General features: G+C 49.7%; 3 protein-coding genes and 1 long non-coding RNA gene across 4 annotated transcripts; 1 reads left to right on the plus strand and 3 right to left on the minus strand.

The window, feature by feature from the left end:
* Window positions 1-10,320: 10,320 nt before the first annotated feature.
* ATP6V0A4 (ATPase H+ transporting V0 subunit a4) lies at window positions 10,321-55,990 on the minus strand. Its single transcript, XM_028526172.2, is given in 21 exon segments — window positions 10,321-10,711; window positions 11,676-11,847; window positions 12,000-12,117; window positions 14,696-14,806; window positions 18,483-18,584; window positions 22,728-22,944; window positions 24,696-24,814; window positions 29,269-29,362; window positions 31,440-31,597; window positions 33,793-33,932; window positions 34,804-34,818; window positions 34,821-34,953; window positions 38,248-38,460; window positions 41,029-41,122; window positions 41,947-42,029; window positions 44,866-44,992; window positions 46,224-46,318; window positions 46,783-46,908; window positions 54,143-54,237; window positions 54,520-54,598; window positions 55,849-55,990. Coding segments are annotated over 21 exon segments (2,502 nt in total). The 5' UTR covers window positions 55,966-55,990; the 3' UTR covers window positions 10,321-10,617.
* A 1,330-nt stretch (window positions 55,991-57,320) lies between these two features.
* LOC118497199 lies at window positions 57,321-59,746 on the minus strand. The gene is made up of 2 exons (XR_004899731.1): window positions 59,702-59,746; window positions 57,321-58,046 (listed from the first exon to the last, which is right to left on the minus strand). It is a non-coding gene; the product is annotated as an uncharacterized LOC118497199 (long non-coding RNA).
* Window positions 59,747-75,803: 16,057 nt separating this feature from the next.
* On the plus strand, window positions 75,804-80,873 carry TMEM213 (transmembrane protein 213). Its single transcript, XM_028526152.2, has 3 exons — window positions 75,804-76,034; window positions 79,492-79,563; window positions 80,354-80,873. Exons 1-3 carry the CDS (start codon window positions 75,923-75,925, stop codon window positions 80,521-80,523), a joined length of 354 nt encoding a protein of 117 aa, XP_028381953.1. The 5' UTR covers window positions 75,804-75,922; the 3' UTR covers window positions 80,524-80,873.
* Window positions 80,874-98,755: 17,882 nt separating this feature from the next.
* Window positions 98,756-217,952, minus strand: KIAA1549 (KIAA1549 ortholog; the record flags this gene model as incomplete). The annotated part of the gene is given in 22 exon segments (XM_028525218.2): window positions 98,756-104,515; window positions 106,575-106,720; window positions 111,053-111,210; window positions 116,527-116,573; window positions 121,397-121,714; window positions 125,080-125,233; window positions 126,299-126,522; window positions 129,275-129,483; window positions 135,128-135,240; window positions 136,833-137,029; window positions 143,892-144,043; window positions 144,046-144,075; window positions 147,200-147,377; window positions 154,984-155,132; window positions 156,583-156,642; window positions 157,886-158,069; window positions 160,248-160,378; window positions 161,693-161,870; window positions 162,908-162,996; window positions 165,680-166,628; window positions 166,698-168,490; window positions 217,505-217,952. Coding segments are annotated over 22 exon segments (6,162 nt in total), but the record flags the coding sequence as incomplete, so codon positions are not given.
* Between the last annotated feature and the right edge of the window lie 6,968 nt (window positions 217,953-224,920).

A 224,920-nucleotide genomic window follows, 5' to 3' on the forward strand; every position in this document is an offset into this window, starting at 1 on the left:
GAGAGAAAGAGAGAGACAGACAGACAGACGGACAGACAGACATCAATGTGCGGTTGCTGGGGGTCATGGCCTGCAACCCAGGCATGTACCCTGACTGGGAATCGAACCTGCGACACTTTGGTTCACAGCCCGCTATCAATCCACTGAGCTATGCCAGCCAGGGCTTAAAAATGATTCTTAACCCCCAAACGTGAGAGATAAATAAGCCAAAGAAAGCTGAGGATCAAGGTAGTAGAATGCCTTTCTTCCAAATGACTTTGAGACACAGGAATGTAACTCTCCACCCCTAGTGGAATCCACAGAAACACTCTTCTGTTCTCAGTAACTATATGGTTAGTAATAATAGTGGTATCATTGCTTTGAGACTAGCACGTAGGGTAGGTTTGTCTTACTGTCCTCCCCTTTTGGAGATGTGTAACGTTTCTCAAAATAGGTAGTTCAAAATATGAGGTTCTGAGATTCTTAAATAACTCTTCTGGTGCCGGACCACCAGTAAGGGGCCGTCCCCGCTCAGGCGGGAAGCGCGGCCAGGTCATGGATGCTAGCCGAGCGCCAGCCCTGCGTTTTGTGCTGCGCGTGCTCCCGCGGAGACGACTTCGCAGGAGCATCTGACACGTTCCTTGCCCGAAGGACTTTTTAATCTAGTCAGGGACACCCCCCCACACACGGGAAAAACAACTCTGCCGCAATGTAGATATTATTTGTTTTCTTAAAATGCTGTCACAGTGACAGATAGATCAATAATTCTCAGAAATAAGTCCATGAAATCCCTCTTCCCAAGAGACACCATGAAAAGAATAAAAAGTTATTATTTTCACAGAGTGAGAAAAGTGAAAAACAAAATTGGTCTCTCAGCCCATCTGGAAGCCTGAAAGACAGGAACGCAGACTTTCCTGGAACTACCACGGTTTCCCCTCTAGACATTGTCCGAACAGCCTTTGGAGGGGTTCATTATCTGGTAACTTTTTAAATGACGTGGGTAGCAGAAAAACCACCTTTGTTTGATTATGAAGAGGACATGCCCTGACCAGTGTGGCTCAGTTGGTTGACTATGGTCCCTCAAAGTGAAAGATTGCTGGTTCAATTCCCAGTCAGGGCACATGCCTGGATTGCAGGCCCAGTCCCCGGCTGGGGCACATGTGAGAGGCAACCAAACAATATATCTTTCACACATCGATGTTTCTCTGCTTCTGTTTCTCCCTCCCTTCCCCTCTCTCTAAAAATAAATATATTAAATATTTAAAAAAGAGAGGATCTTGGTACACACTAGAAATCAACTCTGACTAAATATGTTTCCAGGTGGGAAGATATACTACAGATTTACTGCAATCAAAATATGAAAACAAGGCCATTCAGAGAAGTAAACACTGCTGAGATTTGCACAACCTCGTGGCAGTACCAGAAACCATTGAATTAGCCCTGGCCAGGTGTCTCCGTTGCTTGGAGCATCACCCCATACATCAAAAGGCTGCAGGCTTATTTCTCAGTCAGGGCACATACCTAACATGCAGGTTCGATGCCCAGTCAGGATGTTACAGTGTACATGGGGTTCCTCCCCACCTATCTGGGGTCGTTTTGCCCGCCGCCTGAGGAAGGATGTCTCTTAATACCAGAGATCAGTGAAAAGGAAAGGAATTTATTATTCATTTGAAATAACACAAACTCAAGTTCCCCACAAATGCACACAGTCCTCCCAGCACCCTCCACATGGCAAAAGGGAGCACTTCCAAAGACTCGTGGTCCTGACTCTCACCCAAGCCTCATGGTCCCAACTGAGACACCAAAGCCACGTGGTCCTGAACAGCCGCGTGGTCCCAAAAAGAAAGACACCCAATGGCTGCCATGCCTCCATTTAAATCCCAGCGCTAATCTTCCTCTGCAGCCCCATTTCCAGCTCCTCTCACAATTGGCCACAGCTGCCCACATTCTGGGCAGGTGTGGCCTTGTGGTGTGAAGTCAATTATCTCCAAGCTCTTCTGGACCCTATTACAAATCCCTATTTGGGGCTCCCCTCTTGGCTGCACCCTGTTACAAGGACACATATGAGAAGCAACTGACTGATGTTTCTCTCTCTCTCTCTCTCTCTCTCTCTCTCTCTCTCTCTCTCTCTCTGCCTAAAAATCAATGAAAACATATCCTTGGGTGAGGATTAAAAAAAATAAAAATAGGACTCCTGGCCAAGATGGAGGCATGGGTAGATACACTGTGCCTCCTCGAACAACCAAAATAAGGACAGCAACAATTTAGAAACAAGATAACATTCAGAACTGACATAAAATTGAACTGTATGAAAGTCCAACAACCAAGGAGTTAAAATAGACACATTCATCCAGACACGTAGGAAGGGCAGACTCGGGCAGCCGGGTGGAGAGGGGTCAAGCCACAAAAAGCGGTGGCACTGGGTGCATAAGGCATCCCAGGCACACAAGACCGCAGTGGGTGGACTCTGGGTATGCAAGCAGTGGCTGGCAGACCCAGGGCATGGGGTGGCAACCGGCAGACCCAGCCAGGTGGTGAATGTGAAGCGAGGCACTGTGCACAGGGCGGCTGGCCGACAGGGTGGTCCTACATCTGCGCACAAATAAACCAGGCGAAACTGGGGAGCAAGACAGACCACACAGCCCAGGGTCCCAGCACCAGGAAATAGAGCCTCAGGGCACTGACTGAAAACACCTGTGGGGAGCTGGGGCACAGGGAGAGACTCCCGGCCTCACCGGAGAGCTTGTTGAAGAGACCCACAGGGTCCTAGAATGTGCATAAGCCCACTCACATGGGAATTAGCACCAGAAAGGCCCAGTTTGCTTGGGGGAAGAGGCAGACGGGACTGTAATCCGACAGGGAGCAGAGCAAGCACCATTGTTCCTTCTCAGACCCCGCCCCCACATATAGCGTCATAACCCAGCGACGTGGTTGCCCCGCCCTGGTGAACACCTAAGGCTCCGCCCCTCATACGTAACAGGCACGACAAGACAAAAAAAAAGTCCCAAAAGGAAGAACAGATCAAAGCTCCACAGCAAATACAACTAAGTGACCAAGAGATAGCCAGCCTATCAGATGCACAGTTCAAAGCACTGGTGATCACAATGCTCACAGAACTGGTTGAATTTGGTGGCCAATAAGATGAAAAAATGAAGGCTACACTAAGTGAAATGAAGGAAAATGCACAGGGAACCAATAGTGATGGGAAGAAAACTGGGGCTCAAATCAATGGAGTGGACCAGAAGGAAGAAAGAAACAACCAAACAGAAAAGAATGGAGAAATAAGAATTCAAAAATATGAGGAGAGGCTTAGGAACCTCCAGGATATCTTTAAACATTCCAACATCCGAATTATAGGGGTACCAGAAGGGGAAGAGAAGAGCAACAAGTGGAAAAGTTATTTGAACAAATAATAAAGGAGAAGTTCCCCATTCTGGCAAAGGAAATAGACTTCCAGGAAGTCCAGGAAGCTCAGAGAGTCCCAAAAAAGTTGGACCCAAGGAGGAACACACCAAGGCACATCATAATTACATTAGCCAAGGTAAAAATGAAGGAGAGAATCCTAGAAGCAGCAAGAGATACGGAGACAGTACCCTACAAAGGAGTTCCCATCAGACTGTCAGCTGATTTTTCAAAAGAGACCTTACAGGCAAGAAGGGGCTGGAAAGAAGTATTCCAAGTCATGAAAGCAAGGACCTACATCCAAGATTGCTCTATCCAACAAAGCTTTCATTTAGAATGGAAGGGCAGATAAAGTGCTTCCCAGATAAGGTCAAGTTAAAGGAGTTCATCATCACCAAGCCCTTATTTTATGAAATGTTAAAGGGACTTATCTAAGAAAAAGAAGATAAAAAACATGTATAGTAAAATGACAGCAAACTCACAATTATTAACAACCACACCTAAACAAAAACAGACTAAGCAAACAACTAGAACAGGAACAGAACCACAGAAATGGAGATCATATGGAAGGTTAGCAACAGGGTGGGGGGGAGGTATGGAGAATAAGTGGCATAGATGGTAGGTAGAAAATAGACGGGGAGGGCAAGAACAGTATGGGAAATGTAGAAGCTAAAGAACTTACAAGTATGACACATGGACATGAGATAAAGTGGGGGAATGTGGGTGGGAGAGGGTGTGCAGGGTGGAGGGAAATGAAGGGGGGAAATGGGACAACTCTAACAGCATAACCAATAAAATATATTTTAAAAATTAAAAAAATAAAAATAATCATTGAATTATACACTAAAATGGTGAATTTTACTGTATGTAAATTGTATCAATTTTCTTTTCTTAAAAATAGTAATGCAAATTACGGCAGCAAGCTTGAAAAACAAAACTGATTCTCACCATTTACAGCGTTAGAGGATAAAACAATTTAGTTGGGTGGGGAAATATTTTTTTAATCCCAGTAAATTCATCTTAAATTTAGTTACAACTAAATGCTTAAGAATAAGTTTAATCTTCATTCAACATATAATGTCGACTGGTCTCTTCTACCAGTCAAATTGTATGACTTCTCATAACAATGTAAAAATGTCTGACAATTTTAACATTCATAAAAGCTTAGATTTGAGAGGAGTAATGAAGCACTATACAGTAAGTCTCCTTGCTCTTTGTATTGAGCAGCAAAAAAAGAAACCCAGGAAATCTGCCACTTACTAATGAGGAGAACAAGTTTTAATTTGATATATGTGTTTTAACCTGATTAGGTAGCTGTATGGGTCATAAATATCCTACATACTTCTCTTAGCAGCAAGGAGAAATGATTAATCTCAGGCCTGGCAATGGGTGTTCCATCCAATCCCTGGCCACTGTGGCTCAGCAGGTTGGAGCATCATCCTGCAAACTGGAAGGCTGAAGGTTTGATTCCCAGTCAGGGCACATGCCAAGGCTGCAGGTTTGGTCCCTAGGTGGGGAGCGTGTGAGAGGCAACCAGTCGATGTTTCCCTGTCTCTCTCCCTCCCTTCCCCTCTAAAATCAGTAAGCGTGTCCTTGGGAGAGGATTGAAAAAATAAAATAAAATAGAAAGATGTTACATCCAAGATAATGGCATCACAGATTCTTTTCATTAAAGCTGATCCCATAAAAAAATAATAAAAATAAAATAAAGCTGATCCCATAAAGGGAGATTCACAGTTGTGACTTCACATTTTTCTTGTTTTTTTTTAAATGTTGGTTATTTTATCCTTATTTGTTTTTTTTCCTTTATTCTTTTCACTAGTAAATGTAGTAGATATAAACCATAAATTACAAGAAAAAATAAGATCCTAATAAATTAATGGGCAAGTTATATAAACAGGCAATTCACAAGAGGATATATATATAAATTTCAAACAAAATTGGAAAACTGTTCACCTTCGGAAACAACTGACAAAATTATAATAACAAAACCCTGCAAGTATCACTTTATAACTGCCAAATTGACAAACACGGGAAGGAAAGAAGGATGAAAGGACAGCAGGACAGGTGGGGGGGGGGGAAGAGGGGGATGGAGAGAGGGAAAGGCTGGAGGAGGGAAGGAGGAGGTGGGAAGGGAGAGAGGAAGGAAGCCAGAAGCCACTGTGAGTTTGAGACAGAACTGGTTCCATTTCTTCACCTGAAAATAAAAATAGTGCCGGCTACCTGTGGGAGAAACAGCATGCCGCCCTCACAGTAACAGTCTCCCCTGGTACCTGGTGGGTGGGGTGGCCACTGAGATGCACGTGGACGTTGTTGGAGGTGGCGGGGGGGTGGGGGAGCACTTCTGAGAAAGCCCCTTTCACCCGCCCTCCCCTCGCCCTCCTGCCTTTCCCCAGATCACAGAGACACCACGGCTGACGCCTCGGCCAGCACCTTGGGTGGTGATGTACACGGGAAAGTGGAAAGGAGGAGACTTTGCCCTGTGTCAGGCAGAGCACGAGCGAGAAAGAGGCTGGGACCCAGTGCGGCGGATCTCTCCCTGCAGCCCGGGTCTACTTACCTCCAGGCGCCTTCTACGTGGGAAAGAAACTAACGCTCTCTCTTGTCTAAGATACTTTTATTTGTGGTTAGTTACTTACCCTTTTTCTTTTTAGGCTAATCCAGTGCAGCAATGGGAGCCGGAACGAAGGCACCTGTAACTAATTGGCTGTGATTAGCGTAAACACCACTGCACGTAGACTAGCCAGTTGTATACAACTCTTAACTGATGAGCTGCCCTGAGTGTGGCGTGAGGATTAAAGGAGACGATGTTTTTATAATATGGCACACTGCCCGTCGCAACAAAAGCACTCACGGTTAAGCACGTATCATTTCTCATCTCCAAATGAAGGTATCAATTAAGCTTCTAAAATTTCACGGCAGCCACAAATCAAACACACTCAGGGCCCACTCTAAAAGACCTATGGAGTTAGCAAATGCATGTTGCTCCAAAGGCATTCATTGCTAATATTCTGCAAACTTTACAACACCTTGGGCTCAAATGAAAAACCACCCAGTGGAGGAAAGAAACCCCAAAACACCATTCGCTTGTTTTCTGAAAAAGACTGGTCTTATTTCAAGAGTAAACTTAAGTAGTGTTAAGACACTCTCACAGGTGCCATGTACCTATTGGAAAATAGGATCTCAAAACCACTCCAACCAGATATATAACTCTGATATTCAGCCAAACCAATCACCTTCTCTTACTTATGAAAGGCCCAACAAAATGGATAATTTTCACTAAAAAGACCCGTTTTATATTGCTTCACGAGTATAATTAGCCTGTTTTAGAGAAGGAAAACCCTTCCACGCCTCAGTCTGGAATGGCCTGGCTGATGCGGGGGTCAGTGGGGTGCAGGACAGGGGAGGCAGTGATGTGCGACTCCTTCCAACTGCACTCAGAGGAGCACACTGGCCCCTGCCCGGCCCCGGACACACTGTTCAGCGTCACCAGTCGTACCATCGATCTCCCTAATGCCCGGCCCCTGAAGATGCCCAAGGCCCCATGGGTTCCCAATGTCAAGGGAGGCTGCCAAGGGATGGAAGAAACAAAGGTGCGAGTTACCTGCAACTGTGAAAGGTGTCACTCCTGCCCCGTGAGGTTCTACAGCATCTTCGATGACAGGATCCCTTCAGTGGGGCGTGCCGGTGGGGGTGCGGTGGTGTGCATGGAGCGTCAGGACGTGGGCATTTATTTGTGTGGGTGCCTCGCCAAGGGGCTTACCTTCCAGACCATTTAGAGGGGACACTCAGAACAGCGGCTCAAAGTTAGCAGGCACAGGAAGTACTCGCTTAGTATTTTCTGGAGTTTCAGCCAGAAGTTTCATAAAGAAATGTTTTCATAATGAAGAGGATGAAATGCTTCATCAAGATGGAAATGAGACAGAGTGTATAATCTCAACTTTGAAAGGAAATGATGGAAAAGCTGAGTTGGCATCTTCTATTCTTTGGCTTCCTAAGTCCATCTAAACCCCTTCTAACCTAGAAAAGGATGGATGGATGGGTGGGTGGGTGGATGGGTGGGTGGGTGAATGGGTGGATGGGTGGGTGGATGGATGCGTGGATGGATGGATGCATGGATGCGTGGATGGATGCATGGATGGATGGATGGATGGATGGAGGGATGATCGGACCAATTTAGGAAAAATAGGGAACATGGGGAGGCCTGCTCCACAGCCCTACCAGTTCCTTAAAAGCTACAGTGGGGAAGTAACCCATGACCTGCCTTCAGAAACATCTAATAAAGAACTGATACATTGGGGACCTGCTCAGAAACTCAAAGGCGCAAATGGAGCTCAAGTCTCATTAAAATGAATTCTAGGGGACTGGCAAACATTTTATTCTATTTCATTTTATTCATTTTGTTTTTAGCCAGAAATAACCGGGCCCCTGTAGAATCGTTAAAACCAAACTTGTGTGTGTATATGATATAATTTGTTCCGCAATATTATCAATAAGGGGAGAGAAAGCGTCATACTCCATTTGCCTTCAGCCGGGCACTCATGGTCCACCCCAGCCACCACCTCAGATCAGGAGAAATCAGTCCAGATTCAGGTTACATATCCGGTATCCATAAATCCAGATCCAACCGTGTATGTATGTATGTATGTATATGTATACATATGCACACACACACACACATACATACATATATACAGGGTCCAGCAGAAAAGTAAGTCTTGCTTGAGCGTGGTTGATACAGTAATAATATGGGTGCAATAATTTATAGTTTTAATTTAAACATTTCACCTAAAATGTCATATGGTGTGCTTTGAGTGTGACATTGTTATGTTGCAGAATTACATGCTTAAGATTTTGTAAATGAAAAAAAGGGGGCGTTATTTGTGCCAGACCGTGTGTATCAGTATTAACTAGACTTCATTCTACCAGGATAGTTACCATAGAGATTGTAATTAACCTGGATAAAGGTCATTCAGACTGAATAGCCAATGGAACAATCCTTTTTTAAATTAAGTTTATTGGCGTAACCTTGGTAAATAACACAGGTGTCCGATTCCACAGTATCATTTGTATCTTGCACTGTATGCTCACCCCACCCCGAAGTCGAGTTTCCTTCCACCACCCTATACTTGACCCCCCTTGCCCTCTTCATCCTCCCCGCCTCCACCCCACACCCCTCTGCTCACCACCTCACTGTTGTCTGTGTCCGTGAGCTTGTGCACTTGTTGCTATTTTCTATCCCACATGAGTGAAATCGTGTGGTTCTTGCTCTTTTTCCATCTGACTTATTTCACTTGAGCGTGATCTTGACACGCTCAAGATCAACCATGTTGCCATAATGGCAATATTTCATCCTTTTTTACGGCTGAGTGGTATTTTGTTGGGCATATGCACCATATCTTCTTTATCCGATCATCTACTGAAGGACCCTTCCGTTGCTTCCATGTCTTGGCCCCCGTGAATAATGCTGCGATGACTATAGGGGTGCATTTAACATTGCGAATAAATGTTTTCCATTTTGGGGGGTAGATACCCAGATGAGGGATTGCTGGGTCATAGGGTAGCTCCACTCTTAAATTTCGTAGGAACCTCCACGCTGTTTCCCACAGCGGCTGCGCCAGTTGACATTCCCACCAGCAGTGCACGAGACTCCCCTTTTCTCCGCGTCCTCGCCCGCACGGCTCTTGTCCTACTCGTAACAGCCATTCTCACGGGTGTGAGCTGGGGTCTCACTGTGGCTTTGATCTGCATTTCCCTTGGAACTACTGATGTTGAGCATCTTGTCATACATCTGTCGGCCATTTGCATGTCTTCTTGGGTGAAGTGTCCAGGTCCTCAGCCTCGTTTTTAACTGGATTGTTTTTTGTTGTTGCTGTTGAGTCGTGTGAGATTTTTATGCATTTCAGAATATTAGCCCCTCACAGAAGATATCGTTTACAAATATCTTCTCCCATTTGGTTGTTTGTCTTTTTGTTTTATTCATGGTTTCTTTTGCTGTGCAGAAGCTTTTTGTTCAATGTCACCCCATTCATTTATTTTTGCTTCTATTTCCCTGGCCTTTGGGGTCAAGTTCACAAAAGCGCGCCTCTGAGACCAATGTCCGTAAGTTTAGTACCTATGTTTCCGTCTGTGTGTTCCATTGTTTCCGGTCTCATCTTCGAGTCCTTCATCCATTCTGAGTTAGTTTTTGTGTGGTGTCAGACAGCAGCCTGGTTTCATTCTTTAGCGTGTGGCTTCCCAATCTCCCAGCAGCATCTGTTGAAAAGGCTTTTCTTTCTCCACCGTCCGTGTTTGGCTCCTTGTGCCCTCGGATCCATTATCCTGTGTGTCTATTTGGAACAACCTCATGCTACACCTGGCTCCAAGGAGTTGGCCAGTTCGGGGGCCCTAAGAAGTGACTCTGGGCTGGCTGAGCGGGGCAGTGTCCGGGCAGGCTGTCTGACAGTCTCATCTCAGACTCGCTCTTTCCCAGAACCCGTCCAAACCTACAAACCACCTTCACCAGTGGCTCCAGCATAACCAGCATAACGTGCTTTCCAAGTAACCGGAGTTGCCAACGATGTCAGGCTGTCACACTTCATTCCACCGGATTTAACACTGCAGGGAACTTCGTGCGGGCCAGCCTCCCGTCGAACACAGAACATTATCTGTTCCGCCTCACCCGGAGAGAAAACCTATGGGAAAGCTCTTGATCTTGCACAGCTGAGCCCCAGACAAGGAAAAAGGGTGTTTGAGGAAGCAGGAAATGAAGGGATCGAATAGACATAATCCTTCTTTTGAGAATAGCTTGTGTAACTCTATCGTTTAGCTTTACCTTGAAATGATCAACACTAAATTTTATGGAAATTAAAAAAAAGTCGCCAAAAAATATTCTGTGGAATAATTTTGAATAAAGATATCTTAAAGAAAAGTAAATGGCCCCAGGAATTTATTTTGTTAAATATAACACTTAAAATATTGCAAGAAAAAAAATCAGTGTAGCACCCGAGCCCCCTCCCAATTTTTCCATCACTTTAGTATTCAGCAATCAGGTCGCTGCACGGGGTTGACGTGACTTGCCAGCACAGCTCCTCTAGGACACGGCGAGGTCCTATCAGACCGAAGGCTTGCAACTAAACAATGCACGGCTTCTGCCTCTGGCCGGCTGAGCACGATCCTTCCACCGACCGTCTTGCCCGGGCTGCTGCTACAGAGCAGACTGACAGAGAAGGGGGGCGGCAGCCACAGGACCCGCAGCTACTCCTCCGCTGTCCCGTCCAGGATGTTTTTAAAGGAGAACGGAGAAAACTTGTACCCAGCCCCGACGTAGAACTTGTTCTGGAACTCTACCCTATTTTGGGGGGCAAAACAGAGGGGGGATTATACACATTAGGGGAGGCTGGCAGTTGGAGGGAAGAGCATGGGTCCAATCAAGCGCAGGGTCAGGAAGGCAAAGGAGGAACCCCAGCTGCTGCGGCCGCCCCAGGAATCCTCTGGGGCTTTTCATAATCCTCCTACCGCCTCCCGCCTACACCTTTCCATTCTCCTCCCCCAGCCCTCCAGGCCGCTGCTGGTGGCCTCACCGGCCAGCGCTGCAACCCTGCCCCAGCAGCCATGAGCAATGAAGCCCGCGCTGTGCCCCGCTGTCCCATGAGCTAGCGAGGACAGCAGGAGCACACTGTGGCGGAACAACCAGAATCCTGGCCCATGTGCACTTTTGTAACTTAGAGAACAGATGTCACAGGTGACCGTGTATGTTTGTGACGTCCCAGAGGCACTCCCTAATGACGTGGGCAGAGGTGATGTCATAACCCAAGGCGGGGGATCCTGGGAGGCTCAGTTCAATTCGTGATGTGTAAAAACTTTCACGTCTGTGAATGACAAGGGCCACCCTTGAGTGCCTTCTCCCCTGAGGGTGCCCTCCTTCTGTCCCCACTTTCTGGGGCGTTCGGCAGCCTGTACTACTGTCGTAACTCCTGCACTCAGAAACAAGGGCCGAAGGCTCCAGATTGGCTTAGCAGGCCTCCCGTGAGCCTGGGTCAGGTCTGTCATTTACCAATACTCGCAGGGGTCCCCTATTTTAAAGCCAATCACAATATAACAAATGGAAATTGAAACGGAAATGAGAAGGAGTAAATGGGAACTAACATTTATCATAGGGTAGCCATTATAAATGTATACATATATGATATCATTGACTATCACACCAACAGGGGCCTACAGTAAGGTTCCAGAAAGGTGTGTGAGCTGCTCGTGTCACACGACAGGTCAGGATCCGAGCCCAGCTGGCTGGCCCGCTGGCCCGCCATCCTCACCAGTGCAGCCGCAGGGCGTGCAGGAAAGCGGAGAGCCCCTCCATGACCAGAAGGATGGCTACCGTCAGCACGGCAAATACGGCGAAGATGATAAAGACCCCGATGAGGCCTCCCCAGCCTCGCAGGCGGAGGCCGACGTTCATCACCATGGTCCAGAGCACTTCCGACAGTTCTGCAAGACGCAAGAGCAACATCATAGGGATGACCTGGCAAGCGCAGATGGCTCCTAAGAAAGAAGAGCCAGGAAGAACCCAGAGAAGATACTGCTACCTCCAAGTACGCGCTGCTGAACGTGACCCTGGCCTTGATGGGGGGTTCACTCACCTGCATGCGCCAGGCTGAGGGCCCAGAGCCGGAGGTAAGACGCTGTGTTTGAGATGCAGCCCAGGCAGTACTCGATCGTGTGGATGGCCTGGTGCACGAATATGTCTCCAAAGTTGAACTGAAAGAGGGAATTAAAAAAATATATTTTTGTTTATTGGGCTTTTTTGTTAGAGAGAGAGAGGAAGGGAGAGAAAGAAATATCGATTCATTGTTCTAGTTATTTATGCATTCATTGGTTAAGTCTTATATGTGCCCTGACCACGGATCGAACCTGCAACCTTGGTGTATGACACTCTAACTAACTGAGCTACCTGGCCTGGGGAAGAGGGAATTTTATATTCCATTTTATTAAGTGCTTTCTGCACAAAAGGCAATACAAATGCCATGCAGATGAACAAGACATGCGCACCGCTGTTCAGAGATTCCCAGTCAAAGTAGGGGAAGTAAATATTAATACACTTGTAGAAAGAGAATTAGCAGCACGAAGTAGGACACGGTATCTGTGCAGTACCAATTCCCAGAAATCGTTGAAAAGGTTCCAGGAGGAAGAGAGGCTGGTCGGTGAGGGGAGCTGTCCCAGGCGATGAGATCGGAGCTGGGACACAAAGGACAGGGAGGGGCCCAGAAGTCCAGGGGAACCGAGATCATTCCCGGCAAAGAAATGACTCCTCGTGAGGAAGAGATGGGTAGGTGGGAACATCGTGAAGGCAAGTCGGGGGGGGGGGGGGGGAACTCTTTGGCTGGAACCGGGAGCCTACGCAGGTGACAAGTGATGAGCAGCGGGGGGGGGGGGGGGAGTTTCAGGAAAAGCCGGCTAAGAGCAGAGCTGAGAAAATAACCTGGAGTCCATGAGTAATCACAAAAGGGATCCTAGTAGAAAGTGGCGAGGGAAATCAAGAAACACTCGGGGGAACGTTAATCTGGGAGCACGTGGACCAGTGCAGGGAGAGTCTATAAGCAAAGAAGCCAGTCTGTTGACTAACTTAGCGATCCAGTAAGAGGGGGAAGAAATGGGGTGAAGACGGGGACAGCCCCTTGCTCCCAGGTTGGCCCTGCTGCACGTGCATTACCGCATGTCCATGCTAGGAGGATGCTGCCCCCCTATGAACACAGAAGCTTCCGATTTGGAACCCCCCCCCCAGCCACCAGTGGGTTCTCCCTGTGAGCCCCATCCTCTGGCTGGTTCTGCCTCACACGCTTTTGCTGTAATGAAACTATAATTGTAAGTATTGCACTGTCCTGAGTTCTATGAGTCCGTCTATAAACGATTAGCCCAAGGCAGCCAGAGGGATCCTGAATTTGTAACTGGCTGCTCTGAAGTGAGGGCGGGTCCTGGGGGGCCCCAGATCTGGGGCTAGTGTCAGAAGTCTTGCACGGACTCGGCAGTCTGGGGAACTGGGTCCGTAACCTTGCGTGTGGTTAACTCCCGCTGAGGAGAGAGGCGGGAGAGGACTTTGAGGGGGAGGCAGAGTCAAGCCTACGTCCACCTTGCAGTGGGAGACCCGTGCATGCCTGCAGCCGGGGAGGGGCCTGCACAGGGAATCTGACGTCGCCCTCACGAGGGCAGCCAGTTTCTGGCGGTGGTGGCAGCGAGCACCGACTGGGTCCGCACTGGGGGCATGAGAAGAATACAGGAGGGAGGTTGCACTGGACGGGCTGGGACATGGACACTCCGAAGACACGTGGGTTGGGTGCTCAGACATCCCAGCGGGTCTGACAAGATGAGTAGCATCAATAGCCACTAATACTGGTTATTCCCTGCCCCTGGAATCTCGTAGGAACCATGGTCCATAATCCAGATCGTTTTCATTAAATCTGATTGATCACGTATGAATTCATGTGAATATTTCTTTTCAGTAATTAACGTCACAAAAGGAGCTACTCTCAGCATCCCTCAGGCCTCGCAGCACCCCCGCCCCCGCTCCAGAATCAGAAAAGAGCTCCGCCCGAGACCCCCCCACCCAGTTCAGGGCTGGGGGTGACCCCAGTCCCGGCCTGAAAGCCGCCAGCGGCCACCAGTCTGGGAAAACGGGGCACATTCCTGAGTGGGGAGTGGCTGCCCAGGACGGAGAGGGGCGGGGAGGGAGGAGGAAGCAAAACAACTCCTGAACTCACAGGAGAGGTGGATAACATGACAAAGATTAATCACAGAGGTGGGGCCAGAGCAGGGTGGCGGCGAGGGGGCCTCCGCACACGCGTGTCCGGGAGGCGGGCCTGGGAATGAATGAGCCGATTTTTGCTGCAATACCGAGGGCTGCACATGGGCTCTGCTCTCCTGGTCGGAGGGGCCCCGATGGGGAAGCTCCGACGAGTGGAGCTGAGCGCCAGGGGCCCAGGGCCCAGCCAAGGGGGCCTCCTGTGTCACTGGGTCTGGAGGCCGGCATTCACACGCACAGGTATAGCAGCACCTGAGCTACAGCATTACAGTGCTCCAAGGCTGGCTGGTAAGCATTGCTCTGATCCTGTAGGCATCCCCCTCCCCCAGGACGTCCCCCAGCTCCCGTGACTCAGCAATCACCGGGCTGCCACCAGCAGGGTCCTCTTGACCCAACCAGCTCTCCTGCCTAAGTGCCTGCTGATGGGCTGGTGCCCATGCCCTGGCAGCTCTCAAGCATTTGACTGTCACCTCTGACCAGATCTGCTTCTAGGATCTGGACAAACTGGGAGGCCTTTGTAGGGTGTCGAGTCCCAAATACCTCCTCTTCATCGTCCTCCTGGTCCGCGTGGTCACCTGCTCTGTGGGGAGGGCTCACGTTGTCACCTTCGATGTCCTCGGGGGCGTGTTCTCGGATCATGGACGCCTGCAGCTGTCAGCAAGCAAGGAAACGGGGGGTTAAATTCACCCCTAGAATGAGAGTCACAGCAACTCTGTACAAAATAAAGCTCTCTTTAAATATTAGCTACATACCCCATGGATGGCAGTGGAGAGCATTACGCTAAGCGAAATAAGCCAGGCGATGAAAGACAAATACCATATGATCTCACCTTTAACAGGAACGAACCTAAGCAACAAAGCAAACAAGCAAGCAAAGTATAACCAAAGACACTGAAATTGAGAACAGGCTGACAGTGACCAGAGGGGAGAGGGGGGGGGATTACAGGGGAAAAAGGGTGGGGGGGTTCACAGGAACAAGTATAAAGGACATGTGGACAATGACAAGGTGGGGGTGGAAATGGGGGAGGGAGGTGGGGAGTGTTGGGGTGGTGGGGAGGGACGGGGGGAAGGCAGAAAACTGTACTTGAACAATATAAGTAAATAAATAAATGTCAATGACTATAATATTAGCTACACAGCAGACACTGTTCTAAACTCTCTGCAGGATCTCACTCGGCCCGCATAACACTCCTTCCCCAGAAGCACAGTTACTGCCCCTCTTTACAGAGGGGTGAGCTGCAGCACAGGAAGGTTCGGGAACACGCCCGGGAGCACACCGCAGGTGAGGCTGGTTCGCGGCAGAGCTGGGACCAGGCCCAGGCCTCCTGGCTCCAGAGCACGTGCTGTGTCCTCCACAGTGCTCCGGAGGGGCCAAATGAATGAGTCTTTTTTTTTTTTTTAATTTTAAGGGTTTTTTTTTTTAATGTATTGATTTTAGGGACAGAGGAAGGGAGAAAGAATGAGAGAGAGAGAGATTGATTTGCTGTTCCACTTATTTTTGCACTCATTGGTTGATTTTTGTATGTGTACTGACGGGGGATCAAACCTGCAACCTTAGTGTATCGGAACGATGCTCTAACCAACTGAGCTACCCAGGCAGAGCTCAAATGAATGAGTCTTGCCAGTAAACCAATGCGTGTACAAGACAGCCTTCCTATTTTAAAAGATATGTAGCCTTGCGACCTCAGTGCCCAGATTTCTATGGGCAAGATTAGGAGGCCAGTGACTGCCACGGAGTGAATGTGTGTGTTCCTCCAAAATTCGCATGTTGAAACCCTAACCCCCAAAGACGATGGCCTTAGAAGGTGGGGCCTTTGGGAGGTGATTAGCTCATGAGAGCGGCACCCTCAGGAATGGGATTAGTGTCCTTACGAAAGAGCCCCAGAGAGCTCCCCGGCTGCTTCCGCTATGGGAGGGCTCAGTGAGACGGTGCCATCTGCGAACAGGAGGGGCCCTGGCCGGAAGGGGAACACGCTGGGGCCTGGGGCTGAGACGTCCCAGCCTCCGGGACTGTGGGCCACAAGCTTCTGTTGTTTGCAAGCCACCCGGCCTGTGGTGCTTTGTCAAAGCCGCCCAAATGGACTAAGACAGTGACTCTTCCAACACACACATACTTTTCTAAGTAAAAACATCGCTTTATAAAAATAGCTACATGCTCTGACTGGTGTGACTCAGTTGGCCGGGCTTCAGCCCTGCAAACTGAAGGGTCACCAATTCGATTCCCGGTCAGGGCGCATGCCTGGACTGCAGGTTCGGTCCCCGACCAGGGCATGTATGAGAGGCAACCAACTGACGTTTCTCTCTCGCGTCAATGTTTCTCTCCTTCTCTTTCTCCCTCACTTCCTCTCTCTCTCTCTCTAAAAATAAATAAATAAGATCTTTTTAAGAAATCCGAAGGGGGGAAAAGAATCTAGGTGTAGTCACCATCCGGTCTGGCCTGGTGTTAATCCCTGAGTTTCAATAGAGTATTTCTTCCAAGTCACTGGGAAACTTAATATCCCATGTCGAAAGTGGTTGCTTGCACGATTTCACGGGCGGGTACTGCACGTCAGGCGTGAAAGCACCTTCACCTTCCTTTCTTGAGCGAGTCTGCACCGAGCAGCTGCAGCCCCGCTGCCCCCCACCCCCCCACCCAGACAAAGGTCACAGTGAAAATCCACATGCCATATGTGTAAACAGTTAGAAGTCATACATTACACTGACGTCACGCCTGCAGCATTGCGTGTGGGATAAGTGCCTGTGTGTACTAAGAGCTGTGGAGGTGGTTAAGGACCGAACACGCCACCTCCCTGATCCCTTCCCCATGGGATCCCAGGATTGTGGGGGATCTTCCCATCCCCACGTTCTAGGATTAGACAGGACTTTGTGTCTGTGCGCTTCCGTGACGAGAGAGCACCTCCCTCAGAGGTAACTCCTCAAAAGCCTCTCCAGATTAGTAACTTAATCATAAAACCTCATGGTTACAAAACTAAATTTTTTTTTAGCATCGAATCTCTGAAAAACCCTACAAAAGGACAGGATAAAGTGTGCTGTCCACAAGAATCAGGCGTTAATTTTGCTGAAATTTAACTGTTGTATTGTGATGTATGTTGTGCAGAAAACCATTAAATTGTCCTCTATTTTTAATAGAGAAAAATGAACTGAACAAGCAAACTCCTAGATAAAATATGCTCCAGCCTCCTATCTTGTTGACACATAAGTCGTCATGAGAACGTGAGAGGCCAGGTTCAAATGCAGAGTCTCAGGAGAGCGGGCCCTGCACCACCGGTGACAGGCCGCCTGCTCCTTGGCACCCCCAGTCCCACCCCACAGCCTTGCGTGTGCAGGCGTGGATAGGCCCCCCACAACGGCCACGTCCGCCCACCTCCGCCCACCGCCCTCACAAACAGCTGTGGCTCGGCCCTGCCAGGATGAAGCGGTGCCACTAGTGTGCTCGGCCCTTTGCAGCGCCCGGAGGTGGGCTGGAGTCCATCTGGACAGGAAATCCGTGGTACCGGGTACCAAAGGGGAGACTCTGGGAAAGCCTTTGCCCCCGGCCGCACGGTTCCCTGCCCCTGGGTGAGGGATGCGACTCCAGGCAACATCGTTTTGTCTGCATGAAACCCCATTTCCTCTCCCCGTCAGCTTCAGGGAGACAATACCAAGGAGGAATGTTGTAAAGACAGGGTTTCTACCCCCATCCCTAGCTCTAGCCTTTTCTGGTCCTAGGCTGGGACTGACTGGTTAAAACTGACAGGAGAGGTTTTGCAGAGGCACGACCCTGGACTTGGTCAACCTCAGTGACTCTCCTCCACAATCAAAACACCCTTCTCGGTCCCCTTCGCTAAGCACCTCATGACGTTTGGAGCTGAGTGCGCTTGAAATAATCAAGTTTACATCAGTGACTTGCAACTTGCTAGCAACACATGTGCCAAGGACATGCACAGGGTGTTTTACAGAAGCACCGTTTGCAGATACTAAAATTGGAAACAAGCCACATAATTATCACATAGGAACAGTAACTAAATTGTGGTGTATGCGTGCAAGGAAGTATTATATAGCAATCACACACACACACACACACACACAAGCAAAGTTTGCAGGGCATAAGATTTACAGCTGCTTGTCCTCAATGGAACATTATTCCGGGAGCAAGAAGGCTCCTGGGAAAAGTCGCACGCTACAGAAGAGACCATGCTTGGGGATGGCTAGTCACTCACCTCACCCTGTCCTACAGGCCCTGGTCAGCCCCAGCGTGCTCCCTGGTCCCCAGACTTCTATTTCCATGGAACCCACGTTCCCACCCATGTTCCACCCACAGCGGGAGAGCTGGAATGAAGGGCTCTTACCTGGGATTTCCGGTGATGGGCTCTGAGAATGAACGGCTTGATCAGAAGCATCCACGGCACGGAGATCAAAGCCATGACAACAAAGAAACTCTGGACTTCTTGCTGCAAGACCAGAATGGTCAGATCTTACCCTTTGAAGGTCACTTACATGACAAAAATGCTAAAAAAAAAAATAGGGGTCCTTTCTGTTGCGTTTCATGTCGAGAGCTCTAAAGCATGTCAGTGAACACATCCACCTTCACGCCCCGGAACAGGCCAACCTCGGACAGAGAAACGTCACCCAGTGGTGCCCAGTGGCGCCCAGTGGCCAGTACTGGTGGGCAGTGGGGGTCGCCCTCCTTGTTCCTCACTCCTGAGGGCCCCTCGTGCACCCGCACCGCACGGAACCAGTCACTTGAACAAGAGACACATCACAAGGGCGACTTCATTCATCTCCTGTCCTTCAACTCTGTCCGACGGGCACTGTCAGCCCCTGGCCCTGGGAATACGGTGTGGCAGCCCCCACGACTGCACCGCATGCCTGGGTCGCCTGTTGTCACACATGTTGTCTGACAGAGGAATGTCGTGTTTCCAGCAGGAGATCCCTGTCTCGGCTCTCTGGCTCTCCCTCTCTTTCAAAACCAGTTTTCCCCATTATTAACCAATGTTACCCCATAAATTCAACTTTTAGAAGAGATTATATATGCATTATATACGTTGGTTTTTATTTTCTTTTTTAAGATTTTATTTATTTATTTTTAGAGAGGGAAGGGAGGGGGGGGGAGAGAGAGAGAGAGAGAAACATCAATGTGCGGTTGCTGGGGGTCATGGCCTGCAACCCAGGCATGTACCCTGACTGGGAATCGAACCTGCGACACTTTGGTTCCCAGCCTGCACTCAATCCACTGAGCTACGCCAGCCAGGGCTGATTTTTATTTTCTTAATGTCTACAATGAACATGTACTACTTTTATATGATAATTAAAAAATAAAAGATATTAACAAGTTTGAATTTAAAAAACTTTTTTTTAGTTACAGTTCACGAGCAATGTTATTCTGTGTTAGTTTCCGGTGTACAGCACAGCGGTCAGAGAACCATGTACTTTACGGAGTGTCCCCCTGATGTTTCCAGTCCCCACCTGGCACCATAGGCAGTTACCACAATATTATTGACTGTATTCCCCGTGCTGCCCCTCACACCCCCACAACTGTGCTGTAACTACCAGTCTGTGCTTCTTAACCCTTCACCTTTCTCACCTGGTCCCCCAACCTCCCTCCCAACTAGTGTGAACTTTTAAACAAATATATGCTATACTGAAGATTTTTTTTTTTTAAAAAAGACGTTCCTCACAAGCTCCCCCTGACTTGCATAGTCACTGTGGGTGAGTTACCTAGTAGCTTCTAGTGGGTTCTGGGAGATCCATGCTGAACCCCCTTTCACTGCCTCTCTCTCTCTCCCTCTCCCTCTCACCATGAACTTTGGAAGGAGGCATCACGGTCCCGTGCCCCTGTTGAAACTCAGGAGCCATCCCTTTGATCATCCTCTTACACATTTCCCTTCGTGCCCTCCAGCGTCTGCCTTTTCCCACGCCCCTAGCCCCGCCCCCAGTCACATGTCCGAGCCACATGGAACCAGGAAGCTTCGGATGGCTTGGTCAGAGCCCTTGAAAAGGAGTGGAAACTGGGCGCCCGGAGCAAAAGGAAAAAAACTCTTCTGGATCCTCCACATTTCTTTAGCCGTTCTGGCCAAGCTCTGAGTGAGACCACTGATTGCCCCAGTGGTGACAAGAGTTACCCTGGTAACAGTGGGAATGACGCACTTGCTCCGTCTCCACCCTCCTCCACTCTTAAGTGCCCCGAAGAGAAAGGGGTCCCCACTTGTCCATCGCAAACCGGGCTTCCGCCCCAGCAGTGTGCAGAGCAACTGGAGATTCGCGTTAGCTGCTGTCTCCTTCCCGGCGATTCCAACGGCCGGCCGGCGGGACAGCTGGGCAGTGGGGGGGGGGGGGGGGGGGGTGCCTGCACTTCTCAGCAACGTTGTCTCCTCCAGCTGCGTGACCCCCAAATGAGGTCATGGAAAGTTCAAACTGAGTCAAGATCATTCATCTTCCTGCTAGGTCACGGGAAACCAGCCAACTCCCAATGATGTTTTTCATGGAAAAAGCTGCAAAAGCCATTCGCCGCGCCGCGCTCACTGCGTATTCCCGCCTAAGCGAAGACCTCAGTCTCCGTGAAGACGGCTGTTAGCCCGTAAACTGTTTTTGTGAACTTCAGAGTTTTGCCTAAGAGAGAAGGCTTGCTTGGAAAATCCAAGTAAACTTTCATGTAGACTCGAGCAGGAAGCAAACGAACCTTCCGAATGCATTCACTTGATGCCGACAGCTAGGAGGGGGTCAGGGTTACCATCGACACATAACAGAAAGGTAGGAGACCACAAGAGAGCTTCCAGAGGTCTCTGCCAGCTCTGGTTAGTATGTGAACCAGCTTTTTATTTTTCTGTAAAAAGATGGCCCATCACGAGGCCTTTTTTTCCTCCTTATTTGCAGCTTCTGTGCGGAAGGAGAATACAGCTAGAAACCGAGCTCCTGAGGGTGTGCGTGGCCATGAGAAGGACAGGCCTGTCCCCAGGACACCCAGCATGTGCAGTCACTGCCAAGTGTGGGCGCACCGCCGTCACCCGGCATTGGGAAACGTGCCCGGGAGCTGGACCCAGAGGGATCAGAACCTACATGTTGTGGATACAATGAACAAATTCACACAGACTACTGAGTCCTGTGGAGAAAAAGGGACTATGTGGCCACTCTCTCAAGGGGAGAGCGCCTCGACCCTGGCCTTGACAAGCTTTTATTGGGTTTCTGATAGCCTACGTCAAAGAAAGTTCTCATTCATTATGCTCAGCTTTGCTTTAGGTGATTACATTTTACAGGTAACAAAGGAAAGGATGTTACTGATTACTTCCTACAGATTAACAAGGGAAAAATGTTGCAGATGCAAGGGAAGGATAAGAGTAATTGGTCTGGTTACACTTCAGTTCTGGGGAGAATTAGCACAGACTTCAGGAAGTTACTTACAAGATACGCAGTAAGCATTTGCTGCTCCAACTCAGGGTGAGGGAGTTTTAGCAAGAGCACGTCACAAAGCAGCCTAGGTGCAACGCAGGCCTGGTTTCCCACGGGAGAACTGATCCGTGGGTTTGGCGTCCTGTGTGTCAACATGTGTCTGTGGGCTTTCCCACAGGGCTGGGCTACATCTGCCATTCCTCGCAGATAGGTTCCCTATAACTAGCACGTGGGCCTTCCTACGGTGAAAAATCAAATTCCAGCAGTGTTATCAGGTCAGTCACTGGGAGAGGCGACAGGAAAAGAACTGTTTGTGTTGGCAAAATATTACTCACTGAGTGATATTTATTTCCAGCTCCCGTGGGACACTGATACTTTTTAAACATAACGTATTCAGCTGAGAATGAAGCGGAAAGACATGGAAGGAATCAGAATGGCAATGAGGTCTAACAGTTGGGCAGTGCTGTCCATGCAAGAAGACAGCCCCATGCAAGAAGACAGTTGGAAGTGCTATCCACCCCCTCCCCCCGAAAAAAAGAAAAAGAAAAGCACCTCCAACAGGCCGTGTTTTCCAGAAACACACTGCCTGGAGGGACTCCACTTCCGGATCCCATTTCCATTTCCTTACTTGTGACCTTAACAGGAGTTTACTTATAGAGTAATAGATTAAATTTTAGGATGCTTTGTAGAGCATTTATGGTTCCAAGCCAGTCTTTGAAGGACTGGTTTTTCTTTCTTCACAATGGCCACGTCCATTTTCAACCTCACAGCAATGGCCCCTCTGATGCAGTAGGAACAGTCCAGCCCTGGATACTCATCTAACCAAAGCCTTCTGGTCCTGGCTGGTGTGGCTCAGTGGATTGAGTGCTGGTCTGTGAACCAAAAGGCCACCGGTTCGATTCCCAGTCAGGGCACATGCTGGGGCACAGGCCAGGTTCCCAGTAGGGGGTATGCAAGAGGCAGCCACACATTGATGTTTCTCTCCCTCTCCTTCGCCCTCCCTTCCCCTCTCTCTAAAAGTAAATAAATATAATCTTTAAAAAAAAAAACGCCTTCTGAAATGTAAAGAGCCTAATGCTGGGTTTTTAGCATTCCAGACTGGGTGCTGAGAAGGCTCAGTCTTGCAAATACCTGCTCTCTGCAGAATTCAAGAGCACGAGAGATCTGTGCTAACCGAGTGCACAAGAGAATCAGAAATCCCACAATACCTGGTGTTCGTACAGGGGCGCGTTCGAGGCGTCGTTGTAGTTAAACATGAACATGTTGATGAAGTGGATGAGGATGCTCGGGGCTTGGCGGGACACGTGGACATCGTAGTAGCACCACTTGAAAATGATCATGAAGACCAGGTAGCCAAAGAGGCACAGCATGAAAATCATCTCCGGGATAAACTGCAGAAGGATGTTGAGCGTTTTCCTGAAGTATCTGGGGGATGGAAAACACACACACACACACACACACATGAACACACAAGCGAGAACACTGAGAAAAAATATCAGTCACTGACTGCTCCCCTCAAAGCACAAAACGTTACCTGCACCCGCTCCTCCCGGAAGCGGCGACCCTGCGTGGAAGGGTGGGAGAGGGCTTTTGCACAAAAGACTTGGAGAGGGCCAAGGCCAAAGGTCAAGTCAGGCCCACACAGTGGGGCAGTGATATGACCAAAGCTGGGAATGCGGGGTGCGCTCCTGTCCCCATGTTCCACACACACAGACAGATGGGGGCCGTGTGGAAGCTTCCCCCTCCCCCCCGAGGCAGGGGTCAGCCGACCACGTCCCTCGGGCTACACTGAGCCCATGACCTGTTTCTGTGCAGCCTGCAAGGTAAAAGTAGCTTTCATATGTTAAAAGGGCTGGCGGGGAAAATGAAAAGCATAATATTGCATGACACGTGACAATCATGCAAAATTCAAATCTCCACACTCACACATAGCTTCTAAGCACCGTCACACTTGTCCCCTGGCATATTGTTGATGCAGTTTGTGCCTTAAACACTGGCATGGAGCAGCTGTGACCACGGACTGTCCAGCCCCAAAACCCCCCAATGTTTACCACCTGGCCCTCTACAGGGAAGGTGCACCCACCTCGGCTCCCAGACATGGAGTCCCACCAGGCCAAGTTGGGGGTCCCCATGTTAAAATGCTGGAAAGGGCCTTGGTACCATTGTTCATTACAGGAGCATTACAAGGATGTCCTGTGATAAAAACACAGGGCGGCCGGGGATGCTGGAGGCCAGCCTGGCACACGACACCGCCCAACAGTGTGCTTCCTGGGCCTTTCAGACCACAGGGCCCCACGGGACCAGCTCTGGACAATGAAACGGGAACGGAAGTGGCAGATGTCACTTTGGATGGAAGCTTAAGAGTCAGTGTGGCCCTGGCTGGTGTGGCTCAGGTGGTTGGAGCGCCATCCTATGCACCAAAAAGTTGGGGGTTCGATGCTGGTCGGGGCACAGGCCTGGGCTGTGGGTCTGGTCTCCGGCCAGGACGTGTAGAGGGGGCAACCAATCGATGTTTCTCCTCTCTCTTTCTCCCTTCCTCTCTCTCTAAAATCAATAAATATATATCTTTAAAAAGAATCAACATATAATTGATCACTCTCTTTCTTCCATGGCAACTGGCATGTCCCAGCTGGTGGCTGCCCATCCGCCCAGGGGCCAGTGCGAGGGTGACAGGAACAGAGCCCCTAGCGGGCCCACAGTGGACCTGTGGCACGGTCTGGAGCCACCGAGATTTGGGGGTTGTCTGTTACCTCCCAATAACCTAACCCATTCTGACCACTCTGTTCCCATTCCATAAAAGAAAACTGTCAGCCCTGGCTGGCATAGCTCAGTGGATTGAGCTCAGGCTGCAAACCAAAGCATCGCAGGTTCAATTCCCAGTCAGGGCACATGCCTGGGTTGCAGGCCATGGCCCCCAGCAACCGCACATTGATGTTTCTCTCTCTCTCTTTCTCCCTCCCTTCCCTCTCTAAAAATAAATAAATAAAATCTTTAAAAAGACAAAAAAAGAAAGAAACATCTCAGAGACAGTAAGCCACATGTCCATGGTCACACAGCCATGAAGAGCTGGAGACAGTACTTGAACTTCAGGTTCCAAACCCTGTGTTATTTCTGTGGCCGCACACTGCCCTCACTCCATCCCAGACTCCACAGCAGAAAGTTGACCGCGAACTCACATGTGGTTGAAAAGGCTGAGAATGACGCCGAACGTCATCTGCACAATCCCCAGGACCACCGACATCTTCATTTTGTAGGAGTTCAAGAACGTCAGTTTGTTGGAAGCCAAGTTCCAGATCTGGTGGGAAAGGCGAAGAAAGGCGTGAGCCTCGAGTTCTACCGGAGTTGGGGGCGGGGACACGGTTTCCCGGGAGAAGTCGCTGCGGGAACCACGGTTTCAAATTTCAGTCCCATTGGACTCCTGCATTTTAGGTCCAGAAAAGGACCAAGCCCCTTGGAAAGGCAACTCTGGTGACCAGTGTCCGAACCACTAGTGCCATCAGTTAACTGTCAAGTTGTTGAAAGGAAATGGGAGGAAAACCCCACATGACGTTTCCCTTGTTCTAAATGAAAGAAATTCTAAAACATCTTGGAGATCCCAGACCTGCCCCAGTTCCCTTGCACAGGTGTAGATCTCTGGCCCGTGAACTCATCCAATCCCTCCTTGACAGTAAACAGCGTGTTTTACTTTGAATGTCTATAGCACCTCCCGTTAGAAAGCATTCTCCAGGCCCTTCTCAAAAAGCCACCCCTGTAGCTAATACTTATTAGCACAGCCTTCTAGGAGGCCCCCGTTTGTCAGACTTGCAACATGATGGCACGTGTACCTGTCCGCCCTCTGTACCTGCCCGCCCTCGGAGAATGACACAGACAGTAAGCACTCAGAGGGGGCGGGGCTGGCCAGGGTCTCAGGCTGGTTAATGACCTCGGTTCTTCCCAGTCCCCACCCTCATGCAAACGACGCAACTCCTCCCACTACCTCTGACGCCTCTCAAACTTCAGGCACACCCCAAACTACCTACTGGACACATCTCGAGGGTTCGCCATACTGCATCTCAAAGGTGACAAAGCCACAAAGTTCCTCTCACCGTCCCCTCTAAAATGACTGGGGGCCAGCACCCACCCAGGCTCAGTCTCCTTGCACAGTCCCCCGCCCTCTGCCCTGTGCATACACAGTGGCAGGGACTGCAGCTCACTGATTGTTTTTTAAAATTTTTAATATATTGATTTTATAGAGGGAAGGAGAGAGGAAAGGGGTGGGAAAAGAAAGAGAGAGAGAGACATCAATTTGTTGTTCCACTTATTCATGCACTCATTGGTTGCTTCCTGTATTTGCCCTGACCAGGGAGCAAACTGGTAACTTTGACATATTGGGCACAATGCTCTTTTTCAACTGATTTTTTTTTTTAGAGAGAGGGACGGAGAGAGGGAAGGAGGGGTCGAGGAGGAGGTGTGGGGGTTGGGGAGAGAGAGAGAGAGAAAAAGAGAGAGGCATCAACTTGTTGCCCCACTTGCTTATGAATTCACTGGTTGAGTCTTATAGGTACCCTGACCAGGGATCAAACCCACAACGTTGGGGTATCAGGACAGCTACCCAGCCGGGGGTCCCTGATTCTTTCTTTACAATGCCCAGAGCGGCTGCCAGCTAGGGGAACACTGTGGAGGCTGCTGGGAAGCTGAGGGAAGGGACTTCAGTAGCACTTGCCAGCAGCAGAGGAACCTCCTCCACCCTCCCCGTCGGCCTGGACATCTGAGCTGCTGCAGCAACAGGCTTGGCCCTCCAGGCTCTGCTCCTCCGTTGCCCGCCGGGCTGGCCAGCCCACAGGATTGCTGAGCACGGTGCGTGCGGACAGGGTAGGCGGCACCCTGCAGACCCCGCCCGGCGTCAGTCTGACCACATGACCTGTTCGTGGTTAAGTCCCGGGCACGCACGAAGCTCCTGAAACGTATTTATCCCCTTTGATTCTAACAAAAACCCTCTGAGATAGAGACAGCAGTCCCTCCCCACTCCCATCTATAGTTTCACTTCTCTTGGTTTCAGTTGCCCCAGGTCAACTATGCTCTGAAAGTATTGAGTGGAAAATCCGTAAGTTTTAAAAAGTGCCCGTCCCGTTCCGTCCCACCCGAGGGGCAAGCCGTCCCTTTGCCCGGCGTCTCCACACTGCGCATGCTCCCCGTCCGTCAGCCACTCCGTCGGCGTCTCAGTCATCAGAGCAACTGTCCCGGCACCACAGACCTCAAGTCACCCCCATTTCACTTAGCAGCGGCCCCAAAGCGCAAGAGCAGAGCCGCTGGCCATTCAGACACGCCAAAGGGAATCCATCAAGTGCGTCATTTACGTAAAAAGGTGAGTGCAGTACGATGAGATATTTTGAGAGCAAGACTATATCCATGTAACTTTTGTTGTAGCCCATTGTTATAACTGTTCTATTTTACTGTGAGTTATTTTTAATCTCTTGCTGTGACTCACTTGTCAGGTAAACTCTACCAGAGGTACGTATGTGTTGGAAGCAGCACAGTGGACATAGATTCGGCACCGTCCAGGGTTCGGGCATCCACTGGGGGAGTCTTGGAACACGCCCCCACGAGTGACGGAAGACAACTGTGTAAGCAGCCCCATTCTACAGATAAGGGAATTTACCTTAATTTCAGGGAGATTAAGTTAGTGAAACATCTAGGAAGAAATAATAGCAAGTGGCACATTTGTCCCATTTAAGCACCAGACTCTGTTCTGGGTGCTTTATATGTAAAAAATCATTGAATCTGCCCTGACTCGTGTGGCTCAGTGGATTGAGTGCTGGCCTGGACACCAAAGGGTTGCTAGTTCAATTCCCAGTCAGGGCACGTGCATGGGTTGCAGGCCAGGTCCCCAGTGTGGGGCACACAAGAGGCAACCACACATAGATATTTCTCTCCCTCTCTTTCTCCCTTCCTTCTCCACTGTCTAAAAATAAAATAAATAAAAAATCTTTAAAAAAAATCATTGAATCTTCTGAGCAACCCTATGGGTTAGGGCTGCTGTTACACCTATTTCATAGATGAAGAAAGAGACACACAGAGTGTGAACTGGCTCAAAGTCACACAACAAGGAACACAAAGGCCAGGATTTAAACACAGGCTGGCTGATTTCAGAGTGTGGGCTTTGAACCACTGCTACGTTCATTTATTATAAAACACACGCAGACACCTCCAGAAAGGCCTCTCAGCTCTGACAGCAAACATTTCGTGGTTCGAGTCAAAGTGAATGCCACACACAGTCCATAAATGCAGCCGTAGAAACTTACATTATGTAACAATCAAACCCTTTAGTGATATACAGAAGTGCTGACGCAGGTGCAGAAATGTTCTGTTTAAAGGGTTATCTCGGGCCAATAAGATGCGGGGACAGAAGAGGGGGAAAGACACCTCTTTGTCTTTATCATATTTTCTATAATATGGATTTGCAATCACATACACTATTATTTTATAATAAAAAGACCAGAAATTTTCACACACCGGCATGTTCCTTGGAAAAAGATCGGTGCCAACATCCCACCTTCCCCTTTCAGTCCCACATTTCAGTTTATTTTCCGACCAGTGGGCAGATGACAAAGCGCAGCAGAGTGGGCCCCCTGGCCGGCTCAGCCCTGAGATGTGAGAGGCGGGCAGACAGGCCTGGCTGCGGAGGGAGACGTGGGCTGCGTGAGGAAGAGGGGGGGGCGGCAGGTGGGAGCAGCGAGATTCAAAGCAAGGCCCCCCAGACCCTAAAACCACCCCCCTCTCTACTCCTGCACCTGCACGCCAGTCATGAGACTCCTGGGACAGAGGAAGAAGCCTTTCAGTTTGCAAAGATAACAAAACAAACTTGCATTTGTTTTCAGCACTTGCAAACCAGCTTTTAGAGGACTTTATCTGTGTTGGTGACACTTGGAACGCAAGTGCCCCTGGGCAGCAAGTTCAACAAACTTGTGGGGGGGTCCTTTCTGCGTCTGTTAGGGAGGGGAAGACCCAGGAAAACAAGAGGAGATGACCCACAAGATAGGAGAGACCCAAGAACCCACGTTAGGGCCAATCTCCCTCAACTGTCAGCGCTAAAACTGAGGTTTCAGGTTCTCTCCCTCAGCAAGAGCTAAGGAGTAGCAGCACTTAGGGGCTGGCTGCCTCTGCCAAGTTCAGGGCTAGATCACTCAGCGCTCATCTGGAGCCCAAGGCTGCCACCTGGTGGCGATATCCAGCTCGAGTCTCTGGAAATCCCTTCCCATCTAAAGGCCGTGTGAGGAAGCACCTTCGTTTCTCTTAGCTCAAATCCAACTGAGACAGATATAATAAACAAATCAAAGGTGAGAACCTTTTTTTCCCCTCTCACTCGTGTCAATTCTAGGCAGTAAAATAAAACAAAGACCAAAGTAAATTCATTTTTTTCTAGGAAAAAAAGGGAGATGTTAACCCACTGCCAGAAACACCAAAGTAGGGAACTTGGTTAGGGTGTTAAATTTCATCCTAACACGCACCTTGTCCCAGCAACCCAGGGCCTTTTAATGAGGCAGGTGTCTGGGGAACCAGAGGGAAACCGGCCCAGGGAAATGGATCTGGGTAAAAGATGCAGGTGGGACGCTTCCCTGCATTCAGCGCCGTGGGTCACTAGAACCTCCAGTCCGTGAAATTCTACCCAACATAAGACTGTTGAGTTGAGAGGTCCTTTCTTTCCCTCCACCCGGGGGTCTCGGCAAGACATCGAACGAGAAAGGACTTAGGCCAAGGGGACATCGTTACCGGGTCGATCCCAAACGGGTACGGGTTTCCGGAGTACACTCCTGGCACGGCGGGGTTCAGCTGTAAAAGCGGGTTTGCTTCCAGCGTGTCCATGCTACCGGGGAGAAAGAAGACAAAAAACAAAACCAGCAGTCAGCCCGAGGCGGGGGGGGGGGGGAAACACTCTGGTGCCACCCGCCAAATCAGTTCACAGCCCAAGTGCTGGTGCAGCCCGTCCACTCGGGGCATCCGGTCACCCCACGAGCGGGCGCTGAGTCCCTCTGTGCACCAGGGACTGGCCCAGGGGCTGAGGCGGTGGAAGTGACCGGTGAGCCCCCAAGGAGTTCACAGTCTGAGATTTCAAACCGCTTCAGCCCGATGGGGTGTGTGCAATGAGGGAAAAGTCACACTCCACCAGGAGAAAGGGAGGGGCAGGGATGAAGGAGCCTGCGGGAAATAAACCCCAGCCCGGGGACAAGCCTGGGACAGCTGTCCCGGGAGCACCTGGGCGCGAACCCCGGAGGAATGAATGAGCTGGCTGTCACACCGGGACCCCGATCTCTGTGGAACCTAGTCCTTCACAGCCGGGGTCCACTGGATGCCTTTCAATCTGTGTCCCAGTGTTACCCAGAAGCACAGCGCGGAGCACACAGCTATCGAGGCCCCGAAAATGAGTATCTGAGACAGCGAGGAGCAGAGCACCCCCCGGTTTGACAGGCCGTGTGGAAACGCACCCCCTCCCTGCCGCCACTGAGGGGTGAGAGGCTGTCCGGTCCCAGGCGGGACACGGCGGGAGTCTGGCCGCGCTGCCCAGGCCCTCGCTGTGCCGTGAGAACGCAGGGCCCCAGCTGGCCGTCGCAGACGCCGGCCCCTGTCCTGACGACACGCCTCAGGGCGGACAGCTGGCTTCATCGGCAGAGCCGTGTCTATGGACCCAGGAACCAGAGAGCCGCCCCGACCGGAGGGAGCCGGCCTGCTCTGGGCTGCTGTTGGCGTAAACACTCTCACAGAGCACCAGCGCCAGACAGGGCCACCCTGTGGCCACCATGGATCGGAACACAAACAAGACCATTCCACGGCCGTATCCGATATCAAAACACGGACAGATCAACATAAGGACGTGGTCCAAACCACAAGAACGACCGGGCGTGACCTCTGTCCTCGCAGTCAAACCCTCCAGGCCAGTCCTTTCTCATGCCCTCCTCCGCGGTGCCCACGGTCCCCAGGGGTGTGCTCTCCCCTCGTGGAGTCGCGAACCCAGGCCTGGATGACGACAGGCATGCGTCTGGTGCTCCTTGGCTAAAGGTCATGGTGACATTGTCCCTAGTCAACTGCCAAGGAAAGTGAGCCCAGGACCTAGCTTGTGGCTGGCGACCAAAATCAGCTTGCTGTGTCCTTTGCTGCTCTGACGGATGCCCGCACTTCTCTTTCGCCTCAGCTAACAAGGCTCCGCTTTATGCCACCGATCCCCGGGTGCGTGGCTGAGCACCCCTCAGCCTGGGCGTGGCCTCGAACAGCCTTGAACTGGGGCAGAGCTCATCTGCACACGCCCCAGAGAACAGCACTGTGACCACCATTTGCCTTGCGTACTGGAAACCAATCAGTTCCATAGTTCAGTGCCTGTGCCAGCCTTTCTTAGAGCAAAGCCCGAGTCCTATGAGCATGGATGTCAAATAAGTGGAGGCCTGTACCATGCTCGTGGACAGGAAGGATTAGCATCAGTGAAATGTCCATACTGCCCAAAGCAATCTACAGGTTCAGTGCCATCCCTATCAGGACACCGAGGGCATTTTTCACAGGTACATCCCTTCTCACTCACTCCAGTTCCCTGGCGGAGCACGGAGCATATTACATGCCACCTTCTCCTTCGGGGAGCCTGCCTCTCCAGCTGCTACCAGGACGCCCCACTTACACCTGCCCATCCTTGTTTTCACAGAAGTGCCCGGTGCCTGGCACATGCTCCATAGCTGAACGTAAGTTTTAAAACCTGTTCCCGTGCATTACAGTTACCAGCACAGTTACTGGGGACAGGGCACTAGGTCTTGCATGCAGATGAGGAAAGGAATTATTTGTTGACTTTGTAGGCGCACCTCTGAGCCGAGCCAGGTGTAGTAGAGTCGCCCAGCCATGACAGCTGTCACCAAGGCCACCTGGATGGCCAGGGAATGACCCACTGCTGTCCGAGCACTTACTTCCACGTGCCGTTTCTGAACATGGGCCGCACGCTCCAAGAAGAGCCGAAGATGTTGAACGCCTTGGAGAAGCAGTCGTTGTAAATGAAGCCCGTGTAAATGGAGAAGATGCCCATGAGCAGGATGAGATAGCGCCCGTGGAAGAAGGTGTTCCAGATCTGCCACGGGGGGGCGGGGGGGGGGGACACAGAGGGGACGGCGGTCAGGGAGCTCTGCCCCAGATCCCGGGGGAGTGTGTGAGAGGAGGTCTCCACAGCCAGGCACGGGCCCTGTCCAGAGGGGCCACTAGGGGGACACAGACGCATGCTGACTTCCCTGAGCTCCTACAGGTGAGTCAGAGAAGTCCTGGGCAGGTAGTTGCTTACCGAGGAAATAAAACATGTAAGCATCGTATTCTTTTTGGGGGGAAGGATTGATTTGATTTGATTTGATTTTTACATATGTTTATTGATCTTAGAGAGAGAGAAATGGAGAGAGAGAAACGTCAATGTGAGAGAGACAGATCAGTTGCCTCCCATATGTGTCATGACCAGGGATGGAACTCACAATGTAGGCATGTGCCCTGACCAGGAATTGAACCCCCAACATTTTGGTGTATGGGGCAATGCTCACCAACTGAGCCACACTAGCAAGGGCTTTTTTGGATTGATGAGAGAAAGGGAGAGAGAGAGAGAGAGAGAGAGAGGGAGAGAGAGGGAGAGAGAGAAAAGAAGAAGAAGGAGAAGAAGGAGGATGAGAAGGAGGAGGAGGAAGGGAGGAAGGAAGGAAGGATCACTTTGTTATACTACTTACTTATGCATTCATTGGTTGATTCTTATATGTGCCCTGACTGGGAATCGAACCCATAACCTTGGCACATCAGGATGATTCTCTAACCAATTGAGTTAGGTGGCCAGGGCCAAGCTTGGTCTTTATGACCAAAACCCACTCTAACCCTCATATTCTCCAATTCAGCCTTAGACAGAAAATGCAACTAAAGCAGAAACTGAGGCCTCACCTATAACAGAAGGGACTTGAAAATGGGTGGCTGTTGCCTCAAGTCCTTCTAAGAGGTAAGCACTGAGCTGGCCTCACAGGGCTGCTAAATTTTACAGCAAGTTACATCTATACTCCTTCTGGGTCTTCACTATAAAGATGAGTTCCGAGTCCACTCCCTAAGAAGAGAAAGTGCTTTGCCCGGATACTGGGTGATACGGAACAAGCTTCCACAGAACTGCTGAGTGTGGCTTGGGGACTTCAAATATTTATTGCAGGAAACCACATCTATTAAAATGCATGTCGGGAAACACTGTATTGGTCACAGGTTCATTTATCACTAGCCTTGCCTATGATGAACTCACTGTGACATCACTGAACTGCCTCTCGTTAAGTCAGCCGGTGAGGAACGACTGCAGACAGCCTTAGAATCCAGAACGCAGCCAAAGGCCTGTTCCCACTTTGTGAGATGTGCCAGCAGGGGCCACAGAGTGAGGCCGGCTGACTGACTGGGAAATGATGCAGACTCATGAGCTGCCTCCACCCTCACACACACTTCACTCTGTGAGGGAGCTTCACGGAAGGTGTAGAAGCTCTGGGTGTGCAGACGAAGGCACAGTATTTGGGATTTCCCAGGGTTTCCTCAGGGCGCTGATCACGGGCTTGTGGGAAAAGGGCTTTGTCATAAAAAAAAATATTTGTGACAGTTGAAGTGAAGAAAAGGAGGCTACGAACTAATATGCACTATTTGATCCCAATTTTTGAAAATTATGTATTTGCCCTGGCTGGCACAGCTCAGTGGATTGAGTGCGGGCTGCGAACCAAAGTGTCGCAGGTTCGATTCCCAGTCAGGGTACATTCCTGGGTTGCAGGCCATGGCCCCCAGCAACCACACATTGATATTTCTCTCTCTCTCTCTCTTTCTCCCTCCCTTCCCTCTCTAAAAATAAATAAATAAAATCTTTTTTTAAAAATTATGTATTTTTGTGTAAGCACAGAAAAGAAATTGGAAAGATGATACAAAAACATGAATTGTATTTTTCTTCTAGGTAGATTGCTGCATTATCCCAATTTTTAAATGAACACATATTGTTTTCCTAATCAAAGAAAAAAATCAATGTTGTGGGAGCAGGGAGGAAAGATCGACGCCTTGATGAGCAATGTACAAAAAAAAATGCTAAAGGGAACTGCAGCAACCCATCAAAGGATATACCTTTGGCCAGGAGTTTTTATGTTGCCTTTTGACCCTCTTTTACTTCCCATTCTTCACTTACTTTTTACAAAAACATGTTATTTCTGTGGTGAAAACCACACACACATTCTTACCATTCTACTTATCATTTCAGGGAGACCAGGGGAGTGTCTGATGGACACCCACCTCGTTGTCTGTCTTCTGGGCGAGCAAGCGCCTCTCGTTGAGGACCATCCAGAGGGCCGCCAACAGCATCACCGTCCCGTGACCGCAGTCTCCAAACATCACGGCGAACAGGAAGGGGAAGGTGATGATGGTGTAGGGGGCTGCAGAGGTGAGACCCACAGCAGCCTGAGTCCTCCCAGCAATCCTTCGGGCTCCCCGTGAAAGGTTATCGCGCTCCTCAAGACATGCGGGCCCCCTTGTGTCTTTCTGATCCTGCCATCTCTCAACATCCGCACCCCTGGTGCTTGCTTGCTTGGCTCCCACATACGGTAGCTCCCCAACAAGTGAGCCTCATTCTTCCCCACCTTACAGATGAGCTGAGTTTCGGAGCGGTGAAGTGACTTGCCCAAGATCACGAAGTTTAATGGGGTTTAAAATCAGTTTTCTAAGTGCTTTCTCTTTTCTTTCCACTACCATCTTTTGTCAGTTTCTCTCCCATTCACATGTACCACATACCTCCAGCAGTTACTCACGGGACCCTCAACCTATGGGGCCCCTGCATTAGGGGTCATAAATTAGACTGGGACTCAGGCTGGACAAGAACAGCATCATGAACTGCTTGGCTAATGGGCATCTGGTCAACCTCTTTGTTTTACAAATCAGTCTATGAATATCACAGTTTATATCACTAAGAATCCAGTCTTCTGCCTCCAAGTCCTGTGTGTTCCCTCTCTGCCACGTAACTCGGAGGCTGAGAAGATGCCCAGAGATGACCCTCGTTGAATTGTTAAGGAAACAAGAACTACATCAGGCTGCCTGATAAGGCTACGGTGTAAGGGGGGACAGGGGAGATCTTGACAAGGAACACATCTTTCACTAACCACCATTCCAGAAGACAGTGCAGAGCATTCACAAACCAAATAAGATTTTAGGAAAGTCGCTGTTTTAAGCAACTCCGAGGCTGCCACTGCGGGGGTAAATCTTACCCCATTTCTCAAGCTGCTCAGGCATGCAAGCTACCAGGCCCTTTACCTGGGTTTATCTCCGGTAGTTGCCCACACCATAGGCATCTACGATATTCTGGAAGCCGGCTGTGAATTTGTTGGTCCTGTTGAATGTGGGAGGAGCTGTTTTCGACTGCACTGCTGTCAAGATGGGGGCCATGGAAGAGCCACTTAGTTCCTGCAGGAAGAGCACGTGATAAAAACGTCAGGAGGAGAGCCAGGGCTGGGTATCAGGACCTGGATCCCAGGCCACCCCCTGCCATCACTTACCAGGGGAACGTGGGGTGATTTCTGGACCTCTCTGAGACTCATGATCTCTCTGGTAAAAGCTCATGCCTTCCTACTACTCATCTAACTTGCCTTACAGGAGGGTTGTCAACAGAGGAGAGTTTCTCCCGATTCCGTGGCCATTCCCACTCTCCCGCTCCGGAAATGCATATTTATGCCTCAGCCCTGGGCCTCTACTCCTCCTTTCCCTCCACGGACTCCCTCAAGAGCTTGCCCAGTTTCTGAATTTCGTTTCGATCTTCCAAATGACCCTGGTCTGCTCCCAAATTTAGATTCTTTTTTAATTGCCTGCCTAGGCTTTCAAACTCGTCCGTCTTAGTAACCCCACATCATCCAGGAGCCCAGAGCTGAACAGCATGACTTGCCCTAAAGCCAGTCTTCTCCTTCGGCAGTTTCCGTTCTCCCAATCCCTTCACCTTCGGAGTCCAAAGACTTTTCCCTCCTGATTCAGTCACCAGACTCCAAATCTTGCTGATTGTCCCTTTCAAATCCCTCTCTCTCCCCCAGCCCGTCCCAGCCTCCCCATCTTCCTCCACCTCTTTCCCTTGCATTTACCTGACACTCCAGGCTGTGTAATCCTTTAATCCTTTAATAAAACAAAACAAACAAAAAGCACCACAGCAGTCCTGTTACCCTCCTACCCAGAAATCCTCAAAGAATACACCCAGAACTCTCTGCCTTGTAATCAAGACTTCCTCACACCACTGGCTTAATCCTCCATTCACACCTGCACCCCACGGCTTCTCCGTGGAAATCAGCCAACCCCACATAGCCGCGTCTCCCGTTCGCTGGTCCAGGTGTGAACCACTCTCCAAGTTCACTGCCCAGGAACCTTCTGGTCACTCCAGACTGCAAGGGCATTGACCACCTGCATCCTCAGTGGGACTCAGCGCGCTCGCCAGGAGCACTCGCCAGCCCTCTACCGCACCACCAGGCAGGCTTCACAAGCCCCACGCCAGAGACAAGAAGACGAAGGCACAGAGAGGCTGAGTAACCTCCCCAAGAAGTGGAGCCCCCCACTCTGTGATTCTGCATCTCCCGTGGGTGTGATTATGATGTCCTTGAGGCCAGGGACTGTGGCTTCCTCCTTTATTTCTAGCATGCCCCCCAGCAGCGGCAGGCATAATACTAGCATAGCTCGAGTACTTTATTACATTTTATTTATTGATTTTGGAGAGAGGGAGGAAAGGAAGGAGGAGAGGAGCGGGGAGAGAGGGGGGAAAGGGAGAGAGAGAGAAAGAAAGAGACAGAGAGAGAGAGGAGAGAGAGATTAGCTATTCCACTTATTTATGCACTCATTGGTTGATTCTTGTACGTGCCCTGACTGGGGATCAAACCTGCAACGTTGGTGTATCAGGATGATGCTCTAAGCAACTGAGCTACCTGCCATGGCTCTCATTATTAATATTTTTTGCTTACCATTGACCACAATAGCTCTCCCCCTGCACTTGTTTCCTCACCTCCTACCCCCATAGGGCCTTCTACTCCTATCTGGGGAAATACTTTGATTATTTCAGAGGATGAAGAAACTGCATAAGCAGCCCTAAGCAGCCTTGTAGCAGTTGGACCCCTTTGTGACTACAGACGCCACCGTTCAATGAAATCCTCGCACTCAAACAGCAACTCCCCAATGGCCCTTCGCTCTTCTCCACACACTGGATCCTGTCCCCCACGGTGGGGATAAAATCAGCTCCCTCACACCGCCAGGTAGCCCCTCAGGACCCACCCCACAGCCTCCCCCGGACCCTCTTCCCATTCCTTTCATCACTGCGTCCTCTCTCGAGCTGCCAGTCTGCAGGTGGGCCTGCACACTCCTCCCCACCTCTTCTGACGGCCTTTCCTTGGTTCAGCTCCCACGTCACCTCCTCCAGGAAGGCCCCTGCCCTTCCCAGTCCAAGTGAAACACTCTCTGTAAGTGCCCCCTTTGGGTAGTTATTGGACCATATTGAGAAGACATTTAAATCCCAGCTACAGAACTGTAGCCAAGTTACTTCCCCTCTCCACGCCTCAGTTTCCTCCTCTGTAGAGAGGGGAAAAGATAGCTCCTATCTCCTAGTCCATCCAGGCCTTTACCTGCAGACCCTTTCAGCCCGAAAGCTCTTTCGCCCGCCCACCCCAATCTTCCCACGACACTTCGGGAAGTCAGCCCCAATGCCATCTGTCCAGAGGGGCCCCTTCTCCATCAGAGGCTCTGTAACAGTCTTATAAGACCTACAAGTTCAAGTGCTGCTTTGACACCATTGAGTCTCACAGGCCCCCAAGGCCAAGCCACAAGTTCCTCCGGTCTCACCAGATACACCAGCACTGAGCGGGCCAGGCTCCCCGCCCGGCTCGTTCTCCTACCAGCCCGACCACCTGCACCCCGCCCAGTCTTCAGCCTGATGGGTTTCGCCTCCCAGGAGATCATTCAAACAAGCTCCTCACATCCTTCCGTGGGGACCAGGGGTCGCCCCCGCCCCACGCCTATCACTACAGAGCAGGCCTCCCTCAGCCCCTGCAGGTTCACTCTGCTTCCCGGGACAGGCCCCAAGCGCAGCCTCCACGTGGCCCTGCGTGGCACGCAGTGTCCTTCTGCCCCGGGCATCTGTGACTAGTCGGCTGCTGCCAGTCTCCTCTGACCAGGGTCAGGTGTCGTGTGTTTGGCCACCTTGTGCTATTTAGGGCGCAGCCTGAAATCGCAGTAGTGATGGGCGTGCTGTCTGTCTGTCTGTCTCCCTTTCCAGAAAGGCCGGCAGAGCCCTGGATCCGTTCCCGGTGCACAGGGAATGTCTGGATTGGTGAGTGCCCAGCGCCGGGAGAAGCAGCGCCCAGGGAGCCCTCCGCCCCTTATGGCTGTTAGTACAGGTGCCGGGTTACATTTCTCCCCAGCCACCCTGTGACTTTATGGGGCGGAGACTGGGACCTGCAGTCACACTGAACTGTGGGGTCACGATCAGAAGGAGCAGGCACGTCAATGCCCACGGTACACTCGCCGAAGAAGAGAGGAAAGGTGAGTGACTGTCAAACGCTGAGCACAAGAGGAGTTCCCGACATGTGCCCACCACCGGGTCACCCACTGAAGATTCAAAGATGAAGGTGACAATCCTCCCAGCAAGTCACTTGTGAAGTTCACGGGACTTAGGAGGGAGCTGGTGAGGCTGGACAGGACCGACCTTTCCCCTCCCCTGCTGCGCCCGCCGCTCACCATGCCCTGCTCCAGCGCCTTCTTGATGCGCCCGGTGTCCGCCGCGGGGAACCAGATCTCGGCGATGACGCACTGCTGGGTGACGTCGATGTTGCACATGTTCAGGGTGTGGTAAATGGCCTTCATCTTCTGCACCCTGACGACCCAGGAGTGCCAGCTGCCCGCTGCCTCTTGCAGGAGCCTCTGCCGGTGAGACTCGGTCTGTGTTATCACCTGGGCGGGAAAACAAGGAGCGCTTGCGGGAACACCTGGCAAAGCTGCACACACACAGGGGGTTGGCAGCCACAGCGGCTTCCTTAGTGCAGCCGCCCCCCCCCCCCCCCCGCCCCAGCCTGGCCTTTAACTTTCATGAGCAGCGTAGCTCCCCGAGTTTCAAACCCTTAGGAAAAATTCTTCCTGTTCTTCTAAATTCCCTCCAGCACTACTGTTACATGTTGAATACTGTCTCTCTGCTAAAACAGTTTCAAGTCCTAATCCCCGGTAGCAGTGCAGACGATCTTATTTGGAAATGGGGGCTTTGCAGATGGGATCCAGCCGAGACGAGGCCAGACTGGAGCAGGGTGGGCTGACTGCACCACGACGACGGGTGTCCTTGTAAGAAATGGGGACAGTGGCACACGGCGGGGAGAACACCTTTGTGCTGGAGGTGAGACTGCAGTGACCAGTCTGCAAACCAAGGAGCGCCCAGGACTGAAGATGCCCTTGTCCGTTAGGGCGGCTGTCATGAACTGCCACAGGCTGGGAGGCTCACCAGCCACAGGAATGCATCCTCACAGTTCTGGAGGCAGGAGGAGGTCAGGGTGCCAGCGTGGTCGGGGGAGGGCCCGCTCGCTGCTGGGTTGCACACCTCAAATTCTACCCTTGCATGGTGGGGGGGCAGGCAAGCCTCTGCAACTCCTTTTATAAGGACACGAATCCCGTTCATAAGGGCTTTGCCCTCATGACCTAATCACCTCACTTGCTCGTACCATCACCTTCAGCACTGGTTTCTGTGTTTGTTCATTTGTTTTAGGGAGAAGGGAAAGGAGGGAGAAAGAGAGGAAGAGAAACATCGATGTGCAAGAGATACATCAATCAGTTGCCTCTCGCCCACAACCCAGGCATGTGCCCTGACTGGGAATTGAACCGGCGACCTGTCAGTTCACAGACCGGCACTCAGTCCACTGAGCCACACCAGCTAGGGCGGCATTGGGACTTCAACCCATGAGTTTGGGGGGAAGCCAGAGATTTAGATGATAGCAGAACAGGCAAGGAAGGGTCTGATCCTGGAGCCTCCAGAGGAAGCTCAGCTCCGCCGTCACCTTGATCTCAGACTTCCGGCCTCCAGACTTGTGAGAATAAGTTTCTGTTGTTTGAAGCCACCCCGTCTGTGGTGGCTTGTTACAGCAGCCCCGGGAAACTGATCTGCCTGTTAAAATGCTTTACATACATAATCTCCCCAATAAGTGGCAATGAATTAACGAATGAAGCGATGAATGGGCCCCAGAGAATTTATTTAATGGAGTTAGCTTTTGTCCTGGTGAGATAAAAGGTAGCCTTTACACGTGGCTGCCGGAGCCACACTAAACACAGCCCAAGTTCAGAGTAGCTTCTGTTCCACTCCCCGCAGGAGGCATTTGGGGGAAAGGGCCGAACAGGAAGCAGCTTCAGGGAAATACAGTCTCCCTGACAAGTGACCGAGGGGGAATACAGAGGACTGAAGAAATCAAACACAGATTTTTCTGGGGATGTCCATTAGCCTAAGAGTTCTGACTTAACACACACACAACTCCGAAAGGCTGTCATTGAGGATCTAGACTGTGCCAATAGATCACCGGCCACGTGGAGAGGTTAGAATTTTAATTTAATTAAAATGAAACAAAAATAGCCCTGGCCAGGTGGCTCAGTTGGTTGGAGCATCATCTCATATACCACAAGGTTTGGGGTTCGATTCCCAGTCAGGGCACACACCTAGGTTGTAGGTTTGATCCCTAGTCGGGGTGGGTTCTGGAGGCAACAAATCAATGTTTTGCTCACTCTCTCCCTCCCTTCCTCTCTCTAGAATCAATAAACATATCCTCAGGTGAGGATTTAAAACGATTAAATAAAAATTAACATTTGGTTTCTCGGTTGCACATGCCATGTTCCAAGGTCACATGTGGCACACGGGTGTTGCCTCGGACGAGCAGCTTACACGGCATTCCCACCACCACAGAGCGTTCTGCACGGTGGTCCCGAGGTGGGATTCACAATACGAGAGGGGCCGGCCGCGCTTCGTGATTCCACCCAAAGCTCATCACAGAGAGCGCTCTCGTCGTGCAAGTGAGAGCGCCGCCCTGCTGGACGACGGAGTGACAAGAAGCTCTGACTCTGGGGCGTGTGCACACGGCAAAACCAGTCAACCATTTTTACAGAATTAATCGGTCGATTCAAGCAACTGGGCAATTCAGCAGAAAAAGAATCAGTCAGGCCGGTTGTTGCACTTAATTGGCTACTTAGTTGTACCACAGAGGAGGCCAGGCTGGCAGTGAAGGACTCCTGTCCCTAGACCACGGTGGCCTCGGGCTGTGGTCCGTTCTAACCCCAGCCAAAGCATCACTGACGTGAAGAGTCACCGCCTCCAGCCTCTGGGACGGTTTCTGAATTATGGAATCTTCTGCACCCCGAGCTGCAAGGGCCGAGCTAGCATCCCAGCTGGGTTCCAGCAAGCGCCCCAGAGGGCGGGGCTTATCTATCAGGGCAAGGCAGAGGTAGCCCCCGCGGCAGCGCCTCCCCGATCCTGCGCCCAGACCCCGCACTCACCGTGACTAAATCTTCCAGCCTCACGTTGACACCGGCCAGCATCTCCCTGCGCTCCGCCGCAGGCTCTGGGCAGGGGTATATGGTGGCTCGAAACCTGCGTTTGATGCATCGCAGAGGGGCATGTGGTTATCGCTCAGAAGCACCCTGCATGTCCCCTTCCGCTGGATCACTATCTGCTGGCTCTGGTGAGGTGGCCACCTGTTCCTGCAAAGCCCTCTCTCTGTGTGGCTGACAATAAATGAGCCCATTAAAGGGTTCCCACCACAGAGCTCGCACAATGTGAATTAAAGCCGGGCGCTGTTACAGGAAAGCTTCATGCAAACAGTCAAGGCTGTGAGCTGTATGTAAATAAGTCCACACGCAAGCTTAACTTGTCCCTCCCCCTCCCCCACCCCGAATTCATTCATGCATTAATGCCCTTCTTTACGGAGTAATTTCTGCCTCTGAGGGGCTGGCTACAGGATGACTCTGTTAACATTAGAAGCAGCCTGCCCAGCATGCGGTTTGCCTGTGAGCAGAGATGAACTGAAATGGTTAAAATGTCTGTTTTTAGTTACCTTCAAGTGTTGCCTATTTAGGTCCTTCTTGTTCCTACGCCTACTTGGCTACTAAAAGCTGGTTGCAAAAAGGAAAACGGACTCATGGACCGGACAACAGTGTGGTGATCGCAGGGGGGAGGAGGTGGGGGGAGGGGGGAGAGGGTATAAGGGGGACAAAGGGCAATGGGGAAAAATACAATAAAAGATAAATTTTAAAAAGTCAGTGGCATGTTTTGCACTCTCTTGCCACGTGTGGGAAAGTTATTCTAAATCCCATCATGGACCTGGGAGCAGCCCCAGCCACTGCGCACCTGTCCGCCCTGCTGGGGCCCCCCCTGCCCCCCCGTCCCTGACGGAAGAGCCCCTGAGGCTCGCTTACCCCTCACAGATCTTCTTGATCTTCTGTCTGAGCTGCTCCCCTTGATAAAATATGATGAACATGTTCTTCTTAATGTCTTCCTTCTGGAAAATCAGAACAAGTAAAAAAAAATCAATTTTTCTTTCTAGTTAGACTACAACCAAAATGTGAAATTCTGTTTGTAGGGCTTTTTTTTAAAGATTTTATTTATTTTTTTAGAGAGCGGGAAAGGGAGGGAGAAAGACAAGTAGAGTAACATCAATAGGTGGTTGCTTCCCACATGCCCCCAACTGGGGACCTGGCCTGCAACTCAGGCATGTGCCCTGACAGGGAATTGAACCGGTGACCCTTTGATTCACAGTCCAAGACTCAATCCACTGAGCCACACCAGCCAGGGCTGGTTTTAAAATATATATAAATTTAAATAAAACTGGAAAACTTCAACTTCTCCCACAATTCTGGTGGCTGAGGTCATAATTCACGGTGGCTGAGGTCAAGGCTGTGGAGGCAGGCTGTGTAGGGCCAGCAGCAGGGCCAGCGCAGCCCTGAAGGGGAAACTCCACTGTCAGTTTCACAAGTCGGATCCCAGCAGGGCTTGCAGTCAGAGATGCATGAACAAACAAGCAGATGTCCAGAAGGGGGTCACCAGGATCCTGCATGTCTTACAGTGGAAACGGCTGACCCAGCTCCCTGGGGCTAACTCACACACACGGACATTTCAGGGGTGAGCAGGTGTTTGATGTTTAACAAAAGGTGTGAAAGCCGTGTCTAATGTTTGACTCACACAGCTACTCACGTCCAGCTGAGCACTGATGAAGTTGCATCTTTAAAGTTCAAGCTTGACAGTTCACGAGGAAGGGAAAATATTACGATAAACCCAGTGAGATCGTCACGTTCCAGCCGGGCCCTGGGACAGGTGCGAGCCCCGAGAAGCAGCCACTTGCCAGGACCCAGCGAGTACCCCAAAGATGCCCACCCCTGGGGGCCGGCAATCCTACTTCCTAGAATTCCTATCATGGAGGTAACTCAAAATGAAATAAAAATCCGCATGCTCATGGCTATATTCCGGAGAAAAAACTGGAAACAAACTGTCCAAAAATAGACAGCTCGGGTCACGTCAGCTCAGTGGAAATTTTAAGCATCAATTGGAAATGATATCAAACTCAGTCATCTCCCTGGCAGCCGCTCACTGGAGCAGGGAAAGGGGTGTTTTAGGAATTGGGGAGCTGCCTGCTTGACATCACTTCCCAAGGCTCCCTCACCCACGAGGACCACCCCTGGGCCTTCCTGAATCTCTGAGGTTCTTTCATTTCTGGATCCACCAACGTGGGGGATCTGTTCTGATCTGCCTGGTGGGCCTTCAACGGCAACAGGCTAAAGCCATCTGATTCCGGATGCACAGTTTAGAGTTACCCTCCCAGCCACCGCGACCATGACCTGTCACAAGTGGATGATAGACAGGGGGGGCTCCACGTGGATTCTAATACGTGTAAAGGACAGTCGTCACACAGAGGGAAAGGTGCACCGCCTGCAGTGAAGGGCAGGTGGGAAATGCTTCCATGTTACTGCTGCAGCCACATTAAATCATACCTGCCTATCTATGGCTATGGACGAAAGCAAGACAGCACAAGAGGACAATAAAAATAAAATTAAAGTAAAAATAAAAATAGCCCTGGCTGGCGTAGCTCAGTGGATTGAGCTCGGGCTGCGGACCAAAGTATCGCAGGTTCGATTCCCAGTCAGGGCACATGCCTGGGTTGCAGGTCACAGCCCCCAGCAACTGCACATTGATGTTTCTCTCCCTCTCTCTCTCTCCCCCTCCCTTCCCTCTCTAAAAATAAATAAATAAAATCTTTAAAAAAAAAAATAAAGTGGTGACGGTTGGCTCTGGCTGGATAGCTCAGCTGGTTAGAGCCTTGTCCTGATATGCCAAAGTTGAGGGTTTGATCCCCGGTCAGGGCACACACAAGAATCAAACAGTGAATGCGTAAATAAGTGTTAACAGTAAATCGATGTCTCTCTCTCTCTCCCTCTCTCTCTCTCAAATAAAATAAAGTAGTGAGGGTTTGTGGGGATTTTTCTAATAAGTTTTCATCGTATTTTAAATTGTATTTATTTCAACTACGAAGGTGTTTTCTATAAAATAAAACTTAAAAGCCTCTGCTCTGGAAAAGATGATGACTTTTAGAAATAAGCTGGGCTTCTCGGAACCAAAGTATAAGTAGACTTAAATACCAGCTGGACGGCTAGAAGCCCTGCGCAAGGAATCGCGATGAATGAGTGTCACTTGGCGAAGCCCGCCCTCGGCATCCCCGTCAGAAGCGTGTGGTTTGCCAACTACCGCCGGCAGTAAGTGCATTAAAAACAGGGCTCTCAAGCCCCACCACACACCCACTGAAGCAGAATTTGCATGTTAACTAGATCCCCAGGTCATTCTTCTTTGTTTTTCTTTAAGATTTTATTTATTTTTAGAGAGAGGGTAAGGGAGGAAAAGAGAGAGAAACATCAATCAGTTGTCCAACCGGGGACCTGGCCCACAGCCCAGGCATGTGCCCTGACCAGGAATTGAACCGGCGACCTTTCGCTTTATGGGAAGATGGCCAACCCACTGAGCCACCCCAGCCAGGGCCCCCAGGTCATTCTCACACTCACGTGCATGCTGAAGGTTGAGGCACACTGGCCTACATAGCTTAGTTCCTTGTGATAAAGACATAGCCGCTGCCTAGTGTGGAAGGAGTATAGCAAAGTTTCCTGAAGGAATGAGGTATTAACAATCCCTTTGAAAGGGATAAAAAAAAAAAAAAAGAAGGGAAAAAGAGAAAGGAAGGAGACAGACACTTATTTCAGGAACTGAAGACTCGCTATCTGCAGGAACGAGGCCCCTCTGGGGAGGGTCCTGGGAAGGTGAGGGGCAAGACGGAGACACCCGGAGACACCCACCGTGACGGGGTCCTCCAGAGCCACGTCCATCTCGCTGAACTTCAAGTAGACATTTCCCCGGCAAATGCGCCACAGCAGCCTCTCAAAGGAAGCCATCCTCTCCCTGTTTATCACGCCAGCCGTGAACCTGGGGTCACCGGGCAGAAGAGGGGACGTCACGGAGACACAGGCAATGGGGTGCAGGGAGAAGGCTCTGGGAGAGACCCGAAAAGACATGAAGCCATCGAAGGACCACTTCCTTCTGAGCAGGAGATGCTGAGACAGGCCTGCCTGGCAGGGGTCACAACGCCACTCTGCCTCCCAGCCCCAATGTGTCCCAAGTCCCCTGTGACCTCCTCCTGTGTTCTCTGACGTGGTGAGGTTTCCTTAACCGCCCCAGTACTATGTATTCAATTGTTTGCAATTACAAATGTGACGGACTTTTCATGATGGCTTTGTAGTGAAAGGAAACAGATATTCAAAGTGCTCAGCACGTTGGCCTCTATGTATTTTTACAAATAACATACTAAGAGTGAAACACACCCATGGATTTGTATACATCTTTCCTTTGCCATCACTCAGGTATCTAGATAATTTCTGACCCAAACCCGACACCTGAACATTAAAGATGGTAGCTTTCACTGGTCTATTATTTTAAATGTATGTTGATCCTATATTATTACTTTGTGGTCAAATATGTTCAGTAAATATTTTTTCTTTCTATTTCAAATTCAATGCCTAGGAGCTCAGATAGCAGGCCATCCAGCATCGACCGAATAAAACGCTAGAATCTCGACGCTCGGCACTCTGAGCACTTCATTGGTTTTCCTCATGCACCATGTGAAATCCCACCGTTCTGAATCACCGCACATTTCGATGGCACAGTCACATTGTACCACTTCTACTTGTGAACGAATCGATGGCATAACCATCCCATTTCTCACTGCACTCCAACTTCAGGGTCCAAATCTATTTTATTATCAAATCCATGTTTCCAGGTTAAAGAAAAAACATATCCCAGAGGCCTTGTTCCAAAGCCAGAGGACAGTTAAAAAAAGCAAACAAACATCAAAATGCTTAGCCCCACATCTTTCCCACGTGGGGACAATACAAGCACTGTACTCTCCTGGCTCAAGGATGTTCGTGTCACCATGAACCAGGTAATAGGACCTGTGACCCCAACAACCTAATAAGGTTACACTTGGGTTTACTACTGTGTGGAGTAATTCACGTGAAATTGGTCTCATTCCCGTGGCTGTTTGTTCATTCATTCATTCACTCATTCACTGAAACTCTCCGGGAAATCGACCAACAGGCCGGGCACGGAGCTCCTGACCAAGGACCCACGCCCGCCCCACCTCCACAGCAGAGCCCCCTACCCCAGCTTCCCGCTCATGTACGCGGGCATCGCTCTCAACTCCAGGAGGCCGGAGGTGTCCTCGGTAAAGAAGTCATCCGGCAAGTTGGTCTCCGTCTGAAAGTTAAACAACCAACATATGCATTTAGTAAATGTATTTAAACTACCTTCAAAGCACCCCAACACCTCAAGGGGTTTTTTTTCTGGTTTTAAGGAAGCTTTAATTTTCCACAAATAATAAATAGCATTCAGAAAGCAGAGTGCTCCTTGTCAGATCAAAAAGCTTCCCCGATCTCTTCCTTCCAAAATCCCCGATCGGCTCACACTAACAGTTCTGCTTTTGTTCTGATTTCCACTTCCGCCCAGGCCATTACATCACGGCATTACGTCTGCACTTAACTCAGCAGCACCCCAGTCGGTGCGCCCAGCACACCCTCCCGCTCACCCGTGGCCTGGCCCCGGGGCCGATATGGTGATCTGTTCACATTCCAAACCAGCCAGTTTTCAAAACAGAAATCTGATGCTTTGGGCATGGGGGAAAGGGCCCTTTTCTAAACGACCTCAACGACCCACGTAACGACCTCGAAGAAGTCCTGGGTTTTCTTCAGGAGATATTTGAGTTCAGTGAGTTCTAGGAAGCTTTTCTTCAGTGCCTGGTGGTTCTGGTTGGCTTCCCGTAACTCTCCTTCCAGTTTTTCTAGAACAGTCTGTAAGGTGGGAGAAAAAAAGTTAACGCAGCAGAAAGCACTGTGAAATGTACTGTACGTCAACCACAGCAGAGAAGGAAACCGGGAAAAAAAAAGCACTTGGCGTGTGGGAACATGGCCCAATGCTGAACGGCCTGTTCAGTCATCAGCTCAGTGTGACTTCGTAGCTACTGGCCAGCTCCAGGGACACTCTCGAGTCCATCACCGTGGCAAGGGTGAGAAAACACCCTGGGGGAACGGGAAAGGCAGCTAAAAAGGGAAGCTGAAGTGAATTTCTATGCTGAGGATCCCTTCTGCACAAATACACTGTAAGGACGAATAAAATCTAAACAGAGACACTCAAAGTGTCACCCCCTCCCTCCCTCCACAACCACCCACCTGTTACAGGCTGGGGTCTGGAGAGCCAGGTACAAGCGAGTGAAAAAGGTGGACAGAGAAGGGCAGGCAGGCCCAGGAGGCAGGACGACGAAAACAAAGAAGACAACAATCTCCCTTCCAAGACGAGCCCACACAGAGAAGGAGGCTCATGGAGAAGCCCAGGGCCTGGCCCGTCTCAGCGGCTGTCAGCGGGCAGACCACACACACACCATCGGCTCCTTCAGGGCAGGTTACAGAGCGACACAGCTCTGCCCAAACTCTCGCCGAAGGACCACGCACACCAGGCACCGTGGCACAGTGCCGGTCAGCCAGTGCCGGGGGTGCCCAGGAATCAGTGATGTGGACAGGCCCACCAAGACCTCATCAAGAGCCTCCACCGGTACCCGGTGGAGGGCTGGAAGGTGACACCGGCCCACTCCGAGCTGTGGGACCTAGTGACCCAGCAGCTGCGCCCCCCAGGCCGATCAACTGCGGGCTGGAAGAGAGAATCACCAGCCCAGGCAGCTGCAACAGCCTTGAACTGGAGTTCGGGGGTTTCTGGGAGCTGACTGGAGAAGCAGCCAAGGGCGTCAGGCAGGGGAGCCCCGTCTGGAGAGCTGAGAACCTTCCCCCAGGATTCCGGGGGGGGGGGGGGGGGGGGCTGGGGAAAGGGGACCTCAGAGACTGTGGGCCTGGAAATGAGACTCCTCTCTTCACCATCCCCACACTGTGCCCCAGCCTGCGTCCGTGTCACCTCTGTGAGGTCCAGGTTCCCGACAGCCCTGGCCGGGGTCTCTGCACTTCGTCCCTGGGAGCTGGGCTCATGGGTCCAGGAATCCCCACTGAGGGAGGCCCAGAGGGCAGGCTGGAGCCACAGGGGGGTGTGGAGGGGTAGGGGTGGGGTAAGGGCCACGCAATCTGGCAGTGGGTACAGGCAGAGAGGAGCTGGGCTACAGGGAATCACGTGAAAGTGGCTGGGAACAGGGCTGGGTATTCAGTGTTCAACAAGGTCTCTCAGAACCTCCCCCTCCCGATCTCTACTGCAGCCCAACTAGCTGGCTGGCCGGTGCTCTCCCACCCACCGCGGACTCCAGGTCGGCCCCAGCCTCCTCCTGGGACGGTGCCCTGGACGAGGGCAGGGAAAGTGGGAAAACAGGGTGAGGGTGGGACTTCAGAAGTGAGAGGACCAGCTGCGTGCTGGGGTGTTTAAAGAATGATAGTTGTTCAGTTGTTTTGTGATTAATACAAATGGAAAAAGTGAAAAAAAAATGTAATGATAAGAAAAATTACCAACAAAATCAACAATCAGAACACAAAATCACATGGGATGGAGCAATTTTTATAGACTAGTTTGCAAGAGTTTAAAGTCTTTAAGAAATGTGGAAGGAGATAAATGAAGGTATTATTTCCACCTTAAAAGGAAAAATAAGAAATCATTAACGAATATGTTCTAAAATACAAGAATAGGTAGATTAAAAAAGAATTACTTAGAAATCTTGGCAATATGAAATTAGCTATTGAAATTCAAAATTCTACAGACGAGATTGGTGAATGCAATGCTGAGATACAGTAAATAACTTTAAAATATGAAAGCTCCTCTCTCATTGATCCGAATGTCCAGCGACAACAGAATGAGTGAAGTGTGCTACAGTCAACAGAAGGAACACTACCCAGCAGTGGAAACGGACTAATTTCAGAAACATGAAGCGACATGATGTCTTAAAAAGCAAAATGATGAAAGAAAATAGCAAGCTGCACACACCGTAGGGCTTCATTTATGTAAAATTTAAAAAGCTAAGTAAATTTAGCTTTAAAAAAAGTAAATTTAGCAAAGCTAACCCGTAAGCTATTTAGAAGACTAAATGGATTCAGGGCAGTGATGATCTGCAAGGGGGGAGGGGAGGGGAGGGGAGTGGAGGGGAGGGGCACACACAGAGCATTCAGAGCACCACTGTGTTCATCTTCCTCTTACACAGGTGGAGTTTGCTGGATCGCCTTCCTACCCCTTACACGCTTTTTTCTAAAAATTCTACTTTATCAGTGCAATATTTAATGACAACAACTATGAATAAATCCATATTTAAACACTTTATAGTGCCCTGGCTGGCGTAGCTCAGTGGCTTGAGCAAGGGCTGCGAACCAAACTGTCACAGGTTCGATTCCCAGTCAGGGCACATTCCTGGGTTGCAGGCCATGGCCCCCAGCAACCGCACATTGATGTTTCTCTCTCTCTCTTTCTCCCTCCCTTTCCTCTCTAAAAGTAAATAAAATATTTAGAAAATTAAAAGATAAAAATAGTAATTACCTACACTTAAAAAAAACACTTTATAGTGAAACTATAGAACAAAGACAGACCTTACAGGCTACCCACGAAGGAATGGTCATTGAACCAGCAGCAGACTTTACAGGAAACACTTATTCAGAATGTATCTTGAGAAGTTAAACGTAACTCTGATCCGTAGTGTTTTTCACTTTTTCTTTTTTTTAATATTTTATTTATTTACTTTCAGAAAGAGGGGAAAGAGGGAGAGAAACATCAGTGTACAAGAGACACATCGATTAGTTGCCTCTCTCATGCCCCCAACCAGGGACCCAGCCCACAACCCAGGCATGTGCCCTGACCGGGAGTCAAACCAGTGACCTTTCAGCTCACAGGCTGGTGCTTAATCCACTGAGCCACAACAGCCAGGGCGATCTATAGCTTTTAAACCAAGGGGAGGGGGGCAGTGTTGAAGGGTATTACAGAAAGGCAGAAGAGGAGAGAGGAAAAAATAAAACAAAAGAAATGGTTTATCAGAAAGCCAGCAAATCAGTAATCCCAATAAATGAAAATGGATGGAGGTCAAAGACAGAGATTATCATGCTAGACTTTCTTTAATCTATCTAAAAGACAATGTTACCAAATAGATTTTTTTAAAGATTTTATTTATTTTTAGAGAGGGAAGGGAGGGAGATAGAGAGAGAGAGAAACATCAATGTGTGGTTGCTGGGGGCTGTGGCCTGCAACCCAGGCATGTACCCTGGCTGGGAATCGAACCTGCGACACTTTGGTTCGCAGCCTGTGCTCAATCCACTGAGCTACGCCAGCCAGGGCTACCAAATAGATTTTTAAAAAAATAAACAATAAAATATATCCATGCAATGTTAGTACACTTCCCCCAACAGCATGTTAGTATCAGACAAATCTGAATATGTAACGACTATTTTGCAAAATCTCGAACGTAAGTGCAGAGAACTGCTAAAGGAGCCTGCACACTGGTCAGGCGGCCTCAGCTGCACCCACTGCTTCCTCCCGCTCAGAGACCGGCCCTTCCCTGAGTTCTGAGCGCTGGCCACAACGGCACGACATCAGGGGAAACACCAGGTTCTCACTTCTCAGCGTTTTTGCTCTGCCCACTCAATGATCCCGTTAAAAACAATGCTGCCCTTCAGAATATTCTGGAGAACTCTGCACTGCCTAAGAAGTGGTGTGCAATAGGACAGCAAATGCAAAAAGTAGGAAACGATGAGGTATATGACGGATACGTAGTGACATGAAAGCGTGGCTGATGGGAACAAAGCCTGCACAGAGAGCAGGTAGGGCGGTTTGTGCTGAGAGGACGGATTTGTGGACGGGTTTGTTTTCTGAAGGAACACTTCCTCTGGGACCGCCAGGAAGCCTCTTCAGAGATTCTACAAGACAGGGGCCGAAAGTCTCCGTGCAATCTTACTGGCTTTCTCCTTTCCAAGAGTGTTGGAGAAGGAATGGTCAGATCAGTTGAACCAATCAATCCATCAATCATTCAATCCACACTCTCATCAGCTCACGTTGTTTTAGTTTCAGCTTTACAACAGACAATGTCCAGTGGGAAAATACTGAGGACAGAGGGCTGGCACCATCACCCCCCTGCCGCGCCCCCTGGCCTCACTGAGCACCCCTACGAATGTGTGTGAGAGCGGCACTCCGAAACCTGTCAGCAGCCAACCCCAAACTCACTCGGATGAACTGACTTTTCAAGGAACTACCTGAAACTCCACTTGGAACAAACACGTGTGTTCCCTGGTTGCCAAAAGCAAGAAAGTCTCCGTGCTTGTCAGGTTTCAGTGTAGTATCAAAGACGACCTTCCACAATTATCTGGAAAGGTTATTCAATGCTCCTCCCTTTCTTAACTACGCATCTGTGTAAGGCTGAATTACCTTCACACACATCAGCAAGAACAACACACCGCAACAGACTCAACACAGAGTAGATGAGAGAGGCCAGGGTTCCATCCGGTCACGCACCTGGTGCTTCTCACTAAAGTGTTTTTGTCTGGGAAATAATTATTTTTCGTGTTTAAAATGTTAACATGTGACGAGATGCTCTTTTTCAATGAATTAGTAAATATTTTGCTTTTTTTAGTTTTAGTTGTTAATGCAGTCAATATTAATAAATATAACCCCCATAAAGAAAGCCTTTTGGGATCCTCAATAATGGTCAAGAGCCTAGAGGCACCTGAGATCAGGAAGCTTGAGAACCACTAAAGCAGACGATAAATCACGAAAATGTAATACTGACCAGGAGCCCAGGATCTCCGAGAAAGTTGGAATTCACGTGCCTTGGCGCAGCCGGAGAAGGCTTCGTAGAGCTAAGCTGAGTCTGGAGGGCGGTCAGATTTGAGGGAGGAGCTCTCTAGCCTTGGGGTATGAGTCCAGCGTGAACACCAGCTTGGAGCTGAGAAATGAATCAAGAAAAACCAGCCCCAGCCAAGTGCAGGACTTCAGCGGCAGAACAGAGCCGGGAGAGCAGGCTCTGAGTGGGACCTGACGGGAGAGGAGGGAACCGTCCTACACTCTTGAGCGAGGCAGTGGCAATCCCGTGACGGACAGGTGGCCAGTGGCAGGAGGCAGGCGAGACAGGGATGGTGAGAAGAAAGCTGGGAAACCTAGCAAACTTCTGCCCAGACTCGGGCGTAAGAAGAGGGTGAAAGCGCCAGCCAGAGTGACGTCTCCCAGTTCCCAGCGCAGGTCTGGGTGGGAAGGGGGCGGGTGTGGGGTGAGGGAGATGAGGGTGGCAGGCGAGCTGTCAATCATCAGGGCCGGTGTTAGGAGACCAGTGATAAGACTGACATTGGAGATGATTCTGTGGAGATTCTAGTCACTGCTTTTTGGTTCAAAGCTTTCTCCCAATATATCCAGATTTTAATATGACAAGAGAGATCCAAGATGATTTCTATAGGAGTGGCCAGCCTCAAATCTCTGTTAGAGTACCTAGGTGTAGACTACTGGTGATTACAAGCATCCCAAGACTTTTAAGTTACCTTAAAAGAAAAGAAAGGTAAACTGAGCCAGAGAAAAGGCTAGCCTGAGCAAGGCTTTCCTCTACCTGCCAGCCTCCCTTAGGGAGTCCTTCCTCCTCTGAGGGTTAAAAACTCCAGTTTTGCCCTGGCCGGGTGGCTCGGTTGGTTGGAGCATTGTTCCGTACAGCGGAAGGTCGTGGGTTCCATTCCCGGTCACAGCACCCAGGTTACGGGTTTGATCCCAGTCGAGGCATGTATGGGAGGCAACTAATCCATGTCTCTTTCTCACATCAATGTTTCTCTCTCTCCCTTTCTCTCTTTCTAAAAACAGGCAATGAAAAAATCTCCCTGGGTGAGGGTTAAAAAAATTAAAAACTCTCCCTTAAAAGAAGAAAACATCAAGATCAGATCAAAAGGGCCTTCCACAATCTGGCCGTGCCATCTTTTTTTGACATCTTCTCCCACTGCCTCCCCCCCCCCCCACCCACTTCACCATCTGCACCAGAAGCTGCTAAAGGACCCGCCAAGTCTCGTTTCTAAGGTGCCTTGGGCAGGGCAGGAGCTCAGTGCTTTATAAAGGAAAGTGGATAGAGCGGGGAAAGAAGAGGGAGGGCCCCACCAACCATCAATCATGTCCTTGGCTCAAGAAGACTGCCAGCTTCTCACACTTGATCTCAGAAGCCAGTCTGAGACCTCAGCCTTGACTGAGCTCACCAGCTGTTTGCCACCAGACAACTAGGAAACATCCCACGGGATCCAGGAATCCCACTTCCAGGCATCTATCTAAAGGAAATGAAATCACTATCTCAAATAAAAGAATATCTACGTCCCCTTGGTCACTGCAGAAGTATTTACAGTGGCCAAGACGTGGGAACAACAGGTGAGTGGAGAAAGAAAGGGCACCGGGTCTGGATACAAAGGAGTACTAGTCGGCCACAAAAAAGAAGGAGGCCCTGCTATCTGCGACAACAAGGATGGACCTCAAGGGCCTCATGCTGAGTGAGAATGTGTCGGGCAGAGAAAGGCAGGTCCTCTGTGATCTCACTTAGCCATGGACTCCGAAATAAGGAAACCGAACGGAGAACAGACCCGTGATTGTCAGAGGCTGGGGGTGAGGAGGGAGGGCAGCATGGGTGGAGGTGGTCAAGAGGTACAAACTTCCAGTTACAAGATGATGAAATCCTGGGGGCGTCATGCACCGCATGGTGATGGGAGGCCCAGAGGGACGGCAGGACCCATTGTGCCAGCACGAGGCCTGTTCACTGGCACCATATAGATAAGACTTCGCTGCCTATAAGAATCTTATCACCCTGGTGTGGTTCAGTGGATTGAGTGCTGGCCTGCGAACTAAAAGGTCACTGGTTCGATTCCTAGTCAGGGCATATGCCTGAGTTGCAGACCAGCTCCCCAGTGAGACGTGTGCAAGAGGCAACCAATAGATATTTCTCTCCCTTTCTTTCTCTCTCCCTCCACTCTCTCTGAAAATAAAGAAATAAAATCTTTTAAAAAAGAAAAGAATCTTATGCCCACAAAGGAATCCATTCTCCAAAGCAGGGTGAGCTTCCCTGGGGATGCATCCAGAGAGAAGAGCAGAGCTCCCTCCTGGGGAAGAACCTACCTCCAGGGTAATCATTTCCCGTGGGAGGGGCGTCGGCGGGTACTTCTCCAGCAACTGAACCTCAACCTCGTTTTTTATCTCATCTTCCAGAAAGCCTGAGTGAAGAAATAGCACCAGAGAGCCCGAGGTGATTATATATCCTCACATCTAAGAAAGGGGGTCAGGCAGGACAGTGGCTTTGGCTGCCTCAGCTTGCTGAATTGCCCCGGGGACCTGCTCCCTGCAGCTCCCAGATCCAATCTCTAGCCTCCCCCACCCCACCCTGCCTCCAGGATCTCTTGGAAAGTGTCACCCGAGGGATTTGCTTGTCAATCAGGACCTGCAGGCCAGCTCCCTCCCCGCCAGTTCCCCGGGAGACCGCCGTAGGTGTGGCTTACGGAGGATCCTCTCCATGGACTCACACCTCCTGACTTCATTCACGAATTTCCTTTGGAAGCTGTTCACGTTCACATTTAACTGGAGGCGGGAAAACAGCACACGGCACACATTAGTAGCAACAGATGCCATCATACTGGTTGTTTTATTATAGTTTTTAACACTGGAGAATGTCTCTGAAATCGTCTTCGAGACTGCTGTTTCCATACAGAGACAGGTATCACGGGCAAAACACTCCTCAATGTTCTTATACTTGACCCTCCGGAAATGCCTGCGCTCTGGCCTTCCTAGCTAGCCTTCTAAGAAAAACAAAGCCCTCCCACAGTTAAGGTTCCCTCACTTCAGCTGCATGCATTGTGCACATGAGCCTGAAAATCCTCAATGGAGTCACGGATATAATGGAACCTTGAAAACTGCACAGCTCCATGCAATGTATCATGGCCATTAACAAAAATCTGGCGTCCTTGGGCTGGTGACCCCTCAGCTCAGCCCAGTGAATGTGAGTGTGGAAGTGCCTCGTGTCAGGTCCTGAGCTAGGAACTAGGGACACAAAGAATAAGACATGGAGCCCTGGCTGGCATAGCTCAGTGGATTGAGCACGGGCTGCAAACCAAAGCACTGCAGGTTCGATTCCCAGCCAGGGCACATGCCTGGGTTGCAGGCCACAGCCCCCAGCAACCGCACATTGATGTTTCTCTCTTTCTCTTTCTCCCTCCCTTCCCTCTCTAAAAATAAATAAATAAAATCTTGGAGAAAAAAAAAAGACATGATCCTTCCAGGCAGGAGCTTAATTTGGACCTTGACCTTGGTGAGGAAGTAAAGAGTAGAGACCAATGTTCCCAACTGGATTCAAAACAGCTTGATGAGGATCTGGGGTGCCCCCAGGAAATAATGCCCCGACATCCCACTCAGGGCAGTAGTCCCAGGACGTCACGCTAGAGGCTGTGACTCCGGGACACTTTGTCCTCGGACAGACAAGTCAGGAGGCATTCTCCTCGGAATGAGGTGTGGCGACCCACATGCGAGTGGGTCCATCCAATGCTCTGAGGTTGCGAGACAGGAAAGAGAATACGATGCACCTAACGGGTGGTGATCCCAGTGGAGCCTCCAAACATCCCCGCAGGCGAAACGTGGAAGGAGGGAGGACACGCTTGCAAGGCACCCGCCCAGTGATGCCTCGAACCCTGGTGGGGGGACTGGAGCCACGACACTGCCCCCATTCCAGCTCCGGCTCTTCTCCCCGCCACCTCTTCGCTCCTGAGAAGGGACGGGGAAAGGGACGTCCACACCCATTCCGCCCTCCTCCGGCCCCTGAAGAAGGCAGCACTTACGTCCTTGAACTGAACCAGCCCCAGCTCGCCCAGCTCGGCCACACAGCAGTAGGCAGCCTCCACCTGCAGGAACAGCTGCGACAAGCACATCTCCTCACTGCGGAACACGGACGCCATGCCGCCCCGGCCGGCCGCGGGCTGCAGGAGACAAGGACGCCGGAGGCAGCCAGCGTGTGAAAACCTCGGGGTGGGAACACTGTTGTTGAGCTGAACTAAATCAAACAGTGGGGGGAAAAAAGAGTCCAGCAGGAACCACTCCCGATTTAAAAAAAAATAGAACTCGGGTGGTGAACACACAATACCATATACAGATGATGCATCATAGAATTGTACGCCCGACAGACACCTTTATAATTTTATTAACCAATGTCGCCCCAATAAATTCAACAAAAAAGTTTATATTACATTCGTGACCCAGTGTGTCCACAAGGAAGTGTCCATAACATTGTACAGAACACGGGGATCTAACCTAGATGTCCCTCAGTAGGGGAACGGTTACACTGATACAGCAGAGCCCTGCACAGTCGGTAAAAAGAAACAGATCTGTACATCCTCTATGTGGAACGAGGATATTTATCTGGAATCCATTTCCATCAAAGACCTACAAGAAGCCCTGGGTGGCATAGCTCAGTGGATTGAGCGCGGGCTGCGAACCAAAGTGTCGCAGGTTCGATTCCCAGGCAAAGTACATGCCTGGGTTGCGGGCCATAACCCCCAGCAACCACACACTGGTGTTTCTCTCCCTCTCTCTCTCTCTCTCTCTCTCTCTCTCTCTCTGTCTCCCTCCCTTCCCTCTCTAAAAATAGATAAATAAAATCTTAAAAAAAAAAAAAAAAAAGAGTACTCACGTTTAAAAAAAAAAAAAAGACCCACGAGAGAGCACCACTGCTGCCAACCAAATTGTTTTCCCCAAAGCCCGGCCTTCTGGAAGAACTAGCTCACTTCGAGAGCGGGCCCCTTCTCCTCCTGTCATTTTATAACATATAGAATATCGACTATTTGCCAGACACTGGCTTTACCCCTCCTGTACTAATCCTTCCATTGTCCCATTTTCCCACAGGGAAGAGAGTAAATCCCTTAACCCGGCCCACAAAGGGCGGCATCATCTGGCCTCTGCTCCCCCCTCTGGCTTCAGCGCTCCCCACACTGCTCTGCAGACACATGGACTTCGCCCCCCCCCCCCAAGCCTCTCCTGCCTCAGGACCTTTGTCCATGCCCCCCCCCCCCTAGATTTAGTAGTACCTCAACCCCTTCCTCCCCAGCCCCTGTCCCCTGCCTCCCAGGCAATCCTGTCTTTCCCTGGGAATCTCTTCTTCCATCAGCCTTTCCTGACACGCCCCGCCCCCAGCAGCCCCAGTGAACCACGCCCTCCTCTAGTGCCCCAGAATATCAGTCGTCTGCAGCTACTTGTTTACTGCTCGTACTGCCCACTAGCCAGCAAAATCCGTGAGGTTAGAAATGTGCATGTTTTCCACTCCATCGCCAGCCTAGCTCCACCGTAAAGCTTGTGCTCCAGAAATGTTCCCCAATTTATCCACTGGAACCTAAATACCTCCTCCCTCCAGAATATACGGTCTGGTCCCTATTTTTGCCTTTTGACAACAAAGTAAATCAACTTTTCATATTGCCCTCTCTGATGAATGAAGCAATGTTTTCATAGAGAGAGAGAGAAGATGTTGCTTCATGCAGACCCCAAAGCAGCGCCTCCTACCCCAGCTTCTTCTGAGCAGGTCCTGGACTGGGGGCTGGAGCCAGTGGGGGGGCTGCAGCTCTCCAGGGACCTCCTTGCACCGACCCCTGAGGGAGGAGCCTTTGCCTGCTGGGGCCAGGCCGGGTGGGGCCAGGCCAGCTGGGGATTCCACTGGTGGCCTCCCTGGGGTGACAGTGAGGCAGCCACTCCAGGTGCTTCTCCTACCCAGGCTCGCCCAGAGCGCCAGTAGGCCGCTCGTGTTGTATCAACACAGGTCTGAGTGAGGATAAACCTGCTGTCACCTGCTCAAACCGCACCCCCCACCCCGCCCTACCTGTGCCCTCTGGTGACAAGGAAGCACTGACGGTCATTCTAAGGAAAGTGACTTACCCGCACCCCCCCTCCCCCGCCCCACCCTGGAGTGCAGGGCCTCGGAAGAGGTTTCTCAGGCCTCAGAAGGGCCCGGAGACAGCCTGCTGATGTACCTACTAAGCACAGCAAAGCACTCCTTTCCATGCTAACGATGACATCACATTAAAAAGTAGTTTTGGAAAAGAAAAAAATCACACTCATCACCCCATCAACAATTATTTTCAAAAACACTTTACTCTGAAAGCAGGATAGACAGATAAAACTTTATAAATACCCGATGGCAAAAATTCTTATCTTACCGAAGACAGTGTCTTCCCCAGCTATTTGGAGGAGGAGTAAAGAGCAGGGGAGTGAGCCAATCAGAGGTGTTTCCCTGGGCCCGTGCTGCTCTCTGCAGGGTTCTGCGTGCACCAGCTTCACAGAGCTGCTTCCCCAGGTGGGGCAGACGGGTACACTTTGGGGTATCTGTAAAACATACCCCAGACTGAGGGGTGCTTTCTGGGTTTGCTTGTTTTGTTTTTACTTTATTATGGAAAAATTGAAGTAGCTGCAAAAGGACAGGGAACGGTATAAAGATGTACAGACCACTTAGCATCAACAATTATTCAATTTTATATCATCTATCTGCTTCTAGCTGCCCCGGGGCATTTTGAAGCGAATGCCTTACATCATATTATTGCTTTCGAAATATTTCAGTACATATCCCTAAAAGACAAGGATTATTTCTCGTATGTGTACACACACCCACACACAGTTGGCTATTAAACAACCCACAATGACCCCTCTCCCAGTCTGCTTCTCTCTTCTGCCACCCGCCCTGCAGCTGACAATCTGCAGGTAACTTTTAAAAATTAATTAATTAATCAACTAGAGAGAGAGAAACATCGATTTGTTGTTCCATTTATTTATGCATTCAGTTGTTGATTCTTGTACGTGCCCTGACTGGGGATCGAACCCAAAACCTTGATGCAGTGGGACGACACTCTAACCAGCTGAGCTACCCGGCCAAGGCTGCATATAATTTTCAACTCTCCCAGAAAGTTACTGCTAACAGCCTACTGTTAAAATAAAGCCTTACCGATAACATAAACAGTTGATTAACACATATTTTGTATGTTATATGTAGCATACACTATATTCTTACAATAAAATAAGCTAAAGAAAATGTTTTGTCTAGCCACTATGCTATACACCTGAAACTAATGAAAAGTAATAATGAACGTGAAAAGAAAATAAAGGTACTTTTGACTAAATGAAGTAATGTTATTAAGGAAATCATGAAGAAAATACATTTACAGTATTATGTGTTTACTTAAAAAAAAAAACTGCATACAAATGGATCCACATAATTCAGACCCATATTGTTCAAGGGTCAACTCTATATACGATACCACGGTCATGTCTAAAATACCACAATAAATCCTTAACATCGAATACCCCTTCAGTGTTTGGATTTCCCAGCTTGTCTGAGATCTGCCTTTTCAATAAGCCCCTGAGGTGATCCTTTCATGCAATCAAATTAGAAGCATCTCTTTGAGAAAACAGAGTGAAAACTTGAACTTGAGCCTGGACGCAGCAGGGAAGAGCCTGATGCAGGCATTTGGGACCAATCAGCTCCGAAGTCGCAGGGTTTGGAACCTGGGACAGCGGAGGCTGGGCCTCTGAGGGTGCAGGTGGCCTGTAAGCAGGCACCACAGGAAAGGCGCTGCTTGGGTTTCTTAAGACACAGACAGAGTTCGCCTCTACCCACCCATCCCCTCAGGGCAGACCCACACGAAAGTTCAGACTCACGCGGGCAAAGTTCCAAAGGCTGAACTCGGGATTCGCAGAGCGCAGTGTCAGATGAGCTCCTCCGGAGGCAGGGGCGCCCCTGCCCCTCCCCCTACCCAGGGCCCTGCACCTCTGCACCCCAGCCGGGGTGTGCTGTGCCCGCCCTCAGCCGCGGAGCCGGAGCCGGAGTTCTCGGCGTCCCGGGGCCCAGGAATCACTGAGGAACCTACAGAGAAAAAAGTACATCTTGACGGTCCAGAGCAGAGTCCAAGGCAGAACTGCCTGAGTCAGGATCCCAGCTCTGCTGTTTACCACGTGTGACCTTGGGGAAGCTGCTTAACCTGCGGGGGGGGGGGGGGGGGGGGGGGGGGTCCTTAACTGCAAAATATGATGGGATCTTAGATATTCGTTTAGAATGTGGACACATAAGGGAGAGGTTATTTTAAAGTTTGCTTTTTCCTGCCCTGAAGCCCCAAGACAAAGGTGCAAAGAGCCGGCACGCTCCCGGGACCCGGCAGGACTGTGAATGAGCACAATCTCTCTGAAGGGCAATTTGCATGTCCTTTGACCCGGTCATCCCATTTGAGGAGGTTCATCCTAAAGAAAGAATGTTAGGAATGTAAACCAAATTTAACTCCAATGCTGTCTGTGGCCGCACGGTTTGCAGTAAGGGTGTAATTGCCAACGACCTGAAGTCTTTCCTCTGTTTGACATTTACTGAGAGTCCATGTGCCACTGGGCTCTGGGGACAGGGCCACAAACAGCATGGAGCTTTGTCCACAGGGCGGGAGACAATGGTAAACAGGGAATCAGTCGGCCGGATTCTGCAGGTTTGATGAGCGCGGCTGCAGAAAGATTGGCTTTAGAGCTATGGAAGCTGCTTTAGGGAAGGGGGCAGGGAAGGCCCCCGCTCAGCTCAGAGGCAGCGTTTGAACTGAGGCTCGAGGGTGCAAATGGGCCAGTCTCGCCAACAAGAAGCTGCGGGAAGAGCGAAGCAAAAGCCCAGGAGGGATACCCTTGCTCTGGCTCGTGTCGTCCCCTGAGTGTTTCTTGTGATGGACATTGTCCTCCTGGCGTCAGATTACATTTAAGGACTTTACATAAGGAGGAGTAGAAGTCATGAACATTCTAGACACAATAACTTTTAATTTATTGATTTTAGAGGGAGAGAGGAAGGGCCCGGAGAGAGAAGGAGAGACATCAATTTGTTTTTCTACTTATTTATGCATTCATTGATTGTTCTTGTATGTGCCCCGGCCGGGGATCGAACCCACAACCTTGTCATATTGGGATGATGTTCTAACCAACTGAGCTACCCAGCCAGGTATATACAACAGTTATTAGAAGAGTCTGAAAGGGGGAGAGAAGACAATTTCTAAGGACCTCCGGGTGGAGAAATGTCACAAAGATGTGTTCTCTGGGATCTTTTTTTGTTTTTGTTGTTGCCTCATATATTCTCAACTTGGTGCTGCAGAAGCTGCAAGATATGCAGACAAGAAATGTTCCAAAGCCTGCCTTCTCCCCAGCCAAAGGATGAGGAAGGGGCAGCCTAGCAAAAAAGACGACCTCCAGATAGTGAGCACTCTCGCACAGCCAAACATCACAGAGAAATCCGTGGGCCCACATCACCGATGCCAGCACAGCCCAAGCACAGAGCCTAGGCTTCTACCCTCACCCACCCGCTGCAGAGTGACACCCCCCACCAGTGTGGGGTCAGAAGGCCAAGTGCAGACCCTGAACTCCCAGCCTCGCCCTGTGGTACCTGGGCAGCCCGCAATAACCTGTGCTGGGCTGGTGTCAGGAGAGACCAATTCAGAACTTTCACGCTGGCCCATTGGCAAGGAGGCTACCCCCGCATCGGGGTACAGAGGTCTTATGGGGAGCAGTAACCAGGCCCCCTGCCCCTCCCTGCCAGGTCTGTGAGGAGAGTCAGCAGAGGTCTAGCGAAGAGAAGGACGAAGTGGGAGAAACTACCCTGCCGGATTTCGAGACAGTCGGGATGGACGTCCCGAAATCCGTACTTGATGGACAGTCACCAAGATGGGGTACTGGGGAAGGATAGACATGCCCCGTGATGTAAGAAAACAGAGATGCCGAAATAGCTGAACACAAGTCTTGTCAAGTGATTTTTAGTGAAGGTGAGGAAGCAATTCACAGGAGAAACAATCGTCTTTTCAACAAATGGTGCTGAGGTCACCAGACCTCCGCAGGCCGGAAACTGAACTGAAACCGCCATCCGAACCTCATGCCGTACACAAAAGTGAACTCAGAATGGATCGGAGACACATGGAAAGTGTAAACTATACATCTTGTAGAAGAAACACAGGAGAACATTTTCAAGGAGAATCAAGGGTGTGGTGAGGCGTTCTTAGACAGGACACTCAAGTCCACAGGAAAATAAAATGATTTTTAAAGCTGCTAGGCAAAAAGACTCTGTAATAAGAATGCAACAACCAGCTAAAGGCCGGAAGAAGATATCCACAAGCCTCCTGCTGGTAAAGAACTGATGTCACAATTTACAGAATTCTCAAGCTTCAACAGCAAATAATAGTAATAATAATAAAATCATCGATCAGAGAAAACGCACCGAAGACACAAAGAGCCATTTCACTGAACAGGAGTCACAGATGGCAAACTCGCCCATGAAAAGAAGCTCACCACCACGAACCATCAGGGAAACGCCCTTCATACTACTCAATTTTTCAAATTTGTGTCCATTTATTAATCTGAAGAAATTAAACATCTAATTGGAAATGAATTTTCAGTGGCAATGAAAGAAAAGAATCTCAAAAGTATTTGTTCAGCCACCGTGAGGTGCCAGGCAAGGCGTCAGGTGCTCAGGGTACAGCGCAAGCGAACGGTCTTGTTCCGATAGAGCGAGTCCGGTGCGGGAGTCAGCCATGCTAATGCTAACAGCGACGGCTAAGTCACAGATGATGCTTACTGTGGGCTAACCTCAACAGAACCCTGAGAATAGAGCTTTAGCAAAACCCCTTGCTGGGGCTGCCTTAACAAAGCACCACAAAGTGGGCAGTGTAGGCAGCAGAATTCACCATCTACCAATTCTGGAGGTTGAGTCTAAGATTAAGGTATAGGGAGAGTTGGCTCCTTCCAAGGGCTGGGAGAGAGAATCTGTCCCACGCCTCTCCCTGAGCTTCTGGGGGCGTGCCGGACGTCTTGGGGCTGCCTTGGCTTACAGAAGTATCATGTTTTCATGTGTGTGTCTGTGTCCAAATCGCCCTGTTCTATAAGGACACCACCCCTGCTGGCTTGGGGACACAGCCGACTTCAGCACGAGTGTGAGCGCATCTTAACTAATCCCCTCTGCAAAAGCCCTAGTTCCAAACACGGTTTCCTTTTCTGAGGTCCTGGGTTCTGAGCATGTGAGTTGGGGGACCGGGGAGAGACACGGGTCAGCCCATAACAAGGGGAAGCAATGAAGTCAGGCCCGAGCATGGGAGAGCTCAGAGGTGAGAGGCGGTGAACCAAAAACAGGGAGGGGGAGGATCGTCTGAAGAGTGAGAAATCAAGAGAAGAAAATACCCCTCAGGAATGGTGGAGTGGTCCCACAGGAAGAGGCCCTAGGCCTGGCCGCTGTGGCTTGGTTGGGCATCATTTCTAAGCCAATAGGTCACGGGCTCAATTCCTGGTCAGGGCACATGCCTGGGATGTGGGTTTGGTCTCCCGTCGGGTAGGTGTGGAAAGCAACCAATCGGTGTTTCTCTCTCACATCCATGTTTTTCTCCCTCTCCTTTTCCCTACCTTCCCCTCTCAAAAAAAAAAAAAAAAAAAAAAAAGAGTAAGCCCTAGAAGCATCTGGAGGTTACTGGTGACTCCACAAGGCCCACTTTACAGGAAGGAAAGGGGCAGAATCCAAAGTAAAGCCCGGAACCGGGAAGTCACGGGGAAGGAGGGAGCAGGGCAGCCACCAATGAGAAAATGAGGTGTTGCGGGCGGGTTTCATGGATTTTCTCAAGGAAGAGACACTGCAGAGCCCATCTAGAAGACGGCAACTTCCACTGTTCCTTCCCTCGACGTGCATTTGAGTCAGTCACTTCGAACCGTACAAAGGCATCTTCTCCCTTCTTCTGGAAGTTTCCTGACGGAGCGCCATATTTCATATGCAACATCTTACAGTATGGACTTACTCAAAGCCAGAGAGTACACTCACATTTCCTTAATTGTTTGTGTCACTGACTTTCTTTAAAGAAATTCTCCTATTCATCATTATATTTATATACATATATATGTATATACGTGTGTGTGTGTGTGTGTGTGTGTATACTCTCAAAATCCAAATCTGCAACTCAACATGTTGAAGGAAATAGCACTTAGACTTGGCATTTGGGCTTGAGAGAAACGACCTGCACAGAGCGGAATCGGTCCCTAACTGTCCAAAAGAAGGCCATTTTGACATTGAGGCTGTATCACCATGGCCCCCACGCCACAGACGATTCTGGGGCACAATGCCGGCAGCAGCCCCCACACAGACCATGCAGACCTCCAGGAGGCGCTGCTGAGCCCCCAGAACTTTCCTTGCTGTGGCTCTTCTGGACCGAAGAGGCTCGCACTGCCCTCACCGCCCTCCCAACGGGACATTCCTTTAAACAAAGGGCCTCCTCTGTCCTCAGAGCCCCGAACCTGGGGTGAGGACGATACCGCACACAACAATGTCCGGCTGTACAAGATCAGTTTACAAGCGATCAGCATGATTAAAACAGTGAAAGGATCAGTGGAGAGCAAGCCAAAATGCCTGCAAGGGACTTAATCCACAAATAATAATCTAACCGCAAAAGTAACAACCTGATAAAAGGGTCTGGTTTTTCTGAACTGAATTCCGGCCAGATCACCTTCAGTCAAATAATTGATTTTATCACCCACTTACCTAGCAGCCCACCACCACTGGCCAGGCACCGAGGCCCCCATCCACACGCCTTCCCAACTAATAAAGTGCTGGGGGCCGAAAGAAAATGGCTTGAGGTTGCTACAAAAGAGAGGGAATTGTCTATTCGACTTCACACACACACAGAATTAGGTGCAATTCATCAACGGTGACATCCAAGAGTTCACGTTATCAGCACCCTGAAGTCCGTGACACCCTGCCAGAACCAGCATCACCCCCTGCCATGCCCCCTCCCTCCCGGCCACCGACCTTCTCCAGTGACGACGCTCCGTGCACACGGGTGCCGTCCGACACCCTTTTGGCCCACACTGTGGCTCTGTGGCCTTCTGCCCTCTAGATCATGTGCCAAGAGACGGAGCTCCCCGTGGCTCCACCAACAGCCACATCCCCCTCCAGTTCCCACCTCATCCCACTGTCTCCCCCGCAGCACATGGCCCCCTCGGTCCTTAGAAGCCGACCCTCCAACACAGAGCCCCGCAGCTCCCTTCTTCTCCACCACCACGGGGCCTGGTCCCGTCTGTTTCTCTTCTCCCCAGAGCAGAGCTACTGACATCTCCGTCCCCTTTCCGTCACTGGCCAAGTCATGGGTTGACTGGGAGGGAGCCTGAGGAAAATAAAACGTCCTCGGGAGGAGGACAGAAGGCCTCAAACTTTGTCCCGGTTTTTCGCTTGGGAGCATCTCTATGTCAGTTGCCTTTTCTATCATAGTATTTACTACAAACTCTATTCAGGAGTTTCTTTGTAGCATGATTTCACCTGTATTTTCTATATATGCATAAAAGAGTCTATTAGTTTGTTCCTCTTCTTTCTCCATTTAATGTAACGCAGTGAGCACGGAGCCACGGGATTCCAGCACCAGAAGAAAACTTCCAGGTCACTTACTCCAATTCCTTTCCTGGAGAGATGCGGGAGCACCTCTGGGGAGGGTCGCCGCAGCCAATCAGTGGCAGAGCTGGAACCGAACCCAGGGCTCCTGGCTCTCAGGTCTTTTCCCAGTTTCTCACAGGACTCAACATCCCTTCCCTTTGGGTGGGAGTCCCGGGGACCCCAGACAAAGGTGTTTCCCAAAGAGTTGAGAGCAGCATCCCCCTGGTGTCCCCTCCCTGAGGCCCCCCGCAGTACTCTCAGGGAGCAGCGTCACCAAGGTTATGGGGCCTCCCCCAAGGTCACATGGAAGTCACAACCTGAAAACTGGATCCTGAACTCCTGACTCAGGCTGGTTGTGTTGACCCCCCGGGGGCTATGGGCCTGGGGGAGAGAGAGAGGAGGGACAGAGAGACCGAGAGGGAGGGGAAGTCATAGAAGAGGCCAGAAAGGCGCAGTCGGAGGACAGTGGGTGCTGGGAAGAGGAGGCCAACCATCTCTAACTCACCTACTTCGTCCTTTTCAGGCTCATGAGGTCAAAACTGGGGAAAAAAAATGGCTGTTTACCACAAGAATACAGCTCACTTTCCACAAACCTTAGCTTAAAATTACTCTCTTGAGAATACACATCTCTGTTTATTAAACAAAACATAAATCTGACCACATGCCCTGTTGTGCCAACAGAAATATCTTGTACAAATGGTAAGACTGGACCTTGAAGAAATCGCCAACCACAGAGTCGTGGACTGAACAGACCCTGCCCTTCACGGTTCGTTAACTTCACTTTCAAATGCCCTTGTCTGTCCGACGCCAGAAACTCACTAACTTCTCTCACCGGTAGAGCTGTCCCACGGCAGCACTGGCTGCCTTCACTCAGTAAGACGTCAGCCCTGGCTGGGTGGCTTGGTTGGTTGGAGCACTGTCCCATACATCAAGAGGCTGAGGGTTCGATTCCCAGGCAGGGCACACACGTAGGTTGCTAGTTTCATTCCCCAGTCAGGGTGCATACGGGAGGCAACCAATCTGTGTGTGTGTGTCTCTATTTCTCTGTTTCTAAAATCAATTTTTAAAAATACCCTTGAGTGAGGATTAAAAAAAGTTAGTAAGACATCTGTTACTTGAGGAGTTTTAGCAGACGTCCAGGTAACAACCTTGAGAGGCAGGCGAGGTCAAGTGCAGCCACACCAAACTCTTCAACACTCTGTGTGGGAGAGGGTAAGGACTGGGCCAGACGGCCGCTTGGGCACTTTCCAACACTGAGATTCTGTGCTTTCCTCTGTGTCTCATTTCCAGCCGTGTCCATGTCTTGAACCTCCCTGGGAGCGTCTGTCCATTCTGTTGCGCACCTGGGGCGCCCCAGGAGCAAAGGTTGTTAATAAGCAGTTCTCTGCACCATGTGCAGTTTGAACTGAATGAAGGTTGTTTTAAAAGTAAAAGAGATTCTCTGACATTGAAAGTTTTCTCCAAGCCATCCGACAGACCCTGTATGATGTAATCTACCTGGTCCATTGCTACTGGACTGCTTTCCTATGGAATATTCTTTTTTACAACCTGTATTAACTTTATTTTATTGCCTGACTGTAGGAATATCACACATTCATTGTAGAGAATTTGAAAGACATAGAAAATGTACAGAAGAAAGTGAAAAGCAGCCCAGACTGGATAGTGTAGATGTGACCACTGCTGACATCCGGATAGGATGCTGGTCGAACTTCTTTCTTCGCATGTGTGTGTGTTACAGAACTGGACCCACACTGAGTATATAGGGTTGTTTTTATTCTCACCCGAGGATACGGTTGTTTTTTTAATTGATTTGAGAGAGGTGAAAAGAAAGAGAGAAACATCAACATGAGAGAGAATCATCAATCAGCTGCCCCCTGCATGTGCCCCGCATGGGGATTGACCCTGCAACCTAGACATGTGGCCTGACTGGGAATCGAACCCACAACCTATTTTTTGTGTTTGGGATGATGCTCCAACCAACCAAGCCTCCCAGACAGGGCCTGAGTTATATAGTTTTGTAGCCTGCTTTTTTTGTTTGTGTTATATGGTGAATGTTTTTCTAAATAATTAAATGTTATTCTAAAACATCATCTTAATAGCTACCTTTTATTCCATTAGAAGCTGCTTCTAAGCTTTCACTTTTACAAACGCCGGAACACTGAGATGGAGAATGCTGGATGTACATTTTTGTGTGTATCTGTATCTGCTTATCACCTTGGGGAAGGAAATTTTTTAAAAAGATTTTATTTATTTATTTTGGAGAGAGGAAGGGGGGAGAAAGAGAGGGAGAGAAACATCAATGTGTGGTTGCCTCTCACGTGCCCTCTACCAGGGGCCTGGTCTGCAACCCAGGCATGTGCCCTGACTGGGAATTGAACCGGTGACCCTTTAGTTCATAGGCCGGCACTCAATCCACTGAGCTACACCAGCCAGGGCAGACATTTTTTTAAAAGAGTTACACCGTAGAAGGGAAGGCAACCAAAATAAACGGACCTTCACAAAGCCTACAACCTAGCTATAAGTCAGCTCAATTATGAAGGCTACCCTGACATGATGGCAGCTTGTTTTTGCCTCCAAGCTCTTGATTAAAACAACAGCAACAAAAAAAATCACGTCTAAAGGAAGATAACATCATCCTAGGTCTCAAGTTATTTCTACAAACAGTTGTGTATGATTACAATTTTACACACAATAAAAAATAACCAGAGACACAAAAAAACACAACGGCATGAACGAAAACCAGAAGAAATAATAGGGCAACAGACACAGACTCATGGGGAGAGACAAACACTAAAGTTAGCAGACACAGATTTTAAAATAATTGTGTTCACTCTATGCACGAAGTTGAAAAGCAAGACTGAATAACATAAAGCTATTAAAAAAAACAAAGTAGAAATTCTGGAACTAAAGTTATACAATTGAAATGAAGAACCCAATGGGTAGTTGCTGTTGAAATAAGTTGCGGACCCAAGACGGAGCCACCCCTGCCCAGGGTGCTCCCCGGAATTTAGATAACTTTTGCGTCCCTGTAAATAAACGCTCCCCTTGACCAGAGATGCAGTGGATTCGGTCAGCTAACCCCCAAACACCAAGCCAGCTCTGGCCTTCTCACGTTAAACAAGGTTGCCTGTGTCGCCCCAGCCAATCAGATATTTCCTATTTGTCTCTTCCTTGTTCTTATCCTATAAAAGCTTCTTTCCATTATTTTTTGCAGTTTTCCAAAATGGGACTGTCTACTTCATGAAGTGTCAGCGTTTCCTTGTATCACCTAGGTTGTCTTCTTGAATCACTTTTTTACTAGGCACAGATGTGAAGAGATTTGATTAAAAAATAGGGCAGAAGCCCTGGCTGGCGTAGCTCAGTGGATTGAACTTGGGTTGCGAACCAAAGTGTCGCAGGTTCGATTCCCAGTCAGGGCACATGCCTGGGTTGCAGGCCACAGCCCCCAGCAACCACACATTGATGTTTCTCTCTCTCTCTCCCTCCCTTCCCTCTCTAAAAATAAATAAATAAAATCTTTTTTAAAAAATAGGGCAGAAGAAAATATCCAAAATAAAGCACATAAAAACAAAAAGATGGATGAAAGGAAGAGGGCAGGGAGTCCGAGAACACAGCGGGTGACTGCAGCCCCAGAAGGAGAGGGAAGAATGGGACAGGAGCAGCACATGACGGCTGGGGGCTGTTCAAAACGGATGCAAGACATCAGACTCCACATTCAGTGGCCTGCACACACCAGGCAAGACAGAGGAAAAGAAATCCATACCTGAGCACTTCAGGATAAAAGGGCCAAACACTGAAAACAAAGCAAAACCCTTAGAAATAACCAAAGGAAAAAAAAAGAGGCAAATCACCCACACGGAGTACCAACCGGATGGACAGAAACGACGGGAGTCCAAAGAAATGGAATGACACCTTCAGCACTGGAAGGAGCTGTCCGTCCCCCTGGCATTCTACACCCAATGAAAACATCTTCCTGGAATGAAGAATAAAATACGCCCAGACAAGACCTGAGAGCCCGCACCATTCACCGAGGGGACACTGAAAAAAGAAAGAAATGACTGCAGAGGGAAAACCACACATGCGGAAAAGAAATGAAAAGCAATAAACTGGTATACATGTGGATAAACTTAAACATTCACTGCATAAAATAATAATGTATTGAGTTAAAAAGTATGCATATAGTTCAAATATGTGACTCTAATGGTATAAAAACTAGAAGTAGAGAGGTTGAATTCAAGTTCCAAACCCTTCACATTATTTGTGAAGGCAGTAAGAGTATCGATTGATACTAGACTTTGATAAGCATGCAAGATATAATCTCTCTCTCTAAAAAAAGGAATAATAAAACAACTCAATCCAGAGGTAATGAGAAAGAAATCACAGGAGCACTAGAGAGAGGGGAACACCAGAGAGCCCTTAGGCAGGTGAAGACTCAAACCTGGGTCTCTCAGTAAACATTTTCCAAGTCAACAGGTTCAGCGGCCAAATTAAAGACAAAGATGGTCACCCTGGATTTTTTTTAATATCATACACTTTGTTTTTATAAGGGGCACATCTAAAACACAATAAAGATGTAGAAAACTCGAGAGAAACGATGGGACGAGAGATGGCATGCCAAATAAGGCAGAAGAAAGGTGGAAGAGGGACGGTGATGACATGAGGCGAAGTAAACTTCATGGCAACGTGTGTGGAGTGTGTAAACTTCCTCTCACCAGCAAGCGATCAATGCTCGGACGCCAGCAGGCGCCTGAGAACTCAGCTCACTTCTGACGCTACATTCCCGGAAACAGCATCAGATGCCACAGGAAAAGGGCTCGGTCCCACGGGACTGCCCTCCACCTCGGATGCCAGGTGCCAGCCCAGGTTATTATCACCTGTGCTTCTAACCAGCCCGCTACAAACTGGAGGTTCTGACAACCCGCCCCGACGTAGGACACCAATTGCAAGTCCAAGTTGTGACCTCCATGGCTGACCGACTGGCTGTAAGTCAGAAGTCCCCCTTCCTTGGCTTTGATTCATTTGCTAGAAAGGCTCACAGAACTCAGGAAACCCATTTACTCACCAGAATACCAATAGTAACTCAGGAGCAGCCAGATGGAAGAGATGCATGGGGCGAGGGGTGGGGAGGAGATGCGCAGGCTCCACGCCTCCCCAGGCTCGCCCGTCGTCTCCCGCCCCCTTCACGTGCTCGCCAGCTCAGGGGCTCTCCAAACCCTGTACTGGGCCATTGGGTTTTGATTCAACCTCCAGACCCTCTCCTCTCCTCTCCCCAAAGGTCTGGGGAAGGGACTGAAAGCTCTAACTCTCCAAGGGTCTGGTTGGTTTCCCTGGCAACTAGTCCCCATCTTTAGGTGCGGTCCAGAAGTCGCCTCATTAACATAACAAAAGACACCTCTGTCAGCTTCGCTTAGAAGATTCTAAGGGTTTTAGGAGCTCTGTGCCAGAAACTGGACGAAGACCAAATATATATTTCTTATTATAAACCAACAGCACAGGGGGATATTACAAAACAATTTTTTAAAGAAGGTTCAGGGCACCACGAAGGTATCATAATTCTGTATTTGAGTAAGGCCTAGTTACAACCTCAACTATGGAATGCAGAAACAGAAAAAAACTACAAGGAAAGGAGAAAAATCCAGTCCTCTGTCTTTATTCAATAGACTAAAGGGACCAGTTTCTTAAAAAAAAAAACACAGGAAAAATATAGATCTGCACCCTTATCTTACATAGAATACTGAACCCCAGAACTAGATGACACACTCTTTTCAAGTGCCACCAACATTTACAAAAATTGGCCATATGTTGGTTCTTAATGAACATCAAAAAATGGAATCATCCAAATATGTTTGCAGATGGCAATGCAGTTAAGCTAGAAATTAATAACAACAACAACTAGAAAACTCCCGTGTTTGGAAATTAAGAAGTACACCTGTGAGAAGATGCGAGGGGATGAGATTGAGGGCCCAAGAGGAAGATGGCCTTAGCCAGCAGGACGTCCCATTCTCCTCGTTAACCCACCTCCATGCAGGCAGTGGCCCCAGCGCCCCCTAGTGCAATAGTGGATTAAGTGCAAGACGAAGGAATCACCCTGGGAACTGCTCAGCAATGGTCCCGAGGGGTGGGCTGCGAGCTGGTCCACTCGGTTACTTTCATCCACTCTGTGGCACCGTCTCCAAGTTCAACTCTGTGTAGCTCTCCATTTCTCTCACATGGATACTCCTCATTCTCTCCAAGTTATAGACCCATAACTGAGTGGCAGTGAGTGAGGTTAACCTCCTCCACCAACTAACTGCTGCTCCGGTGAAGGCCTAGATGTTTCGGTCCCGTGAGTTACGAGAAACTGACACTATTTTGTGAAATAAAAGCCACGTGCAAGAGGAGCCATGGATCCCATCTCAGCTCAAAAGCTAGAGAAGTCTCAGTGGCTTAGCTGGAAATGCAACCCCCACGTTCAAGGCCAGTGGTCTCTTCCCAGAGACGGAGAGGCAGTAGAAGGGCCTATCAGAATCACAAGGGAAGTTTCCTCAACATGAAATATCCTTCCCACCCTGACTGGTGTGTGTGACTCAGTGGATTGAGCACTGGCCTACAAACCACAAGGTCGCTGGTTCGATTCCCAGTCAGGGCACATGCCTGAGTTGCAGGCCAGGTCCCCAGTTGGGGGTGTGTGAGAAGCAACTGATCGATGTATCTCTCACACATCCATGCTTCTCTCCCTCCCTTCCCTTCTCACTCTGAAAATAAATAAATAAAATCTAAGAAAGAAAGAAAGAAGAAACGAAAGAGCTTTCCCATAGTCAGAGGCCATTCCAGGCCACCGATGACTGGTTTTCAATCTTCCAGTCCAGGGGACACTCTGCCTGCTCCTCTTCTTTTTCACACGGAATCATAGCAGGCAAAACAGATAAAACTGGAGGCGGTGAGGGCCCTGGGACCCCACACTCCTGGCCAACCCCAGCCACCTCCAAGGAGCCTGGCCACAGACATTTTAGCCTGGACTTTTTAAAAGTATGTGTAACCAAACACCTGTCTCAACCATTAAAAAAAAAAAAAGTCTTGAGAAAGTTCCTGCAGAATGTGCGGCTTTGAGCACAGCAACTTCCTGGTGCGCCTTCCAAAGCAAACCTGACACAAAACGTATCGAGAGTTCCCTGGTGAGGTCACCAGCTGTGTGGACCTGTTTGTTTGTTTGTTTGTTTTTCAAAATAAAATCGTGAATAATGGTGACACTTGTAAAAATAGTCACCATACAGCCCTTTCTCTGGGAATCCATGAGTTACGAGAGACCAGTCGAGTGCGCCCTGTTTTGGGACAGCAGAATCTTTGATCTGTGGAGAGCATGCTCACGTCGTTCTGGACTGACTTGCCAACATTCCACCTAAAACAGCCCCATATCAAATAACAGCGCGTTACAAAGGAGACAGATGGTTATCTTTGCCCTCTGCATCCACGGGGTGCGGGATTTTCCTCATCGGCATGCTTAGACGTGATGCTGTCGGTGAGAGAGGCGGGTGCTGCTCACAGGGCCCCAAGGCAGGGCTGCTCCAAACCCGTGTGTGCCCCGGGCCCTCACGGATCACGCAGAGGGGCGGGACGCTCTGCCCACCACAGACACACTCAAATGCACCCAGCAGCCTGCATTGTGTTGTTTCTGCTTAAAAACGAACTGCATGGCCTTGTTTTGGAAGAAACTAGTCCTTTTCGTTGGCACAGTTTCATTGTCGTTCCTACTGCGGATCTGAGAGCATTTCTTTCGGGTCTCAAACGTCTTTGAGACCCTTGAACATCCTCGGAGACCCCAGGCCCCGGGCGCTGCTGTGATCTCTGGCGCCTGTTGGGTAAAGCGGCCCCCGTCTGTGAAACTTCCCCCAGGGTTTACTGGGAGGAAAATGTCAGGAACCGTGTTCATCCTGTTAAGTCATGTCATCTCCGTGGGGACCCATGGGGAAGGTTCCTCTCTGGCTTTGGGGCCGAGAGCCGTGTGCTTCTCCCGCTGCTTCCGTCCCGTGAGCCCGCGAGCCGCAGGCGTGACCGTGTGACCGTCTTCGCGCCAGCTGCCAGAAGGCTCAGACCACGGGCGCACCTTTTTGTGCCCCACACCCGCTCGTGGGTCCTCCTCCTGTTCCCTACCCTGACGTTCCCTTTGCCTCATTGCTTCTCACTTACTTAAATGTAGTTGACCTAGCTTCATTAACGATGTGTATGGTTTCTGAAACCCTTTTTCGGACAAGACAGGATATCCACAAATCAATACATAAACTTACAGCATCATTTTCCCCTAAAAGCGCCTCTCTCCCCTATTTTCTGTGGGTGATGACCCTTCTGTGAAAGTGGGAGTTAATATTTACTGAGCACTTACCACCGGCTACCACCATGCAAAGCACTGGACTCCCGAGACGGCTTCTGTTCTATTACTTTTCAGATAAAGCCCCTGAGGCCTGGATGCATAAAGTCACTTGCTGGGGCCACAGAGGCAGGGCTGGAATCCCACCCCCGCCAGGCCTTGTGGCCGCCCCGCAGCTGGAACCCTCGCCTGCATCCCAAACGCCTTTCCCTGGATCCCCTTCCATTGCTTTGGCCTCCTACGTGCCCCTCGACTCAGCTCCCCTCTTCTCTACCCTCAGTCCTTCCCCTTATCTCAGGCCCTTTTGATCTGCTGGGGTTTTTGCAATAGCTTCTTAGATCCCTCTGAACCTAGCCCTGGCCACCGTGAATCTATCCTCCGAGCCCCTAAAATACAAAGGTGTCCACCGGATCTGCATACAGTGTCCCAATCGTAGACAGAGTCCAGTCTCCTCTGTCCACCAGGCAGGAACAGGACAATCTGCCCGGTCTGACCAGCCACGTGCTCCCAGGACAGTCGTTACTTCCCTTCCCAGGGTCACATGTTCAGGCCCCGGGGGCGGGGTGGGGCCTTGCCACAGTTTCCTGCTCCCCACCTGGTAAATGACACCTCGCTCACATTTCAGGTCCAAATGCCATCTCCACTCTCAAACAGTCTCCACGTCCCCCAGTCTCCAACCCTCGTCCATGAATCTCCCATTTGTTGAGATCTCCTCACCGCCTATTATCTGCATCCTTATTCATTTGACCATGTCCCTTACTGGGCCCAGAGCCCCTGGAGGACAGGGACTGTGTTGCCTTACCCACCCTGGGACCCCTGTTCCCCACCCCAAGGGCCCGGCACACGGCAGCTGCTCAGTAACTACTGAACGTTCACCCCAGTGGGAGGTCCGAACTGGGCTTTTGTGTGCTGCCGGGAAACGAGCCTCCGTACAGCAGCACTTCTGCCGCCAGCCCCCAAGCCCAGGACTATGAGGCCACCACTGATGTGTGGCTTTGGGCAAATCAGAAAAAAGGGCCTCCCCTAGGGTACCTGGGGGAAGTCACTTGCTCTGTGGTGAGTACTTCCCTGGGATGGGGGCTCAGGCAGATTCAGCGCCTCCCTGCTTGCTACCCCCTAACTGTGGGTGACACCCGCATTACATCCTGATTCTCTCCTCACTGCTCGGTCACCGCTGGACTGTGAGTACGGGAGGTAGGGATCGTGTCTTAGCCGTCTTCAAGTCTCAGATGCCCAGGATCATGCCCTTCACATCCCTAGCGGATACTCAGTAAACACTGGAGGCTGCAGGCAGAGCCCCACTCAAGCTGCCCGTCAGTCCCCCCAACCTTCGCAGAGCCCCCCATCTGCCCCCTGATCTGTGCAGACGCTCCAGCCTGGCGCCCCAGACGCACAGCCCCTCCACCCACCTCCCCACCTCCCCCTGCTCAGATGCCCACACTTACCCGGGCGCAGTGGGCTCCCGGTTATCTCTTTCCTCCGGGCCCTCACTCCCCTGTCCCTCTCCCTACAACGCCCTCTTCTCCTCCTTGCTTGTCAAAACGCTGCCCATCCTTCAAGACCCAACTCAAACGCCATCCTGTTCAAGAAGCGTCCCACCTGTGATGATGGGGCCTCTTGCTGCTGAGATCAAGCGTACTTTGTCCTTCCCAAGTCATCCCTGGAACAGAGCTCCGTGTTTGAATGGTGTGTTTGTCATGCGAGTGTTTTGAGGGCAGTGACTCCCAGACTTTCGTTCAGTGCACACAGTAAGTGCACAGTAAATGCAGGCTACACGGGATAGGGGATCCAGCACCACACCTGCACACGGGCGAGGCTGCAAACTCACGCTCACAGGGCACACACACACCTCCTCTCCTCCTCTTTTTGCTCCATTCTGCAAAAGGTGAGCTCAGAGAAGACCAACATAAATCGCCCCTCCCTTCCCACCCCCAGCCAACAGATTTGGCTTTCCTTCTCCAGAGGTAAGAGCAAGGTGTGACAGCTGACCTTCCTTTGCTCCACCCCCTCCCTATTCCCCCAAACAGAGGAGAAATTCACCTCTGCCTGCCAGGGCTGTTTCCCAGCTCCTGCGGGACGGGACACACGCAGGCACGTGGCGCCCGGCACTCAGCACACCTCCACAGCGATGGAGCAGACGCGAGCCTCCCTCTCCAGCATGGAGCAGCTCACCTCTGCGCCCCCCGCCGCCCTGGTCCTCTGCCTGGTCCTCGTCTCCTTCCACTCGGCTTGCTTGGCAGGTGGAGCTGTGAGCTTTATTCTTTGCCACACTGGGAAGGGGAAGGGAGGGGGGAGGGGCAGGGAAGGAGGAGGATTCCTCGCTAGGGTTGGTCTGCACAGAGAGGAAACGATCCTTTCTCCTCTGAAGGATTAGGCGAGGGCGGGTGGGGGGTTCTTATCTTTACTCCTGTCCTCAGCTAGGACAGGAGCAGCCACCTCGGTTGTCCTTTGCCACCAAGAAAGAGGAGCAATGTGCAGAGCCTCTCCCATCAGGCTACCGAATCAGCCTAAAATGACAACTTTCAGGTGCTGTTTCTCAGTGGTGCTCCGGGCTGCTGAGCTCTGCAACACTCCCTCTGCACCCGGTTACCTCCCCTCAGGCCCTCTGACCCCCCTTGAACCCTGTGCTTTCTTTGCAACTCTCACAAAACCTTAATGCATGAAAGCTGCCATACACTGTCCATCATTCCCCCGTCCCTCCAGGACATGGGAGGTGTGGGGTTACTGCCTTGCGGAGGAGGCTGGAGGTGTTGAGGCCACCCCGTCAGGCTCTCCCAACCTGGACTCTGAACCTCACGCAGAGAGACCTCCCTTACCCTCCCATGCTCCTGACTTTGGCTTTGATCTTGAACTCCCCTGAGAGCAAGGTCAGCCCTGCTCCCTGACTCTGTCTCTGTCTGCCTCTTCAAAACCAATGCTCGCCACCCCCTCGTTCAGCCTGTAGCTGCCTCTCTCATCCCCGAGGTCCCTCCTGGGGAGGTTCAGAGAGTGTGGGCTCTCAAAGCCAGGGAGCCTCCACGCTGGCTGGCTGGCACCGCCTCCTGGCTGCACGGCCGTGAGCCAACTCCTGACCCTTTCTGGGCCCCAGTTTTCCTCATTTATAACGTGGGGATAATCCCGTGCTTGCACAGAAGGTTGCTGAAATAAGATGACCGCAGGTAAATACCTCTGAATAAACGAGCTCGCGGTAGACACTTGATAAATGTTAACATATTCATCCGTCCAGTGTAACTCCTTCCCAAACAGGAGTGTTTTGTGTCTGCCTCTCTGTTCACCCTTACGGTGCCTGGCTTAGGCTATGGCCGCAAAGAGCTTGACAAGTTAAAAACAAAAACAAAAACAAAAACAAAACATTACAAGTGTAACTGAAGAGTTGGGTCTTCCTAGCAGCGTTTACTTTGGAAGTGACCCCAAATGGGATCAGTCCCGGGCTGCCTCTGCTCAGGAGGATGATACTTAAATTCTTAGGGACTTCTAACCAGGTGAATCAGTTTGAACCACATGAAATTGCTGAACAGTTTTTGACCCACGGGAATGGCAATTTCATACGGTTTCACCGGATGCTAGCACCCACTCCACCCCCACCCCCGTCTAGGTTTTTTCCACTCACTTGCTCTAGACAGAACCAGCTCCATTCTAGGGGAGAGGGGAGGTGGAAGCCAGGGCGGAGAAGTAATTTAGGTTACAAGGGCCATTAAAATGTTGAGGAATCCATTTCTCCAAAACAAACAAAGACCCAGCTCCAAGCCATTTCGCTGTAAATAATTTACAGTCACATCAGATTACATCAAGGTAATGGCCACAGTCTGGGCAGCACGTGGAAGGACCTCGGGGTTGGGGGGGGGGGGCGTACGATCAGTGTGAGCAGCAATTGTGTGGCTTTGGCTGTTTGAGCAGCTTCCTCCTGACTTGCCCTGCTCGGGGACACCAAGCTCCTTTGAAGGACATGCGGACCCAGAGTTAGTGGAGCCTTGAGAATTTCCAAACCCATTTCTCTTTTGGCCTAAGAAGCAGATTCAACCGCAATGCAGGTTCCGGAGAGAGTCTCCAAAATTGGGCTCTTGGTCTTCATCCACCCAGACTACTGTAAGGGGGAGGGGGGAGAGGGGCTGATGGAAAGGAGGTCACTCATGCTGCCCAGATTAGCACTCACGGTACTGTTTGCTGGTGGGAATCCTGTGTGTCTGTGCTGAGCTTCCAGTGCGGTGACCACCAGACACACGCGGTGACTGAGTGCTGGAAGTGTAGCTAATCTGACCAAAAAACGGGTTTTTTTTTAAAACATAAGACAGTATCTTTTTTTTAAAAGATTTTATTTATTTTTAAAGAGGGAAGGGAGGGAGAGAGAGAGAGAGAGAGAAATATCAATGTGCGGTTGCTGGGCCTGCAACCCAGGCATGTGCCCTGACTGGGAATCGAACCTGCGACACTTTGGTTCGCAGCCCGCGCTCAGGCCACTGAGCTACACCAGCCAGGGCATAGAAATGGATTTTTTAATTTAATTATTCTAATGAACTTAGCCACCAGTGGCCGACCTACGAAGCAGGCGGGTGCGGGTCCTCTCCCCCCTCGCTCTGCTGTGAGGGGGCGTGAGCCCCGGCTTGTCTTCCTTTTCGTCCCGCCTTCGTCCCCACCACCCACCTGGCCCCCCAAACTCTGACACCACCACCTTCAGAAGTACTGCCGCTGTTTCCTTGCTCACTGGGTTCCGTGCTGCTTAGTCACGGGACATTCTTTCTTCTTTTTCTGGATTTAACCTTCATTGCATTTTTTCCCATAACCATTTAGAAGGGACATTCTAAGTGCTGCGTAGTCTATCAACCTCTCAACTGCCTTGTACGGTCATTTCTTTTTTCTTTTTTGGATAACCATCTTCCTGAGTACTACCATTATCTTTGTCGGAAATGAAGCATCCAGGTCAGATCTTAATGTCTTTGTTCAATGTTTTGAGGGGAATTGAAGATAGTTCTGAAAAGGCATTCCAGATTTTCCAATGACTGTGTTCCTATATACTACGAAATCCATTTTCTATGTCTCTGTCTGCACAGAAAGCAGCTGAAACAGAGTTTGGAAAGCTGTATATAGCAGGCCCTTGGTGACTGAAGGTCAATGCCAAACGGAGACAAAGCATCTCTGGGTGGGAACAGACCTTGCTAGCAAAAGGGAGCGCAGCGTCTGCTCGGGCTGCCAGGACGGAACGCCACTCCCTGGGGGGCCGGAACAACAGGGACCCATCCCCTCCCAGTGCTGGAGCCTCAGCTGTCAGCAGGGCTGGCTTCTCCTGCAGCCCCTCTCCCGGGGTTGCGGGTGGCCACCTTCTCCCTGCGTCCTCAGGTGGTTTTTCCTTGCGAGAACCTCCCTGGCGTCTTCCTCTTCTGAGAAGGACACCAGTCATACTGGGCCAGGGCCCGCACGTATGACCCCATTTCACTTTATAATCCCCTCTTTAAAAGTCGTTTTCCACATACGGTAATGACTGTATGCGGGGGTTAGGACTTCAACATCCAAATTTGGGAGGGCAGGGACACAGTTCCGGCTATAACAGGGGGTGAGTTTTGCTGCGAGAAGCCTAGACTGGGGTGGCTATAACACTTTCACAACACTCACCACTGATGTACAAAAAAGATTCCTTCCACACTCCATGCCTGGGAAGGGCTCCTCCTCCTACCCGAGACTCTCTTCTGCCTTTCCTTCCAGAAGCAAGCCGTGGCAACAGCTCCACCATGACCGACCACCACCCGGATGCCGAGACTCTGGAGCAGTGCCACGGTAAGCTCCTGCTGAGGGCCCACCCCGCAGAGCTGGCCCGGCGCTGGTGGGGGGAGTGAGTCGACTCTTTGTTCCCTGCACGGGGTGGCCGATGCCGGCCTGGCCTTCCCGTGCCCTGGGGCGGTTTGCTCCGGCCTCCAGGACTGCTCTCGGAGTGTGTCTAAAAAGCCATCTTGACCTTGGCCAACATTGAGGCTCACAGCCTTTGGTGCAGATGGCTTTAAAGACCCATCCCCAGGACAGAGGCCAGAGTTGCCCCTTGGCTCACAGGCTTGTAGAAGCTTGACCGTGGGAAGACCACACAACCCAGTTCGCCCCCCTTCTGCCCAAGGCTGGGGCTTTACTGTCACTCCTTTTGCATGGTTCTGCTCTTCCTCTCCTCGAATACTTCCAGCCATGAGGAGGTTGGTGCTTCATACAGCAACCACTATTACACGTTTAATTAATAGAAAGTTTTGCTGTGTTCTACATCTGGCTTCCTTTTTTCTGTCCTCACTGAATGACCAAATGTGTTCACTGAGGGGGCAGGACAACAGGCAAGAATGTGTAGAGGTCCAGAACACGGCTGTGGAGTCCTGCATTCTTGGGTGTGGGTTCTAGTTCTGCCATCCCGTGATTTCGGGCAAGTTACAGCCTCGGACTCTTCATGTAAAATGGGGATCATACCTGTACCTATTGCTTTGTGAGGAATAAATAAGGTAGCACGTGTAGAGCATTTAACATAGCACAGGGCATGCTTTAGCAAAGCCAAACTATTATTATTATTATTATTATTATTATTATTCCCCAGACGTGGACTTCTGCCAGCAGGCCTCCCGCTGTTGCCGCATCGGCGTGGATGAGTACGGCTGGATCGCGGCCGCCGTTGGCTGGAGCCTCTGGTTCCTCACCCTCATCCTGCTCTGCGTGGACAAGCTGATGAAGCTGACTCCAGATGAGCCCAAGGACTTGCCGGCATGAGCTGGGGAATCGGCCACAAGGAGGCCAACCACCACCCAGCCGCGGCTAACAGCAGGAACGGAGCAGTGCCCGTGTGGTGTCTGGTGAAGTCATGCTCACCTTTGAACGTCCGCTACTCCCACAAGGGAAGAAAGGGGGTCCCATACAAGGAAAGGCCAGCGCTGCTCATTTCAAAGGTACGTGGGCCCATCTGAGCCCGGATGGTCACCTTTCTGAGGACGATCTCTGTGGGACTGGCTTCTGTGTTGGCCATCGATTCCCTCTGGGCTCCAAGGGGGCTGCGCAGGAACCCCAAGACCTGGTCTGTTAGTCGACACACTTGAAATAAAACTTGTATCCTTCTCACCGAACACAGGCTCTTGTCATCTGTCTGCCCCTCATTTTAGTCAAGGACATCACTGTCATTTCAAAATGTAAGGATCCCCTTTGATGCCCTCACTTTCCTCACCCCTGTGTCTGATGCTTCTCCAGCTCTGTTCTTTCTTCAGCTATACCTTCCGTGGCTGTCCTGGGCCATCCTCCCTGGCGGCTGCCTGGTTCCGGCCCTCACTACACGGTCCCTCACTACACCATCCCTGAGTTACTGCAGGATATTTCCTTTCATCCTGCCTTCAGGATCTTCCTCCCCAGCTCACCACTCCCTGGGGGCAACTGCCACACAGCCTGGCACCAAGCCCTGCACATGCGTCCGACCACCCAACCCCTGGCACAGTCTCGCAGGGCCCGCTCCACCGCTGGGTGTGTCCACGGCTCCACTGCTCTCCAGCTCCGGCCCCTCCCTGCCCCCACCTCCAGAATGAAGGCCACCGCTCCACCGCGTCCAGCGCAAAGGCTTGCTCTGCCTGGAGCCTTCCAGACCCTTCTGGCAGACTCAGAGCTGGAGCTCCTCATGATGCCCATCTAAGTGAACAAATGAGTCCTCGCCCCCAACGAACTTAGGACCATCCCTCTGCATTCGGAACCTCCGTTTTTCTATAAATGGTTAAAATAACCGAACTTCCAAAGAAGCCGGTTGGTTTGATTCCTGTCCTCTCAGTGACTCAGCGCCAGGACGGGGCCTGTTACTGTGAGGAGTGCCGGTGGGTCTGGGGGGCTCACTGGAGGAGGAAAGGACAACAGGCCTCTTTCTTTATGGAGCAATGCTGGCCCTTGGTTGGGAACTGTGTATTTGGATCGGATCAACAACTCTAATCAAAATTCAAAACAGCAGGAGGCCTCTGAAACAGGAAGAAACGGCTGCAAAGGTGGCAGACGACTCAAAGGTGCCCGACGCTCTGGCAGAAGTTTGAAATAAATGTCCCTGACGATGGGGGCGAAGGGGATCTCCTGGCTCACTCCGAAGAGCCAGCCAGAGCCAGCATCTGCGTTGTCAAACCAGTGAAGTGGGGCGGGTTGATAGTGCCCGAGTGTCAAGTAATCACGCGGCCAGAAGTGTCTGTGCGATGCCTGGTGTGTGCTGGGGGCACACACGGGAGCCTGCGTCCCACTTCTTTAGGGATTCAAGGAGTTTCCACAACATGCGGTGGCTTAATTCCTTAGCGATCCGAAGATTTGGTGATGAGCAAAGTTTTGATTTCCTGTCTGCGCACATTTTTTGAAACAAAACAGCGTGACATGGCGGGAAGAACACTAACTCCAAAAAGAGTAAGAAAGAAGGCACATTAAGGTCTACTTCCGGCCAACGAGAACAGACACATGTCACGGCCTTGCTGAGCGGCAGTCCTCTAGGTGAAAAATGTCAGACCTGGACCATGCAGTGCTTACAAACTTGTGGAGCTGCCGGAGGTGCTGCGCCGAGGGGTGAGCACGAGGCCCGTCTGGAGCTCTGATCCCCCTTATGTATCAGGCTCCCGTGGGAAGATGAATCTGCTGCTTTAAAAAGCAGAGGGTCAGAGCACCAGCTGGTGTCTGAGATCTCCCCCAGTCTGGGGCAATGTGTACATTATTCTTTTCTTTCTTTCTTTCTTTTTTTTTTTTTAGAGAGAGAGAGAGAAAAAAAAACATTGATTTGTTGTTCCACTTATTTATACATTCACTGGTTGAGTCTTGTATGTGCCCCGACCAAGGATCGAACCTGCAACCTTGGTGTATCAGGCCAACACGCTGACCAACAGAGCTACCCAGGCAGGGCTAAATTCCTAGACTTCATGGAAGTGAATTTTGGGCAGATGCTGCCACTGTCACATTGGAGTGCGGGTATTCTGTGAATTGCTTTGCTTTCATCTGCCCAACAGGAAGGCAGACCGAATCTAAACAACCGCTCTTTCCTTTGAATAAAGAAGGAGGGATAATTTAACGGCTGTGCTTCCCAGATGCTGCGTCTCAGATTTGTTCTCAGCATGGAATCTAGTCTAGCGAAGCAAAGGTTTGTCAATAAATTTAAAAAGAAAACCAAAACGGAGTATCAACTTCCCGGCGTCTAAGAGCTCCCTGGTATAAAGTAGCAGGACCTAACGGCAGATGTACTTTTCAATTAAACTCTGCCTGTAGTGGTCACTGCTGTCGTTGTAGGACACGACACAGAGCTCACACTGTTCCAGACATTTCTGTATCAAAATGTTCTATGCAGAAACAGAATCGTGAACGTTAAGGTGTGGCATAATTACCTGATTTTAAAAATCATGGTTTTTAAATCTATTCCTTTTTTTTTTAAGATTTTATTTATTTATTTTTTTAGAGAGGGAAGGGAGGGAGAAAAAGAGAAAAACATCAATGTGCAGTTGCTGGGGGCCATGGCCTACAACCCAGGCATGTGCCCTGACTGGGAATCGAACCTGCGATGCTTTGGTTCGCAGCCCGCGCTCAATCCACTGAGCTACGCCAGCCAAGGCTAAATCTATTCCTTTTTAAGTGCATGATCCCAAAGGACGAATAACCCAAATATAGAATTTTCTCCTCAAGAACGAAATGTACCATGCAAGATTAATCAAAAGTAAGTCTGAGGCTAGCTTGGGCCTCTTTCGGACAAAAATAAATGTAAGCATATTTTTGAACTTAGAGAAACACCAATCTGGAAACGCTTTTGACGAGGAACAGCTCTCTGTGTGTGAACCCTGGCATCTGTTCTGAAGTCGCAGGTGTGACTCCATGCTCTCTGTGGAAGGACCCACACCTGTGATCGGGGCAGGCGTGGCCTGTCCTACCCGATGTCTACAACCAGCCTCGACGGGCTCGGCCCATCACCCTTCACACTCCCGTCCAGCGTGACCTCTCTATTGATTACACGTGTGAGCGGTCAAGTCGCTCCTCTACCTAAACCCCCCCGGGACTCCTCGCAGTGGACAGAGTAAAGTGCACATGATACCTACATGAGGATGGCCCCTAAGACCTTCTACAACGGGAGCCCCGACATTTCTCTGGTTTATGTCTCGTGTACCTGTAGGCAAACCCAGGTTTGGGCTGTTTCGGCTCCCTAAACGTGCCAGGCCGACTCTGTCCCCCATGCATTCCTTCCTGCTGTTCGCACAGCCCGGGACATACCTTTCCCACGAAGCAGATTTTCCGTGAATCAAGAGGAGCTTAAACTGGGAGTCCCCTTCCTTGCATGCCTCAAACACTCCCACCCGGGCCTTCTACCTGATTTTGTAATTCATTCTTTTAAAGGAAGACCCTCTAGTGGTATGCACTTTAGACCCCAGAAACCTGGACTCGCCCTTGGTTCTACCCACCCACCTCCCCCAGTCGGACCCATTTGGTTTACTGGGCTTGATCTTCCAAGTCAAGCTGTCTCCTCTTCCCTGGACAGACACACACACACACATGCACATACATACACACATGTGCACACGTGCCTGCCTCAGTGCCCTGCGCCCACCTCCGGGACAGCACTGTGACAGACTCTGTCTCTGAGCAAACTCTAGGCAGGCTCCTCTGGGCCACTTTCCTGCCAGCTTTCAACTCGGGCCTATAAAACCACAGACTCTCGCCCTGGCTGGCGTAGCTCAGTGGATTGGGCGCAGGCTGCGAACCAAAGCATCGCAGGTTCGATTCCCAGTCAGGGTGCATGCCTGGGTTGCGGGCCACGGCCCCCAGCTGCTGCACATTGGTGTTTCTCTCTCTCTCTCTTTCTCCCTCCCTTCCCTCTCTAAAAAATAAATAAATAAAATTGAAAAAAAAAGAAAAAAAAAACCCCACAGACTCTCGATACAAATGATCCTGAGAACCCCGTCCCCACACTCTAAACGACTCAAACGCTGACACAGTTTCTAACAACTCGAGGCCACATCTCTAGGATAATAACCCCAGCCTCCCCGGAAACTGCCTGAGGCAGCTCAAGGCTGCCAAAAGCACTTACTATTTGTTCTAATCAATATCTGACTATAGGCCCCTGACCACCCTTTTAAGCATTAACTCCGAAGCATTCACAGTTGTGAATCCTTCCCCTGTCCATTTGAGATGTCCCCATCCATCCATCCATCCATGCTCCAGCTCAGGACCTGAAAGCCATCCCTTTGAACCATCACGAGGAAGACAGGGCCTCTGTCTCCCAGTGCCCACAGGAGATCTGAATGCAGCTTCGCAGATGGCCAGCCAGCAGGCCCAGCTGGCCTGCTCGGCACTCACACTGACCGACTCTGCGATCTCTCACTTCCCTGACTCTGCTGAGCCCCTCCCGCCCCCACCTTGCTCCTTCGCTGCTCTTGTAAAACACCCAGTCTTCGCTGTACATGTCCCAGCCGAGTTCGGCTCACACTGGCCCCTCCTCCCATTGCCACAGTACAGTACCAATTAAAATCTGTCCTCACCAATTTCCTGTCCAGTTCTGTCTGTGACAACTGGGCACTTTGGACATTGTGTCTCCCTGCCTGTCTTTCTCTCTGATCTCCCTGAAGGCAGGGACTGTGTCTTTAACCTCTGGTTCCTTCCACCAGTGCCCAGCACGCAGCAGAATTCAGTACATTTTCGATGAGTTAGTGGGTCAGAGCAGACCCAGGAGCTCGGGCTGCACAAATAACCACAGTGAAGCAACAGGGCTCTGAGGACAAGGGCAGAGGCTCCTGGGAAAACTTGGGGTTTCAAGATGAAAAACGATTTAAATGATTGTTTCTATAAGTTTATAATTATGCATATTTAAGACCTTTGTGGAAACGAGTAACTGGCAGATCTACTCAACAAGTTAATTCTATGATGAGAGGCTAAGTACACCAGCAGACAAGGGCCAGACCAGATCTAAAAACAGAACTTGGACCCACAATCTGCAGCAACCAGTTCAGGAGGCCAACCCACCACCCACAGCAACTCGTCCAGGACGTCCAACTACTCTCCGCGGCAACCAGGCCAGGAGCCCAGCTGCAGTCTCCATGCGACCAGCCCCAACAGCCAGGACTTGTTTATAACCGAGAGCTTCAGTTCACCAATTAATTTCTGTGCCCACTCCCCACTTAGGGCCAACTGGGGAGAGCCAAGCATGTGCCCTAAACCACCCCCAGTGCCTGCCTACGGTGGCTGCTGGCCAACAGCCTCCAGCCGGGGCCCACCTGAAGCCCCGAAGCCTACCCATTCTCGGCGGAGAGCTTTCCCACGCCCTGCCCGCCTCGGAGTCTCTGCCAGACAGGAACGGTGGCGCTGGCTCCGTCCCGACACCAGGCTCGGAACACTCAGCTTCCGCTCCTCCTCACTGGCGCGGGCTGTGTTTACTCCCACCGTGACGATTTCTTGGACACTTTGTTGAGATATGTGTCCTGTCCTTTGCACCTTGATAAAGACCTTTTCTTTTTCAACCTTGGAGATCCCTGCTTTCCGGTCAAACTGAGGGGAATGGCTGAAAGGGGGGTTGTGTGGGCTGAACTGTGGCCCCCTACTCCCCGCCCACATCCCTGTGTTGAAGCCCTAACCCCAGCACCTCAGAATGTGACGTTATGGGGAAATAGGGGCATTGCAGATATAGTCAAGACGAGGTCACACTGGAAGAGGGTGGCCCCTGATTTGACCTGTCCTTCTTTAAAGGGGACATTTGGACACAGCACACAGGGAGAACGCCATGAGAACGTGAAGGCAGAGCAGGTGATGTGCCTGCAAGCCAAGGACGCCCAGAGACGGCCAGCAAACCCCCAGCAGCTCAGGGACGGGCGTGGGGCAGCTTCTCCCTCACAGCCCTTCCAGAGAACCGACCCTGAAGACACCCTGACCTCAGCCTTCCAGCCTTCACCACTGAGAGACAGTACGTTTCTACTGGTCCGAGCCACCCAATTGGTGGTGCGTTGTTACAGCAATGCTAGCAAATGAGAACAAGGAGTGTTCTGAAAAAACAGCAGTTTCCGCTAGAAACCAAGGGTAACCTTGTGCTCCAGAGCTGGCAATGTATGGACCACAGACACGGAAGCGATGAGGCAAACAGGCAGAAGGCAGTTCCCTGTGGAAGGTCCAGCTGGGAGCGTGTGGAGTGACTCGCCCTCGGTGACAGGGAGGGAATGCCGGGCAGCCTTCCTGCACCTCCTGAGGGCCCATCACGGCTCTCCTCTCTCACGCCACACACTACTTGCCCAAGGACAGGTCAGAGGGTGCGACACTGCCTTGGGAGACGTGACTAGAGGTGATGGGTGTCAGCCCCGGGGTCAATACACCCTGTGCACCATGCAAAGGTATGGCTCCCGCCCAAACCTACCTGTGTGAGAGCTGGTGGCAGCAGGGACAGGGAAGGTGGCAATTCAGGCCTCTCCTGCCAAGTCCTGGGCTGCAGGAAGCCCCCTTCTAATCAACCCCTCTAAAACACCCACGCTCAGGCCCTGCCTGGTGTGGCACAGTTGGCTGGGTGTTGTCCTGCAAACAAAAAGGTTGAGAGTTTGATTCCCAGTCAGGGCACATGCCTGGGATGCAGGTTTGGTCCTTGGTTGGGGTGTGTGGGAAAGGCAACCGATCAATGTCTCTCTCACATTGATGTTTCTCTCCCTCTCTTTCCCTCTCCCTTCTCCTCTCTCTAGAATCAATACAAGAAAAAGAAAGAAAGAAAAAACCCTCACTCAGGGAACATGCACGCACACTGCCACCCTGTCCCCACCGTGCTCTGGGGCCCCTGAGCGTGCTCCCCTCACACCCACCCCTGCCCCCTGACAGTGCTGAGGAAGATCCTGTTCCTGGCTGGCTCTGGTGGCCAGGGGGATGACAGAGGCCAGCGTAGGGTGCCCTGGGGTCCCCGGTGCACGTGAGAGTGGGCCAGGGAAGAGTGGGTGCATGAGAAATGGGGGCCAGGCCTGCCTGACGCCCACGGGGACCAGGGAAGCCCTCCCAGGGCAGTTCTGACCGTTCCTAACTCACTCAGTGTTCCCTGAGGGAAGGGCCCCTGTAAAAACGTGCACAGAGGTGTCCTGAGGGCTGCTAAAACCCGAGATAAAAGAAACAACACAGAAGATGTAACACGGCTTCAACGGCAGGCTTGGCCGGTACAAAACTCACTTGCTAAGTAACTTCTTTGCAAATGCATTATTTGAAAAAAAAAAAAATAAATTGTATGGAAAAGAAAGGGCTAAAGTTAAAAAAAAACTTGCTTACAAACAATAATCAACAGTGGCAAGACTGATCAAGTGCCACCAATGACTGGGCATGGCGTGAGGGCAGGGTCGCCTGCTAGACGGCCATCGCGGGGGCGTGGGACTTCCAGGTGCAAAGCAGCCGTTCCCCTTCCCCACGAAAGAGACGAGACCCAAAGCGCAATTACCATGTTTCCTGGATGGCATGTTCACTTCTATGGACAAGGAACGGGAGCTAAAATGCTCCCTCAGAGAGGAGCAAACATCCATCATCGTTGATCGAGCCTCCTCTCCCCAATTCTGTGCCGTTACACAAAAGCAATACACATATAAGCCATACGTGAAGTGCAGTAGATAATAAAAGTGTATTTTGGAGATGCTTGAATCAAATACTCATTTGAAAACTGATCTATAAGTTATCAGGCCATGGAGAGGCCTGGAGGACCCTTAAATGCATTTGAGTAAGGACAGGAAGCCACTCTTAAAAGGCGACATCCTGTCTGATTTCAGCCATGTGACATTCTGGAAAAGGTAACGCTACGGAGACAGGGAAGGGATCCGTGGTTGGGCAGGAAGGGACGCACAGGGGCAGCACAGGGGACTGTTAGGGCAGTAGAGCTCTGTGTGACACAATGACGGGGGACACACGTCACTCACTGGACAGGTGTCAGAAACCGCAGCCTGAGTTTCCCCGCCCCCCTCCCCCCCTTTCCTGCACGTCTCCGCACAGGGCGCCACCCACCGCAGCTCTCGGCCTTGTCACTCGGTCGTCACTGACCGTGGCAGGGCCCCTCTCCTTTCACTCTTCGCTCACTTTTGATCCTGTCTCCCGTCCTCCTGCCCCCATCCCAATGGGTGGCCACAAGGGCCCCCGTGTGTGCTCTTGGAAGTGAAGAATTGTTACAAGTCCAGGTGTTCTGAATGCACGCCCAGCAGCTCTCAGCCTGCCCCTTCCTTTGTGTGTGCAACAGTACTTTTGTGACACCTCTTCATCCTGCTGTGCCCGTGTGTCCAGAGCATCTAGTTCAGGGGCATCAAACACATCGTCACCAGGGGCCACGTCAGCCTCGCGGTGGCCTTGAAAGGCAACCGAAGGTAATTTTAGGACTGTATAAATGTAACTACTCCTTAACTAGGGGCAAGGAGCTCGGTGCTACTGCCGGGTAGAAACAAGGTGCCGGGCCGGATAAAACAAAGTGGAGAGCCGGATTCGGTCCGCAGGCCTTGCATTTGCCATCTGTGGCCTAGTCGCTGCACAGAATTCCCCTGTGCAACCTCCACGGTGCACTCCTCCATCGTCCGGGACGCGCAGCCCTGGACTGGCTCCGAGCCCCATTTCCATGCCACACGGCCGCAAAAACCCTCCCCTGCTCCCTCTGTGTGCCTGTGGACATAACTCCCCCAGGAAAGAGTGCCCGGTAGGGGCAGTGCTGGGAAACAGAAGAAACACGTCCTTAATTAAGCGAAGTATTATGGAACCACCTGGTTTTTAAATCAGAGTCTGGAGATTTCCTTCAGTCGTCCCAGACATTGAAATTGACTTTTCATTGTTCCTGCCTTCCTGTTCCAGGACAGACCACTGTTTCCATGCCTCCCCCAAGCATGATGTACCCAGCACCCCACTGCGGGAGGCTGAATTCAATTTACTGAATTCAATTTCATTTTGGATCTGAAGGCAACATTGCTATTGATTTGTATCAGAGTTGGCGTTTTTCTTCTAATGTGATTTTTTGAAAGGCTGGCTATAAATAAAATTCTTGACAAGTGTGCATTTTAGCTGAATTAAAAAATAAAATTTACTGCCCTGTTACAATATTCCCAGCTCCAGGGGAGGTTTTTCACCTTCAGATACGCCCAGGGTGAGCCAGGTTTGAAGAAATGTGGAGAAACTATTCTTGTCCAAGAGATCAACCCTGCCGCTGACATATTTAGTGAGATCGCACTGTGTTTTCCCTAGGAATGAACCACGTTGTCGATGCCCTGGGTCTGTTCTGAAAGTCTGTCTGTTGAACAGGGCACATTCCACACTGAGATGCTGAGAAAACCACAGACACCGTGGCCGATGGTTCGCACTGAGGACATTTCAGACCACTGTTATTCCCTCAAACACCGGAACGCAGGTGCCGGGGAAACAGAGGTCTTGACTCCCTTTACAAGTTACTTTTAATATTTCAGCACAATTTTCACAGACTTCATACACCACCATAAGAGCTTTGTCTTCCCAGGAGGCAGATGGAACCTCCCATAGTCTCCCACCGTCTCCATTTGGTGTTCAGATTGGCAGCTTTCCCCCTCATCTCTGCACCAATAGAAGCAAAGAAACCTCTCACCTCCCGCCTTCCCAGAAGCAGCTCCTTTCGGGGTTGGGGGCCGGGTGGCAAGGAACCAGGTGGGTAAGATCCGTGGGATGGGAGGAACTGGCATGTTAGGCAAACCAGACCTCCCTGATGGTGTAAGGGTGATGCCATTCAATTGATTTTTACCCCAAGATATTTAGCTTAGCATTTAATGTGATTTACATAAACTGTTCTTACATATGTGTGTGTGTGTGTGTGTGTGTGTGTGTATATATATATATATATATATGATTCTCCCCAAGCTTGGAATTCTCTGCTTTACATCCTTGTCAGCAAAATTGCCTGGGTTACTGGGACAACAGTGACTCACTGAGTCCGAGTTGGAAGGGGACTTAGAGGCCAAAGGGCTCCATCCCCTTCTTTCTCTTTCTCTTTCACATACGGGGACACACACACACACACACACACACACCCATCCACACCTCGCAGAGGGTGACCTGCCCTTGCTTGGCGACCTTTAATAAATGATGTTCACCGCACTATGAGAGAGCCCCTTAACATTCATAAATACTGAAAATATCCCCATCTTATGACCCATTGCTGATAATCTGCCTCACAGAAAAACAATTCAAAGGAAAAAGAGCCAGGAAATAGTCTGGAAAAATAATAGTTGTTTACAATGCTTTGGTATTCTGGATAATGTCACATATTGGGGGAAGAACCCTAAGGGTCAAAGGGCAAGGTAAAGGTAAGGTGATATTACTGTGGGGTATTAGGAAGGTGTAAAGCGGTAACTATGAAAATTATGTGTAAACTTTCTTGGTCAAATTATAAAATATTCAAAAATATATAGTGCTGTGATTCAGTGCTGGTGAGGGTACAAGACGTATTGTAAAAATGAATACCGGGGGCATAAATTAGTCCAGATTCCTGACTATTTACCTCAGTAACTTCTAAAAACTTCTAGTAAATTCTAAAAACTTATTCTAAGGAAATAATCTGAAAATGAGATAATTTATACACAAAGATATTTAGACACCGTCATGTAACAGCAAAACATTAGAAACAACCCATGTTTAACATTAGGGGAACGGTCAGATTATGCAGAAAGAAATACAGGCCTTCGTGCCATGTGAGGATGCAACAGGAGACCTGCAGCCCGGGAACCGGCTCCCATCCTCCCAACCAGTCAGTCACCCCGCTCTCCGCCTCCCGCCCCCAGGCCTGACCACACACTTCACGTCTGGGCAGGAAGGGTGAAGGAGCCAGCAACCCCTTTGTTGAAATGTGAAAGGGACTGGGAGTGCCAACCACAGGAAGAGAAACAAACATAATCAAGTTGCTAAAGGAAAAAAAAATGGTTTTAGCAAAGAAATAAGCTCAGATACATGGAAGCTAATAATAACAAATTACACAAGGATTTGGGAAAAATTTATGATAGACATAAAATCCTGATAAAAGGAGTCTTTAATGAGATGAAAAACATATCTATGGTAATGCTAGTAAAGACAGTCAGGATGGAACACTGTATGCAGGTCCCCCAAAGAGGTAAACTAGAACACGTCCATAGGAAGTGCCTGGCAGGAGTGTCACCATGTTGAGGGCTGTTTGAGCAAGTGGCACAGTAACCTTGGGCGACACTGGCAGGGACTGTGTGTGTTTGGGTGGCACATATGCATGTGTGTTTAATTGTGAAGTAAAACGCCACCATATCTCCCGGTTCCAGTCCAGCACGCAGAGCGCTTGGAACTCTGCGGCACTCGGACCACCTGGGAAGCAGTGTAGTGCCGTTCGCAAACAGACTTGAGTGAGTCGTAAATGTATATTGCAAACTCCAGAGCAACTGCCTACAAAATAAAATTTGAAGTCAAATTGAAATAGTAAAAGAGGAGAGGAAACAGAAGGATATAAAATGCTCACAAAATCAGAGAAGGCAGAAAAAAGAATGGAAGACCAAAAACAAAAACAAAAACCTCAAAACCCATAAACAAAGAAAAGGTCCATGAATGAAAACCGTAACAAAGATGCCAAACACAAATCCCACCATATCAATAATCACTTTAAATATGAACAGTCTCCATGTATTCATTAAAAGACAGAGACTATTAGAATGATGAAAAAAAAAACAAGAACCCAACTATACATCGGCTCCAAGAAACCCACTTGAAATACAAAGATCAAAGGTAACGGACGGTGACAGATATGCCACACTGACACTAATGCTCCACAGAAAGGTGGAGTAGCTCCATGAATTTTAGAGCAGATCTCAGAGCAAGCAGACCCACCAGAGATAAAGAGGAGCATTACAAAATGATAAATGGGCCCAATTTCCAAGCCAACGTAACAGCCCTCCCTGTGTATACTCTTAACAACAGAGCAATAAAAAAACATGCGGCAAACACTGATAGAACCTGCAAGGAGAGACAGATGAGTCTGCTATCCCAGGTGGAGGCTTCAGCCCCCCGCTATCAGTAACTGACAGATCCAGCAGGCAGAAAATCAGCAAGACGTAGTGGAACTGAACAGCACCATCAATCAACCGGAGCTAATTGACATTTACAGACTCCTGTACCCAAAGATAGCACATTACACATTCTTCTCACGCTCACACGGAACGCTCACCAAGAAAAGCCACATTCTGGCCCATAAAACGCACCTTAACAAATTTAAAAGAGGAAATACCAGCGTGTTACTCAGTCATTATGTTACTTAAGTACAATGACAGCCACTATTAACCTGAGTTATGTACTGACCTAAATCTGAATGTATCTGACTAGCCATGGAAAATGAAGCAGAGTGCATCTTTAAACAAGCACAAAATTAGAGAATGTACTTCAAGCTAATGTTGTGCTGCCTATTAAAAAAAAAAAATCCCTGAGCTTATAAAGGGAAAGAAATGGTAATGTGCTTGCTTGAATTTTTTTTTTTTATCAGAACCAAAAGGTGGTCGGCCTTGGCACGTCTGCAGACTGAGCTGGATCTGCGCTGTGTTCCCCTTGCCCTCCTCTGCCCAAGGGGGTACCATCCCGCTCCTCCAAAAGCCAGTCTGCCCATCGTGCTCTCGGCCCCAGGCCCCCTCTCCTCCTTCTCCGTCTTCTGCACTAGCAATAATAATGATGCACCACTTCGTGGATCATCCCCGTCAGCACACACCACCTCTGGTACCTGTCATGTTACAGCTCCCAGTTAGCAAATGAAAATAGACACCTAGGTAAACCTGAATGTTAGATAAGCAACAGATATTTTCGTTTTTGTGTCTCCTGTACCATTTAAGACTAACTAAAAACACATATTCCTGGTTTATCTGACATCCAAATTGGGTTCCCTATACTTATTTGGCATCCTACATCCACACCTTCCAGTTTCCACTTCTCTACTCCCTTCTCGGCAAAACGTCTGAAAAGACTTGGCTGAACCCACTGTTCTCTCTGTTCCCACCTCCTGGTCCTCCTTCATTCCCCCTCCATGCTAGCTTCTTCCTTCCGCATTCCACTGAATCACCTTTTGTCAAGATCATGATGACCCCCACACTGTCTGTCTATAGCCTCCCAGTTGGAAGTGGGGAATTTTCTGTCTTATTCCCCAAAGTATTCCAAATTCCCAGTGCTTACAACAGTATCTATGGCATAGCTTGTACTGAATAAATATGTGTTTAATGAATGCATTCATGTATCAGCAGTACCACCACACAATCTAGTCAGTGTTCAGTGAGTTTATTTGCTGCTGCATGAGATTCTCAGCATTGGGATTGAGATTCTCTGCAGTTATGTACAATATACTGTGTTCTAACTGTACATACACAAACCATTCAACTTCATTTGTCGCTACTTCTCTAAGAGATACTAAACAATGTCCTCCCCGCCCCTTCATTTTACAGCAGAGCCTGAGCTGGTTTTGGTCCGTCGCATCCACAGCACCATGTCCCCTACCGGTGTCCAGGTCCTAACCTTCCAACTAGTGGGCTCATGAGAGTCTCAGAAAAGGACTAGGTAGGCCGGGGGACCTCAGGCCCAGAACGTATCCCCTCTACTGGAGGACAAGCGAGGTCCAAGGTTAGTGTCATGGGAGGGAGGTCCTCACCAGAGGCCGATGGGAAGGACTTCCAAAGAATGGCTTTTCTGTGTTGACCTCCTGAGATCACTGTTCTTTGAATGTGGCCAAGACTTGCTTTCTACATTAGTTCTGTCTTCCAGAAGACCACAAAGCAAGTCACTCCCCTTTCTCATGACAACTCAGGGTATTCGAAAACAGCGTGCTCACCTACGAGCTTTCACTCCTCCAGGCCAACACCTAGTTGCTTGGTTTCTTCCTCAAATAATGTGGTTTCCATCCTGCCCTTCGGGTTCCTCTTCTCCCAGTCTCTCCGTTCAATTCAGAACACTCCTTCCAAAAATATGGCACCTGTATTTTTCAAGTAACCAGCAGATAGAAATTCTTACATCCTCTACTGGAGTGACATATCTGTATTTGTACTGTCTAAGGCTGTGTTGATCTTTCCAGTATCTCCAATGGCCCCAATAATCCCTAACATGTCAGTTAACAACCTCAAATCTCTTTCTACAAAGTCCTGTTAGACCGTATTCCCTTCATCCTATATGCTTACCATAATATTTTAAATCTAGAAGTAGGGCTTTCAATTTAGTAAGAATATATAAAATTGCTTTGTTTTGCTTTTTGGCCTGTGACTTAGCCTGTCAATAATTGTTTTAAATCCTGACAGTCACGCCACAACACCCTCCTTCTAAATTCTGTGGGATCTGAAAATTCAGGAAGTAACCTCGCATCCACTCCTATGAAGAGCATACACACCCTCATTTCTGAGGTCCAGCAGTTGGTGACCTTGGAAGGTAAACCTTAATTATCTGGAGAGAGGGTGAGGCATGGAGGACTTCGTCATAGGCTGAAGCATACCTTTGACCCTGCCAAAACAGTTGAGATGCTACACCTGCCTGGCTCATGGTCTGTGTGGCCAGTGGGGGATGAGAAAGGTGGCAGCCTGGGCAGGAAATGCATTATGACACTGATGTGTATGCCTAGCAAGCTGCTGAAGGGGAGCCCCACAGACAAGGAGAAGACATTGAGGCAGGCACCTGTCACAAGGGTCCCCCCAAGGCAGTTGGTGGGCCAAAGCCCCTAAATGACCTAGTGTTAGAGCCAACAGCCAGAAATAGAACGTTGCTTTCTGCACCAGGCCCACCTCGCCGTGAAGTCCCCTCTCTCAGCTACAAACACTAGGAAACCCCTGTAACCATCCCTGAAAAGTGTCAGGTCAATGGGGCAAGTGCATTACTAGGCACAAAGCAGGGGGCACAAAGGTCAAGGTGCCATTTCCCTCCAGCAGTTAGAAAATGCTATTGATCCTTCCTCCCAGAAAACTCCGCACCAATGCTAAGTCTCCGGCCCTTTTCCCAGCCTTCTCCCTGCTTCGAATCCAGATCAATAGCTTACTGTGAGATCAGTTAAAAAGCAAATATCCTGACCGGTCCCAATCACCAAACAAGATTAAATTGCAAAACTTACTAACAGTTTGACAGCAGCATCTCTGATGGTGGAGCTACAGTGGTTTTCATGTCCTTCTATTTTGCTCATCTGCATTTTGACCAGGAAAAATAGAGCAAAAGAGGTTAGGGTTAACGGGCTACCTAGGGTTAATGTGACGCTCTGACTTAAATTTGGCTAATTCGACTTTTTTACTTGACTCCTCATTTGTGTCTCCCAAGGAAACCCAAACGAAAGGCCCCAGGATACTATAAAACAGCAACCGAAACACAGACTGGGCCGTGGACTCCAAGTCAGGCGGGGATTCCTCCCGCCTCGCACTCAGAGCTGCAGGAGGACCTGAGGGGAACGCCCAGCTCCGCCAGAAACAGAACGTCCCTGCCGCAGTGCGGAACCGCAGCTGGAAGAGAAACACTGACATCCTTCTGTGCCGAAATGCACCAACCCCATGTTGGCTTTTGAGACCTTCTTCTTCTTTTTTTTTTTTAATTCTTTGTACGAATGTTTCCTTCGGACAACCTCAGAATTTTAAAATGCTGAAATGAAATAAAATGCTGCAGGAAGCCACCGATCTGAGGTAGAGCGTCACCTCAGAGAACCCAAACCTGAGCACTTAACACTAATGCGTGTTTCCGAGGTACTTGTCTCGCTCCATCACCCGTGACCCGGCCACTCGAAAAGCATCTGACAATCTGAGTTTTCCTGGTATGTTGTTTTCGCTTCTGTGACGCTACCCTTTGGCACAAGTACAACCACTAACAGTTTAATGACATAAACACGGGCCATTGAGACTAGGGACTGTAATTTGTCAAGTCCCCCAATGCCCCCAATGCCCCCAACACCCGAGAAAACAAACTCCCCCCACAGTTAATTCCACAGAAGGGTGTAGCAGGGGAAGTGTGGGTGACCTTTAGAGGAAAAAAGTTATTAAATAGTGCATGATCCAACAACAATGAAAACATATCAATTTCATCATTTAATTACAGCACTGGAGCGAAACATTGCTCTTCGTATTTGCCATTGTTTCTTGTTTTCTACTTACCTTAAGCTGTGCTTGGCAGGTGCACCGAGCAAGAGGTAAAAGAGAATTTCCAGTTATGCCAGCTGTGGTTTACACTCACATTCATGTCAATTCCCCATCCAGGCTCTGGGCGTGAGGCCGGCCTGACCGACCTCTCTTCCCAGCCTGAGCTGCATCTAGTATCTCCTTGTTCTATCGTTTTGAAACTGTTTACATTCAAAGCATATAAGATCACTTAGGGGCCCAAGCTGAACCGGTCAGTCTACATGGTGTTGTTTTTTTTGTCTTTCATCTCAAGTGTGCTTACTAAGATGTAAAGATACGTTAAGTCTTTCGCAATTACTTCTTCAGCCATGTGAGTATACGTGATGTTTTTAAACTCTTTAATTTCCCCTTCGAGGATTCATTTTTGGTTTTGTCAAATGTGCTTAATTTCCTAATAGCCTATTCTTCTATGGTTTTCTAGATTTTTTTTAACCTCTTTAAACACTTGATACGTACTTTCTTTTTTTTTTTTTTTTAAAGATTGTATTTATTTATTTCAAGAGAGGGAAAGGAGGGAGAAAGAGAGAGAGAGAGAGAAACATCAATGTGCAGTTGCTGGGGGCCGTGGCCTGCAACCCAGGCATGTGCCCTGACTGGGAATCGAACCTGCGACGCTTTGGTTCACAGCCCACGCTCAATCCACTGAGCTACACCAGCCAGGGCGATACATCCTTTCTTTAAGTTCCCTTTCATAGTTGTCTATTTTCTTGAATGTTTAGGTTCAGATTATCCTTCTGGTTGATCCTAGGCCCTGAACTCTCCTTCATGAAGGTTTATTTCCTGCTGAGGAAACACTAGTAACTTACACCTGTCACTAGTGTTACTAGTGTACCTGTCACCTGTTTCCCCATCAGCAGGAGCTGGCTCCCCTGAGAAGTACAGCAGGTTCTAGGCTGCGGATGCTGAGGGCAGGCTCATCATTAGCCTCTGTTGGGAGGTGGGAGGTTCGGGGGAGACTAGGGGCTTTATCTGTACCAGATTAATTTGTTTTCTGATTTTTAATGAGATTTAGAGAAAAGCTGCAAAAAAGAATGCAATGTTTCTGTCTACCTTTTACCAAGTTGCCCTAATGTTAAAGTCTTAACAGCCACAGCAAAGTTGGCAAAACCAATACATTAACCTTTGCATAAATTGTGAACCTGAACTACACTATAGCTCACAGGTGGCAAACACAAGGCATTTGGGCTTAACCTGGCCCTCCACCTTGTTTTATCCGGCCCAGCATCTTGTTTCTACCTGGTGGCAGCACGGAGCTCCTTGCCCCTAGTCAAGGAGTGGTTACATTTATTCAGTCCTAAAAGTATATTTGGCCCTTTGAAGGCAGCTGCAAGGCAGATGTGGCCCCCGGTGAAAATGAGTTTGACGCCCCTGCTATAGACTTTATTTGGATTTCCCCATTTTTCCGCCGATTACCTTTGTGGTGGCTGTTTCAGGATCCTATCCAGGTTTCCGTGTTTCATTTCATTATGTTCCGCTGCATTTCACAGTCCCTTTTGCTTTCCTCCGTTTCGAGGGTTTCCTACTTTCTTGGGTTTCATCAACTCCAGGTTTACACTATTCCCTTTCCGGATTCTATAGACTTTGATCTTCTCATTTATCTTTCTGGACTGTAGACTCCCTAATCTTTTAATTCCAAAATGAATCTGCTCTTAGTGAAAGCATCGACTTGATGAGTGGCCCGTAGAAAGGAGTAGCACCAGCCAATGTGACTGAAAACAGTTCTGCAAGTTCCACACATGGAATAGAGGACTTTCAACTTAATTCCTTGGGAAATAAAAGCACTAAATGTTCTCACCAGGGACATGAAAACTAGAACATGGGGAAAAAACCCATTTCATGCAACCTTCACACTTTACAAATGAGAAAACTATCCTGTTGCAAAGGAAATAAACAGAAAATATTGCTTGACACCAATTTGTAGCATTTATTGACAGTTCCATTTAAAATGCTAGGAAAGCTGTATAAATTGTAAACATGGAAACCAAACACTTGCATAAATTATTTCAAAAAACTCTATAGCACATTAGAAAACAGTGCAGCTAATTGAAGGGAAGAAACATAACCGACAAATAGAAGGGAAGATTCAGTTACTAAATCGTACACCCATACCAAAATTTAAGTGCCCGTGTGAGACCAGCAAACCATGATTGTCAAGTTCAAGTTGCAGTACCGATGCCAAGTGGCCTCAATGTACTCTGTGTATTTTCGTACATTAACACTCATAATCTAGGAATGGGAGTGCAGGGAGAGTCAGAAGAATATGGACCTTGACAAAGGAGGAGTAGACAAGGCAGCATCCCAGAGCAGCTCTGCTAAGCAACCTTTCCTGTGAGGGGAAGGCTAGCCCACTCTCCATGCTCCCTAGAGGATGCTCTGGAGTCTACTCCCCTTTTCTGAAATGAGCCCTCTGGTGCTTAGAGCAACTGAGTTCATTGGTGGAGCTTCTGTTCCTCCAGCACCTCCTTCTTTCCCCACATCTGCAGAAGGAGCAGTGCGGGGCATCTGACTTGAACTTGGCCCTGTACTATTCCTGACTTGCACACCTAGGGAGTCCAGTTATAAATGCACGAAATCTGGTAGGCATGATGCTCCAAGTTGTGCAGAATGGTTCCGTGGAATTCAGGAACCACAAGACCCAAATTGCTATTTTTATCTCCGTCCCTTCACCTTTTCTTTAAATCCAAAACGGCCCCAGAACAGAAGAACCTGGGAGGGGAAAAAACCAAGCCACCTGCACGATTATCTGCCCTGTGGGACACTGATACGGACTCGAATTCCTCGGATTTGCACATTCATTCCTTCTCACTCACTCACGGGCTCCTGACATTGTTTTCTGTTTTCCAAAGGCATTTAAATGTTCTTTTCCTAAATTTCAATGCTGCTGCATGTTCTTAACATGAATTCTCAAGTGTGCCATTACACACTCCGGCCTGGAATTAGGACTGCACCGTGAGGTTTCGGTTTTCAAATCTTTTTACAGTTAGAGAAAGGAGTCCTCGCTTAAACACTGAAAATCACAGCCAAAAATATCCAAAGAAACCTGAAATGTGCACACTCCTTGCTCATTTGGTATTACGTGTCAGCCTATTACATTTTATGAGTATGGTACAGCAGATGCTCATAGAAACCGTTCTCACGTGTTACAAGAATGCCTGTTAATGTGCTGGATGAAATGTAAAGATGAAGTTCAAGTTACCGTCCCATAAAAACGGGCTTTGTGGTCAAAGGGCTGTTTGTAGGTACAGAAGAGGACTTTGTTGTGCTCTTGTCTGAGACAAAAGCGGACAAGCAGGCTCTGGAGGCTGGCTCTGGAGGCTTGCTCTGGAGGTAGAAATGAAATGGCTAAAACTTAACTAGAGCTGAAGTCAGTGTGGTTGTGAAGACTAGAGGCCCCCACCCGCCTGCCCAGGACTTTAACCAGCTTCCCTTCCAACCAAAACACTTTTTCACGTCTCAGAGCCTGGCGTGAAGGGATTGAGGAGTGCATTCAATGATTAGCTCGTGAGTCACTGCACATGCCAATCAGTGTCTGAGTGACTGGCTGGCCCACCGGAGCACTGAAACGCTGTGCAGTGCAGTCAACACGGACCCTGTCCACAGTTCAGTGGAGGCTCAGAAAGCACAGAACTACTTGTTTTGGCCCAAAGCCTTCAGGCAGACCTTTGCTCTGTCTCATCTGTGCTTTGCATCATAGGCCTTGCACCCCGAAAAGCCTGGATGGCCAAAAACCCCCTTAGTCTGCTGCTCAAAAGCCATGTGCCACCAAACCCGAAACGTGCTCTGAAATTAAATACGACTTGGAGAAAAAAATGTAGGCGGCTATTAAGAACTCACATGTATGTATTTATAACGCACTACGCTTCACAAAAGACTGAAACTGGCCCCATGTCTGGCCACCGAGGTCTGCCCTGAGCAGCGGAGCCGACGGTGCAGCTCTTACACTACTCGCTTGCTTTCCATTGGCTCCTTCGGCAGACCGCGGTCTGCTCGAGTCTCTCCGGGATGGATCTCTTCCTCCGCAGACCTTCTTCACAGGCTCAGTTCTTCCGCTGTCGTACCGCCACACATGGAGACTCACAGCACTGCTTCCTCCTCTTATAAAACTCCCCAGAGGGTCCTCGAAGGAATGCTGTCCCCATATTGTGGCAGGCCAGGATCAAGTTCACTTTCAAGGACAGCTCCGCCCACTTTCTCCCTCCTTCCAGGGGCCCACACTCAGCTTCCCCACACCATGTCACCATTCCCCAGGGCGGCCCCCCTGTCCTCAATGAAGTAGCTGCTGAGGTTGACTTCCCCCCAAGATCCTGTTTCCAAACACACAACGTTCACTTCTTCCCACTGAGCACCGAACGCACTCATGTACTCCCAACAAACGTTACTGACGTTTAAACCAAGTTACTGATGTGCATCGTCCACCTTTCACGCCTGTCTGTGTTATCTGACTTAGATTCTAAGGTCCCAGAAGGCAAGGTTCCTGTTTGACATATTTGGGGCCAGAAAAGGCAGAACATCAGGAGCATGGAAGATGTTTAGTAAATGTTGCTTGTACGTTAATGGAGAAGGAAGTGAAGTTAAAGCAAAACGGGAGAGAGGAAGGAGAGTCACCTGAGGCCCTTCGTTTTGCTCTGGGCACCTGCCCGTGAACTCAGTCACCAGCAGGTCACAGCACATCGACCGTCCGCCCCGGCACAACCATACAGATTGCGTTTTACATTTTCACAGCGCTCCGAGCTCCCTGCTCAAGGGACATGTGCACACATGATCACATCTGACTCTCACAACGAGAAATCCTAGCAGGCGGCAAGGGAGGCCTGCCCTCTGTCTGGCTGATGGGGAGAACGAGGCTCAGAGAAAGGCCCTGACAAAGCCGACTCTGGAAATGATCATTTCTCCAAACAGCATTCTGTAAAATACTGACTCAGATTTATAGCTGGTGGCACTTCCGCCGGAACTCCGAAGATAGAAAAAAGGAGAGACCCCAAAATCTGCCTCTGTGTTTTAGAGTGCCTCAAACAAACAGAACTCCAAAGCTCACGTGGTAAGTGTGGGGAACCCCTGGTAACAGACCACCTTCGCTGCGTGTCTGCAGACCTGTGCATGGGCTGCTCCCCGAGACAGCTCAACTGTGCCGAGTGTAGTAACCGGTACAACTCCCGTGGCACGGATCTCGAGAAAACAAGGGCAAACTGGGTGTGCTCTACAACCAAGACGAGAGTGCTGGTGATGCCACGGGCCTGCCCACACCACCCCATACCCCACCCCACCAGGTGCTACAGGGTCTCTTTGGTCCTGACACCGGTTCACAAGCATATCAATTCCCAGGACAACAACACAGATCAAACCCTTTTATGCCGGTTTGAAAGGCATCACAGTCGCCACGGCAGCCCCTTTAAGACAGAGGCCCATGTCTGCAGTGTCCAAAGGAGGTGACAGATTTTAGGGGCAAACACCACACCGGGCAGAGTGGGAGAAGGGGGGCCTGCATCTATTTAGTCCACCTGCCGCCACACGATGTGAATTCACTGCCGGGCGTCCGTAACACAACTCTGTGCGGACGTCTGAAATTCTTAACGCGTTCAGGAAACCTGGTATTTCTGAGTGACCCGCAAAGAGAATTCTCCGCTCTGGGTACTCAATCAAGACCGAGGGTCAGAAATCCAGCCCAGGAGGGGGCCTTCTCTTACACGCTCTTGGAGCTCGTGAAGGCTGCCCGGAAAGGAGTCCCCTTCCTTAAGTTAACACCCTTTGGAGCCTTACTCTCCCGCAGCCCTCCTCTCGCGGGGGCATGCAGACGAGGAGTGGCCCCATTTTCACTTCCCAGAACCCCTTGCCCTGCACTGTGAGGCTGCAGACAGGCTCAGTGAGCACAGTGCTAAAGTGGGGCTCCGGGACAGCGATTCCCCTGCAGAAGCCCTACCAGCTGCTCCGGCGTTCTCAACATGGGCACCAAGGTTGATGTGAGCCCCCCAGTTCTGCCTGCATCTCTGCCGTCTAAAGTATTAGCTGATTGAATAAGAAGGATTCAGAGCAGCGACGCGTTATCTGTTTTTCGTCTGAGCTTCACTCAGGGCCCTGGCTGCTCGGTTCCTCGCTCTAACTGGGGAAGTAGGGAAATCGTGACTTGAGGAGTAAGCTTCAACGGAGATGACACCCCCTCCTTGCCAGGCCCACAGCGCACAGGGGGTTTCGACAGTCCCTCAGCAGAGTCCAGTGCAATGAGATCAGCCTAGGAGCGGCCCCCGCCTTCCCCTTGCTCCCCAAGCTCTCCTGTGAGGCTCTTGATTGAGCAGAGAGAAGCAGGCGAGAACTCAGTTTCGTTTCTGGGTCTTGAACACACAGAGACGTGATCACAGGGAACGTGCTCACGGATCACAATGTGGGGGTCCTAGGAATGCTCACACGTAATTTTTGATTACTTGAGATTTCTCATTCAAACACAATTTTGTGAGCAACTCATCGGCGATGAGCAAGGACCACCAGGGGCCCCCGGGAACCCTCACTCTACAGGACTGGCCTCGAAGGTGACGTGTGCTGGAAGTGGGATGTTCTTGGCAGGTCTGCGTGCCCAGTTACAAAACAGCAAATGCAATGAATTGTGTAAATCTAAATTTCAACATGTATTTGGAACAACCAAATAAATAGTAAGCGTCCCTCCCCCCTCATTTGGGAGGGTTTTTTTTCTTTCTTTCTAGAACAAAATGAAACCTTTGACATATGCTTCCACTGACAAAGCCAAAGTCGGTTTCACGGACATGACGGTGGGGCGCCTGGGAGCGGTAGCACCAGAAGTAGGAGGGGAGACACAGGCGATGGCTTCGACTGGGATCGTCAGGCTCTACGGTCTATTATTTGGTTCCTCACTAGTAGCTCTGTAAATGCCCGAACAGTCTCAGGGTCCTCGCCGTTCATGTCACTAGTAAAATAAGTTCCTACGGAGAGAAAGAGGGAAGTAAGCTGTTCATAAAACGTCTTCCAGCCTCTCTTCTCAGAAAACGAAGCAGCAGGTGCGTCGTGCAAGCCAGCCTCGATGACGTCTTCCCATGGAAACGCCGGGTTCCCATCGGCCCTACGCATTCCGTACACGTCCATCTTCCACCTTGACCACGGAGACGGGGCTTGGGAATTCTGGTGGCTGAGGTCTGTGGTTTGTCTTCCGGGGAGTGCTGCTGGCTTTTGGCCAAGAAGTACGGAAATCTCGACTGAACCCAAGTGGCTGCGACAATGCCAACTCATTAAAGGCTCCGTGAGCTGCCACGTGACGGCATCTTCTCAAATTGCAACTTGCTCCCTTCCGTGGGCCCGGGGCCACGGAGGCGCTGGTCCCCCTGCAGGCGCCCCCGCGGCTGGTTTCCTGTGAGTCTTGCTTCCACGGGAAGCGGATACTTGGCAAAGGTCCAAGGCGAGGCCCATCAGCTGTGGAAGCTGTGCACGGCGGTCTGTTTTTGGGAGAGCCGCAGGAGCTCCTCGCGGATGGCCTTGATGAGCGAGGCCGAGGAGTGGCCGGGCTGCAGGTCCTCCGTGGAGCTGGCGGCGTAGGCCAGCCCGGCGCCCTGCAGCCCCCTGTGCGGGGTGTTCCCCGGGGGCGCTGAGGGCTCCCTACCTGAAGTCCTTGGCACCTGGAACAGCGGTGAAGAAGAATACTCCTGATGTCCGAGCACGTGCGTCTGCAAAACACAGCACATGGTGCTGTACTTCCCACGCGAGAACAGGAGGGAAACATCAAATTCAAACTGGAGGTGGGCACACCCCGGTGACTTCCTCCCGCCACCTCCTACCCAACAAGGCAGCCCTCCACTAGGACCCCCCTGGACTGCAACGGAGAATAATAACGGTGAAGAAGCTGGCCAAGGGAGAGCAGAGCAATAAAGAAACCCTTGAACTTGAACTTAACGGGTGCCTCATAAATACTTGCTTAATGATGGACAGAAAGGATGACCCGGTCAGCCAAGTCTCTGCATCTGTGTGTGTGGAGGTAAGGGGCCGCTGGGCGAACAGAAGGGGCCCAGAGAGCTGGAAGGGCAGGGAGCCCAGAGTACCCCACAGAGGTGCAAGGTCAGATGGGGGTCCCTGACAGCTGGAAGAGATAAGCAGCTACTGACAGAGCGGCTGACAAAGAGAACAGCTGCCTTTGCCCTGGGACTAGGGCCCTGGGGCTACAGAACAGGAACGAGGTCACACATCATTGGCCGTTTGTCTGTTTGTCTGTCTGTCTGTGGAGTGCTCTGCAGAGGCTCTTCTTTAAAAAGCTACTGCCCTGAAACCTACAACAGTTTTGCTTACATTTGCATAATCTAATTGGACATCTGTTTGACAAGAATAATTATTACTATACTCTTCTGTGACTTTGTTCATTTTTTCTCCCCAGTGAAAAATCTCTTTGCATAGGTATATGGGTTCTAAACCCAGGGTTTCACCCATGCTAAGAGTAAGCGGTTAGCCTGGTAAACATGGCGTCCGGGCCGCAGAACATTGCTACGTCTCGCTTTTCCAAAGAGTGACAGGGCGTGCGGCACGCCACAGTGCCCGCTGGAGGGGACAGGAGCACCCGACACACCTCAGGAAACCAAGGGGGCTCGGTGAAGGCAGAAAAGGGAGGGTGTCAGCAAACACAATGCAAACGCCTGAGGTCGGAAACAATGTATTTGTTAGGAAAAAACTACACTCTACAGTTAATCTCCTTTCATTAAGTAAAAGCGTCCGGTCATTCATTACTTGTTCAAAAGCCATGCACATGCAATGAAAGTTGTGGCATAAAGATGAGGATAAAACAGAAAGTGTTATTTTGGTTTGGATTTTCAAATTCATATATTTATCCCCTGTGGATATAAAATTCTAAAAAAAAGAAAAAGAAAAACAGCAAAGGAAGGCATTTGTAGAAATTACCTGTGCCCATGTTAATGTTGTTCTCATAAAGGATTGACCAGAATGATGAGAAACCTTCAAAACAAACCCTCTGCCTTGCAATGCCCCAAACGGCATGCTTACGGCAAAACCACCCCCTTGTGGCGCTCACAGCGGGTGTGATGGTGAAAACCCACAGGAAGGCACAAGCAGTGAGCAAGGAGGTACGTAAGCACATGAATGTTTATATGGCAATCACACCAAAGACCAAGTCCAGACTGCTGTCACCCCCAGGCTCAAATTCACTAGGTAAAAGCCAAAATCACAGAGACGGAAAGCAGAATGGGGACAGGGACGAATGGGAAGGCGGGGTTTGATGAGGACGGAGTTTCAGTTTTCCAAGATGAAAAAGGCTGTGGGTGTGGGTGGTGGCAATGGACACGTACCAACAGGAACGTACTGGAAACCGATGGACTGTACACTGAAAAACTGTTAGTATGGCAAACTCTGTGATGTGATTTTACCACAATAAAAATTGGGAAAAAAAATTTTTGAACTGTTTTTTGGGTCTCGGACCAGATCTTCTGTAATGAATATGCCTTTATTATTTTTTAAAAATCATGACTTCAAGCCTAAAGTCTGCCTCAAGGAGAACTATATTCTTTTCAGAAGTTCAATGCCAGCACTCTCCCACCCTGGGTCTGAGGAAATCCACCATCTAAAAACGGCAAGCAAAAATACACTCCACCAGGGGAAAAAAAACTGAGGGAGCTTAAAACTTTAATTCACGCAGCTTTTCAAAAGGGGTCCCCAAAGCAGAAGCAGCGGAACGAAGTGATTATGTGCGAACTCTCAGTGGGGACCCCAACACCAGATACTCACAGCCTCCCTCCGGCCTGCCTCATCCTCCCCGTACGAAGGCCAGCCTGGCCCCCCGTACTGGCCGCCTCTGCTGGGTGGCACCTCCACGGGCTGCGCTCCGATTCTGCTCGCAATGCCCACCTGCGTCAGGTGCTGGATCTGGGAGCCTGAAGGGAGAAAAGAGAACCACCTGGTCAACACAGGCCGGAAAAGGAAGCTGCCCAGTAAGGCCCTGTGGTTGTGACCACCACACCCCCTTAGGGACAGAGACACTAGACTGAGAGCTTCTTGGCTCACAGGCTCTTACTCCTTTTAACACACTGGCTGATATCGATGGCCTTCTTTCCCTGGCTAGACACCAAAGGGCCGGGCATAAATAGCATAAATAGACAGCTCTTCCATTCATTTCCGAAGAGGTTGCCAATACGGACACTCTTATTCATTCAGAAGAAAGGATGGGAAGGTTTTGGAGCCATAAAGAAGCTAAAACCTGGCTCCTTCTTGCCTGTGGCTTTGAGACTCACAAGGAGCCCAAAACACGATCTGCTTTTTTGCTTCAAAGGCAGTGTGCATATTTATTTGAATTCAGAATGTTAAAGTGTATTTTCATTATATTCACCGTGTTTCCGTAACTCGGCTATATCACCATCAAAACTTTAAAGCCGCCCACCCAGCCTCACGGGGGGAGGCGTACTGATGACAAAGCCAGAAAGTTCTCCGAGCTCCACCCCTACATTCGCACAGGCCGAAGCCTCGTGTGGCTGGGAAGACCAGGCATTAGCCAACGTATTCTTCTCCCCATCAGCTTTTGGCATGCGGCAACATCCCTATTCTGCAGGCTAAGGGAGACAAAAAAAAAGGTGATCTTCAAGCACTGTGAAATAAAAGTATGTATCACCAAATGCCCCTAGGGTCACCCAACTCATCTGGGATGCTCAGACTGGCCCTACAACGGTCCCAGGATTTCACAGGGGTAAGGGGGGGCGGCCCTCTCCAGCTGTCTAACTAACAGCCTCCCTTAACCAAACACATTTTTTTAAAAAAGAACTCCTCCACAGTTTCATCAGGATATACAAACTAAAAGTCAGGAAAAAAACCCTTCCGGGCTGTTGTCAGAACAGTGCACTCTGCAGGCAACCTTGCCGGTCAGTGAAGATTCATACCAGTATCACAGCGATCGGGGCTATCGGTTCCATTTGCCCAACAGATACGGTTTCAGAGAATCTTGCAAAAAACATAAATTTAGCACAGTGTTCGCCACCACTTACAGATTCAGGCAACAGCACAGGGAGAAAAAACACCTTCATGTTAACACCGCGATGGTAGTTGAAATTGTATTTCAGACACATTTTGTATCTTGCTCTGCTCGTTTAACACAACACAACACACAGGCCTCCCCCACAATCCGATGTGGGACATCGTGCCCAGCAAGCCAGGTTTGCATTCCGGCCCCGCCACGGACCAGCCCCGTGACCCCAGGCACCGGCTATCACTCTCGCTGAGCCTCAATGCCTCGCTTCTCAAGTGGGATCAAAAATAAATCTACCTCCTGGTGTTATTTCAAGGATTAAAAGAGATAAAGTAGGTCAAGCAGCAAACACAAAGGAGGCAGCCCGGAAAACTCAAATTCCCTTTTGCTGCATCTTTCTGAGGTCTTCATTTTATGTCGCTGCGCAATTTCCTCACTGAGGCCCCTCTCGCTGGGTGTTTAGGGAGCTCACAATGGTTGGTGAATAATGCTCTGATAAACTTCTTTGCACATGCAGTTTTTCTCCAATAGTGTGCATTTCCCTGGGGGGTGGCAGCCTAGATTCCCAGAAGTGGAATCACCAAATCAAAAGCTCCTTATGTCCGTGCCAAGCTGCTTTCCAAAAGTCTAATGATTTACACGAACACCAGAAATAATATAATAGTAATAATAATAATGGCGGCTCATACTTATTGAAAGTTTCTCATGTGCCAGGCACTACTCGAAGGACTTGGTATCTATTATCTTCTTTAATCATCAAAACAACCATTGGAAGTAAATACTAACATTATCCCCTTTGCACCGGTAACGAAACCAGATGCTAATTTCAGCACACAATTTCATTGATTATGAAAACCATCCCATAGTTGAAATGGGGCTTCATCACAGTTTTAATTTGCATGTCAAATTGAATCATTTTCAAAATAGTGTTTTTCATTATATGTACTTTTACGTGGTACACACACATTTTTTGGTGCATTTTCTTCTTGTATTCTGACCCTTTATCTTTCTTGTCCTTTGAGGTTTGTCCATTTATCAATTTACACGAGCCATCCTATGTAGTAAAATACCTCTTCGTCATACCTGCTGCAAATCTTCCCTAGGCACTGTTTTCCTTTTTTCTTTGGTAATTTTTTAGATATACACACATTTGATAGTTTTATATAGTCAAAAAGGGAACTCTTCTAATATATTTTAATGTTTTTCCATTACAAATTTTTACACAATTTAATCCATTACAAATTATTAGAAAATAACTTCCTCGTTAAGTGTTTCATACATATAATTTCTATATTCTTATAGATTAAAAATGAATAGGTCTGGATTTTGTTTGGAGTATGTGCTAGGCAACAACTAACAAGAGAAATAAGACTCACTGCAAAGCACAGCACGTGTAAGGTACGGAAGATCCTGTGGGGCATCGGGCTATGCTATTTGTTTAGGAGACAGACAGACAATGCAAAATCCAAGAACTGCCTAGGAGACCATGGATAGTTACCCACCAAGTATTGCAAATTTGGAATTGGCCTAATCTAGTTTCTTGATGGCATTATAAAGGTGTATGTTCTCCAGAAAGTCAGAAACTAGCAAAATACATCATTTGACATGTAATGGCCCCTCTTCTTAAAGCTTCGGTCTTCAAAAAGGAGGGTGAAGAAGTGAATGGAGGAAATAAGAGTGACTTGGAGCCCTTGTAATACAACGCAGTTAGATGAGTGATAACGGAGGATTTTTCAGAGCCTGCAGAGCTCTGCAAGCAATAGCAAGAGCTCAGCATCTTCACCTACACAGATGCTTTAGGAACACTGAACAACATGCACAAATACAGCTTTCATGGCATCAGCAACTCAGGAGATGACGTTTTGTGACACATAAAACAGTAATCTGTAATTTGGGGGTACAAAACAGGATCTCAGGTAAGCAGGTGAGGAAGACTAGCCAACTGCCATGCAGGAGTCAGCCGAGCATGCTGGGTGCTGCTTGTCAGCCACCAGCAGCGTCTCTCACTGTCGGTCTGCAGGGGAGCCTGCAGCTGGTCCACTCACACTTCTGTTGGACCGATTAGGGAAATTAAGTGGAAGGTACAGCAGCATTTGAAATTTGGAGAGTTGTAAGATCTCAGGATAAATCCCTCAAACATCAAGCATCCACTGAAATTGAGAATTTGTTCTGGGTTCAAATATTAGTGCAAAACTCCCAGGAGACTTTAAAGACAAATGTATTCTTTTTCTTCTCAACTAATTTTCTGAAAATATGTTTACTTCTTATCTAAATGTCATCACTGAGGACACTCAGTTCACAAAACATTATTTCTCTTTCCCTTTACTGAAGTTCTAAGTCTCCTCATTATCTTAAATTGTGACATGCATCTCAAAAATACAGGTGGTTTGAGCTCTTTTCTAAAAAAACAAAAATGAATACATGAAAAGAGATTTAATCCCTAAATTTTAATTGTGGTCTAAAAAAACATCCTGGCCCTGGCTGGTGTGGCTCTGTGGATTGAGTGCCACCCTGTGAACCAAAGAGTCACTGGTTCAATCCCCAGTCAGGGCACATGCCTGGGATGCAAGCCAGGTTCCCAACAAGGGGCATATGAGAGGCAACCACACATTGATGTTTCTCTCCCTCTCTCCCTCCCTTCTCCTCTCTTTAAAAATAAACAAAATCTTTTTTAAAAATCCTGTATCTTTACATTAAATGTACTAAATATTACACTTTTATTAGTAAACCAAATTATGCATAATGTTTCTCAAATCAACTAATTCTAATTTTTAGAATTTAAAAAAATGTATACATATAAATATTTTTTAGAGGAGGGGAGGGGGGAGGGAGGGAGAGAAACATCCATGTGAGAGAGAAACATCGATCGGTTGCCTCTCATACACTCCCCAACCAGGACTGAACCCACAACCTTGGCACGTGCCCCAAACCGGAGACCTTTCGCTTTGTGGGATGACACCCAACCAACTGAGGCACACCAGTCGGGCTACGGTTAGAATTTTCTGAAACAAGAAATTTAACACAACTCATTTTCTCTCTGGCTTCAAAATTTCCAGAAATTAGACACTTGTGTTCCCACCTGCCCCGCCCTGCATCTCACCAGGATCGGAGGGAAAGCAGCTCCTACTGACGGAAGAGGCTGAACCCTGGGGCGCTGACACCCTGGCTCGTCCAGAGTGCACCCTGCCAGAATGGAGCTGAAAAGCAGGCGTCCTCCAGTTCAGAAATGCAAGCTAAATACCGCACATACCTGTGGTGCCCCCGACGGGCCGAGGCCGGGCCACCGATGGCATGTCCTCGGAGTAGATCCCTCGGGCAGCGAACGGGGCTTCAGCGGATGCCTGAGGCTGCTGGGTTTCAGGAGGCACCAGCTCCGAGGACTGCAGCAAACTGGGGCTAAAACCGGATCTGAAGGCACAGCACACCAAGCATCAGGACCACACTGCACCTGGCTCTCGCACTTGATTAGATGCACCCAAAGCCCCCTGGAAAAATGAGACCTATCCGTCTACTGACTCAGTGTCCATTTTCTACCTGCTCACGGCCGAGTCTCCTGGCCTCAGGTCAGTACTAGCTGATGCCTGAAAAATCTCTGCAGGATGGTGGAAGAAGAAATGCTTCCATTCACAGGTCAAAAGAAGGTGCAGTCAAGTTCTAGGGCTGGCTCACCTCTGGCGTCTGACTCAAGCGGCCGTTACCAGGCTTGGAGATGCGTTAGCATTGCCCAGGGAGCTTTTAAAAGCCCCAGTGCCCACGCTGTATACCCTAGATCAGGTCAGACAGGATCCCCAGAGGTGGGACCCAGACACGGTGGTTTTTAAAGTGCCACCGACAATCCTGAAGTTCATCGAGGCTGAAAACCAGTGCTTGAAAGCAGTGGTTCTTCAACTTTTAGGCCTCAGAATCTCTTTAGATTCATACAAAATACCGAGGATCCCCAAGCACTTTTATGTATGTGTATTGTATCTATAGATATTTATTGTGTTTGAAGTTAAAACTGAGAAACTGATAAATACTATTTAAAAAATACATTTAAAATAACAATAGTAAATGCATTTCAGATAAACATTCTTCTTCAATACCACACCAAAACTCCACAAAGGTTTTCCAAGGGTCAGTGGCAATGTGGAATGTGAAACAATACCAACAAAGCTTTTCATATGCTGTCAGAATAAAACCCACTGGTCTGTCTTGCACTTGGAATGGACCCACACATGACTTTATGGCATGGTTATTTGGAAAATATTAATTCACTGTGTTCTACAGACTTTCTAGGTTATTGATACATTTCATTTTATGGTATTAAAAAAATCACACTCATTAATATCACCACCGAGCTCATCAGTGGAATCTTGAAGTACTAGGACACTGTCAAGTTCAGGGTGGTGGACAGAAGTTTCCAAAACTCTGATTTTTCATCTGACAGCTCCATTTTATCACCAGCAACAGATACCGTTGTCATTTTTCTTGAAGTGACAGGCCCACCTCCGTCATTTCCGAGGCAGCGTCTGCCAGACCCCCACATCTGAGCAAGGATGCCTGCCAGTCGTTGGTTCGGGCAAAAACGTGGCAGCAGTTAGTTCATTTCTCAACTCACACACCAGAACACAGCTTTTCCTCCAAAACTCCATATTCGGCAAAGTGCTTTATGTGTATTTCCTCTGTTGTCACGCAGACTATTAAAGACTCAAGGGTTTAGGTTTAATAAAATTAATCCCTTTTACTATGCCATCAAGGACATGCTAACATCAACCTGGCTTTTTTTTTTTTTTTTTTTGAAATGGTGGTTGTGCAGTGGTGAGAACACAGCAACTTGAACAACTTGGTGCTGCTGTTCTGATTGACACTAAGGCACCAGCGTTTGCACTCACCATGGCATTTGCATCTCCGTGCAAACATCAACACAACAAAAAACACCAAATAACATCTTAGTATTATTAGGAAAACAGTTTTGACCTCATGAGGCCCCTGAAAGGGTTGCAAGGACTCTCCAGGGCTCTCAGAATCCCACTTGAGGACCACCCCTTCCAAAGAAACTCAAGAATTAGAAGAAGAGGACAGTCTAAGGGCAATGCTTTGCAAACAACAGTCAACCAGGACTCAACAGCTCCAGCCGGTTCGGTGAGACAGCGGCTGGCTCGCCCCTGCTGCTCAGTGTTGTTTCTGGAGAGCATCTCGGCAGCTGGAACCCCGGCAGGCCCTCTGCACTCCTCTCTTCAAATTAACTGCCGCCGTTTCAGATGGACCTCAGAGAGAGACACCTGGCATCTCTGACCTCACGGGTCTGAAGCTTAGTGCATGGTAAGTCTGCACCTGGGGCTCGCCCAACCGCACTACATTCTCTGGGCGGTCCGCCCACGAACGAGCTCTCACCCTCCACTTCGTGATTTCCACTTGCCCCCAGTCAGTGAGCCCCCTCCTGCCTGTGTCTGCAGCCCTTTCACCCTGAAGTGTGTGCTCAGGTCATCCGGTATGATCCAAGCACTCTGGACTCCTTTAACCTGGGTGACCGTGAAGTTGCTCATCCAAACCGGAACCCTTTGGAGAGTGGAAATTATTAATAATTACGCTGGGCAACAGGTATAAACTGGAGCTGAACTGGGTGAACCAGATCACGCGGTCCCCTGTCACTCACTCTCCCCTGGATCACCTGAGCTCCACGTGGTGCCTCTGCCTGTGTTGTTCTGGGACCACAAAGCAGCCCCTGGGCGGGGCAGTGCAGTTGCAGAGAAATAAAACAAGCCCCTCTGAAAATGAGGGAGCGTACAGAAAACTAACAGAAAAAAAGAAAGAGGAAGCAGGTACAGTGTTCCTACTGCTGGGTGACTCCTGGTCACTGAAGGACAGTGGAGTATAATCTCTGAGATGGTTTTTCTGCAATTCCTTCTTCTTAATAAATCAACTGTCCACTCGTGTGTAGGTCTGTCTGCAGACTTTGTAGTCATCCCGCCGGTCCAGCTTCACAGCAATACCACACTGTCTTAATCACCTGACAGTGATTTCTAATACTTAGAATAGTCCTAACATCTTACTCTTCTTTCTTAGAGGGCTTGGATATTCTTGGCCCTCTGCATTTCCACATACATTTTAGAATCAGCTTGTCAGTTTCCATGAATTAAAAAAGCAACAACTGCTGAAATTCTGAACGGGATTACAATGAATCTATCAATCACCTAAAGAGAACTGACATTTTAAAAATATTGGGTGTCCAATCCATGAACATGTTTTTTTAGAGACGCTGAATAACTTTGGTTATATTTATTCTCAGGTGTGTTATATTTTAATGATATTTTATATAGTATTTTTAAATTTTGTTATTTTCTGCCTATTGCTCACAAACATGAATAAAACAAATTTTTATAAACTGATCTTGTATCCAGCCACCCCATAATTTAACTAGTTTGCTATTTAGCCATCTTGCTAAATTCCCTTCATTCTAACAATTTATATATTGACATTTTGGGATTTCTACTACAAAGTTATATCACCTGTGAATAGTACTGTATTATTTCTCTCTTTGAATTCCTTCCATCTTTCTTTTTCTGGCCTTATTACACTGGATAGGTTCCCCAGGGCAGTTAATAAAAGGAACACAGCAGGCATCTTTGTCTTGCTCCTGGTCTCAAAGGAAGAACTTTTTACATTTCACCAATAACTTTTATTAAATTAATTTGCATTTAGTTTTTGTTTGCCAAGATTGTTACCATAAATGCATGTTAAGTTGTATTAAATGCTGCATCTGTTGAAACAAAAAGAGTTTCCGCCTCTATTCTACTCAAAGTAGTGAATTATATGGATTGATTTTTTTTAATCCTAACTTGCCCTTGCACTGCTGAACAAATCCACTTTGGTTATGATGTGGTACCTTTTTATACATATTGCTGGATATGTTTGCTGATATTTAATTTTGAGTTCGTTGCGTCTGTGTTCATGAGTGAAACTGGCCCTTAATGTTTCCTTCCTTGCAATGTCCTTGGCCTTGTGTTGTCCTTGGTATTAAGGTTATGCCAGTCTCGTTTTCTATTGTTCAGAAAAACCTGTATGGTGATTCGGGCATCTTTCCTTCCCTTAGTGTTTGGTAGGAGTCACTGTTGAAGCCACCTGGGCCCAGACTTTTCTTTGTGAGAAGAATTTTAATTATGATTTTAGTTTCTTTAATAGTTGTCTGGTTAGTCAGGTTTTCCCTTTCAAGGAATTTTTCCATTTCAAACTCGTTAATAAAAATACGTTCAGAAAATCTTTTTAAAATCTGTTAACGTCATTTTCATTTCTGTAGTATCTGGGCCGATAGGTCCTTTTTAATTTCTCATACTGATAATGTGACAGATTTGATCAAGTTCTCCAAGGGTTTATCAATTAGCTTTTTCAAAGAACTTTCAGTTTCTTTCATCCTCTCTATTATGACCCTGATTTTCCATTTGACTGATTTCTATTCTTATTTTTATTATTCTTTCCTTCTCCTTCCTTTAGTTTAATTGGATCTTTAATATCTTGAAATAGAGGCTTAAATGATTCATTTTCAGCTGTTTTTTTTCAAATATATGCATTTAAGACATCAAATTCCTCCTAAACATGGCTTTCAATGCATCCCACAGCTTTTGATGTTGTATTTTCATTAATTATTCATTTCACAATACATTTTAATTTCCGATGTGATTTCTTCAGTATACCATAATTACTTAGAAAGGGTACTGATTAATATGCAAATATATAGGGATATTCTAGTTATCTTTTATTATTGATTTCTAATGAATTTTACTGTACTCGGCAAACATACTCTGAGTGATTTCAATTCTTTGAAATTTGTTAAGATTTGTTATGGCCCAGAAAATGGTAAAATTTTTTAAATCTTGTGCTTTAAAAGTATGTGCATTTTGTGGTTATTCAGTTGTGTTCTCTACGTGTCGAGTAGGTCAAGTTGATTAATCAAGTTGGTTGCATTTCCTATCCTTTCCATCTCCTCCTGTCTCTTGTAGCCAAGTGTCGTTTTTCAAATCCAATCTTGACACCTATGCCGGGCTGTTTGTGTCTGTCTGTGTGTTCAACCTCATGCAAAGCAGTAAGGGTGGTGGCAGGCCTAATATGGTACCATCTTCCTGTGAAGCAGAAGCACGTTTGTTTCAGCCAGGCAGCCGGAAGGATGCACAACGTCTGGTCCCCTCGACCCATCAGGGCCTGAGATCCTGCAAAGCTGAGGTTTAGTTCTTGTAGGGACCTATCTACTTTCCATGAACCCTGACTCCAAGGAATACCCCCTAAGGATCTGAACCCAAACCTTCGAAGTTTGCAGGGACCTGCCCTCCTAGTCCTCCCAGCCCCATGAGTCTGTCAAAAGCTTTGCTCAGCTTCTCAGCCACCTCCTCCAACATCCGCAGGTGCCCCAGGGAGACAGCGGCCCCAACGGCAGGACCGCCTCTCTGGATTTGCTGGATCTTGGCCCCACACCGCTTCCCTGTCCTACTAAGCTCTCTGGGTCCTGTATTGTTATTTTAAAATCTTGTCTAACTTTTCCCGTTGTCCTCTGCACATTACCTAGTCTGGCATCGCTATTTGCAGAACTTCAATTCTAACTTTTTTTTCTCCTCTTCTGGTTAGATTCAGAAAATGCAACTCAAGAATTTTGCATCTGCTCATGTTAGCTACGAAAATTAGTTAGAGAATTGAATTTTTTAAAAAAACAGCCTGCATGAGGAAGTCCTAATACATTTTCTCCTGAAAGTTTACCTTGGCAACGGGCCTGCTGGGGGCGTCATCCCGTAGTCTTCGTATCTCTGGAAGAAATCCAAAGAAGAGGAAGATTAATAGTCAAGGCTTATTAGAAGGCGACAACAGCAAACTTACAAATTCAGGTTTAGGGGATCAACTTTCGAGAGAATTATTTTTCTCATAAAAAGTGAGCATGCTTCTGGGGCTCTCTGCCATCTGGTCATGCCAGGGGTTTACTTAGAGAACTGGGCTCCCAGACTTCAAAAAACACACAACTAATTTCTAGACATTTCTTTCTTTAGTAAAAATAGAAATAATAGGATTTCTGTGCCTGCTCTTCCTTACAGGCTCAATCTCAATAAATCTGGATCTTCTGCTAAAAAGGCACAGGGGAGTGGCCTGATTTTATGACAAGTGACTCCATCAACCTCAGTCACAACAGTCACCTGATTTCATGGGGGCCCAGGAGCAACTCAAACACGCTGCAGAAACTCCACTATGTGAATGCTGAAGCACGTTATAAAACAAGAAAGAATATACAGAAGCAGAAATCAGGCTCTTAAACGTGAAGTGAGCCCTTTTGGATTCTGGCCGTCTTCTGGTTTCCAGGAGGCCCACCCAGCCCTGCTCCTTGCTCTGAAATTCCGTAAGACGCCTCCACGTCCTTCAATCAGCTCTCTTTCCTGGGGCCGACGTGAGCCAACCAAGTGCTCTTGGACTAACACCACACGCCCTCGGCCCTAAAGAAACACGTGTCCATCTACATGTTTCTGTGTTGCATTCCTCACGAGATCAGCATACCCTGACCCTAACACACACAAGACTCCTACACCTCAACATCTCAATGACTGTGAATCATTCTTTTGGAATCCAGTCATTTAGCAGAGAACAGCCACTCTGGACAGAGTGGCCCCAACTTGAGTCAGTCTGAACCCACTGCTTGTCCAGGATCCAGCTCCCAGTTCAGTTACTAAGTCAGCCTTGTTTCCGGACCTGCTCTAATAGTAGACCTTCTTTTCTTTTTCCAAGCTGCCGTTCACCGAACTAGTATCTGGTAGCAGGCGTACTGTGAACACAAGCTCAGGCCCATGGGAACCCCGGAACAGGGCTCAGTCCCGCTGCAGTGCAGACGACACTGACTCACAAAGAAGTTACCTGATTTCTTCCAAACTTGTCTTTCTGACTCCCAAAACCATGTTTCTAACTACCCACCGTAACGCACAGCCAGTGGGTCCCAACAGCGAACTTTCGTCCTTAGTTCCATTTCTATTGTCTGGAAAACGTAGATGCTCTGGAGTCAGACGACTGGCCAAGCTACTCGACCGCCCTGGGCCTGGTTCCTTACGCCACAGACAGAGCAGGCTCCATGCCTCACACAGCTCCCAAGGCTTTCTTTATTAGACACGAAGCTGGGATCGGCTCCCTCACCTCCTGACCCTCCCCGTTCCCATCCCCTGGGCAGAGAGAGAGATCACAAGGCTGTCTGTCAAGTTCCCCTGCCGAGATAAAACAGGCCAAGGGGGGTGTGGAGGAAGGGAGGAATACAAGAAAAAGAAGCTTCAATTGTCTTTCCAAATAAGCAAAGGGAAATCTGAGAGTGGGAAGAGATTATTCAGTACAGTTTGGATTTTTAAAACCTATTCATGTGCAAAACAAAACAAAAAAGACCAAGGCTTAGCAGAGTACCTGTTGGGATTTTGGGGGAGGGTGTGTCTAATACGAGAAAAACTAAAAGGGAAACAGTGAAAAAGCTGCCCATTCTGTGTTTTATTATCGTAGTGCTGGGCATTTCAACTCTTTTGTAGTCAGAAAGGGTTACTTTTCTAGACACTGTGTGCCCCGGTGAAAAGGTTTCTGTAAAAAAAAAAATGCCACAGACATAATGGCGGGCATTTATTTACTTCAAACGGGTCCCACCTGTAGGAAAGTTTGAGGGACAAAATAGAATTTGAAGGTGTTGATCAGCGAGGTCAACCCAAGTCACATTTTAACGTGTCCCGTCTTTTGAAGAACCGTCCAACAGAGCAAGAGAGGTAAGCCAAACGGTTAATGGGTCTGACGTGAGCCTGCTTATAAACGTCTTAGCTCGGGTGCCCACACCTGCCACTGACCGGACTAGTCCGGGCAGGGTAACTCTACTCAGAGAAGCAGAGATACTACCTAACCAGCAACCTGACTCGCCAGTGCATCACTAACACCCTTATGGTGGCAGAAAGGAGCAAAAACGCCACCAGATGGCAAGTCAAGGTCCATGGGATAACTGAAGGCACTTTGACACCCACACTCCTGTAGTTTTGGGCGTGGTCAGAAGAAGAACACAAAGGGGGACCAGGCTCCTCCTGGCAACAAACAGCACCTTCGTGACCAATTCATAAACCTGTTGAAATCATACTGGATATGCACAGCTACAACCAATGATTCTCATTTCCTACTACATCAGACTGCCATCACTCTCATCAAAATACGTAAGGGTAACATCCACGACGAGAAAACCATTTAATAAGAACATTTATAAAAATCATGCTATGGGTTTAAATTCTTAGTTGAGGTGGTCCATTAAGGCATTATCACAGAATCATTCACCTCCAACAGCTGTGAACACATCTGTGAGGACGGCCGATAGACTTCATCAGCAGCAACCACACAGGTAAACAGAGCAGGACCATGTCACAAGCTGCGAAAAATGATGGCCAAGGGGGGGAAAAACCCAAAAGATTCTGGCAGCACAATGTGGCTCCTAATTCTGCATATTCCAGCCCCAGAATATGCAGAATTACCTTCCCATGTGGAAAGCCGGTGGCTGAGGGAGGGGTTCAAAGGCAGTACTGGAAAGGAAAGGAGGGGAGGAATTAAGGAAAAGCTCCGATATTAGAAATCCCCAAAAGGACAACAGGACGTCAGGAGAAGCAGGAAGAACCACCAAGTCTTGCCCCACCTTTCAAGTCCTGCACCTAATAAGGATGGAACAGCAGCTCACTGGGGTGCATCACACTCCAGCTGGGTGCGTGCGTGCAGGGTAGGACAGTGTCGGCACGGCAAGACCACCAAAGAGCTGCTGGCAGGGCACAAAGTCCCAAGGAGGGCCGGACCCGCCCTCACCAGGCCCCGCCCTTCCCCATCCTCCATGACGTCAGGCTCCAGGAACACGGCAGGAAGCCATCCTCGAGCACGCAGCAGGCCCCAAAGAAAGTAAGAAAAATACAAAGGTGAGTTTACCCACATCCTGGCAAAGGACAGCGGAGTTAGGGAAGACCTGCCCGTCTCAACTGCAAAGAAACAACACGACAGCTCTGGGAACACACCGCCACCACCGAGTGAACAAACAAATGCGAGTTTCAAAAATGAACATCCACAAAAGACAACCCAGTCTGGGAGAAAATGCAAGTAGCAGTCAGATTCTCTACAAGTACTTGGAACTATAAAAATAGCAATTCTTTTTTTTTTTTTGAAGTTCAACGATGAGCTGATAAAACAACAAAATGACCTGAAACGGTAGCCTGGAGGTGGTGGAAATTATTTGAGGACCAACATCATGCCACCGTGACTCTAAGAAATCAGCCAGCAGGGAAAAGTACAGACGTGGCTTAAAATCAAATGAATGTCACAGAGAAAAGTCCCCTGAGAATCATAATGAAGGCAGAGAGGCAGAGAAAAAAGGACAAAGTAGCTAAAGCAATTAAGAGATAAAGTGGTGGATAGAGAAAACCCACAAAGATACTACCCTTGATTCCAATAAAAGGAACAGAGTAAGAAAATTACTCCAGAACTAAAATAAAGTTTTCCTGAATTGAACGAAAGAGCTGACTCGGAAGATAAATTGAATACTGGTTATTTTGGGGAGGGGGGATGAAAACTTATTAAGCGACAAGTACTTAGGCTTCCTGGCAGATTGGGCACACACCTCCCCTCTAAGAAAGGGGGGACGTGGAGATGGCCACAGGCTTCTTCACAGGAAGTGCGAGGAGTCTTGGGAGCAGAGAGAGGTGACATGTAGAGGCCAGCAGCAAACAAGTTCAAGTCAGAAAAGGGGAATTCAAAACACTAATTCGAAAAAATGCATGCATCCCTAGGTTCATTGCAGCATTACTCACGCCACCCAAGACGTGGAAGCAACCCAAGTGCCCGTCAGCAGAGGAGTGGATAAAAAAGCCGTGAAGCACATGCACAGTAGAATATCGCTTGGCCATAAAAAAGAATGAGATATTACCATTTCCCACAGCATGGATGGACCTAGAGGGTATTATGCTCAGCGAAATAAGCCAGTCAGAGAAAGACAAATACCATATGATCTCACTTACACGTGGAACCTGATGAACAATATAAACGAACAAACAAAACAGAAACAGACTCATAGCTACAGAGAACAGACTGATGGTTGCCAGAGGGGAGGGAGGCTGGGGGACTGGGCGAAAAGGTGAAGGGACTGAAGTACAGACCGGTAGTTCCAGAACAGTCCTGGGGATAGTTCCAGAACAGTCTTGGGGACGCAGGGCACAGGGATGACAATCAATAACATTGTAATAAGTATGTGTGGTACCGGGGGGTACGGAAAATACTAGAGGGAACACTTTGTAAAGTATACGACTGTCTAACCGCTATGCTGCACACCTGTAACCGATACGAGACCTCCTGTCACCCAGAGGGCTCATCTTGCGTTGGCCTCTCAGTGTGTTGGCCTGGTCAACACCCATGAACATCATTTTACTAGTCAGCCACCACCCGACAACCTAGATTCAAGTCCAGAGGCAGGGAGACAACAGGAAGCTCTCCCTGTCATCCTGGTACAAGACGGCGACAGCTCCCACAGGCGTTGAACGCAGTGAGAGGACTCCGAGGGGAAGCATCTACACAGCTCCAGACCAGAGAGTGCCAGAAGGCCCATACTTACGCCGCACGGGTTGTTGGCCGTCTGAGCTGGGCTGTAGAAGGACCCCCACTGGGTGGCGCGTCTCTCTTCCCGGGAAGGGGTGCTGTTCACGGGCAGGCCGGCTGGGACCCCAGGGCCTGCAGCTGCGGTGCTGGCGGGCTGGCTGCTGGGGGCCACCAGGGCGAAGGCGTCGTCCAGGAGGGAGTGCATGGTCTGGCGCGCCTCCTCGATGGACGGCTGGGGCGGGACATACTGGGGGGCCGGGAAGGGCAGGCCCGGGTAGCGGCCCAGCTCAGCAGAAGAGGGCGTCTGGGCATCTGCCGGGAGGTCAGGGTCGGACTACAGCGGGGACACAGCAAAGGAAGGGAGGGTCAGACACGAGCGTTGTGGGGACCTGAAAACACAGATCTCCCCAGGGCTAGAATGGAATCGAGTGACCTTCACTGACACAGAGGGAAAGGTTTCCCACAAGAATTTTTAAGACGACAGCGGAGGAAAGCTCGTTAGCTCTCAAGGACACAAAAAAAAGTCTGAATCAGGAATGAAGGTAAAAAAGAAAAACAGTCAACAATCATTTGTCCGGCAAAACCCATGCACCTATGTGAAATGCATTTCGGTACCCGGAGGCAGACATTTTTATGGGAAGCCCCTAAGTAACGAGCACTGACGCCTCAGAGTCTACTTACTCCAGTGCCTGGTCAGCTTTCCGCAGGTACAGAAACCAAAAACCAAAGCAGTCCGCTGACTAGTAACAGTAGGAACAAAGAGCCCTACACACCCCCAAGAGAGTTCAAAGACACCGCCTCATTTCAATTGTGTGTGTAAATAATGTTAATACCTGTCATGGCACCAGTTCACAACAATAAATAGTAATTATTTATTCAGAAACTGTCTCTAAAATGGAGGTATCTCTGGATAACATGACTCAGCAAGAAAGGCTTAAATTATCTTCCGTGCCCACTGTCTAAGACGCAAGGGTATAAGTAACAGTTAGGGCTGTTGTTTTCTTTTCATCTTCTGATACTTCCTTGTGAGCAAAATGCTGTCATCAGACACAGTTAGATGAACTGTCAGAGACAAAGCAGGAGACCAGCGGAGAAAGAGACCTTTCGGGTCTCGGCAGCTCCGGAAGCCCAAGTGTCCCGGTCACGCCAACGGACCATAAAGAAAGAAAAGGTTCTGCAGGACAGGCTGGGGCCCCCGGACCCTCTGGGAGGGAGGGGAGAGGGAGGGAGGGAGGACGTCTGTTATCTACAACACTCTGCTCGCCCTGCTGGTCTGCGGTTGAGCTCAGCTGGCTGGATCCCCCTGCTGAAGGGCCCAAGGGAGACATTCCTGAATCTCTTTGGATCACTGAGTCTCTCACCAAGAGAAATGTATGCCACAGGCACATCCTTACCCTCGGGCAACGGTCTAGAAGATGCTGCCTAATGACTACGGCCTGCCCCAGAGACGATCAGGTATTACCCACGCCAGCGCCACACGCTCAGGGCAGCAGCTGCTTCACTCCGAACAGGGAGAAAGCTGTTCTACACCCTGGCAAACCCACAGACAGCCCACAGGCCAGTTTGTCTTGGCCCACACAAGTTTCTAAAAACATACTTAGCCACTAATTGTAAAAATCCGAAAACACCGTATTAAAACTCAGATTTCTGGACTCTCCTGGCAGAAGCTGAGGCCCCCACTGCCCACCTGACACGGGACAGGTGCTTCCCCTCCCCCAGTCCTGTACATCTGTTTTGCCACGACAGCAACATCCCAGTAAAGGTTCTACTAAGGGACGTGTGTCATCCAGGAAATCCAAGGAAGGATTCTGGGACCCAAAGCGGATCGCTGGTTTATGACACAGCATTGAATAAACTCTGTGTTCCTTTTCTTTCGAGGCGGACAGAAGGTCCACAGGTGAGCCCTTCCCCCATTATTGGTTTTCCTGGAGTTGGCTCAGAAATGTGAGGTCAGCAGTGTGCCGCCAGCCAACAGCTCCTGGGGGAGAAATGGACAAGCGTGTCTGGGAGCACATGCTGCTGCTGAGTCGGAGCGCCTCTCCCGAGACACAGGTGATGCTCCTGGTGGTGGTTCCAGCAGCGGACAAGGCAGCTGCATTACAAGGAAGCCACTGGAGATGAGGTGGCGAACCCTAGGGAGGGGCTTCTTTCTACCAGCTGAAGGGGACACCTCTGCGCTTTCTGGAAGAAAAAAAGAAAAGGCGAGGAGGAAAAGGATGGTTGGGACACCAGGAGGGAGGCCTGACCAGAGTCCCAGACAAAGGCAAGAGGGAGAGAACGAGGGAGGACGGGTCATTCCCCGCACGTGCTGCATGGCACTCACTGGGCGATGGCACTCAGGGAACTAAAACAACAACAACAAAAACAGGGACTGAAAACGCTCCCCTGCAAATTCCTCTGAGAGAGTGAGCCCTGCTGGTTTGGGAAGCGTAGTGGGGAGAACGCCCCCCTTCCTCTGTTTGTTAGTCTCAGGGCAGGACTCTCCTGGGGAGCCAGAGGGACACCCTCCCCAAGACCAAACCAAACCCTGCAGAGGCCCAGACAACCACCTGTCCAACACGGCGGCACAAGGACACCATCTACTGTGAGAACTGCCGGCCAGGGCTCCCCAACCTCAGGGTTCCTTCCCAGGGCATGGAACTGACTCCATTCGGCCTCCTGAGGAGCGAAGGGGACTGCTGACCGCCAGCTCCATGGACTCGCTCCAGTCCTCAGGAGCAGGGATGAGGGGCTCGGTCAGCCTTGAGGGCTCCAGAAACACATAACCGCCCAAGGAAAGGGCTAGTTCTTTCAGATGCTCATGTGTCCACCATAGTTGATGTTGGCACATTTTATATCTAGTGTCTGATATGGTCAGTTATTAGTATAATCTATGAGACAAAGTGTAAAATGCAAATAAAGGGTTTGGATGCATAAGCTGTGCCTAAAGGGACCCCATACCCCCTCCTCCAAGGAGGCGCCTTTGCCCGTTTCCCTCCAAACAAGGACGGCTGGCCGTGGGAGCTGGCCTCCAGGGCAGGAAGGGGTATCTGTCTAGTGCAAGGAGACAGGGCCGCACCCAGCGCCAGGCTGCAGGCTGCAGGCGTCCCTGTCTCCGGGCCTTTGTGTCCATACTTCCCACGGGCCCTCGGGGAGGCTGGCCCTTTCTTCACCACTGAATGGGGCCTGTGTGTGTGTCTCACTGCTATCAGCTCCGCCTTTTACACTGCAAAGCAACTGGGTCTGTGCCCTTTCTGTTGGAAAGAAATATTTAATTCCCTGTTTCTCAACTTCCAGTAAGCTCTTCCTCCCAGTACAATAAAATATACATATTATTAGCAAATACAATACCTCCTTAGCACTCCAGAAACAGAAGGGAGGGACAAAACCCTAATTATCCCTCCAATCACCACAAAACCCAAACCACACTCTGACCAGGCGGATGAAAACAAAAAACACCTTCCTGATGGTTTTCTCTGTGTTCTAATTAACCTTGAGAAGTATCCATGCTGAACCCTAGGAGGAGAAGGCTGGCACACAGAAAGGAAAAACATGAGGTTTGTTACCCGAGGGCTCGCCCAGCAGCCCCTGCATCCGCCCCCTCCCCTGCCCCACGTGCCTCCCCACCCAGCCCGGGCAGAGCACCACACAGAGCAGCACTCTTCCCTCCCAGAGAGCCGCCCCACTCTGATTCCAGGGGGCAGGGCCAGCGTTACGCACCGGGCAACCGATGTAGGCAGAGTTGTGGACGCCGGGGGGCCTTTTGTAAGTGCCATCACTGTCTGTGGTGATGAGCCTGTCCTTCTCGGCATCTCCGGGGCAGCCGTTGACCTGCTGTTTCCGGCGCGGCTTAGGAGAACGTTTGATCCGAGAGCTGCCAGAGGGGAAAAAGAGGTTCCTTTTATAGGAAATAACCCTTCCAGCCACTGGCTTATCAACGCCACACTAAGCACTTTCTGAGCGCCCATGACGTGCTGGCCACTGGAGTAAAGAGCCTGCGAGATAAGACACAGTCTCGGCACCGAGGGAGCTCGCTGTCTACCTGGGCGGACTACGGGACACACAAGGAACAACGGAGAACAAGCCGAGGCAGCCCACGCTCACGATGTTGCTTAGTCACACACACACACACACACACACACACACACACAGAGGCATGGTCGTCTGAGCTACTGACGTGTCGCTGGCTACATGGGGCCTGAGCTGGGTGCTGACCAGCAAACGGCGTCTGCAGACGGGGAGGGATGTGGGGAGAGTGTGCAAGGTGTAGGCACGATCTCACCAAGGGCCACCGAGGGCCAGAAATGGAAATGCTGGTGAAGGTTTGGGGGCCACGAGGCCACCGGCTAATGGAGTGGCAGGTCTGTCTTCGCCACTGTGCCCGCCTGTTACAGGGGCACAGATCGCACAGGGAACCAGCACGGGTTTTGAGCAGAGAAAGCATAACCGAGAGCAGTGGTTAAGAAAACACATGTGTTAGGGGACAGGAGCTTGAGAGGCAAAGGAGACGGTGAGACCCAAAACTGAGGGTGGCCGAGGGGCAGGAAATGAGACATGCACCTGCACCCACCTGGGCGACCAGCCTGGCAGGTAAGAATACTGGGGGTGAGTTGGCTGACAGGAGATGGGGGCGCCCAGGAAGCTGGGGAGAGGCGGGTCTGGAAGGGGAAGGGTGGCCAGCATTTCCGAATGCTAACTTCCGGGAAACATTCTCCCAGGGAAACCCTCTGAGGCCAGGAGGTCCGGGCAGGATGAAAGCAGCCCTTCTGCACACAGGTGGCCGCCCGTGCAGGGTCAAAGTCACCCTGCTGGTCTACACCACCTCTCTCTGTACAGACCTCTTTGCCTCGTTTCCTGAGATTTTCCCCTTAAAAGTGGGCGGGCCCTCCTACCGCAGCCCTGACTGCAGAGGCCGCCCGGCTCTGCCCTGGGGCCCCACCTCTTCCTGGGCTCTATGAACACCGAGGGCACGCTGGCCGTGGGGTCCAGGATCTTGTCGATCTGCATCTGCGCCCTGCGGTACACTCGGTGTCGCTCCCGCGTGTCACCCGACGACAGCTCGTCCACCACGGGGAACTCGTAGTGGCCGCGGCGCTTGGCGCGGAGCCGGATCTTGTTGCGGTGATGCTCGATCTCCGACTTGTGCCGCAGCGCCGTCTGAATCTGAGGGGGCGAGACGGGAGGACCCAGACAAAAGGGATGCATCCGAAGGTCTCAGGACCCAGGCTCAGAGAGCATTTTGGGAAGGCCTTCCTGCCACGTTCCTTGCCCCCTGGCCAGCTGCCCTAGGCTCCCATGAGGCCGCAAAGGGGGTAACATGGGCAGGCCCCCCACACACAGGGTGTAGGGGACCTGCCCTAGGTGCTATAACCCTAAACTCGCCAGGTGTGTGGAAGGGGGAAGCATGGTACCCGCCCTCAAAGCTGGCAAAAAGAACTCAGACCTGGGAGATGGGCCGTGACAACTTGGGCGATACTGAGGGTCACTAATGACTAGATATAATATGCCCTGAGAAAAAGAATACATATTTTCCACACCCAATAATCACTACTTCAGAGGCTTTTAAATTAGCACAGGTTCAAAGAGGTTACACGCACCACACAGCAGAATGCACATTTACTGATAATTATCTGGTGTCACCTGAACAAGTCCTCTGACCCACGTACAGGGAAGCATGTCACCCCTGGCACGGCGGGGCCTGAACTAGGTGTTGAAGAGCGTGTAGGATCCGAAGAGGGGGAGGGAATGGGGAGAGGGTGTGCGACGCTGGCACAACCCGGCGGAGGGCCCGGAGCAGGAAAGTGGGTGAATGCCTGGGGGCAGTGAGGTGACCGATGCGGTGGCCGGTCCGCTGTGTTGGGGTGTGGTGCAGACTGGGAATCTGACTGGGAGGAGAGAGCAAGACCGCTGGCCAAGATGAAATGGAACATTCCTGGCTGTGCCACAGTGGACCCAAAGCCACCTATTTCTTCGAGACTATTTGAAAAGGACAGTCGGTTGCATGAGGTTCTCGGTAACTTAGCAGCAGGAGAAGTAAGAACACACCCCTTACTCTATCAGGATCTAATTGTTTTTTGAAATCTAAGCAGTCCTCACAGGAGAACCTAGATATGCTAGGAATCTGCACCAGAACCTCCTGCTAAGAAAACATTTCAATTTAGTCCTGACCAGTATGGCTCAGTTGGTTGGGCGTCATCCCACAAAGGGAAAGTCGCCAGTTCAGTTCCAGTCAGGGCACGTGCCTGAGTTGTGGGTTCCAATCCCAGTCAGGATGCGTACAAAATGCAACCAATCAATGTTTCTCTCTCCCTCTTTCTCCCTCCCTTCCCCTCATTCTAAAAACAAATAAAACCTATTTTTTAAAGAGTTAATTCTACTTTATTTTTAAATGCCAACTTGGATGTATAAAGGATATAGGTCGGTGCAAGAGCATTAATAATGCTCTAGTTTTAAAGTTGGGTTTTGAGTTCATTCTTTATGTTTTATAACTACTCTATATTACCTATAGGCACATGTATGTATCAAATGCTACCTTTAAAAAGGTTGAAGAAAACATGGAGAGGCATGCTATCGAGTTGGAGGCCACAGGCCTGGTGAGCACACTTGCTTCCTTCTTTCACCAGATGCAGACCCCAGTCCAGGGTGTTCACACAGGGCAGGCACAGAGCACGTGCAACGTGAGACTGATGGACACAGGTCCAGGCTAGGACTGGGCCACACAGGACTGGGCTCCTGAGCACCAGCAAGAAGGGACAGCACTCACCTCCCTGAACCTACGGCACATGTACTGTGGTCACTTCCTTGGCAAGGAGCCAGCGTGGCTAGGAGACACTCTAACAACTCTTGATGAGACTTCGGCAAGATCCCTTCAAAGTGGGGCTGGGGGCTTGATTGCACCAATTTCTGATGACTTCGACCTGGCAGAACTCGAACAGCAGCAGGTGTCTCTAAGAGGCAGGACACTGCCAGGCATGAAGCTGCTTTATGTGCATTCCCTAAATGGCAGTCACTCCACTCATTGTCCAGCCCAGGTCAAATCTTGCAAGTTCAAGTTAACAGTGGCCTGGCCTGGCCTTCTGGTTCCCTACGTCTTAGGAGGGAAGCAGATCCACCTCACTCTTCCAGGATTTGCAGGAAGAGGGTTTTACTAGGAATTATCTAGGTCTTTGGAGCCAGAGCACATCTGTGAGGTATTGTAAAGTCTACTGTGGTTCCAAGCCCACCCCGGGGTGGTGGTTCACTAGGGAGATTCACTAGGGAGAGCCACGAGACTTGGCCTTTCGCCACAGTTATTATAGCTAAAGGATACAAAGCAAAGTCAGCAAAGGGAAACCAGGCGTGAGCTTCCGAGAGTCCTCTCCCAGGGGGATCGCACAGGATGTGCTTAACTCCTCCGGCAACGAGCTGTAACAACATGTGTGACAGGCTGTCCACCAGGGAAGCTCGTCGGAGACTCAGTGCCCGGGGTTTTCACGGGGGCTGGTCACAAAGTCACCCTCTGCCTGGCCGGTACCAAAATGCCAAACTCTCAGACGGAAAGCAGACATTCAGCACAAATCATACTGTCTGCACAGGTTCAGCACAGTGAGTCACTCTGTTCTGCAAATGATGGGGATCTTTCAGATATTCTAGTTCCTGAGCCCAGCCACAGGGCAGAGCGGGACTTCTACTAAGGACAGCAGTCTCGAGTCTCTTTCCTGCTCATCTGCCAGCACACCTAACAGTGTCCCTGAACAGTATCTGAGCTTAAAAAAAAAAAATAGGGGGTGGGGAATAATTTTTAATTTAAAACTAAAAATACCTGCCAGCAGCTCATACCTTTTGCAATCTTTTGACACTTTCACTCATTTTTAAGCACTAACCAAAACAGCACATGAACTTTTGCATTTATGTGCTTTTTAATAAAAACAAATACCTCTTTGTTGATTTTGTTGGTCTCCGCCACTCGGTCAGCCAGCACGGGGTGGTGCACCGGAGGTGCGGGGATCGGCTGCATGGCGATCAGCTGGATCTTACTGGGGACCCGCCGGCTGGCCTCCGAGGAGCGGGAGATCCTGTCCACGTGCTCGAAGATGGAGGCGGAGGAGTGCTGCTCGTTCCCGGAGCTGGGTGGCGGCGGCGGCCCTGGAACAGAGGGAAAGGCCGGAAAGTAAATCGTAATGTCATCCTAAAGAAAGAGCAGATGAGCCATGACTGGTGTGGCTCAGTAGGTTGGGCATCATCCCGCCAATCTAAAGATCACAGGTTCGATTCCGGGTCAGGGCATGTGCCTGGGTTGTGGGCCAGGTCCCTGGTTGGGGGTGTGCAAGAAGCAACCAATCTATGTTTCTTTTGCACATGAATGTTTCTCTCCCTCTCCTCCGGCCCTTCCCCTCTCTCTAAAAATAAATAAAATCTTGTTAAAAAAAGAAATAATAAATAAACAAAAATATGGATTAATTCTTAAAGAATCCACAGATGTGCCCCTGACCAAAAACACAATCCCCACTTTGTGGCAAAGGACTTAAAATGTGCCCACTGAAGCTTAAATGATCCAGGTTCAAGATCATCTCCTTTAGCCTCATTAAAAGATACAAATATCATTAGAAAAGAAATGAAAATCATGAGGACACTTTGTGCCAGAAATTGCCCTGTTTTGTCTAAAAGGGATTTCAAAGTCTTCAGTAAGAAAGGGTCAAGGGCAGAAGGAACCTGATGTCACTCAGTCCCTTGCAATTTGTAGAACTTAGAGCAGCTCTGAGCTTCCACTCCCATCTGGAATGAGAGAAGTTCAGACGCCAAGGCAATTGCACTAGAGATGAGGGGACACAGACAGCGGGCGTGTGCTGATTAGCCTTGGGCGTGTCTGGGTTTTCCGATCGGATGCGGAAAGAAAATGAAGTCGAAGAAGCATGAGAAGAAAAAGTGGTGGCCTGGAGGGAATTCATTCCCACTTTGAAAAGAGACAAGGAGTATACTAAAAAATGGTTAAAAAGGGACATTTGTTTTAAATAAATTACTTTTAAAAAAATGATTAAAAGGGTAACTTCATGGCTCGTACATTTTTACCACAATGAATTTTTTAAGTATTCAGAACTGCAAAGAAAGAAAAAAAATTAAATGCGTAGACAAAAGACAGAGAAGAAACTATTTAAAATGTTAGCAGCCCTGGCCAGTGGCTCAGTGGACTGGAGTATCGTCCCTATGTGGCAAGGTTGCAGGTTCAATCCCTAGTCAGGGCACGTACAAGAATCAACCGGTGAATGCACAGATAAACGGAACAACAAACTGAGACTTCTCTCTCTCCTCCCCCTCCCTTCCTTCCGCTCTCTCTAGCAATAAATAAATAAATAAATACATTTTAAGATAAATGAAATGTTAACAGACTAAATCTTGGTATAATGGGTGATTTTCTCCAATTTCTTACATTTTCGGTAATAAGGATTTTCTCTAATGAGTATTACTTTTAAAGTGGAAATAATCCTAATGAACGTTCATTTTAAGGAAGCACAAAAGAGACAGGGGAGAGAAAGAGATGAAGGGGGTGAAGGGATGAAAGACCCCCACAGAGCCAGTTAGATGGCCTGAGACCACTGATGTCCCTCTGAGAAGCCACGGTCATCTCTGGGCACTCTGGATGCTGCTTTAAATTAAATGGATCACAGGCCAAGAGAAGGAGAGAAAGCATGCAGAGACTGTCTTCAGATAAAAGCCTAAGGTTTGAGACCTCAAGCATAATTGAAAATTATGAAAGTGTCTCCTCAGTGTAAAAAAAACCAACAGACTTGAGCAAAGCAGTAAGAAATAACAGTTGATATTTGATATAAGGAATGCACACGGATGCCACGTAAGTCTTTGTATTTCCTCTCCACCTGCATTACATTCCTTTGTTGCCCCGAGCAACGGGAAATGATGTGTATAGCTGTGAAGGAACATGGTCTGTCTCAGCGAGGAGGCGCAGCTGTCTGAATCCGACTTTCCTCCCCTGCCAGGCTGTGCGATGCAAGTGGGCAGGCCCGACCAGGCAGCTGCTGGCAGCGTCTCAAATTGCAGGGACAAGGACTAAAAGGAGATCATTAGCTTCACCAGATAGGCTGGCCTTGCTAACCCAAACTTACAAAGTGCCAGCAAATGTCACAAAGGGTAGCCCACTAAGAAACTGATTCCTAAAGGTGACGTCCCTTCCCTCCAGGATGGTAAAAAGATAAGAGAGGCGGAGGGCTCCAAGTGGCTGGAAGGCAGAGGGGGCAGAGGAAGGAAGGAGGGCCCCTCCCCCTGTGCTGTCTGCCCTCCCGGGGGACTGAAGCTGCAGGGCTGTGCCTGCCTCCCATCCATGCCCTGCCCCACCCCCCAACTGTGGTCACGGGTCCTCGCACTATAATTCACCAAGTGCAACCGGAGAAGGAGGGAATACACAGAAAACTGCCCGGAGCCCAGCCCTTCTACAGGGCTGAAGAGAGGGGCTTGTTATCATATACCTATAATACACACTGTATGTGCTTGGTGTATATGTACATGTACTGGTATATTTGTCATATATACAGATGTATGTGTACAGGTATACACATACCCCAGTTTATATACAATATATACTTATGTACTTTTATTACTATGCATTACACATTTAAGAAAAACTACACCGGCCCATGGAAAATACAATGGATACACAGAGGTTAATGCTGTGTGAAGCCTGCCTCAAGGCAAGCTGGGACTTTGGATTAAAACCTCTTTCTCTTCAAATATAATAAAACAAAGAATATGATAAAAATTACAAGATACTGTCCACAAAGGAAAATGACAGAGGAAAAGGTAATCTGATTTACTGAAGTGTATGAGCAATAGAACACTTTTAGAGAATTATTTATCATCTAAGGTAAATAATACAATCACACTGCCTTATCATTAATGGCTGTGACCCACACTAATATCCTGTGAGTGGGGGTCACAGGCAGCCCCTCTTCGTCCTGTCCCAGCTCCTAACCCGTCACAGGCACTTGGTCAACATGGGCTGAGAGGGTGACTACCTAAATGACTAGTCACCCCAACTAAGCTTATAAAATTTTACCCCCAAGAGGCCTCTGGGAATCTGCCTGAATAAGAAGATAAGAATTACAAGTTATGGTCTCAATCATTGTATAAACGGATGCTCTCCAAGTACTTGAAAAATTCTGGTGTCACAAGTAGTCAAAATACTCGCCCTGCTTCTTGTTAAAGACTTAATTTGCTTTGCAAGCTCTTTAGCACGTGTCGAGGGAGGTGGCGGCTAGGTTCCTACGTGACAGCCTAGAATTTGCAGTCTGTGGGATTCACACTGATGAAGTTCTAAGCACATAAAAAAATTGCCCCCCTGCTCACATGCACCCTACGGAGAGCAAAAAGAAAACACTCCGCACTTCGAGGTCTTACCTACTTGGCACCTGCCTGACACAGGGGAGAGGAATCCTCACGCCCAACCCGGCCACCGCAGCAGTGGCAGCTGGATAGAGCCTTCACGCACAGAGGGTGTGAAGTTCCTCCTCCCTCCTCCCTTTCTTCCCAGCGAGTGGCAGTGATGTGGCTCATTCTAAACCTGCAGTGACTGTGACCACAGTGACATTGAGTGAGTCTTCTCACAGGGTCTGCGGACGGTGTGAGGGTATGTGTCTCAGTCTAACCAGCTTCCAAACACGGTCAGCTGGGGAGGGAGCAAGGCACAGCCTTGAACTGACCGAAACTGAAAAAGGTCCTTGAGGCGCTTCCAGCGCCAGGTGGACCCTGAAAACGCCAGGTGACTGTGACAAGCATCAGTCTTGCCACCCGCTGTGGGGGGAGGGGGCTCTGGTCCAGGTCGTGGTGGACAAGGGTCCCAGAACGCCTCAAGCAACCTCCTGCCTCCATTAATTTGTAATTCACCATGACTTACAACACAAGGGGGATTTTCATGCAAATTATTGTAGAAAATAATTCAAAAGCTATGATTATAAACACAGAATCGTTTTCTATGGTATTTAACAAAGTTCTACGCAAGCAATACAACACCTGCATGGCAGCAGTACAGCTTGAAGGAAGCAAAGCAAATTTTAAAAGTGGGTTGGTGCAGCCCCGGCCAGGAGGCCCAGTGGGCTGGGCTGGAGCCCTGGCCCACGCACCCTAAGGCTGCTGTTCTGGGAGGCAACCAATCTACGTTTCTTTCTCACAGCGATGCAGCCCTATGTCTCTCTCCTCCTCTCTCTGAGGTCAATACACACATCCTCAGGTGAGGAATTTTTTTAAAAAGCGAATTGATGTTTACAGTGAGAAACCCATCTTTCTAAAACATGAAAGTCATGTGTGGGTTCCGCCGGGGTGTGTTCCAATCACAGTAGTGACATGTGAGCTCCGCACAAGAACATTTAATCCGCCCGTGTCCTTCCCCCGTCACCTCTCGGTCCCCAGACTGACAGGCCTGCGCCTGGGGTTTTGAGTGTATGTTGGCAGTGATGCTTGATTTCTGTTCACCACATAGAACATATCCTCCTGGTAATCCTATCAGTCAGGAGCTAAACGTGGGAACTAAAAGCAAGATTTTTTCAAGTAAACAAAGAACCCGAGAAACTCCAGAGCCGATTTTTTTTTTTCAAATATTCCCTGCCCGGGATCAAAATTGGATGCTAATCCCCTCTACCTGAAACCGTGCACTGTTACCACAGTGCTGAGTCACGTCTAAGGGTCTGTGAAACAAGATCCAGAGGGAAAAAACTCTTCCTTTACACTAAGAGGGTATTTTTTTAACATCAACAAAAAACACCTGAAAGGAGCTGGAAGGGATCTCAGAACGGAGCTGCATCCGTCCCGCAGGTGCCGAGGGCCACGGGACCGACCTGGAAGGTCAGAAGCACGACAGTGTCGGAACGGGCCCCCCCGGCCTCTGTCTAGAATCTGTTCACTTCCACAGTACGGCTCACTCTGTGCTGCATTTTCATACAGAGAAAGTGCTGATGAAAATAGAAGCACAAACACTGCCATTCAAAATAACGTCCCTGGGCACCCCAATTTCCTTTGCATTACAGAAACATCAACCCAGCAAACACGAGAGCTACCCTGGCACTTCTGTTTAACAGAATCGATTAAACTGAAACCCAGCTGTCATCAGGCCAGAAAATGTTCCCGAGTCTAGCAAGACCTGTGAGCTCCGTTTTTGTTGTTTTTTTTTTTTTTACTTGCCAGGAGAGTGGCAGTAATGCCATTTAGAACGGGAGTGAAGTTCACTTCGGACCTGTCCAAGAAGCTACAGCATCTGAGTACAGACACAAATGTGCTAAACCAGCACCAGTGCCCTGAACCAGGAAGACAGACCTGGGACCAAACAGAATCCACTGGGACCTATGACAAACGCACAGCTTTCTGGCAGCTGTGAAATTCCTGAAGTGGATGCTAAGTAAGAAGGAATCCTGAAGGCAGTTTTTGAGACTCTGGTTTTAGCTCGATTCTTCCTCGTCCATCAGGAAGGAAAACTGTTCGAACTCGAAACAAGAGTGGAACATGAGGGCTGGGAGCCTCAAAACCCACCCCCCGTGAATCCCTAACCTCCAGCACACCCCACCCACCAACCCCCAGTCCCCCACCCCGCCTAGACCCAGGCACCAGCACCCTGTTAGTGACCATCGACAGTGAGACGTTTGCCATCCATCCGGGTAACGAATATTCCACTGCACGGATTATTTTGTCAAGTTTGGCATTTGAAGAATCTAAAACCCTCGCCGCCTGCAACCTTGTAACTACGCCTTTCAGTGTGGAGAGCGAGGAGACCGCTCTCCTGGTTGCAGGCCGCGGTGCAGGGCTCTGGGGGACTTGCCGTCACTCGCTGCACCCGGTGCCTTCTCTCCTGCTTCCCTCTCACTGGACTCTTCACTCACGGTAGAGTCGGCATCCGAGGGCGAAATTCTGCAGACACGAGACAAATGTAAGCGTTAGGAAGAACATGGAAAAGGGGGGAGGGGGAGGTCATGGTCCTCTGGATGTGGAAGTCAGGCTTCCAGGCATAACCAGTAGAAATCAGGGAATATCCAAAATGACTCCGTGATACAGCACCTTCAAGGACAGGAACAGCACTTAGTTACCTCTGGAAGACAGCGTAGTGGGTTAGGAAATAGCTCTATAGGCTGAATTTTGACCAATGCTAGGATACTGGGAGCCAGAATACAGGACAGTCCCCTGGCTACCAGGGCCCTGGCCTGGCCATCTGGGTCTGCAGTTCAGGCCTGGCTCAGGGATACCTGGGCCTGTAGAATCGCTAAGAAGCCAGGGGCGTCCTACAGTTACCCAGCGGAACTCCACCCAGGCCTTCAGGAGACCCTTCCAACACAAAGGCAACGGTCCACCACCGAGATTTATTTCCATATCCGAAGAGCGTGGAAGCCAGAGGGCACCAAGCTAGGAAACATCCCTAAACAGTGACATGCCTTCTCTTGGTGCTTTCTGCTGGCTTAAACAGCAGAGTGAAAGGCCAGCGCATGCTGGTGCCCACGAGAGAGGCGAAAATATCAGGGTAACCACACAGGCCATCAAGGGATCGTGACTAAACGTTTAGGATAAGACGACCAGGGAAGAAAAAAAAAGACTTTGCAAAATTGTACTAGCACATGAAATAATCCTTAATGATTTGGTGTATGCTTCGCCTGCAAGATATTAAGCAAATAACATCTCTCTCCATAAGGCAATTTCTTTTGTAAAGATCATGTTCTAACAGCCATTAAATTCTTAAAATTAGGCTGGAACCCCAGGATAGGTTGCCTGCTGTCAGATATTGTAATATCGCTTCAAATACTGGTATGATCCCATGCTTTTTTCCTTTCTGTAGAAAATCAGGATTGAGAATATCGAGAGACAAAGAAGATGGATAAGTTGGGGCTTTCACAGCCGCAGCGTGCTGTGCAACTACCTGAAGGCAACTGTAAAAAAGCCCGGTTCTGCCCTGGTCTTTAACGAAGCTCAACAAGCAGTTCTCCGCGTGCTTCCTTCCAATAGGAGGGATGGAAACGAACTAGGGATGGGGACCTGGCAGGGAGGAGACGGGGCAGAGTCCACGCACACATGCCAGCAATGGTGACGACAAGGAACGGCCGGAGGAAAATCAAGCAAAGACAGAACACGGTGATGAGGTCACCTGCAGGCAGAGCGATGAAAGTCACAGCCCCCTGCCGGCACGGTGGGCCAGGACAACGCCGGTGCTGGGTGTGCAGCACAGGCTATGCACCCGTTAGGCATTATTTCTGATACCATCTCCAGAGGGCCGAGCATGCTCACCCCAGAATATTACCCTTGAGCTGGCCAGACCATGACGGACAGTGATTGGTAGTCCATCAGAGTGGCGTGAGAGCCCTCGGATGCACCGACTTTGGGCAAGCTGTGGTCAGTCTCCCGGGCTGCAGACTCTTGGGCAACATGTGCCGTCGCCCTTCTGATATGACAAATGTCAAACTGAAACCAGAAACAGGCTCTGCGACAGAGTACAATGCAGCAAGCCCAACACGAACCTTCCTCGGTGACGGACATTCCTGGAGGGGACCTTGGCCTTGGGGCTCGGGACGTCTCCATTTTCCGAGGGCGTGGTGTGGTCCTTCACAGGTCCCGGCAGTGGAGCTGGCTCATGAATAATCAGTATGTCGTCTTTGTTGTGCTGGCCCAGGTGCTGCTTGGCAAAATCGAAGCCCTTCACGCTGGGGATCTGCAACTAAACAAACAGGCAGGACAGTCCCCCTGAAACCTGACGACTGGAAAAGAGACTGTGAGGGCCGGGACACTGTGAGCGCCGACTTCCGACTCACAACTGTGCCCGCCATCCCACCAACCTAACTCCACAAGCATCTCTAAAACGTCAAGTGTGTGCCGAGTGCCGTGCGTACCTCGAGTTTGCAGAAATGATGGGTGCTTGCAAAAAATCAAAGAAGGGTACACGGATTAAATAGCCAGACCATAATACAAAAGACACCAGAAGGCAATGCCTGACCCAGGTCACAGTAGTGTAACCGTGTGCTATGCATTCCTGAGAGAGTGACACAGACATAATATCCCATACAGAGACATGGGACTTGTGCCAAGACTTGGAGGACAGACAGAACTTAGAAATAAAGAGAGGTGGCGGCGACACAGAGTCTGTTCTGGATGGTCAGGGGCCAGAGGACACGAGGCTGGGAATGGATGTGCCTGAGCTGCTCTAGAGCAGTCAGAATACAGGGAGAGGAGAAGGCTGGCCTGTGGGTGGATGACTCCAAATGCCAGCTCCAGAGCGGAAACCTACTATTTCTAAAGGGGTGGATTTCTAAAACCCAAGCATACGGGGACACCAAGGGAGCAGGCCTGCAGGACCACAATCGGGGCTGACAAAAGCTGGGGCCCACAACCTCAGCAAGGAAAATGGGGAGGGACGAACAGCACCAGACGCCCCACGGCAGGGCCCAGACACGGAACAGATGCGAGAGGCAAAGGCGAGGAAGAACCAGCACGGAGTGGGAGTTACCGCCAGGGTAAAGGGAAACGGTGGAAGTGACAGTGAAAGAAGGAGGTGAACACGAAGGAACGACGACTGGAGGAAACAGACAGGTTTTGCTCTAACCATGCTGGGGCTGCAAGGGCACAAAAGCTCCGAAGGAGAGCAGCTCTGTGGAGCTGCAGTCAGAGGACAATGGCGTGGGGGACGTGCGGGCTGGAGACGTGGCTTTGAGAGCTGACATTTCTAAAGATGAAAATGGTCCATGAATAAAACGTCGGAGGGCATCTTACAGTTCGGCGCTCAGAGGGAAAAAAGGAAGCTAAGAAAAAAGAGCCGACTTCAAAAAAAAAAAAAGGAAGAATTTGGATAGTTCAATGGAATAGAAGGCAGGGAATAAAGGGTTTCTAGAAAGGAGTGGCCCGCAGAAGTGACTGGGGCACAAAGGTGAAGGAGAAAGGGGTCCTGGGAACATCCACCCGTCACACTGGCAGGGGCAGGGGGCCCACGTGGAGCTAACGAGGCACCGACTGCAGGCCTACCACTGAGACCCCGCAAGCCTGCAGCACAGGGTCCAGGCCTTGGGGCCTTTGCTGAGATGGGAAAGGTGCTCGGAGTATATGGATACGGGGACAATGAAGGTGGGACACCACTTTCGGTGGGTGACAAGTGCCAGGGCTGGTGTTTGCTGTTTCCTCAAGCCGAGCTTGGGAGCGTGGAGAAATAACGGCGTATCCACAGCAGTCTCAAGGTCTCCTCGCCCTCGGCGGGGGCGCCGTGGGCAAACCGAGCCCCCTGGCCAGGCTGTGTCCCACGCCTACGGGCAGTGCGAGCCATCGGAAGACACCGGCAAACCCGTCTGGGAGTTATCTCAGATCGGAGACTGTGCAGAAGCAAAAGGCTTTGTCGTGTTTGTGCCAACTCTCTGCACGCATGAGTGATACCACGTGTGGCCTCCAACGTCTTCGGCACTAAACGTCTAGGATTCCTGGGTAGGAGTAGTCTGCAATCACACCACTTTCGCCAGCAGAGGGAGACAAAATTTACCGTAACAATAGTTTACAAAGAGGTTGCTTGGAAACAAAAGGCGAGGAGGGGCCTGCCTGTGTTTCCAGAGCAGGCCACTCCACCACACGGGCAGGAATGTTGTTTCGGACCCCATACACCCAAACCTGTCACTCCACGGCGCCGCCCAATCCCCCCTATCCCCCAGCCACCCAGGATAAAACTTATTTCCGAATCCCTGAGACTTGATTAGCACAGAGACTTTCAACTGGGGGCGCGCCCTCTCCTGGGGGCGTGTAGCCAGCCCTCTTAAGGGAACCCAATTCTAGATGGAAAACCTCTGTACATGTTTCTCCCTAAACGTGGTGTTCCTAGGGGCATGGCAGTGGTCTGGGAGCCGTGCTGGTCCCCTCTCCAGCCCCCGTTCCTAAGAGACTTCCTACTTTACAGGGGAGAGACGCACCTCTCTCTCACCCATGGGGCTGCTTCACCCCAGCAGCACCTCATTTTAAATTAAAGGTGACTCTAAATGAAAGAATAGCAGTCATAATCGGCAGTCAACTAATCATCACCATCAGCATCACCCTCATGTCGACCGTGGTGAAATCCTCACGGGTGGATTTCCCGGTAAGGCAGTAAGTGCCTCTCGTGACTGGAAAATTCTCTCTTTTGTGAGGTAGATGGTTTGCTCTATCAAAACTGGAGGAGGAGCCCACAGATTGGAGACCTCCTCGAAGCAAAGGTCTCCAAAGGGAATACGGTAAAAATAATTATTCAACAGCACTGCCTCCGTGGTGCCCTGAGTCCGGGAACTGGAGACCTTCCCCGACAGCTGCCAGGGCTCGTGGGACAAACAGCACACATATGTGTCAAAATGCTTCACCAATGCCACAGCACCTTACGAATGAGACCAACGCCACTGTTGCCGCTCTCAGTGGATAAGCATCGTGAACAGTCTGCTAGGAGTTCAGAGGCATGCGATTAAGCAATCAAATATAATTCAGATACAAAATCCTGTCATTCGGCAACAGGATGTGACACGCGGCAGACCCTCGATTAACGGTTGAGGAACGGAATGAATTTCAAAAAAGGTCAGCTGACGCCTCGAACTCACTGGGTTTGTGTGCGGGACCACGGAAAGGGTCTACGCCATGCATGGAACAGATATGCACGGTGGCCGTGAAGCCCTGCAGCTTACTGCTGACGCCAACTCACGCCTCTAAATACTCGATTCTCACACTTCTCCCAGGCTGGGTGACTCACCACCTTCTACAACAATAGAATTTGGCAACAAATCTGGGCTTATGCACCACACAAAAGCCATTAATACACAGAAGGAAAACATTAGAGGAATCACTGCCCCACCCCAGCCCCTACCGCTCTCGCTTATAGAATTAGCTACTTTTGTTTTATCCCTACTTTCTGGTATACTTTTCTAGTCTTCCATTTCTTTTTTGTTTGTTTTAATCTAGAGTTAAGTCTGGCTACATTGTGTCTCCAGCTTCCACATGCAGAATAAACTGAGTATTTATAAAAAAAAGAGAGTGACTAATCGTGCCCTAATATTCATATTAGGACTGGGTTACTTCTGAGGAAGGACGGCTCTTTGCTCCTTCTTTCTTTAATACGTCACAAAGGGGACAGGCCCCAGGGCCAGTGCCCCACCGGGATATGTCACCCACAAGTCGGGGGGGCCTGCTGGGCAGGTCAGTCAAGTAACCGGAGAGATGCCTGATGAATTGTAGCTCTTGTGAGGCATAGATGTAACACAACCCAGACGCAACAAGACAGAGGGATGTTCCTGGCACTCGGTCGGCCTGAACCCCGGGAAGGAGTATGATGACGACAAAGACACACCGGCTCCGTCCCAACCTCTGAGCTTCCGCTCCACATCACCTCTCGGAAGGCAGAGGCAGCCCGTCACCAGGAGTGGGGTGGCAGCCCCCCCCACCCCATGCTCCTGCAGCGCCCTAGACAGACCCACACCGTGACTGTGTGTCCTTCTCCCGAACCAAAGCCCTCGGAAGCAGGACTGCACATCTGTGCCTGCCCCCCAGCCTGGCCCTGCTCGGCTCCCAGATCACGCTCAGTGTCTGTCCGGTGAGTGCACGTGCCGTGTCCACGGCTGCCCCATCTGGCTGCCCACAGTGCCTGCCAGCTGGCCAGGAGCTGCGGTCCTGCTCCAGCGACAGGGTATGGACTGTCCCCAGCAGAAGAAAGGGGCTCCCGTGGGACCAGCAGCAGGTAGCTAATGCCATGCCCATCTTTAGACAGAAACTCGACAGGGCGAGGCGGGTCCAAGCTGGAGTTTTTTGGGAACAGTGACAAGTGATGCCTTTGGGCTACAGAGTAAAGAAAATCCAGATAAAAACAAAGACGTGGGTTAGGGTTTTGTTTTGTTTTGTTTTTTTCATTGTTATTAGAAATAAGGAAGGACCCTGCTTCCAAATACGACAGAAAGGCCTCTCCCGCTTATCATATTTCAAAACGATCTATTCCCTGACATCTGAAGGTTTCCCTCTCCTACAGGGGGAGGGGGTGTGGAGTTGTGGTCCACAGACTCATTGTTTCCAGATGTTCAGAGATCTGGGGTTTGCTACAAGATTTCGGAGAGTAGTAGGGAGGCAGCTTGGGGGGGCGGGAAGGGGGTGGAGTGGGGGGAAGGTGTGGGGAGAAGGAGGGAGGAAAGGAGGGGAGGGGAGGGGAGGAGCACCCCAGGAAGACGAAGACCTCTTACGGTCACTGGGGAGACAGCACCTTTTCCAATCGCCCCCGGGAAACAGGCGAGGGGCCCCTGGCTATTACCAGATAAGCTCAGAAGAGCCTACGAAGTAGAGAACTTGTTTTTCAGCTACGTGGAGATCACCGTTTTCCTGTTCCAAACACATGGCAGATCCACACAGTGGGTTCCGGCGCCACCCAAAGCAAGCCGGTGCTTTTGAAACATTGGGAGGTTCCACCCTCCAAACACCACGTGTCCTCTCTCGGGAGGTCCCCTGCTGAAGACCGTCCCGGGAACAGGCCGTGACAGTGCAGGGGCGGCTCCAGAGGCTGGGGGCTGCATGTGAAAGTCTGCCCGTTTGAGGTGGAGCCACGTCTGGGACGCGACAGTCGCTGGGAAAGTGAAAGTGGGAGGAGGAGAAAGGCTGGGGACTGCCCTGTGCTGTGCCACAGAGACGCTGCCCTCGGACAGCTTCCTGAAGCAGCAGGTCACGGACGGGCTTCGGCAACCAGCCTTGACACTGGAGACCAAGCAGCGTGAAAGACGTAAGATACACAGACCGTCTGTGCTGGCTAAATCTCTCTGAAACGGTACTCTTGCCCCAGAACAAAATCATTTCCAATGAGATCTCTTGTTGATCTCGTTACGGTAAAATTCACACTCTGAACCACTTCGTACACCAAGTACTACTTTTTTCCAGTTTTTCCCATGCCATTCATCAGTCTAAGAACCAAACAACCTTGGCAGACTATGTAATAATAAATGGGGGCATGTAACAAATACAATATTAATATATAAAACGCTTCCAATAGTCCTGGTAGGCTGGCCCAGCGGGTTGGAGCATCGTACCGCACACCCAAGGGTTCTGGCTTTGACCCCCCCGTGGGGGCGCATGCAGGAGGCAACCAATCAATGTTTCTCTCACATCAGTGTCTGTCTGTCTCTCTCCCTCTGTGCACCCCCCTCCCAAATCAATAAGCATGTCCTCAGGTGAGGATTAAATAAATAAATTTAAAAAAATAAAATGTTTCCAATATACTTGATAATTTAACCCAATGTACTTGCAATTCAATCAAGATTTTGCACTTATTTAATTCATAAGAGAAAGAACATGCTTCGTTTACTTTTACAAAAGTGAAATAAAGTTTAAAACAATACTTATATTTTCCTTCAGCAGGGCTAGGTCTGTCACGCACAGAATTTTTTGCACCCACACAATCAGAATAAAATCCACAGCTGAATCAGGCAATTCCCTGCTTCTTATCTGCTCTTTCTTATCCAGCTCTCAGCACTGAGCGAGTCCTCGACACCCACAGAGGGTACGTGTTAGGAAATGTAGTCGACTCACGATCACTTTCCTCTCCCTCAGTAATGGCTGATCCCTGCTGTGCAGAATGTCGACAGGCAGTGAGTTCTCCGGCCCTGGGAACGGTTTCGCTCACGCCGGGTGAACTAGACACTGGCCAAGAGTCGGTATCCTTGCTCTAAAACTTGTATGTGACCACTAAACGTTGCAGAAACTGCTGAAACAGGTGAGAAGAGAATTGCTACCCCTATAAAAACTAAAATACTTTAGAAAGACATGGACAAGGAGCTGCTAAAACACTGCTGTCAAATGAGGAGCCAGTGAGCTAACTCTAAAGGACTGCAGAGTGGGAGGTGGGGAAGCATTAAAAAACCCAGGGAACTTTGCTCTCTGGTTGCTTTGCTCTTCTCTAAAGAAACCCAAACTGGGAACTGCTCTGGTGTGTTGTGGGTATTTACTATAAAAAAGACCCCAGGAAATTCCTCTCAGTAGACAAACACTCAAAAAATACAACAACAAAAAAAACTTCAGGTGTGTTGAAAAATCGGAAACTAAACACCTACTCATACATTTAAGGTGAGATGTTTATGGCAGGTATTACCAATCTTGAATGACTAAGTGGTCCTGACCAAGGCGGATACAGGGGCTTGCAGTGGACGGAAAACAAAGGGCCATCCAATGAAGCTGTGTCTGAAAGAAACAGACTCACAGACCGGAGAAAATCTGCCCTGGCTCCTGTTCTCTGACGAGATCGGGGGTTGACAGAGATCAGAATTCGTCCCCAGAACAGATGGGACCTGCTGACTGATGGTCTCGCAAACAAAAGCACAGTGGACGCAAAGGCCCCCGAAGGCTAGGCACGGCCACTACACAGCTTCTTCCGTCTCCTCGGCACACAGTTAACGCTACGGAGGAACTGGGGTCCCGGCCCACGAACACGAGGGCAGGGGGGCACCGCCATTACAGCCAGGAGATTGCCCTGCTGGCCCTCTGTCTGCACCCGGAGCCCGAGCCCCCCCCCACCTCACGTGCGAGTCGGGTCTACCTACGCACGCCGGGGGCTGGCCCCTCACCTTCTGCCGCTGCTGAATGTTGGCCACGGCGTCGGGCTGGAAGTCCAGCTTGTCCGTGCGGCACAGCTTCCAGTAGAGGATGACCACAATCACCATCGCCACCAGCACGGGGATGACCACGCCCACGATGACCCAGAGGTTGCTGCTCTGGACTCCGGCGACGGCCCCTTCACCCTGTCCACGGCTGCGGGCAAGGAAGACAGGCAGGCGGATGAGTGACTGCCCCCGCCCCCCCGGGACAGCCCCCCGGGGCAGTGCGAGCCCTGTCACCTCCACTCGAGACAACCGGTGAGCGGCTGTGATCTGATGACAGGACACTCGACCGGGTGAACAGACGCCACATGGAAGATTACGTGGAGAGCACGGCAGGGGTCACAGCGACACGGACGATGTATCCAAAGGAACACAGCTCACTCAGCGGCAAAGCCAGGTTCCCCGCCCCCCCCCCCCCCCGGGGCTCCTGACAGTCAGCCTGCAAGCTCGCCCGCAGTGCCCCCTGCAGGAACGCCTCCGTGCCCACAGTCAGAAATCCGAAAGGCCACGTCTGGGGGCTGCCTCCGTTTCCTCAGCTGTCTCTCTCCCTGAACCCGTGACACGTGGCTTGTAATCGATATTGCTTTACTTAAGGTACCAGCCGTCAATTTTAAAACCACATTAAATCACTTCCTTTCTCCGCCCCCGGCCAGCGTGGCAGCTACTCTTGGTTGGGGTCATCCAGAGTCCCTGGAGTCCATCAACTCCAGGCCCCACCTCACTGTGAAAAGTGGACAGCACGTGCTGGGGCACACGCAGACCCTGAGGATGGTCAGACGAGGCAAGCTGGCCGTCCTCGCCACCACTGTCCCACCTTAAGGGAATCTGGAGTAGAGTGTTGTGTAACAGTGGGCAGACTGGGGTCCACCACCACGCGGGGAGCAGGGGCCGAGGATCCCACACTGGGAACAGCGTGTGGGACACACGGCAGAGTGTGCACCCGGGCTGCCATTGGTCCGGGGACTCTGACATCATCAGATGCGTGCCCGAGCAGAGGGGCGAGAAGTAAATCACGCACAAGTGTTCTATGATGAAACTGGCCAGACAGAGCACGTTGGAGAAAATAATAATAAAGTAAAATAAAACCACATTAAGTCAAACTTCCTTTGCATCCGCCACTCCTCACTCTCCTGCCACCCCCCGCCCCTTCCATGGCCTTGGACAGTCATGGTTCAATGACTCTGTCCTGAACTTCCTTCGCCAGCTCCTGTCCCTCATCCTGCCTCCCAGAACCGGGCCCTCGCCCCCTGCACTCCGTCCTCATCCTCTCAGAGGGCTTGGCTCTCCTTAAAGCTCCAGGGCCAGCCGCCAGGCTCCGAAAACCAACGGGCCCCCTCCTCCCTGCCCTCCCTCCTCAGGGCTGATTCACAACAATCTCTCCATGACACTCCCTTCTCCTTGTCTTTCGTTCTAGCTGGCTCTGTCTTGCAGACGGTGCCTTACTACTTCCCTTAGGATGCACTTTATCACACCAGCGCACCGTGCTGATGCGCCAGGCGACTTCGCTCATGACTACGGGCACTGCTCTAAGTCGTGTCTTCCCAGCCACATCTCAGTCTCCAGGGGCAGGGGCCACGCTGTGCGCTCTTTTCGCCCCCTAAGGTTAACACATGCTGTGGGGCTGACATGCACCTGCTCCGAGATGAGACAGTGAAAACGATTCTGGGTGCTGCTCCAGGTCTGGGCTGAGGCCCTGGGGAGAGCGGCACAGGTGGGCGGGGGCCAGCACTTCACGGCACATGCACCCCAGAGCGGAGACTACACGGGAAAACGGGAAAGGTGACCATGATAACGATCTGTATTTTTTAGTCTGGCCTAAATATAGTTCATTTTGCAGGGAGACAACTAACAATGTGGGAGGGACAGAAGCACCCTGCAGGGTGGGGACAACTGGACGAGGTCCTGGCACTGGGACTGCAACTGCCTCGGGCTGCTCCTGGCCTTGGGCTGGGGCTCCCGTCCCCGGACTGTTACCCTGTGGTTTTTAGCACAAAGTGGAGGAAAGGGAAGGGCAAAGAGCAGACGGAAGTGGGCTTGGAAGGTGCCCATACCGGTGGCCATTCACCTTTTAAAAAGGTGAAGTGCTTCGCAGGAGTGGAGCTTTACCTCTCCAGCGACCAGGAAGGTCATGCAGGAAAGAAGGGAGGGACACGCTTTATTCTGTTCTCGCTGCTCTGCAGCAGGACACACCAACGCGAGATCACAGGAACCCTCGGCCGGTGGTCATTTGCTTCAGGTCTCCCACCCTCTGCTACAAAGTGGAGCAAGGTGCCCATCAGCCCTCCTCCGGGGCGGTCTGCAGGGACAACTGTAGATCCCACCAGCCTCTCCCACTGCCGAGGACACTTTCGAAGCTGTCCCTCTGTAACATGGCCTCGATCACCTTACACATTCACTGCGGTTTGGCAACATTCTCTGATGCTGAACTCCGTCTACACGCTTACTTACCCTGTACTGTTGGGAGCAAGTGTCCCTGGGCTTTGACAAGGGTTGCTCTCAGAATCATAAAGGAAAAACAGTCACATTAAAATAGCAGTCTGATTCATGAAGGTATATTTAGAGAAATACACTCTTCCATGCCTCTCCTTTTCTCAGTTTTAAACACCCAAAATCTGTGAGCTGGGAAAAAACACACTGAGATCAGCCAGTGCCAGGGCGGGCAGGGGCCTAGGATCTTCCAAAAATAATAAAGAAATACCCAGACACCTCCTTCTGGACTGTGGAGTGGCTGGGGCTTGGGTGGGAGAGAAACAGGACTGCAAAGGGTCAGGATCAAGGACTTCTTTGTGCTGAAAGGCCCAGGAGGAAGCCAACACATGCAGAGGGCACCTCCCTGCTTCCTGTGTGACTCACTGTCCCCACCCATGTTCAGAATATGACATACAAGGTTTTGGAAGAAATACAGAGAAAACACAGTATTTTACCTAAGACAGGACAGGAGCAGGGGAAAAAAAAAATATTACTGTTAACTGGAGCTTCTATAACTCACTGGAATGCTACGAACACAAAGCACCAGGTGGGAAAAAGAGCAGTGAAGCCCATAACCGCAAGCAGTTGAAATAAAGGTGTTTTCCAATAACTTCTAACAACTGACATCTTATATAAGCGCCACTTAATAATATGGGCTTAAGACACACATCTACTACACCCACATAAGAATGCTTTAGATTCAGAGTTCAGGGTCCAGAACAAGACTGGTGGCTGACCCCAGCACAGCACAGGTGACCCCTGTCCCCCCCACCCCCCGCCTCCGCGGCCAAGCCTCAGGCACTTACGTTGGGCCACAGCGCCTTGAATTCGGTAACCCAAGATAATGGCCGCTCTCTGGATGTCGATCTTGTTAATCAGGTCTGAAGACCGGACCGCACTGAGTCTCTCTCCGTCCTGATCTTCCACGAAGTAGATGAGCTGCACGGGATTGTCGTCCCCCTCCAGCCTAGACACGTTTACCACCTGAAAGACGACAGACACCGTTCGCATTTTCGAGGCTCGTGCTTCCAGATGCCCTCCCTCTGGGCACTCGGCCTTCACTGTGTTACTCGGGATTTATTCCAGCCCCCCTAATACACTCCCTACATGATCCCAGGGTCCAGAATCCCCACGATGCTCGCTTGACGGGAAGAGGGACGGTCACAATGAAAGTTCCTCCATGCAGAATGACGAATGAACTTGGTCTTGCTCAAAGTCTTCTCTGAGACAAGGGCCCTCAGGACACACAGACCACAGGGTTGCCACGTCCCAGAATCCAGACTTGCTGCCGAGAAGCCCCAGGATGGCACGGGAGGATGCTGCTGCCTGCTTAACACCCACCGCAAAGGTTAGATTCGCCCCCCATCATCTGAAGCTACTAACGGTTCTATCCAATCCCCTCTCAAATCTATCAGCGTTTTCTCCCTGTTCGTCTGGGGCACAGTTTCTCAACCGTGGTACTATTGCCATTTCGGTCCAGATAGTTCTTAGATGTGGGGGCCTGCAATGAGCATTGTAAGATGTTTAGAAGCATCCTGCCCTCTATTTGCTAGATGCCACTAGCAACAGCCGTGCCCACCCACCACTCCAACCAGCTGTGACAAGCGGAATGTCTCCGGACAGTGACAAAATGTACCCTGGGGGGACAAAATCACCCCTAGTTGAGAACCACTGCTCTTGGCATAATACATCTCTTAAATTCTTTAATACGCCCCCCAATAATGGGTAGATCATTCAGAGAAAGAATCAATAAGGAAACAGCAGATTTGAACAACACTACAGACCTAGCAGGCACATGCAGAACATGCCATCCAAGAGCAGGATACACATTCTTCTTAAAGGCACACAGTACCTTTTCTAGGATAGACTGTATGTGAGGCCACTGAAATAGTCTCAACATATTCAAGAACACAGACATTTTGTCAAGTGACTTTTCCAGCCACCATGGTGTCAAACTAGAACCAATAAGAAAAAGAAAGCTGGAAGATTAAAGAATACATGGAAATTAAACAATGTACCCCTGCAACAACCAATGCACCAAAGAAGAAATCAGAAGTTAAAAAATCTTAAATGAAAATGGAAACACAAGATACCAAAATCTTATGAGATACAGTAAAAAGTTATAAGCAGAAAGTTCACAGCTACAAATGCATACACCAAGAAAAAAGAAAGGTCTCAAATAAACAATCTAATTGACACCTCAAGAAACTAGAAAAAGAAAAAACTAAGCACAAAGTTAATAGAAAGGAGGAAATAATAAAGATTTGGAGCAGAAATAAGTGAAATAGAGACTAGGAAAACAGAAGAGGTGAACAAAATAAATGTTGATTCTTTGAAAAGATAAACAAAATAAACAAACCTTTAGCTACATTAACCATGAAAAAGTACAAGTTCTCAAAAATTGTAAATGACAGAGAAGACATTATAACAGATACCAAAGAAATAGAAAGGATCAAAAGGGATTACTGCAAACAATTATTCACCAACAAATTAGACAACCTAGAAGAAACGGATTCAGTCCTAGAACCACACAACCCACCAAAACTGAATCATGAAGAAATAGAAAGTCTGAACAGACCAGTAACGAGTAAAGAGATTAAATCAGTAATAAAAAAAAATTCCCCAAAAGAAAAGCCCAGGCCCAGATTGTGTCACTGATGAATTCTACCAAACTTCTGAAAAAGAGGTAATGGCAACTGTGCTGAAAATTTTCCCAACAACTGAGCAGGGAATGCTCCGCAACTCATTTTATAAGACCAGCACTACCCTGCACCGAAGCCTGGTAAGGGCACTATAAAAAAGTAAACGGCAAACCATTATCTCTGATGAACACAGATGCAAAATTTCTCAACGAAATACTAGCAAACCAATTCGACAGCACATGTAAAGGATCCTACACCATGATTAAGTGGGATTCATCCCTGGATGCAAGGACAGGTTCAGTCCACATATGCAAATCAATAAGTGCGATACACCACATTAATAAAAAAAAATCATAAGACCATTCAATAGATGCAGAAAAAGCATGTGACAAAATTCAACATTCATTCATAAATAAAAACCCTCAACAAGCTGAGTATAGAAAGACGATACCTCAAGGTAGCAAAGGCCGTATATGACAAACCCACAGCTAACATAATACTCAGTGATGAAAGGTTGAAAGCTTTTCCACCAGGATCAGGAACAAGACAAAGGTGTTTCCTCTCACCACTCCCATTCAACACAGCACTGGAAGCCACAGCAATCAGGCAAGAAAAAAAAATAAAAGGTCATCAGGCACAAAAAAGAAATAAAAGGCACCTAAATCAGAAAAGAAGAAGTAAAATTGTCTTTGCTTGCACATGACATGATCTTATATATAAACAAAACCCTAAAGACTCCACCAAAAAAAAAAACTATTGGAATAAGTGAATTTGTAAATTTGCAGGACACAAAATCAACACATTGAAATCAGTTGTGTTTCTATAAACTAACAATGAACTATCAGAAAAGAAATAAAGAAAACAATGCCATTCACAATAGCATCAAAAACAATAAAATACTTAGGAATAAATTTAAAACAAGTGAAAAATCTGTACACTAAATATTGTAAGACATTGGTAACTAAGAAGACACAAATAAATGGAAATACATCCCATGTTCACAGTACGGAAGAATTAATATTGCTAAAATGTCCATGTTATCCAAAGCCACCTATAGATCCGATGCTATCCCTACCAAAATTCCAATGGGATTTTTTTACAGAAATAGCAAAAAACAATCCTAAAATTTATAAGGAACCACAAAGACCCTGCTGACAAAGGAGCCAAGAATACTCAATGTGGAAGGGACAGTCTCTTCATTAACAGTGTTGGGAAAACTGGACAGTCACACGCAAAAGAACAAAACTGGACCACTCACAAAGTTAGTTCCAAATGAACAGACTTAAACGTAAGACCTAAAACCATAAAACTCCCTGAGGACAACATAGGGAAAAAAGCTCCTTGACATGGGTCTAAGTAAAAATTTTTTAGGGAGGAGACCCAAATCACAAGCAACAAAAGCAAAAATAAACAAGTGGAACTACTTCAAACTAAAAAGTTTCTGCACAGCAAAAGAACCAACAAAAATGAAAAGGCAAGCTATGGAATGTGAGAAAATCTTTGCAAATCATATCTCTGATAACAGTTTAATATCCAAAATACACAAGGAGCTCATGCATCTCAATAGCAAAGAATATAGACATCTTTCCAAAGAAGATATACAAATACCAATGGGCATATGAAAAGAAGGTGCTCAACACTTTAATCACAAAAAAATGCAAATCAGAATCACAATGAGATATCACCTCATACCTGTTACAATAGCTAATATCAAAACACAAGAGGTAAGTGCTGGAGAGGATGTGGAAAAAAATGGAATCCTTGTGCACTGTTGGTGGGAATATAAATTGCTACAGCCATTACAGAGAACAGTGTGAAGCTTCCTCCGAGAGCTAAAAATAGAACTACCATCTGATGCAACAATGACACTCCTGGGTATGTATTCCAAGGAAATGAACTCACTATCTCGGAAAGAGATCTGCACCCGCAGGCCCTCTGCAGCACTGGTGCCAAGACACGGCACCAACCCACGGGCCCACCTGTGGGTGGATGGGTGGGTGGATGAAGGAGATGTAGTTGCATACACACAATGGAACGCGAGTCACCAACAAAAATGAAGAGGAAAATCCTGCCATTTCTAACAACATGGATGGATCATGAGGGCATTCTACGAAGTGAAAGAAGTCAAAGATCATACTGTATGATCTCACCTACATGTGGAATCAAAAAAAAAAAAAAACAAACTCATATAAACAGAGAGCAGATTGATGATTGCCAAAAGCCGGGTGAAGGGGTAATGGGTAGAGGTTGTCCAAGGGCAGAAACTTGCAGTCGTAAGTCCAGGGATCTAACATACGGTACAGTGAACAGTCAGGCACACCACACTGTACCCCTGAAAGATGCTGAGAGCAGATCTTAAAAGTTCTCACCACACACACACACACACACACACACACATGCCAAACTAACTGTGAGCAATGGTGTGTTAACTAACCTTATTGTGGTAATCATGTCACAGTCTACAAGGTCTGTCCAGAAGGTATCCAGCCATGATATGAAAAATAGAGACATTCATTGAAGGAGACACAAGGTACAAGAAACACTGTACAGAGGACAATGACACCTCAGTCCCTTTTCAAAGTGGGACCTTGGGACCTCACAGAGTTCTCCCAACCGCCATCAGCTCCCCTGCTGTATCTTCCTGAGTCTCATCAACAGTCTGAAATCTCTTCCCCTTTCAAAGGTGATTTTACTTTTGGGAGAAGCCAGAAGTCGCACAGCCCTGAATCTGGGCTGTAGGGGGCCTGAGTCACCTGGGTGATTTGATGGCTCGCAAAAAAAAATCTGCAAGAGACATGATGCATGAGCGGGCATATAGTTGTGATGAAGTTGCCAACTGCCAGCTGCCTATTGCTGTGGCCTTCTGAGTCATCCGAATAGTTTCCATGGAGGAATGTTCAAGCTTAACACAAAATTTGACACAAATCTGTTGCTATACTTGCTCGGTCACTTTGAATGCAAAGGCCACACAGTGCACATGTTCACTCAAGGGCATCTACCTTGCCCACTGACGAGTACAGTGAGGTCGTCATTGTTCACACACGAGCATTCCAGTCCACTCTCCTCGGCTGCCAGGTCACATTGTCCACAAACCGCTCTCGTTATATTAACAATGGCTGCACTTTCTCCGGACAGACCTCGTACACTTATATCAAGTCATCACACTCTACACCTTAAACTTATACATTGTCATCTGTCAATTATATCTCAATGAAGCTGGAAAAAATTCTCATAAATTCAATCCACTGGATCAAATAGTACTTTAATTTGTTCCAAAATTTCTCTCTCCAGTGTTCAGGGTACATCTTTACATCAGTGCTTCAGAATCTAGTGCATTTGATACATCACAGTTTTCTGTACATGGAGCTTTTTATTATGTTGCTATTTCTCTCATTGATGCGCAACAGTTTTACTGCCCCTGCAGGCTCCAGCAGACTGTTGGCTGACGTTCTCAGTAAATGATCGACAATCACTCTTGAGGCCTCCACTTCACACACACGGTTTGAAGCTTTGGCCCCCATACTTGCCAGTAGCCAAAGAGCTGCCACTTCTCTAGCCACCTGTACAGAACTGTAACACTGTTCTGCACCCCGCAGACACGGCCGCTGGGCTCCTTCACCACCGGAAACTTCCGGCAAATCAACAGTTTCAAGACTTCACTGTGAATGCCTTCTTCCAGACCACGTACAAAGACCCTTAACAACACAGGCCCAAACCCTCGTCCCTGGAGAAACTTCTTTACACCTCCCCATCCTGCGGCGGGCTTGTATCCGGCCTGCCCTTTGTCTGGTGTCTCTAGGCCAGCTCCCTGACCACTTCTGTTTCCTAACCACCTACTCCCTCTCCCGCCAAACTGCGCTGTACTAATTTTTTATTAGCCTTTACAATTAATGCTAACAAGGGGTTCCCAAACAGCAAGTAGATTACACCCAACTGTCCCTCTACCTGCATGACTATTTATTCCACTGAAATGTTCTGGTAAATTTTAGAAATGGTTTCCCCTGGCAGAAGCCATACTTCCCATTTCCAGGGACGCCTGGCTCAACGGAAGATTCTATGAGCCTGTCCAACCGGAAAGCAGCAGCCAGACCTAACGCCAGCATCCCTTCTGGGTGGGTGACTTCTTCTCAGACTCATGTCTGGAATCCATGCTCCCACAGTGGGAGGGGGCCATTGTTCCGGGCAACGTTTTCAACTTCACTTTAAACATTATTTTCTGATTAAAATCACACATTTGCTCAAGAAATTGCATGTTCACTGGAGAAATTTTGAAAAGCACAAAGAAGAATGTAGGAAGGATAAAATGGAATCCCCTCAAATTCAACCAGTCAAAGATAATCCTTGTAAATATTGTGGCATATTTCCTCCCATTAACTTTTTCATGAGTTTTATATTAATAGTTGGGTTATTTTGCATACATTCTTATACAGTCTCTCTTCAGTTAAGATTTTTCCTCACTCCCTAATTCAAAAAATGATCATGGCAGCCCAATATTCCAACATGTAAGGACTCACGACAGTTTTTGTACCTATCCCCCCACTGCTGGACATTTAGGTTGTTTGAACACTTTCACTTTTACAAATCATGTTGCTAACGAGTCCCATGCCCCGTACGTGATTTCTTGTCTCCATTGTCACATCTGGCCACTCCAGCGCACAGGAGAAGCAGGGTGCGGTTACTAAGCAACCCATGAGACGGCACTTGTTCCCGAGGGGCGGCTGGGCTAGCTTTCCCATACCCAATATTCGCACCTTAGGGAGCTTTCCTATTTAATCCAGCATCTCCTCTGTCATTTTATGGTGCTTTATAACTGCTTTATGTGAGTTTATTAACCTCCACTCAGACCTTGAGCTCTATGAATCCAGGGTTACTGAATATGGCCAAGCTTTTATCATTCATTTTCATTGTTCTTTGTTTTACATTTATGTAAGTATATATATATATATTTGTTTTCTATTTATACTAATATTACTCTCAACCTCCTATTTTTTAATTTCTCTATATTCTATCGCATCTGGCAAAGAAATTGCTTTAGGAACCTAACCAGCACCTCTGCGGGAGGGGGGAGAGAGAGAGAGCGCAGTACTCACAGGGGAAACTGGTCAGAGGCTTGGGGACGATGACACCAGCCCTGGGCCCACTGCCACCCTGCCCCTCCCCAGGGTCAGCTCTGCCTTCTTCTCTCCAACGCCCCTGCACCACCAGCCACCCGCCCCCAGACTTCTGGTTTCTCCAAGCCTCCTGTCTCTGGAACGCCGCAGCAACACTATCCCACTTTCTCAGCTCTACGAGCCAGCAGTGGGTGAGGGGAAAAATGCAAAATCACATTCATGCACACTGAGATGGGAATAAATCACAGCCCAACTTCCAGCTTGCTGTGCGCCTATGCATTTAAAACGGGTCACTTTCCCATGCGGGTCACTGGAACGCATCTGTCATCTGTAACTTTTCTGCTACTTTATAGAGGGGAAGGGTGTTCAGGGTAACGTGAAACAAGCAGGAGCGGTGGGAGGCGTGCAGGATGAGCTGCTTGAACAGAGGGCAGAACTTTTCCTCTCTCTGATTTCTTAAAGTCTCTTCCAGCAGGATGATCCATCCCTGTGATAGTCTCAAGAACGTTACCACTCCATCGTCGACTACATTTTGCGTTTTAAAAAATTACTTTTTGAAGAATGAGGCCATCCCATGGCCTGGCAACCCGCTGGCACAATAGGCTTGCTGTGCTCCCTGCAAGACCCATTCCCGCACTGACCCCTTACCGAGGGCTCGGGGAATATTTGTCTAGATTCTAGTCGAACTGAAACGCTGCCACATGGGGTTGCCACCTAAGACAGCAACCCATCTGAATCAGCAGGTTCTTGTGGCCTTTCCCATTTGCATGAACATGTGGCATGACTTCCATCTGCTCTCTCTCCTTCCCTCCTCCTCCGGCCTCCGTGGGTACCTACCTGCACCACGCTGTTGCCCGCAGCGACGGTGGCCCTTCTCCACATCCGCCTTCGGCTGGAAACCTCGCCCAGCAGCTGGGCCAGTTTGCGCTCCATCTCAGCTTGAAACACTTCATTCTGAAGCTGCTTCTCGACGACCCCCAGGAGGACTGCATTTCCAGGGAAACACACACAGGGCCCGAAATGAGTGAGCGGTGGAGAAAAAAAAGGGTGCGTGGAGGAGAGACATTCACACGGGGTCACCATAAAATGCCAGTCTCCACAGTAGCGATTTTCAACCCTTTTCACCTCTTGGCGCACATAAACTAATTACTAAAATTCTGCGGCACACCAAAAAATGGATGCTATTTTTTGCCCAGCTGACAAAAAAGATAGGTATAATTTTGATTCATTCACACTGGACGGCTACTATTGTGTTGGCTTTTGCCATTTTTTTTTTATTTGACAGGCTAAGGGAAAAGAGGTCAGCGCCCCTGACTCAACGGTCAGGTGTTACACGTCCTACAGATTCTTGTGCAACACAGGCTGGACATCGCTGCCCCGGAGAGGAGACGTGAAGGGGGGGAAGCGAGGGAGGACCAGGAAGGGCGGCTCAGGAGTCTCATCTACAGCTCCAGGCCCCACGTGTTGCAAAGACGGGTGGCCAGAAGTCCCAGAAACTCAGCAAGGCCAGCGCTTTGGGGCTGAGAGGGCCTACACAGGATCAAACACTTGGTCTGCGCTTTATTTCAAAATTTCTGGAACTGGCTTAAGTTCGCATCTTATCTCAACTCATAAACTGACTCCAGATAAGGTGCCTGTCTTCAGACGTCTGCTGTAAACAAGATTATCTCAGCAGACCATCTGCCAGATTTCCCTTCCAGCCAGCACTGGCTCACATCCCTCTGAGACAGGACCGCGGGCACGTCACTCAACTGCTATGAAAACTATCTGGGAAATGAGGCCAGGGCACCTCGCAAAGGGGCGGGGCTTTTACGTGGAATGCCGCAGGGGAAACAAAGGGGGCCTCGCAGGGTGCGGGAACTCAGGAATGGGGACTGTCGCCACTCCGAGTCCTCCCTCCTCGTGACCGGCTCCACTGTGCTGCCCACACACTGGGCACGGGGGAGCACGTTACTGCCTCTCACACTTGCGGGCACTGGGTGAGAGTCTGGGGTGGCGATGCATGCCACAGCTGTAAATATCTGACCCAGGCCGACGAGACTTTAAAAATAGCTTCTTATTTGCTCACCAAGTTACCTTTCTTGTCCTTACATAAAAGCAAACAAACAAGACTTTCTAAAAAAGAGAGAGAGAGTGAGCCTTGCTTCACAGCCTCGTGCCACTCTAGGTAGGGCCACGGTCAGTGCCCGTCAGACGGCCCTGGACGTGAGGCATGAATCTGAGAGGAAGCCAACACTTCTTGTGCCACAGCTCAGTGGGACGTATCCCCACAGCCAAGTTGGAGTCCCTTTCTCATTCCTCCTTTGCCAGGAATCTGAGGTGCACTTTGCCCTGAATTTAGGACTGAGAAACAGGAAAGGCGGCATCCTTCTCAGTAACGCCCGCACAGACTCCTTATTCTCACTGTTCCCGAAACACGACGTAAGGTCAACGCACCTGTCCTTACCCAGGACGACTTCAGCAGCTGCGACAGGTTGAGCTGAGGGTACTGGAAGGCTATAAGAAGGAAAGGGTTGGGGGAGAACAGGTCGGTAAAAAAAACAGGTTTGCAACACTCGGAAGGAAAGAGTTCTAGGAAACAGTGGGTAAGTCAGGAGACATTGCCTCTCCTGTATGACTCAGCACTGAACACAGAAGAAGAAAATGTCCGATTGCGGTGAAGGTATGAAAGTGAGCAGTCTCTGAGCATGGGTGTCCCGGGGCGGGGGGGGGAAGGGAGGGAGGGAGGAAGAGCGAGAGGGGGAGGGCGGGCTTGCTCAAGCGACTTGGTGAGACGCTGCTTCGCAGGACCACCCCATATTCCTTTGGAAAAGTCACTGTTCCGGAGCAATGAGTTTTCACACTGTGTCCTCAGAGCCCCCGGATTTCCCAGCAGTGACTCAGGGCCAAGTGACCCGATGTCCTGGCTTGCGTGGGACAGCCCTGGTGCACACCTGGTGTCCAGCCACCTATTTTATCCATCTCTTCACAGGCATTACTGACCGCTGCCCGATGTAAAGAACAATTTTATCCCGGTCGACGGCAACATTTGACAAGTTATTCTTTTTCATGTAATTAGCCGCACACTGAATACATTAAGAATCAACTGACTGTTCCATTTTAAATTTTTTTATTTTTTTAATTTTATTTATTTATTTTTGTTTTTGTGGCTTGATTTCAACTCTGGAATCTGCTGATTTTGTTTTTGGTTTTGAAGGAAACGTTTCTCCCACCCCCACCCCACTCCCTTTGCACTATGAATCTAATTCCCAGGCAGAAAAGTTTTGTTTGTCTTCATGTATTATTCTTTTTTTTAATTGTACACAAAATAAAACTCACTCTTTTGGGGGTTCCAGTTTTGTGGGTTTTGACAAATGCACGGCATCGTGAAACCAGCACCACGATAAAGGTACAGAAGAGGCTCATGGCCTCCCCAAACTGCCCTCTGCTGCCCTTCCGGGGTCCAGCTTTCCCCCCGCCCTTCCCCTCTGGCACCCACAGGGCTGCTTTCCGCCCTCCAGTTTCGCCTTTTCCAGAACCGGTCTCACCTTTCACGGTGCCCCTTCCCTAGCTAGGAACAGAGCACTGTGGGTGGGGAGGGCTCCGGAGGCCCACCCTGGCTTACCTCTGGGAAGCTCCAATTTTATCTGACTTACATTCTGATTTTCAGCTAAATCTGTCCCTTGGGAAAAAGAGGGAGACTGACGAAAGCGCTCAGGGCCGCATCCCGGCGCCGTCCGTCCGGGACAGCGGTACTCACGCTCGGCGATCTGGAGCACCGGGTAGCCCAGGTAGAAGCTGAACTCCACCACGCTCAGGTTCCGCAGCAGCGCGCTCACTTGGGTCCCGTTCCAAAACCCCTGCGCGCTCTTGACGGCAAAGACGATGTTCACCGGGCCCCGGCGAGGAGCCACCCTCGAAGAGCCCACGGTGACATTCAAGATCTGAAAGGAGCAAGTCACGGTCAGCTTCTAAAGTGCACAAAAACCTCCCTCGAAGAGCCTGACGCTGGTTTCTCTCTCACAGCTTCCCTTGCTGGGGGAACATTTTTAATGGAATGGTCAGGGGCGTCGATGGCCTGGTTCCCTTTTGCAGTACTGTCAGTCCTCGTGGTGAATGAGTATGTTTGCACAGTAAGTGACGAACTGAGCATGTGTGTCCATTGTCCCTCCCCCTTTCATCCCAAATCCCACAGAAATAACAATGAGCCTGAACACAAAGGAGTAAGTCCACAGCAGTGCTGAGAATGGGAGAAAACCTGAGATGCTGTCAAATTTCTGGGAACTGGAGAGAGGCTGGAATCACGTTGATGGAAACCAGAACAGAGGGACAAGCCCCAGCACACACAGACACGGATGCCCGTGGAGCTGAGAGTCGTTCTCCCCGGGGGGCCACAGGGCCAGGGCGGGCTCCACGGGCAGATCCACAGGAACCGAGAGTCGCTGCCACGATTAATTCAAGGCTGCGTGCCAAGGAGCCGAGTCAGTTTCCTCCCTCCTCTTTCCTCTTTCCTGACTGCCACGCCCAGGCCCACGCAGAGGCGCCAACAGCAGCCACATCTCCACCCAGAACAGCCAAGGCACTGCTCCCTGAGGACGATGAGCTCCTTGCCCAGGACCAAGAGACGCACTGCAGGGTAGGCCCCTAAGCAAGGAGGTGTGGGGGGACTGCTCACAAGAGACAAAAAGGAGAGAAAATGAAACAAAAGGATGGCTCTGCCCAAAAAACACACTCATGTGCTCCATCCCAGGGCACAACCTCCTGATCTTGCTTGAGGGCAGGGGTCCCGGTCTGTCTGTCCCTGCCCGGCCACAGCACAGCCACAGCCCAGTGCCCCATGCCCTGTGCCCAGGGCCCCACTGGATCTCCCATCAGGACACAGGGCTGTCATGGAAACAGACTGGACAGTTGAAGGGGGAAGCCGAAAGAGCTGCCAAATTAACCACTTGCTCCTTCATTCCTAACCTCAGCCAACCATCAGTCTCCAGGAACTTGCAGATGACTAACACCAGGTGGCTCAGTGGGTTGGAGCATCGTCATGTGCACCAAAAGGTTGACGGTTCGATTCCAGGTCAGGGTGCACACCTAGGCTGTGGCTCTGGTCCCCAGTCGAGGTGCGTACAGGAGGCAACTGATCGATGTTTCTCTCTCTCTCTCTCTCTCTCTCTCTCCCCCTTTCTTTCCCTCCTTAGTTCCCTCCCTTTTCCCCTTCCCTCTCTAAAATCATCAACATATCCTTCAGTGAAGTTTAAAAAATATATAATAGTGTTCTTTGAATAATGTGGTTTTTATAAACAAAAAGACCAAGATCAACACAGTAAAATGGCTGCAGAAAAAAACAGATAACTCAGGGAACAGAGACAACTTTTTAAAAACGCTCATGTCCTCAGACTTTCAAGGTGCTATTACATCCTCATGCAAAATAATGCTGCATTGTTGCAGGAGAGGCTACAATAAAAAAGGAGCAAAGAATAGTGAAAAAGAGATGGCTAACACAAAACCCAATAGAGGGATTGAGTAACACAATAAACACAGTTGAAGAGTAAGTTAATGACTTGGAAGACAAAGTAGAAAATCTATAAAAGCAGGGAATTTTAAAAGAGATTTAAAAATATGTAAGAAAAACAGGAAATATAAGTGAATCCAAGACCTACTTAATATAAATTCCAGAAAAAGAAAGCAAAGAATATGGAGGAAAAGAGCTCAAAGAAATAGAAAAACATCACCAGTTTCCACAGATACATACAAAGCCTGGTTTCTGACAAGCAGCTACATTCCCTATTTTCAGAGTGAAGCACTGCCTTGCACGGCATTCTGCAACATGCAAACTGGTGTATTTACGCATTTCCCCCACTGGATATCTACAAGTCGATACAATTCCTTTTTAGCACCTTCCTGAGCTTCCTGCATACGCTCACCTCCGAGCACCACAGCTGAGCTCCCTGCTTATCCGCTCCGAGGCCATGGAAGGAGGGCCACCCTGACCCCTGTGAACAGAACAGTCTCCACTGGAGGGAATTAGCACGAGTTAAGTGCATCTTCGGTGAAACGTTATGAATGAGTTCCTCGTTTCATAGGCTAAAGGCTAAAGCATCCTGCCCTGCCTTCGGCGCTCTCCTCACCTGCACTGTGAAGTTGTACGTGCCCAGGTGGTGTTTCCTCACTTCGGAGAGCGCGATCAGCAGGCCCTTCTCGATGCGCTGGGTGAAGTTGCAGAAGCCGGTGTCCACGCTCTGGGGCACAAACTGCAGGACTGCAAGAGAGACGGCAACCATAGGCCCGTGAGCTGGGCGCTCCTTCAGCACCGAGGGACACGGAGAGGCAGACAGAGTGTCCAAATCAACCAGTTCGTCCCTAGGCAGGATTAAGTCCCAGGACGTGTTATTTTTCACGTATCTATCATGAAAACGCAGAGCGCCATCTCTGCACCAAAGGAAGATATGCAAGCTGAAGGTGACGTTATCATTTTTAAGTGGGAAAACACTTAACTGAAACATTTCAAATATATGTGAATTAATTAGATTTTAATTCTGACATATTTATGGGTGAAATGACATGGCATCTGGCATTTCTTTAAAACACTCCAGCTTCCTCAAAAAATGTGTAGGGAAGAGATGAAACAAAATTGGGAAAATGTTGATAATTTCTTTAAGCTTAGTGACAGGCATATGTGGGCTGAATACGTTACTCTCTCTACGTTTGTACGTTTGAAAAATGTCCCTACTAAAAAGTTAAATATGGTATAAAGAATAGCTGTGAATTTCAGGGAGTGTGATAATGATATCTACTAATGACAGATACATATGTATGTATGGATACATGTATGTGTGTGTACATGTATCTGTGTGTTTATATTTAATAACCCTTCTCTTTCAGAGACATAGGCTGAAATATTTATGAATGAGACAATGTCCTCTCACAATAATGTGAGATGCTCTCAAGATCCACATTGTGGCAAATGGCAGTGTTTCAGAAGTAAGTCTGACAGAAAAACTCGAGAACCACGATTTCACTCGTATGGATATAAAGCTGAAAGCAACCAATGAATGAACGAGAACCAACAAAAACTCACACACAGCAGTGTGGCGGTTACCGGAGGGCAGGGCAGGGCAGGGGTGCGGAGCAGGAATGGGGAACAGGGGTCAAATACACAGTCACGGAAAATGGTCGGACTCCAGGTGGTGGGCACACAACACAATGTACAGGAGATGCAGCATAGAAATGTACACTTGACACTTGTATAAGCTTATTAACCCATGTCACCCCAATACATTTAATGAAAAAACAAACCAAAAAAACCCCCAAAATAATGTGAGAGGAGGGAAGGCAGATGGGGTGTGGATGGAACAGGGCGTTGAAAATTACTGAAACCGTATGACAGGTCCAGGGGGTTCATTGAACTGTCCTGTGTACTTTCGTCTATGCCAGCAATTTTTCATAGTCAGCCTCCTTTTGAAAATTTAAATAAGGTTCTCTAAATCCTCACTAAATTTTTTAAAAATATTTTTTAAAAAAGTAAAGTGAGATTCTGTTTACAAGTCAAAACCACCGTGGCTGGCGACCTCACCTGTCTGAACCTGGAACCTGGACTCTGGCGCGAGGAGGAACGGCCTCACGGCCAGGATGAGCGGCGTCTGGTCGCGCACGAGTTTGCTGTTTATGAGCACGTTGATGACGGAGATGGCCGTGTAGACGAAGGGGCCAGATGTGACCAGGAAAGTGAAGTCGGCAAACAGTTCATACACCTACGAAAACAAACAAGACGTGATAGTCATCAAATAAAGTTACCATCAACCCAAAGACAGGAAGCCGTATTGAGTGGGAAAATAATGAGGTAAAAAAAATAATAAATAGCTCATTTTAAATGGAGGGCTAGGGCTTCACAGACCGTCAAAAGTTTATTTGAGTCATTACTTTCACACATCTGCTCTCCTCCCCTAAAACAGCACAAAATTACCAGAGCGAGGACAGTGAGAACGAACTAAATAAGGAATTATGGAGAATTCAATGTGTTTGCTGTATTTAACCCACATAGAAAAAATAGTTCTTCTATTGAGCAATATTTTCCAAAAGAAATAGGTGAGCCACACATGCAATTATAAGATTTCTAGCAGCCACATTAAAAAAAACACACACATAAAAAGAAACAGGTGAAATTAACTTCAAGGACATTTACTTAACCCAATATATGTGACATATCGTTTCAATGCAAATTACCTGACATCCCTTGTCCCACTAAGTCTTTAAAATCCAGTGTGTGTTTGGCACTGACAGCCCATCTCAATTCAAACGAGCCCCACTTCGCATGTGCAGCAGCCACACGTGGCCCGTGACTCCTGTTGGGAAGTGCGGGGTCCCCAGCGTGGCTGCCGAGCTTATCGGGGGAGGGGAGGCCTTGGCACAGTGCCCACCAGAAACACTGGAAATGTGTCTCTGTCTCACTGAATGTACAGAGGCATGCACTCTCTCTAAGATCTAATTTAAACTCAAATCCAAGCCCTTTCGTGTAAATCAAGAGAAGCACGACCCTTTGGGCTGTCACCCCAAACTCCGGCCTTACAGCCCCTTCAGCCCGACTCAGCCCTCCGACGGACTAACCCTGGCCCAGCCTGCAGTCAGGAAGGGCTGCCCTGACCCTGTGACACTGGAGGAGACACCCAAAGGACGAGCAGGCATTTCACCGGGGGGAGGGTGGAAATGGGGGAGGGAAACAGCGTTTCGTGACCACTGTCACATGCCTTCACCTGGGCGCCCGCTGGGACTCCCCGCCGTGGGAACCCACCTTGAGCTCCACGGCACGGTTGAAGTGGACCCTCAGCACCTCCTTGATGGACGTGATGATGTACTCCTGCACGGCTCTCCTGGCCAGCACTGCAAACCAACGCAGGTTAGTGTCGCTGTGAATCACATGGGCACCACACTTCCGGGCCCCAGGGCAGAGTCCGGGCCATGCCAGAGTGGTGGCGGCTCCAAAAAAAACTGTTTTGTACATAAGACCCCAATAAGGAAAGAACAGAGTGGATCTCTGAAGACACCAGGTCAGCCACGCTCAGCATCAGCTCAGCACGCCGCAAAAACCCTCAACTCTTTGCCCTGGCGGGTGAAACCGGGAATCAAACTCTGTCCTGGCCCAGCCAGGGCACAGAGAACATGGAGTTCTCGTTTTCCACAAGAGGCAAGCTCCTTCAGCATCTCATAAACGTCCTAACAAGATGGCATCATTTGAGGACCTGCTGTATTACTCTAAATAGTTCCACAGCCCACCACCGTAACTTCCGCCTTCTCGAATTACTCAGGGTAAGATCTAACACTGCAACACTGGGATATGGGTCTAAGAGTGCTGGGAAAGAAGAATCATCAATAAACAAATATTTCATGGTTTCTCAAAATATCCACAGTTTCCCCAGAGCCAAAAGAGGTGAGAAGGAGCTCCTGAGGAAGGCCAGGGTCAGGCCAGCCCAGGGTGGGGAGGGCGGCCTCGCCCCACACTGGATGCATGTGGCCAGGGCCTTCCCAACAGTGCATAGGAGCTCAACAGAGAGTGCTCTCTAGAAACCCGAAAAACCACACAATACGCTTCCCTTTCAGAGGACAAAGAACCACCCCAACCATCTCTTCCTCTGATGTATAACCTAAAAACAAACAAACAAAAACCCACCCAGAGTCAAAATCTAAATGAAGATTCTAAATAAGGTGATACTTCCTGTGGGTCACAATGATCACTGGCACAAAAGATGGCACTCCTCTCTGCTTAAGGAGACCACGTGACAGCCCGGCTACTTCCGCCCAACTCTGCACACCTACTGACACTGTGGAAGTGTTCATGCACAGTGGGAGTGGGTGAACTTTACCCCAAAATATTCCTTAAAATACATGGATCCCTAACAAAGGACATCAAGTTCATTAAATGTATACCATATGTGAACATTAATCCAAGTGACACATATTTGACATTCTTACAGATACTACTACATGATTTCTAATTATCTGTAGAATTCTAAAAGATACATTGTCACTCTAAGTATAAATGTCATGGAATTCTAGAGATAGTTTTTTTTTTTAATGAGCTCCTTGTAACTGACCACTTTGTAGCTACTGTGTAACAATTCTGCAGCATGGAAGAAAAGTGTCATGTCTGTTAGGACTCTGAGCTCTCCTCTGGACCACTCTAATCCTGAAGGTGAAAGTTCACCACTGTGTTCCAACCTCCTTTCCTGCGTAATTACCTCCAACCATTATACAATCTAACTACGACCATTATACAATCTAACTACCAGCCAAGCCGAATGCCCTTGGGCTGTGCCACCACCCCACCCTCAACCTGGAGGACACTTCCCTCCTTCAGATGACAGTCTCATTAGACGTCACCTCCAATTCACATCCTTCCAAACCCGTCCCTGATCCTCCCAAACAGTCACTCCCACGGAACTCTGCCTCAACCATTCTCCACACAGCTGCTGGGAAACACGGCTCAGCATCCACCCTGCTGGAATGCACGCGCCTTGCAGGACTCTCTATATCCCATAAAGCTTCTTATAGCACTTCACGCAAACTCAGTGCTCCATTAATTACTGGTCCCATGAGTTAACAAGTGGTTGTTCTACTTAGGGAGGGTGGAGGTGAACAAGCAAAGGCTCCAGCTGCTCCCAGCCCTCAGGAGGGTGGCAGCACCCCATGGCATGGGGTGCGAGCAGGGGACACGCCGCCCATGGCACTCAGCATGGAGCACGAAGACCAAGCATGCATTCCTTCTCCTTCCCCACCTCTGCCTCTCCTTGTCCTCCCTTCCTCGTCCACACCTCGCCTCCTCGGCCTCTCCTGCCATCTTGACCCCCTCTGTTCATGTCTATCCCTCAGCCCCCTCAAAACCAACACACAGACCCAGGCTGTGCAGCCACAGGGTGCTGCATGTGAGTATGGACATATGCACAGGTCACAGGACTTCGTGCAGCTGTGTCATTTATCACGAAGAACAGGCTGGGGAGCCTGATCGAGCGACCCAGTCACTGCACTGGCACGGACTTTAACAGCAAACGGGCTCCGGTTTCAGGGGACAGGCAGCAGCAAGGGACGATGCTGCTTGCTGGCTGATCACTCAGGGTTCTTTCAACCGTGTCTTCTAAGCATCCACTGGGTCACCAGTTCCACAGACACATATCCTAGCAAAAGCTTCTACGGTTTGTTTAAATCTTCTACTTGCTCTTATTGCTACTGCTAACTGCTCTGCACTATCAGTGGGTGCTCCCTATACCCCAGGCCCTGGGTTAAGTGTTTTCCATGTGTCAATGCATTTAAATCTTTACAACAACCCATCGAAGGGGGTGCCCCTATCATCCTCGTTTAATCACGGAGGAGGCCGAGGCTCAGCGAGGCTAAGTACCTGTCTGAAGACCTCACAGGCGATCAGCAGAGTGAGGGCTACTAACCCAGCAGATCTCTGGCTCTCGAGCCTACGTTCCGTGCCACGAAGCTGCACATCACATAAGCATTCCACACGGCGCACTTAGGGAGGCCGCCCCAACCATGAGAGAGGACCAAGCAGCGCCTTCCTTACCGGTCGTGATCAAGTAGGCATCAGGAACCGTGACATCGCACACGTACGGCGGCCTGGTGGTGAGCACCGCTGGAATAGTGGCCGTGGCTTCGGGCGCGGGGGTGGACACGGGGTGGAGGGACGGCGAGGGCGGAGCCGCGCTGCTCTCGTGGGGACCCTGGCTCTCCGGGCTGCCAATCGGGACGGTGCCGACAGCGCTGTCGGGGGCAGCACTGGTACCAGATGCACCCAGAACGGCAGTGGTGTTCCTCGCCGCCTCCGTAGGGGAGAAGGACGGGCCCACGAACCGAGGCTCCGTGGGCGCGGGTGAGGGGGTCGCTTCGGAAACCAGCAAGGACACTGACGACGACGGGGACATGGCCGTGACCAGCACCGTGGCGGTGGGAACGCCTCTGGGGAAAGAGGACGGGACAGACGTGGGATCGCCCGCAGCACGGAGGTCACCGTCAGAAGGTGACGGAGTCAGAAAGAGGGATGATTCCGTTAGAGGGGGTGTTGTAGGAAGAGTACTCAAAAGTGACGTCAGGTGAGGTCCCGGAGTCCAGAGGTCAAGGACGGGCTCCGAACTGGAGGGCACCAAGGCTGGGGCTGCGGGCTCCCGGGACAGGAGTGGAAACTCCAAGCCGGAGGTAGTTGCGGTGCCGGCCGGGGTAACACGAGCTTCGGAGTCTGTCGGCGAAACCGCTGGCACTCCGGAGAACGTGATCGACTCAGACGGGAAGCTTGACAGAGGCGACAGTCCCGAGCCTCTGGGTAGAAAAGTGGATGCATTTAAAAGAAGGTCTGACCCTAGCCAGAGCTGAGAAAACTCCAGGCTCGTGGCACTAGGAACAGGAGGCTGAGGTGGCTGCAGACTGGTTGAGGCGGAGGATGGAAATGGCTCAACCAGGGCAGAGAAGTCCTGAGGGGTGAAGAAGGCTGACAGAAGGCTCGACCCCGGAAGCGCAGGCTCAGACGCAGACGCGGATGCGGACGCTGACGCCGACGCCGCCGACGCTGACGCCGACGCCGCCCACGCAGACGCAGGGAGCCCTGAAGATGGAGGCGCCGTGCGGCTGGCCTCCAGGGGCGGCGTGGAGAAAAAGCCGGAAGCCAGCTCCAGCGCACTCCCAGTGTCGTGGCGGGAAACACCGGCAGGCTCTCGGTCCAGGAAAAACGAAGCCTCCCCCGAGGGATCCAAACCGTAAGGAGAAAAGGGAGCTGCATCTCCGGGAGCAAGCGAGGGCGTGGGGGCGTGTGCCGTGATGGAGAAAGACGAGGCGAGGGGAGCCCCGGCAGTGAGCGAGGGAGACACGGCTGTCACACTGGGCGGCGCGCCTTGAGTGTCCACGACAGAGAAGGCGCCGGAGGAAGCCGTGTCGAGCGACGCTGGCAGGGAGAGGCGGCCAGGGGGAGGAGACACTGGGGCGGACAGGACACTGCTCCCGGACACCTCGGCTGCGAGACCGGCGCTGGTTCTGGAGATCCCCACAGAAGGAGAAGACAGAGGGACTGTAGGTCTCGAGGGGAAGAGCGTATCATAGTCTTGAGGCTCCTCCTCAAACTCGGCGAAGTCCACCACCGCGCTGCTCAGTGGAGAGACGCTGCTGCTCGCGTCCCACCCAGTCACGGTCTCCGCGCCGTCCCCCGACCCCACGTCCTTCTCCACGAGGCTCGGGGACAGACCAAGCCGTGGGGACGCGAGGGTGCAGGACGCGCACCACGTGTACGGTCTGGGCGGAGACGCGGGGCTCCAGGCGTGGGCGCCGCCCGAGTGCCCCGGGACAGCTGAACTGCCGGGCACTTCCCACGCGTCCCTGGAGTGGCTGGGAAGAACAGGGTTATGGGAAACATCCGCTGATTGAGTAGAAAAGGACGCAGACACAGGAGGAATCGAAGACAAAGGTGAATTTATGCCGCTGCTGCTGCTGCCGCTACCGCCACCACCACCTCCAAAAGCAAGGGCTGTCTGGGATAATACGGTGGCGGTGGAATCTGTTCCTGCAGAAATGGCTTCTCCTAGCCTCTGACTCCAAGCAGTGGTCCCCTCAGGGTAGCTGTCCACACCTGTGGCCAGAACATCCTCTGGAGGCGCGGAGACCTCCCCCGAGGGGGGAGATGGCTGACGGGTGATGCCATCGCCTCCTGGCTGAGACACAGAAGACGCTGAGCCGAAAAGGAGGCCGGCAGCACCCTCGGTCCCTGAGGCCGCGGTCTCCTGCAGAGTCCTGCTCGGTAAGTGCCCGTGAGGCTCAGGAGGATAAAGCACCAAATTCCTACTGGGAGTTGGAATCACGCCCTCGGCGGGGAGGAAAGTCGCCGGGAAAGCGCCGCTGTGACTCGGGGAATCAGCATGCATCGTTGGCTGGTGCACCGTGCCTTCCCAGGCTGATGCCACTTCTTCCTCTAGTGAAGAAACCCCGGGCAAGGACGGGGTCAGCACGGAGTCCTGTGTTTCTCCCGGCAGCCCTGGTGGGCCAGTTGTGACATCCTGCACTGGGGAAACCAGGCGGGAGGTGGGCCACTGAGTTTCTGGCAAGAAGTTCTCCATCTCTTCATCCTCTAGGACCACCTCATTGCTCGTCACGGACACAGAGTTCGCCATGAAGATGCTGTGATCTGCTGCACTTTGGGTCAGCTGTCCCGGGTTTGAAAAGGCTGCCTCCAAAGCAGTGGCAGCTGGGGATGGCGTGGCACGGAGGGGACGGCTAGGCTGGGGCCCCGGAGCGGTTCCTGCTAAGGCCGAGTGTGCGGGGCTCTGCACGGTGCTCTTCTGCAGCGGGAGCTCCACGGAGAGCGCAGGAAGGCTGTGCTGTGCCGCAGAACGCTCGTCTACAAAGCCAATAAAAGCTGGGTCAGTTGCAAGGCAAGGCCAGTCACAACGCTCAGCCTTGGGTTCAGAAAGAAAAATTTACTCTTTCAACAAAGACCCACTCACTGGGAATCGTCACGACTCACTGAAGTGAAAAAGCTAACTGGAAGCCAGGAACTGCCAGCATCGCTGCCGGGGTAGCATCTGCCAACAGTCACACGTTGGAGCTGCAGCTTTGCTTAAGCTTCGGTGTGTGCACACAAAGGCATTTTCTCGCTTTCCCGCTAACGTCACCACAGAACAGGGCAAACAGGGGAGGCCCTGGGGAGTTGTCTAGTCAGTTCTCTCTCGAGTATGTATCACACGCGACAGAGATGCTCACAGAAGGTAAGGAAACCAATTACGTGATCACTCAGGCAGAAGTGGAGCTGGAAACTGAATGCAGGCCTGCCTTACCTCCCAAACCCATGTTCTTTCTCTTCCATAAGAGTTGGCTCCCGAGAGAAATGAACATGGCAACTCTGATAGCATCACTCACTCCCCAGGTGAGAGGATCCCACGCCTCCTGGTCTGACAGCCTTCCACAGCCTGGAGCCTGGGCCCCGGGCTGCCTGCAGGCTCACCTGTCATCACCCCTGCTCCAGCCTCATGCCTTCCCGACTGTGCTCTGCCCAAACGAGCAGTTCCCTGCACCCAAGTTCTCTCTGGCTCAGTACTTTGCACACTCTTATCCCTCTGCCTGGAATGCCCTTCTCCGGCTCTACCCCAGGACGATGCTTACTAGTGCTGCAGACGCAGCAGAGACGCCCCCTCCCTCCTCAAGTCGGGCTGGCACCCTTCATCCCACCTGCCTGAGACCAACTGTGAGCTTCGTGAGGACCAGGACGGTCGATCTGCATCCCTTACATAAAGTAAGAGCGCGATGAGCGTCTGTTGAATGAGCGAGTGAGTGGCGTCTGAGGACCAAGTTCCGCTACATGCCAAAAGCATCCTATCGTCTTCTCAGACTCGTGCATTCCCTCTCCTCGTGGCAGCTGCCACTATCATTTGAGTGGTTCAGGTGTCCCCACCTCTGATTCAGATATACTATTGCAGAGAGAAACAAGACAGGTGGTGGCCATGGCCCCCAGTGAAGGCCAGGTCATTGGGTGCTGTCCAGGGTGCGACCCAGGCTGGGGACTGAGTCGCTACCATGACTCATAACAACATCCTCCTCCCACTTATCCAGACAATCTTTCCGAACACAAGTGTGGGTTAGCACAGGGATAATCCTGAATGCACTCCATTTATTCTTCAGAAGTAAATTATTTCTATTTTATTTCTGGCAACATGGCAGACTAGAGACCTCAAAGCCTGCCCACTTCATAATGCTTAATCATGCTCAATAAATCTCCAAAAACATCCTCCTGTATGACTGAATGAACCTCCCAGACAAGAGGGGGCATGGACTGAGTATAGCAGCAAAGCAGGGGTTGACTATGGGCGGGGGGGGGGGGGGGGTCACTGAACACCGAAGTCCCCAGAGAGCCAAGAGGGACACAAGACCAGGCAGCCCAGTGCTAGGACATGGGGGCACAAGGGACAAGTGCTGGGTCGGGACAAGGAAAGAACCCAATTAAAAACCATCTCCCAAGCCCTGGCTGGCGTAGCTCAGTGGACTGAGCGCGGGCTGAGAACCAAAGTGTCGCAGGTTTGATTCCCAGTCAGGGCACATGCCTGGGTTGCAGGCCATGACCCCCAGCAACCGCACACTGATGTTTCACTATCTCCCTCCCCTCTCTAAAAATAAATAAATAAAATCTTTAAAAAGAAAACCATCTCCCAGCGGAGACCCCAGAAGTGCCAGTCTCGGGGTATGCATGAATAAGCAAGAAACAGAGCCACCCCTCGGAGGACAGCAAGAATAAGTATGTGTTGCAAGTCGGACTTTATGCCACTATTTCGCAAAAAGTCTCCCCAAGTTTGGAACTTACACTGTTTGTATGGTCTGAAAACATACATGCTGAGAACCACAATTTAAAGTGGACCAGGTCTCCAATGCCTACCAGAAGCTAACATAAATCATCTCCAGAAAAACTCACTCTCAAACCAGTCCAGCAGGTATTCTGTACCTAGAATTCCAACAAATGATTGCAAAATTTAAAATTACAAAGCACATAAGGATATAAGGTACTATGAAAAAAAAAAAGCTGAGAAACTAACCAAAAGAGAAAAAAAACACACAAACAGTATCAAATCTGTAAACACTTCAGATACTGGAATTATGGAATATATTTTTAAAGTGTGTTAATTGATTTAAAAAAAGAAGGGACAGAAAACATGAGTAAGGAGCAAGAGGCTACCTAAGTGGCTAAAAAGACTTGAAAAAAAAAACATTTAGAAATTTAAAAAAAAATTTACATTTTAAAACTCAATATATAATATATAATAAACAATAAACATCAATTTAGACCTAGCTGAACAGAGATTTCATGAACTGGAGGATATATCTAAGAGTGGAGCACAGAGAAAACAAAAGGGTAAGAAATATAAAAAAGACGCACTAAGATGCATGGAAGATAGATGAGATGGCCCAACATACATTTGATCAAAGTTTTTTGGTTTGTTTTTTAAAGATTTTTACTTATTTATTTTTAGAGAGAGAGAGAGAGAGACATCGATGTGTGAGAGGTACATTAATTGGTTGCCTCTCACACGCCCCCTACTGGGGACCTGGCCCGCAACCCAGGCAGAATGGAACTAGCTACCTTTCGGTTCACATGCTGGCACTCAATCCACTGAGTCACACCAGCCAGGGCTGGTCAAAGTTTTAAAAAGAAGGGATAAAGGGAACTGGGGAGAGACAATATTCAAAGAGAGAGCTCTAAAAATTGTCCAAAATCAGTAAGAGACATGAATCCTTCAATGCAGGAAGACCATGAAATCCCAAGCAAAGTGAATGTTTTAACACCCCTTGCCCGCACAGAGGATGACACAACAGAGCACCAAAAACAAAGAGACACTGGAAAGGCAGTCCGAGAATGGGAATGGCAGTCACACCATCAGATACCTACTTCACAGAACTGGGAGCCAAGTGACAGTGAAATAAAATCTCCAAAGTGCTACGAAAAAAATACCCTGACATCTTAGATTTAAAGAACCAGCAATACTCTCTCTTCTCAAAAGAAGGACATTTTTTTACAATAGTTTTTTTAAAGATTTTATTTTTATTTTATTTTTAGAGAGGGAGGGAGGGAGAAGAGAGAGAGAGAGAGAGAAACATCAATGTGCAGTTGCTGGGGGCTGTGGCCTGCAACCCAGGCACATGCCCTGACTGGGAATCAAACCTACAATGCTTTGGTTCGCAGCCCGAGCTCAATCCACTGAGCTATGCCAGCCAGGGCTAAAAGAAGGACATTTTCAGATAAGAAAAAGTTGTTGCACCAACAGAAGACCTCAGCAGAGAAGCCTCCCTAAACAAGGGTAGCCCCTAAATTCGTTGACAGGTTCTGTGGCTTTAGGCAAGACAATGAACCAATTTTACTACAGGCTGATTGATATAAAGAAGAGTTAAGTTCCCACAGCATCTCACCAACATTGTAACAAAGTGGCATTGAACAAAACAATGATAATGGAGGACCTGCTATAATTCAAGAGGAAAGGTAGTTACCCCAGAAGGAAAATCTGAGAATAGAGAATAAATAAATGATAAAGGCAGTATGGTTAAATCTAAACAAATTCTGATGGTATAAGTGAACAATAATGCTACGTAATTTGTGAGGTTACACAAAACATAATATAGAATTAAAACAGTTTATTCCAATCACACAGAAGCTGAAAGGAAAGCTTCAGAGGTATGCATGACTCTCCAGCAGAGATGCAAATCAAGAGTGAAGACAAAATTGTGAACAGATTTTGTGTATTGATACCTGTATTAAAATGTGTAAATAACATTTAGTCCCATATTTATATACACACAATATTTCTAGCTGGTTCCATCAGCATCTGAAAATCACACACAGTAGATAAAAGCTGCTTACTTTAAAGGGTCATATTCCTTTCGACATAATAGCTCTAAAAAAAATGAACAGCAAAAGAAGAAAACCATTTCTTAAGATATTTTAAGTTGCCCTGGCTAGCACAGCTCCGTGGATTGAGCACGGGCTGCGAACCAAAGTGTCGCAGGTTTGATCCCCAGTCAGGGTACATGCCTGGGTTGCAGGCCACGGCCCCCAGCAACTGCACATTGATGTTTCTCTATCTCCTTCCCTTCCCTCTCTAAAAAAATAAATAAAATCTTTAAAAAAAAAAAGATACTTTAAGTTGCTTCATGGCAATATTATTCAACACCTCTTGTCTTCCAGACAACCTGGCTCTAAGATTTCCTGTCTATGTGCTTTTACCATTTACCTGTCACATTCCAAGCACACATAAAAGCAGACACAATACTTACTACACAGGGTAAAGTAACAGCTTTTCTATAGGAAAAGTTAAACATCACACATTTAAAGAGACATGAAATTAACATTCTGTCCAACCATGTAGCAGGTAAACTTGAACGTTTTCCTAAGGATAAACCATTTATGTGTCTGTTTTAAAACTGCTATGGTAGCCCTGTCTGGGTAGCTCAATTGGTTAGAGCATTGTCCTGATACATCAAGGTTGTGGGTTCAACCCCTGATCAAGGCACATACGGGAATCAACCAATGACTGCATGAATAAGTGGAACAACAAATTGATGTTTCTCTTTCTCTCTCTTCAAAAGAATCAATAAAGAAGGAAAAAAATTAACATTGCTATGATATCATTTATTTTGATATATAAGATCTGAACACAGAGTGTGATTTCTTTTTACATGAATCAGAAACATCTTTATAAGTGCACCGGGAGACTGCAAAAGATAAAATAACAAAGAAAAGCACCATTTAGTCACTAATTTATGAGCCCAGGTAACTGATGTAAATTAGAATGCAATACACTCTGTCTTCAAAGGACAGGGAACAGGAAAAACAAAGTGGTCAAAAGGATGAAAAATTCCGAAACTTCCAATTAAGAAATGTGAGGTGTGCCAAGCAGTGACACTTTTTTTTTTTTTTAATTTTGGCCAAGCCCCAGGAGAGAGACACCAGCGCGCAAGAGACAGCAGCTGAAATGCCACGGGGAATCACTTCTGGAATTAATTCAGGAAGAGGTTAGAAAGCCCAGGTGAGTCTCTCTCCTGGCGGAAAACGCTTCGGGGACTCTAATTTCAAGCCCTGGAGATCAATTTTCAAGCTGAAAGCGTTTGCTCACATAAGGTTCTCTCGGTGATGACAGCGAGAAAGGAACAGTGCTGGGGACACCAGCGCTCTCGGACTTTTGCCTGCACACAGGTCACGTGGGGAACCTCGTGGAAATGCAGGTGCCGCCCAGCAGGGCTGGGGTGGGTGCTGAGCTTCTGTGCCCCTCCCGGGGGGCCAGGTCTGCAACCACGCTCTGAACAACAAGCGATGCTCCTGCGCAGACCACACGGCACATGCTTACTGGGTGCCCACCTTACCCCTCGGCCTGGGCTAGGTTCCTGCCACGCTGTAACACAGGAAGGGACAGGGCAGAGAGCGCCCTCCCACCATGCTGAGTAATGGGAATTGAAAATCCACAAGGCAAACCCACAGATGCACGACACCAAGAGTGACCCTCAGGTACACTGCAGACCGTGGATGACGATGCTGTACCAATGCAGGCTCACGGTTTGCGACACACACACCACTCAGATGGGGGGTGTTGGTAACAGAGGGGCTGATCAGGTGGGGGGTCACGGGGTCCCTGGGAGGTGGTCTCTGCACCTGTCCCTCAATGTTGCTGTGAACCTAAAGCTGCTCTTCAAAAGTATTTTAAATATGACTTCCGGCCCAGATGGAGGCGTAGGTAGACACACTGTGCCTCCTCACACAACCAAAAGACGGACAACAATTTAAAAACAAAAAACAAGCAGAACTGACAGAAAACTGAACTGTACGGAAGTCTGACAACCAAGAAGTTAAAGACGACACATTTATCCAGACCAGTAGGAGGGGTGGAGTTGGGCAGCTGGGCGGAGAGGACTCAAGGAAAAGCAGCAGCTGAAGGACCCAGCGAGGTAGCGGACTGTGGAGCAGGGTGCGCAAGGCTGCAGCTGGCCGGCAAGGCAGTGGCTGGAGGACTGGGTGGTCCCACATTCACGCACAGATAAACCAGTAGGAACAACTGGAAATCCTGACAGACCTCGCAACCCTGAGTCCCAACATGGGGAAATAAAGCCTCAAGCCACCGACTGAAAACATCTGTGAAGGTTGAGGTGGCAGGTGAGACTCCCAGCCTCACAGGAGAGTTCATTGGAGAGACCCACAGGGTCCTAGAATGTACTCAAGCCCACCCACCAGGAATCAGCACCAGAAGGGCCTGGTTTGCTTGGGGGAAGAGGGGGAAGTGACCGAAATCCGACAGAGAGCACAGCAAGTGCCATTGTTCCCTCTCAAACCCCTCCCCCACATACAATGTCACAACATAGCAACATGGGTTACCCCGCCCCGGTGAACACCTAAGGCCCCACCCCTTACTATGTAACTGGTGTGTCAAGACAAAAAAAAATGGCCCAAATGAAAAACAAATCAAAGCTCCAGAAAAAATACAACTAAGCGATGAAGAGATAGCTAACCTATCAGATGCACAGTTCAAAGCACTGGTGATCAGGATGCTCACAGAATTGGTTGAATTTGGTCACAAATTAGATGGAAAAAATGAAGGCTATGAAAACTGAAATAAAGGAAAATGTACAGGGAACTAGCAGTGACAGGAAAAAACTGAAACTCAAATCAGCAGTGTGGACCAGAAAGAAGAAAGAAACATTCAACCAGAACAGAATGAAGAAACAAGAATTTGAAAAAACGAAGAGAGGCTTAGGAACCTCTGGGACAACTTTAAATGTTCCAACATCTGAATCATAGGTGTGCCAGGAGAAGAGGAAGAACAAGACATTGGAAACTTATTTGAACAAGTAATGAAGGAGAACTTCCCCAATCTGGCAAAGAAAATGGACTTCCAGGAAGACTAGGAAGCTCAGAGAATCCCAAAAGAAGTTGGACCCAAAGAAGCACACACCAAGACACATCATAATTGCATTAGCCAAGATTAAAGAGAAGGAGAGAATCTTAAAAACAGCATGAGAAAAGGAGACAGTTACCTACAAAGAAGTTTCCATAAGACTGTCACAGCTGATTCCTCAGAAGAGACCTTGGAGGCAAGGAGGGGCTGGAAAGAAGTATTCCAAGTCATGAAAGGCAAGGACCTACATCCAAGATTGTTCTATCCAGCAAAGCTATCATTTAGAATGGAAGGGCAGATAAAGTGCTTCTCAGATAAGGTCAAGTTAAAGGAGTTCATCATCACCAAGCCCTTATCATATGAAATGTTAAAGGGACTTATCTAAGAAAAAGAAGATAAAAATATGAGCAGTAAAATGACAACAAACTCACAGCTATTAACAACCAAACCTAAAAAAAAAAAAAAAAAAAAACTAAACAAATAACTAGAACAGGAACAGAACCACAGAAATGGAGATCACATGGAGGGTTATCAGCAGGGGAACGGGGCAGGAAGAGAGGAGGAAAAGGCACAGAGAATAAGTAGCATAAATGGTAGGCAGAAAATAGACAGGGGGAGGGTAAGAATAGTATAGGAAATGTAGAAGCTAAAGAACTTACATGTGTGACCCATGGACATGAACTAGAGGAAGGGGTGTGCAGTGTAGAGAGGAATAAAGGGGGGGGAATTGGACAACAGCATAATCAATAAAATATATTTTTTAATATTTTAAATATATGTAATATTGAATGGCAGCTGTAATAAAAAATAAATTTAACTTAAAGTATATATAAAGCATTTTTTAATTAATTCATTTACTTTTAGAGAGAGAGGAAGGGAGGGAGAAAGAGAGGGAGGAAAACATCAATGTGTGCTTGCCTCTCATGTGGCCCTCACTGGGGACCTGGCCTGTAACCCAAGCATGTGCCCTGACCAGGAATGGAACTGGTGACCCTTTGATTCACAGCCCATGCTAAATCCACTGAGCTACACCAGTCAGGGCTTTATAAAGCATTTTTTAAAGCTTTATAATAGCACCGCTGTCTTTTTCAAGCATTTTTAAATGCTTTATTATATATAAGCTTTACAATATAAAAATATGTAATATATATTACACATATTTATACATATTATGTTATAAAGTTTTATATATAAGCTACATATTATATAAATATATATAATATGCATTAGAAAGCTTTTTTATAATATATAAAGCTTTTTAAAAAGATAAGGATGCCTAACTATCTCTAGGAATTTGTTGGTCTTACACATGCAAGAGAATTTGGTGTTTTTCCATTGGAAAATCTTCCCTAAATATAATAGTCAATCACGGAATCACGGACTTCTAAAGCTGGACGAACCCTCTAAGCCCGTGGCCAATCCCCTCACCCTGCAGATGAGGCTCAGAGAGTTTAAGCCGACTGGCTGAAAATAGCAGGGAGGGCAGAGCCAGGCCAGAAAGGCGGGTTCGTAGGTTCTCAGGGGCTGAGCACTCTGCACGCCACACCACGTGCAGTCAGATTAGTCCCTTCACTCACACTGCGCGTGAAGAATGCACACTGGGAACCGTGCTATGTTATTACCACGTAGCTGAGAGCGCCTGCTCACTTCTGTTCCTGAAACCTGGGGAAGAGCCTGCATTTGCAGCCGGGAGGCCCCACCGTCCACCTGGGGATGGCTCACAGCTGCAGTCACGGGCACAAGGGAAACAAAACACCACCCCCCCCCCCAGGGCTGGCCCATGTGACCCAGGGGGGACAGCAGCAGCAAAAAACTCTAGAGCTCTCATTCACGTAGAACCATTATTTTTGCTTCTTTGCGAAATCATGGAGTTTCCAAAACATGATGACTCGCCCGTCTCCACTGTCCATGGACAGTGAGCCGACTATAAACCAGAGCCCTTAGAATTCCTATGACTGTAAAAGCCCAACCTACCTAAACCATGACCCATTTCGGCAAATCTTTAGCAACGTTTCTTCTTCTTCTAGTTCTCGGGTTGTCCTAAGAGAGGGTTTCAGTGCCGCTATTAAAACCACCCTCCCCTGATCTTCACTTTTCTGCCTGGTCTAGAAAATGGTGCCTTTTTTCTCTTTCTCCCACCCCAACCATAGACTGACTAATACCTTCTACCAGGTAGCTCCTCCTTCCACACAGTACAGGCTTTATTATCAAATAGCAAATAGATAAGAACTATAAAATTATAGAGAACACATTGACATGTGTCGGGGGGCGGGGTACAGGGCTGGGTAAAAAAAGATGAGGAGACCAAGCAGAAAACAGACCTCACAGACACAGACCACAGCATGGTAATTAGAAGGGGGGCGCAGATGGTGGAAGAGGGTATAGGGGGATAAAAAAAGAAAACTGTATTCACCAGGTATATAGGTAATAATATAAAGGGTACCGGAGTTCCCATCTCCCAGTTTAAGAAAAAAGAATGTGACCCTTACCTCTGGCATCCCCTCTACAGCCCCCACGGACCCCCCTCCCCTGTCACCTTCCCTTCCCACCAAGGGAACCACGATGTGGTGCTATGTGTTCCTCATATCCTCGCGCTTCTTCATAATCTTACCCACGTATGCATCCCGAATGAGTAGACTATTCAATTTTGCATATTCTCAAACTTTATCAAAATGGAATTATACCACATGCATTCGACCGCAACTTAATTTTTCACTCGTTATTTTTTCAGGTTCATCCGTGTTTTGCATATAAATGCAATTATTTTCACCGCGATATGAATGCCACTGTATGAATACACCAAAATGTGCATATCTAGCTACTGTTGATGGACCGTTGGACTATTGCCAATTTTTGTTATTACAAACATTTCTAACATGATCCTTCTCACCCATGTCTTGGTACATGGTACATGGTAAATGTTTGTTATTACAAACATTTCTGACATGAACCTTCTCACCCATGTCTTGGTACACATGTGTGTTATAAGTATGTGTTTGTGTTTGTGTATTTGTTGGCACATATGTCTGGTGTGCATGGGGTGAAGGGTGTGTAGTAGCATGTGAAGCAGGTATGTCCACATTCACAAACGCATGGGAACAGAACTGCCAGGTCAGAGGATATGTTCACCTGCAACTTTATTTACTAAATAATACCAAGTATTCTTTCAACGTAGCTGAATCAATTTAAACTCCCACGCTTGATTGCTGCAAATCCTCACCAATGCTTTTTTTTTTTTAAGATTTTATTTATTTTTAGAGAGAGAGCAGAGGGAGAAAGAGAAGGAGAGAAACATCGACGTGAGGGCTAACCATCAATCAGTTACCTCTCTCACGCACCCCAACCGAGGACCAAACCCACAACCTGGGCATGTGCCCTGACTGGGAATCAAACCGGCAACCTTTTGCTTTGCGGAACAACACCCAACCAACTGAGCCACGTTGGCCAGGGCCTCACCAATACTTAATACTCCAAAAACTTTCCAATCTACCTTAACCAGCCCCATATAAAACCTACGATTGTAATTCTCATTTCTCTGATTGTAACAGACTGAGCGCCTTTTGCTCCCTGCTGGCCACTCATGCTGTCTCTTGTGCTGTTTCCTCGGTCCCCCCACCCATGTTGCTATTGGATCGCCCACCTCTTTCTTTCTGACAGACATTCTCAATAAATTTTGGGCACTAATCCTATGTCAGTTATAATGTCTCAGTTTGTGGCTTCTCGTGTGGTTCTCTGTATGTGGTCTTTTGACTTCTTTTAAAACCAGAAGTTCTTGGTTTTAATATGGTCAAATTTATGAAGCTTTTCTGTCACTGAGATTCGTATATGTGTGTACGTCTTAAGATGCATGGTTTAAGAACTTCCTCCCAACACTAAGAAGCGTAATCATGTTCTTCTCTATTGTCTTCTAAAAGTGCTAAGGTTTTGCCTTTCTCCTGTAAAGTCAAGTGTGCCTGGAGGAATACGGTGTGTGTACATGTGCAAGAGTGCATGTGTGTGCATGTGCAAGAGAGTGTGTGTGCGCGTGCACATGCATACAGCCATGAGAGGTGGCCACAAACAAGAGTGTCCTAGACCAATGCCACTCAAAGCAGGGTCATCTTTTGGTCATTACTCTGCAGTGAGACGAGGTGCTCCAGCCAGCATGTAACTCAATGCACTGCACCTGCAGAGAGTAGGCGGTGCTATAAAAATACATATGTCAGCTGAACCAGGCAGGGGCTCCACGAGAGCTCGAATCACGCTCAGGTCTCCGCGCCTGACCTCGTCTGGGGCAGGAAACCATCTGCAGCGCACTCGGTGGCCCTGTCTGGGCGGAGGAGGTGGGACGTGTGCGAGGCCCCAGTGCGGGGAGGGAGGCAGTCCTGGAAGCACAGCCCACTGGAAAACACAGGACCAGCGCGGCTGGGGAGGGAGGGAAAGGAAGATAAAGAGCTCCCAGATGGGGCTAAAGGGAGGGAGGGGATGAGAGCAGGCAAGGCCTGGAAGCCACGGTGCTGAGGACAATGAATGAGACCATAAGTGCATGTAGCAGCGGGAGCACGGCGTGATCAGAATAATGGCTCTGGAAGTGCCCCCAGCTGCAGTGTGAAGAACAGGTTAACAGGGGGCAAGAGGCAACGTGGAGAGATCAGTTATGTGGTCACAGTAGTTGAGGCCTGAGATGACGGTGGCGTAGATTAGAGTGGGATTTTTAGAACTTTGTTACTCAGAGCGTGGCCTGCAGAGCATCCATGTCGCCCGGGAGCTTTTCAGAAACACAGCCTCTTAGGGCCATGGAGGCCTGGCTGCGTCAGCAACTGCTTCTTCCATTGAGATCTCCAGGAGACTCGTGTGCCTGTTACTGTTTGAGAAGCACTCGCCTGAGATTTTCTTTTTGCATGGAGATATCAAGTTTGCAAGCAGAAATCTGAGCCTGGGGATAAGTCAACCTGCAAAAGAGGGGGAGGTCGGAGAAGCAGGGGAAAACCAAGAATGTGAGATGACAAGAAATCAGCAAAGGTGTTTAGGACTCGGCAGGGCTCGCCTGTGTGGCGTGACCCCGGGAGGTCAGGAAAGGGAAGACCAAGAGGCATCTCCTAGATGGTTTCTTTGGTCTTGTGGGGGCAGGAGCCAGGTTGCCAGGGGTTGAAGAGTGAATGACAGATGGTGCAGACGGAACTACGTACAGACAACTTTTTCTAGAGGTTTAGCTGTGCAGGGCAGGGAAGGAGAAGATGGCAACTGAAAGGGTCCAGGTCAGATGGTCTGGTCCTCAGACAATAGATAAAAATCTCCAAGGAGCTCATTAAAGATGCAGGCTTCCAAAAATGCAAAACATCACTCTCATCAAGGGAAAACATCACACAAACCCCAAGACGGCCTCTTCAAGTCCTGACTCTTCAGAGATCTCAAGGTCATAAAAGACAAGGAAAGGCTGAGGGACCGTCCCAGACGAGGAAGACTAAGGGGATGTGACCACCAAAGGGTGTGGGAAGCTGGACTGGACTCCAGAACAGAGAGGAAATGTGGGAAAACGGGGGGAATCCTGTAAAGTCTGCAGTCTAGTTAACAGAAGTGGACCAATGTTAGCTTTGGAGTTTGGTGGCTCGACTATGATTATATAATTAACAGCAGGGAAAGCTGAGCAAACGGTCTACAGGAAATCTGTGTTAACTTCACGACTTTGCTGTATGTCTAAAACTCTTTCAAAATAAAAGCTGAGAACAGGTTCTCATCCAGCTGGCTGGGCCTGGGGCTCAGGAGCCGGTGAGTGTGGTGGTGTTTGCTGCTGATCTTGTTGTCTTGGCATCCACGCTTTGAACCAATGCCAGTGATAATGCCAATGCAAGTACAGGGACCTTTCTCTTTTTTATTGTTCAATTACAGTTGTCCCCATTTTCCCCGCATTACTCTCCCCCACTCCACCCACCCCCACCTCCCACAGTCAATCCTCCCTGCCCCTTTGGCTTTGTCCGTGGGTCCTTTATACATGTTCCTTGGTGACCCTCCCCCTCCTTTCCCCTATCATCCCCCCACTCTCCTCTAGTTACTGTCAGTTTGTTCTTCGTTTCCATGTCTGCGGTTCTTGTTTGCTACAGGGGCCTTCTCTGAGAAGTCCTGGACGAGAGCAATGCTGATGGAAGAGAAGATGCAGAGGAGAAGTGAGGAGCCCGGGGGCTGAGAAGGAAGAAGGGCATGGATCCAGAGGGGAACTGGCCTTTGATCCTCCACTGAAGGAGACACTGAGAGGGTGAGAGCAGAAACTGGTCAGGGCTCTGGCTGGGTGACTCAGTTGGTTAGAGCATCGTCCCGACATGCCAAGGTTGTGGGTTCAATCCCCAGTCAGGGCACATACAAGAATCAACCAATGAATGCATAAATAAGTGAAACAACAATTAGATGTTTCTCTCCCTACACCTCTCTCTCTCTCTCTCAAATCAATAAAAAAACAATTTAGCCCTAGCAAGCATAGCTCAGTTGGTCGGAGCATCATCCCGTGGCTGAAAGGTTGCAGGTTTGACTCCTGGTGAAGGCATATACCTAGGTTTTGGGTTTGATACTCGATCCCCAGTCCCCAGGCCGCGCACATATGGGAGACAATCAGTCAATGCTTCTCTCTCACATCGATGTTTTTCTCTCCATTCCTCTTTCAAAAGCAATGTTAAAGAAAAAAAAAAAAAAACAGTCCTCGGGTGAGGATAAAAAGAAATTTAAAAATTATAAAGAAACCAGAAACCAGTCAGCTGCACAGATCTGCTGGTGAAAAGGGGATTCTGGTCAGAGAAGGGGGCGTGGGAAAGAGCGCGCCACGACTGTGGAGGGTGTGTGCCACGCCCACGAGAACAGGGCGAAGAGACTGCCTGCGGGCTCTGCCTCGGGAGCCTGAGTCTGAGACCAGAAAGCAGGTCCCATGCGGGACCGAAATTGGCTTCTCAGGCTACCGCTGGCTCTGGGGACTCACCCGAAGACCGGCCACCAATGAACTCTATGCACAGAGCAGCACCAGCCTCAGGGTGAATGCCACTTAATGGCTGCCAGCCCCCAATATCTTAAGATCTCAACTCCACATAAAAAGTTCTTGTAGAACTCTTCCTTTCACATCCTGTTTCTTGACTTTTATTAAGTCGCAGACCATATTAAAATGTCTGGACTCCTGTATTTCCCTCCTGGTAGGGACTGAACAGCATCCTTCCCCACCCCCCTGCCCCCACTGCCAATCCACCCTCCGACAGGGCTGTATTTGGGGACGGGGTCTTTACAGAGGTAGTTAATGGTAAATGAGGCCCAGGGGGTGGGCCTGGACTCCCATGAAGTGGCACGCTCGTAAGCAGACAGACAGACAGCAGAGCAGCCTCCCTCGGCCACTCTCACGGAGACAAGGCCTCTGTCTCTGTGACAGGAGGACGCGGCAAGAAGACACCGTCAAGAAGCAGAGAGCGGCCTCATCAGATACCAGCCCTGCTGGCGCCTTGATCTTGCACTTCCAGCCTCCAGACCTGTGAGAAAACAGATCCCAGGTGCCGAAGCTGCACCATCGGTGGCACTGTGTCAGGGCGGCCCTGGGGACAGAGACAGCATCTGTCTTTCCCGACGCCGAGAAGAGGCAGTGAGGAGCAGAGATTTTCCCAAACCAGACCTGTGGGCCTCGGGCCTCGCCGGGTCCACCCCAGGCTGTGTAACCCTGTGTAATACACATCACACTCCCGGGTCTCAGTTCCCTCTTCTGCTAATAAGATGGAGGGTCCCTGAGAACTACCCCCAGAAGAATGGGTGTTGGAGTGTTGACTTTCTAAGTACAGGTATGAACTATGACCCTATGCTAGTGCCATAGGGTTTTCTCCGTCAGGGTGCCCCGTTGTTTGCAACAGGAACAACCTGGCTGCAGAAGCAGAAGATGGATTCAGTGGAAGGGCCCCAGAGGGTCCATAGAATAGACAAGGCAGCTCCGGGTCAGAGCACCATCAAGAACCAAGGCAACGGAGAAGCCCTCTGGGGTCTCACGGTGGGGACTGTCCGCCGATGACACCCGGCTGGGACTGCCACTGGCGGAGCTCCAATGTCCCTGCTTCATGGTGGCACACACCCTCAAAATTCAGAGTCCAGCTGGGAGTGTCACACCTAGGTCATACCTAGATCACATGCCACATTGCCCGGTCAACCCTGCGGCCCACTGGCCCTCCCATGAGGAAGGCTTCCCCAGAAAGGGGAAGGGTGATCCCCCAAATGACAAACAGCCACTACATCAGTAGTGGAGGGCTTCCGTTTTAGCTACAAAAATGCACACAAATCTTCAGCAACAGGGCCAAAAGCTCCAGAACATTCCACAGAGAACAGAACTAGGTCCTGTTCTATCTCAGACTCGCTCAGTTCCCCAGGAGAAATCCCTAACAATTCGTCACACCTTCCCTTTGCTTGGCTAGAGATGGGGACAAGGATGACAATTAGTGACTTCACTGAAACACGAAGAGAACTAATGGCTAACTTCAGGGGGGAAAAAAACTGCAATCCGACAATACTGAAATAACGCGACTACAACGCCTTCTAAAAACGCACACTATGACACTTAAAACATCAGCATCGGTTTGTGGTGGAATGCGGGGGCTCCCTGGGTTTTCTGCATGATTTTCTCATGTGAGGAGATAAGGATACCAAACTGTCAGTGTAAGTCAAAGCATCACACAGACTATTTATCGGCAGACCTTGCATTTCACTTTGTTCTGTTTTATTCTCTCCTAAAGAAAGTGCGATCCTCTTTACAACCTAGAGAGCAAGCCCGTCAGCACTTTCAGTAACTGAAACAAACGAAAGACTCAACTCACTAAGAACAAAGGAGAAAATAATTCTCAGTCAGCCATCTGTTTCTAAAATAATTTAATTCAAAACGCAGCCCCCCTGACAGGGAAAAGGACACCGCCGGCCCGTGATGATCTGCCGTCTCCCATTACGCACGGTGGCATGCGACGTTCTCTGACTAAGCATGAAGAGGTGCTTCCCCCCACCACCCAGCCCAGGAGCCAGCAGCCGCTGCCCTGCACGCAAATGTCCGAGCCCAGAACAAAGTGACCGAGAGACATTGCTGTCTCGATGGGTGGGACCCATTCCGACAAACAGTGCGTGGCTTATGCTCCAGTCTCCGTCCCTCAATTCGAGCTTTTGTGTGACATCCAGGGAGCAGGAGAGTAACGAGAGAGGAGGGGGCCGTTCTGGCGAGGAGCGGCCGCAGGGACAAAGGCCCCGAGTCTAGACAATGTGGGATGTGCCTGTGTCACAGACAGCAGTGGCTCCCACGGGTTACGGAGAACACCAGGAGAGCTGGCGAGGACTGTGAGAACTCTGGTAGACAATGAGAAGCCACCGGATAGTCTGAGCAGAGCGGCCCTTTTATCCAAGTTAAATGTGGGAGAACCGGCCTGACGGAGTGAAGCACGGAGCGGGGACCTGCCTGATGCTCAGGTACACAGTAGAGGGGGCCCCAGGGGGACGGAGACCATGATCAGTCGGGAATGGAGTCAGAAGCAAAAGTGACCATGCAAAGGTCAGACACGAGGTGAGCCTTAGCAGCAGATGGTACAGATGGGGCCGAGAAAGAAGAAAAAGTCCAGGGTGATTTTGAGTCACAGATTCAACTGCCCACTACAGACTACTCCACTGAAGTATCCAACCTGCCCTTAAGAAAGCCCTGCTCCTGCCCTGGCTGGGTGGCTCAAATGGTTGGAGCATTGTCCCCGTACACCGAGAAGTTGCGGGTTTGATTCCCGCCAGGGCACATGCTTTAGGTTGTGGGTCCACATTGGTCCAGGAGGCAATCGATCGATATTTCTTTCTCACATCAATGCTTCTCTTTCTCTCACTCTCTCTCCTGCCCCCCTTTTCTCTCTCTTAAAATCTATAAACACATCCTTGGATGAAGATTAGGAAGAAAACCCTGATCTCCCTCAGATACCAGTTAATAACTCCCTCGCACAGTCAGGTTCTTCCAGTTAACTCCCAAGACCCTTCCCTGATCACCACCACTTAGCTTGGGTCGCTACCATTCCCTGCTCAGGACTGGACCTGGCGTAGCCTCCACGAAGAGAGGGGCTTTCAGGGTGCAGGAGACAGAGACATTCCGAGACCCTGGACGCCGGTCCTGCTTCCTCACTCGCCCTGACTTTGGTTCAAGTGCCAGGAGAGCCCAGAGCATCCGTGAACACTCCTCCACATGACAAATGAGACATCGCTTCCGTCGTACTTCTTGAGTGATGCCAGACGCCCTGAGTACAACGGGCAGGAGCCCAGCAAGAGCTGAGCACCTCCGACATGACGGTCCTCCACTGGTGCACAGTGACCTCCAGCTGTGTGACTCCACCTCCCGTGGGACCCAGAGTCAGGGGGAGCTGTGCTGGGGGAGGCTGTGACTGCCCCTGCCCTGATCAGAAGTGTGTCCCCGGACACAGAAATCGGTCCGGGCCATGGTCTGTCCCCACCAGCCATGACCCTGAAGCTGCCTCTAGCCCCTCCCACCCATCTGGAGTTTTCGAACATGCAGACCCAATCAATCCATATCTGTCTGTCTGAAGTTTATCAAGGTGTATCACCCCCGTCTTAAGGTCCTCCAGTGGTTCGTAAAAGCCCTCAGAAATCCAAAGTGCCCCGCTGTCCTGTGAGAGCCTTCCTCTCCCGGCCACTGCCTGTCTTGCAGCTGTCACCTCCCCCACAACCAGCCCACCCTCCAGCCATTCAGGGCTTTCTCTGACCACCACGCCTTTGCAAAGTCTGTTCCCTCTTCCGGGAAGGCCTGTCCCTTCCTTCTCTGACTCCTGTCATGCCCCCAGACTTGCATTTTCCACCCTCCCCAGAACTCCGTGTGTGCTTTTCTCATAAAACCTAAGTTGTAATTTTTGGCTTGTCCATCTGCCTCCCTAGTAGACTATGTATGAGCTGCTTGAAGGAAAAGACTGTGTATCTTTTATGAGTCTGTCTCCCATGTCTAACCCAACGCCTAACATGTTTGTTCATTCATTCAATCGCGCATAAATCCAACAAACACCTCTGATCACAGAAGCTAAGGGCAGGGTATGAAGTGTCAACCAACACTGAAAGGTCCTCTGCTCAGAGACCTGACAGTGGAGGAGAGGAGACAGGCAGTAATTATGGACTGAGAAGACCGCTAAAGAAATGAGCAAGGTGCCGTGACCAAGGAGGTAGGACAGGGAAGGTCAGGAAAGGTGGCTCTGAAGCCACCTCGGCTCATGTCTGAGCCGAGACCTGAAGGACGAGGAGCCAGGCGAAAAGCGGGAGTGGGAGACGACCTCAGGCAGAGGGGACGGCATGTGCAAGGCCCGCAGCGGGAAGGATCCTGGCAAATGGGAAAAGAGCTGGTTTGCACGGGGCCGAGCCAGGTACAGAGCCAGCCAGGGGAGCGGGGCTCGGGCAAGGCCAGCGTGGGAGGTGGGAACCGATTCCAGGTGGGTGGAGATGTGATTCCAGTTCTCAGGAGAGCAATGTGGGCCGAGGATGCAGACTGGGTGACTACGTGCAGAAAGACAATCACTGAAGTCAAATGAGCTCAGCCCATCGAGGGACAGAGAGACGGAAAAAGTTGACTCCCGGCCCCCAGAGCGCTGCGTTCATTCAAGGGATGGCGGGACGGCCCGGTATTCTGCGGCCGTCAGAGGGGGCCAACAGCAGATAGAGTGCTTGTTTACATGTACTTTTCCCACCACCCGATTCAGTCAAGCACACAAATTATTCTCATCCTTTATTAACTTCCACTCACTGCCAATCTTCCCCAAACCCCCTCTTCTGTCTGCTTATTGGTATGAAGAGCCTACTGATTAGCAATTACTCATAGTGTTAACTCTCTAAGTCTCTATAATTATGATTTCTGTTAGTTTATTTGGGGCTGCTTTGGGATGAGGGATGACAAGAAGTTAACATAAACACTAATTTGCCAAGAAATTCACCAGACCCAAATATACAGATAAGCCGAAAGGCAATTTTCCCGAAACCGAGGCTCTAACAGTATGACGAGTCCTGTATTTGTTTTTCCCCTTTAAAGTGTTTAAGTGCCAACGAGAAACCAATGTCAGCACTGTTAACGTCTCGTTATGAAACTCCCAAACACACACAGAGGCTGAGAGACGAGAACCCCTCGCCCAGGCTGCACTTGGACTCCCCGCCGCGCTCACCTCGCCGATCCCCCCGCCACGTGGTTGGGTTTAACTAAACGGAAGCAAACCCCCCCCCCCCCCGACACCACTCGCTTCACTAAGAAACCCTGCAGCCTCTGAGGAGGACTTCTAAAACTCACAACCACCATCATTACCCCAGCCAGCGAAATTAAAAAATAACTCCTCCCATCATCTCATTATCCATGCCACCCTTAGCTCTCCTCCCTGGCCTCAAAATAGTTTTGCACAATTGCTGTTTTCACATCTGGACCCACCCCAGGAGCACACGCGGCTTTGGCTGATGCCTCCCCCGAGTCTCTTTGGCTCTAGAACATCTTTCCCTCTTTTTTTTTTCTTTCTGTGTTTAAGTTCTCACTGTTTACTTGTTAAAGAAAACGGTCCTCCGTCCTTGTAGACAGCCCATAACCTGTATTTGCCTGAGTACGTTCTCATGGGCTCGTTTAACATGTTCTGCTTATCCCCAAATCTATAAACTGATTATTAGCTCAAGAGCCTGCATGAGATTCTGGGTCAACGTTTTGGGCAAGAACACTTTCGAGGTGGTCCTCTGTATCCCCATGACGTCACCTCAGAAGGTGCCTAACCACCTGCTGCCCCGCTCTGAGTGACTAAAATGCATCGGGGGCTTGTGGTGGTGACACCCTGCTCTACCCATTCTGAGACTCCTCGTCAGCTCTTCCCTGAGACTAAGCGGACAAGATGGTCCTTGCTTACACCCCTCACTTCATTAGGGAGGCTGGGTGTTCAAAGCCCCAGCTAAAGAGACTCTTACCACTCAGAGACATAATTATAGAAAGAATAACCATTATTTGGTATCTGAAGCAATAATGTGTGTGGGTGGGTTTGAGAATCTTTCTTAAGTCACCTGATTAGGTATTCAATACAAAGACTGATTTCTGTGCTGTTCTTTCGAAACAATAGATACATTACTGGCTCCGCACATATTAAAGTCAACCTCAACCTCTCTCCCTCTCTCTCATTCAAAGTTCCAAAAGGATAAGATGGGGAATAAAAATAAAGGAAATCCTGGACCTCATGGCAACCAGGAAGGAGGGGAGGAGGAGACAGAGGTGTCAGAGTATCGCCACCAGAGCGGTGCATTCATTTTGGCCCCTTTCCAGAGATCAGTGAAGTACTGATGCAACCTTAAAGCATGACGGTTAAACAGTTTCCATGTCAACTTCTTTCCAAACCCTCTCATTTGAGTTTCTACAAAACAGAAAAAAAAAACTTTTTCTTCCCCATCCCATACTCAGAGAAGTGTGAATGAAGAGTGTAATCCTCGTGCGGACAGAAGAACCCTCCGACTGCCTCCAAAAGCAGAGACTAGTTACTACACCTTCTGCGGAATCCTTTACAGACCCTGAGAAAGCCTCTACGAATAGCCACGCCTCCCAGGCCTCCCTGGCCCCCCTGGGCTGGGGGACCTGCAGCTCACTGAGCAACAGCCTGGGGCAAGTGGTGGGGAGGGAAGTGATGAGGGAGCCTGAGCTCCCCAAAGAGAAACCAGGGGAGGTTAAAAATGTTGCAATGAATGCCACAGAGCTGTATACCTAAAAATTATTGAAATGGTAAATTTTCTGTTATGTATATTTTTACTGCCAAAAAAAAAAAAAAAAAGTTACCCCTGGCTGGTGTGGATCAGTGTATTGAGTGCTGGCCTGAGAACCACAGGGTCATTAGTTTGATTCCCAGTCAGGGCACATGCCTGGGTTGTGGGCCAGGTCCCCACTAGGGGGCGTGTGAGAGGCAACCAGTTGATGTGTCTCTCCCTCTCTTTCTCCCTCCCTCCTCTCTCTAAAAAAAAATAAATAAAATCTTTTTTCTCGTCTTCTCCCTTTCCTCAACAGGTTTCACACAAGAACATGAAACCAAATAATACATTCTACTCATTGTTACATTTACGGAGTGAGGTTTTTTATTCTCTGCTTTTAAACACTGGCTATAATTTGTTCTTTAGAAAACCCTTTTTTTTTTTTTCTGCCTGTATGGAAGCCTGGGTTGATGGCTCCAGCGGAATCAGTGGCCTCTCAGAGAGCAAGGCTGCGATCACTAGCACCATTTACACTGGGCACACAGGGAGCCCTCAGTGAGGATCTCAAACCCCTCTCTGTCGTGCCACAATGGCTCCTTCTTTCAGGGGCAGGGAGGGAAGTCTCTCCCAGACCAGAGATATTCTAAAACAGAACTTCAACTTAAAAACATAAGAAAGGCCTTACAACAGTCCGCAGGCGGGCATCTAGAAGTCCCCATTCTCGGCAATCCCTGGCCCCACCCACGGTCTAGAACATCCCCTGTGTTGTGACAGTGACACCAAACGTCCCCGCAGGTGGTGGCGCCCAGCTGAGAACCAGTGACGCACACTGCATCTTCACGGGGTGGCCTGGGGAGAGCGGTGGATGAGGACAGGTCACCACCCCCGGCTGACCCCCGTGTCCCCCTGCCGCAGCCCCGCTGTCTGCTGGTGCAGGGAAACCCCGGCGGGGCTGCACTGGGATTTTATTTATCAACGTGTTCGCACCAAGTGGGACAAAATAGCAGTGAACTTGCCCCCTCCACACCCATCTCACTGTTTTTAAGTCCTTCAGTATAGAATGATTGTTCACCCCGCTGAACTTCTTGGGTAACTCGTGGTCTGGGTGTTGACCAATTTTCACGAGATGAAGTAGTAAATAAAATAAGCTTCTGTGGAAGACAACAAAACTCATATTAACATCGGTGGGCACTGATATTTATTGACTGCCCACTCTACGCCAAGTTCTGTACCAAGCACTGTTCGGGCACTGTGGCACTTAACTTCCCCAACAACCCATTCTGCAAATGAGGACGCTGAACCTCAAGCCCACGGAACCTGCAGAGGCCACTTGTTGGTGAGACGTGGCACTGGGATTTGCACACAGGTGAGCCGGCCTCAGGCCCCATGAACTTGGCCCCACTGATCAGACAGTCCAGGCCAAGGTCTCCAAACTGACCGGGTCACACACTCCATCCATAAAGTGTGAACCAGTGACAGCGTGACCTATCCAACAAAAGTTAGATTGAGAAAAAGCGTTTAAATTACAAACGCAACACCATGCCTGCTGGTTCTGGCTGGAAGCTCATGGTCCACAATCCAGACAATGTATTTGCTGGAAAATAGGTAAGTGGCTTGGTTCTGAGTCGAACTTACAAAAAGTTGCAGAATTTGCTTCAAGTCCTCACTTTAGCAACCTCAGGGAATTCCACTGATGCCAAGTGGGGGAAAGAGGCCCAGGAGGGAACCTCACAAAATAAGGGGCCCACAGCCCAGAAAAGGGGGTCTCAGAGACTAATGTAGTCAGCACCCAGCTCGGGAAAGTGGGTCTTCTGCCACTCCAAGAGAGAACTGACATCCTCAATTTGATGTGGAACCTCACATTTTTCTTAATGCCGGCAATTCATGTAACGTCTAAAAATAAATAAATAAATCTGCAGGCCAAGGACGCCACTTCTTCAAGCTCCAGGTGGGAAGATGAGTGCAGGAAACGTGTGCCTCCACACTGAGAGGTCCTCAGGTTACCTAACGATCACCCTGTGTTCCCGGGGATGAGTGCAGAAGCCCAGAGGCACCGGGGACCTGGGACAGATTCCAGGGCTGCCTGCAGCACACCGGGCTCCCACAGCCTCACGGGGGTGTCACAGAGAGTGAGCAAATCCACCCGAGCCCGCCCCCCGCAGGAGTGGGGGCAGCGTGTGCGAGTTCCCAAGAGCAGCGAGCAGAGAGAGCTGCAGCCGGCAGACGGTGCCAAGCCGCAGCCCTCCTAATGAATGCCACATTTTCAAGACAATGGCTGAGCCCATCTTATTGCAAGATCTGCACAGAAAACAAGTCACCCGGCAACAGGAGCTAACACTACGGTGGCCTCCACTGTGTTCAGATTTGTGAATGACATGATCACATACCCTAACTTAATGTTTCAGCTTGAAATCAGGGCAAGGGCTGCCTTGGGGGGAGGGGCTTGAGAGTGGAAGGAGACACCAGGGGGCTTCTGAAGGGGGCAGGTAACGCCCCAATTCTTTACCTCGGTGGTCCACACAGCTGTACTCAGTCTGGGCAAACTCATCCGATGAGGCACATAAGAGCGTTTTTCTGTACATACGTATATCGTACTTTAAGTTACAAGTAAAAGGCGTAGGTAGAGATATGTAAAATTTTAAGAACTAAATTTCTGCCCTGACTGGTGTGGCTCAGTTGACTGGGCATCATCCCACAAAGCAAAAGGTTGAGGGTTCGATCCCTGGTCAGGGCACATGCCTATGTTGCAGGTACAAGAGGCAACCGATTGCTGTTTCTCACTCATGTTGGCGTTTCTCTCCCTTTCTTTCTCCCTCCCTCCCCCTCTCTCTAAAAAATAAATTTAAAAAAACTAGATTTCTATTAAACTCGCAAAACCCTTAAAACACTTGTAACAGATCCACCAAGCACTCAAACTAAGCCCATCACTTAGTGAAGCCACTTGACTACGCTGTTCACAAAAGGAAAGGCTGCCGATGATCCGCCCCCCAGCCTTCCGGGTCTTTGAGAAAAGAGAGGATGCTGCGTGAGCCTGAACTTGTGTGATGAGATGACTTCTCGAAACACTGAATGGAAACCACCTCTGGAATCGGAATTCTGTGTAACTGCCATCTAACAGGGTAGACCGTCTGACATTTGACGGGGTTGACATTTAAGGACCGTATAGCACAGGAAAAATCATTTCCACTTACCGTCCAGTACGGCTCCCGGCTGTCCTGATGCTCGGCTGAAGGCAAAGGGGACCCAGCCTCCAGCTCCGCCTCCACTGCAGCTCCCCTCCAGGGCTGAACCCTCACCCTCTCGTCAGACCTTCTCTCCCACTTTGCTGAAATTCTCAGCACCATCTCAGACAAGGTCCCCCACCACCCTCACCTCAGCCCACCTCTGTCACCACACTTCCTACCATTCCTTCATCCACCAACCCTCAAGAGGGGTAGGCGCCTCTCCCCTCTGCCACCTACACATCTTCCTGAGTATCCGGATCCTGAACCTGGCATCTTCCAGAACTCCTCTCCTCTTGCACCTGCATCTCTTCCTGTAACGTTTTCTCCCCGACCCTGTGGCTGCCCCAGCCCGGTCCCTATTTTCCCTCTGTCCCTTTCCCTCCCTTGGCCTTTCCGGGGATGCACGGTTGGCATCCCTCCTCTGCCTTTTCCCCTCGGTGGGCCTGCACTCACCGGGCTGGCCTCGGGGACTGTCCGCGGCCGCCTCTACAGCCCTGCGAACAGCTCCCAGACGGACAACTGCGCGGGCTGAAGCCACGGACCCACTTGTTCGATCGGTGACAACACCTGCTTTCCCCACAAAATAACTGCCTGAACCTAACTCCAAATGTTAAGGACGCGCCCAAAACTTAACAAATTACCACTCAGGGACCATCTGAGTGAAGAGAAGGCCAATCTGGCAAATGCTCCCGCACGCAAGGAAAGTCGACACGTCCTGATGGGCCCATTGCAAGGCGAAAGAACACCACACAGACGTCTGCACAACAGCCAGGACTCCGCAAGTGCTTCCAGGCGCCTGTGAGAGGGTTACCTTTATAAATATTGCAGAACGCGACTGCTTTGTTTTCATCAAGCCGTCTGGCCGAGAGCAGGACTAATACGTATGAAAAGAATGTCTCTGGAATCGGACAAGCTGGGCTGGTCAGTCCTGCCTCAGTGCGTGTCTGTAGAATGAGGAAAAGGGCACCAGCCTCACAGGTTGCTGGATTACCGTATTTCTCTGTGTGTAATGCACACCCACGTTCTAGGACTGCCCGTGTACAATGCGCATCCTTGTATTTCAAAAATTTGGGCAAGAGCCCTGGCTGGCGTAGCTCAGTGAACTGAGCTCGGGCTGTGAACCAAAGGATCACCAGTTCGATTCCCAGTCAGGGAACATGCCTGGGTTGCAGGCCAGGTCCTCAGTGTGGGCCATGTGAAAGGCAACCACACACTGATGTTTCTCTCCCTCTTTTTCTCCTTCCCTTCCCCTCTCTCTAAAGAAATAAATAAAATCTTTTAAAAAAATCCCTCTATTTAAAAAAAATTGGGGCAAGAAAGTGCACGCTACACACGGCAAAATACAGTAAATAAGGACTGCGTGGAGAGGGCTAATCTGGGCCGCATGTCAGGACCACCTGGGGCGCTGCACGGGTGCTGAAGCTTGGCTCCCACGCCCACAGAGAGGCTGACGCAGTGAGTCCGGGTACAGCTGGAACATTAAAACTTCCCAGGTGATTCTAATGTGCACAAGGTCAAGAGCCACAAACGAACACATGGCAAGCTTTCAAAGAATGCCAACTATTAGTATAATGATTAATAACGTGGCCTAGAAAGGTAAGAATTCAGGGTTCTAGGTCTAAACAAGATGAGGCTCAGAAAGAGATCAGGCTAAGGCAAGTGAGTATTTTATTTTTTACCTTTTTCATTGCTTTCCGAGAGAGAAAGAAACAGCAGCGTGGGAGAGAAACATAGATCGGTTGCTCCCTCGTCCCTGCTCCAACCCACTGAGCCACACCAGCCAGGGCAGGGCGGCAAGGGCGTATTTCGATAATCGGGAGCTTAAGTGGAAAATTGGATTGAGGGTGTCTAAAAACAAACATGCTTTCTTGTTCCTGCCTTTCTCCACTGGCAAAATCAGAGAAATGGAGTTCCCAGGAGCAAACAAGGGGCTCTGCGTACCACGTGATGCTCTCGAAGGTCACACACAGCCGGGCGAGGACAGCACTGAGCCGTGGGTGTGCATCCCCAGGCCCGAAGCTGGAACCAGCTGCTCCGACAACCTGCTCGTGGGCCACTTCTGCGGCATATTTGTCCTCTGGTCTAAAAATGTGTTTCCACTCACGGAAATGTGCACTTGGCATTAGGGACACTAATTCTTGTTCTTACCGCTTTGTCATAATCCTGAGATACTTGGATCCTAAGGAAATGATCTAGAAGATTCCATGAGGTAAGGTCTTTAAAATAAGGGTCGCCCTTTCTACATGCAACACTGTCCTCCCCCCAACACAAAAAAAAAACCTCACAACAAACAAGCTGAAAAGTCTACAGTGAAAAACAAAATAAGAAGAAGAAAAAAAAAACACGAGTGAGATAAGAGGAGGAAAGCCACCTTAGACAAGAACATGGTGCTAGCTTCAAGAGGAAAAGTGACGTGAGTCATAGTCCCGGGATGAAAATGGGAATTTAATTCGGAATTTTCACAATACGAAGTTTTAAGGCCGTTTCCTGTAATGTTTATAAACTTTCTCATTGACCCTGCACCTAACTCGAATATGCACAGGATGTAACAGAATCACCCGAACAAGCATTGACTCCATTCCTATCTCGAGTCATCCATTCGGAGACTTGTTTCACATTCTAGGATACGTGAAACAGGATGCACTTACAACCAAGGGTGTGCCTCGGGTCGGGTGGCAGCGCTTTCCTTCATGTTTCCTCTTTCTCCGAGGCACAGACCATCGCCTGCCCGGCACCTGCCAGTGGCGTCTTAGCGTCGATGTAATAGGACATTAGTGATCAGCAATAATAGCACAACGCACAATGCTTTCTGCTGGCAAGGAGCTAATCCTCCAAACAGGGAGACAGGATGTGTGCCTAATAACTTAAGATTAACAATAATAAAATTCAGCTCCTTATAAGAGCAAATGAATGGAGTGGAAACTGCTAGAAGGATATGAAGCTGAGAACATTCAGGCAATTTAATTCAATCACAGCCGTGATGGAGTGTTCGAGCCGTGATGCCAGAGAGGCTCATGGTGGCAGGAAAGACCCCCACACAGTCCAGCCAGGACTCAGGCTGTCACCACACACACGGCCCTCCTCTGAAGTGCGCTCAAGTGGCCCTGCCATCTCTTCATTCCAACACTGATGAGCTCCAACTACGTGTCAGAGACAACACCAGATTTCTGGGATCTGGAGACACACTGTCCCTGACCCCGAGGTGCTCCTAGTCTGGTAGTAAAAACAACGGAAAATAAGTCACCATAAGAGTTGCAGTATGAGACAATGAGAAGTTCTGGAGACAGACAGTGGCAATGGCCACCACTGAACTGTACACTTGAAAATAATGAAAGGTGTCCTAGCTGGTGGGGCTCAGTGGACTGAGCACCAGCCTGTGAAGCAAAGCATTGCCAGTTTGATTCCCAGTCAGGGCACATGGCTGGGTTGCAGGCCAGGTCTCCAGACAGGAGCACAGGAGAGGCAACCACACACCAATGTTTCTTTCCCTCTTCCCCCTTCCCTTCCCTTCCCCTCTCTCTAAAAATAAATAAATATTTTTTAAAAGATTAAAGGTTAAGTCCTGTGCAATGGGTATGTACCACAATAACCAATCGATCAACCCATCACTGTGACACACAACAGAACAGTCAGAATGGAGACAAAGAATACAGCTGAGACACAAAGGAGAGTCAAGGAAGAGGTGGTCCATGGCGGACAGACAGCTTAGGCTGGGTGACAGTGGACGTGACACCCCAGGTCGTGTCATCAGGCCCCCAGGAAAGAGCAGCGCTGGCCTGTTCACACACCAGCCCCTCTGACTGCCGGGCTCAGCCCTTTCCAGGCGCCTTGAGTAGTGACCTCTGTAGGTAAACGCCAGTTTGCAAGGAGGTGGAACAACGTAACCAGACAACAACAGTCCCCCCGCAAAACAACACTCCCCGCCAGGCTCTCTCTTTCTGCAGAATTGCTGAACTATACAAACTATAAATATATTTCTAAAAGCCCAGCACAGAGGGCATACTTTGAAGTAGTTATTCTGAAACACATTCTGGTTCACACACACACAGGTTTTTTGTTTTGTTTTTTCTTTTAAAGCCTATCCTTTTTGACCCAGCTATTCTTGTTCTAGAAACCCATCCTAAAGAAAATATCCAGAAGCTCCAAGATCTACGTGCAGAGAGGTCCGTCACAGCATTGTATACAATGGCAAGGACGAGCACCGTCAAAGATGCACAACAATCAAAGAATGGCTTGATCGGTTCTGCTCCACAAAGGAACACTGTGCATCCACCAAAAAGTATATTTTAAAGAATATCACAGCATGGAAAACATTGGCAAGAAAATGAAAACGGCCAGATGTAAAAGTATATAGACAGTATGATCCCCCTTTATGAAAAAGCTGTCATGTATAGGTACATTTTTAAAACCCCAGAAAGATGCTTATCAAACTGTTTTCAAAATAGTCATTGTTAAGTGGTAGAAATAAAGATGTTTGTCTTCTTCTACATGTATTTCCATATCTTCCAAAGTCTCTACACATGAGTATTATCTGTTATCAGAGACAACTAAGCCTTTCTTACCCCAACAGAGAAGGAACTGACGTGCAAGGGACTCGGACAGCACTGAGTTGAAAATAACAGCTATAGGGGTTAAGTGAGGAAGACGCACACTTGAGGTTCAACCATGTGGAGGTGATGGATTAAGACCTTCAAGAAAGAAGCAAGGGTGTAAAAAGGAGCTCTGAGTTATGATTCAGGCAAGGGGCCATGAAACACAAAAGGAAGCCCAGCTTCATGAAGCGGCTTATGAGTCCAGGGCTCTGAGCTCAGAGAATCATGATCTATTCTGGTGCATTCAATGACTCACACAATGATTCATTCACTTACTGAATCCTTCCTTCCTTCTTTCAATCATCCACTTAACAATTCAACAAATGTTTACTGAGGGCCACGCACGGTGCCAGGTGGTGGAATAATACACCATCCCTACCCTCGAGAAGCTTCTGGTCTAATTAGACACAGGTTCAGCACAGAGGGGTCCGGGCCGTGAGGGGGATGCACGGGGACGAACAGCACCCAGACCATTCTGGGATTTCTGGAATGATTCCTGGAGGAGATAATGTCTGGGTGGAGATTTCTGGGGGAGGAGTCGAACCAGGCAAACAAGGAAGAGAAAGAGCATTCCTAGCAGAAGGAACAGTCTAGAAACAGCACGCACAAAGGCACAGGCAGAAACGAACACAGCATGGTTTCCTCTGTGGGAAACGACCATGTGGCCAGGGCAGTGCGGTGGCAAGAGAGGCTGGAAATGCGGCAGGAAAGGGGAGAAGAGCTGTTCCCCTAAAACAACACGTATTAGTGGCAGATGAAGGACAACGAAGGCTGAACAAATCAGGGACGTTGCCATCGGTGGTACCTGTGGCATTACTCTGCCCTTCTGATCAAATGAACTTAGTGGCCTGTGAAGAACAACACAAGCAGAAACCCAAAGTCCAACTGTGAACCTGAGCCAACTACTCTGCCAAAGCATGCAACTCTGGACCCAAGTCCCATGTCATGTGCTATCCCTCCTTATCTCTACCGGGCCCTCTATTCGCTCTCCTTCATTCACCCCCCACTACGCAGCCTTCCCTCCTCTGCTCATTTTCTCTCCAAGCACCATGCATTTGGCTGTGGGCACAGGCTCATGAGTTTGCATTTGTGCACGTCCTCCCATGTACAGATCAATGTGCACATCTCCATATACACACACTATCATCTGTACGCCTGTGCACACGCTGCTGCTGGACGTACCCGTGTGGCTTTGCATATTTTCCATTTGTCCGTGCAAATGTCTGTGAATGCCCACTTCTGTCTTTCCTCATCTTTGCATGAGTGTCTCCCCTAGATATATGTGCATGTTTATTTACAATTAGGTGTGCACGTGTGTGTCTATAGGTGAAAAATGTGTTGTGCAATGTGGGCATGTAACTCACACTCTCCGGCCAGGGGTGGACATCTGGGGTTTCAGCCTGCCTGTGCCAGCACCCCAGGCTTGCTTTAGGGAACACTCACTCCACCACCGTGATACATGACCTAGGTACCAGGATGCCCATTCTCTCCTGGCCACGGAGTGCGCACCTACCACTAGCCCCAGGCTCTCTCCACAGAAAGTGAATCTTGACAGAATAAAAAAGGCTGAAATTCATCCTGTTGGCTACACCCCCCAAAAAAGAGTGTTCGACTCCTACACTGGATCCTGAAGAGGTGCAGGCCCTGGGGCACCTTGTCAGGATTTCAGAAGTAGAAACCGACATATACATATTTATATTACTCCCCAGCTGTAGAGTTCTACGGCTCAGGGACTATTTTACAATCTGTCACATACTTGCCCTAACAATGGCTTTGCCTGGGATTATCTTTAGAATTGTCTCTCTCCCCCCGCAGTTCAGTTTGCTGCTGCCCACTGTCCCACACCAGCCACTCCTCCTCTCTCGGTCCAGACCGCCACCTGCCTAGCATCTTCCAACCAACATGGACCACAGACACTCCTGGATCGCTCCACAACAATGCAATACAACCTAAACAATGTCGTGTGGCTCGGACACTGTCCCTGTCCAGGCAGGTGTACACGTTACACTGGTAGAGAAATGCAGATTTGTTTCTGCACTATGGCCAAAAGTTCTGATGCATAACTGTTTAAACAAACAATCTTAATAGTATCATAAAAACCTGGTGTATATTCACTCTTTCCCTCTTGGCAGTTTGCCAACCATCCAAGCTAAAAGACTACTACAGATCATGACCATGAACAACTAGAAGAAGGACCACTTACCATTCACTCACTCACTCACGTACTGGTACAAGACACTGTGCTGGGCACCGTGGAATAACAGATGACTCTCACGGGGTGCCCGCTGTGGGAGAAGGAGTGGGGGTTTACCATGGGGAGGTCCAACCACACAGAGCAACGGGTCTTTATATTTATTCCCCCTGAAAAGCCTGAAATGAGAACCCAGACTTTACAAATGGAGAAAGTACAATCACTGTTAGGTCATTCCTGAACTTGCTATTGATTATCAATAATTTTAGCACAAAATATGTCTTAAAAGTTTGGTTGAAAAATAAGATTTATTTATGATAGGAGGGGCTTGAAGGGCTGGGTAAAGGAAGTAAGGGGATTCAGAAGTGCAAATTGCTACTGCCAGAATATTCCAGGGATGTAAACTACAGCCTAGGGAATACAGTCCATGATACCATAATCATTAGGTATAGGGGCAGGTAGATACTAGACCTATCGAGGGGAATCACTTCAAAAAGTTATAAAGACGTCTAACTACTATGTTGTACACCCAAAACTCATCTAATATTGAATGCTAACTGCAATGGAAAAAAAATAAAAATTTTTAAAAAGGACTTATTTAAAGTTAAACTAGAAACACTATTTTTTCTTGATTAGATCTCTATTAAGAAATCTTTTTATAAGTATTGGGTTGGCCAAAAAGTTGTGGGGTTTTTTTTTCCATACAATGGCTCTAGTAGCACTTAGGTGTCTTTAACTTCATTTGAAACAATTTGTTAGATTGCATTGTGACAGCTGTCATATTAGAATGCATTTTTCAAAAAAACTTGCCAAAACTGGTGAATTTTTCTGCAGCCATTTTAATATTGAGGATGGAAGAAAATATGCAACATTTTCCACATACTATGCTGTGTTATTTCAAGAAAGGTAAAAATGCAACTGAAATGCAAAAAAAGATTTGTGCCGTGTATGGAGAGAGTGCTGTGACTGACCGAACATGTCAGAAGTGGTTTGTGAAGTTTCTCGGTTCTGTTGACATTTTGGCCAAATAACCCTTTGCAGTGGGGCTGTCTTAGGCATTGGAAGGTGTTGAGCGGCACCCCTAGTCTCCACCCACTAGAAGCCAATAGCGGGAGATAGCTGATGTCCTCAAAATATCCAAATACTGGTGAAAATGAAAACTGTCTTTTATTTTTATGACAAAAGCTAAACGAACTTTTGGCCAACCCAAAAACTTTACTGTTAAAGAATTGTACCTTGGTAAATTCCTAAGAGCTGAACCAATAGGTCAAAGGCTGTGAGGCCAACCTCACTGGTGATAATCACAGAACAAATGTTTAGGGAACTGTGGCTTATGCATCAGATAGGATTCTTCTTCAAACACCAGTCTCAAGGACTGACACTTTCCAACACCAACCATCAGGGCCACAAGGTATTGGGTCAGATCTAAGGACAAGAGGACAAGGACAGGAGACAGTCGTCCCTTGACATGGGTGAGATCTGGTCTGGTCAGAGGCTACAGCTGACACCACCAAAGTCAACCCAAGATGGGGCAAATCAAAGCAGGAACTAGACGGGTGTCCCAACTTCAACTGGCCGGAGGCTGACTGGGCCACCCAGGTCCGTCCAGGAGAAACAGAATTCAGCCCCGGGAGCTCTGTGGCTTAAGAGGCAGTGCCCATGACATGTCAGAAAACACAAACTAAAATGTGTCCAACACCAGCCAAAGGCTGAGCCTCTCCCACACGCCAGGCTGCAGCCCCAGCTGTCGTGGTGGGCCCTCCCGGGACTGCCTCTGGAGCCTCGGGTGGCGAGCGTGCTTTCTCAGGGCATGCTTCCCTGGGTGCTCCACGTAGGACTAGGAAGACACGGGGCTTCCAAAGAAATCAACGATTACGAAGACATCCTCCTCGGACTCAAAGTCTCTGAGACAGGAAGTGAGAAGAGTGTGGACCCCACCCAATGCGGAGGATTTGAAGGGGTGAAGGAGACACATCGTGCAGCCTCTCCCCATGCGGCTCTGTGGACGGAGAGGCCAGGCCACCAGTGCTGCCTCGGGAGCAGCAGCATCTGCCCCTCTCTCTGATCTGGGGGACAGTCACTGACCACATCCTTTCTCCCACAAGAGTGCAGTGCCCTCTGGGGGCACAGCGGGTGGACAAAACCCCATTCTAAGTGCAGCCCCTAGGACTGACGTGTAGCAATTGAAGGGTCCCTTGAAAAGGATCCCATTTAAAGGTCAAAAACATGAGGAGGGTCCAGGCCGGGGGCGGGTGGGGGGGGGTGGCTGGCGCTCTTCTTTTCACATCTAGGGTGGAAATGCTGCTTTTTGAGAGCCAGCGGGGACAGCCCGTGAGGCTGAGGTGACCGCCACAGCGGGACAGCACACAGAGCTACTAGATCTTGACCTCGGGCTGAAAGAGTGGCCTTGGGACCAGCCCCATGATACACCTCACACCTCCTCCTCCTGACGAACCTGTGGCAGAACTACCCCCAACCCCCTGGAAGGCACTGCTGCACACCCAGGGCCTGTGGTGCTCACCTCCGAGGGCCCAGGGCCCCTCAGCAGCCCTCATGTCACTCCCTGCTCTGCCCTTCTGCTGTGACCTACAGACACCACTGTCATAAACCACTTGTTTCATTCACAGAACCCAGCCTGCCCCGCCCCATCACCCTTAAATGACAGCTGTACCACCATCAAAAAGAAAAAGGAGGCGATTGGACATTACCTTCCTCCACAGCCATGAACCTCCCAGCTCTCTCCTTCCCCCACCTCACCTGCACCCACCGCTCCCTCGCTCCGTCTCAGTGGAAGGGGCACCGTTCTTCCCGTGCAAGGAGGCCCTGGCATTTGAAAGCCCCCTTACTTCCTAGCTGTGTGCCCCATCTGTAAAATGGGGTTAACGGGACCTCACAGGGTTGTCGTCAGGATTAAACAAGTTAGTGCGATTAATACATGCCGAGGGCCTAGAAGAATGCCTGGCAGAGGGTAAGTGCATATTAAATGGTACTTAGCTAGGGTAATGCCTGTTGTTATTATCATCCATTCCTGTCTCCTCGGAGACCTGGCTTGGGTAATTGTACCTCTTCGTCCATTATCTTCAATCATTTTGTGCTTGCGGTAGCTAATCTCCAAAGATGACCACTATCAATTCATAAGTGTATCCTGGTCCATCCATCAATGGGGGAGCTCCTGGTCCCTCCCACCCCTGGCTCTGGGCTGGATGAGCGACTTGCTCTGACCAACAGAGTGCAGCAGAGGCAATATTCTGGTTGCCTCTTTGGGGAACTTTTGGGCCTCGGCTTCTAAGAAAACTGGCAGCTTCTGCCTCATCCCTCTGAGAAGCCTGCAGCCAAATAGGAAATCCTCCTCCCGAGGCCACTATGCTTTGAGAAAGAGAGAGGAAGGGTGTGTGGAAGAGCGCCAAGGTACTAGACACTTGAGTGAGACCCTCTTGGACCTTCCAGGCCAGTCCTCACCCCGACCACACGCAGTCAAGTGACAGACCTCTGCCGAGGCCACATTGAGCAGGAGAATCTCCCATCTGAGCCCTCCCCAAATCCCTCACCCAAAGAATCACAAGACATAATACATCATTATTGCTTTAAGCCACTCAGTCTGGGGCTGATTTGTTATGCAGCCATAGATAACTGAAGGGATATTCCTCTTCAGCACCAGAAGAATGCTCCACGTTGCATCTTATCTTGAAACGAAATCTCCCACACAGTTCTTCTGTCCTACATCTACCACCAGTTACCGCCTTCTTTGTACCACCACTGCGGTCCTCCTCCACGGACCTTAGCACACTGTTTATGTCGAGGGCTGCCTCTCCTGCTAGACTGAGTTCCCTGAGGGCCACGGCTGACTGTCATATGTCTCAGTAACTGAACACCGAGCAGGGTGCCAGCACGTGACAGTGAACGTACACAAAACGTCAGCTGAGCAGTGCATGCACGCATGAATGAGTGGGGCCTCTGTACAACTGGTCTACCTGCAGGCAGGCACGCTGGCACTGGAAAACCCAACACAACGACGGAAGGAAAGAACATAGGGCCCAGATAAGCAAAAGTTCCAGAACAGACCAAATTCTAAAGGTGCACCCACAGGGTGGAGTCGGACGTCACAGTTGAAATCTGCTGAGATCTGGAGGTTCTTTCTGCAATATAACTAGTTTATTGTGACTGGTAAAATACACACTCTATAGATATGTTGAGTTCCTCTCCCGGGGAGCTGGCCCCTCAAATGGAAGAGGGAGAAAAAGAAGTTGAAGGTTGTCAGTCAGTAAAATCAATACTCACTGTGATGAAAAAAATAGAGGAGTCTCAGGTCTAAGATTTCTGGAAAGTAGGCAGAAGGTTAAACTTGAACACCAGACCCAGGCAAGGGCTCCAGGCGTTAATGCACCGTGTTTTGTGAAGAGGGAAAGCACTCAGGGGGGCACATCAAACTGGAAGGAGGACAGCTTGGAGCACCGGTCGGGTTTTGAGCAAGGCATTTATTTTAAGGCATTAACTTCCTCCACCCCAAATTTCAAAGTTAACAAGAAATTGATTTGAAGCCAGTGGAACACACTGATTTACTAACAAAGGGGATGTATTACAACCGCACGCTTTGCTATCAGAAACAAACCTCAAGCAAATAATACAGTCAAAACAAAGTAGAAATATTACCAACACCACACAGATACAGTCCAGGGCGTGTCAAGAGGGGAAATGCAGTGAGGAAACTTGGTATAAGAAAAAATATTATCCTCTGTGCTGGAGGACATGGAACAGGGATCCCTAAGACGAATTTTGACTTCCTGAAATTTTTTGTTTTTAAAATGTTATTTTTCATCGGCTGAAATAAAACAAAATGGCACCGCCACACGATTCCTTTAGCTTTCAAAAGCTGGCTGCTTTCATTCCTTCTAACCGCTACTTGGTGAGCACCTGCTACGTGCTGGGCCCAGCACGTGCCTTCCCGCAAGGACTTCTGACACAGGCGGGGTGGGCCAGGGGCCACGGACAAATCGACTGCAGCTCTCTGTCCACCGGGCTCACTCTAGCTAAAGCAAGCAAGGCCTGCAAGTAGGCACTCCAATGGTGGGGCTCAAAGAGAGTCATGTTTTTAAATTTTTTTAAAGATTGTATTTATTTACTTCTTAGAGAGGGGAAGAGAGGGAGGAAGAGAAGGAGAGAAACATCAATGGTGGTTGCCTTTTGCATGCCCCCTACTAGGAGCCTGGCCCACAACCCAGGCATGTGCCCTAGACTAGGAATCAAACTTGCAACCTTTTGGGTCACAGGCCAGCGCTCAATCCGCTAAGCCACACCAGCCAGCGCTCATAGAGTCATTCTTAAACGTGAACCCAGAGCAAAGGAAACCCCGGCTGAGGGGTGCACCTGCCTGACCTCTAGGATTAGGAGGACTCCTACTAGTTGTGTGATCTTGGGCAAGTCAGCGAATCTCCCTAATCTTTCCATTCCTCTTCTATACAATGGGGGTGATGACACTGCCTACCTAGCAGAGTTGCTGTGTTGATTAAACAAGACACACTGTACCCAGCACGATGTTTGGCATGCTGCAATCGCCAGATAATTATTCCCAGGTCAGCCCCAAGACTTCTGGAGAGAACCAGAGAAGGAAATGCAAAGGGGACCCCTATGCCAATTACCAAGCAAAGCAATGCAACTTTAAAGGGGGTATTTTTTTTTACCTATGAGTTTGGACAAGATAATAATGGTTGGTAACAGCCTGTATTATGGAAGGCAGAAGCTAATGGCACTGATTCATGGCTGGAGAGAATGGCAATTGCTTCAGACTTTCTAGAGAGCGATTTGGCAGCGTACACCAAAATTGAATACATGAGCGCTGCCTAGTCCAGCGATTCTATTTCTTGGAAGGTATAGTGAGAAAATAATTAGAAAGATGTGTCAAGACAGACGTACCACAGCGAACGCTGAAGGCAATATATATAATTCTCCGTCAGCAGGGAACGGGTTAAACAAAGTTTGGAACATCCACAGCATCGAATAAAACCACGAAGGGGGCCTGACTTCCCGGCAGTGCAAAGCGCCCATGATGAAGTGTGAAGTAAAAAAAAGCAAGTCGGCAAACATGTGCAGTAGCGGACCGTCCCTTTGCGTGCTTGTGTGTGTGTGTGTATATGTGTGTGTGTGTGTGTATGTGTGCACGCGCGCATGCACTTACCTGTGGGGTCTGAAAGGAGAAACACCAAAATGGCACAGTGTTTCTCTCCGAGTGGTGGGATGTCCACTTTTTAAAAAGATTTTATTGATTTTTAGGGAGAGGGGAAGGGAGGGAGAAAAACATCAACCAGTTGCCTCCTGCACATGCCCCCAACGGAGGACCTGACCTGCAACCCAGGCATGTGCTCTGACCTGGAATCAAACCGGCGACCTCTCAGTCTGCAGGACGACGCTCAACCCACTGAGCCACACCAGCCAGGGCGGGATGCCCACGTTCTACCTGACATGCTTTTGTTCGATCTGAATTAATTTCACGTGCTGTAAATTTCACATTTCAAGACTTGCCACATCCCTCTTCCGCTATAAACCCTCCAACTGCTTGCCACCTCTGCTGGAGTAATGCCAAGGGCCTTCTGGGGGCCCACACCCCAGCTCCTGTAGCCCCCCACCCTGTCTTTGTTGGGCACTGGCCCCCTCCCCAGCCCACCCCCAACACCAGGCACACTTCCGCCTCTACACTGACTAGTTCACCTGCTGGGAACACTGTCCCCCGAAACCCTACATGGCTTTGCCCCTTGGCCTCCTCCGAATTTTAGATTAAACATCATTAATATAGGTTAAACCATGCCCCCCGGAATCCCTCAGTGGAAGTTCTAACAACCCCCAGTACCTCAGAGTGTGGCCCTGTCTGGAAACAGGATCGCTATACACAGTAGTAGTTTAGATGAGGTCATACCGGCGCAGGGTGGCCCCTGCTCCGATGGGACTCTCCTTAGGAAAAGGGGAACTGTGAACACAGACAGGCACACAGGGAGAATGCCACATGAAGAGAGCAGTTATGGGGTCACCAGCCAAGGACAGCCACAAGTTCAGAGACAAGCTGGAAGAGAGCCATCCCAGGCACCTTCAGAGCGAGCGTGAACGCCGGGCCTCGATCTGGAACTCCCAGCCTCCAGGCCTGTGCGACAGTAAACTTCTCTCGTTTAAGCCACTGGGTTGGTGGCACTTTGTTATGGCAGCCCCAGCAAACAAGCACAGTCACCTTGCCGATGAGGCCTCCCCAGTCACCCTGATTAAAACTGCAGCTCCTCACTCCCAAGCCTTTGTCTGTTCCGCTGCTTCACGGAACTCGACACCTGAAAACACACCACGTAATTAACTCTGTTCACGGACACACACCGGGGGGCCCAGCACAGAGCAAGCGCTCCAGAAAGCTCTCCCGGGCCCCCAGCTGGCGTGGCTCCGTGGGTTGGGCATCGTCCGGCAAACAGAAAGGTCACCAGTTCGATTCCTGGTCAGGGCACACGCCTGGGTTGCAGGTTCCACGTTCTGTCCCCTGTCGAGGCGCTTAAAGAAGGCAACCACTTGGTGTTTCTCTCTCACATCCATGTTTCCCTCCCTCCCTTTCTCCCTCCCTTCCCCTCTCTTAAAATAAAAAGAAAGAAAAAAGGAAGATCTGATGGGCAAAGGAAAAAACACGGAACAGAGCATAAATTCTGCTCCAGGGGAGGGAGAGAGACAATAAAGACATATACAAGATGGTGGTAGACGCCGTGGAGAAAAAGAAAGCAGGTTCAGGAGCTCAGAGTTACGGAGGAGGTTTTTAAAAAAAGAAAAACAAAACACAAAACCCATGGGTAGGGAAGGCCCCTCCGACTCTGTGAGACTTAGGCAGAGCCCTGCAGGAAGAGGCACTGTAAACCCTGTAGCTGTCTGAGAATGTTCTAGGCTGAGGGAACAGTAAGTACAAAGTATTACAACGAGCATATATCACTTTTATATTTAGGGAAAAAAAACAATAAAACTATTGTGATCCTCAAAATACGTAAAAATATTTAAGGGCAGAATTTAAAGGGCTAGGGAGAAGAATCTGATTTTTTTAATTCCTGAGACTCTACTCAGGCCCTGGCTGAAAGTTCCAACCCCTTCCGAGCATCCCCTCCCCCCTCCAGTCCTGTGCCCCATCCCACCCTCCACCAAGTGACTGTCCAGGCAAAAGCACCTGAGCATGCACGGGCGGCGACAGGAGAGGTCAGGTGACAGGGACACACTCATGAGGCAGACAGTCCTGAAGATCCTTGTTGATGCCCAGACCCAAGTGACTCTGTCTTCACCATCAGCCAATGACCTGCTCCCTTCAACCCTCCACGACCACCCCCACCCAGATCTGGCCTGCGCCCACCACCCTGCCCGCCCAGCCTGCCCCCTGCTCCCACCGGCCTGTTCCCACACCGTCTGCCCTGTGCTCCTGCCCAGCTCCCGGCTCTGAACCAACGTTCACTCCTGCTAACTGGCCGGCTTAGCCCCTACTTAGTCTCACTTTGTTTTTTTCCTAGTAATTGTGGTTTCTAAAAAAAAAATGACATACCATATTAACCATTTCTAAGTTTACGGCTAAGGAGCATTCAGTCTATTCACATTGCTGTGCAATCGACTCTTCTCGTCTTGCAAGGCTGAAACCCGGCACCCATTAACATCCACGCCCCATTCCTGCCCCTCCCCCTCAGCCCCTGGCAACCACTCTTGTCCTTGCTCCGTGATTCTGAGGCTCCGGGCACTGCCTGTCAGTGGAATCACACAGTATGTGTCTCTCTGTGACTGGCTTATTTCACTGAGTGTCACACCAAGGTTCATCCGCGCTGCAGCACGTGTGAGAGCTTCCCTCCTTCCCAGGAAGGAATAAAAAGTTTGTTGCGTGCACACAGCACATTCTGTTCGTCCATGCACCAGTTGCTGGACGCGTGGGCTGCTTCCACCTCCACCTCGGGTTGGACACCTGTTCGCTTCAGCTACCTCCAGATGCTTCTGAAATCCTTGGCAGTCCCCCGCCCTGCCCCCTGCGCCAAGACCGGGGCAGGGAAACCGAGGACTGGACAAGGCCTTCCAGAGACGCTCAGCCTGCACATCCAGCCAGACACCAGCTCAGCTCTGCACTCACTGCTGCGGCTCCACCTCCACCTTCCTGCTCACCTCGGAAACCTGGGCTGAATTTTTCTCCCCGCTAATCAGGGAACAACCAAAAATCTTTGAAATGCACCGAGCCTCCACTGAGAGACTGCCTAGGCCTGCCAGAGCTCCTCAGACCTCAGCGTGCATACACATCACCGGGAGATGCTCTTAAAAGGAAGATTCTGGGGTGGAACCTCCGAGCCTGCCTTTGTAACAGGCTCCCGGGTGGCCCTGAGCGGCCTGTCCTAGCGACTTCCCACCAGTCCCCACCTGTCTCCTGGGCTCTGCCCAAGTTCTCCTAGAAGCTGGCTTCAGAAGATGGCTTGTTTTGGATGTTTGAGGCTTCCCCCTTTGAAAGCTTCCCAGCGGTATTTACCCGGGGCTTCCGAGCGGCCCTGCAGGCTGTCTGGCTCCACGCTGAATCCTAGCACCCAAAACAGTAGCGTCGGGGGCTTCCTTCCACAGGCCCACACAGGACACAGGGGAACAAAGAGCAAAGCAAGGAGAGTTTCCAAGTGACTCCACGGGGCTGCAAGCTGCCTGCCAAGCTCAAGGAGGAAGAGACGCCTCGACAAGCCCATCCCAGCGGAGACCCAGGACCACTGTCTCCTGCTCCCTTTCCGCTGAGGCTCAGGCCACCCAGGGCTGCCGGGGAGACGAGCAGAGAGCAGCGGTCAGGCCTCCCACCTCCAGCCGGGCCTTGCCACAGACCAGCCATGCATTCAAGCGCCACTTCTCCATTCCCTCTGGAAACCAGCTGCTTTTTTCTCCGACTCCCGAGTCCCCCTCACAGTTGACCCCTTTCAAAAGACGGTGTCATCCACCACCCTCCACAGAGGCACCCGCTCCTCACAGCCCTGTTCTCCAGATCTAGGCTAAGTCTCCTTCTGTCTTGCTCCTCTCTCAAAGGAACCCCTCCACGCTGGCCCTGGCCCTATCACCTCCAAACCCTGACTTCACCCCGCTCTCGCTGCCTCCCTCTCCAGTGACGGCTGTCTGCTCCAGCCCCACGCCATACTGCCTTACCACTCCCTGCTTCCTCACCTGCACAGGTGGCCCTAGCTCACCATGCCCCCTTTTTCCAACCCCTAAATTATTGCCTTAGTTCACTGCTGGGACGAACACACAGCAGCAGGTGGCCCTCTGACAGCTGCTGGTCTGTCACCACGAAGCACATCCTGGGGCTGAGAAATGACATCTGTCTCTGTTGCTGGCCCTGGATCAGAGGAGTGTGAAACTCCGTCTTCCAATCACGTCACTTCCCCCCTCTCGCTGGTCCCTTTCGGCACCCCAACATTCTGAATCGCCTGCTCCCACTGTGGGCAATTTTCTCACAGGCCCATACACCCAGACCTGCACTCCCTGCCCTTCCCATCAACCCAGCAGCTGAGGGCACCGGCTAAGGACTCAGGCTTGGAGCATCATGGAAACCCTGGGCAGCCAGCACAGACGCCTAAGCAAGAAGGAGGCCACGGAATTGGACGTGTGTGTACCAGGAGCCTCCAGCTGGAGGTGGAGGAGGAAGTGGCTGGAGGAGGCACAGAAACGGGGCCATGTCACAGCCAGCAAGAACGACAGTAGGGGCCCACGTGTGGATGGGGGCTGTGGGCCTAAGAGAGAAAAGCGGACAGAATAAAGACAGACTGCGTCCCCTGCAGTGAGCAGTCTCCGGGTCACGTCCCTTCCTCCACTGAGAATTTGGCAGCCCATGCACGGGCCTTTCTACCTCTTCTTGGCAAACCCAACATCCACAGGTTATTCACCCAAAATCTTTCACCCGAGTTCCACTACAACGACAGACTGCCAAGGCTGCCCCCTGCCCTCGGTCATTTCACCCGGACCAACCCCAGAGTTGATCCATTCGGAAGCCGTAAATGCCAGCACCACCCACCCCTCCAGCCCTCGCCCCTCCTCGCTGCTCACCCACGGCTTCTGGCCCTTCCTCGTACAGCCTCGATTCTGGACCGCAGCATCCGGACTGCGTCTCGCCCTCGGCTCCCCTAGACTCTCCACCGCACCCGCCCTAGGAGTCCGGACCCTGACTCGGCCAATCGCCCGCTTTCCTGGGCATGCTCAGAATGTCAGATGCTGCAGGACAGAAATCACAACACGGATGCACAGGCATCACTAGAAACTTCTCCTGTCACCTTGGACTTCACTCCCAACCTTCTCCTGACACCCTCTCTCCCCAGCCCTGCTTATGGTCCACCTTTCTGCCCACATGAACACCCCCACGTTGGGTGACTTATCCTTCGATTATTTCTGCTCTTAAATTTTCAACCACTCACCCTGGCCGGTGTGGCTCAGTGGGCTGAGTGCCAGCCTGCAAACCAAAGGGTCACTGGTTCGATTCTCGGTCAGGGCACATGCCTAGGTTGCAGACCAGGTCCCCAGTAGGGGGCGCTCAAGAGGCAACCACAGAATGATGTCTCTCCCTCTGTTTCTCCCTCCCTTCCCCTCTCTAAAAATAAGTAAATCTTTTTTTTTTTTAATTTCCAGCCACTCTATCTTTACTGATTCTTCATGGAAGCCTATAAATGTGACCGAGTCTATAATGCGTTCCTAAAACCTCCATCGACCCTGTCCCACCTCTTAGATGCAGGGGTAACCAAGACCTCACCAGGCAGAAGGATCACTGGAGCAGTTCACCGAGCACATGACAACTGCGAGACCTCCGGCAGCCCCTGACGCAGTGGGTCTAGCTCGACCATGACCAAGAACCCAGGTGATTCTGCTCAAGGAGCCCTCGCCTCATCCTTTGAGAAACAGCTTCATGCGGCCGCAGAGGCCAGGAGGTGACAACCACCCACATACAAGCTGTCCCCTCCCCTGGGTTTCATGACACCACTCAGTCGGGACAGTCCCTCAGTTTCCCCTGTGGGCTCTTCCCTCTCTTCCCTCGTCCTGAAGGTTAGTTTCCGGGGCCTGGGTCCTTGGTCTTCTTCTCTCCCAACTACAAGGGCTCCCTCAGTCGGGTCTCCCAGGCCTCGGACTGTCCTACCATCCAACGCGTCCATTTAACACACTTTTTTAAAAGAGCTGGATCTGAGATGAACAGGTGCACGGACGCAGGTACTGGTGATACTCCACACTGCACACGACAGGTGGGCACGTGCACCAACCAATAGGAAGGGCTGCTGCTTGCTGAGCATTAACCCTTCAGTTGCTGGATCTTGGGAAGGTTGGGGGCGGGGGGGGTCCCAGGAGAAGAATCCCGCGGGACGGCATGAAGGCCCAAGGAATTTAGGCGAGTGGGGATGCTCAAGTGTAACAGCTATTTACCAGCTGCGTGGTTGTATGTCAGTATTTTAACAACCAGCCACATGTCCTTGATGAATGAGTGAGTCATGAATCAGGGCAACAGGTCCAGAAAACCATTCTGTTCTGAAGTTGCCTGATCAAGCGGAATGGGGCTCTTGCACACCTTTCGCACAGATTCGGTCCACCCCGAAGGTGGGTGTATCTCAAGGTCTCTGAAGATCGGGATGGACTCCAGAGCTGGCTGGGCTGGCTCAGGCCCCACAGATCCGTCCCAGAAGGTTGCAAAGGGAGGCATTACCTCTCAGCTCAAGAGCATCTCAAACTTCAAGCGTGCAAGTGAAATCACCCCAGGGCCTTGGGAGGTGCAGGTTCAGAAGGTCTGGGGTGGGGCCTGGGATTCTGCATGCCTAGCAAGCTCCCAGGTGGCAATGACGCTGCAGGTCTGTGGGCCACACTTTCAGTAGCAAAGGTGAGATTTCTCCTAAGGAGAAGAAGCAATGCCTGAAGCTGCAGGCGATAGCACTAGGGACCTAAAGCATTAGCAAGCAGCATGGGGGAAAGGGAGAGACAAAGAGGAAGATGAAGAGAGAGCCAAGCAGGTGTCCTGGGGTGCAAATGCAGGAGGGAAGAGCAGAGGAGGGTTGACGAAAAAGAAGTGCATGTATCAATGGGCGTGAACTGCCTTCCGCAGGTCCCTGGGCTACACCGTCCACAGGACAGTGAGATGGCAACACTCACAAACACTCAGTCGACACAGAACGGTCGCTATCTGTGACAAGCACATTCCAAGGCAGCCCACACGTGGGCTTGAAAGGCAAGAGCTGGCAGAGAACTTGGTGGCCATCCCAGAGACCCCTTCCTACAGTGATGAAGAAACCCAAGACGAGGTACCTTGTCCACGGTCACCAAGCCAGCCAGCGGCAGCAAAGAGCCCACACGGGTTTGCCAGCTCACGGTCCAACGCGCTTTCCCACCGACCATGCTGCCGAGGCTTATGAAAGAGGAACCCCATGGCTGGGAGCTGCAGCTGAAAGGTGGGTGGCCACAACTTGGCAACAAATTAGATCAGTTAGAACAGCATCTTCCTATCTGGGAAAATCAAGCTAGTGTGAGTCTAATTACAGTAATTAGCTGCCTCGAGCACCCAGGGCACTGAGAGAAAACCTGTGGCTCCCCGGTCCCTGGCGACTTTTAGCTACGCCCTGGCTGGGCTGTGTTTTCAGGATTAAGGGAGGCATTTCCTGACAAAGGCTGCGACAGCTGTTCCCCTGGGAACGGGAGTGAGAATTTCAAATGAAGTCCTCCAGGCAGGCCCTTTGACTCCCAACTCAAGGAAAGCCAAGCAAGCAAACGAGATGGACAGACGGGAAAACAACTGTTTCAATGTCCTGCTTCAAATGAACTGTTCTAACAATGGAAAGAGAATCGCAAGATATTAAGTGCCATTACCCGCCCCCCCAAATTGCTATTAAATTTCCAGTTATTGGATTTGTACTACCTGGATCAGTGGTTCCGAAGTTTAAAGTGCCTTAAAATCAGCTGTGAACTTGTTAAAAAATGCAGATTTCCCAGGCACCCCCACCAAAAATTCTAATGCGGGTCAAGGGTGAACCCCAGAAATCTACAGTCTCAGTAAGCGACATCTCTCCCACCACCGGGCAAGGTGGTGATGCAGGAGGTCGAGGGCTCACGCTTTTAAACATTTATCTTAGTCTTTGTTTATAGGATACTAAACCACTTAAAAAGTATAACAAATATTCAACCTCAAAATGGCTAAGAATAAAATAGCACACCAAGCAAGATAAAAATTTAACCTGCTGTAAAGTATAAATGCCATGAAAAAAATGCAAAACAGAACAGCTGATTTTGCTAATCGAAATCATCAAAAACTCCTGAATTTCAAAATTATGTAAAAATTTTCACAACCCCATGGGGAGGTGAAAATGTAACACATAGGAGAAAAAAGATGTTTGCTATCCACAATATAAATAGAAAGACTCAGCCATGGCTGGTGGGGTTCAGTGGACTGAGCACTGGCCTGTGAACCAAAGGGTTGCTGGTTCGATTCCCAGTCAGGGCCCATGCCTGGGTAGCTGGCCAGGTCCCCAGTAGGGGGTGTGCAGGAGGCAACCGCACATTGACGCTTCTCTCCCTCTTTTTCTCCCTCCCTTAATAAATATTAGTAAATAAATAAATAAATAAGATTTAAATATACATACCGCAACAGATACATGAGCAAAAACACAGAGAAAATTCATGGACTACACATACAAACTGAAAAAAAATACTCAACTCAAAAGTAAAGCAATGTATTAAAAATCTATTTAACGTGGATTTTAAAACTATTAATAATATTCAATGCTAGTGACGTTGATGTGAATCGGGCTACCACATAACCTGCTAGGGTTTATTTCAGCATTATAGTTTCATATAAAAAGTTGATTCAATCAACAACCACTATTAGGCACCCACCATACTGACCAAAACATGCAAAGACCCAGCCTGGTGGGCCTCAGATTTAACTTACATTCTAATTTCCCTTCTAGAATGTATCCTTTAAAAAAAAAAAGCCCACACACAAAGAAATTCAGACAAAGCCTTACCTACATAGCTATTATCATAGTATTGTTTATATCAGGCAAAAAAAAAACTGGAAATAATAAAGCAATTGTTAAGTAATTATTAGGATGAAAAACTGTGTTTTCAAACCATTAACAGGGAAATGCTGAAGTTAAATATCGAGTGGAAGAAGTAAACGCAATTGTGCAAGTAATTCAATTTTCATTTTTTTCAACGTTAACAAAGAAAAGACAAAACCACTTACAGTGTCTTCTATGGGTTGTGGGAGGATTTCCTGCTTTTCTATACTTCTCAAGTTATCTGCAAAGTTCTCAGTTTCATTAGAACTACCATGTTGAGAAATACTTATCCCTGAAGAAACACCATGAAAAAAATGGGCACAATCCTTTCCTTTTACGTTGTGGGTGTTGGGTCTCCTAAAAGCACAACGTTCAAAAGCGAATCCCAGGTCTTACAGATTGTTTCCACAACAGTGGACAGTCGAGACCACACTTACAAATGCGGAAACAAAAATGGGCCCATTCAAAATGCTGAATGAAATGGAAATAGACAAGAAATTGATAAAACATAGAAATTCAAATAAAGCCTGAGAGCGGACTCCATTTAACAAAAGTTCAGGAGGAACGAGAAACCCCCCTGACGGAGCAGGGAGTTTTCAGACTGCCACAGGAGCGAGCAACTGGAGTCTCACTTCAGACATCCAAAACAGGTTTAGGACGTGCCCTGTTCCGACGGATGCCGCTTACGCTTCAGAGAGACCACCAGGCCGGAGTCCAGCAAAGCCTCCGCCACCCGCACTGTGAGGGTGAAAACACAACACGCAGGGCTGGGAGCCGGAGGGTCCTGGCGGCACAGACAGCAGACCAGGGCCAAACAACTGGAGCGCAACCTCTTCCCAGGGTCAACCGCCACTCACCATGCGTTAATCAGGGAGCCACCCTGCACGGGTTTCAGTCCTCGCAGCCTTCAAGAAGTGGATCTGGGGGCCACCTGTGAGCGGCCTGCCCTGGAACGCTTTCAACCCACGGCCTTCCTCGCCCGTGAACGGCCCGTGAGAAGGTCTGTGGGGGTTTACACGCAGCTTCGTGTTTCCAAACGGGATCCTGGAGGACAGCGGCCTCCTGGTCTGTTCCCAGCCTAGAAGCAGCTGCGCGAACCGGAGGAGCCCGATGCACACGTCAGTGAGACGACGAGGACTGGGCTGCTTCTGCAATGTCGGCTCCAGAGTGGACGTGTAACTCGTTACGTGTCTCGGGCTGAATACAGGTACCCCTCGGAGACGCTGCAGCGTGGGCCGCTGCCAGGCGGCCCTAACAGAGCAAGTCGTGATCTTTTTGCTGCTGGGGGGTGTTGCCTTCAATTTTAAAAACAACGCAACACCTGTGAAGTGCAGCGACCCTGCGTGCAATAAAGCGGGGGGTCTGCCTGTATTTGTTTCATGCACTGAGGGGAAATGGGAACAGACTTCTAAAGAAGAGAAAGTTATGGAAGGACAGAACAAACCACTCCACTACTGATATCGGAATTATCAAAACAGTCCCTTATATTCGCCATCTCTGCTATATATCCAAGACGGCCACATTGGCATGGGGAAGCTGTACAGAGGCTAAGTGTTTGGAGTGTGCAGAGTTTGGAGTCAGACTAACCTAAACTCCTACAGCCTTAGTCTCCTCATCTGTAAAGTGGGGACAGTGACGCCTACCCCACAAGGAGACTGGGTCTTGTATACAGAATGTAGCACTCGGCACACAGGCCGTCCTCCGTAAATGGAAACGATTGGTTTGCCTGTCCCGCAGCGGAGGACCCCACCAGTATCAGATGGGCTTTCTTTGTTGACTCAAGCCGAGGGCAGTCTTCACAATCGTCTCTTCTCACAGAAAGCCCAGGGTCTCCTCTCCTCTTCTGGACACGTGGGGTTGCCACATGCAGGGAGCAGAACTGAGCCCTGAGGTGCTCCATTGAGGCAAAGTGGTTTGCAGCCTCAACAGACTCCGGGGAAGAGGCCCATCTTGCAGCCGCAGCTCTGACGTGGCCCCCTGAGGCCGGGCTCCACCGGCCGCGGGAAAGCTCTGCGGAGGGCCCGGGTGTGTGTGCGCCTACCGGTCAGGGCAGCGGGGTGAGCTGAAAAGTGATGACTCTGCACAAACTAGCCCGTGACCTTGAGCGAGTCAGTTTCCTCTTCAGGGACAGGAGTGGTTCCACTCTACCACCCCTGGAGTCTCCTCCTGGGCTGCCACCGGACCAGCCCCCACACGGCGCTGGTTATAATTCCAACAGCGAGGTCTCGGGGACACCTTCAAACGCGCTCCGCTTCCTTCCAAAGCCACTTGGCAGTCCTCTGGCCCTGCTCCCAAGAGAAGGGAGGGTTCGGAGTCGCTTCCGTGGCCCTCTGTCTTTGCTCTGTGTCCACCCACAGCTGCTCACTCCACCAAAGTGAGCCCCCACAGTGGTCAAGTGTGCGCACGCCGGAGGCCACCACCGGCTTACAGCCCGTCAGCTCAGAGACGGTTTCCAGACCATCCTGTGTGTATGCTCAGGGTGGACAAATAAACATTTCAGAGAAGCGATACGAATTAAATCATTTCCTGAACAACAAAACCCGCCTGCGTGCTTCTTCATAAATCATGCCCTTAATTCCAGGCTGACGACCCGTCAGTAAACTGCATCTATTGTAAAAACAACCCCGACTCCTTTCATGCCTTGACACCTAAGAATCACAATATTTGCACACTCTATTGTACTAATGCCTTTGCAGAAGTAAAAGCAATAGCTAGTTCCCTGGAAAGACCCATGGCCAGGGCGCTTTCCAAGAGAGATTCTTTGAATGTTCTTTGTGTCCTGGCGTACTGGGGGACACGGCCAGCCTTCCTGCATCTGGGGGACGCAGGGATACTCAGAGTAATGCAACACCGCTTTAAAGCACACACCACCACCCCTGACTGTCCCCCTTCTGCCTGACAGAAAGTATTATCCCCAAACATTTCATATACCAGTGACACAGCCATGCACAAATACAATTCCACTGCCTGCATGTTGCAGGGAAAATAAAGGCACAATCGGAGACGAAGCCAGCTGACCTGCCTCGGGCTCCGAGGATAACAGGATAGCTTTGCAGATGATTAGCAAGATTGGCCACAATCCGCTAGCTCTCTGCTTCATCTCCTCCGTACCTTTATTTGCTGGGCCCAAGAAGAATGGAAAAGCATCTCCAGAAAGCAGGGCGAGGGAGCGGTGGAGAATAAAAGAGTCTGGGCGGGGAAAGCCGGATTTTGAAAATAGCAGCAATAAAGGAAGGCAGGGTCGCGGCGGCGGCCCGAGGGTCTCCGCGGTGCTTACCTGGGGCGCACGAGGCCGGCCGGGCCAGCAGCAGCAGCCAGAGGCCGGGGAGCAGCAGCCCCGGGCGGCGGCGGCGGGCGGAAGGCCCGCGGCCGCTCGGCCCCGGGACCAGCGCGACCCCGGCGCGGGTCTTCCCGTCCATGGCCGCGCCTCGGCGTCGGCGCCGCGCCCCCAGCAGTCCCGGCCCGGCCTCGCGGCTCGGCGCTCTCAGACCGCGGAGAGGCGGCCGCGGCGGCGGCGGTGGCGGCTGGGACGGGGCGCCGCGCACCGGCGCGGAGGGAGGCCGGCGAGGCGGGGGCGGGCCGGGGGCCGGAACCGCGGACAGGGGCCGCCAGCCGCACGCCGGCCTCGCCGCTCCGCCCCCTTCGGAGCCTCGGAGCCGCTGCCGGGCAACGCGCGGGCCCGGGCGCGGGCTGGCGAGCACCACCTCCCGGCCGGCCGGGCGCCTGCCTGCGCGGGGGCCGGACGGCGGACGCGGGGCTGGGATGCGCCGGGGCTGCGCCGCGCGGGGCCGGGCCGGGTCCTCCCCCAGGACCCGCCTCCCGGGAGGGGGCGCGGGCGGACGCGGGAGGCCCGGGCCGGGCCGGGAGCCGGCGCTGCGCGGGCCCGCACCCCACACCGGCTCCCGCCGCCGGGTGGCCCCGCGCGTTGCATCCCGGGGGGCGCCCGGAGAGAGGGAAGGAGGCCGGCCAGCGGGGTCAGAGCCGGAAACCTGGCCGGCCCGGAGCGCGGCGGGCCTCTCGCCCCTCCCCCGGCGCCCGGCTTCGCTCTGCCGGGTTGTGTGCGGGGCAGCAGGTGTGAGCGGGACGCCTGTGTTTGTAGGACGGTCTTCGGGGCGGCAGAGAGGACAAAGCCGAGGAAAGGTCGGCTCGCTTCCCAGGAGCCTGACTGGCAGTAGAGGGGGTGAGAAAAGCGCCCGTGCAGCCCTACCCATCCTTCCTCCCGTCTACAGGCTCTGCCTCCCGTCCGGGTCCCTGGGACCGGACGCCCCCGTCCGGGGCGGCCCGCACTCTCCCCCCACGTAGTAGGCCTGCAGAAGGCGCCTGTTGAACCGAACTGAAGTGGTTCTGGAGAGAACCGCGTTTGTCCAGGCCCTTTTAGAGAAAGCAGCGCTTTGGGGAGGTGGAGAGAATGTCAGAGGATTAGCGTTTGGGGGTTAGAGTTGGGGGGGAGGGGAGTGAGGAAAGCCAAGAAGGGAGTTAATGTTTGTCCAGGACCTGCCGCGTGCCAGGGGTCTAACTCCGAGGCCGCTCTGCGGTTCAAAGGTCACGCGGCGTGGCATTGGCGATTTGGAACCTTTGCGTCCTGCTGCAGTGCACGAGACGAGCACTCGAGGCCTGAGTTGCAGGCACTGTGGCACTAGCCTGGGAGACGACAGTGGGCGGTAAGAAACGCGAAGGATCCACAGCGACAGACAGAAGGACAGACAGAAGGAGGGCCCAGGCTGTGCTCCCGGCCCTTTACCCCCGCGGGGCCCATCCTTGCTGCTCGCCCCTCCAGCAGTCACAGGCCCTTCTTAGGCTCTCTTCTGTAGGCACTGACTGGCTCGTTTCAAGGAAGGTCATTGAGAATGAAGGTTAAAGATAGCTTTTGTTGATGTTTCTAATTTGTACTCTCTTATGCCTCCGCCTCATTATAAACGGTGCTGCTCCCCCTCTCAACCACCCCCACCCCCACCCCCACCGACAGAAAGCACCGCAGACCTTGCCCTCTGGGCTCAGGAGCTCCGGGTGAGTTACGGTGTGGAGGCAACGCCTGTCCCAGCTCGTCTGCTCCCTGGATACGATGGCCCTAGATCTGGGACCTCGTGTTCACACTTTTCTTCATTCTCTGAACTCATTGTGGAAAAACTTCATTTGACCACCTCGGCGTGATTCTTAAATTGTCTTGTCCTGTTATTTTATCTTGCATGAAATTAGGCTGGGCCTCCCCAGCCAAATGAATGTGAAGTTTGAAGCTGGTGTCATCCTGCTTAGGGTTTCCCACAGCACGGCGGCGGGGGGGGGGGGGGGGGGGGGGGGGGGGGGGGGGCACCCTCATTATACATTTGCTGGATTCAACCAGAGCATCCACCTGCGGAGGGAAGAGGTTTAACCTTTCAAATGCGGCCCCAGCCTCCAGGAAGCACCCACCTACGCCAGAACCCAGGGTGTCAGAGAAAGGAGGCTCCCTCTCGATTCTCAGACAACGCAAGGAGATGAAATGTTGACGCAGACATTAAGAAGGGACTGACATCCTTTGGGAATAAAAGGCACAATTTTGAGATCATAGAAATAACTGAAGGTCTCCAACTTTCCCAGGAAAGTGAGCTCCCTAGGGTCCCACAGTCTCCAAGCTTCGAAGGCGTAAAACCAATATTATTTCTGTTAGGACCTAGAGCATCCCCTTCAGTGTGTAGAAAAATGCCTCCCAGGGCCCCAACACTTCAGCTGGTGAGTTCGGTGACTGGGAAGTCCAAGGCGGAATGAGTGGCAGAAGGTAGTGTGTGTGTGTGTGTGTGTGTGTATATGCGCGCGAGCGAGCATGTGAGTGCACATACATGCCCCCACATGGATGCCCACACACCCACACACATTCTCCTGACGTGAAGAGGGATGAGGCCAAGGCCTTAGGGCATTCATCCCAGGGAACACTTCTGAGTCCCTGCTGTGGCCTGTTCCTTGTCAGGGGGAGGAGGGTGTAAAAGAAGCCATTTCAGAGGTTTTCGCATCCACTTCTCATGTTACAGATAAAGAAACGAGCCAATGAGATTAGTTTATTCACCTCAGGCTCAGCCCCCATCTTCCGTTTTCCAGTTAACCACACAGCCGCTGGGAGAGGGGGAGAAATAGCTCAGGTCCTCAAAAGGCTTACCGTCTGGTTTGGGGAGGAGAGAGGGTCCATCCCCTAGACTGACACAAAACAGGTCCCATCTTGAGAGAGCCCGTCTGGGCCTCCTCCAAGTGCACCCTCCCCACTGTGAGAGAAGTCTGAGAGGCCTAGGGGGCACCCCATTGGGGGCCCAGAACCCGCTGCCCACCCCACCCCAGGCTCACTGCCTCCCAAAGGGTGGGCCCACGGTCTGGTGTGTCTGGTCCCAAGTGTGGCCAAGGAGTAGCCGTGTGCAAGGAAGTGGTGGACCTCACACATGCAGGTAGGGAGAGATCAGCCCGTGAAACAAAGAATGAGACGTGAGAAAAGGAGAAACAAGCCCCTTTATTCCTGTGGCAACTGAGCAGCCATATTCCTGCTCGGAACTCAAAGAGTCCAAGAACTACCTGATGGTGGGCTTGGTCACGCCCACCTTGCCTGCTGGGGGTTGTTACGAGGATTACACAAAATAGGACGAATGTCCATGAAGTTCATGCAGTAAACTCGAGAAGTTTTTCCTGGGCACTTACTATGTGCTGGGCACTGCCTTAGGCACTGTGGACACAACAGCAAACAAAACAAAGGCCTCTCCTCGTGGGGCACACATTCCAGTGAGAAGAGATGGGCAATAAATAGGTAAGTGACTAAATGTCACTCGAACAAGTGACAGTGAGCCATGGGGATATCTGGGGCAGTGGGTTGCGGGCAGAGGTGGCAATGGTGCAAAATGTAGAAGAAGCTAGCACAGAGTAAATTTACAAAGTATCTACTGAGCTGCTACTAAGGAAGTATCCCACTGAGTGACGAGCAAGATGACTAGCTACAGTTTTCTCAAAGAGCTAACAATCTCATAGAAAAAATAAATTTAAAAAATAACAGTGATGCCAAACAGACTGCCATAAGTGTCAGAAGGAAGTACAGAAGGTCTGAAGAAGGGAGAAGTCATATTTGATGGGGGATCAGGGGGCTTCGTGGTGGAGTTGCACCTTATGGGATTCTTTAAGGACGATGGGGATTGGCCAGCTTAGGAGGAGGACAGGACGGGTGTGCCAAGTGGAGGGGGTGGTATGAACAAGGACGTGGAGGGAGGAAAGCATGGAACTTACCTAGTTAGTGTGCTGTAGATCAGCGGAACAATGGTTCGCAGCTCTGGCTGCATAATAAAATCACCTGGACTCCAAAAAACAAAACAACAACAACAAAAGCACCCTGGCCATACCTCAGACCAACTAAACCAAATCTCTGCAGACAAGGCTTGGCAATCAGGTCTTTAAAAACCTCCCCAATGCCCTGGCCTGTGTGTCTCAGTGAGAGCATCATCCTTCACACCAAAAGGTTGGGGGTACGATTCCCGGTCAGGGCACATACCTAGGTTACGAGTTCAATCCCCAGTCAGGAAGGTATGAGAGGCAAATGATTGATGTTTCTCACATCAATGTTTCTCTCCCTCCCTTCCTGTATCTCTAAAATCAATCAGCATTTTTAAAAATTTTTTAAAGCTTCCCAGGATTCTGATGTGCACTCAGGAGCGAGAAGCATGGGAAACAGTATGGAGGATCTACAAAATATTAAAACTAGAACTACCACGCGAAACCCGTTTCTGGGTATACATCCAAAGGAAATAACTATTATGAAGAAATACCTGCATCCTGGATGCTCACTGCAGCAGTATTCCCAGTAGCCAAGACATGGACACAGCCTAAGTGCCCACCAATGGATGAGTAGTAAAGAAATTGCAATGTGTGTATACATAATGGAATATTACTCAGCTATGAAAAAGAAGGAGATCATGTCAATTTTGACAACATGGACAGACCTTACAGGCATTCTGCTACTTGAAATAAATCAGACAGAGAAAAACGAACAGTGTAAGCTCTCGCTTACATGTGGAATCTGAAAACATCCAACTCATGGGAAGAGAGAGCAGAGGAGTGGCCGTCAGCAGCTAAGGTTGGGGGCATGGGGAGATGTTGGTAAAAGGGCACAAACTTTCAGTTATAGGATAAAGGAGTTCCGAGGATCTAACGGACAGTGATGGTGACTGTAGTTACCAACATTGTATTGCATATTCGAAATTTGCTGAGAGAGGAGAGCTTTCATGTTCTCGCCATGACATCAAGATGGTAATTATATGAGGGGAAGGAGGTGTCAACTAACCTTATTATGGTAAACATTCCCCAACACACATGCATGTATCATCCAATCATGACACTGGACACCTTAAGCTTACACAATGCTCTATGTCAATTCCAGCTCAATAAAGCTAGAGAAAGGGTAAGAACCAGCAAGCTAGAAGTCTGAGCCAACGGTTCTACTGGAAATGATAAGGCGGTGGCAGCCACGAGCGATGAGGTAAGCTGGGATAGAACGCAGGCTCGATTTCCAGCTGAAAGTCTGGACTTCATTCCGCAGGCAGCGGGGTATCGTTAACAACTCTCTGAGATATTATTAGAACGACGCACAAGAAGGATTGCTCCATTAGCAATGAACGTGGTGATTTGGGGAGAAAAAGACTGCAAATGGAGAGACCGATTAGGGCAAGATCTTAACGCTGTGTGCCTGAAGTATCAAGAATTGTGACATTTTTCATCATCGAACAGGCAGAACTTTTTAAAAATTGATAACATCCATTTGTGCCAGAGTGTAGAGAAATAGGCATTTTCTGATTCTGCTGCTGGAGGTGTGCATTGGTGTCCGCTTTGGAGGACAATTTGGCCTTTTCTATTGAAATTTAGAATCCGCTCACCACCTGGTGCAGAAAATCCCACTTTAAAAAAATATATGTTTGTTCTTTCTCTCTTTCTTTCTTCTCTTCTTTCTTCCCCACCTTTTCTTTTTAAGTCAGGCTTAATTCAGGTAGGTAGATTCAGTCAGGAATTCAATCAGAAAAAAAAATTTACCTTTCTAAAAAGGTACAATTCAATGAGTTTTGATAAATGTGTGAAATCCTGTAACTACCACCATATTCAAGACATAGAACTTTTTTTTTTACCTAAAAAGTTCCCTTGTGACAGCTTGCGGTCTATCCCCTGCCCCATCCCTGGCCACCATTTATCTGATTTCTGTTTCTATAGCTTTGTCTTTCCTAGAATCTCATATAAATGGAATCATACAGTACATAGCCCTTTGTGTCTGGTTTATTTTACTTAGCTTAGTGTATTTCAGATTCATCCAAACTGTTACATGTATTGGTAACTTGGTCCCTTTCTATCGCTAACTAGTATTTCACTGAATGGACATACCACAGTCTGTTTATCTACTGGGAAACAAAATAGTATGTGGAGAGAGTTTGGAGAATAAATACAGTAAGAGAAATGTTCACTTTTATGAAGAGGATTGTTCACTTTTTGCCCTATAAACACATCTGATTACAATATTATTACATCTGAATAATACCAAGGATATCGTTTAAAATTTTAACACAGATACATACACCCTTTATCTTTACAATTTTTTTAAATAGAAACTGTGGGTTTGAATGGAAATTGGAAAACGGGTGAAATACATTGCAGATGTTAAGTCAACTGGTGAAATATGCGGAGAGAAAAGAATTAAAGGCAATTCAGAGGTTTTGGGGCCACATACACCAGCCTGGATAAAACCGAGTCCACCAGAGAGGCTGGATCAGGGGGAAGGAAGTGCTGGGTACTGAGTGCGTGCACTGTGAGGAGGAGCGGGGCCAGCACCAGGGAGCAGCATGGACGCAAGTGGTAGGCGGTGGAGGCGAGGCAGGTAGGGCTAAAGAGACAGGCATGGAAATCATTTTTGCACAAAGTTATTAGCTTAAGCTGTGAGAGCGATTGACTGTGCTTGGGAAGACAGGAGAGAAGGAAAAGAAGGCTAAGAACAGGTCCTGAAGAAAGACCTTCGTCTCAGAAAAGCTGAAGAGGAATCGATGAAACAGGCAGAGAAAGCAGGAAAGGACAAGTAAATGTGAGGTCACGAAAGGCTCGGGAGGGAAGTTTCTGAAGGGAATGGTCAACATCAGAAACAGCAAGGGCTGAAGAAATCTCTTTGGACTTGATGTGTAATCATTAAAAAAAAAAAAAAAAAAGACTTTCTGCCCTGACTGGTGTGGCTCAGTTAGTTGGGCATCATCCTGCAAACCCAAAGGCCGCCGGGTCAATTCCCCAGTCAGGGCACATGCCTGAGTTGCCGGCCAGGTCCCCGGGAGTGTGGGCTGGGAGTGTGAGCGAGGCAACCGATGGATGTGGGAGCTGGCTGGGAAGCTAAGGAGGCTGCAGAGAATGGCAGAGGGTGGGATGGAGATATTTTAGGAGAGGCAACAGTGAAAATCCCTGCAGACTGAAGAGAAGGTGTCTGAAGATAATGAAAGAATCAAATACAAGGGAGGGATAATTGTTAGAATAAATGCTCAGAGCTACGAGGAGATGGAATCAAGAGTAACACATAATTCTTTGAAAAGGCAGAGCCAGCCACCCCAAGTATAGTATCGGCAGGGAGTGGCTTGACAAAACGACAGTGCAGCCACAAGACAGAATGCTAGGCTTCTGTTACAAAAACTGAGAAAAACACCGGACGTGTTTGGGTTATAACATTAAGTGG

The sequence above is a fragment of the Phyllostomus discolor genome, chromosome 10 (assembly GCF_004126475.2).
Source record: "Phyllostomus discolor isolate MPI-MPIP mPhyDis1 chromosome 10, mPhyDis1.pri.v3, whole genome shotgun sequence".
NCBI classification, from domain to species: Eukaryota; Metazoa; Chordata; class Mammalia; order Chiroptera; family Phyllostomidae; genus Phyllostomus; species Phyllostomus discolor.

Excerpts from the sequence above, each read along its gene's own strand:
- TMEM213 (XM_028526152.2), top strand. The coding sequence starts at position 75,923 with ATGGAGCAGACGCGAGCCTCCCTCTCCAGCATGGAGCAGCTCACCTCT. Across the intron at positions 76,035-79,491 it reads CCACTCGGCTTGCTTGGCAG|AAGCAAGCCGTGGCAACAGC; the intron begins GTGGAGCTGTGA and ends CTTTCCTTCCAG. Across the intron at positions 79,564-80,353 it reads GACTCTGGAGCAGTGCCACG|ACGTGGACTTCTGCCAGCAG; the intron begins GTAAGCTCCTGC and ends ATTATTCCCCAG.